Source organism: Oryzias latipes, chromosome 14 (assembly GCF_053564925.1).
Source record: "Oryzias latipes strain Hd-rR chromosome 14, Olatipes_Hd-rR_3.1".
Taxonomy (NCBI): domain Eukaryota; kingdom Metazoa; phylum Chordata; class Actinopteri; order Beloniformes; family Adrianichthyidae; genus Oryzias; species Oryzias latipes.
The window spans coordinates 14,074,260-14,352,719 of NC_136250.1; the positions used below are offsets into that span (position 1 = coordinate 14,074,260).

At 39.7% G+C, this 278,460-nt stretch overlaps 24 protein-coding genes, 2 long non-coding RNA genes, 3 other non-coding genes and 1 pseudogene across 53 annotated transcripts in view; 17 read left to right on the forward strand and 13 right to left on the reverse strand.

The window, feature by feature from the left end:
• Positions 1-1,362: 1,362 nt before the first annotated feature.
• ska2 (spindle and kinetochore associated complex subunit 2) lies at positions 1,363-12,313 on the forward strand. Of its 2 annotated transcripts, none has more exons than XM_078930473.1 (6): positions 1,363-1,518; positions 8,379-8,471; positions 9,640-9,816; positions 10,114-10,188; positions 11,253-11,292; positions 11,938-12,119. In XM_078930473.1, exons 1-6 carry the CDS (start codon positions 1,372-1,374, stop codon positions 11,967-11,969), a joined length of 564 nt encoding a protein of 187 aa, XP_078786599.1. In that variant the 5' UTR covers positions 1,363-1,371; the 3' UTR covers positions 11,970-12,119. The 2 variants fall into 2 exon arrangements, with proteins under 2 accessions (XP_078786599.1, XP_004076434.2); XM_004076386.5 differs by having other exon boundaries at positions 1,364-1,518; positions 11,956-12,313.
• Positions 8,005-8,103, forward strand: mir301a (microRNA mir-301a). Its single transcript, NR_107162.1, has one exon. It is a non-coding gene; the product is annotated as a microRNA mir-301a (primary transcript).
• Positions 12,314-14,669: 2,356 nt separating the features above from the next.
• rpl23a (ribosomal protein L23a) lies at positions 14,670-16,656 on the forward strand. Its single transcript, XM_004076385.5, has 5 exons — positions 14,670-14,818; positions 15,614-15,794; positions 16,013-16,189; positions 16,316-16,385; positions 16,594-16,656. Exons 1-5 carry the CDS (start codon positions 14,749-14,751, stop codon positions 16,606-16,608), a joined length of 513 nt encoding a protein of 170 aa, XP_004076433.4. The 5' UTR covers positions 14,670-14,748; the 3' UTR covers positions 16,609-16,656.
• Positions 15,838-15,906, forward strand: LOC111948715 (small nucleolar RNA Z17). Its single transcript, XR_002874677.1, has one exon. It is a non-coding gene; the product is annotated as a small nucleolar RNA Z17 (small nucleolar RNA).
• Positions 16,456-16,522, forward strand: LOC111948714 (small nucleolar RNA SNORD42). Its single transcript, XR_002874676.1, has one exon. It is a non-coding gene; the product is annotated as a small nucleolar RNA SNORD42 (small nucleolar RNA).
• Positions 16,657-17,353: 697 nt separating the features above from the next.
• Positions 17,354-25,061, reverse strand: birc2 (baculoviral IAP repeat containing 2). Of its 5 annotated transcripts, none has more exons than XM_078930468.1 (14): positions 24,438-24,575; positions 21,447-21,640; positions 21,152-21,269; positions 20,780-21,060; positions 20,364-20,666; positions 19,951-20,227; positions 19,467-19,566; positions 19,277-19,355; positions 19,146-19,194; positions 18,513-18,755; positions 18,324-18,422; positions 18,064-18,219; positions 17,950-17,991; positions 17,354-17,801 (listed from the first exon to the last, which is right to left on the reverse strand). In XM_078930468.1, exons 2-14 carry the CDS (start codon positions 21,627-21,629, stop codon positions 17,608-17,610), a joined length of 2,124 nt encoding a protein of 707 aa, XP_078786594.1. In that variant the 5' UTR covers positions 21,630-21,640; positions 24,438-24,575; the 3' UTR covers positions 17,354-17,607. The 5 variants fall into 5 exon arrangements, with proteins under 5 accessions (XP_078786594.1, XP_023818594.1, XP_078786597.1 ...); XM_023962826.2 differs by having other exon boundaries at positions 21,447-23,618; positions 24,438-24,572; XM_078930471.1 differs by lacking the exons at positions 21,447-21,640; positions 24,438-24,575 and adding an exon at positions 24,969-25,061.
• Positions 25,062-29,717: 4,656 nt separating this feature from the next.
• Positions 29,718-42,430, reverse strand: LOC101168066 (transcriptional coactivator YAP1). 2 transcript variants are annotated; one of them, XM_023962584.2, is made up of 9 exons: positions 42,185-42,430; positions 41,633-41,852; positions 40,623-40,822; positions 39,997-40,145; positions 37,306-37,407; positions 36,983-37,077; positions 36,742-36,860; positions 33,119-33,219; positions 29,718-32,044 (listed from the first exon to the last, which is right to left on the reverse strand). In XM_023962584.2, exons 2-9 carry the CDS (start codon positions 41,822-41,824, stop codon positions 31,869-31,871), a joined length of 1,134 nt encoding a protein of 377 aa, XP_023818352.1. In that variant the 5' UTR covers positions 41,825-41,852; positions 42,185-42,430; the 3' UTR covers positions 29,718-31,868. The 2 variants fall into 2 exon arrangements, with proteins under 2 accessions (XP_023818352.1, XP_023818353.1); XM_023962585.2 differs by lacking the exon at positions 37,306-37,407.
• Positions 42,431-45,046: 2,616 nt separating this feature from the next.
• Positions 45,047-52,246, forward strand: angptl5 (angiopoietin-like 5). The gene is made up of 8 exons (XM_004076446.5): positions 45,047-45,266; positions 46,054-46,225; positions 47,799-47,902; positions 47,988-48,081; positions 48,997-49,100; positions 49,177-49,297; positions 50,331-50,516; positions 50,607-52,246. The coding sequence occupies exons 1-8, from the start codon at positions 45,216-45,218 to the stop codon at positions 50,918-50,920; spliced, it is 1,146 nt and encodes a 381-aa protein (XP_004076494.1). The 5' UTR covers positions 45,047-45,215; the 3' UTR covers positions 50,921-52,246.
• Positions 52,247-55,052: 2,806 nt separating this feature from the next.
• Positions 55,053-68,557, forward strand: trpc6a (transient receptor potential cation channel, subfamily C, member 6a). The gene is made up of 14 exons (XM_004076383.5): positions 55,053-55,302; positions 56,341-56,672; positions 57,069-57,201; positions 58,413-58,713; positions 59,039-59,224; positions 61,553-61,717; positions 61,798-62,041; positions 62,115-62,336; positions 63,151-63,415; positions 65,085-65,280; positions 65,828-66,028; positions 66,534-66,590; positions 66,729-66,804; positions 67,826-68,557. The coding sequence occupies exons 1-14, from the start codon at positions 55,166-55,168 to the stop codon at positions 67,954-67,956; spliced, it is 2,646 nt and encodes an 881-aa protein (XP_004076431.2). The 5' UTR covers positions 55,053-55,165; the 3' UTR covers positions 67,957-68,557.
• LOC144983608 (uncharacterized) lies at positions 60,789-61,264 on the reverse strand. The gene is made up of 2 exons (XR_013647334.1): positions 61,127-61,264; positions 60,789-61,027 (listed from the first exon to the last, which is right to left on the reverse strand). It is a non-coding gene; the product is annotated as an uncharacterized LOC144983608 (long non-coding RNA).
• Positions 68,558-68,855: 298 nt separating the features above from the next.
• arhgap42a (Rho GTPase activating protein 42a) lies at positions 68,856-91,018 on the reverse strand. Of its 2 annotated transcripts, XM_023962521.2 has the most exons (24): positions 90,409-91,018; positions 84,432-84,527; positions 84,284-84,345; positions 78,197-78,268; positions 77,352-77,453; positions 77,150-77,260; positions 76,718-76,822; positions 76,008-76,137; positions 75,837-75,937; positions 75,377-75,486; positions 75,144-75,222; positions 74,968-75,007; positions 74,813-74,875; positions 74,664-74,738; positions 74,499-74,583; positions 74,357-74,415; positions 73,836-73,941; positions 73,234-73,393; positions 71,968-72,118; positions 71,219-71,854; positions 71,014-71,146; positions 70,295-70,366; positions 70,135-70,214; positions 68,856-69,297 (listed from the first exon to the last, which is right to left on the reverse strand). In XM_023962521.2, the coding sequence occupies exons 1-24, from the start codon at positions 90,560-90,562 to the stop codon at positions 69,209-69,211; spliced, it is 2,871 nt and encodes a 956-aa protein (XP_023818289.1). In that variant the 5' UTR covers positions 90,563-91,018; the 3' UTR covers positions 68,856-69,208. The 2 variants fall into 2 exon arrangements, with proteins under 2 accessions (XP_023818289.1, XP_078786600.1); XM_078930474.1 differs by lacking the exons at positions 68,856-69,297; positions 70,135-70,214; positions 70,295-70,366 and adding an exon at positions 70,494-70,713.
• A 4,061-nt stretch (positions 91,019-95,079) lies between these two features.
• snrnp35 (small nuclear ribonucleoprotein 35 (U11/U12)) lies at positions 95,080-96,461 on the reverse strand. The gene has a single exon (XM_004076381.5). The coding sequence runs from the start codon at positions 96,326-96,328 to the stop codon at positions 95,666-95,668; it is 663 nt and encodes a 220-aa protein (XP_004076429.1). The 5' UTR covers positions 96,329-96,461; the 3' UTR covers positions 95,080-95,665.
• Positions 96,462-98,123: 1,662 nt separating this feature from the next.
• Positions 98,124-103,144, reverse strand: bud13 (BUD13 homolog). The gene is made up of 10 exons (XM_004076379.5): positions 102,954-103,144; positions 102,725-102,812; positions 102,239-102,323; positions 101,763-102,161; positions 101,155-101,459; positions 100,962-101,070; positions 100,671-100,809; positions 100,408-100,589; positions 100,181-100,262; positions 98,124-98,426 (listed from the first exon to the last, which is right to left on the reverse strand). The coding sequence occupies exons 1-10, from the start codon at positions 103,088-103,090 to the stop codon at positions 98,333-98,335; spliced, it is 1,620 nt and encodes a 539-aa protein (XP_004076427.1). The 5' UTR covers positions 103,091-103,144; the 3' UTR covers positions 98,124-98,332.
• Positions 103,145-103,971: 827 nt separating this feature from the next.
• Positions 103,972-105,716, reverse strand: LOC101171185 (uncharacterized). The gene is made up of 4 exons (XM_004076378.5): positions 105,512-105,716; positions 104,987-105,044; positions 104,567-104,896; positions 103,972-104,466 (listed from the first exon to the last, which is right to left on the reverse strand). The coding sequence occupies exons 2-4, from the start codon at positions 105,021-105,023 to the stop codon at positions 104,369-104,371; spliced, it is 465 nt and encodes a 154-aa protein (XP_004076426.1). The 5' UTR covers positions 105,024-105,044; positions 105,512-105,716; the 3' UTR covers positions 103,972-104,368.
• Positions 105,717-109,173: 3,457 nt separating this feature from the next.
• Positions 109,174-130,436, forward strand: nectin1a (nectin cell adhesion molecule 1a). 2 transcript variants are annotated; one of them, XM_020708850.3, is made up of 12 exons: positions 109,174-109,550; positions 125,761-125,873; positions 126,707-126,965; positions 127,444-127,561; positions 127,695-127,876; positions 127,951-128,068; positions 128,832-128,983; positions 129,087-129,219; positions 129,302-129,365; positions 129,554-129,598; positions 129,686-129,809; positions 129,897-130,436. In XM_020708850.3, the coding sequence occupies exons 1-12, from the start codon at positions 109,499-109,501 to the stop codon at positions 130,007-130,009; spliced, it is 1,473 nt and encodes a 490-aa protein (XP_020564509.1). In that variant the 5' UTR covers positions 109,174-109,498; the 3' UTR covers positions 130,010-130,436. The 2 variants fall into 2 exon arrangements, with proteins under 2 accessions (XP_020564509.1, XP_004076493.1); XM_004076445.5 differs by having other exon boundaries at positions 129,554-129,809.
• A 3,238-nt stretch (positions 130,437-133,674) lies between these two features.
• On the forward strand, positions 133,675-148,162 carry LOC105355625 (hemicentin-1-like). The gene is made up of 20 exons (XM_023962909.2): positions 133,675-133,867; positions 134,287-134,670; positions 134,797-135,066; positions 135,487-135,762; positions 136,269-136,547; positions 136,634-136,891; positions 137,419-137,691; positions 139,004-139,306; positions 140,121-140,399; positions 140,466-140,723; positions 142,006-142,278; positions 143,367-143,642; positions 143,747-144,004; positions 144,090-144,347; positions 144,425-144,715; positions 145,806-146,159; positions 146,502-146,624; positions 146,709-146,733; positions 147,392-147,483; positions 147,626-148,162. Exons 1-19 carry the CDS (start codon positions 133,792-133,794, stop codon positions 147,468-147,470), a joined length of 4,593 nt encoding a protein of 1,530 aa, XP_023818677.2. The 5' UTR covers positions 133,675-133,791; the 3' UTR covers positions 147,471-147,483; positions 147,626-148,162.
• A 3,384-nt stretch (positions 148,163-151,546) lies between these two features.
• Positions 151,547-161,691, forward strand: LOC105355623 (V-set and immunoglobulin domain-containing protein 10-like 2). The gene is made up of 12 exons (XM_020708851.3): positions 151,547-151,776; positions 152,762-153,145; positions 154,960-155,235; positions 155,337-155,612; positions 156,146-156,403; positions 156,489-156,746; positions 156,824-157,114; positions 158,671-159,024; positions 159,880-160,002; positions 160,082-160,106; positions 160,177-160,277; positions 161,450-161,691. The coding sequence occupies exons 1-12, from the start codon at positions 151,707-151,709 to the stop codon at positions 161,599-161,601; spliced, it is 2,568 nt and encodes an 855-aa protein (XP_020564510.2). The 5' UTR covers positions 151,547-151,706; the 3' UTR covers positions 161,602-161,691.
• Positions 161,692-161,848: 157 nt separating this feature from the next.
• chek1 (checkpoint kinase 1) lies at positions 161,849-169,849 on the reverse strand. Of its 2 annotated transcripts, XM_004076376.5 has the most exons (13): positions 169,522-169,849; positions 168,534-168,648; positions 167,018-167,126; positions 166,841-166,905; positions 166,697-166,766; positions 166,433-166,621; positions 166,007-166,111; positions 164,013-164,096; positions 163,749-163,815; positions 163,507-163,675; positions 163,275-163,403; positions 163,087-163,188; positions 161,849-162,165 (listed from the first exon to the last, which is right to left on the reverse strand). In XM_004076376.5, the coding sequence occupies exons 1-13, from the start codon at positions 169,584-169,586 to the stop codon at positions 162,070-162,072; spliced, it is 1,365 nt and encodes a 454-aa protein (XP_004076424.1). In that variant the 5' UTR covers positions 169,587-169,849; the 3' UTR covers positions 161,849-162,069. The 2 variants fall into 2 exon arrangements, with proteins under 2 accessions (XP_004076424.1, XP_023817953.1); XM_023962185.2 differs by lacking the exon at positions 164,013-164,096 and having other exon boundaries at positions 169,522-169,839.
• Positions 169,850-171,074: 1,225 nt separating this feature from the next.
• On the forward strand, positions 171,075-179,736 carry LOC101167313 (complement factor B-like; annotated as a pseudogene). Its single transcript, XR_013647383.1, has 18 exons — positions 171,075-171,157; positions 171,823-172,023; positions 172,102-172,287; positions 173,231-173,407; positions 174,353-174,439; positions 174,747-174,886; positions 175,232-175,376; positions 175,490-175,615; positions 175,764-175,868; positions 175,963-176,100; positions 177,153-177,262; positions 177,448-177,583; positions 177,662-177,800; positions 177,889-177,965; positions 178,920-179,026; positions 179,112-179,232; positions 179,305-179,354; positions 179,513-179,736. The product of XR_013647383.1 is annotated as a complement factor B-like (transcript).
• Positions 179,737-183,514: 3,778 nt separating this feature from the next.
• Positions 183,515-192,173, forward strand: cfbl (complement factor b, like). The gene is given in 18 exon segments (NM_001104805.1): positions 183,515-183,587; positions 184,430-184,633; positions 184,717-184,902; positions 185,021-185,197; positions 186,209-186,295; positions 186,484-186,623; positions 187,637-187,781; positions 187,884-188,009; positions 188,158-188,262; positions 188,344-188,481; positions 189,063-189,172; positions 189,280-189,412; positions 189,620-189,758; positions 189,846-189,922; positions 190,807-190,907; positions 190,995-191,115; positions 191,203-191,252; positions 191,923-192,173. Coding segments are annotated over 18 exon segments (2,265 nt in total). The 5' UTR covers positions 183,515-183,535; the 3' UTR covers positions 192,097-192,173.
• A 5,927-nt stretch (positions 192,174-198,100) lies between these two features.
• Positions 198,101-203,129, forward strand: layna (layilin a). The gene is made up of 8 exons (XM_011483522.4): positions 198,101-198,388; positions 198,499-198,519; positions 198,666-198,963; positions 199,896-200,053; positions 200,146-200,190; positions 200,289-200,348; positions 200,427-200,523; positions 200,691-203,129. The coding sequence occupies exons 1-8, from the start codon at positions 198,316-198,318 to the stop codon at positions 201,397-201,399; spliced, it is 1,461 nt and encodes a 486-aa protein (XP_011481824.1). The 5' UTR covers positions 198,101-198,315; the 3' UTR covers positions 201,400-203,129.
• An 869-nt stretch (positions 203,130-203,998) lies between these two features.
• Positions 203,999-210,938, reverse strand: alg9 (ALG9 alpha-1,2-mannosyltransferase). The gene is made up of 15 exons (XM_004076375.5): positions 210,799-210,938; positions 209,341-209,476; positions 209,101-209,235; positions 208,834-208,904; positions 208,636-208,724; positions 208,396-208,531; positions 208,215-208,302; positions 207,625-207,730; positions 206,770-206,892; positions 206,518-206,672; positions 206,298-206,427; positions 206,073-206,220; positions 204,904-205,033; positions 204,696-204,826; positions 203,999-204,583 (listed from the first exon to the last, which is right to left on the reverse strand). The coding sequence occupies exons 1-15, from the start codon at positions 210,936-210,938 to the stop codon at positions 204,460-204,462; spliced, it is 1,842 nt and encodes a 613-aa protein (XP_004076423.1). The 3' UTR covers positions 203,999-204,459.
• fdxacb1 (ferredoxin-fold anticodon binding domain containing 1) lies at positions 210,801-217,636 on the reverse strand. 4 transcript variants are annotated; one of them, XM_078930611.1, is made up of 6 exons: positions 217,474-217,636; positions 217,212-217,368; positions 215,533-215,736; positions 215,270-215,428; positions 214,690-215,197; positions 210,801-211,017 (listed from the first exon to the last, which is right to left on the reverse strand). In XM_078930611.1, the coding sequence occupies exons 1-6, from the start codon at positions 217,634-217,636 to the stop codon at positions 210,976-210,978; spliced, it is 1,233 nt and encodes a 410-aa protein (XP_078786737.1). In that variant the 3' UTR covers positions 210,801-210,975. The 4 variants fall into 4 exon arrangements, with proteins under 4 accessions (XP_078786737.1, XP_004076490.1, XP_078786734.1 ...); XM_078930608.1 differs by lacking the exon at positions 210,801-211,017 and adding an exon at positions 213,483-214,347 and having other exon boundaries at positions 214,479-215,197; XM_078930612.1 differs by lacking the exon at positions 210,801-211,017 and adding an exon at positions 214,463-214,586.
• Positions 217,625-222,861, forward strand: si:dkey-71l1.1 (mitochondrial import receptor subunit TOM40B). 3 transcript variants are annotated; one of them, XM_078930613.1, is made up of 10 exons: positions 217,625-217,750; positions 218,635-218,834; positions 219,001-219,068; positions 219,150-219,242; positions 219,574-219,675; positions 220,956-221,061; positions 221,142-221,264; positions 221,381-221,457; positions 221,935-222,037; positions 222,118-222,861. In XM_078930613.1, the coding sequence occupies exons 2-10, from the start codon at positions 218,651-218,653 to the stop codon at positions 222,255-222,257; spliced, it is 996 nt and encodes a 331-aa protein (XP_078786739.1). In that variant the 5' UTR covers positions 217,625-217,750; positions 218,635-218,650; the 3' UTR covers positions 222,258-222,861. The 3 variants fall into 3 exon arrangements, with proteins under 3 accessions (XP_078786739.1, XP_020564511.1, XP_004076422.1); XM_020708852.3 differs by lacking the exon at positions 217,625-217,750 and adding an exon at positions 217,785-217,904; XM_004076374.5 differs by lacking the exon at positions 217,625-217,750 and adding an exon at positions 218,101-218,524.
• A 1,601-nt stretch (positions 222,862-224,462) lies between these two features.
• On the reverse strand, positions 224,463-232,200 carry bicdl2 (BICD family like cargo adaptor 2). Of its 3 annotated transcripts, none has more exons than XR_013647384.1 (9): positions 231,858-232,200; positions 230,894-231,109; positions 230,653-230,769; positions 229,585-229,731; positions 227,886-228,032; positions 227,630-227,704; positions 227,146-227,228; positions 225,405-226,125; positions 224,463-225,324 (listed from the first exon to the last, which is right to left on the reverse strand). XR_013647384.1 is itself a non-coding variant. In XM_011483518.4 (9 exons), exons 1-9 carry the CDS (start codon positions 232,095-232,097, stop codon positions 225,172-225,174), a joined length of 1,293 nt encoding a protein of 430 aa, XP_011481820.1. In that variant the 5' UTR covers positions 232,098-232,200; the 3' UTR covers positions 224,463-225,171. The 3 variants fall into 3 exon arrangements, 2 of the variants coding, with proteins under 2 accessions (XP_011481820.1, XP_023818452.1); XM_011483518.4 differs by having other exon boundaries at positions 225,405-225,519; XM_023962684.2 differs by lacking the exon at positions 227,886-228,032 and having other exon boundaries at positions 225,405-225,519.
• Positions 232,201-233,285: 1,085 nt separating this feature from the next.
• Positions 233,286-235,304, forward strand: mia (MIA SH3 domain containing). Its single transcript, XM_004076373.5, has 4 exons — positions 233,286-233,537; positions 233,678-233,811; positions 234,810-234,920; positions 235,027-235,304. The coding sequence occupies exons 1-4, from the start codon at positions 233,420-233,422 to the stop codon at positions 235,048-235,050; spliced, it is 387 nt and encodes a 128-aa protein (XP_004076421.1). The 5' UTR covers positions 233,286-233,419; the 3' UTR covers positions 235,051-235,304.
• Positions 235,305-235,749: 445 nt separating this feature from the next.
• Positions 235,750-240,539, reverse strand: LOC144983641 (uncharacterized). Of its 2 annotated transcripts, XR_013647387.1 has the most exons (7): positions 240,403-240,539; positions 239,975-240,031; positions 239,290-239,383; positions 239,021-239,128; positions 238,444-238,577; positions 236,670-236,795; positions 235,750-236,377 (listed from the first exon to the last, which is right to left on the reverse strand). It is a non-coding gene; the product is annotated as an uncharacterized LOC144983641 (long non-coding RNA). The 2 variants fall into 2 exon arrangements; XR_013647388.1 differs by lacking the exon at positions 239,975-240,031 and having other exon boundaries at positions 240,403-240,535.
• A 3,470-nt stretch (positions 240,540-244,009) lies between these two features.
• LOC101169800 (alpha-crystallin B chain) lies at positions 244,010-246,086 on the reverse strand. The gene is made up of 3 exons (XM_004076372.4): positions 245,253-246,086; positions 245,012-245,134; positions 244,010-244,939 (listed from the first exon to the last, which is right to left on the reverse strand). Exons 1-3 carry the CDS (start codon positions 245,430-245,432, stop codon positions 244,757-244,759), a joined length of 486 nt encoding a protein of 161 aa, XP_004076420.1. The 5' UTR covers positions 245,433-246,086; the 3' UTR covers positions 244,010-244,756.
• A 1,111-nt stretch (positions 246,087-247,197) lies between these two features.
• On the forward strand, positions 247,198-275,970 carry cfap54 (cilia and flagella associated 54). Of its 5 annotated transcripts, none has more exons than XR_013647389.1 (56): positions 247,198-247,398; positions 247,893-247,998; positions 248,132-248,281; positions 248,356-248,521; positions 249,993-250,051; positions 250,189-250,332; positions 250,514-250,615; positions 251,320-251,418; positions 251,733-251,922; positions 252,003-252,101; positions 252,180-252,292; positions 252,400-252,508; positions 252,609-252,694; positions 253,035-253,172; positions 254,292-254,456; positions 254,539-254,667; positions 254,748-254,958; positions 255,141-255,274; positions 255,941-256,144; positions 256,221-256,313; positions 256,385-256,573; positions 256,658-256,776; positions 256,875-257,022; positions 257,130-257,285; positions 257,359-257,481; positions 258,282-258,404; positions 258,595-258,703; positions 258,918-259,007; positions 259,075-259,201; positions 259,959-260,055; positions 260,153-260,241; positions 260,321-260,503; positions 261,187-261,347; positions 261,421-261,563; positions 261,642-261,839; positions 261,953-262,152; positions 262,371-262,506; positions 263,123-263,249; positions 263,338-263,499; positions 263,569-263,748; positions 264,807-264,894; positions 267,894-268,064; positions 268,146-268,212; positions 268,283-268,468; positions 268,542-268,628; positions 268,719-268,838; positions 269,442-269,489; positions 269,865-270,006; positions 270,114-270,256; positions 272,254-272,408; positions 272,484-272,592; positions 272,686-272,845; positions 273,415-273,572; positions 274,505-274,651; positions 274,738-274,858; positions 275,659-275,970. XR_013647389.1 is itself a non-coding variant. In XM_078930614.1 (56 exons), exons 1-56 carry the CDS (start codon positions 247,271-247,273, stop codon positions 275,763-275,765), a joined length of 7,467 nt encoding a protein of 2,488 aa, XP_078786740.1. In that variant the 5' UTR covers positions 247,198-247,270; the 3' UTR covers positions 275,766-275,970. The 5 variants fall into 5 exon arrangements, 3 of the variants coding, with proteins under 3 accessions (XP_078786740.1, XP_020564512.1, XP_078786741.1); XR_013647391.1 differs by having other exon boundaries at positions 255,944-256,144; XM_078930614.1 differs by having other exon boundaries at positions 272,484-272,565.
• A 1,835-nt stretch (positions 275,971-277,805) lies between these two features.
• The window catches only part of LOC101159969 (dixin), a 19,596-nt gene continuing 18,941 nt past the window's right edge, over positions 277,806-278,460 (forward strand). For 2 of the 3 annotated variants that reach the window (XR_013647392.1, XM_023962292.2), the window contains exon 1: positions 277,844-278,112. Coding sequence is in view for 2 of the 3 variants with exons in the window: in XM_023962292.2 (XP_023818060.1) it covers positions 278,050-278,112 (63 nt within the window). In the remaining variant the exon portion in view is untranslated. Of the gene's footprint in view, positions 278,113-278,460 lie in introns of all 3 variants that reach the window. The other variant, XM_023962293.2, reaches the window with a different exon arrangement.

Sequence of the window (278,460 nt, forward strand, 5' to 3'; positions counted from 1 at the left end):
AAATCAAAAATCCAATTAAAATAGGAAAATATCATTTGGATTGAGGTAGGGCTGCACAATATGAGGAAAACTCACGATATTAGTGATCAATATTGACGATGACGATATAACCTTCGGAATGAACAAATAAGACAACCAAAAACATAATTTCCATTTCACTGAAATAGTTTAATTTAAATAAGAGTCAACATAACTTAAATTATACTCCAAATGACCCTCGTCTACATAGGAGGTGAGCTTTTAACATAAAAGGGCTCCATCTGATTGGTCAAATGCATGAAAGGGATTGATTTGATTCGTTAAAAACTTTAAGCTGCCATAAGATTGTTTTGGAGCATTTAAGGTTACTATTTTTTGCAATTTTCATTCTTTTGCGACATGCATATTGCACAGCTTGATCCTGTGATAACGATATACTCGTGCAGGCCTTGATTGAGGCATGGTAGATTTATTTTACTATAATGTAAAAACAACCAAGTGCATCAGAGCGGACACACATGTGATGTCAGCAAAAATGATTATCATTACAGTTCAATGTGTGGAAACACTTTGAATTTAGCAAAGACATGACCATAGAATATTCTAATAATGCTCCCTTTGGATTATTTTCAACAAACTGAACTATATGAAACTAAAATTTGAATGGATTTAATTTTTCTTGTTTACTTGTTTGTTTGTACTCATATCTATTTTACACTTGATTATCTTGCAAGAAATACAAGGAATCTGGAAAACCTCACCTGCACTCTTCAGTACCAGGTATTTATCTCTGAGTAACACTGTTTGAAGTTTTGGATAAAGATCTATTGTCAAATTAACCAAAATCAAAAAGAAGAAAAAAATAGCAAACACAAATACTAAATTGAATCGAATTAATTCAAATAGTTGTTAAAATGAATCATTACACCCCACAGTATAGCTTTTCACCTGTTGTTCCACAAGGCAAGGGACTGGTGAAAAATTACAAACATAGATTATTTTTCGGTGGAGAAGAATTTGTCTGTGAAAATCTGATATTTTAACTGGTAATTTGTTAATAATGGAAATTTGAGAAGAAATTCCTGAACCGGAATTATACGAGTTAGTTTTGTTTTAAAGTTAATACAGTCAATGCTTCCACCTCCTCTAGTGGTAGTTTCAAGAACTGCAACTTTTGGGCCTTAGGGTTAGCTTCAAATTCGGGAACGTAGGTCGGGACCCACAATACAGTGGTGCTTGAATGACACAATTACGTTTTTTTTTTTAACTTTGGGCATTATGGTGGTATTGGTTTAGTAGAATTTACCTGTGGCTTTAAATGTTATTGTCATGTTCTCCGAGTTCATTTTCCTGACAAGAGTTTAAGAATTTCGACTTTTCACTTGGCCCTTAATGCAACTCAATGCATTCCGTAACCTGTCAGGTCCTCTTGAGCTGCCCAATCAGCTGTTCTCTTTCTTAACAACTATCCAATCACAGACCTTGTATCTAATAAAACTATTCAACATGGAGACGACGGTTGAAAAGCTAGAAGCTATGGTAAGTACAGCGAAAGATGTCTTTTTCTCGGTAGAATGTGTGTTTTAAAATGCACGATGCTTAGATTTTTATATTGGGAATCGTACTGTGACACGGATTTTATCAATGAAAACCACAACAAAGGCTTTTTGTTTATGTTAGCAAAGAATTTAAACTCTTTAGTACAAATCTGACTGCAGGCCTCCTCCGAGTCCTCCTACAAGTTCCAGCACGGCTGTGTCGTTAGATGCTTACTTTTCGTGTTATTGTTTAAATAAACAATCACAATCACGTGATCAGTAATTAATACACATTTGTTACTGCTTGTTATGCGAATTTATGCCTCAGCGAAAAGACATTTTAGGAAACAAGAATGCAGTCAGCAGGGCCGGTCAAAGCTTATGCTGGGACCAGGGGGCCACATTTACTTAACCAACAATTATACAGACTTTAAAATCGAAATGACTTGCAAAAGGGCTATTAGCCCTTAGTAGGCAATTTTGTCTTAGTTTTGTTACTGAATGATTAGTTTTACCAATTTTTCTTTTGAAACAGTTTGTGGCGATGCTTGGTTTACTCTTTTTATTTTCCTTTTTTCATAGAACAGCCCCAAAGTTTTTTAAACAGATCGTTTTTCACCATCCTACACAAATAACCTGAAACTGTAAAAAAATATTTCAAGTAGTACATTTTTGTCTTTTTTTACTGTAAAAATTAAGAATAAAGCATTTTTACGTTGTATATCAAAGATCTAAACTGTAAAAAACAAATTATAAATGTATAAATCTCAAAAATAAAGAAAAGGTTGGGTCAAAACAGTGAAAAATGCATTTTTTTAAAAACGCTACGTAACAATTTAAAATGTTCCAAGGATTTATTATTCCAAATAGTATCACAATTATGTGCCATAACTTTTATGTTTGTTTTTAATCCAAAAATTTATAAGATAAAAGGCTTTTTGAAAATTTCATGTTAAATTTTGGATGAATTGGATCATTCCGAAATCTTTGTGAACCACCTTTGTGATTCGCACACGCACTGGTGCATGCAGGGGACTGAAGGAATTTATTTTTTGTGGTTCTTATTTCTCCTAGGTTTTTATCTTATCTTTATTTCATTGAAGGTTTTCTTTTAGGTTTACTTTGTGTGTGTGTTCCAGCCATTTCAATTAAAAGGGACTTCCTGATAATTGCATATGTAAAGAGGTTTTGATGCTACAGCTGCAGACTCATCCCCCTCCAGGAGAAAACAGTCTTTGATCTTCTAAGACCATCTGGAAGCCTTAACTGTAGATCTGACATGGACCAGAATTAAATTGTCTCCAGGATTCAATTTAAATCATGGGAAACCCTGGAGGTGCTAACTCGCATGAGAAGGACAAAGGGTTGGGACTGACTGCCTGCGGAGAGGGATCCGGGCGGCTGTGCTGGACCCCCATGGGGACACCGTTGGTGGTCGGACAGTGGTCCGTCTTTGAAATAACCCCCCTGGACGTTTGAAGCAGGAAGCCAGGACCAAATGCTGTAATTCCAAATATGGACTAACGGAGGTAGGCAGGCTCCCTGCCAGCCAATCCGAGCGTCCAGAGGAGGAGTCTGGACACCATGCTGTGCTACGAAGGAGGAGGCTGAAACCGAGATGTTAAAACAGCTGGACGGAGGAACTTTCCTTTGTTCCCAACAGGCTGACACGTTAAGACGTTTGTAATTTGGCGCTGTGCAAGCTCTGAAACTTTGGGAATCCGGATATCTGTTATATTTTGTTTTACTCTGTTTTTAGAAATATTGTTAGGGAAATAAATGTGTTAATCTTTAATCCGGCCGAGTTCCGTGGTTTCTCCTTCTCGACTTTATTGAACATGCAACAAGGAAAGTAATCTCAAAGCGACAGATTATATTTTCCAACAGGACTAATGGGTTAAAATGCAGCGATTGCTTTTAAAAGGGATCCTTTACCTTGTCTCTTCTAAAACAATTCTGCAAGTTCTACGTGCAATGAAGAACAGTTTTTAACAGTCATTTGGTGGTTTATACCTTCAGGCACCCTGTAAATGCAAGAACAAAACCCTTTGTTTGATAAATACCTTTGTTAAGACTTGTACAAAAAATATGCCACCAGAGTATCTGATGAAGATCTAGGTCGAGGAGATGGGAGAGTATGGTTTATTCCCCATCATGGAGTTCGTCACCCCAAAAAGAATAAACTAAGAGTTGTTACAAATACCCTTGTAGGAGTTCTGACAAGATCCAGGAGGGTGATGGCAAACATAGATTTCATGTTCTCTCAAGTGAAGGTACCTGAAGAAGATTCAGATCTGTTGCGATTTCTGTGGTGGCCGGAAGGCGACCTGATTTTAGAACCAGCAGACTACAAAATGCATATGCATCTGTTCGGAGCAACTTCCTCCCCAAGTTGTGCTTCATTTGCGCTGAGAAAGACAGCTGAAGATGGAAGAGACCGGGCTACACCTGAGGCAGTGAAACGATCCTGAACAACTTTTATGTTGATGACTGCCTGAGCTCAGTGTCATTCGAAGAGCTGGCCATCAAACTACTGTCAAAGGACTTGAGAGCATTGTGCATCAGTGGAGGATTTAACTTGAGCAAGTGGACAGGCAACTCCAGAGCACTCATAATGTCAATCCCAGAAGAAGAAAGGGCTTCAGGAATTAAAGATCTCGATCTAGACAATCAGTTACCAACAGAAAGGGCGCTGGGCGTAACAGTGGTGCACAGAATCTGACATGTATAAGTTCAGGATCGAGGTACAGCAGAAACCATGTACTAGAAGACGTATCCTGTCAGTTTTAAGTTTAGCTTATGATCCTTTGGAATTCTTGGCACCTTTTATCCTAACTACCAAGATTATTCTAAGAGAGCTCTGCAAAGAAAAAAGGTCCTAGGATGAGGAATTGTCAGAAGAACAAGCAAAAAATTGGAAAAGGTGGTTGGCTGGATTGCAGAAGGTGTCATCTTTTTGCATCAAAAGGTGGATCAAACCCACAGGCTTTGGTGTGATCAAGACAGCACAGTTACACCACTTTTCAGCCAGCAATAACGGCTATGGTACCGTATCCTACCTGCTGCTGACAGATAAAAATGATCAGAAGTTTGCTTCATTCATGATAGGAAGGTCAAGACTGGCACCGCTCAAGTTGGTTACCATTCCCAGAATGCACTTAACAGCAGCCGTAGTAGCTGTAAAAATTGACAAGATGCTGCAAAATGAATTGCAGTTAGAGCTGACTGAATCCACCTTCTAGACAGACAGTATCAAGTATATAGAAAACAATGCTGCACGATCATCAAAGAGGCTACAAACCTTTCCCAATGGAAGTACGTGAATACGGCAGACAACCCTGCTCATCCAGCTTCCAGAGGTTTAAGCGCAGAAGGCCTTCTTCAGAGCAAAAACTGGATTCAGGGACCTTGCTTCCTGTTGAAACCAAATGGCGAATGGCCAGGACGCCCAGATCAGTTGATTTCTGACACAGAAGATCCAGAGGTCAAAAGATCAGCCCAAGTGTCAGTTATACAAGCTGATGAGAAACTGGATGTAGTGACCCAGTTTGTGACCCACTTCTGAAGTTGGTACCAGCTCAAGAAGTCAGTTGCATGGCCAATGCGCTTTAAGGAGACGTTGCTAAACTTGAGACAAAAAAGGAAGGAGCTTCAAAAATCGCTCCATGTTCATGAAGCTGGGACATCTAAAACAGAATCATGTCTCCAACAGAGGATGCTTGAGTACAAGCAAAGCTACAAAAAAACGAGCGCTTACAACAGAAAACTTTGCCGAGGCAGAGTTGGAGTTAATTCGTCTAAGTTAATTCGTCTAAGATAGTCATATCTTCAAGTTGGATCCCTATTTGAAAGATGGCCCAATAAGAGTGGCTGGTCGGTTGAGTCGAGCTGCAATGTCACTGGATACTAAACATCCAGCTATCCTGCATAAGGATGATTGGATTTCCAAGCTCATACTTCATCACATACACGAAGAGACAGGACACTCAGGAAGAAATTACATTCTCGCGAGACTGAGATAGAAATTTTGGATACCCAAAGCCTGCTCAGCAATACAGAAACTAATTTCTGAGTGCGTCATATGCAGAAGACATGCTATAAGGCAGATGAACAAAAAATGGCTGACTTGCCGGAAGATCGGGTATTGCCTGACAAGCCCCCCATTCACAAATACTGGCGTAGACTTCTTTGGACCATTTGAGGTCAGCAGAGGTCATTGCAGAGTGTAAAGGTATAGTGTGCTTTTTACATGCTTAACCAGCAGAGCAGTCCATGTAGAGGTAGCATACTCACTCGACACCAGTTCATACATCAATGCATTACGCCGCTTTCTAAGCATAAGAGGTCAAGTCTCTGTCCTCCGCTCAGACAATGGCACTAATTTCATTGGCGCAGAGAGAGAAATAAGAGAAGCAATACAAGACCTGAACCAGTCAAAGATCCAAGGATCTATGCTGAAACAAGGAGTACAGTGGATATTTAATACCCTTGCTGCATCCCATCAGTGAGGTGTTTGGGAACGCCAAATACGGTCAGTCAGGAAGGTTTTGAATTCCCTGTTAAAACAGCAGATTATGGATAATGAAGGACTGCAGACACTTTTATGTGAAGTAGAAAGCATCATCAACAGCAGACCCATAACGACAACCTCTAATGACTCCAATGATCTGGAAGCTTTGACACCGAGTCATCTGACAATGAGAATGCAACCAAATATCCCCCCAGGCATCTTCTCTAAGGATGACATCTATGCACGCCGACAATGGAAACCGATTCAGTACATGGCAGATTTGTTCTGGCGCAGATGGACACAGGAAAGGCAAAAATGGAGCCTATCAAGAAGAAGCTACAGCGTGGGAGATGTTGTCCTCATTGTAGACTCCTCCGCACCACAGAATTCCTGGTTGATAGGAAAAATAGTCAAGACCATGCCTGACTCAAAAGGGGCAGTTCGGAGCGTCACCGTCCAGACAAAGACGGGCACGTCGGAGTGACCCATCACCAAGATATGTCTCTTGGAGGAGGCATTACAAGGGTTTATGGACTGAACGAGTAGAGGACATTTATGTTGTGACTTATGCAAATGCCTATAAAGTTTGGTAAATTTGAGTTATTGTAGACAGTATAATGGCTCTTTGTGTTTGTTGTAATAATAGAAAAGTTTTCAGACTTATCAATCAGGGACAGGTTATGTTAGAGACATTTAAACATCCAGCAGTTTTATTGGCTGAAGATGTATGACGTAGTTAAGTGTTTTGTTTTGGGTTTTGTTAGCGAAGCTAGAGAGCGCGCTAGTTTTTGACCGTACTTTAAAGTTCTTATGTTTAAATGTTTTTGTTTTTACATTTTTGTAACAATCTTTTTTGTGAAGTAAAAATCTGAAAACGAAGAACTTGGATTGAGGAAGATCATTCAAGAAGGACGCGTCAACTACTGTACAAGCTCTGACTCTACATCAGAAATTAGACGAATCCTCACTTACACCCTTTAAGGAAAACCTTATCACTCCTAGTTTGAGCACACTTAAGATATGCACAGACGTTGAGTGTCATTTGCACGGGAAAAACCCAGTAATAAAATATTTGTGTTTATAAATAGTATTGAGTCTTTTTCAGGAATCTATTCTGATTCCCACAGTGAAGTCCACAAATGGGATGAGAAGCTGCTGATGATCAAAAAGACTATATATATAGATATATCTATATATATACACACACATACACACTGTGTGTATATATACTGTGTATATATACAGCGTTTGAAATAAGCGGTTATCCTGTTGTCTGAGACAACCAGATTTCACGGAGGACAACCAATGAACCTGATGGTTGTCCGTGTGACAACCTGGTCTTTTATTCAACATTTTGGTATTTTTCGACTATTTTTCAAAGTTTTTGAGAAACCGACATCCGACTTTTTAAAGATAAAACTGAGTGTACACAAACGATGTCACGTGACTTCCGAACAAACAGAGTACGCCCGAAGACATCGCAAAATGACAACAATGAACCTGCATGTCTTCTTTAAAAGATCAGAGTTATTAGTCTTTACTGCTACTGCAGCGCACAATGTAAACATGGTATCATTTACACGTGTTTATTTGGGTGGCCGTGGTGCAGCGGTAGGGGGCTCAACCCATGATCGTAATATTGCAGGTTCGATTCCCGCCTGGCACGCCCATGAGTCGAAGTGTCCTTGGGCAAGACACTGAACCCCACCTTGCCTCTGGTGGTAGGCGGGCGCCTGTATTTGGCAGCGGAGCCGCCACCAGTGTGTGAATGTGTGTGTGACTGGGTGAATGGGTCTGTGACTGTAAAGCACTTTGTCCTTGTAGGAAAAAATATATATATATATATGTGTATATATATATATATATATATGTGTGTGTGTGTGTGTGTATATATATATATATATATATATATATATATAGTAACCAGAATGCAGTTATGATGTCTTTTTGTATCAGACTAAGTCACTGAGCTTTGAAGCCCGAGCTGTTGGCAGGTGCTCTGACTTCATTGCACTACTGTATCAGACATCTAGTAGTGCAATAGTATTGTCAAAGCATTTGAAAACTGCAAAGAGCGGCCACAACGACTTCTGTTGATCATAGATCATAGAATTCTAAACATAAAGGAAATGCAGAACACCATAGGTGATATTTTGCTGTTTTTCCAGAGAAGTTTGTGCGATGCAGGCAAATTTATCATAAATTAGACTGTGTTTCATTTGGACAGCTGCTGTAGACCAGTTATTTCTTACTATTTTACCACTGAATCCAGGCTAATGTCTCATTCCAGTTGCATCTTAACTTGGTCACCTTCAGAACATTTTGAAGTTTGCTGCTGAATGTTTTCACAGTTCCAGAAGTCAGAGGCAGACTTGGATTACCTTGAAAGGAGGCTAAAGCTGGACTTCATCAACAGCACTGCCGAGAATGGAAGTTCTGCTGAGGTTAGGGAGACCCACCATCACCATACCACTGTCATTTCCTTCAAGCCGTATAAAGCTGCGTTCACACCAAACAAGATTTGTGCATCAGGGGCGGCAAATTTCAATGTTAAGTCAATGGATAGATGTGATCAGAGGCAGACGCAGCGATCTGGCAACAGCACGTAGTTCAAATATCTAAACTAAATAAACTTGACCTCAACATCAACTGTGTCTTCAATGCATTGACTGTACATAAGATATATAGTCAATGCTTCCATGGAGCGATGAGGCTGAAAACTTTGGACAGTGGCTCCTCCAACACGTGTCTGCTGTGTTGATTTTATGAAAAAGTTTGACGCACGTCAAAATAAAGATGGCAGACAGGAAGTTGGCGTGCAAATAGCGTTTGGTGTGAATGTAGCGTGAGATCACCTATTTTATGCCACCTTAATGTGTCTACATTTTTAAGGCAAGAGCATTTTTTCCCCACAAAAAGTTGGAAAAGAGAAAATGTTTGCCTCAATTACTTGGGTTATTTGTAGGGATATCAATTGATGTGTGTAGGGCAAGGATACGATCTGGAAGTAATAGAAATGGACGGCACTGCAGTCTGATTCAGCCAAATGTTCTTTTTAGGTCCATTCTTTTCTTTTTTATAATGCCACCACAATTTTCTCCCGAAAATGGGTTCTAAACATTTATCGTCATCTATCCATCAAATACCATCCCCCATTTGTTTCCAATATAGGTCTCAAAGACTAAGACAACATTTAACAACAACACATTTTTGAGGCTGATGTTAGAAAATATTTTTAACAAGATTTAAACCGGAACTTTTTGTTTTCATTTTGAAAATGTTATTTTCTTTTACAGGCTATTACTGTTCCTTAAACCAATATATATAAAACAAAAAAAATGCTATTGACACAACATATCCGTGCACAATATTTTAATAAAGTTTAGGCAGCTGTAAGAATGTCTGTGGATGTGAGGCTGAAAACCCTCTGGTGCGTTTACTGTCCCTCTGACAAATTCAGCACTGAATGAAAGTTGTTTTTGGATACTTCAATTCTCTCAAGGATTTAGACAGTTTAAAAAAATCTGTACAAAGCAATCTTCTGTAAATAAACAGCAACTTGGTGCTAAATGGTCTTATTTTGGCCCCTTGGTGGCTGTCTGTACTTTGTAGGAGAACCCAGCAGTGATGCTGGAAAACCTGAAGGCTGTCAAGGCCAAATACTCGCTGCTGTGCTCTGAGGTGAAGGACATCGCCAACGCTCAGAAAGAGTCGATGGAAGGCATCAGGACCAGCCTCAGCGGCATCATGGAAGTGATCAAACACTGCCAGGAGACGTCTGACGCAGAGGTACCAACACTGCAAACGGCTCTCTGACACGATCTCGGCAATCATCCCTTTAATGAGCATCAGTGTGTTTGTGTCTACATGCTTAAATAGCACTTTTCTGTACATTTAGATCAGGCACATGTGGGCTTGAAGTTACAAGAATGTATTTGGAAGTATTGGAAAAGGTTAAATCCGTTACATTTTTGTCAAGAAGGGCTTTTAGTATTTGGTAATGTAACCTGGGATTTTAGAAAATCTTTCTGACAAAAACTTAACATCTTCTCTGCTCCGTGTTGTTTTCTTTCTTCCTTCCTACAGGTCGTGTCGCTGACAGAGTTGGAGCAGGAGGCAGCAGCGCTGCTGGGTGCTGCTGCCAACAGCCCCAAGACAGAAGTAAGACTCCTTCAGTCATTTTTGACCAATTCAGCCTTTGTCCTGATCTGTAGTGAGCATCAAGTCATGAAGCGCTGAGATCCTAACTGAACTGTTACTGTAGGTGAGCAGGTTAGTTATAAAACAGAAATGTTGATGTTTGGTTAACGTTAACTTTAGAACTGTTAGATGTCATTAAAGCTTGTAGAGAAATGCTTAAAAAATTCAAAATGAATCCTTTCTATCTTACTTATCTTACTATGTCCGTTTTTTTCAACTTTCCTCTGCTTGAGCTCCATACGTTCTAAGGCTTGAAAGGATAATGTTATAATCTTGAATAGTTTTCTCTGAATGTGACACAAATTTATGGAAACAAATGTGCTTCTGTTAAATTGAAGTTTTTCCACGAAAAGGTTAGAAAGAAGCCAGCTGGTTTTATTTATTTATTCATTTTATAAATCCCACATTAAGGCTCCCCATCCTGTCACATGAAAATACTTGTGATCCTAAAAGTCCTTTTGAAACGAAAACGCGGACACAACCTGCTGACTGACTGAAAGTCACCTGCTCTGCAGATTTGTGTTCCTTTTTTCTTAATAGAATAATTAAGGGCTAAACAGGAAAAGCTAAATAATTAACTCCTGTGTTTGGAGTTTATGTGAAAAATGCATTTGAAAGTGCAAACGTGATTCATTTCAAAACAGTATTTAATGAAATTATATATGGGTAAATGGTTATATATGATTTCTGGTTAAATGTGAACTAAAATTCAAAGTTTACTTTGTCTAAATGTAAAAACTGGAAGAGTCATTCGACTCAGTTAGAAAGAAAGAAAGACTTTTACAGTCAGAATTTCACTATTTCCTCCTTGTTAAAAACATTTATGATGATGGTGGAAAAGAAGTTTCGTGCTGCTGTAGACTCAGGAAACCTCTCATCTGCTTTTTTTTTTAAACCATTTGAAAGATTTCAGAAGATAACAGTCAGAAATCTGCTCAGCGAAGTCAAACATATTTTTGGGGTGATTTATGAGAAACACCCCTGCAGTTGGGTTGTTCACATTATTTTGTATTGTTTTCTTGCAGGTATCTCCCTCTGAAGCAGCCCAGGGGCAGCAACCACAATGTGAGTATTTTAGTTTAAGAAAAAACAAAAAAGGGTTTGCTTGAATTTGTGGATGTTTGACCATTTCTGTATTTCATGATCCACCACCTCTTACTAACCCAGTTACACTTTAAGGGTTAAAACATTAAGAAGAGGTTTAAGGTTGCCAGGTTGGAGTAACTAATAAGCAGCATCTATTGGATATAGAGGAAAAAAGACGGCTTGACCCACATCATGGAGCAATCTAAACATTCCCTAGCTGCTTACCTTTTAATTAAGACTCCATTTGACAGAATTTGATGGTCAAATAAGAAAGATTTGATCACGTTAAAAAAAATCTATTTCTATGCCATTTTTATGAATCAACAGTACAGCTGATGTTCTATGATGATGCATTTTAAGACTAAAATTCTTATTGAAAGCCGAAATTAACAAAGTTGGAAATTAAACTAAAAGCAGACAGATAGGAGTTTCATTTAATGCCAATGTAATATAACAATTAAATTGTTTATTTTTTTTAAAGGTGGAACCAAAATCCTAGCTTCTCTTTTTACCTTAAATTTTAATAACAGATGGAATCAGATTTTTACTGAACTGTTGCTTAAAATGTTGCTTGACGACAGTTTTTAATACACATTTGAATTTTAAACTCGTTTTTTTTCATAGTTTTCTTGTCCTTTGCAGCATCCAAGAGGTGAAGTAGCAGAAATGTTGAATGTTGGATAAGTGAGGTTGAGGTGAACACGTCACTTTAACCCTGAGATGGACATTTATGAGGACGACTGCTGGAAAATGGACCCTTGTCACGGCTTGTTCCCTTTTACAAAAAAGAGGGGAAGGAACGTGGAACTATGGAGACTGCTGACATTTGAAAAGCAGTAGTGATGATCTAAGCTCTGTCATAATTGACTGAACTGTGGTCTTCTGGGAAAAAGGCTGAGACACTGAGGCATGGGACTAACGAAGATGTAATCTATTGTCTGCTATTATTATTTGCACTTGCGGAACCTCCTTTAATGAAAATAAAAAAGTTAAAAAAGTTGTTTTTAGTTTTGTTTTCTAATTGGTTGAAATCAAAATGTCTGTTCCTCTCTTGCAGCTTCCCAGCAGCTTCCTTTCTTGCTTTTTTTCTAAGTTGACGCCTTTTTGTTCATTCTTAAATTACAGAAAAAAGTTCCACTGTAAACTCACGAGCCCCTTTATCAGAAAGTTATTTTCTGAATTCGTGTTAATATATTTATGAATTGAGAAGTACAGCAACGTCCAAAACATGATGATTTAAATATTAAAAACTTAGACATGTCATTTTAACTGCTGTTATCATTTTCATCATATTCAAGAGTTGTTTTAAACGAAAAAACAAAAGTGTTTTATTTAAAACTTATACTCCCGTCTTTTGTTCATTCTGGTTCTGATTATCTTTAAAGGATTTGGATTAACCAGCAAACCGGTTTCTTGATGCTTCTTTGCAGTCTGCTCTAACATTCACAATGCTTTTGGTTTAAGACGTACCTCAGGAGATGACATTTCTAATCCTGAATATCTCCCAAACACTGCATACTATTGGTATCTACAAGACCAACTGGGGCTTTTTAGTGAAACCAGATGTGAAAGGGTGGGGCTCTGGGAATTGTAGTTTTAGTGGATTTAGAAAAGATTTTTGACAAGACCCTTTTTTTTTTGTTCTCAGGAAGTAAGGATGGTATTAAACTAAATTCCTACTAAAAGCTAACTCCCAAGACCTAAAGCTGACTTTTTCTATTTTTATTTTTTTAGAATAAACACAAATGTGGTAGCAGTTCACATACTTCCGCAAGAATGTAGAGGTGTGTGGATCTTTTTATGTAGATGTTACATCACAAATGGTCATACGTTTGATCTAATCCAGTCTGATTATGACTCACTTTCCAGATAAACATAAAAAAAGGCACAATGTCTGCTTCTTAGACACGATGCTGTGACTGAACACTTCCTGTAACAAACTTTAAGCTATACATTGGTTTGTTTCTGTACAAGTGCACTTAAAGAAGACCTTTAAAAATAGCAAATACTGGCAAATTTGGACAGCCATTGTTTTATATCTATATTTTCTTTGTACTTGTTTTAAAGATTTTTTTAAATGTACAGAAGACCTCATTGCCACCTAAACTGTTTTATTGGAAAACATTTCCAGATAGAAACAAATGTGCCTTCATTTTTAGAAGGTGTTTTAATGGTGTTCTGATTTTTTGTTTTCTTTAGAAAATAAGTACTGTACATCTTTAAAGTGTACAATATATAATTGTATATATACACATACAAACACCTAGGTACACTGATATTTATTTAACATTGGCCACAATTGGTGTGAAAATCAGACATGTATTTGAATGTGATGCCAATAAAGGATAGAGCACAAAAACATGTTTAAATATCCAACTTTTTTCAGGGATACAATATACGTACATGAATTAGATTGGATTGATAAGATAAGATAAGATAGGACTTTATTGATCCCCGGGGGGAAATTGGGTTGTCACAGCAGCCAAAAACAAGAAAAATATAGCAGTTGGAAAAGTACGAAAAACAAAGTAGCAATGGGTAAGAATAAAAATAATACAAGGTGGAAGTAAAAGTACAGGTCATAAATAACGGATTAAATAAGGCAATAAATAGCAGCAGCGGTTTTCAACAGTCCTAGACCGTGTTGTTGAACAGTCTGACTGCTGTTGGGATGAAGGACCTCCGGTAACGCTCCTTTTTGCACTGGGGGTGCAGCAGTCTCAGGCTGAATGAGCTGCTCATAGTCCTCATCGTCGCATACAGGGGATGGGAGGGGTTGTTCCGGATGCTGGACAGCTTGGTCAGCATCCTCCTCTCACCTACAGAGTCCACTGAGTCCAGGGGACAGCCCAGGACTCTCTTCACCAGCTTGTCCAGCTTCTTTTTGTCCCTTTCATTGATTCCTCCACACCAGCAGCCCAAAGCATTGAAAGTTGCTGATGCAACGACAGTCTCATAGAAGGTCTTGAGCAGTGGCCTGCACACACCAAAGGACCTCAGTCTCCTCAGGAGGTGGAGGCAACTCTGGCCCTTCTTGTGCAGGACCTTTGTGTTGTCTGACCAGTCCAGTTTAGTTTGGGTAATTTATGCCACTGCAGGATCTTCAGGAAAAGTCTCTAATATTTTGGATTAAAAAATCATGCAACTGACCCAACAGCACAATTAAAAGTTTATTTAAAGTATGTTGGCAAGTGGCTTGATAATGGAAGATAATAGTATTTGTAGTTTTTTGTTTTTCTGTGTTGTCATTGTTGAGAATGCATTTGTTACATAAAAGTATTTGTGTCCGTATAAATGTATATATTTAAGTATTTTAATGATCCATAAAATGCATAGAACTACATAGTACTAGTATACATTGTATTTAGACACACCCAACACTGGCTTGACGTCGGTCTCTCACAAGCTATCGCGATACTTCTTGAGCTCTCGCCCATGTTTGATACGCTGGGAAACCCCGTATCCTCTTCCTTTTTCAACATGGCACCGAAGGCGAAGAAGGAAGGTTCGTTATTCTGATGATGATATCTTAAGAAATAGCGTGTTCAGTTATAGAAACATGTAGCCAGGAAGACCGACTGATAATATTGTATACATGGATTGTGAAATACGGTCCAAATGCATCTTAGAATAGTGTGAACGTGTTGATAGTGTGACGAGTATGGGCCCAGCGTGTTTAGTAGCTCGTTGCTAATACGTATAAGCTAGCGCCGTCTCTAAACTCCACAAACAATCAATGTAACCTTTATCATCTTTTGTTTATACGTTGCTTTTATGTTAGTTTACTGTGTCAAAAGTTAGTTTATTGAAAGTTTTCTATATTGGACATTCTTTCTAAAGACGAGCATATGTTCAAAAAAGAATGCTAGCAGCTCATGCTGTTGTATGTGTGTGTTAGCCGGCTCGGTATATTTTATAAACTAAAGATAGAAAATAAACAGTTATGTTGAATCTGAAATGGTGAACTTCATACTCTTAATCGGTGACTACAGAGTCAAACGTGTAACAATTTCTGGATTTCACGGCCATGTTTTGTTGCTGTTTAGCAGCAGTTTGTCGCAGTGGTTTCTGATGGTGAACCTCATCGTGGTCGTAGTTAGCCGTCACTGAAACGGGTTTTTAGGGTTAGTTACACAATTAACTGATGCATATGTATGAATAGGATAATCCAATATTTAGATATAAACAGGAAACTTCTAAAAATACAGTTCACTCAAAATGAAGACTTGAGTAGTTATACGTCCAAAGTCAATAAAAAATGTCATTTTCTAGTCTAACATGTGGTCTCTCTGAAATGCAGCAGTCCCGGCCAAGACTGAGGCCAAGTCAAAGGCCCTGAAGGCCAAAAAGGCCGTTCTTAAAGGTGTCCACAGCCACAAGAAGAAGAAGATAAGGACTTCTCCTACCTTTCGTCGCCCCAAAACCCTTCGTCTCCGCAGACAACCCAAGTATCCTCGCAAGAGTGCCCCTCGCAGGAACAAGTGAGTTCAACCTTAATGTCATGATCTGCTAAAAGGTTTGTTTGGTGCAAATGATGGTAAATGCGATCAAAGTATGAAAAACCATGATTCAGTTTTAAAACACTGATGCACTCTTGGACAAATTTAAAGTTTGGGTTTAAAAAACGTAAACTTGTTAGGATATTTGTATTAAAATGTTCTTTAAAATATCAGGGGCTCAATTACAATTTTTACTATAGGTTGGACCATTATGCCATCATCAAGTTCCCCTTGACAACAGAGTCTGCTATGAAGAAAATTGAAGACAACAACACTCTTGTGTTCATTGTGGACGTCAAGGCCAATAAACACCAGATCAAACACGCTGTCAAGAAGCTGTATGATATTGATGTTGCTAAAGTCAACACACTCATCAGGTGAGTGATGTCACTGAATCCCATCATACTAATGGATTAAAAGTTGACTTAAACTTTGTACACAACTTGTAACGTTTTGAGAAGTGAAATCTTAATTCATCTGCCACTGTTTTTGTCTGTTCTCAGACCTGATGGTGAGAAGAAGGCATACGTTCGTCTCGCTCCAGATTACGATGCTTTAGATGTTGCAAACAAGGTGAGCGTTTAAGGTGTTCTATTATTCATAGTTTAAATCAACACTAGTTGATTTTTTTTCTTCCAAAGCTGTGCATGTGATGTAAACTTAATTTAATCTGAATGTTTGTGATGCATTCAAAGGAACCACTGATGCCAGAACCTTAGTTGAGATGTTTGTTCGCTGCTGATCTTCTCCATCATTAATGATCTTTTTGTTTTATTTTCAGATTGGCATCATCTAAACCGTGTCTGAAGAGACTTGTGGAATAATAAATATTTGTATAAACAAAGCTTTGTGTTGATTATTTTTACGTTTCTGTACATTCATTCATTTAGCTTTACAATGGTTACTATTGGATTAATGAAAGGGAGGGAAACCTGATTTTTAAGGTGTAACATTGTTAAAAATAGTTTTATTTTGTACGGTTATTTTCCTGTTTATACATATTTTACACTTGTAGCCTTTACTGCTAAAACCTAAAAAGGAGTGGAGACCTTTAGTCTTTTGTGGTCAGATCACTGAATCTAATGTAGAGCTATTGAACGGCTCTTCTGGGTTTGGATGACAGTTTTGCTGCAGATTAGCATCAATAGGACTCACTAAAGCTGTTTTGTTGGAGCCAGAATGCAGTTACCTGATGCGGTTTTATTTGCAGTTTCCCCCCCTCTATGATCGAGGGAATAGTGGTGTGGTGTCTGTCCTATGGGGTCAAGATGACCAATGACTTGTTGTCCCTACCATGAAGGTGGAGAGGATTTCATGTAATCCATGGACACCAGTGAAGATCACAAATCATTGAAGAAAAAAGGTTCAGAGCACTGTCTAGTGGGTCTAGATGACCCAACTCCCAATGTTCAAGTGCCTAGGATAGCACAAGGGATAAGATGTCTTGGTCTAACTAGATGTTAATGTATTGAAAATGAAGTCACCTGCCCACAATCTGCATTTGTGGGTCATAAACGAAAGGATCAGAAAGAAATGCAACGTCATTTACAAAGTGAAATTTTAATATATTATGTTTTAACTTAATGTGTGCAAAATATTTTACAATTTGTTTTAGTTACAAAAAAACCCAAACAAACTTGGTGCTAACTTCACACACGGCTCAGCCAATGCCTGTCCATGTTTCTCTGGTATCTTCTGTAACTCACTAAGAAATAAAACCGTCTAAATGAGAGAAGAAAGGTGTCTTCTCTGCCAGTAATAAACAGTGTTGTCATTTGGCTGTGATGCACCGAGGCTAAGACAGGAAGGTTCGGACCGTGCCTTTGACCAGGCCTCGGCAGATCGGGCACTTTCGCAGTGATGGGGCGCATTCTTTGCACACCACTAGGTGTCCACATGGGATGAACACAATGTTGACTTCTTTGTCCATGCAGACCTTGCATGTGCGCTCTTCCTGCAGACGTCGGAGCTGCTCCTCCATTGGGAGATCTGCAAAGCAACAGTTTAGACCATGAAATGATTATTAGGGTTTATATTTGCATCACTTTACTTTTTTCAGAATACATAAAAAGCTAACACTACTTTTCTTTTTCCTTAAAAAAAACGTTTCTCTGTCTCAGGCTAACATTCTTCATACCTGAAAGATCTTGACTTGGAGAGGATGCTTCATTTGACTGAGCTGCAAGTGGGAAAGACATCAGTCAGTGACAGCTGTAGCCATAGGAAACAGTTTGCTGTATTCGACTCTTACCCATGAGATCTCTGAGTAGATGAACATCGTTTTTCTGGATCCAGTTGCGGAAGACTTCTGCAGCGGCGTTTCCCTTGTTCAGGACCAACTCTATTAGTCTTGCAGTTTGTTGTTGGGCAGATGTTTGAGCCAGGAGACTGCCATATTCCTCAGCAGCTGAAATAGTCAATCACATTTAAGACAGTTAATCATTCCAGTAACTTTATGGAATCTGCATTTGAAGTGTATTCTAATATTAATATAAAGGTAAGTGAACATACACAACACGTTTTGTTCTCTTAAATGCTCCAGCACTGGTTCGACGCTCTTCAGACGCTGGATTAGTGCCGCCTGGTGTCTCTTCACAAACGTGAAACCATCTTAACCAAAAACAAACAAAACATTAATATTCACTCTCCAGCTAACTATTGAAATAATGTGAAGCGTTTCTGGAGGCTCACTGTCAGCACCTGATGCCATGGCCTCTGCCAGCATCTCCCGCTCCTCCTCCCGTTTCTGGTCCTCAGCGCTCAGCAGGTCTGAGACCAGCTCTTGAACAGTCCGGTAATTCTCTCCGCTGGTCAGAATCTTGCTCTGGACAGTTTGCTTCACCAGGCTGCGCTCGAAGCCCATCTCTAAAGCGGATTTGATCACAGGAGTGTTCATCATTACGGCATCCTCGGACCGGTCCTCTCCTGGACCCAAATGGACCACTGGCAGGGAGAGGTATCAGCATGGTCAGTAATTTTCTAGTGCAACCTCGATCCCCTTCTGATCTATAGTAAAAGTGTTCCTAGGGGTCTTTTAATTACAGTGACATGGAGCAACCACGCCCCCCTTCCCCTCCCTGTTTCTGAAACCACAGAACAGGGAGCTTGTGGCACGGCCTGAACATTTTCACATAACAAATAAGCTCCATTTCAAACTGTATTTTTCGTCTGCTTCTGGTTCACAACTTGAACAATCAAACTACTCAGAAATGCAGTTTTAAGCTTAAATCGTCGTTCATCATCAGAAAATGCCACAAGAACATGTCAAACCCCTGTTTTAATCGGAGTGGGGCTTTAATGTCTGTTGTCCAAGTTGGTTGAGTTCAAACTCACCAGGTGGATCTACAAACTCTCTGGAACTGTTTTCTCCGTTTGTTAGAAGCTGTTGGAGAGAAGTCACATCAATACAGTGGAAACAATTAACAATAAAATGATAAATAAAATTGGCAGGATCTTCTTCTAACCTGCTCAAAGAGTCGAGGAAAGCGAGCTTGAATCTGATGAACAAAATCTTGTCCCTTCTCCTGGAGCAAATACTCACACCTACAGTTCAGGAGAGAGCCAGCAAACCCATTTAAAACATTTCATAGAGGAAACCCCAGCTTCTACATTAGATGGCCCACAATTCAAAACAGCAAACTGAGTTTCAGTTACCGAGGAAACCATTTAGCGTGTTCCACCCACGGGTCATCTCCAGACTCCCAGCACCGCAGGCCTCCATCGCAGCAGAAACACTTGACGTCGTCGTTTCTTCCTGTGGAGGGGAACCACAGAGGCTTCAGTGGGGAAGTTTCGGGGGGTAAAATTATGACTGTCAGAATTCAAAACTAAAGGGAGAAACTGTCTTTTTTCCCCTTCTGTTGTCTGAAACTACATACATTTAACTGAAGGTTTTTGTTTTAATTAATGGTATTTCTCATTATAGTTCCCATTGAAATTTACCCAAAAAATACAAATAATTCCACAGGAAGATGGTTCATTTCAATAAGAAGGAACCAAGAGCAGAAAATATTCAAATTCTACCAAAAAGGAGATATGACTGGATGACCATTGGGGTTTCCTTCTTAAACAACTGCAGTTTTTTCTGGGTTTTTGTTCATTCTCTCAGCCGGTGACAGTTTTGCAGATTAGTACCTACCTACGTAGTAGAATCCAGCTTTGGCCAGCTGTTCTGGGCGCACAGGTATTCGTGATGGCCAGTTAACAAACGTGAGGCGCCTGTCTTCGCTTTGCTGCATGGACGGGTTGGACACGCTGGTGAGGGCAAGGGCTCCTGAAGATGCAGCCGCCGACAATGCTGTCGCCCCAGCGACCAATGGCACATTGTCAGCTCTGTCCCCACGGACAAACCGGCAGTTGGGATAATGTCTTTGGTGCTCGGACACAGCTCTGTCACCTGGCTCCCAGTTACTCAGCTGCAAAGGAGAAAGTTTCAGTTATTGACCTCCAGCGAACACCAGAGCAGTCACTAAAGCTGACATCAAACTCAACTCACTACTGCTCTAAAGTGCAGTCCAGTGTGTGTGTTCATTTTGTAAAGGAGATACACACCTGTCCTCCACAGCTGAAACAGGCCACTCTGTCATTTTGTCCCAGGTAGTAGAAACCCGCCTTGGCGAGCTCTGCAGGAGTGATAATGGAAATTGCCCATGGCTGGAAGGAATCTAGGCGGTCCTGCTCTCTGCGCATGCTGGGGTTGTGGCACGTCGGCCTCTGGTGGGACAGATCCTCCACACCCCGAGAGGCCAGCGGGCTGGAGGGTGGAGGGGCAGAGAAGGCCATGTTCAAGTAGCCAACTGCCTCCTCACTTTGGCCTCCTGAGGGGTTAGAAGCAGCCGGGCCTTGACCAGAAAGCTAAAAGGAAATGGAGCCAATTATTAAAAGTAACAATAACCATGATGATACTTCAGTACAAACCAAGAGAATTTTGATTTAAAAAAACATAAAGTACGTCTCTCTGAACTTACAGGCATGGCTTGGGCAATGCGGAGCGGAGAAAAGGCCGAGTGAGACGAGGAGAGAAGGTTGGTGGTGGATGGGAGGCTTTGGATGAAGGGACAGGTGGGGGAGAGCTGCCTGTGTTTCTCTGTCGGGCAGTCTCCAGCCAGCCAGCCCTCCGCCGTCACATTACACCTGAAACACTGGACGCGGTCGCCTACGCCGGTGTAGAACCAACCTGCCCTGGCCAGACTCCGCTCTGTGACCACTGAAGTCGGGAAACGGGCAAAGGTGGAGAAGCGAAAAAGTTCTGTGGAAACAAAAACATATGAAATGACACAAACAAATGCAGAAATAAAAGATTTTCCAAGGAAACAGAGTAAAAAAAAAAGCAGAAATACCTGAGGAGTTATCATACTGGAGGTCAGACGGAGGACCATTGCGACAAAGTCCCATCAGAAATTTGCTGTTTTTCAGTTGAACTAGAGTTTCCATGACTGGATTTTTAGAATAGTGATTCTAAGAAAAAGGGACATCCTTTTAAGGGAGTGGGGTTTGAGAAAAGCAGAGGTCTTTCATTCTCACATACAAAACAGTGAAACAGAAACGAGACTCGACAGATGAGCGGGAAACGGAAACCTAAAACACTTTCATTATTACCATGACATGGAGACAAACATTCAATTCTTCACATACATTATATATTGCCAAAAGTATCCACTTGTCTTTAGAAGATCTAGCAGAGGCTTCTCTTTCAAATGAGATGCATTCCAGTTGGGGCATCCCAAAGACCATCTGGATACAAAGTATCGCTCTTTCAGTGGCTGTGATTGCTTTCCTACGTCCCGGGGCCCTTGCAGTGGTGTAGAGGCCTCTCATCACCCTGGCCCCTAGACTCAAGAACAGAGTTGTGGTGCTACAGAGGATCTCACGAGTAATACGGCTTGATACAACATCCTATTCTATTTTGTTTGTTAACTGTGCCTGGGTGCTGCTGGTAAAAATAGTTTTAGTGGAGCCAGGGATGGCAATAAAGCCTTGTCGGCATGGCACAACCCAACTGGTGTGATACAAGTGGGACTGTAAGTGTTTTTTGTCTTGCATTTTTTATTCCAAATGGTTTAGAATGACCTTTTGCAGCTACATCTTCAACTCTTCTGATAAGGCTTTCCACAAGGGTTAGGAGTGTATTTATAGAAATGTTTGCCCATCCTTCCAAAAACTTTATTTGTGAGCTCAGACACAGGTGGTTCAATTCTTTCAAAAAGTCTGCAGAATAAGTCTGCATGCTCAGATGCTTCATTTGTAAACCTGTGGCAAAAGGAAGAGTTCAGAACGTGTAAACTTAATTTGAACGGGTGATTGAATACTTTTGGCAATAAACAATGGCCACTTTATTAGGTCCATCTTGCTAGTACTGAGTTGGACCCCCTTTTGCCTTCAAAACCGCCTTAATCCTTCCTGGCATCGATTCTACGAGGTACTGGAAACATTCCTCAGAGAGTTTGGTCCATATTGACATGACAGCATCACGCAGTTGCCGCAGATTTGTCGGCTGCACATCCATGATGCTAATCTCCTGTTCCACCACATCCCAAAGGTGCTCTATTGGGTTGAGATCTGGTGACTGTGGAGGCCATTTGAGGACAGTGAACAGTGAACCAATCTGAGATGATTCCAGCTTTATGACATGGCGTGTTATCCTGCTGGAAGTAGCCATCAGAAGATGGGTACACTGTGGTCATAAAGGGATGAACATGGTCAGCAGCAATACTCAGGTAGGCTGTGGCGTTGTAACACTGCTCAGTTGGTACTAAGGGGCCCAAAGTGTGCCAAGAGAATATCCCCCACACCATTACACCACCACCGTCTCCAGCCTGAACCATTGATACGAGGCAGGATGGATCCCTTATTTCGTGTTGTTCACGCCAAATTCTGACCCTACCATCTGAATCTTCTTCTTCCACTTTCGGCTTCTCCCATCAGGGGTCGCCACAGCGAACAAGTCGCATGGTAAATTTGGCAATGTTTTACGCCGGATGCTAGCCCCCATCTGAATGCCGCAGCAAAAATCGAGACACATTAGACCATGCAACATTTTTCCAATCGTCTACTGTCCAGTTTTGGTAAGTCTGTGAATTGTAGCCTTAGTTTCCTGTTCTTAGCTGACAGGAGTGGCGCCCTATGTGATCTTCTGCTGCTGTAACCCATCTGGCTCAAGGTTGGACATGTTGTGTGTTCAGAGATGCTCTTCTGCAGACCTCGATTGTAAGGAGTGGTTATTTGAGTTACTGTTGCCTTTCTATCTGCTTGAACCAGTCTGGCCATTCTCCTCTGACCTCTGGAATCAACAAGGCATTTCCGCCCACAGAACAGCCGATCACTGGATATTTTCTCTTTTTCAGACCATTCTCTGTAAACCCTAGAGATGGTTGTGCGAGAAAATCCTAGTAGATCAGCAGATTCTGAAATCCTCAGACCACACCGTCTGGCACAAACAACCACACCCCGGTCAAAGTCACTTAAATCACCTTTCTTCCCCATTCTGATGATCGCTTTGAACCGCAGCAGATGGTCTTGACCATGTCTACATGCCTAAATGCATTGAGCTGCTGCCATGTGATTGACTGAATAGAAATTTGCATTACCGAGCAGATGGACAGGTGTACCTAATAAAGTGGCCAGTGAGTGTGGATTTCATACACAAACGCACACAGACCATGCTCTCAAACCCCTCCCCCCATCCAGGACATCCCTTTGTGGCCTGTCTAAGCCTTCATAATTGAAGACAAAAAACCCAGTAAAAAAATATTATTATAATTTTTAATCCACAGCAAGAGTCCCTTTTGGGGGTTTAGTTGGCAGACCCTGCAAAAGTAAAGTAAAATATCATGATATACATATAAATTTAGCAGGAAATCTACAAAAAAAAATCAACTTGGTTGTTTGATTAAAAGTATAAAAGTAGAGTCAGACATCCTCTGTTTGCATCATACATTTTCCTAAGTCATGTGAGAGTCACCTAAGCATCATTTGACTTGTGTGTGAGGTTTAGTGCATGTATTTCGACATCTGTTTGCTAAATAAAGGCACAGCCTGTCTGCACTCATATTGAGATAAATTCACACAAGAACCCTGAATGGAAGATCCAAACTTAGGTCATATTACCTAAATGACTCAGTGTAGATCTGTCACCAAGGGGGGAAACTTAACATTCAAACTTCAGAGAAGCTTGGAACATTTTTAAATAAAATTAGTAGAAGCCTAATGGAAATGTCACTTGTGTTTTCAATGATTTAGCAAATGATCTGCTAGCCCCCAACGTTTCATTGTAATTACGGAATATGAACATAATATTAAGAGTTTTTTGTGTGATCTTTGAACTCAAACATGCATATTTTTTATTATTAAAATTAAATTATAAAAAAACTATCAAACGGGTTAGCTAATAAAAGGGCGACATCCGGAGAGACTTCACTTTACCTTCAAATTTAAAAGGCCCGACGTTAGCATGACGGGCTTTAGCCGTTTGTCTCGGTTAAGCTAACAAACATCACCATTTTTTTAAAGAAATGTAAAAAATAGATAGATTAAATGTCGTAAATGAATGTTCAGGACGTGGAAAAAGATCAAATATCAATAATGAAGATAAAAAAAATATGTAACAACGCCTGCTGACGAACTCACCCGAACGGCAATTTTGCTCGGAAAGTCCCGAACATTCCTGTGTCGTCACTTCCGAAAATCACGCGCAAAAAAAAAAAAAAAAGTCTTTGAACTATGGTCTCTGATTTTAAACCCAGAGGCTCGGTTCTGATCGGTCCCCCACATGAGTTCCAAAGCCGTATAACGGATTGCGGAAAACTATTAATCTCGACAGTAAATAAATGGCAACATTTTTAGAAAAAGAAAAAAAAGTTGGCTGTTTGCGTAGCTGTGAAGCTTCATATGCTTTTGTTTTGTTTTTTTTACCGGAAAGTCTATTTTAATACAAACGCAAGCTATGCCTAAAATGCAAACAATTATCTAAAACTTACTTACACATTGAAAGGAAACGTTTAAAGAGAATAATACGTCGCATTTGCTATCAGCAGCCATAGACAGGAAATCGCTAACAAATTTGTCGTAAAAAAAGACGACCAAAAAGATACGACATATATAAGCCAATATTATTTAATAAAACAATGTAATATTTAATTTAGGTATGCATGTACTTACTCGAATTCTATGTTGAAGGCAGAACAGAAGCAAAAACTGACTTGAACCTGAGTTCCGTTGAGTTTATATAAGGATGGAAAACCCCTATGACTCAGAGGTGGGCTATCCCAAGCCTAGGATTTTCACTAAACTCCTGTTGTTACTGATATAGAACCAGTATGCAGAGCGTTTAAACAGAGGACTGAAGGATGTAGTGGATGAGTGTCACCAAGCATGCATTAAAGGAAGAAATATCCATAATCATATCAGGTTAGTTGTAGATTTTTTGGATTATTGTGACTTTGTTGACCCCGATACAGTCTGATATTATTTCTTGATTTTTATAAAGCATTTGACACATTGGAGCATTCCTTTTTTAATCAAAACCCTGACATTTTTAGGATTTGGTGATAAATATTGTAATATTATTAAAATGTTCTATACTGATATTTATAGTTCCATTTTCTTAAATCCAGGAATCACTCCCTGCTTTGTAATTAAAAGAGGTATCCGACAAGGTTGCCCCATCTCACCCAAACTGTTTATAGCTACTTTTTTTAGCCACTCAGACATTAAACATTCTCATAAATCATAGTCATGAAATTCAAGGTATTTATATTTTTGAAAAGTAATACAAAATTAGTCCGTTTGCAGACGATACTGCTTTACTTCTAAAAAACGATGCAAAGCATCAGGCTTGAAACGAAATATTTCCAAATGTGAAATTCTCCCCATTCACTCATGTCAGCACCAAACTATTGAAGCCATTAGGGTTGTTGATGAACTGAAGTATCTGGGTGTATTATTGTCTAAAAACACAATAACAAGGGAAGAAGTCAACATTACAAACCGATTGCTTGATATAAAGAAAAGTTTAAACCGCTGGTTGACAAGAGATTTAACTATTTTTGGGAGAAATCTGTTAACCAAAGCAGAAGGTGTCTCTAAGATTATTTAACCCTGCTATTCCTTATACATATCCCCTGCAAACATTAAGAAAGTTAACTCGATTATTTTTCAATTCCTGTGGAAAAACAAAACACAGAACATTTTTAAATAAAATTAGTAGAAGCCTAATGGAAATGTCACTTGTGTTTTCATTAATTTAGAAAATGAACTGCTAGCCCCCGGCTTTGGTATAACTCACCCAACGTTTCATTGTAATTATGGAATATGAACAAAATATTAAGAGTTTTTTTGTGTGATATATATTGAACTCAAACATGCACAATTTTTTATCATTTAAATTAAATGCTATTCCTTATACACATCCCCTCCAAACATTAAGAAAGTTAACTGAATTATTTTTCAATTCCTGTGGAAAAACAAAACACATTATATCAAACGTCCCCAACTAGTTCTAGCTCTAGATTTTGAAGCTATGGTTGGTACATTCAGAATTAATTTTTTAAAAGCCCTTCTGATTGATAATAAATCCATGTGGTTTCATATTCCAAGATCAGTCTTTAAACATTGAGGAGGTAGAGACTTCCATTTGAAATGTGATTTTGAAGTCAACAAGATTCAGATCATTTTGTCCAACTTTCACAAACAAATTCTTCAGTTTTGGAAAATGATATTCAATCACAATTTTACCCTTCATGGATCAACATTATGGAATAACAGAACAGTAATAGTTAGTAGAAAATCTTTATTCAAACAGGATTGGTTTGACAGGAACATTCTTTTTGTTAAAGATTTAACTGACAGTGAAGGTAATTTATTGAATTTTCTTCGTTTATCCCCTTGTGCTATCCTAGGCACTTTAACATTGGGAGTTGGGTCATCTAGACCCACTAGACAGAGCTCTGAACCTTTTTTCTTCAATGATTTGTGATCTTCACTGGTGTCCATGGACTACATGAAATCTTTCCAGCTTTGTCATGGTAGGGAGAACATGTCATTGTAAGGGTGGGGTCATCTAAGATAGCACAAGAGTTAAAAATAAATTCCGTCTCACCTGCAGCCTTAAAGAATTTTAAAAAGTATGTCGAGCTATTCCTGCTGCTCTGATTCATTTAATAAAGAACACTTTATTAACTCCTCGTAGAACAATTATCTCATTACCAAAACTACAGACAAATGGATGTAACGTCTTAGATCTCAAACTAAATAACAATTTTTTGAACAACTGTATAAAAGAAAGAATTTATCATGTCCATAATCTAGCTTCTTTTAGATCATTTTCTTATTCCAACAGCCAATCTCTGTTAGTTAAAGCACACTCAAAGTACATTAGACGGCCTGTTCTGCCGAAAATAAAAAAAGCTCATTTCAAAATAATTAATAAATACTATCCTGTCTCTGATTATCTTCAAAGCAGGATTGTAATCTTTTCAGTGAGATCTAGATTTTGCATAAACAGAAGCACATCAGAAATACCTAAAGGGGGAATGTTCAGTTTTAAATTAATCCAATTCCTTATGTGAGTCCAGAAATCCTTAGAGTAATTGCATGAAAAAAACAAAAGTTCCAGCGTTTCTTCATTTGAGTTACAAAAAGTGCAAGATTCCACATCAAATTGAACCCTTGTGCTATCTCAGATGACCCCACCCTTTCATTGACGTGTTCCCCCTACCATGACAAAGGTGGATAAAGGTGGAAAGATTTCCTGTAATCCATGGACACCAGTGAAGATCACAAATCATTAAAGAAAAAAGGTTCACGCACTGTCTAGTGGGTCTAGATGACCCAACTCCCAATGGTAAGGTGCCTAGGATAGCATAAGAGTTAATCACTTGTGATTTCAAACACTCTTCTTTTCCCTCACCTGTACTTTATATCACTTCTTCAGTCTCTCTCACAGAGCAGACCCAAAATGACCAAAACCTGAGCAATATTCTGTGAGTTTTGGCAGTTGGTTTTTAGAATGCAAGCCAGGAAAATAGAAATTGAAAATATATTAAATAGGTTCCCAATGAACATTTGTATCCTTGTGTTTTAAGTAAATAAAGGGATTTATTAATTATTGATAGTTTTCTTCATAGATGAGGCTTCTGGTGGTGAAACATAAGCTGAAGCTCCCTCATGAGGACAGAGTGAGCTGTTGGAGTCTTAATGCCATCCAGTTTGAACTCACTAAGAGTCTTGTGTTTCAAATGCTTTCTATTTTTAATTTATTTAACAACATTTTAGACATTTAGAATTTTCTCATTTTGTATTTTTGATTCTCACTTTTAACATCTGGACATGGCCCTCAGTGGAAAGACACAAAAACAAGTATTGCTCAAGGTGTGCACTGGAACCTTTTTCTGATCCTACAATTACACAGTTGTGTAGTTCTTCATCAAGGTCAGAAGTGCACAAGTCTGTTAGGTTGTTTGATGGCACTTAAATGCTGCAGGAATTGTTCATCAGTGTTGGCCTGAGGGCACGTTCCAGCCAACTCTGTGGAGTTTTCCAGCACCTCCTTCACCTGAGCCTTTATCTTCAGAAAGTGCTGTTTTTCTGTGGAAACTTCTTGTTTGGTCTCAGTGTCTAAAAAAGGATTTCCTGCTGCACTAGAGGACTACAGGGATTGACCCCGCACATTATGAAGGTCATGGAAAGACTGGTTTTGGCATACCTTGTGTTCGTCACAGGATCCATTGCAGTATGTGTATCAGCCTCATATTGGGAAAAACGATGCAATCATCCATCTGCTGCATAGGGCTTTACACCTGACTGGACATCCCAGAACTTTTGTCCGCATTCATGTTCTTTGACTTCTCCAGCAGTGCCAGGCTGCTGAAAAACAAACAGGAAAGTGTGCAGGTGGATATTCCCCCTGTCTCTTGGTTAAATAACTTTCTGACAAGAAGAGCAGAGTTTGTGAGACTGCACAATCGTGAGTCTGACTATCTGATTAATAATGTCAGGGCCCCCAAGGGAACTGAGCCGTCCCCCCTCTTATCTACCAAAGTACTGCACTGAGTTATGTCCTCTCCATAAATTATCTGATGTCACGGCCATGGTTGGACGTTTGAAGGGAAGAACTGAGACTGAGGGACGTGATCAACCGCTTTGTTACACGGTGAATGGAGAGCCAGCTGAAGTTAAACAGAACAAAGATGAAGGCTGTCTGAGGCTGGACACTCTTCCACAAGGCCACTGAACTGGTAAACTTGTGGCCCTGGAGGAGGTGGAGACTAGGGTTCTGCAAAATCTATCCCACCCGCTGCAAAAAATGCAGAGGAGTCTTAACCTTCAGCAATGGGATTCTTCAAGGAACTTTATAACAGAAAATCTTTCACAATAGTAGTAATAAATCAATTTATTTAATTCAACCCTTAATAGTAAATAAATTAAAATTAATTAATTACTTTATAATTTGTTAACACGTATTGTGAATTTGTAACTATTATTTTTATAATACTTTTTGTTGATTATATATTTTTTTATAAAAAATACTATTGTTGATGCTGTTGTTGAGCTATTGTAGCAATCCAGTTTTCCACATGGAGTAAATAAACTATTCTATTCTGGTCCGTCTTATCTGATAAAAAAAAGACTTTGAGCAACATTTTATTTCAAGACGCCAAGATGAGGAAACTTGTCTCCATACATCCTCATTGCTATACCATCTCCCACATCTGTCCTAAAGATGATGGACGCAGAGCGATGCAGAACTCTAACCCTTACCCACAATTATAGTGGATAACACAAAGGGACATGGCTGGTTTTCACATTTTTATAGTTTAAATACAAGCAAAACCAAAATCCCTTATTTCAGTTCCTGAATCATAAAATATCCCCCAGAAAATGGAAATGAATTGAACACATAATGAAACATTATATTTAAAAGTTTATTAAACAGGAACTCTTGAAAATGATTACAAAGGATTTTATATAAAACATGCATAAACAGATATAAAAAAAATCAAACCTGACTGCCACAAAAGTCTGTAAATAAGTCAATAAACATCATATGTAATTTATATAGCAAATGACATGCATGCTACGATAAATAATAATCTAGTTAGTGCTTTTCTTCACGAGCGGCACATTGACTGTAAGGGGAATACAAACTTTGTTTTTTTTGGGGGGGGGAGCTGTGACTTAAGGCTTTTATCTCTGCAGTACCTCAGCAAGATGAATTATTTTTCAAATTAGGGCTGATTGGGAAAAAAACGTATGAATAATACATTATCTTTTTAAATTGTGGATAGTACAAGCATAAAATAGAAATAACCAAACAGATAAAAAAAAATGATGATATATTTGTTGTATAGGAGGTAGTATAAAAGATGGATACTTATTGCTGATTATGTTTGGAACTGACATAAACTCCTTCCCCAAATTGTGTTGCTTTTATAAAGTTAAAATACATTAAAAAAGTCTATTTTCTTCATGTTTAGTCACAGAGGATTATGTTTCCTGTAGAGTGCCATTAACAAATCTTTGTATAATTGACAAATTAAGGATGTTTTTTTGAATTGTTCCTGTATGTAGTGAACTGGAAAGTCCACAAAATGGTGTCCAATCTGCTCCTTATAAATTCAGAATTCAAAATGTAACTAAGACAAATACTTAAATGATGTTTTCTAGACTAGATTTTAAATACTGAATATTTGAGTCTCTCTGATTTGTTTAATCCTTGAATGTCCTCCAGATGATAGGATTCCTCACCAAATTGACAGTTTTATGTTGCAAAAGGGCAAGACAAAGAGCAAACGCACACTTTATGAAGCCAATTTTAACATATCAATTAATGTTGGGGTAAAAAAGTGATATAAATACGATTTGTAAAAGTTTTATATCACTTCAAAAGTTAGAGTTTCCATGAGATGAAACTCAGGACTTTAAATGGCAAAATATGGTAAAAAGAAGCTAAAATAAATGAACAAGGGAAATATTACAATCGAGTTTTGAAGTTGATGATAAGCAATGATAATGTTTCAAAGTTTATATTCAACGGTAGGCACAGTCAAACTGCATCAACAGGGTCAATATATTAGTAATTTCCTAAGACAGAAAGACTTTTGCATTATTTCTGAATGGCGGTGGGTCAGTTTGGGGGAAAAAAACTGCAAACAACAAGACCAAAGAAGTTTTTCTGGCAGTTTCTGAGGGGAAATCCTGTTTGTGTCGGTCTGCATGACATCGATCATGAGTTCGTTGACTGAAGACATCCTTTGTATGAAGCAAAGATGACCCAAGACTCAGAAGTCATTGTCAGTTCTCTGGTATTTTTGAAGGTGCTTAATAAAAACTTTGATCTGTCGGCTCAGACTGAGACTTTCTGCTTCAAGAACACCTTAGCATAAAACATTTGCAAACTTTTATCACTGACAGATTGGGAGCAAAGATCAACTCCATTAGTGTTAAATTCTCTTCAAGCTTACCACCAGGGGGCCCCCTTTCACCCCTTTATGCCGTCTTTGCAGTATTAATAGTTTCTGAGCTTATACCTTGGCTGGATCTAATCAATTTCTAAAAATAAAAGTTACTGTGTGCAGATGGAGCAACGTGTCACCATTTGATCCTGTAGGCCAATATTTAGCTTTAAAAAAATTAATTTGCAGCATCATTGCTATCTACGAATTTTTGGTAACGAGTACAGAAACAACTTTCCTCAACTCTGTGGTAAAAAATAGTCTGTTACAAACCCTTCCTAACTGTTGGAAACAGTTATTAAAAATAGATGTGACATGCTCAACCAGAGGCAAAGCATCAATTAAGCTTAAAGGCAAAAAATAATAATAAAAGAATCAAAAAGATGTTGATCAGCTTGGCATCACTGTGAAAGCAGACAAGAAAACAAGCTGCTTACCACCGTGTAAGACTGTCGCTTCACTCATTCCTGTGAGTAGAGTTAGCATCCATCACGCAACTAAATTATGTTCTGTACCAATTTTGAATCCAAAAATACTTCAGAACTCGCAGTCATGTTACGGAGACGTGATGGAAAGTCATGCCTGGCCTGGTGGCTGTGCCCTGTGCCTATAGCCAGGTGAGCAGATTGTCCCTGTCCATGTGTGAGCCGGAGAGAACAGTCTCCATATCCATCAGGAGGTCTGAGCTCAGACCTTCAGGGATGCAGGGCATCAGCTCCTCGCCTTCACTCATGGGGAGCATCGGCTCCTGCAGGGCCATCGATGGGGGTTCACTGGGGTCACCTGACCGGGAAAAAAATAAAAAATAAACAAGACCCTATGAACTCCTTTTCCTTGCACCTAACCTGTATTTTATGCAACAAAAATGTTTACCAAAGCACAGCTTTTAAATTTAGGTTATGCTTCAGGGCCTCTACCACGCAAAATAAATATTTTGAGCTTTTAAGTGTACCATAATATTAATTGCTAACAAAAATAAACCCCAACGCAGTATTTTGATCTGTTCACACATCTGAGTATTCCTCTAAAAAGAGCACCAGCCCTTCCCAACCCACAAAAACGAGATAAGGTAGACAAGTTAGAACCGCCCCTTCCAGGAAGAGTCTGCGTTGCCAGCACGGACCCCAGGCTAACACGCACACCCACTTTCTTCGTGGAGCTAGTAGTGATCGGCTAAACTCCTTTCCTTTTTATTGCACAATACGCACATCCATCTTTGCAAATGTTTGGATGTTGTTTGCTTTTATTGGCGAGGCGCAGTAACGCGGCTGAGGCCGATTTTAGGTTGACCTCATGAAATGGGCGGCAGCATCAGAGATCAACCACCTTACTTCCGGGTTGGAAAATAACTCAATAGCATAACTAATGTTTAATTTAATTTAATTTATTTTATGTACCAAAGGGAATATATTAACATATACATGCACATTGTTTGCCATAAAAAGGACCTACCGTCTAGGCGTAATAAATTCAAGAATGTATACCCCAACCCTGTCCAAACTCAAAAATTCAAACCGTCCAAACTCCTAGCTCTACTGGTACTGCATTCAAAGGGCTTTCAATCGTTATTACTATTGTTTATGAATATTTAGATTTTTTTCCTATAATGACAGATAACATGTATTCTGTACCTGAGTGTGTTTTTATCCTCTTTTAATTAAAAATTGTTTTTACTTTCCAATCAATTAATGACCAATAATCCTAACTAAATTTGATATATCTATGTACAGATATATATTTCTTTCGTCTTCTTTAGTTTTTCCTTGTTTTAATTGCTTGAAATAAACCAGTTCCAACAATCAGAAAGTGATTTCCTTGCAAACCACAGAAACAGTTTTGTGTGTTTCAGTGCCTTACCAGTATCCATGTGATCCACAGGGCTCAGCATGTGGTCGTTCGTGCGCGGCAGGCTGCTGACGCTCAGACCGCTGTCCGTGCTCTCATTGCGAGAGTGAGCTCTGAGGAAGAAAAATGACAAACATTTGGAAAACATTGTGAGGATGGCTCATCATGTGCAGTTCACAGACCAACAGTGGAGAGCAGAGACAAAGGGTTTGTTGAGCGCTCACATGGTGTTCGAAGGTTGTGGTTGAGAAAACTGTTGAAAACTATAAGCTCTTCAGAAGTTCAAAACCTTATTGTCATAAATTGTGTGTTGGGAGTGGCTAAAGCAAGTGCACCCTTCCCTGTTGCCTTTGGTTCCATCTTCTCAACTAAGAATTTCCTGAAACTATTGATCATTATAACACATAAGCTTAAGTCTAGTCCAGCAGCCTAAGGGTTGTTGGTAAATTTCCTCAGTTTAAATACCTCTTTGTGGTCCGTTTGCAACATTTATTTTAACATGAAGTCACCACAGTGATTGAGCTTTGTTATGCTTGTTGCATTTTTTAACCTAAATTATGACAAAGTGAAAGAACCTTCCCAAGTAAACATCGTTGAATGCTCTCATTTAATCCACAATGTACTTTTCTGTAGGGCTCCCAAAGCACGATAGAGCTAAACAGAATAATCATGACACTACTGCCACCACATTTTGTAAATCAGGTGTTTTTCTTGGTTTGCAAAAAAGTTTCATTTTAGCGTATCCGCCTTTTGTAATACATTTTGAAATGGCCTGCTAGTTCATAAAATTCAGCAGATCATGAGGCATGGTGGAGGGGTTTCTCGCTTTCTCTTAACCTTAAACTTTGTTTTGCATTCTACTGATTCTAGTTGTTCCTGCATATAGAGACAACGGCTACGGCTACATGGCTGTAGCTTGGTTTCTCAAAGCATCAGAGAGCAGACTGCCTATTCACAAAAGAACATTTCTTTTCATAGTAAAATTGCTCTACAGGCTGCATAGTGGTATAGTGTTTAGCACTCTCACTTCACAGCGAGAAGGCCCTAGTTCAAGTCCTAGCTGGATCCTCTCTGTGTGAGTTTTGCATGTTCTCCCCTGTACATGTGTGGGCACTCTGGCTGAATCCCACAGTCAAAGAGATGCTTCATATGAATATTTGCTCTAAATTACCTCACTTAAGTGCGAGCGTATGTGGTTCTGTCTCTGTTTGACCCTGTGGCAGACTGGTGAACTGTCAAATGCCTAACCTGCCTTACCAAGAATAACTGGTAAGGAAAAATGGATGGAAGAAACCGGTCTATACAAAACAAATAGAGAGATATATTCACAAATTAACAGTTAAAAAAATGTAGAACAGTCAACTCTACAAGGTAGACACTAGCTGTGTTTCCATTGACTCTGAAATTGGATTTGTGACATTTTCTTAATGGAAACGTGATAATTTAGCTGGGAATAAAAAAAACAACAACTCCCATTTATTGAAAAAGAAAAGTTTTGCGCTTGGAGGAGGTGGTTTTTGAGGCGTAACAAAATTGACATACTTTGCAAAACTGCAATGGAGACACTATTTTCAAATTAAATGAGTCAGATAGCAACTGCAATGCAATGCACTTCTTGGTAGTAGCCGGCTGCCTTGAACTCAGCACAGCAGCACACAAAAGGTGAGCGTGTCATGGGGACTTGTTGGATCCACAGCTCCTCTGTAAAATCACCAACTAGGATTTCCCAAAATGGCTTCATTCGTGGCCGCTCTCCCGTGGAAGCAGCTTGACGCTCCATAGCCTGAATAAGATGCTGACGCCTCTTTCGATAGATGATAATGAGCGCTAGTGATGTGGCAGAAATTAAAGGCATCTGCTGTAAATTAAAGTACTGCTCACATCAGTCACCATGTTTTTTGTATGACTTATTGTGTGAGTTGGTTTGTGTTTATTCACATAATTATGATTTAATGGGAGCAGTGTAAATGTTTTTTTTCGACATTTCTGTAATTTTGATAAAGTTTTGCGCATATGTGTAATGGAAATACAGCTTGTAACTCAGTCACTTAACTACACATAAAAACAGAGATCACTGGTCATGTGACTGGGTGAGTCTTTCCAGAGTTGCCATCGTTTTCTACAATCTATGTAACATAAAACTTGTAGCGTTGCCGTGTTGAAATCCAGTGCTAAAACTCCATCAATTGCACCAGGAAAGTGTCTACCTATAAAAAGTTTCTTTTTATAGGTAGGAAACCTGCCTATGTTGTATGCTTTTATTGTTGTGTGTGCGGTTTTTACTTTTTCACCACATTGGGTGGCAGTAGAAAGCTGAACCAGGTGGAGAGAATAGACAGCCACAGGTGAGGTAGGAGGTTTTAGTTGATACAGGTGCAGGAAAGATACACAACTCTTACTGATATTACGCTAAAAGGCTATGACTTGGAGATTAATTGGAAAAACATTACATTTTGTCATAAATGTGTAAAAAAAGACACAAGGAGCTGGGGTAACAGTTAAAATAAAGGGAACTTAATACAATTTGAACAATTACTGTGGACAAATCTTGTTTTTTTTTTTACCTTGTCCTATTTTTCTTTAAAGCATATGTCTAAAAAAAATTATTATGTCATCTGTATATGAAAAACAATTCTTAAAAAATGTATCAACACAAAACTGAAGCCAGTTTTCAACCTTCCCCTGTGGATTTTACAATAAAGCAGGTGTCTGTCTTATGCTACATTCACAGTGAATTCAATGCACGTTCAAACGACCACTTCCAAGGAAACTTAGGTGTAAACGCACATATAAATGCGCATTTCGGCCTAAAAAATATATATATAATGCGTTCCCACGTTGCTACACACGTTTTTCAGTCGTTTTTCAGGCTCTATGTCCACAACATACGGCCACTGAACGCACGTTGAAAGCTATACCAGTTCAACTTTGACCAATCAGAAACTCGGGTGCCAGCAGGGAGGTGGCAACAGTTTCAAAACACAGAGCTGTATCCATGTTCAAAAACTATTACTTCTTGAAAATATGCTCTGCATGGTAATATGTTTAAAAAATTCAATAAAAAAGCTGGAACAAAACTGATCATGGAGGAGATATTGATAATTGTGGTTTGTGCCTGACCAGAATTCCATGAGACATTTCCACAATATCCTAATTTGTAATTAGACAAAGAAAGGAAGTGCTCTTTCTCTAGTTTTTATTCTACAATTTAAAAATTTTAAACATTCATTTTTACAACAACAACAAAAAAAGTTAGAACAGCTAAATTACTTTTTTTTATGTCACCAACTGACCATGACTTAGTTATGATTAAAGGTGTTTTTACATCGGGATAGCCGAGCAGATTCCAGTTGAATGGGCTGGAATTAGTGTAAAATAAAGGTTCACTCTTTGATTTGGTTTAGGGTTTGGTTTTCAAAGCAGACTAAACCACCTGCAGATGCCCTAAAATGCTTTTAGATACACACTTTTTGGCTCTCTAATTTCCCCTCAAATTGCACAGAGTTTGTCGCTTAATTTTGGGACATGAAAATTCTCTTCTTTCACACTCTGGTGCACTGTACCCGACTTTATTTTGAAAGTTTGAACAAAGAAAAAATCACAGTGACACGATGTTAAAGTGCTCTAAGACTCACCCGTTCATTGCAGTTTCATGGTTTGGGGCTCGGATCCTGGCATCCACTGATGGGACAAGTACCTGACCGCTCCTGTCGTGGTCCAAACCAGCAGACATTTGGTTCCTTCCTGCTCCCTCCTGTCACACAAATAAGAGTTCTGCATGTGACTTCATGTGATCAACAGCCATACAAGCAACAACCCAAACATCCTAGAGTCCGGTGGTTTTGGGGCAGCAGCCTGGTTTATTTGACCTCTGACCTGTTGTGTGACTTGTGGGGGCGCGCCTTGCTTGCATCTGAGCTTTTCCTGCCTTTGCATTGCCAAGCTGAGGACACCAGGGCTCATTTTCTGAGCTGCAACACAATATTCATGCAGAAGAAAAGAAAAAAACAGAACAAAACAATAGTTGTATGACTAATGTCTTTCCAGGGTGAGAGAACTCATGAACTCAAAAAACTCTGAGACCGTTTCCTTCTTTGTTGCAAAACAGCAACCAGTGATGGTGAACATTAGAACAAAAGCTTTCTAATTGACAAACAAGAATTGTCAACTCAGGAGACACAAATTTGATAGTGTGCTACCTAGACGCGGGTCGACCCATGTGGTGGTCTTATTTATGTGATCGATGTAGTACATCTCTCCCTCTGGAGTCACAGCCTGCTCCCAGCCTTCAGGCAGTGGACCTGAATAGCAGCGAAATACACAGTGAGAAGGCAAATGGCAGATGGAGCACATGAAGTGCTGTGTGAAAGAGTAAAGTCTGGCCCACGGCCTCAAATGTTTGTGCAGCTTGAAGTTTGCAGAGGTTTTATGAATAGAAGTGGATGTTAGTGGGGATATCAGTAGGATATTTGTGTATTTCATCATTTCCAACCTGGGTTAAGTTTAGTCCTGTCGATGTGAACCCACGCTGATACCAACACGCAGAGAAATGACTAATAGAAGGATTTGAAAGCAGGTTTTGAAGGGTCTGTTCAGTCCGACAGCATCACAGCACAAAAGCGCCACAAATGTTGGCCTTCATCTACTGAGATTCACCAAAAGCGCTGCAGCACTGTCTCTAAACACATGTAAAGGTGAAACATTAACACAGCTGAAGATATATAAACAGACAAGAAGTGATTCTGCCAGCTGCGCTTGAAAAAAAAAAACACTTTTAGCTCTTTCTCCTGTATCAGATTGAAAAAAAAGAAGATATTTTTTTCATTTTAATATCTGGAAAAAAAACCTGAAGTTGTTTAATTAGGGCTTATATGTCTCTGTGTTGACCTGCGGTGGACAGGCGGACCATCCAATTGTTGGGACAGGCTCCAGCAACACCGTGACCCCAAAATGGGATTAAGCGGTTTAGAAAATAGATAGATGGATGTCCAATTGGTTGGTTCAGACTTATAGATTTCAACATATTGCTGAGCCATTAATTTTTGTCAAGTGATAAAACATACTCATGGCATCATGCTAACCTTTTTTTTTTTAAACAAAGGATAATACAACAGGGAAATGTTGAATTATTTGTGTGTGTGTGTTGGGGGAGTTGCATATGCAAACAATGGGGGTTGATCAGAATCTAGCTTCAGCTACCTTTGTTTTTCCAATGAGCTTCAATCTGGAAGTTCAAATTACTAGTTAACAGGGATTAAAAGATAACTGAAGCATTTTTCTGGACTCCACTAAGTCAACTTTGTTGAGCTGAAATGTTTTCCAGCATTAAAGTCTATCATGACAGGTGATCACCACCTTTTTTAATCAGTAAGACTGCTAGTATCTTGCAGTAGTACACTGAAGCCGGTTCAAAAGCATGTTAAGCATGAAGCTGTTTTTCTGCAGACTGCTGCAGTTGCAATGCGTCATGCAGAGAGTTTAACATAAAGTGACTGGGATATAGAAAAAAAATCCAAGGATTTAAAGACCCAGTTCAATGAAAATTGGGGTTTTGTTGTTTTTACACGTTCTTGTGGCATTCTTTCTCATGATTGAGCACTTATTTTAAGAAAACTAAGATCAAACTTTGAGTATTTCTTTATTCAAATTGCTTTGAATCAGGAGCTCAAGACAAGATACTATTTTAAAGAGATCGTATTTGTGACGTAGAAAAAACGATGGGCAGCCTCAAGCTTCCACTTCTCAGCAATGGGGAGGGGAAGGGGGGGCGGAGTTGCCAATTAGAGGCAAATTTGGAATTAACAACTGCCGCTTTGCAGAAACTATTTTCTAGAAAACACCACAGGTTTTTGATGGACGAAAACGTCTTGATCATAATTAAAGACCATTTGCAACAATTTTACAATAGATCAAAATATGATCGGAGTGGGACTTTTAAGAACTCTGACCAAATTTCTCTTGGCATCAGGGCTGGATTTTGAACCCAGTACTCAGGCAAAAGTACTGTACCCGTACTAGTGTACTTTTGAAAATGGAACCACCTATGTCACATGTGTCAAACTCAAGGCCCGGGGGCCAAATGTGGCCTTCCATGTCATTCTATGTGGCCCGCGAGAGCATAAAAGTTTTTAATTTCTTAAAATAAAAAATAAAAATTGGGGTGCATTTATTCATATCTAGGGGGAATCTGACTTGAAATATGGGATTCGGCAACTAAACATTAGGACTTAAACACTGTTCATATAACCTACCCTGAAAGAATCAAATTTAAAAGGATTTATGCTAAAGTAACAAGCAGACATAAGTTTTTTATGCAACTGTAATTGTCACTTAAAAAAACTTATAATAAATAAATAATGAGTTATTTAACATTAAGGAGTAGTTATGTTTAGTTTTAATTACATTTAGTTACATGTTCAAGTTATATCTGGCCCTTTGAGGACAGCCATGCTGATGTGGCCCCCAGTGAAAATGAGTTTGACACCCCTGACCTATGTGGTTATAATTGCATGAGGTTATCATTTCATCAACCCAAGTCTCATCAGTTTGATGCTTTTAGCTGTTGGAGTTTGAGTGAACAGACTCTTAAAATGCTTTCAAACCATGATTACAACAGTCTAATTGGTTAGACTTCCTTCATTTGGGTGTGAATAAGCGTTCCTCCAAGCCCGTATCTCCTTTTAGCACTTCCATCATACCACTGGACTTAAATGTGAGCGCTCATTTCCCACTAAACTTCCCAGAGGCAGGGATGAGGAAACCAGGAAGAAATCCCAGGGAAATAACACCCAGCAAGGATCTGACCCTGAAGATGGAGCGCAGCTACAAAAAGGAAGGTCCAAGCTTGAGACAGAAGCAGGGCATTGAGATGAGACCAAGAGCAGTGATACCTGACTCCGGGTTGACGCTTTGTGCTTGTGTGGTGGGCGCAGGGTTGCTGAAGGAGTGGGAATGGACCGGGGCGTTGGCGATGGGATGCTGAGCCGACTGGAGCTGCGAGAGACGAGGGTCGAGCCACGTGGTTGTCTTATCCAGGTGACTGCAAACACACGACAGGTCTAAACAGGTCTGCATCTGTTGAACCACTGTAACCTAAAGGGTTTCAGCTTGGACCTGCTTTACCTGAAGAACCAGATGCATCTACACTCAGACAAATGCCACTAACTGCGCTTCTGTAAACCTTTGACAGGTGTGTGAGCTGTCAAGACACCAAACTAGTCGTCAAACTAGTTTAAATCTACCCGATTATGACAGAGGCCCTATTTTTTTTTTAACTCCTTGAGAAATGGATGAAACTCATCTGCTCTTTGGTTATAAAGCTTATCTGTTTAAGTGGATAACAGATAAAACTGTTGTCTTAGAAGATCTAAATAACTTTACTAATATTGAAGAATCCTCTTGCACCAATCATGACCAACATGTTTTCTAGAAACGGCCTCACAACAAAGAACCCGCTTTAAAGAAACCTGCAGAGCAACCGATGCAAGCCGGTGATAAACCCAGAGGAAGACCTTACTTCAGGAAGTATCGCTGGCCAGCGGGAGTTTTGGCCATTTCCCAACCAGGGGGGAGTGGCACATCGTCAGGTATGATCGATGTCGCCGCGACATCTGCTGCTTGGGTGGAGAGGGAGTTGACGGGGAGCGCAGCGGGGGCGGAAACCGTCCGGCTGTGATGGGGAGTGAGGGAACCACACACGCCTCCATCCGAACTGGCCTGACGAGAAACGGGCAGATTTGAAAAAGCGTGCAGAGATTTTCCCAAACAGACACCAGAACCGCACCATGAGAGGATGGATGCAGCAGCTGAAACTGAACCGGCGCCGGCGCCAGTCCACCATCTCAACCAAATGCTGTCGTTGCTGTTAACATTTCTTTGCAGATGTTTTAAGAAAGAAATCTAGGTTTCATTAAAGTCTAGAATTAAAACAAATCAAAAAACACATATTTATCGTAATAAAACGTATTTTGGTTTTTAATTGGACATGTTGCTGCGATGTTTGGATAAAAGCGTCTGCAGCTTTTCTAAAAGGAAAACTGGATGTTTTTGTAACCATAAATGACATGAAGGCACGACAAATCAGATCCAAGTAAGACCTGATGGTTGCAATCGTTCCGAAGTTTCAAAGCTGTCACACAACTTAAGACTTCAATAAAATCACAGCAACAAGGAAATCCATTTTTTTTAATTATTCAACCTTCAGATCATGTTTTTATGGATTATTGTGAATTATTTATATATGTTTTATCAGCAAACAACTTCTGTCCCTAATGAACGTTGAGAAAAGTTTAAAGTAAGTGGATACTTTCATTTCATGCAGATAGAAACAAAAAGGTTCTGTGTAAAAAAACGAATCTGCTGGTTTGAACTGGCTCCAGATTTTGCATCTAAGCATCCATTTCTCTACAGATCTTCACTTAAAGCAGACTATATATATGGTTTACTGAGGCCATCTAAAGCCTGTCAGTGCCGGTGAGCAGCTACTATTTGGGAGAGGAAATGGTTCTGCAGAACCAGAACCAGTACTTGTCTAGAGTGTCCGCGGGGCTCCGGGGGCTTGAAGAAGGAGTCGGGCAGCTTCCTCATCCTCATCGGAACCGACGACGGCTGCCTGGACGCCTCGCTGGGGTTCATCACCCTACTGAACAGGGCCTCCAGCTCCTTCTGCGAGTCCCCGCGGACGTGCACGACCTGCCGTCCGCTCCGGTGCGCGTCCATGTCGCCAGAAGTCAGAGTCGAAGCAAATCTCCAAAAAACAAAACAAAACAAACCCCTTAAAGAAAATTTCAGTGGAGCAAACAGGAAAAAAGTTGGAGACTCAGAGCGCAGCAAGCGCGCAACTTATGATCACATTTGTTTACACTTTCTCCCCCACCCCCCACCCTTTTTTCCCCCCCTTTTCCCCTTATTTTTTACGTCTGTGCGTGTTTGTTTTCCTCTAACTTCTCTAAAGTAAATCAGCTGTTTGGGGGGGGGGGGGGGGGGGGGAACACAAAAGCCCCAAACTAAACAGGCGTTTTGACGCACGGATCGCCGACAAAAGTTTGGAGAGCAGTTCCTGACTTGCCTCCCACATACCTTCAAGCAGCCAGAGCGTTTCCTCTCCGGAGTCCTGCAGGAGCCAGACGGGCTTGTGCGCTCCTCAGACCTCAGCGAAATCAAACCCCGAGAGTCCGAGGGGAGGAAAGGGCCTCTTACGAAAGAAAAATGAAATAAAGGGACTTCGGGGGGGGGATAAGGCTTTCTCCGAGATCTCCAAGCTTTTCTCACATCCAGCGCACGGTCCAGATTCATGTGATAGCGCGCAGGGGCGGGGTTGAGGGTTTAAAGCTGCCGCAGTTGCACTAACAGACAGATTTGTAAACCATCATTGCAAACATTTAAATAAAATAAATTAATATAAAAGTAAAAAACAAAAACAAATCTGGATCTCCATAATTTCATCATTTTTGATAGTGCTCGATACTTCATTATTAAATAGTACAGTTTTATGCAGTCAGCATATTTTATTTTCCTTCACTTTTTAAACTTTTTTTCCCCTTTTATTTAGTTTGGTGAAGAATAAATAAAAAAGTTAATGAGATTCCTTGCTGAAGACATTTTGTCTGTGGGTCTACTTTTTTTTTTTTTTGGTGGGGGTGGTGGTGGTGGGGTTGGGAAAGGGGAAATTGGGAAGTTTTGCTGAGAAAACATCCGCCCCTGAAGAGGCCAAGCCAGCCGGAGCCTGTTTGTTCCACGCAAACGCGCCCTCTGCTGCCCTCTGGTGGAAGACATGCAGCACAGACGCTGCATCTCATGGAAAGCAGAAAGCGTTTTTCCAGTCTTCTCGTTGACATTGTGTCGTTCCAAAATTAATAACAGTAATAATCTGTACGTGTTGCACGCACTACAAAGTTTTAAAACTAAAAAAAAAAGCTGCATTAATTGAGCCTTTAGGATCTCAGGTGAAGATACTTTTTGGCACTTTTGGAGTTTATACTGCCTAAAAGTGGAATGACTTCACTGAGGACAAAGGCTAGCTGGGCCGATGTTTATTTAGGGCTCAGTTTCCTTTGGAGTCCATCGCCCCTAGAGGAGGATTTCAGGATCACTCTCACGTTGTGACACACGTCGACACAAATGTGCATTCATTCCTATGGAAAAATAAACTGGAAATGCATTAATGTGAATTATTGTGAGTTTTGAGTGGGGTAATCCACATCCAAATGTTAAATTTTTCATGATCTTCTACTCTTAAAATTTGTTCAAACTCATCTTAAATATTTTTCCAAAGGGCCAATAGAGATGAACTTTCCAACTTTTTCTAGTGTTGTTGTTATGTTTTTATGGTGAAAAACTAGGTGCATCTTGTTTTTATTAGTCTAAATACACCACTCTCAAAGACAGTTGAGTCAGATTCATGATTTTCTGCTGACATGCTTTAAGCTGCTATAGTTGAAATTTTGTTTAACTAATTTTTGCAACTTATTCCTCCTCTTTTCTCTTTTACATCTCTCCTATTTTCACAGAAAGGCTTCAGGTAATTTTTTTGCTGTTTGCCCATGAAGTCAAGTTGTTCAATTGTCATGTAAAGCATTACATCTGGAGACACAGGATAATGATTCAGAGATGTATTTTTTTATTTGCTGTGATGGTCACAAACAGAAAAAGATGTTTGGGCTGCCTTGACAAAACTCCAGCAGTCAAAATTTCCCTATTTCTTTTTCCTGGGGTACCTCAGGGTCTAGTACTGGGCTCCCTTCTTCTTTTCTATACAGAGTACAGCCTTCATTCGACAATATTATCCTATTACTCACACCAGTACAAATCAGTACTTTAATGTACTTAGACCTGTGCTTCACATGCAGTGAGTTAACTGTGATCATTAATTTTTTGTATGTCAAATCTTAAGAGATGCTGTCAAACAAAGTGCATTTGTAGTACAGTGTCCCCCACTGTCATTTCAGTCCACCATGGTAAAAGTCACCAACCAAATGCCTCAATAAAAGCTTGCTTTCAGTGGTATGGGTGTGGACTTCCAACAAGTTCACTCCTGATTGGTGAAAACACTCTTTGGAGTTTTTGTACTTGGTATTGGTTTCTGTAAGTGTCCTGCACTTGCCAAGCTTTTATGTCCTTGTTTTTGCAACTTGCCTTTGAGGATGGTGACTGTGAAATCAAGGATAACAAAAAAATGTTCAGCTCCTTTAATCTTTAGCTTCACTGCATGTATCAGTTGTTAAATCATGCATTAATCACTTTTTATCAGTACAAGTTTTTTCCCCCTGGTCACTGACAGGCATAGGCTGCTTTACAGGAGCATGTAATATTGCACAGATGCAGGGGGCCCTTAAGTTGCAGCACTAAGCTTTTCACATTCCTCCTGCTGACCATGGCTATAAACTCAGGTTGAGAGCAACAGCAAGTCTTTTCCTTGGCTTTCACTGCAAAGTTCTCCAACAAAGCCACATGCTGGAGCTGTTTTTTTTTCTTGTGCTGCTTTTTGTTCTCTCTGCTCCTTAAATGTACAGTTAACTGCAGTAATTGGCCTGACTATCTGGAAACCTGTTTCCAGACAAACGAACCAGGAGTTAAAGAGGGAAAAACCGAGCACAAGACATCAAGAGGCACCCTGCCATTGCTATATCCCACCTTTAGCTGCAGCTCCCATGCAGAGACACAAGCAGAGATGAAATGTTCAATAAAACAGGAAGCACATGTTCTTTCCCACATCTGTTTTTCATGCTGAGGCAGGATATGAACTGTAAAACACTAAGAGAAACCAGAGTGAGTAACCCTTTCTCTACAGCTCCCAAAATCTGCTCATTCAGTTTGAAACATTTTTAAATTTCATTGACAAACTATACCCCCCGTTTTTTTGTGTGAGTAGGTCACAGGAATTTACAGGAAAAGTGGGCGTGGTAGTTGTTGTTGCCCCCTCCCACTTTTTCTTGTTAAGACAGTGAGGAAAAAATGATTTCTGACGACTTCGGGCCGGGCACAGCAGGCTTCACAGAAATGCCAGACAAGCAGGCTTGGTGGAAAAGTCAGCAGAAGAAATGCAGCAGAGTCAGCTGATGGACAAAGATCGACCATCAAGTTCCTGAAGAAAATAATCAGCCAAAGTGAGATGATGTGGACAACTGTTCTCCTGCTGCTTCTGCCTCTTCTGTCTTCCACAGTATGTAGATCTATTTCCGTCTTTTACAACTTTATTATAACATGACACAGCTTAAAGCCCGACAGTTTATTTACCTGTCAGAGGACTAAGCTGCATTTAATCTGCATGACTCAAGATAAATATGATTAAAATGTATTCATTTAGATTTAGTTTTATCAGTTTTACAGATTCTATTAAATGTTTAGTAAGATTATTTTAAAGAAATTGTATCTTCACTCACACACTAAAAACACTTGAGTCATTTCTTCAACCCAATTCTTGGGTTTTCCAAGTTGGGATATATTTTTGGGTTACTTTTTGGATCAACACCAGTTTTTTGGGTTATGGTGGTTTTAATTTATATTTTTTCCTGAGTTTTTCCCCCCCTTAGTTAAAGTAACCAAGAAAAAAGTTATTTTTAACCCTGAAGTTGGGTCAAAACAACCCAACCTGGGTTATTTTTAACTATTTAGTTTTTAGTTTGTAGATTTAGTTTTAGTGAGGGTTTTTATAAAATGATAGCATTGAAACAGCATTCAGATTACTTCAAATACATACATTCTCTGCTGAGAGTCTTGCTTCTTTAACTTTTTTACCAAAGTAAAATTACATTAACTAATCCTGTTATTTGTTGTGTCAATAAATACAGTTTCTGAACAAGTAAAAACTATTGAACAAGGAAAAAAATGTTATAAATTGGTCTTCAGATATCATTGAAGGCCCTCATGGTTATAGTTAACTCAGCTGGCTATAAATTTAGCTCTGCCTGTAAATTTGTCTCTCTTTATTGGTTGCTTTTCGTCCCCAGAACAAGACAAAACATGATCACTTGAACCAATCAGAAATTCTACCTGAGGACTTCTCTGACATCCCTGTCAAAACCCAGAAACCACCTGCAGAGGGCAAAGGTCAGGACACCTGCTCCATCCCATGTGATATCACTCTCAGACTGCTCCGAGATGAAAAACATTCCCTCTGTGGTAAAGTCTTTCTTTTGTTTTTACTGAATTATTGATGATCTAATAAGTACCTCTTGAAATTATAGATGAAATTCAGCTGGAATTTAGTGGATAGAGATGGGAGGAGGTCACACACAGGTCCCAAGTTTTATCCTTTAAGTCTCAGTTGTAATTTTTTGTTGATAGATTACGTCACAAAATGACTTGAGGTCAATTTATTAGAAGAATATATATATATATAGCAACCTAAGTTTTTTCAAAAAATACTCCAGCACACAAAGCAATAAAATAATAATAACAAATACAATAAAACCAAATATTTTGAAATTATAGATAAAAGCAAACGCAATTGTAAAAAGTTAATAGAATTCTGAAACTTAAACAAATTTAAAAGCCAGTGGAAAGGTAAGTTTTCAGTGAAGATTTTAAAACTGCAATAATTAAAGCAGCTATATTTTGTGGAGAAAGAGCAATCTATAGTTCATAGTTTTTGCAACATCTGGAAAAGACTGGATTTCAATGTTGGTGGAAAAACCTGCTGAAGTAACCATAGAAAAGGGCCTCAAGGTGGCAGATTCCAGTTTACATTATCTGGATTTATTTGAAGCCAAAAGGTAAAGAATTAGGTATAAGCAGTTCATGTTTGTGTTCAGGTTAAGCTGTCAATACATACTCATTTAGTGACTTAAATAGAAGAACACTTTTATCCTGTACATTTGTGGTTATTATCATTTGTGGAGGCCAAATACTAAGAGCATGTCGATAGGAGTTCTTTTAATCATGTGGTCAATAACAAGCTCCTCATGGAAACAAAAACGGTTCTGAGATTTATGTTTAGTTTTGATGTTTAAAATTACTTTAGAGTTGGCTAATGCACAATAGTCATGGATGTCCTAGCAGAAGATGCAGAAATACATTAAGAGAAGGCCTTTTATCCATGATGAGGCCCCCGCAACATGAGAACTCAGTGAGAGACTTAGGTGTTAACCTAGACAGTAAACTTACCTTTCAGATCCACATAAATGACATTCCTTCTAGAGCCAATGCTCTTGATGCAATCTTTTTGATCTGGGCGGATGACCAAGTTTGAGCACAAGTCAAATCTTATACAGATCGTTTAGAAAGGGTACAACACAAATTTCTAATGTGGTCATCAACCCTCGTTCAAGCGTGCGCTATTTGTAGTTCCCTGTGCAAGAGTGGAGACAATAGAGAATAGCATGTTTGGACGGCTTCGCAGAGAGATGAACATGTTTTTGAGAAAATTTAGTCATATGGACATTTATAAACTTTCTTTACTTTTTTTAAAAGTTAAATAAAGTGAAATATGTGAAATTGGTGAACTTTCCTTGTGTCTAATACAATTTTTTAAAAAATATTTTCATGTAATAAGAACTTCAATGCGTTTTATTGTATGCTCTATGATGAAATGTGTGTGAATGCTTGTGTGGTTTTGCGATGCAAGTCTTAAATTTATTAAGACTTGAGGCTAAATACAAATAATAGTTTCATTTAGAAAATTCATTGAATCATATCAACAGAAAAATCTTCTCACTCATAGAAGCCCTTACTTTTTACCTTTGTGTGTTTGAAGGCCAGTTGCAGCAGTCACTGTTGGCCTTTGGTCGTAGCACCCGGAAGCTGATGAGGGATGTGATGGAGGAGCAGCAGAGAGCCCTGGACGTCCTCAGTAATCAAGTGAAAAAAGTTTTTCCTTTGTTAGAAACACAGTTTGGGTGTTGTGGATTGGTTGTCTGCTTCAACAGTAGTGTTACGTTTCTAGGTCAGTGAACTGATGATGAAGATGCAGGCACTCAGCGCTGATGTCCAGAGAAGCAACACTGAGATGTTTTCAATGAAACCTGTGCAATCCCATGGTAAAACACACAGACACACGAGCACACACACTAAAAGACAAACGTTAACGCTTTACAAACATAACTGTTTGGCTTGCAGATAATGAATGTTCTTTATCATTATAAATAGACGGCAAAAAATGTTGTGTTTAAAACAATACCTAATACAAGCTGAGATGCAGGTTGATCATGACATATACTATTAAAATAAGTTGGCATATTGCATAAACCAAGCCCCATTGTTACAACTTAAAGACCCACTCCAATGAAAATCTGTGTTTTGAACATGTTCTTGTGGCATTTTTTCTGATTATGGAGGACATATATAAAGAAAATTACGATTAAAATGACATTTTTGAGTATTTCTTTATTCAAATCATTGTTATTTAGGAGCTGATGAAAAAAATGTCATTAAAAAAAGCTTGTAGCTGTGACATACAAGTTACAATCAAAGGGGTACAAGCTTTCTGCTCTGCTCCATTCTGATGCATCCACTTGTACACACATAAGACCATATACGTCTTTCTTTTCCTCGTCCGAGCTGGCGTCTGTTTCAAAGCTGTATGGCTTGATAGCTCCAATATTGTTTGCTATTTTTGTTGCATTGTTAATGTTATGTTGGGCATGTAAGGGTCTGCAGGCCAGCAGGAGAGCATGTAAACAAATGAGTGATGGAAAAAGAAGGCAGGCTCACTCCGCCCCAACAGTCGCTCAGAAGAAACGATGTCCTAGAAAACAACACAAGTTTTTTTTTAATTTTTGCTGAAAATGGCCACATCATAATTAAAAGACCACTGCTTTTAAAATAGATTGGAAGATGACTGGAGTGGGACTTTAAATATTAGCTTTGGAAACTGATGACTTGAACAGGTGCAGCGTGGGAGTTATGACAAGAGCAATAAGGGAATATTTGGTACCAACATACATTTGCTTTAGGACGGGACTGCAGTGAGATTAAGGACAACCTCATGTCAGCCGTTCCAAAGATCCCCAGTGGGATTTACATTATCCACCCAGAGAACACAGAGTCTTCATTCGAGGTACTTGATTTTTTCTGTTAGTTATTCATGCAGTCTAACTTGCTAGTGGTTACTACTAAAACAAACTGTGCTGCAGGTGTTCTGTGAGATGGACTACATGGGAGGAGGATGGACAGTGATGCAAAAGAGGATTGATGGTTTAACTGACTTCAGAAGACCCTGGGCTGATTATGTTGATGGCTTTGGACACCTTGCAGGTTAAAAATCATGGCACATCTTCAACTATGAGACTCTTCTCTCTTACGACAAAGAATTTTTGAGATGTTAGGAACTTCAGGGTACAATATAGGAGAAAATTACTTGTTCAGACACATTGGCCACTTGCAGTCATGCTATTCTTCATCCAGTCCTACTGGCAGGTATGGACTTATGGTGCTTTAAAAATGTAATTTTTCTTGGATTTTATTCCTGCTTTTTTGACATTTCCCACAGTGAAAGGTTAAGTTGTATTTTCAAAGGCCCTACTTTGTTCTGCATTGTCTTGCATTTAGAGTTGTGTTTTGTCTCACTATTTAAGAACACATAAGGCTGTGGTTTCAACCTTGCCAACGAGGGCTGGAGTGCAGATTAACAGTGAGAGTAAAAAGTATTTGTTCCCTTGCTAATTTAGTTGGTTTGCCCCTTTAATAAAGACATGATCATTCTATACTTTTACTGGTAAGTGTATTCTAACATGGAGAGACAGAATATCAAAATGAAAATCCAGAAAATATCTTTAAATAATTTATATTAATGTATTTGTATTTCACTGAGGGAAATGAGTATTTGATCCCTCTATACAAAAGCACTTAATACTTGGTGGCAAAGCCTTTGTTTGTCCGAGCAGACCCGCAAAGACATAAGCGACAGCTCAGAACAAGAAGATAGGTTTGATAGAATACCGGAGGATTTTGTAGCTACACTTTTTTCTTGTATCTCTAAAATAAATTTATTAATGTTAATACAAAACAAAAGGGCTCCAGTGCACTTTTTATTACGAGGCAAAAAGAGCAGGTGCTCAAGCACCGTTAGGGCCATGTGAGTTCACGTTCCTTTTGCAAGACTACCTTTGAGTTCTAGGTTTCCAGCCTCTAACTTTAAAGCTGGATTCTTAAGTCATTGAAATATGACTCAAACCAAAGCTTGTGATGGCGTCTAGTAGCCTTTATGAAAAAAACATATCATGGAAATGTGACTTTAGAGATTGCTCAATACCAGATACGTCTGTCTGTTGAAACTTTTCTCTTGCAGGAGAACATTGGTTGGGTCTGAGGAAGGTGTATCACATCTTAAACCAGAAAGATGCTCGATTCCAGCTTCACATTGCCCTTGTATCCCATGATGATGTCACTTCTTATGCCTCCTATGATGACTTCCGCCTTGATAACGAAACAAATTTCTTCAGAATACACCTGGGAAGATATGGAGGCAGTGCCGGTATGGTTTAAATATTCTAGATTTAATAAAATTCTGTCTCTTGCAGAAACCCTTGATGATGAACACTTAATTTCAAATTTTTTGTTACAGGGGATGCGTTCCGGGGCTATGACCAGGACCAGAACCAGGACACAGCTCCGTTTAGTGCTCTAGATATGGACAATGATGGTTGTAACCCCTCTTGCACCATTGGAAACAAAATTGTGGAAAGCTGCAGCATTAAGCAGAACTATACGGGCTGGTGGTTCAATCAGTGCGGCCTGGCAAACCTCAATGGCTCCCCCTGGGATTCAGATCAAAATCTAGAGTGGCACATCTTTTGGGACACTTGGAGGCACAATGGAGTCCCTCACACTATCAGATCGGTTACAATGAAGGTCAGAAGGATTGCAACCAATAACTGATAACTGTCATGCTTCGTTTACTTGTGTTGTGCGTTTAGCATTTGGTGTTTACATTGGACTATTGCTACCCGATAGTAGCGCATGTACCTGCAGTTGGAAAAGGTGTCGTACGAAAGTTGAAGCGGTGTAAATCTCGTGAATCTTACTGCAGGCTTTTTCTTTCACAGCTCTAATCCTATATATGAAAGATCACTCCTCTGTGATCAATTTTCAAACTGTTTGCAATTCCATGAATGAAAAGGGAAAGAGACGCCATCCATATGTCACTACTAAATCCGACTCCCTGATTGATCAAAGTTCAACTGGTTTAACATTTAACCCACGTTCAATGGCCGCGCATTTTGTTCCCATAGAGCCCAAAATAGGACTTAAAAACCTGAATCGCTAAATGTGAGGGTGAGAGTTTTGAGCGCGGAAGCCCAAAAATATGCATATTCATGTGTTAGCCTAAACTTTTCATTGGAAGTGGTTTCTTGAATGTGCATTGTTGAAAGTGGTGTGACGAAGGGTTAGAGCTTCAAAGTCCCGCATGCAAACAACCAAAATGATTTGTCAGATATAATAGCAAATTAAAAAAACATGTCCTTTTTTGGGAGATCCTGTTTGTACTTCTTTTTTTACACAAATCAAGGCAAACAAAAGCCTACTAACATAAAAGAAGATTTTTTTTACAAGTTCTATATAGGACCAGGATAAATGCCATATTCATGACTGGTAGATTGTTACAATCACATTCCAGGCTTTTTAATGATGATGAAGATGTAAACAGTTATGAATTTTGCTTTACCATAAGTCCTTTGATGTTTATTTTTTATTCTCATTTCTAAAAAAAATTTATAACAAGCAAACATCCAAGTTATGTAACATAATCTTCTGATCCTGAAGTCGGACAACATTTTTTTAAAACCGTAAAAGATCAAACAAAGGAGAACATTTTATATTTCTCAGATAGAAAAATCTGCTGTAACAACAATCTCATTTTATCTTTGCTCCCATCACAAAGCTACAGGCTACATATCAAAAATGGGAAAATTTGATAAAATAACATTTTCTGCATCACAAACACCTTTGAGTAAAAACATCAGAGCTGACCAGCCCCAGCAGGTGGTGCTATAAAACAGGATTTTGAGTGTTAGCTCATCGTGCATACTGACAACTGCAGGACTAAAACTAAGAAATCTCTTCAAAATTCATCTGAACTGACACAACACAACATAAGAAGCCTTTGTGGAATCATAGTTTATCTCTGTGAAATATCTGTGTAGAATAGTTGGTCTTGAGTGGTAAGAAAGCACAAATAAACCAATGATGGGAATGAACTTTTAATGACTGAAAAAGGCCTCCTTTTGTATATTTTTTTGTGTAACCCTTGTCTATCTTATATGACCCCACCCTTACACTGACATATTCTCCCTACCATGACAAAGGTGGATAAAGGTGGAAAGAGTTCATGTAATCCATGGACACCAGTGAAGATCACAAATCATTGAAGAAAAAAGCTTCAGAGCACTGTCTAGTGGGTCTAGATGACCCAACTCCCAATGTTAAAGTGCCTAGGATAGCACAAGGGATATCTTAAAGACCCTGATGAAAACTGTGTTTTTGGTGTTTTTAACATGTACTTGTGGCCTTTTTCTGATGATAGAGGACATAAACGGACTATACTAAAAACATATTTTATTCAAATCATGGTGAATCAAAAGCAGACGAAAAAATGGTGGGCCACATGCTTCCTGCTCCACTCCATTCTGGTGCATTCGCTTGTCTAGATCCATGTATCACTTCCTTTTCCTCCTCGGAGCTGGCATCTGGCTCAAAACCGTACTGCTGGATTGCTCCAATATTACTCACCATTTTTCAATGCATCGGTAATGTCAGGTTGGGGTTGTCAGGGGCTCTAAGCTATGGGAGAGTGTGCAAATGGAGAGCTCATGGGGAAGGAAGGGGAAGGGGGGGGGTGTTGCCATCAAACTCCTTGACCAACAGGAGGACAGGACTCTGACTTTAGCCCCCCACCCCTACTATTTTTTTCTAACTGCAAAGTGTTCCTTTCCAAAATAGTGTTAGATTTTCATCAAACGTGGTGCTGACCCTTCCTCTACATTATTATCTCATGAAACATTTCCCTTAATTCTAAGGGGAAGCTTCAGTTACAGTTATTTTGGTCAAGGGTAAATATTTCAGTGCTGCAAGGAGGTGTAGGGGTTAGCAGTCTTGCCTCACAGCGTGGAGGTCTTGGTTCTATTTTTTGGGCATTCTGGTTTCCTCCAACAGTCCAAAAACATGCTTCATAGATCAAATGGTGAATCTAAATTGTCCATAGGTATGACTGTGAGTTTGCCTGTGTCAGTGGTGCCCTGTGATGGACTGACACATGTCCAGAGTGCACTTCCCCTTCATCCTCCAGTGGTTGGGATAGGCTCCAGCAACCCCATGATCCCAAAAGGGATTCAGTGGATTTGGAAAATTGATGTATGGTGAAAATTAATTCAGCTCACATAGACCTGGGAGATCAGGTTTCTAACTATTTAGAGTTAATCTGATTACTTTTCACAGTAATTGGTTGCAACAAGTTGTTTTCTTCTTCCTCTTTAGAGCCATTTAAAGCCTAAATGATGCAATCCAGTAAAAAATACCCAGAAATTTTTATTTAGGGTCCGTCTATGCTCCCTACACTTCTCATCTGACTTTAGAATTGTTTGTCAACAGTCTTTGTTTCAATGACTCAATTTAAAAATACAAACAATAATCTTATGTAGGCTGTTTTTACAAATCAAATCATTTTTATGTTAGTACACAGAGACAGAAACAAAAGGTAGAAAGAGACACCATTCCAATGTTGCATCATGAATTCTGTGATTCTAGTCCAATAAGCGTTTGACATCCTAGTGGTAACTAATATCCCGAATTGGAATAGAGTGAACAATGAGGTGCATCCTGAGATTGAGTTCATAGCTTGAAGAAACCAACAGTCAAACATTAGTAAAAAAAAAACAAATATATTTTTTGTGGCTGTGGAATTTGTCTCTCACCTTCCTATTTATTAGTGTTCGCCAACAGATACAAGTTTTACTGATAAATGTCAGGATGTCAGGTGATAATTCTACGTTATCAGCCATCGTTATCAAGCATGGTTTGTCTGGGTCCCTGTGTGGTCTACTTTGTGCAAGTCGCTGGGTCAATAAATGCTCTGGCACATGCACATGCACATGCACATGTGGGGGGGGGGGGGGGGACTTTTGCAGATGCATGCAAGTTCACAATCTCCAATTCAAGTGTATATGCTTCTTCTGACAGTGTTTATGTAAAGATTATGAGTCTGCTCTGCTCTGAGGAAGTAGTCTTAACAAAAACTCCTTTTGGTGACATTTTTCAGTGTTTAGCTCCCTTATCCTGGCCATTCTGGTGAATTGTATTCCTATTAAAATGTTCAAAGTAGCTAATCTTCAGCATTTAAGCCCATAAAAGGCAACGTTCCCTTCTGCAAACCTACAACTGAATGTCTTCTTTCTTTGTTTTCCTTCTTTGTATGATGTATTATAACATGTTTTGCATTTGTTAAAATGAGGTGTCAAAAAATAAGTTACTAAAGTTCGAGACAACGAGGAAAAACACAATAAAATTAAATTTATTCCTTATAAACAATGGGAGCTATTAATTAATTCTACATGCCTTTGAACACATCCGCCAGTGTTCCCACACTGTTTGGGAATCTGTGGAAAGTGGAAGCACACAGGAAGCAAAGTCTTCTGGGAATTTAAACCCAGAGGAATCTCATCTGCAGTTCCTTAGCCATCAGTCATAGTAAAACATACTGAATAAAAAAAACACACCAGGCAATAAAACTGTTGATGCTGCTAGTGCTGCTTCAAAAGCAGCAGGAGCGCTTTATTGAACAACCATCATTTTGATATAACATTACATTTTTGTTTTTCAGCTAAATAAATAAAAAACTATATTTTGCTGCTGTTTGATGGATGAACTGTAAGAACAAAAGACAGGCTAAATAATAAACAGTTATAGTACCAGCCCCCTCAACTGCACTTGGTCTTTTGGGGTCCCTTTACAATCAGTAAAATCTTATGCCCAACGTAAATAAGACCACAGTGGGACCCAGAAAGACACATTCTTTCTCAAGGACAGTGTAAACAGAGGGGGAGGGCGACAGAGGGAAGAAGAAGACATGCCATAGCCACTTGACAACTCCTTCACGAAGCAGGAACACAGCATTTGACTACCTTTAGGATGAACCACAGACTGCTGGCAGCTAAGCGCAACAGCCGACCCGGTGACACCAGCAGTCCCGGCAACAGGAGCCGGGACAACCTGTTTATGTATGATGATCTTGGGGAGGAATATTGTTGTCCTGGACGATATCTTGGGTGAGTTTTCAGAGGCTTTTCTATGTATTGCATCCACTATGCAGAAGAGCAAAAGGTTGGTTTACATTTTTAATTAAAGTTCTGCTTATTCTTCTAATCCAATGCCAATTAATGAAGGTTTTGACCAAATTTTGTACATTTCTATGAAACAAAAATTTGCATGAAACAGTCAGGAAAAGAAACGATGTCCTGTTAGTGGTAGAATACCAGACATACAGTGCCTGTTAGGCATTTGGCTTTTCTTTTGAATTAAAAATATTATAAAACAACATCGAGTAGTTTAACCTTGACTTGACGATAATTTGCATTGGGCTGACAAATTACATATAAATATACATGCAGGGTTCACAAATCTGAAAAGTTTTCCATGAAACTGCAAATTTATTTCCTTGATTTGTCTATTTTCTAAATCTCTTCTTACTGTCTGTGTTTCTGTAAAAAGAAAAGACAAAGCCTGAGGAAAAATCCATTTACAGGACAGTGAGCAATAGGTATTTTAATAATGTTCATATTTTATTTTGTTTAACTGGAGAAATTTGGATAATTTTCTCCAATTTTCTGACAGTGCAACAAAAGTAAAGATATATCTGTCTGTCTGTGTCTGTCTGGTGAACCAATCAGAAGAGACTGAGGATCAAAGGTCAAAAGACCTTTTCAAAAAAACGTTCTGTTGAAATGATGGACAAATGTTGTCATCCAGTCAGCGATGTCCCCTAGTACCTACCTTTTCCGGTTTCCGTATGAAAGATGAAAACATTTCGGAAAACAAAAGTAATTTACAGAAATTGGAAAACACAATGTTAGAAAAACTAAACACGTTGAGAAACTAGAAAAAGTAGGTACTTTGGGTAATTGATGACGTTTGACCATCAGTTTAACTGAACGCTGTTTGTCAGGAAGCAATATCATCATCCCTGATTGAATGATGATGATATCCTCCTCACACACATTAATGTGTGCTCTCATTATTGTCAGTTGTTTTAATTAGTTTAAATAGTTACATACTGAGAATAAGTGTTTCTGTACCCGACCCTGCAGCAACCACAGCAGCTTGGAAAAGCAGCTTGCGGCTCGTCTCAGCACTGTTAAAAGACGCCAGGCTCTGAGAGGTCCCGCCTACATGTTCTGTGCTCCCTCTGTCAGTCTGACAGAGGTCGAGCAGCGCTTCCTGGAAGCAGCTGAATATGGCAACATACCAGAGGTACGCCGGATGCTGCACCACGTACCCAACCTGAATGTCAATGCGGTGGACTACATGGGCCAAAATGCATTGCAGCTGGCTGTGGCCAATGAGCATTTGGAGGTGACAGAGCTGCTGTTGGGGAGGGCAGATTTGTCCAGAGTGGGAGATGCTCTTCTTTTAGCCATCAGTAAGACATACATTTACACACACACATTCATATAAATAAACATCACTTAGCAATATACAGCAAAAATCTGATGCAAAAACTATTTTTAAAGGGGAAACTTTAGAATATGAGGTTGAAAAAATATGAAACTTCATATTTTACATGTCAGAGTTTGGAAATAACTTGTTAAGATCCACTCAGATGAAAATGGTATTTTTTGGTGTTTTTGACATGTTCTTGTAGCATTCTTCTGATGATGGAGGACATATATAAAGAAAATTAAATTTGAATTTCTGAGTATTTCTTAATTCAAGTTGTTGCAATTCTGGGCCAAACAACAAAATCTGTTACATGTGTGTTTTACATGTCTAATATAGCCTGCACTAAATGAACATGAGTAAACTCTTTGTGTTATAGGTAAAGGCTATGTCCGCATCACTGAAGCATTGCTCGGTCACCCTTCATTTAGAGATTCCCGACGTCTGACAGCCAGCCCCGCTCAAGCGGACATGTTGGATGATTTCTATGCTTACGATGAAGATGGGACGAGGTAAGACAGCTCAGTGACAAAAACATTAGTAAAGGTTTGATAAGTTTAAAAAATAACAAAATGAATTTGTGTAATGAGTGTCAAGCAAGTCCGAGTGTCTATATCAGCCCACTATGGCCAACCATTGTGTGTAATAGGCCAGTTTCTTCAACATTTAAGCAAATATTTTTTTACCCTTAGGGCTTACCGTACCGAACCTGATTTAAAAGGATTCAGTCTGGTTTAGCCTTCTTTTTAAACAGACAATACATCAGTGACACCTCAGTTACAACAAAATACCTTTCTTTCACATTTGTTATCACTCAATAAATATATACAGTATGTTGAGATTTAAATTATGAATTAAATTCATTATGAATTAAAACATTTCTGAAAACAGATAATTAAAATCATTTAGGTATAGGCTGACTGTAAACAGGCAGCATCCTGTGATCAACAAGATAAAAAATACAGTGACAGATGAAAATAAAATAAATTAAGTTATGGGGAGAAATAAATAAAGGGATATTTGAAATATATATGTATTAAATAATTGCATTTAAAGTAAGTTTGGGTTTAGTGAACTTTACTGAGTCTATGTACAACCAAATAGATTTACTCAGATATATTTATGCAGGAATAAACTTTTCTGAAAAAAAAAGTTATTTAAACTTCATATATATCTTAATTTTAAACAACATTTTAAAATTAATTGCATATCATTTTAAATGCAGTGTTCTCTACCTGGGTACTGAACAGTGCAGGTGAAGTTTTCCAGATTGCAAGATCATCAAATGTGTAAATATGTGTACAAACAAATGAGTAAAAAAGAATTAATGGCAAATCCGTTTACATTTTAGTTTCTTAAAGGTCAGTCCACTGAGGTTTTCTACATCAAAATGACACAAGCAAAACAGAACATTCTACCACACTATGCAAAAATAAAGTGTTTCCACACATAGGACTGTAATGATGGTTGAACATTTTTTTCTGTCATCCCTTTATTTAAATTTGAAATAATTTTTTAATGGCATAGGTCGATTCAATTCGATTCTGCTTCAGACAGATCAATCTGGTTGGATCATAGGAATAGAAATCTATTTATCAATTCGTCGTTACAGCCCTAGTTTCAGCCTGGTTCTTTAAACAACAGAACTCTTTGTGTTCTTCAAAACTGTTTCGGATTCATATGCTTTGTAAATAACAAAACTTCATGATTACCTCCCATACAGGTTTTCACATGACGTGACTCCGGTAATCCTTGCAGCGCACTGCCAAGAATACGAGATCGTTCACACCCTTCTGAGCAAAGGGGCCCGCATCGATCCTCCTCATGACTACTTCTGCAGCTGCAACTCCTGCAACTATCAGCAGCAGTATGACTCCTTCAGCCACTCGCGCTCAAGGATCAACGCCTACAGAGGACTTGCTAGTCCTGCATACCTTTCCCTGTCCAACGAGGACCCAGTGCTGGCAGCTCTGGAGCTCAGCAATGAGCTGGCCATGCTCGCGGACATCGAGAAAGAGTTTAAGGTCAATAACAAAATGATCACCAATATTTACCATTCAACTGCAGCCTGGAGGCAGATGAACTAATCACACAGTTACCAACATTGCTGCTCTCATAGTGGGACTTTCTGTATAAGGGCATTTAAATGTAGACTTTTTGGGGTCACAGACACATTAATACCCCAATCTTTTAGATTAGTCATGCCGGTTTCCTCTTAGTTTAGAGGCAATTTCACATCCCAAAAAACAGATTTCGTTTGTGTGTAGTCACTGTCACTTCTTTTAAAACCGATTGGACCAAATCAAGTTTTCTTTAACACGTCTCTGCTGTGTATTTCTTTTTGTCCAGAATGACTACAGTCAGCTGTCCAGCCAGTGTAAGGACTACGTGGTGGGCCTTCTGGATCTGTGTCGCAGCACAGAGGAGGTGGAGGCCATTCTGAACGGAGAAACATCCTCTGAGCACAGCTACGACGACGTAGGCCGGCCCCCCCTCACCAGGCTGAAATTAGCCATTAAATATGAGCTCAAGAAGGTCAGTGCACTCTCAAACAGGCAGTTAGAGGCAAAAAGAGCCACAGAGTATGTCAGTATCAAACAGCCTTTGCGAATCCTCCTTTTTTCTTTCACAGCTCTATTCCGATATATAAAAGGCTTGTCATGTAATTCAGGCCTGGCACAAAACACAATCATTATTTTCCTCTTCATGATCAATTTTCAAGCAGTTGGGACGCACGTGAATTGAAAGAGATGCCATCCACACGCCACTACCAAATCCAAGCCCCTGATTGTTCAAAGTTCAACCTGGTTAAACTGTCAATACACGTTCAATGGCTGTGCGTTTTGTACATAGAGCCTCTTAAAAATGTACTGTACCTTTGAGTTTTGAATGCAGAAGCCCGAAACGCGCATGTAGACCTTTCATTGGAAGTGGCTACTTGAGCGCGCATCTCCGTAGGCAGTGTGAATGTAGCTAAAGATATTTTCACGCCTCCGAGATCAATCAAGTCCACACCTTTTCCGCCAACATTCACTACAGACCAGTCTAAGAATGTGATGCTAGTGTTTTTGGTGGCCTCTCACATTGCCTGTCTTTAAATCTTGCCTTTTAACTCCAAACATGAGTCTTTCTTTTTCTGCTTTTTGTGTTGTAAAGCTTTTTTAAGCCCTCTAATTTAAACTTACATTATCTCACTAGGCCTCTCTAAGTTTTTGATCAATACAAGTCAGTTTAATCTAACTTAATGGTGGGTTTAACTAATGTTCTTGCAAAGAAATGGGATCAAATTACAAAACACAGATATGAAAGTGATGAATATTACTCATGTTTATCAACCATTCAAGAGTCAGTAGGCAAAACAGGGAGAATGGATTCATTCTTCCATCAGTTCAGTTCAGGAGTTCTACGACGGAGTTTTAGGGCCACGGTGAGGAAAAAAAATTCTGGCCAACGTGACGAGATTAAAGTCGTCATGTCGACTTTAATCTCGTCATGACGAGAAAAAACTCGACACAAAGTTTCGAGAAAAAACTCGTCGTGTCGAGATAAAAGTCGAAATAAAGTTTCGAGATTAAAGTCGCAATGTTGCGCGAGAGCAGTGAAGCTGAGTCTTTCAGGAATATTCAGTGTTATGGCTATTGTTAGAGAGCTAGTGGCTTTGTACTTCAGAGTTTACGACAGAGTTTAATGGCCACCAAAAAAAAGTAATTTTATTAGGAGATAAAAACTCGTAAATTTACGGGAAAAAGTTCATTGATTAACAAGGAGAAAACACCGAAGTTGTCTGTTTATCGGAGCCTAGCTTGAAGATGAAATATGTGGAGCCTTTTGTGAAGCTTTATTTCAGGATTATAGGTTTAAAACAAAGAGATTTTGAGCCTTTTGGCGACTCAAAATGAAATTATTTTCCCTGTAGCCGTCTTTCCGGGGTTCGGTGTCAGTAAAGCGGAGTTTCATCTGTAAAATAAGGAGCTCAGAGACACGATTGGGTGTAGAGGATCGCTGCAGCCTTTATTCTCCTTTTCATTCACATAACCTGAAGTTCATCTGTCACATTACGTCATGAACCTGTCATCCGATCACCCATGCGGAAGTAAACAGTGTCACATACGCCCCCTCCTGCAGATGAAGCGACCCGTTTGATCATTAAAAAACAAAGATGAATGAAAATAGTCTGTTATATTAGCATTACAACGTTGATAAAGGCAAAAAGTGCTTCTCCTCCTCAGACAGAAGCATCACACAAACATAGAGATCTGGTCTCTGGTGGAGGAAGAAAGGATTCAAGCAAACAGCTGCAGGGACACCCGATCATGGCTTCATCGGGCTGCAGTGATCCTGCAAACCAACCATCAATAAATAAAACTTTAATAACTTGTGAATCAATCAAATGAGCCTCCAGACATTTGGAACGTTATCAATTAACATTCAGCTCACCTGTTCAACAAAGTTTAGTCGGTCTGCTCTGCTGCTGCACGGCGATCACCTGCTGCTCTGCGTGCTGCTCACTTCCACAATAATCTCGTAAATTTACGAGTTTTTTTCTCTCGCGCGCAACATTGCGACTTTAATCTCGAAACTTTATTTCGACTTTTATCTCGACAGGACGAGTTTTTTCTCGAAACTTTGTGTCGAGTTTTTTCTCGTCATGACGAGATTAAAGTCGACATGACGACTTTAATCTCGTCATGTTGGGCAGAATTTTTTTTCCTCACCGTGGCCCTAAAACTCCGTCGTAGGAGTTCAGTTGTGTTAGCTCCAGTCTATTTAGGTCAACTCTTCATATTTGTCACAGTTTGGAAGCAGACTATTTACTGAAAGGCTCCCCCCCCCCCCCCCCCCCCCACTGTGTGTATTTTCCAGTTTGTGGCTCATCCTAACTGCCAGCAGCAGCTGCTGAGCATCTGGTATGAGAACATACCTGGTCTGAGACAACAAACCACAGGTGTAAAACTGCTGGTTGTGTTGGCGGTGGCTATTGGACTGCCGGTTCTGGCTGTAGCTTACTGGATCACTCCAAGCAGCAGAGTATGTCAAACTTTTCATTCATGGTAACTCTTTACTCTTGAATCTATAGAGGGATAATTTTTCTCACATTATTTCCATAGGTTGGTAAAGTGATGCGCAGCCCCTTCATGAAGTTTGTGGCCCATGCATCCTCTTTCACAATTTTTCTGGGACTTCTCATTCTGAATGCTGCAGACCGTTTTGCAGGAACCACCTTGCTGCCCAACATGACTCACCATCAACAACCCGGGGCTTCACAAATGAAGTTGGACCCACAGCTTCTCCACCGCACCATCACTACACCTTTCACCTGGATGGAAATCCTCATCATCTCATGGGTCACAGGCAGGATAATCAGAAAGAAAACAAACAAAAATCACAAAAACTCCAAAAAAAAGGTATTTTTATCCTTCTGTAGGCATGATCTGGGCTGAAGTGAAAGAGATCTGGAGCCAGGGACCAGGGGAGTACCTGGTTGAACCATGGAACTTTCTGGACTTTGGGATGTTGGCGATTTTTCTTGCGTCCTTCAGCTGTCGGTTCTCTGCCATGAAACACGCTGACATGGCCCAGACCTATGTGTACAAACACAACAAAACTCTGCTCCAACTGCCCCCAGAAATCCATTACTTCACTCAGGGTGAGTAAATTCCCACCTGCCAAAACTTACAGCATTCTCCATTCTTCATATACTGCAATGCAAAGCTTCAGAAAGTCTCGCAAAAGAGATTCTAATTATAAGAAACCTGAATAAACACATGGTTCATATATTTTTAGACATAAAGAACATAAAGATTTTATGTTGGAAGTTCAGAAATAACCTGGCAAAGGACTTAATCAGCGCACAAGTGCTTGCTTTTGGTGTTTTATTTTGATTTCACTTTAACCTTTGTGCCATCTTAGATGACCCCACCCTTACATTGATGTGTTATTCCTACCACGACAAAGGTGGATAAAGGTGGAAAGATTTCATGTAATCCATGGACAGTAGTGAGGTTCACAAATCATTGAAGAAAAAGTCTGTGGGTCTAGATGACCCAACTCCCAATGGTAAAGTGCCTAGGAAAGCACAAGGGTTACACTTTGATAGATGAAAAAACAAAACATGAATGCACTTGAACTTTTAACATTCAGCCTATTTCAAGCAAGGGTTAGTTTCTCCTGCTGTGCCTCAAAAAGCAACTTTAGGTTAGTGCAACACTGTAAATTTGACTGTGAAAATTCAAATTTCTGACATGCAGTCATTGATTTTGACAGAACTGAATCATATCTTCAAAGGGTGGATCAAACCAGGTTAAAGGAAAATGGTCAAATTTTACTCATATTAAGAGCAAAAACAAATTTAATAAAGAGAGCGTGTTGTAATTTGCAAAGAGGTGCAATTCACGGTGAAATAGCAAACTGCATCAATAAATAGCGTCTAAATGAATTTACCAATGTTTTCTGTTTTGCAGCAAGAATTTACTGGCTGCCGTCTGATCCTCAGCTCGTTTCAGAGGGCCTTTACGCAGTGGCCGTGGTGCTGAGCTTCTCTCGGATCGCTTACATCCTCCCTGCCAATGAAAGCTTTGGTCCACTCCAGATTTCTTTGGGGAGAACGGTGAAAGACATCTTCAAGTTTATGGTCATCTTTCTACTGGTCTTCTTAGCCTTCATGATCGGCATGTTCAACCTGTACTCATATTACCTTGGAGCCAAACAGAACGACGCTTTCACCACGTAAGTTAACAATGGTGACAACTAATCTCTTCACACATTAGCGTTTTCTGCACAGATTTTATAGGGTTCACTCACACCAGTGGTGTTTAGTTCAGACTAAAGCTCTTTCCTTTCAACTTGGATGCACATTTTTGCATGGATTAAAGGTCATTTGAACTCTGGTGAGGAGCAAACAAGCAAATCCTGATCTATAAGGAAGACGATTCACTTGCAAGTGAACTCTGGAGAGGTTCACTACAGTGTAAGTACAAATAGGCTAAACAACACATAAAGCAGTGGTAATAAACCAAAATAAAAGACATAAAGAGAAAAAGCTCAAGAAGTGCCATTAAAAAAAAAAGTTGCAAAATGTCCAGTGGGAAGATATAGTTAACCCTCTAGCTTTAGCTAAAGCTCCGGCGTTATCTTTCTTTCAATTACTGTTAGTCTTCAACCATGTATGCAATTAACGTAATTCCAGCGGATTCTGGAGTAGAGAAAAGAAGTCTTGCACTGATATGAAATACTGCACAGTAGTGAAGTGTTTAAACAATCAAAGTAAATCAGCTGATTTTGTCATTGAGAAAAGCAGGTTAGCAACACTTAAGGCTAGTAATGTGTTGTGTATCGGTGCTAAGCTGATAAGAAAATCAGCTTTTCTACATGTCAGAATCAGCTGATTCAGACTGATCACGAAAAAGGCCGAAGCGTTATGGTATATCGAAGAGTGTGTGTTATTTAAGTGTCACTGGCAGCATCTCCTTTGTAAAAGGGTTAAAAGACAGATGTTATTGGTACACGATTACCATTATCTACTACACAGGCTTTCTTCTTCTTAAAGCTCTCTGTCAGTGGTTCTCTTTTGGCAAATACTGCCACCAAATGTGCAGCTGTTGCATAGTTGGCTGTTAACCCTTCAATGCTGGAGCTGTCCCCGCCCGCCATAAATAACCCTTGTGCTATCTTAGATGACCCCACCCTTCCATTGACATGTTCTCCCTACCATGACAAAGGTGGATAAAGGTGGAAAGATTTCATGGAATCCATGGACACCAGTGAAGATCACAAATCATTGAAGAAAAAAGGTTCCGCGCACTATCTAGTGGGTCTAGATGACCCAACTCCCAATTTTAAAGTGCCTAGGATAGCACAAGGGATAACACACGCTTTTTGAACTACTGTAACTCATCAGCTGTCTGCTTCAGAATACATTGGAATTGTATTCATTGCAAATGGTTGAAGAGCTACAGTAAATGCAGAAAGGCCAACACTGGAGCTCTGTTGTTAAAGGGTTAAGAGTGCAATGTGGAAGCAGACCAAACAAGAGTGTAAACATTTTCAGCAATCCCCATCTAATTGAATTCAAGTCTTCTGGATTTTTTTAGTCCAAAAGTACCTGCACAGAGTGAACACATCAGACTGGACCAAGCAAACTAAAGGGAGGAAAAAAATGGTTTTAAGGTGAACAAAGAAAAACAAAATTGGTCAGAAATGAAAAATAAAAAAACATACATGGATTACATACTTGTAATGAACTACTCCAAAAGCAGGATTAAAGCCTCTGACCTGGGTGTGCAGTAATATGCAGATTTTGGTTTACTGTGTTCAGCATTACAGTTGTGTTTCCAGTGTTTCTTATTCTTCTTAAAAAACAATTTCCACATGTCTTTTTTCCCCTTTGTGCCTGCAGCCTGGAAGAGAGCTTTAAGACGCTGTTCTGGGCCATATTTGGATTGTCTGAGGTCAAGTCTGTTGTCATCAACAATGGGCACAAGTTCATAGAGAACATTGGCTATGTTCTGTATGGGGTTTACAATGTTACCATGGTGATTGTGTTGCTCAACATGCTCATTGCCATGATTAACAGCTCCTTCCAGGAAATTGAGGTATGTCAGAGAAACCTTTAATCATCCCTTGGATACAATTTTTCTTAGCCTCTAATTCATTTCGGATAAAGCAACAAAATCAAACTACCCTTGTTGTTACAGAATTAATTATAATTATTATTATTATAACATTATTATGGACAAAAATGCTAAGAAACCATGCAAAAACTACAAAAAGTCCACAAACATCTATTTTTTAAGCAAAACTTTGAACAAAATGGCAAGAGTTCTGTAAACGTGTTAAGTCCTAACTGTTGAGCCACCACTTTAGGAATAATTTAAAGATAGTTTTTATTTTCATTTTTTGTAAACAGGCTATCATCATTTTAATTAGTGTAAAATAATTTTGATCCAATATTGTTCCCAGTTCAAAGCCGTTTGTTCATACTCATTTGTCTGGAGTCAATTTCAAATATTTTAACAGATGTTCCACATTAGATTTACTGCACACCTCAGAATTTTCTTCCTATTATTGGATTATTGATCCATCTTCATCTGAAACATGTTAGCACTTAAAAATAAAAGCCTGCATCCCTTCTTTCTGTAGGATGATGCTGATGTTGAGTGGAAGTTTGCTAGGGCAAAGCTCTGGTTCTCTTATTTTGAAGAGGGACGGACACTCCCGGTTCCCTTTAATCTGGTTCCAAGTCCAAAGACCGTACTGGGCCTTTCCATGGCGCTGAAGTCCCAGCTCCTGCAGTTAAAAGAAAAATGCAATGCCAGCAAAACTGAAATACAACTCACTCAGGTAAACACAATTACACAATCTACACAGGAACAGAAATGTCTCAGTTACTGTTTAAGTTACTGATTTTACCATCCTTTTAAGTTTGATCTCTTTTTTTTATTGTTTTCTTGATAGTTCTGAGAAAAAAAAGTTTTGAATTTTTTTTAACACCTGAGTTTATTTACAATCCTAATTTAATTTCCTAAACATTTCAAGTGATTTCTTCATTTTTCAGCCATTTTTTTTACTACAGAGTAGCTTATCTTAAATGTAAAAAAAGTTTCTTTGTTCTTTTAAATAATTTTTGCTAAATCATTTTCAATTATAAATATCTTTTGCTATAATCATTTTATATTAAAGTTGGGATTTTTTCTAACACTCAGAATGAAAGGACTATAAATGCAGAGGTTTAGAGCGCCTCTCTGTGGTTCAGTTGTTTCTCACAAGTTGAGAGTCACACCTAAAAACAGCAAAACTTCCCAACTGTCAAATCGTCATCTGATTATATTTTATTTGAACCAATCAGGTTGGAGACAGAAAACATTCTGGGTTTGGAGGTTCGACCAGTCCTACAAGATACCAAGTATGTGTGCCAGTGCAGCTGTCTGATCATAAACTGGGATGAACTGCTCCTTTTTGCAACTGATTGTGCAATACACTGGCAGTATTTCCTTTCCCATCATCACTGTGTTTTTGTTCTTGTTGTTTCCTTCACTTGCAGAAGACCATGAAGCGCCTGATCAAGCGCTACATCATAAAAGCCCAAGCAGACAGAGAGAGTGACGAGATCACTGAGGGTAAAGCCAACCTGAAGTTTTTTAGCTTTTAAAGCTTTTAAAGCTTTTTAAGCTTTTAAAGTCCCACTACAGTCATTTTTGATCTATTTTAAGTTTTTTCAGTGGTCTGTTAATTATGATTATGTCGTTTTTAGCCTAAATCCAAAAACTTGTATCGTTTTCTTGGTCATAGTTTCTGCAGAGCTGCACTAGTTCAGTAAAAATTCACCTCTAAGTTGTGGGAGTGAATGTTGATGTGGAGTAAGCCTACCCCTACTTCCCGTCATCCATCTGTTTACACTATCTCCCACTAGCTTACAGCCCCTCACACCCCCAAACCTAGAATTATCAGTGCAGTAAAAATGGCGAGCAATATTGGAGCACTTCAGCTGTACAAGTTCTTAGTCGGGTGCCAGTTCAGAGGAAGAAATCAAAGACGTTCATGGATCTAGATGTCTTCAGGCAGATGCATGGATTGCATTTTTTTTGTCTGCTCCTGATTCAAAACATTTTGAACAAAGAAATACTCAAAATGCAATTTTAAGCTTCATTTTCTTAATATATGCCCCGCATCATTAGAAAAATGCTACAAGAATATGTTGAAAACACAAAAAACAAAAATTTATTCGGAGTGGGTCTTTGGAGATTTCAAGTTTGTTGATCTGGACTGCAGATAGACTATTTATCCCCTGAAGTCCTCTTTTTTTCTGACTTTGCTTTTTTTTTTAGAGCAGAACTCTGTTTTAACCCTTATGCTATCCTAGGCACTTTAACATTGGTAGTTGGGTCATCTAGACCCACTAGACAGTGCTCTGATGCTTTTTTCTTCAATGATTTGTGATCTTCACTGGTGTCCATGGATTACATGAGCTCTTTCCACCTTTATCCACCTTTGTCATGGTAGGGAGAACACGTCAATGTAAGGATGGGGTCATCTAAGATAGCACAAGGGTTAGCCCATTGACTGGGCCCTCTTCTTACTCTTGCTTTTACCACAATTGGATGCTTCGATTACATACCATCTGCTTTTTTTTTGTTTCAGGTGAACTGAAAGAGATCAAGCAAGATATCTCCAGTCTGAGATATGAGCTGCTGGAGGAGAAATCCCAGAACTCTGAGACGCTCGATGGACTGTTGAGGAGGCTGGGAGACATGAGTTCATCGTCCTTGTAGCAGCTCATGCTAAGTCAGCTTTCAAGATGGATGTTGTGCATTTTAACCCATCGGTACAGATCGGTGGATTGTAAAAAAGAGCAAAGGCATTGAGCAGCTTCATTTTTTGTGTTCTACAATCGCACTGTAAGAGTCCAGCCTTTCTGTGCATAGTCACAATTGTTTAAAAGCCTGTTGTGACGACTTGAAAATAAATGTGAGTCATGATCCTGGCTGTTCTGAAAGTATGTAAGTAAAAAACCAAAAGAAAAACCTTTAAAACAACGACATTCTGTCTGGAGGTTGAAAAGATATAACACAACTTTTACTTTTGTGACAAGTGTCCTTTTCTGTGCCTGTTGCTTGTTTTTATTTAAGTTATTTTCTTTTCCATCTCTGTTTTAAAGACCCACTCTGATTATCTTTGGACCTATTTTAAAAGTGTTCCCAGTGGTGATTTAATTGTGATTATGTCGTCTTTATTGAAAAAGTAAAAACGTAATTTTCTAGGACATAGTTTCTGTAGAGCGGCAGTAGTTCATTAGTCCCCCCTTCCCAATTGTAGAGCTTATGGCCTGCCCAGTGTATATTCTACATCACAAATACAATTCTTTTCCCAACATTTCTTTGTTTGCTCCTGATTTACAATTTGAATAATGAAAGACTTACTTTTTTATATATGTACTATATATATATATATATATATATATCCTACAAGAACAATACACCAAAAACAGGATTTTCATCGGTGTGGGTCTTTACTTAGTCTCAAGTGGCTGCAGGGTCAGAACGTCTCCATGTCTCTTTTTCGCCTATTTTACTAAAGACTTATTCATAAAACTGTTTGGCTCCAACCACCTGACATGTTGTGGTCAGTATTTCAGTAAAGGCCTTGAAAAAGACAATTTGACGCTACATCGTTTGTCTAAATTAGTTTTTTATTGGACAGCAGAAGACTCCAGTTCATTCAGTCCCAGTGCAGACATGTGAACACTAATAAAATTCATATAAATTATTAAAACTGAAAGGTTGTACCTTTGAGACATATTTACTGCATGCGACTGATTTGTAAAGGCTGCAGAAGGCAATAGGGTTTAACATAAAAGAGCACTATGGACTCCAGTATTAACATTTACTGCACCTGACACAGCTACTAACAGTACACAGATTAGTATTCTTTCCTCACAGTAGTCTAAGGTTCAGGTAAAAAGGTCTTTGATGTCTGATCTTGGTCCAAAGCTGGATTTTGGTGCTGATGACAGCATCAGTCCTGTCAGATGTAGATGATGTAGTTTTCAGGCACAAGGCCCGTTCTGCCCTTATAGGTGGCCTGCAGCCAACCTGGTTCCACAGATGGACACACTGCAAACACAAAAGGATCCCGTCAGCAGAACAACACACACTTATCAAATTATTATTTCAGTGTCTTTAAAAAAAACATCCAGGTAGATGGATTCTGTATGTTTAGAAATGCAATGTGAACAGATCAGACTATAGCAACTTCATTCATGCAAACAATGTTTTTCAGTTAATGAGCCCACTAAACTTTTCTTTTTCTTCTTTTTTTTTTTACCAAAATAGGAGTTTAAAAAATAATGAATGCGCTCAAGAAACGAAACTAAACCTGATATTTGTGATCTTAGTTACATAGGTAGGTGGATTTTATCCAGTTTATAAGTCACAGAGTGAATAGAATAGAGTAAAATAAAACTTTATTGAACCCTCAAAGTGGAAATTACTTTCTCTATTAAAAACAGTATTCAGATAATAGATAGCACTAGAAATACACCTAAAAAATGAATAACAATGATAATTACTGTGCATGGTCTGTGGGCCGTTGTTGAGTCTAATAGTTGACAAAAATACAAATACATGTTAGGTATTCTTATGCTACAAAAAGCCTCTGAGATCTGCAGGATGTAGTAAGCTGGAAGGCCCTCAGGTCAGAACCAATTACTATGAATTTCCTTTCAGTGTCTGTGTTACACACAGATGGAGCACAAACCTCATCTACAATTAAATGCTTTCTGGTTTCTTTGAGAACCTTTTCCTATTTTAAAGTTTTGACTGACTTTAGTGGCGTTTTAAGCTTTTTGTAAAGCACTTTAAATCATCTCTGTATATGGAAACAGGGGTTTTGCTGGAGGTTTGCAGGTGTGAACAGGACTGAAGCTCAGAGGGCAGGAAAATGAATCTTACCGTTTGAGAACAGCGCCCCCTGTGGAAAACTCAGCTCATGACTGTGCTCTGCCTTGCAGGAATAAAGAGCTTTAGCATCCCTATAAGGAATCACAGAAGGCAGACTGATGGAAAACGCTTAGAAAAGCAATGGCTTTATGCATGATGAAGATCAGCATACCTTCCAGAGGGACATATGTCCAAAGCTGACAGGAACACGGAGCTGTCACGCTGCGGCTGGTTGACGGACAGTCTGCAACAAACAAATGCTCATCTATGACAGAGGAATAATAGAGAAAACTAATAAAAGTTATAGCAAACAAGAAAACATGTTAAACCGAAGAGTTAATCTATATAAAAATGTACCATAAATTTGCAAAATAAAGTATCTATTTTGTTTATTTGTATAAATAAGAAGAGCTTTTTTACATAAGAGTTCATAATTTACACAATAAAGCAGGGTGCTCCTAGCATATATGTGTGATACACTACATGGCTCTTCACCTCACTGAAAGAAAAACACATTTTGTGCCATCGCCCTCAGATTCCCACACGAGAGAATCAGTAGCAGGTGAGAGAGTAAAACGACTTCCAAATCTTCTGCAGGTCAGAGAAAAATCTACAGGTAAGATAAAAAAAACTGCTGCAGGTGCAAAAGTTTGAGCATTAAACATTAGATTTTACAGCAGGAAAAAAGAAGAAGAAAGAAAATCTCTGACAGATAAGAAATAACACAGAAAAGAAGCAGTTTACATAGAATCTACCCTAGATAAGAAAGTATTCTGCAGATAAGAAGAATGCATAAGAGGACAATCTCTGGCTTCTTTTTTTTCTCAGATCTTGATGGAGATAGCATCAAGTGAGGTGACGAGCGCCTTTCATACATTACGAGATACTCACAGAGACCTGGGCTTCTGGAATGTGTTGGTGGTGGTGGAGCGCTTCAGATCAGAGCCGCAGCACATGCGTGAAGGTTTGTGGACTGAATCCAGGGATGCGAGACTCTGTACTGATCCATGACAGCTTTTGTAATCTGAGACAAACACAAACAATCAGAAAAAGCCCCGACGTGGTTTCATTCAGTCAAAGAAAAAGGTGCACACACCCTCGGAGATGTGCAGGGATGTGAGAGAAGAAGACTCGGACAGCGGGTAGGGAAACAATGAAGAGGATGAAGATGAAGAGGAGGAAGCAGTCCTGTACTCAGAAGTGTGCAGCTGAGGAGAGGTGGAGTCCTCCCCTCTGGTTTCTTTGGAAGTGTCTCTTTTACTAGTGGAATGATTGCTCATGGACGAGACAGAGGCGGTTCTCTTAGCAGGTCCTTCAACCCCAGCAGAAGATGAGCGCTGGGCCGGGGGGCTGGACCCAGCTCCTCTGGAAAGAGATTTTGACTCCTTTAGGGAATACAAGGAAGCGGTTGAGTTTCTGTTGAAAGACTTTTCCACTGCGGAGAGTAACGAGGATGTGGAAGAGGACACAGAAGATGTTTGCTCCACGGGAGCCAGCGGAGCTGCAGACCAGGAAGTGGTAGACTGGGGATGGGCAGAGGGGGCGCCGTCCGACCGCTGTGTCTGATCAGACGGGGCTGCAGGTGGAGACACTGGGTCTGGAGGGTCAGGCTCAGCCGCGGGGGAAGACGGGGACGATGTTTGAGACAACCCGTTCTTTTCAGAGGAGTGAGAGGACAGGGACTCCAGGCTCCCCATGGGGGTTGCACCAGGACTGCTACTGAAAGTGTCACCTGAGGTATAAAAGAAATGCTTCAGTCAAATCATAAAGGTGTTTGTGTAACAGAAGCAAATCTTTATCATTAGCTTCTGTGACAGATGAGATGAGGCAGGACTCAGAACTCACTGTCGTTGTCTGCCAGGCACAGAGCAGGAGAATACAGACGGGCCTTTCTTCTTCCAGAAGACAGACAAATGGCTTTGCTCCTACGAGGAGTTGAGCGTGATGAAGGAGCTGAAGGCACAGGTACCGAGAGGTCCGGGGCCTCGCCGAAGATCTGACGGGAAAAAAAAAAATGCGGTTTTAACGCGGCAATGTGGGTGGTCATCCAGGAGACGCACAAGCAGCGCCTCTCCAAAAAAAAACAAAAAAAAAAACAAACAAAACCCCACTATCACCAGATTTTTTAAAATGGTTGACTTTCTTGACCCAAATGAAATAAAATATGCTGAAATATGCCCCCCTATTATCATGTCAACTTGCTGTTCTAATGACAATATTTTGCGGTCTCTCTGTGATGGGGTTCGGGGGAAACCAACTTGCAACTGCAGAGGATATAAATGGGTAGTCTCACTCTGAGAGGATAAGCAAGTAGAGGGAAAGAGAAGGGTTAGACTCATCCATCACTAAAATTCAATAGCATGAATAAATATTTTATTATAGTTAGTCAATAATTCAATTGAACAATTTTATCAAACAAAATCAACAAGTAGTTATATAAAATATGTATTAGAATAATGTATTCATAATGTATTAAAATTACATAATAAAAGTATATAATAAAGTATAATAAATAACTTTTTTTTTGTTTGTGGTGATGAAGGATTGTTGCCAAAAGAAATCACAACATAATATATAAGTTATTTTCCTTTATTAATTATATCAGTAAATAGTATTAATGGATTAGATTTACCTGCACTGTGCCATTATCCATTCACTCCTCATGCATACTTGGTGATGCTAACTACTAATGTAGCCTCAGCTGCCCTGGGGCAGGCTGACAGAGGTGTGGCTGCCAGTTTGCGCCTCTGACCATCACTGGGACATTCATGCCCATTTACGCCCCGTGCTGGGGGCGGGTGCTGGCTGGGGGGAGTGGGGATTGAGCCGCCGACCTTTTGATCATTGGACGACCCACTCTACCGCCTGAGTCACTGCTGCCCCCTAAACATCCAAGCTAACTTGCTAACTTTACTGATATAGTTAATAATGGAAAATAACTAATATATTATGTTGTGATTTTTTTTATACAGGCTTTGTGTTCTTGGGGACAGGGCTTGGAGGGGATCTGGTCCAGTGTTTTGCCCAGGACCACCTCTGGAAAAAAACACTCCATAACCATTCACATCCACTTTTGCACTCTTGTGCTCGTGAGCGCGCTCAGTACTGCACCTTTTTGTGGTTCTCAATGATTATCTCCACCACGATATTCTGAAACTTGATGTTCATCATGGCGGCCACCGTTTCCTCCTGTGACCTCATCAGTGTGGGCCCAAAGATCATTCCCAGGTTGGACACAGTCATCTGGTTTTGGTCACTATGAGAGGACACTCTACACACAGGAACACATGAGACACAATGAGCATCCGTGCATGGAGGGAAAGCGTCACAACCACAGTCACAACCACCGTCACGACCAAAAACTCTTATTTTAGCTCTTTTTATCTATTTTTAATACCAACGATATTGTAAATACAGAGTGAGAAAACAATAACTTTCTACAAACCTCAATTAAGATACATGACTGAAGGAGCATGAGTCACAATCTACTGGGTGCAGGAGTGATAACATCAAATAGGAAAAAAACAGTATTTGATGCTTTTTCCACCTTGTTTTTCTTCAATAAATATTTGTTGTTTGAATTTTTCTTTGAAAAATATTGATTGAAATCCTTTAATGATTTCACACATAAAAAAACTAAAAGAAACTATCTTGTGCTCATGACGGTAAGTTTTAAAAGCGGTAGAAGAGGACTGAAGGAAACATCTACACACTTGAGGAGGTGGTTGGTCAACAAGTCCAACATGGCTTTGTTTTTTTCTGGCAGTTTGTGCACAAGAGCATGAATGGCTCTGACTCTGTAACTCTGGTCTTCGAATTCTGTCAAAACAGAAAAAAACAGCGATGAGGTGTGCCGGTTTGGACAAAAATCTGTACGGTTGCCCTGAAGTGCATATCACATAAAAAAAAATCACTCAATGCAAAAAAAACATTAAAAATCACAATTAAAAACCAAAAAAACAAAAAAAAAATTACTTTAAAAAAATTCCAGAGACCAAAATGTAATTCCAAAAACCCAATTAAAATAGAAAGAAACTAAATTAAATGATTTTTTTTCACATTTTGGTTTCAGGAAGTTTATTTTTATTTCTAAAATGTAATATTTTAGTATTTGTTTTGCCTTTTTTAATTGTTGTTGTTAACTTGAATATGTTTTATGTTAAGTGATTTGTACTTCACGGCCACCATACACCTGTCTCTATTTGGAAAATAAAAAAAGGCAGGAAGATCATACTTGCAGCCCTGACAAAGTCTTTATGCAGCCTGTAGGTCAGCAGGGGTTCTGCCAGACATCTGCACATCAGTTTGAAAGCAAAACATGTGTTAAATCTGAGCAGCTTTGAGTCGTTGCTGCTATCTAAGTGTGTAAACTCTACCTAAAATAATCCTTAAGGGCGCTGGTTATGGTCTTGTTGTCCCAGACATCTGAATCCAGCTGTATCTCAGAAGTAGCTGTGGACGCTGCAGGGAAGCACATGGTTGGAAAAGCAGAGATGGACCTCTGAACGAACATGAGTCACTTCAAAATAAGAGCAACAAACCAAACACGCTGGTCATCAGCCGCTGCACTTTGGAGTTCACTCCTCCTGTCCTGTACAGGCCCACGGTAGTAATACCTGTAGACACATTAACTTTGTTGAAATACAAAAAAAGAAAAGATCTTACTTGCCTTTCTGATGCTGAGGAGTACCTCGTGCCTCTATCAGCTCAATGCACTTCTTTGCAAAGGTGAAGCCTGCCTCATTGAGAAATGCTGTAAAGCAGGGGATCTGATTTATAACCACAATCTTGTTTTACGATATTCATACAATAACAAACAGAATCTTGACCAAACCTAATACTTACTTTCCTCTTTTTTACTGAGCAGTGAGGGAAGAGTGTAAATCTGAACAGAAGGTAAAAACACAAAATTATTTGGTAAAAAAAAAAAAAATCACAGATGATTTTGCTGCTTTTATTTTGAAATAATCCAGCAGTCATTTTGAATGCATTAATATTTAAAATAATGTATCGTTTCTTACAGGTTCTTTACCATCCATCGCCTCCATCCAAAGCCGTCGGTTGGCCTCTGAGTGCGCCTGTAGTGTTATAACGCCATGTCTGCAAGTGACGACAAACGACATTACACATCATACACAACACCCTTTAGTATAGAGTAGAACAGACATTGTCATCGTTCATGGAGCATGATGAAATTAAAGGCGGTCTTCGTGTCAAGGTGCATCAGGATTAGGCCTTTGGGTCATCCTTTTACCTCTCTATCACCTCGATGTCAAAGCAGAAGCGCTTATCAATGGAATCCGTCTTTCTTCGGACACAGGAGCGTAGCCGGAACACCTCTGGGGCTCCGCCCACCACACCGTTCTGTGGTCAAACATCACCTCGAGTTACATCGTCATCATGAAGCAAAGACATTTTTGTATTTTAGTTACTGCAGGGAAGAAACAGTACTATTAAAAAGTTTTTTTTTGTTTGTTTGTTTTAATTTGTGTAAAATAGCATTAAAATGATTAAACCTTAAAACTAGTGGGCTAAAAAGCAATTCTGCATCTCTTGTTAGTATTCTTAAAGCTTTATAAAGTAAAACATTCATTAAAAAAGTTATTTAAAGTAGTTTCTTCCTTAATTGTCTTCTTATCTTCAACTTCTAAACCGTTTATGTTATGGAAAATGTCACTCTTTGGTATAGAGGCCTAGCAGAGTGACAGACCCACCTGTCTGCTGGCTGCTCTGGCCTCTGTGCCGCTCATAGTGAACATCTTGGAGCTCCTCTCATAGGTGCAGTAGTACCTGGTCCACACACTGCCCAATGCTCCTAAATAAACACAAGTCTTGAATGAAGCCTTCTTTGACGCATGAGAGTTGGAGACATCAGAGAGTCTCACGTTTCTCCTGGATGTACAGATGCCCCTCCATGGTAAAGGAGCTGGGGGGTTTGAAGTCCTCTTCAGCCGACCGGATCCTCTTCATCAGCCTCTCAACCTCAACGCGGGTACTTTCAAAGTTGTTCCGAGCCTTTAGAACACATTGGTCATTATTGGCTCAACTAAATAAACAGATTAGGTTTCTTTTTTTTTTAAATTGATGCCCCAAAAAAAGAGCTGGAGATTCCAGAGAAACTAATTTAAACAAATTAAGGTTGTCATGGTAATATATCAGTAAGGAAACTCACAGAATGACACAAAAGCATAAAATGGGTAAAGAAATCAGCTTAAGTGGAAGCTACGTTGATGAAAGACCTTCACTAGACCTGGTTTTGCCCTTTTTTGGCTTGTTTGCTCAAATCCTTCATCATTTTGGTGCAGCATGTTCTCCTTCAGCTCTCATATCATATCCTCCATTGTCCACTTGCTGCTCATTATTCCTAAGATTTCAGCAACAGTTGGATTCTCAAATATCAACTTCTCACCTTTCAATTTCAGGTAAACCGGTTTAACAAAATGCACAATTCCTGGGGAGGTGACGTTCAGAGGGTTAGAGAACCATTTGCCAATCAGTTCGTTGATGGTTCAAAACCTTGGCTTGATTGTCATTTTGACTTTTGATTGCTTAGCAGCTTTGAGAGCAATAATCATGAGCAGATTTGAAAGCTTACATTTTGCAGGTTAAACTGAAGGTGTTGCTTGTAGGGTTCAAACTCGTGAGCCAGCTCATAGCCTTCATGGTAGAAGGTGAACAGGCCTTGAAGGAAGGCTAATAACTGAGGAACAGGAGAAAAAGAAAAACAGCCATCAGTCATTCACTCAATCAATCAGAGCCCTGGACTCCCAGCTTCTCTGGTTTCTAGACGCGACCTCAACAACAAAGAGTTTCATCAGCGAGGGGAATGTCCTCACAGGAAGCTGGCTGCAGCAGCAGGAAGCAAGCTGCACCGATATCCATCACTGAAGCGGAGTGTCAACATGTTTACAGGCACAAACTTTGTCGCTACTGCGCTCCAGTTTAATTTTATGCCTGTTTCTGATTCTAAAACAATACATTTGTATTTTTCTGATGAGTATTCTGTAACAAACTAGCGGCAACTCACCGGCTCCACAAACTCAAACTTCTTTCTCTCCTGAACCTCTTGGATCTTGAACACATACTGCAGCGATGCATCATAAAACCCCTGCCTGTCCTTCTTGATTTGAGCATCAGCCTGTAGGAGAAAGAACAGCAAACACGCACAAGCAGTCATTGCGATCCCTGATCCCACTGTGGCTCTGGGAGCATCAGAGTGGTTCCTGTACCTCCTGCAGCTGAGACTCTTTCTTTCTAGAGGACAAGTTGAGATGCTTCTCCAGGACAGAGTAATACCTTTCCGTCTCCTTGTCAAACTGCTTCTTTCCTTCCTAAGAAAGGCATATAAACACTTCAGAATTTAACAAAATAAAAGAGAATTTTGCTTCAGTAATAAGGTTTTGCTTAATTAAACGTTTGTTTTGTTTTTTTAGGCAGCCGAGACAAATTGTCTTAAAAATGCAACAAGCAATCACAAAAAAATACAAGTAAATGCGTTCATTTTTGTGTTTGTCCTACTCCAGCCGGCCTATCGGGAAATAAAAGGCTCCAATAAAAACCAGAAGAGCTGTTAACACTACTAATGAAGAGGCTCTGCCAAAAAAGTTTGGAACATTTATCTGGCATGGCAAGTGCAACATGTGTCTCCAGCTGATTTTGGATAAACAGCATCAGGATGTTCTTTCACACAACTCTGCTACATTCCTCAGTCTGAAGAAACTCTAAGAAAAAAAAGAGACTTCCCTTAGACTTTATTAAAAGTAAGATGAACTTGTTTCTAGTCATGTAAACCACATGACTACTACCTGCATCCTTATTCTGGATAAATAAAAGTAGATAAAGTAAACTATGGAGTTGGAGACATGCATCTGAAAGCCACGTTCTCCTTCTTTGCAGAGCAGCCTCTCTGAGCTTGGCTCCTCTCTCCCAGCGTCCGTTCCCACGACCTTGAAACTGACTCTGGGATTCATAATTTATCCCAACAAATGAGGTTTTCTGATGCAAAGACCTGAGCGCTAAATGTGTGTGCAACCTTTTCTACTGTTCAAAATCTGGAAGTACTCTGCAGATTTACCTTAACAGCTCCGATTTGTTCCTTACGAAACCTCTCCAGCGGTGAGATCAAAAGATTGTCAGCATTCTGGATCTGAAACAGCAGGAGGAGGAAAAAAAAAGACTTCTGTGTTGTGCATCAGCAAATGTAAAAACCAGCGGCGAAATACGAGAACATCACAGTGGCCAACACAAAAGGGCTGCAGCTTCAGTGACAAGTTCAAAATGATTCTCGCAAAAAAACAGTTAAATAAATGCTGTTTTTGGTTAATTATTTCCTAAAACACACAAACACTCAGTTGATCAAAACTTTATGGTGTTAAAACAGTGACAACTTTGCCAAGTTGTAGAAAAATTCCCGTTTTTCTGGGAACAACTATGCACCCAGTGCACCTAAAGGATGTCCATCTAAGTGCTTTTCTTTGTGAAAAATAGCTTTTAAAAACAGTAGACATTAATTATTTTGTCTCTTGAATCTTGAATGAATGACACTTTATTTATACTGCACTTTTCAAAGCCATCCTGATGCCAAAGTGCTTTACATATAAAAAAAGAAAAAAGCTATGAAATACATAAAAAGACAGATAAAAATGTAATAAAAGAGTAAACAAAAATAAGATTTTTAATTGACATATGTTTCTTGGAAAGTATGCTTTACCAAACCTTCTAAAACAATATTTTTTCATTAAAACCATATTTTTTATTTTAGTTTGGGATAAGTAAAAAAATTGACTATATTATCCGAGAAGTTTCTCTAACAAGTCCTGCATGAAGCTAAAAAGTCGCAAACGCATACGGTCAAAGAAAGAGAGAGTTTGCTGCATTCAATGAGCAGCTGCTGCTGACTGCTGTATGACAGAAAACATGGATGAGGCAACTGGGAGGATTTTGAAACCTTTTCAGTCAATAATTCAATAAAGAACGAAGCAAAAGATGTTGACTGGATTTAAAATCCATAAACCGGACATGTAAAATCCAGATGGAGACCTAAAAAGACATCAAAGAATAAGGAAAAAAACAGAATGTCTCTAAAAACAAACTTTTGGATCAAGTGAATCAACACATTCAACATTATAAACAGCAAACAGAACCCGATTCTAAATGCTTAAAGACCCACTCAGATGAAAAAAGAGTTCTTGGCGTTTTTTAACATGCTTTTGTGGAATTGTTCTAATAATAAAGGACAATAAAAATAAGCTAAAATTGCATTTATGAGTATTTCTTTACTATAATCATTGGGAATCAGGAGCAGACGAAAAAATTAAGTTTGGAAAAGAGAATGTAAAGAGAAAATCCGCTGTTCAGACCACAAACTCCCTGCTCCGCTCCATTCTGATGCATCCACTTGTAGACAAATAGATCACACACACCTTCGTCTTCCTCGTCTGATCTGACATTTGGCTCAAACCTTTACGGCCGTATAGCTCCAAAATTGCTCTGTTGCACTGGGAATGTTAGGTTGGTGCTTAGAGGGGCTGTAAGCTAGCGGAAGCGGGTGTCTGGAAGCAGGATCCGGCTTGCTCTGCGCCAACATTCCTACCCACATGTCAGAGGCAAACTTCTAATGAACTACAGCCACTCTGGAGAAACAATGTTCTAGAAAATGATACAGGTTTTTTGATTGTTGCAAAAAAAGGCAGAAATTATAATTAAAAGGCCACTAGGAACACTTTAAAAATAGATCAAAAGATGATCAGAGTGGGATTTTAAAGGGAAACAAAAATTGACGATCCACAATCACTTCTTTGTCTGAAAAAAAAAATGATTCAATAAAAAATGGAAAATAAGAATAAGATCATAACTGATGCCTAATAAGGAGAACACAAGATTGCTGTCCATACCTCTACAACAAATGCAGTAATGCACCTTTATACAAACATTTCATTTCTATTTTTTCATCTTAATAATGATAATACTCCATTTTCTTTCAAGCGCCGTTTTTGACACTTAAAGACACTATACATAGCAGTAAAAATAAGAACACATATACATTAAAGCAGAATAAGGTAAAATAAAATCAGCCAACAAAAGAATAGACAAAAAATCAAAGTGAGAAAGGGGATTTAAACAGGTGAGTTTGATTCTGGATTTTTAACATGGATAAGGACTTGAGCTTAGTAGCATGGAGTTAAGCGTCTGGGTTTGGTCGTACAGGGATAATATAACAACTGCTCCATGATAAAGCTCAACTGGAACAATGAAGATTATCAGTTTTCATTTGTCCATGTAACAAAAACATCAAGGTGTCAGACATGGAAGTGAAACAAAGCCCACCTTGTACTCATTTTGTAACTTGTAGTTATGACTGAAAATGAAAAAACAATCCCAGATTTGGGTCCAGTTTGATCAAATATATTTAAGCTTTGAACAATGTTCAAAAATGTAGATTATTTTTCTATGAAGCAGCTGAATAAAGATACATCCCCGAAAACTGCAGTGACTTTTTTTCAAAGGTGCAGAACAGACAGAAGTCTAACTTGAAACACGTCTTTATTGGAAATCGTTTCAATTTATGAAGTTGAACAGAAACAGTGGAGCCAGAATGAAATTAGACCAAAACACATGAAAAAGTATTTATTCTTTTTTGTAAGTTTAGACAAACGTTGCACAAAGCTGAACTACAGTTTAGGTAAATAAATATGTACAATCTGACATTTTTCCCACAAGTTTGAGCGGAAAGAACTTGATTTGTTCATCTTTTTCCTAAATTTTAGTTCTACATGGTTGCACAATTCTCAATATCCACATTTGCATTCAGCTTCTAGTTGTTTAATCTAATAGGTTAGAAAAAATAACTGAAATAATCAATTAATTTCTTAGTTTTGTCCCCAGTGACCAGAATACAAACTGGGTCACAATTGATAAACAGCCCTTTAAGCTAGAACAGGTAGATATTTTAGCGGAACCTGTGTGCTGGAGCAGCCCTCCTCATTTATTACTGATGGTATTAAGAGTCCAGCAGGGCCGTTGTGTCACAGTCAGCGGAAAAGCATACAATCCAAACACGCACAGAAAGACGGACAGCAGACAAACACACACAGAAACCTTTTATGGACTTTCCCAGCCAGCAGAGTCTGAGGCCAGTCACTGGGGGATTGTCTGAATAGGTTCCACATGGTTCCTCCTACAACCAGACCATGTACACAGCCACAAAGGCAAACACTCTGAAACAAGGGACCATACATCAGGTAGTGTTAGCCCTCTGCAAATGCACAAAGGTTTGGCTCCACGTACTTTGCCAAACTGCCGTCACTCTCACACAAAGGCCACTGGCTTGATGGAGGGTCTCAGAGCTGGAGACATTTCCCAAAATACCCCAATGTGCTCCGCTGGCACAAAGCTCACACTGAACTGCAAACTTCTAAATCACATTGAGGAAAATTAGGTCAAGAAACAAGAAGAGGAAGAAAGATTGTGTCAAGTGAGGAGGACGGTAAATGCTGCACCAAAATGAACAAGGGCAAAGTCATGAAATAGTGAAGGATCATTGTGAGTTAAAAACGTTTGGGACCATCTTAATGTAGGCTCCACTTTTTAGAGAACTTAGTATCAAACCTCCAAGCTCCCAATGTCAGGACAGACACTCGTCCACTAGGCCACTGAGATAGTTTGCAACGTGGGAGTCAAGTTCTGGAGACAACAGTCTTGTTTCCTTTTCCAGCCAGTGTTTTAGCAGAAATCCGGCCAGAAATATCTGGAAAGCGAGCGGAAGAGTGTCCTTCAAAAACCACAGGTTGAGATCAGAGGTGTAAAGATGGTGGGAGGGGCTCCACTTCTCTGTGATCTCTCGCTCTTTCACATCTTCATAATTCTTTTTTTTACTATTTTTATTCTAGTTAACACAGTTCCAGCTACTTATTGTTCTCTGAGTTTGGTAAAGTTTTACTCTAAAGTTTCAGTGGTTATAGAAAGTTTCTGGTACAGACATTCATTTCTGGTACAGACATTCATCAGAACAGTTTGGCTTTTAAAAAATTCCGGGCTGAGAATGATACAGGGCAGCCTAGTCGCAACTAAAAGTCTTTAAAAGTTCATATTTTTCTATACAGAAAAATGTAAAAATAATATTCCTGTCTAGAGGCCGCTACAGTTTTAGAGTGCATTTCCCTCCAAAATGTTTATGCATGAAAAAGAATGCACTAACAAAAGGGTGGAAAATAAAAATGTAACAGTACACAGACATGCTGTCTGTGTCGCCTGCAGCAGACCCGCCCTTTGACCTGCCCCCACCGGCAGAGAAGCTACTACACGCCCCTCACCCTCCTCTGCCTCTGCCACCCTGGTCAGAGCTCCACAAGACAAATTCTTTTTAAAAAATCCACTTTTTTCAGCTGACACCCCATGGCAAACAATTTTATTTTTGGTCACCAAGGGGTGATGAACATGTCAATAAGACTATTAGCAGAATCAGCAAAAGTACATTTTTGGATTCCCTTGGCAACAGAGGTTTTTTGTTAATCAGGACCACATTCCTAAAATGTTTATAATCTATGTCACATTGTTTCATTCAACTTGAGCCAACGATTCATGTATTTAAGTTTCTCCATATTCTGGTAAAGAAAATATGCAAGCAACGGGGAAATGCAACTTAAGTGAGCTCAACACACAAATGCTGTTCAATATTGAAAAAGTTTAAAACCAACATTTCTTACCAAGAAGCCTCCAAATAATGCTTGAGGGGTTATGAGGCAATAGATCGCTTGAATAAGGTACTAAAGGTAATTTTTATGATATTTTCAAGATAGCTGCCTCTTCCTGAGGTCAAAGGTCAATAAAACTATGCTGCTTATGTGCTAAATTTTGAAGAGATTGCAGGAACAAAAGTTTTTGTTTCCCATGTTGTGCAAAATTGTGAAAATTGCCGAATTTCACATTTTGCCAAAAAACGGCTGCCAAGCCTTAGGTGTTTTACCCATCCCATGATAATTTCATTTTATTTATAGCGGCAACTTCCAATAAAATCTACGAAACACCCATAAACGTGCATTTTGACTTCCGCATTCAAAACGCTACTAATACAGAAGTAATACAATGTACGCTCACGTTCACAAGTAGCTCTGCCCGGGAACAAGTGTTTTTAATGAGGAAGTCTAGCTCTAGTTTCAAGTTTCTACAACCATTTTTGGGCTTTACACACCATTGAATGCGTGTTGAAAGTTAAACCATGTCAAACTTTGACCAATCAGGGACTCACATTAGGTAGTGATGTATGGATAATTACACGCCCCTCTTAATTTATGGAAGCCCAATGGTTTGAAAATTAATCATGAAGGAGAAATGAAAAATTGTGGCATGTGCCTGGATGGGCATCAGTTGAGTTTAAAAACCTGCATTAAGGGCGTTCTTGCCTGGTGTGCCCATAGCTTTCCCATTCATCTTTTTGACAAATTTGCCCACAGAGACTTTATTATTTATTTGGGGTTGGGGTCGTTGGGGTCGTTTCACTGGGTACAAAGTATGTGCACATTTTAGTGAGTTTTTGAGTATGTAGCTGGGATTTTTTTTTCTCTCAAACGCACTGTAAGAACGAAAATTGACGGAACCAATATAGTCCTAGCAGACCAGGACTGCTGCCGGCCAAAACCACAGTAAAACCTCCTCCAGGTAAGTGAAAACATGCTGTTATTACAACAGAAGAGGCTGAAAAACCAACATCCCAGCCTTTTTAGAGGATTTTGCTTGTTTTACAGTGTTCACCCATCATCAGTGTTACCAGATATCTGGTGGCATTTGGGGAGAGCACACCCAACGCACAGGGACTCCACACCAAACCCAAGGAGCTCCCGGCCTCCTAATCCTTCAGAGGTTCTGCTCCATGACCCACAGAAACCTTAGAAGCTGTTGTAGGCGTAAGGCTAGAACCTATCAAAATTTTTCAGTGGTGCGAGCAGTTTGAGCTCCTACTACCTACCAGGAAAGGAATCGTAATGTTATGGCTGGCTGGAGCATAAAGACTCTTTTGTTGCTAACTGCTGCATCAGCAGCTTTAGAAAAGAAGCCATCAACAGTCCCCTCCCTCCTATACCTTATGAGACACCAAAAAAAGTAATACCTACAGTACCTTGATAAAATTCTGCATTTAACTTCACATAAACACTCATTATCTTACCAGCCGCTTTCGCTCCTCCTCCATGGTGTTTAGGAGCTGCGAGAACTCCTTCAGGGACTGAGCTGCAGGGAGATCACACAATCACTTTGATATTTGAGCTTGTGCTTCACTTGAAAGTCCAGGACATTATCCTGCTGCCTCGTCTCACCTATGTTAATCTCATCATCCGTTTCCGCATCTCCAGTGCACTCAAACTGAAACTCCTGCAGAGACTGGGAGAAGCGTTGCACTGCCAGAGAGAGGCCTGCGAAAACAGGAAGAATTTCTTTCAGCTGTAAAAAGCAGATAAAAGTCCATTCCCATTTTCATAAACGTAATAGCTTCTTTAAAAGCCAAGAACGGAAAGTGTCAAAGACTGAAGCAATGTTACTGCCAGGAAGTGTTTGTGAGGAAACCCTTTCTGGATCACCTGATGTATGTAGCATCAGGGGGACTTTCTCTTTAGGGAAATTCCAACAAACTTGATTGATATAAAGGGAAATGTTCACATTTTTTTAATTTGTTTGGTTTAGTCTCATACAGAAAGGACCAAAGTCCCAGGAAATGTTACAGAGCTGGAAGTTTGACATACCCTCTATACCAAAGAAGAGGAAGAATATAAAATGAATACATTTTCAAATGTCTGGCTATACTGTTTAGCTATTGATTATTAATAAGTTCCTTCGACTCCTCATTGCATCAAGGAAAAAAAAGGATGAGTTTTGCAGACTTTTCCATTCTTCAAATCAAGAGTCTGCAACCTGAGGCTCTGAAGCCACATGTGGCTCTTTCACTAAAGAAAAATAAAATAATAGTAGCCCTAACTTTTAAAAATGGCTTAGTTTGGCTTAAACTTTTATGGCTGAGGTTCTCCTAGAACAGTGAAATAAACTGTTACAGTTTTTACAACACTGCTGACATTACACCAAGTCGTCATGTGCTCTAGCATTCCTCTACTACTTTGCACTGATTTCAAATGCTGCCAAAGCTTTAGTAAAAAGTTTGATCTTCTCTGGAGTACTCTTTTTATGTTATGGAAGATTGGCGTCTGGTGGAAAGTTTGTGCCGGTGTTCAGCAGTGGACACCGGCAGACATTCAGTATATGAATATGCGTGTAAATGGGTGAATTGGACTGTGACTGTAAAGCGCTCTGGGCCATTGATGAAGGTAGAAAGTGCTACAAACCTCAATAAAAAGTAAAAAAAGAAAAGCCTTTTCTCTGTACATTTCTGTTTTTATTCGTGCCAAAAAGGAAATATAATTTATATTTTTTTCAAAAGTAACAACGGGACAAATTTTTGAAAGGGTGAAATAAGACTGTGTGGCTCCTGTAGGTTTTGATCAGTAAGAAACAGGCCTAAATGGCTCTTTTGATATTAAAGGTTGCAGACCCCTGCTCTAAATGAAGTTACACTGTAAGCGAACCACACCAGGGTTCAATTCCACTGGGAATGTTTGCCTTTTGAAAAACCAGTGTGTGTTTGATCCCCGCCGGAGTTCACACTTACCAAATGAAGCAAAGCACTCAAAGAAACCAAATGTCTGGTGTGATAATCTCTTCTACAGCTGTAAAGAGAGGTGTGGATCTAAATCATCTCCAGAATTTTTTTAATTTTGAATGAAAGGGCATGCTGCTCCTAATTTTAGAGTTGACAGCACAACACAGTGAGTTGTGTTCACTGTCACACAGCAAAGTGGCAATAAAAGAAAAACCAGAAGGCCACAGTCCTCTTGTCTACAGTTCAATGCAGATAACTGCTTCTGGTCTCTTTTCAAACATAGTTTGGATCTGTTTCTGATTCGAAAGAACAGCAAAATGTATGGAGAAGTATCAAATAGCCCCACACAAGGGATTTTTTTTCAATCACTCACATCAGCTGATAAACTCCTGGACTTAACTTTGTTTCAGCTGCTAATAAAAAAGTTAAAAAAATCGACAGCAAATGTTTGCAGTGGTAGCTGGGTAATCACAGTCCAATTCATAACATAGAAGAATAATACTCATTTTCAACTTTTCAATAAAGTAGTAACAAATATCTAATTTCAGATCTAGTTTTTGAATGACTATATGATGCACTTTTTATAGATTGTGTGTAAATGAATGACCAAATGATGAACTTATTTATTAGTTAGCTGCAAAGTTATTGCTTTTTTAATCTTTAATGCACTTACCTAAGAGCACTTTAAAATGTTGTTGTTCATGTGAAACTGACAAGTAAAGTATCTCTTATCTATCTAATAATTTAAAGAAATTGTATATGACATACAGCAAAGCACTGATCTTTTTTTTAACTTTCTTGCTGGAAAAAAGTTGAACTTTTATCCGGTTTAAAGGAATAATAGAGTTATCACTGTTATTATTATGATTAGAAATGTTTACTGTGCAACAAAAGAGCTGATGACAAATTGGCTGGACTGCGCAGAAACTAATAGTGCAACCATGCATTCAAAAGTCCTTCACAAGAATTAATCTAAAGTATAAATGTATTTACAGTCAAGAGAAAATAGTTGTGCAGCCCCATTAAATCCTGGTTGTAAGTACACTGACCAAAAATATAAACGCAACACTTTTGTTATTGCTCCCTTTTTTTATGGTATGAACTCAAAGATGTGAAACATTTTCCACATACACACAATAACCAGTTCTCTGAAATATTGTTCACAAATCTGTTTAAATCTGTGATAGTGAGCACTTCTCCTTTGCCAAGACAATCCATCCCACCTCACAGGTGTGCCATATCAAGATGCTGATTAGACAGCATGATTATTGCACAGGTGTGCCTTAGACTGGCCTGGAACTGGTTATTTTGTGTATGTGGAAAATGTTTCACATCTTTGAGTTCATACCACAAAAAATGAGAGCAATAACAAAAGTGTTGCGTTTATATTTTTGGTCAGTGTATTAAAAAAGCAATAAAAAATGCATTTGTCAAAAAATACTTGCTTACAAAAAAATTTTTTTTTTTAAATGAGCCGGCCTTACTGAGTGACCTCATGTCACAAAATCTCACCTTTGACAGCATTAACTTGAACTGTTTCCTGTTTCCTTATCAGCTCTTGTGGGTGAGTTTCGGCTCATTCTTTAGCTGGTTTATTGTGCAGTCATCATGCTGCTGCTGTGATTCATATGGCTGTCCAGTTGTTACATAGCTCAACATCAGCAAAGCTTTAGCAATCCATCGGGACGGCTTTATGCTTGCCTCCTGACAAACAGAGTTCACAGTTGATTTGGTGATTGTAAAGTCACCAAATGATGTGGCTGCAAAAAGGCCCAAATGTTCATCCTTCCACCACCATGCTTGACTGCATTTGTAAGATATTACATTACTGCTAGATTGTTTTCACCAAATGCGGTTTTCAGTAATGTAAAAATCATTTTTGATAAATCTTCAGGGATAATCTAATAACTTGTTTTTGATTTACAAAGGTGTCTAGCCTTTTAGGTTGTCTGCATTTCTTTAGGTACAGCATTGTCTTACTACAGTGGAAATCTATTGGAACACGTAATTTGACAGACAGCAGTTTTTAACAAATTCTATTTCTTACTGAAACGGTTTTTGTGACTGGTTCTAGATGTGAATGCAACAGCAATTCTTTCTCTGAAATTTCACGAATCACTTTTCTCTTAAAGTTATTAAATCATAAACAGGAATGTACAAGAGAAACTGCTGCTTTTGCAGATTTTTGAAAACCTGCTTAGGACCTTCCTCATTGTTAGCAGTACTAAACTTAAGATCTGGCTTTATAAGCACAATTAAAGCAATAAGAGGATACCTAAGGTCTGTTCTATTTGGCTGGTAGTGAAAGCTCGCTAGAACGTCACTGCAGATGGAACAATCAAACACTAGTTGACATAAAAATGAAAGCTTCTAGTTTGTATGCAAGTGAATCCTGATGTGGTTCACTTACAGTCTGAATGCAATCCTAATTTTGAAAGAAAAAATTATCAAAAAAAAAAAAGACAAATATTTGTATGTGATAGCCAGAGAACCGGTGGGACTAGCTCATGTTTTGTTTTTCTTCTTCCTGGTTACTTATTTCTGAGTGAAAAATACCCCCAAAGATGCAGTTTTTTTTTTTTACTTTTTAAAATACTGTGTTCACTCATTTCTTTTGAAAATAAACCAAGCCAAAAATGATAGTGTCCTACCCAGAGTTCATCTGACTTTCCTGGTTTAAAATTGACAAACAATAATGTTGTTTGCTATGCTGATGGACAGGCTGACAGACGAGGTAAGACAGGAATCTCCCTGGACAATGATGTTTGCGGATGACATTGTAATTTGCAGTGAGAGTAGAGAGCAGGTGGAGGAACAGCTAGAGAGGTGGAGGTTTGCTCTGGAAAGAAGAGGTATGAAGGTCAGTCGTAGTAAGACAGAATACATGTGTCTGAACGAGAGGGATCAAGGTAGAAGCGTTAGGTTACAGGGGACTGAGGTGAAGAAGGTGCAGGATTTTAAGTACTTGGGGTCAACAGTTCAGTGTGATGGGGATTGTGGAAAAGAGGTGAAGAGGCGAGTGCAGGCAGGTTGGAGCGGTTGGAGGAAAGTGTCAGGAGTGTTGTGTGACAGAAAAGTGCCAGCAAGACTCAAAGGAAAGGTGTACAAGACAGTGGTGAGACCAGCTCTGCTCTATGGGTTAGAGACGGTAGCAGTGAGACAGAGACAAGAGGCTGAGATGGAGGTAGCAGAGATGAAGATGTTGAGGTTCTCCTTAGGAGTGACCAGGTTAGACAGGATAAGGAACGAGTACATCAGAGGGACGGCTCATGTTGCCTGTGTCAGCGACAAAGTCAGAGAAGCCAGACTGAGATGGTTTGGACATGTTCAGAGGAGGGATAGTGGATATATTGGTAGAAGGATGTTGGAGATGGAGCTGCCTGGCAGGAGGGCAAGAGGACGGCCAAAGAGGAGATACATGGATGTCTTAACAGAGGACATGAAGTTGGCTAACGTTAGGGTAGAAGATGTTCATGATAGAGTGAGGTGGAAAAGGATGATTCGCTGTGGCGACCCCTGATGGGAAAAGCCGAAAGAGAAAGAAGAAGAATGTGAAAGTGTGGCATTAGCTTAATTGTGTTAAAATACTAGCACAGTGTAAAATGGCTCATTCTAACCATTCTTGGATGATGTTTTTCCAGTGCTAAAATCTATTAAATCAGATTCGACAATGTGTTTTTGTACAACATTATGCAGTTTTGTCCATGATTGCAACTTAATTGTCGTAATGCTGGAACCCAAAAAAACACTTTGAAGTCCCACTTCGATCATCTTTTGATTTATTGTAAAAGCATTCCCAGTGGTCTTTTACTTATGATTGTGCTGATTTTAGCCAAAATAAAAAATAAAATAAAAACCTGTGTGGTTTTCTAGGACATAGTTTCTGCAGAGCGGCAGGAGTTCATTGGAAATTCACCTCAGAGATGTTACCGCAAAGCAACCCTCCTTCCCGTCTCCTTGACGTTGCTAGGAGCTTGGAGCAGGAAGCTTTTGGCCTTCCGTTTGTATTTTCTACATACAACAAATATGCTGCTTTTCAAACTCTGGTCCTGATTCACTACAATTTGAATTTAAAAAACCACTAAGATTGGAAATTTTAAGCTTAATTTTCTTTATATATGTCCTCCATCATCAAAAATATGGATATTATATTTACCAAAATGATGTAAAAATCCAGATAACGAAAGCTTTATTAGCGCACTGTGCTGTGGGCGTGGCCAGGGGCGGGGCTCTGGAAGAGGACGGTTTAATTTTTTTTATTCAGGACTTTTCAGAATAAAGTGTTACTGAGCAAGGCACTACTGGCTTGACTGACTGTAGTCTGTGGTCTGAAACAAGACCAGACACAACCGACAGTTTAGCACACAGAGTAATTACCTTCTTTTTTGTTTTTTTGTAACAAAGTGGAAAAATAGTAAGAGGATTAAAAACTTTTCCATGATTGAGTTTTAATTATTTTCCCCCATTTGGGTCTGAACGATCACATGGTTTGAGGCTACGAGGTTTGTGCTGACATAGTAATGGCACATCTCATTCATAGTTCTGAAGGCCGTCTTTGCCTCAGGTCAGGAATCTCGGCTTAGATGTTCTCCGCCTTCTTTTTTGGACGAACTCGGACCTCATCGAGTCCGATTCGGTTCTCTTACCTCTGAGCGCAGAAATGAGCGAGTTCCCGTCTTTGATGAGCTCTTTGATAAATCTGTTGGTGCGCTCCAGCTCCACTTCATGGCACTGCAGCCGATCTCTGAACTCTGGACTGTCCAGGAAAGAATCACTGAACTCCAGCGTCGGCAGACCCATCGGAACTCCTGCTCACTTCACGCGGCTAATAATGACCCAACTGCAGCCAGACGTGCGATTCGGTCCCGGCCGGAGACAACGGACAGTCAGGAAACTCGGAGAAAGTCGCTGGGAAGTTTCCTCAGGCTCCTGTTTTCATGCTTCTTTTCCTCACAAAGCTTCCGGACCCGGAGCTGCCAGAGACCTTGGGAGACGGGGTTGAGCCAAGACTCTCTACGACATTCTGCTGACGAACTTTACGACACCCGGTCCGAACACTGCCAGACCTCTGTAAGGGAAAAAAAAACCCGTTTCGGAAAAAAGACTCAAAAGCAAGCGAAAACAATTTAGTGTGGCTTTAGACTCGTGGAAACAGACGAAAAACCGAGATGTGTTGATAACTCCGGCTTCCTACGGCTCTGCTAAAGGGCTGTTACTATGGGAACGAGAGACTCCTGCTGGCGTCTGCTGAATTTCTTTTTACTGAAATCAAGGACGTTTACTGATTTACAACCATGTAATAACTACTATGAAAACAATAAATAAAAACGTTCACTTATTTTAAATAATAGTAATAACACTTATTATTATTATTACTATTATCATTATTATTATTATTATTATAGAAGAGCAGCCACTTTGTTATGATCACTGTTTATGTTTTATAGGATTTTACAGATCAATACAAAACTTGCGGATGTATTTGTTTTGTTCTTTCACCGTTTTTCCCCCAGATCTATCATAAATCCATAGCCTGTGCTCTCTTTCAAGAAAAGCACACCCCAAGAATTTTCTCTTAAAAGCAAAGAAAAAACAGGTAAACACAGAGGGGTCAATTGTCTAATTCACATCAACTATTCTTTAGAGATCTACCGTAGTTTTGGCACCCTCAGTTCTTTGCACAAATTATGTTCCAAAACATGTTCTATTTTTGGATTTTTCTTCAATTCATGTTGGCAGATAAATCCAAACACAACTATTAGCTCATTTTAAAAGATATTTCCTGTTGAGTTGTGGCCTGGGTTTCCTGTTTTTTAATTGAGGAGGTGTGTTGTCACTTGATTCACATTTAGGGTAACAGAGTTGCTCATGACGGAAGCATGAGTCAGCAGACCTCAACAGTAACAATCAACGGTTGGAATGAGTTGTAAATTAAAAAAATCTTTTCTTTGCTTTAATACAGGATTGCAGGAAAAAAAAACAGGTTAAGCCTGTGCATGTTTGCTTTTGACAAAGATTGGAAGAATCTAAATATGAAATTTTAAATATAACAATGGGTATTTTATTATAAAACTTGAGAAAAACTAATTTTGAGAATTCAGATAGTTTCCCATTTGTTACCAATAATTATTCTCATTTGAAATAACATTTGATACAAACAAAAAGTTTAGGTTAATTGTTTCAGTTACTATCTAAAAATACCACAGAGTAATATATTGATTTAATATACAGGAAATGACTGGTGGCCTTTATCAAAAACAGGAGGTCAGGCTTGGTGGCAGACAATTGAACCTTTGATAAACTTGAAAAGGTCATAAACATGAACTAAGCGACAAAAAAAAAGCCAAATAGAAACAAAACAGATGTTTCGACATTGAAGATCCAGACACTTATATACACTGATGTTGATCATTGACACAATTCCAGACAGCTGTGAATGATTGACAACAATGGTGCGACTGACAAAGGGAAAACTTGAAAACACAAGAACCGAGGAATAATCACTACAAAATCCTTAAAAAAACAACAATTTATGTACTAAATGCATCATCACTCACGAAGTGACATACATGTTGGGGATAAAAATCTGCAGGAAACATGACCTGGTTTTGGAAGACAGGCAGAAAGGGGTTCTAAGGTAGAGGAGCATTTCTAGAGATCATACACTCACAATTTCTCTACATGCTTTACAGTTTTAACCACCAATACAACTTTGGTTCCTATTATCTGCAGGAACTCTCTGATTATTCATGATTGGTGTATTGGTGACTAACAAAAGGTGGGCTTGACAGAACCCTTTGGACCCCTTTGTGGAACTGTTTGTTCAGGTTATCCTCTTTTGAAGACTAGCCTGAAGCAGTAACTTTACATATTTACTTTTAAAGAACCTTTAAATAAACCAAATCTAAATGAAATGCGTTTTTAAAAGTGAAAGGTCCCATTCATACAGGCATGTCACTAAGCACAGGCTAGATGATCCAGGCCAACCATTCCCGTTTTTTGTTGTAGGGTCAGTTTTTTTATGCACTCAGATTACATTTGTTATACTTGTTAACATGTTATACTTATACATTAGGACTCAGCATTGCATGTCACTTCGGTTTCCATGGTCACAAGGCTCTGCTCACAACAGCAAGCTTTGGGGACTTTTTTGTTCTTTCTATTGGTTTCAAGTAGCTTTTATTCAAACTGGTTTCTACTCTCCTCTTACAACTTTTCAGCCCTCCCAGTGGTCCTGCTGCTTCTTTGTGTGAGCTCATTTCTACTGTATCTGCCACTCACTGAGGAAAACAGAGCGCCATGGCTACCACAATAACCTGACTCCGATGCACAGAGGAGAATTAAAGCAGACAGCACAAGGAAACGCTGCAAACTGACCTTTTGATGCATCCAGTCAGTTTGTTAAACACCTGACAAATGGTGGTTTTAGTCAGAACCACCACAGGCGTTCACAGTTTAATGTTTGGTGAGGTCGGTCCGAATGAGTGGGATGTGACCAGTTCCAGAAAAAGACGTGTTAATAATAAAGGCACCACATCTAATAAGGACCTCATGTTCTCATGATTAGGCTCTTTAAAGTCAGTGTGGTTTCAAAACCTGTAATTCTTTCATTTGCTTTCATTTAAATTCATCCTCATATTGACAGCTTTTGGGATCAGTTCAAGTCTGCTTTTAAAAGATTTTTTTTAATTGACAAATAAGTATATTGTGTGCAGGTTTCTCATCATATTGTGCTTAATCTTTCTGGACGGCGTCCTGCTGCATAAATGGGCTCTGGAAAAGATTCACAAGCTTTACAAATTTGACCAAAAGCGCCGTGTAAAACAGACCTTTTCTTAGTCAGTCTGTTGGATTTCAAAACAAGTACGACCCCTCCTTTTTTTTGTTTTTTTTAGGAAGCATGAAAGTGTGCGTCAGGACGTCTCCGTCTCTAAATTTCTAAGACGACAGCTCAAAAGAACAAGGTCAAGCAGCAGACACTGACAAAGCTACAGACCGGGAAAGGATGAAAGCGGCTCCCCAAAAGCCAGAATGACGGGCAACTCATTCAAACGTTGCTCAACAACTCCAGGACGACATCAAGTAACAAAAGAAGAGCAGAGAAGCAGAAGAGAATGGTTTCAAAAAGGCTTCTAGGTGGAGTTAAGTCATGTAAAACCAGGAAAGGGCTCTTTACTAATGAAAAAAGAAAAGAAAAGCCAGGCTGAAGTTTGTAAAACCTAAGGCATTTATCTTCTACTTTTTAGCTATTATTCACACCGGAGACCTAGAAAGGCCTCATAAAGCCACCACTCCTCCTCCACTGTGAAATTCAGTTCAGAACTGACGAGGTTTTAAACCATATTTTTCTCATGTAACATAAAAAAACTCCAAATGTTTTATGTTACTCAAATACAAGTCTAGAAAAACGGATAAACCTGGACCTTTTTAGAGGCCACTTAAGAATAAGTTTGTCCATTTGAGACAGGACAGAGAAATAAATCCCAACGAGAATATCTGTTTCTGAAGACTATCAACTCGGTGTGTTCAAAGAAAAGACAATAAGACATCCTATGAGGAACATGGGTCTAAAAAAGGTTTTTCAAGGAGATATATCAACAAAGTCAGAGTCCTTCAATCCTCTTCCCCCACTGTCAGGATAAACAGGAAAAGGAAACAGCAGGGGGATCAGACAGCGGAGAGGGTTTGGACAAGAAAGCAACCATGAGAAGACAATGTCAAGCATCTGGAAATAATGAACGCGATCCAACAAATATTAAGTTTTAGTACCTTCTTCGCGTTAAAGGGGGCAAATTTCTTCCCAAAAATCCAACAACATAAGCAAAAATCTCCTTTTCACCTTGTTTCGGCCCTGCAGATACAAGTACAGCTCAGCTCTTTGTTTCCGATTCACAGGATGGCATTTGCTCTGGATCCATACGAGCATTTGGAGGAGGGGTAATCTGAAACCTTAGAAGGGCAGATAACTTCATTCCCCAATCACATACTAATACTAGTACTAATCACAAATACAGGGCAGAGAGGGCATCATTTCACAAACATCAAATCCTCACTGAAGTGGAACCTCCCAGGTCTGGCTCCTTGCTTTTTCATGATGTTTGTCATATCTTTTAATCCATTTCTATACGGGATCTGTTAAAAAGCATGCACTCCTTTAACTGTGCACATTTACGATACAAAGACAGAAATAAAGAATAAAGTGGTTTGTGTGACATAAGACAAAACAAAAATCTGATGTCTTTTTACTGCTTTTTTGCTGAGCAGCAGTTAAGCAGCTAAATGTAATTTAAATTACAAGAAAACACAAGCACACAAAAGGGATTTATGTGTTTATTTCTTTGGTTAGTGTACAAAAAATTAAGACATCAATACCATTCTAATATTTAAAAAAAAACACATTTGTTTTCTTGTATTCTGACTTATAATTCATAGTCAAACAGAAAAATGTTAATGTTTTTGAAAGGAAACTCAATTATCTTCTGTCTCATGAAAAACAGAGACAGTTCAGCTCATTTGATCGTGAAACGAAATCAATCGAAAGGTTCAATATTCTGTCAGAAACCCCAACCTGGTTTATTGTTATTTTTTTAGTTGTATATGTGTATGTGCATTATTTCATCATTGAATCTGGATGTATGTAATCGTTTAAACTTACTGTGTATCTGAATGTGAATCAGAAATAAAGTTAAAAAACAACAACAAGTTTTGCACGAATCTCTCTCTTCTTTTAAACCCTTTTGAGACTAACGCAGGGTCAATTCAGGTTTAGTCCAATCAAAGGACTAAAAATGCTGAAACTCTTCCCTCGGATGTGGAGCCACTGTGTTCCGATAACACCCGAAAAGTGACGAGTCGCCATCCGCGCTGGTGTCCCGAACCAGACCTTTCATTATCCCTGCTGCATCACCTCCTGTCTCTGTACCGGCGATCCTCCCGGTCCCTGTCCCGATATCCTCTGTTTTCCCTGCTGCCCCGCCCCCGATCCACATCTCTAGTATGTCGGTTCCGGTCCTGCCATGCGCTGGATCCGGCTCTGCCCCAATCCTGCACCGGCCCGGCCCCGAGGTTGATGGGCTTCCTGAACGGTCGGTCCCTTCCTCCGAAACGCAGCTGTCCAGACTCCTTCTTGCCTCCCAGACCTCCACCCAGACGCCGCGGAATCCACCCTTTCAGAGTCCTCTCCTGCTCAAAGTCCACGAACAGTTCGTGCTGATCCACCACCAGTTTGTTGGCGTCCCTGCGGGCCCGGGTCAGGGACCGCTCCTCTTTATATTCAATAAAGCCGTAACCTTTGGAGAAACCGGTCACGATGTCTCGGACCAGTCGGAGTCGCTTGATGTCTCCGTACTTGGAGAAGATCTGTTGAAGCTTCTCCTCGGAGGTCTGCGGGTTCAGGCGGGCCACAAAGACGGTGAGCAGCGGATCTCCCACGACCCCCTTGTTGGGCTTATAGCGGGCGGACATAGCCCTCCACACGGCGCGGTCATGGGGCTCCACATCCGTCCCATCAATACTACCGGCCTTTAGCGGGTCATACTCCTTCGCTATCGGACACCACTCCGCCATGAAGCCGAGAAGAAATTTGGTGGGTCCTGAAAAACACTAGCAGAGCCGCGAGCTCCAAACTCTGCGTGCAACAGGAAAAATAATCCGTTAGGGAACAAGTCCTACTCTGTTACTCTAGAATGGTTCCGGGCTGCCTTCGTTGATGACCGACATTTCTTTTCGATTTTACCGGCTCCAGTTTTTGTAATTAAAAGTGCGTCACCTCAGTCAACAACTAGTTTTTTATTTTTTTATTTAAGCCAAACTGAGAATTTCATTTTGAAACATGCACACTAAAGAAGAACCTATACCACATTTGGGTGTGCTCTTCCTTAGTGGGTTTTTTTTATTGAAAAAACACTTGAGGTTTAGACAGTTGCATACAATTATGACAAGTATAGAAAAATAGAAAAATGTAAACATGTACAAATAACAAATGCAATATAAAATAAAAAAAATATAACAATAACACAGAAAAAACGTAAAAGATGTTAAAATAAAACAATAAAAAATAAAATAAAAATGGGGTTACATAGACATTTTAATGATTCTTAACTTAAGGGGTTATCAAAAAGCTGCAAGTTACATATGAAACTTTGAAGTTCCATAGCAAGTTTGTTTTCCATGACGTTTACGGATGGGAAAAAAAGCAGAGTTCTTCATGAAATGTAAAAAATATGGTTTGATTTTAAGGAATCAACATTTATGTATATAGAATTTACCCAAAATATTTACAATTAAAAAATCCTCCAAGTTCTGTGTTTTTAGAAAACAAAAACACAGAACATGGAGGATTTTTTATCCTCCAGGGGTCAGAAACATTAATAGCAAGACAAAAGTCCTGTAAAGTTGGATTGATATGATGGGTATTGAACTTTGAGGGTACTCTATCAAGCCATTCATCTAGCACCATGGTATAATCACCACAGTATTTGTACAGGACTTATGATTAAGAAGTGTGACATGTTTTTCAATTTCTGTTAATAATGACTTGTTTTGACTAGGAATATTATAGCCATAGACATAAGATCCCTAGATCAGAAAACCATCATCTGTTTAAAGAACACAGATGAGCCACTGGCCATCATCAGAAATTGCTCTTCCCGAGTGTTCAAACTGGAGGGGTTACACCTGGACAGGCTTATCGTTGACCTACATTACCTTAGCTAAAATAAATTAGCTCAAATTAGAAATCTTACTGGTCTGGACATGTTTTTTAGGTGGGATTTTATCACTGGAATTCAGACATCCTGAGGGCAGACCGCCCTTTCATAAGTGTTCCTAAAAGTAATCTCCAAGTCCAAATGCTTCTGTACCTATTTTACTGTGGCGTTGGAAACAAGCTGAACACGTGGATTAGCTCATTTGGAGTCAATTCTTTTCACAGAAGTTTGTTCTTTTTTTAAATGGCTAACACCAATAAAGTAATCCATTGTCAAAAATCAAGGCAGTGGTTTGGCTAATTGTATAGAATTTAATATACCGTATTTGAAATTTATTTCTAAGGAATTACCAGCCTCCAAATTCTTTAACTGCTGTGAAGGTTTCAAACATCTGGCAGTTATGCAGTCCACTGAAAAAGATGAGTTTATCTTTGATCTGCCACACAATTAAAACTTGTTCTGATCTGTGATATTACATCAGTTTATGATTTTAGGCTTTGGTGTCTCATCGTCAGATCAGGAGGTCCTTTAAATATGCAAAAACAAAGCCTCCATAACACCATAACTAGCCTGAAGCACAGCACGAATAACTGGCAGAACTAGTCCTTTAACATCCAAACCTCAGAGGGAGAATAAACACTCTTGAAGGAACATTTACAAAAAAATCGAGTTTATTAAAACAGACACAAAAGTATTTTTCTTTTTTTGTACATTAATTAAAATAAAGCCACTATGATCCATTACTTCTGTGTACAGTTTTCTGTAATGAAACAGATTTGGAAAGATGAGGTGGAACATTTGGGTCATTTTTTTGTTGAGATGTGTCCGTTTGCAGTTCCATCTACACGATGGTCTAGTGCCTTTACATGTCCTCCACGCTCCATTTATAAGCTGCCTCCTGCATGGCTTTCTTATCCGCCAAACGCATGTAGCGCTTCTTTTCAAACCCATTCGACCTGCAACACACAAAAAAAAATCCTTCCATTACATCTGCTGTTTTGAAAAAAACAAAAACATCCATCTGCAATCTGTCAGGGCACACAAATGATGTTATATAGCAGTGGTCCCCAACAGGTATAGAATAGAATGCCTTTATTTTCATTTAATATATTTTACGTTATATTGAAATTTAGAATAGTTCTATTTAAAGTGGGCAGACAATACAAACAAATAAATGGAATAAAAAGCAGAATGTGCAAGAATCAAATGTTTACCCCGGCCCGCCCCACCCAGGCACCGGACCCGACCCCCCGGCTAACGGAGTCCCCTCCGCCCCCCACTGGGCACCGGAAGGCTCCGACCCCTAACCACGGCAGACAGACAAGTAGCAGCGACGACCAGGCCCCCCACCCCCTAAGTCATGGAGTTAGCTATGGGAGACCAGAGAGACTGAATTCTTTCAAAGTTACTTGAACTTTGGGCTGACATGACTTCCAAGCTGATACGATCAAAGAGAATAAAGAATTTTTTTATGTCAGAAAATGTTTATATGGACCAGAGTCCGAAGAGGTTGAATTTTTTTAGCGTCTGGTTTCTAAAAAATGTATTTTTTAAATTCAAATGCTAAATCATGATTTTTTTTTAAAGACTTTGAAACTGCCAGTAAATAAATGTTTTACAAATTAAGAAAGTTCAATGACAAAGTTGTTGATTTGTTGAAGTTGTTTCTGATTTGTAAAAATTCATTAAAGGCAACATTACAGATTTTAATTTCGTTATAACGCAGAAAAAATAATAATTCAGGCTCAGATTATCTTTCAGGGCAAAAAAAATTAATCATAAACACAGAAGAGTATTTTCTGTTCTTACCAGGTGGCTACCTAATTTGTAAAACCTGCTGTAGAAACATTCTCAAATGTTATTGTATTGAATCCTTATTCTCTGTAAAATATTTGCAGCTGGTTTAAACTTAGACTTTGTTCAGGATCCATTAAAATGTGATGTAAATTTTCACTTAAACTCCAAAATGGAGGCTAACATCTGAGTGCCAACGTCAGCCGCATCTTCAAGGTGTGCCAAACAAAAAACACTAAATGAAATGACACAACTGTCATGAAACTGGCATTTTCTACACGCAAAATGCAAAATGTGAATCCATTGTGTTTGCAACTTTTTTAACAGCGTATGTGTAACTTTAGAGTCAGTCAACGCATATTATGCAAAGTGGGCTTTGTAGGTGGGAACAACTATCGCAATGAATCCATATTTGGAGGAAGACTCCTGGTTTTATCTGTAAATAATTGATTTTACTTTGAAGTCAAAAACTCTTCCTTCATTTTCTCAATGGCTTCTTTCTCTCCCACAAAAAAACTTTCCAAAGATGTTTTTTCTTATTAACTTAGTTACCTTTTTATTAAGAGGTCGGAGAAGCCGCTTTAAGAAGGTAGTGGATGTATTTTCGATGCGCGAGTGAACAAGAGTATAGACACATGTGGCAAATTGAATCAAGTAGTTTTCCAAAATAAAACTACTTTCAGAATAAAAAATAAAAAAAGGAAATAATCTAAGTTACTATATGTAATTTTTTTGTCTGCAGCCTGGTACTAAGTGACCCCATGAATGGATACAGTCCGCGTCTCGGGAACTGGGGACCACTGCTACATAGTGAAAATACCTAAAACTGTGATCATCACAACTGCAAAACTAAAACATTGCAGAAGAGCTGAAAAGTTGACAAGCAGCATCCCATGAGGTTTTTCTTCAACTGTACCTGTCCACTCCATCCCAACGGTAACCGGGAGGAATGTTGAAACGGTTTGGGGGTGGCGTAGGTCCATTGTAGCGAGGTTTGTCTGGAAACAGTAAGAAAATTTTAAATGAATCATGTAAAACTGCAACTGAGATATTTGCTGTACTTGAAGTACTAATGCCCAAATTTTTCCATCAGAAGAGTAAAAAAAAAAAAAAAAGTACAAAAACTTGTAGAATGTTTCAAACCTTGTGTTTTTGAGCTTTTTTCCTTTTTCCGCCGAAGCATGGCAGCCATGGGATCCCCGTCCCTCTCCTGCTCCCTCAACATGCGGTCCAGATCTTCGTCGTCACGGTGACGGGCCAAGGGCTTCTGGGCTTCCAGCAGGGCGTCCTCCAGCTTCTGCTGCTCCATCTGATTCTGAGCCAGCCTAAACACAAACAATAACTTGTCTTCTTACATGTGGTGGAAGTAGCATTTTCAGTGACTTGGTATGGTTTTGTGGATTTACCCTTTACCCCACTGGGCATATTTTTCATCTTTTGCAGCCTTTTCTCCTGCTTTTCTCTTCTGCTCCTCCCTTTCTGAGGTCAAATCCCTCCTTTTGCCACTTTTGTCTCGGAAGACCGTCTCCGCATTACGAGATTCATCTGATGCGTAAATAGTATAAATAGTATAAAAACACTTTCATATACCGGTACTTCAGAAATATAGAAAGTCTAAAGTTATACGATAAGAAAAGGGTTGTTTCAAACTCTCTTTTTTTTTAAAAGTAAAACTGAAAAACAAAAGCAAGGCCAACCTTCAAGAGGTTGATTCTTTTTTTCTCTGCGTCGGTTTTCCTTTTGCTCTTCCCTTAGAATCTCCACAGATACCAAACCAGCCTTTCCTCCGGAAAGCATCCTGTGGTCCTGAAAAACACACAAAAATATTAGATGGGGTTTGTGCTGCAAATTAGGTTTCACACGAATCCCTGAACAGCGCAGATCCCTCACATGAGACTGGCCAGGTCTCCGTGGTGGTGACAGATCTCCATCCGAGTCCTTTCCACTCCTCGAGTGCTTTCTTGGTGGAGACTGGTCGGAATCGGATCTCTGCCTTGTTCTGGAGCGTCTCCGAGGGGGAGACTGGTCAGAGTCGGAAGCTTCTCGCTTCGATTGCTTTTTCCGTGGAGGAGATTGATCGGAGTCTGAATCCAGCCTAACCTTAGTCTTATGAGCTAAAGGAGACCGCCGATCATCTGGCGACCTTGGTTTACCGTGTAACGATGAGCTGGGCTTCCTTCTAGTGGGAGAAGACTCTGAGAATCAAAGAGAATGTTTGCACTATATATATTAGAGTGCAGAGAGCAAAACTAGTAATCCTAATATGAAATAGAAAAAAATAAATGTGTTTTACATAAACATTTTATTGTGTCAATATAACTATTGATATTTTTAGTAACTACTATAACCCAAAAATCTAAGAGGTTCCAGCTTTAAGCTTATTCAATGCTTAAATGGCATTGGTATGCCGTTTTCAGCTTTTTCAGTGACTTGTGCAAAATGAGCATTGTTCTGTATAAAAGCAAGAAAGAAAATCTTAACTGTAAAATAAAACTCACCTTTACTTTTAACTTTCCCAGACTTCCTTAAATGTTGCCTTGAAGGAGACTTGCTGGGAGAGTCATGGCGTCCTCTGCTAGGAGGAGATTTATCCGGAGAGTCATGGCGTCCTCTCCTAGGAGGAGATTTATCCGGAGAGTCATGGCGTCCTCTCCTGGGAGGGGATTTATCCGGAGAGTCATGGCGTCCTCTCCTGGGAGGGGATTTATCCGGAGAGTCATGGCGTCCTCTCCTAGGAGGAGAAATGTCTGGAGAGTCGTGTCTTGGTTTTTTGAAAGGGGAACCATGTCTCCCACTTTTCGATGACAGCTCTGGTGAGTCATGCCGACTTTTTTTAGATGTTAAAGGCTCCTCCTGCTCATTTTCTTCGTCAATTGTTTTGTCTTCGTCTTCATCCGCTACAGAACAACACAGTTAATATGAAAAACAACATAATTTAAAAGAAGCCAAATTTATATACTGCTTTTATAGTTACCCCCAACTATTTTCCATCTGTTACTGGTCCTAAAGGCCTCCATCTGTTTCACCTCTTCTGGCCGCTCATCGATGAACTCTGCAATCTGAGAAGGTAAATCAAAGTACAAAATTTAGGTTTCCTTGGCTTTAAAACTTTAATGTACATAACATAGACCAAATCAAATCATTATTTACTCTGTTCAAACATCTGTGTTGACTGCTTCACACACAATGCAAGTTTCCCACATATTTCATTCAAACCAATGTGTCAAATCTATCTTGCATCGATTATCCTGCATTAAAGCAGATCAATTCAATCTCACGTCAGATGAAATTCCTGTGTTACGTCTGGATTTACATTTCAATAATGTTAACAAAAAAGAAAGACATACATTTTATTATCATCAAATCAAATATCGCCATCAGACTTTCATGCGTGTAAAAGTTAAACATAGTAGACCGTACTGCGGGGGAAATGCTAACGCAAGGCTGCTAGCTAACTCACCACCGGAGCTTCCTCTTCATCCTCTTCGACATCCGGCTGCTGTTGGACCATTTGTCTCCAATCAATATCATCGTCTACTATTTTAAGTCTAGATAAAAACAACGAAGTAACACAAAATAAAAACGATTAAACTCATAGAAACAAAGTTCCAAATCAAAAATAGCTTAGCATAAGGAAACTAGCTTGGATGCTAACAGAAAGCCAAACGGCGCAGTATTTCGGTACTCACCTTGTTTCAGGAAGCTTTTTTCGTTTCTTCTTGCCTTTTCCTTTAGATGCACCATGGTTGTCGTCAGCTGATAAATACCGCTTTAAGTACTCAGCTTTAGAAAGCTCGGGTCCGGTTCCACCACCGACCGCTGCCATCTTTGTATTGTGGGAAACTACGGGTCGCGTCAAGGGTCAATGTAGACGACGAGGAAGAAGACGCGTTTCTGTATTATTATTATTATTATTATTATTATTATTATTATTATTATTATTATTATTATTATTATTATTATTGTTATTATTGTTATTATTATTATTATTATTATTATTATTATTATTATTATTATTATTATTATTATTATTATAACAAAAAAGTTACTGTTATGCATAAATAAATACATTGAAGATAAAGTTGACTCCAAAGAAGTTAAAAATGATAACTACTGGGCCACAATCTGCTGCAAGACTGTGTCTGTGGTGGGACCCAGTGACTGGCATACAAATAATGACTGTCACCAAAAAGGCTAAAATTGCCTGATTTCCCTAATTGACCCACAAATTTAGTCGGTCATACACCGATGCCTAGAAAGACAGGAGAGCAATGTTTTTGAATTGTAAAAGTCTTTACTCTTCTTTGCATACGATTTCAATTCTTGTTCTTATTTTTTTATTTGTCGATCATTTTTTTTACACTAAAACTTTTTCAAAAATATAGGCCGTCACTACTTGCTTTTTATAACAGAGACAAAAAGACCTAAATATTGTCCCTGTTACATGTCATGTCCAATATGTAGAGACAGATTAAATGTCATGGGTTATTGTTTATCTAAGACAGTAATAACCAGCTGCTGGTCTAGTATGATTTCCATGAATGACAATGCATTTAGGCTCCATTGAGAAAATGTGACATTTCCAAATACTGGTATTTATCTGTCAACAGTGTTCTTTGATTTATGATTTAAAAAAAACAACAAAAACAAACAAACACACAAAACAATTATATTTGTTCAATCATAAATGAAATGATTACAAGCAAATTCACAGAGCTCTTCTTTTATTAACAAGCAAACAAGAACACAATCAATTTGCTGCTTTTGCAGTGAGGAAAAGGCCACAAAAACTATTAGTGCTTTTTAATGTAAAAGAAAAGAAAACATAAAATCAATAATACCTCATTAATAAGTCAGCAACTGCATCTCTTAGTCTGCCATTAGACTGTCTCCCTCGACGAAAAAGCTGCACTTTCATTTCTACTAATGGTTAATTTACATTCAGTACTCACAGCTCTCAGCTCCTAAACATTTAAATCGTCTACAGTGGAAACATTTACCAGTGTTTTTTACAGAAGGAAGAGAGATCTATTCTGTGACAGAAGCGAAAGTGCTTAGCTTAGTGAGTATCTGCAAAAGCCTGACTGTTCTCTTCTCAGTGCCATCAGCTGTCATTGTGATGAAGGAAAAAGACCAGGCAGCCAATCAAGAACCAGGATCTCTGCAGAAACACGCTCACTGCTGAGCATGGCACCAGGGAATCTGTAAAGAGGGAAATTATTGAAGCACACCAAAAATCTATCGAAAAATTCTGCCAGCTTTTGGTTAACACTCATTCCCTTCAGCTCTTCAGTCCACCCACCTTTCTCCACTGTGATTTGTTTCATTTCCCCATATATTTTGCACATGTAGGTGGTGTTGGGTGGGAGCTTGTCTTTGAAGTCAGACAGGGTCATCCTGTAGCCGTGAGGCTCCAGTTCCACCACTTGGCTTTTATCATTAAACTGAGCCTCGGCTTTAGACCCAGACACATTGGTGTTGATTAAAACCTCCTTGGTTCCCGAGGACCATGAAAACTCATAGCTGTTGATTTTGTTAGGAGCTGGCTTGATCATACAGTCTACTCTCAGGTCTTCATCATCTTCAACACATACAGAGATCTGATCTGGTTGGACTGGCAGCAACAGCAGCGCTAGAGACAAGAACAAAGAACATTTATACAGAAACAAGCTTGATTTTATGTGTGATTTTATTTCAGACACCTTCAGCTTTGTGTTCTTACCTCCCACCATTCCATAAACAAACAGGGACTTGATCATGATGGAGAAAGGGCCATTCAACTGAAAACAGAAGAAAACAACATAAAGAACAAACTGTTGTTGTGACACAGCAAGTGAGTGCACACAATAGAAGTGGGTAAATGGGAAACAAAGCTATTTATTGCACAGGTGGATTAGAAAGGGGTAATTTATAGCTCCAATAAAGCAAAAAACAAAACAAAAATAGTGAAACTGCCATGAATGTGCTCTGAATCTAAAACTTAATCTTTATGTGACCAAAACAAATGTCAAAACAAGATTCAGACTGTCTCAACTTTGATTTTGTTTTGTCTCCTCTCACACGGTTCTGTGGCAAAGACTAAAGTCACAACCTAAATATGTCATTTCATTTAGTATTGACCAATCCTTATTGTTATAAAATTCCTTCTGTTTATTATTTCCATTTGGCCACATGTTTTAGAATAATCCTTGCAATCTGGATATAACCATAAGGCTATTATTCTTTCCTTTGGAAGCAGCAATCTTACCTTACGTTAGAGGAAAATCGAGCACCTCCCTCCGCTTGCTCAGTTCAGCTGAAGTAGCACTGCAGAAGATCGCACATCTGAGAGGAGAGATGGAGACAGAGTGGGAGGGACGATGCTGGACCAGAGATCTGATTCGTCTCTCCCCTCTGCAGTGTCCGATGCAAAACACAAGGCAGGTGGCTGGGAAGAACTCGTGGTTTTCACCAGCACAGTCTGCGACCTTGTCCTCTCCATTTCATGTTCCAAGTCCATCTGTCCTCATGTACCCCTTCAGCCCCCCCAAACAGCTCCCAAAGGGACAGTGCAGGTTTTTTCAGTAAGATCCTTCATCAAAAACAGAGTATGAAGTGAAAAAAATGTGATTCCATTCATACTTAATTGCCCCAAACCCCACCTGTTATTTTTTATTTCATTGGAATAGTACAGCAGAGTATTTTCTGATGAGAGTAACCTGAAAATAGCCAGAATGTTTCAGTCCAGACAAATTAAAGCTAAAATAGATCAGTTTAATTTTTCTAAACACTGATTAAGTTAAAGACATGTATGCTGTTGAATTATTTAAAATTCACTTGTGTCTTTTATATTTAGTAATTATTTATTGATGTTTTATTATTTTTGAGCTGCATCATCTCTTCCAGAAATTTCCAGCTTTGTCCTGCTGACCTCGGCTGACTCTCTGCTGCCACCTGCAGGCCTCTAAGAGAAACGTTTTAAATTAAAGTTGAATTGGACAAAAAAGTCTGTAAAAAATGACTAAACTAACTTTACTGTAAGAATAATAATGTATATAAGTTATCTCATTTTTGATTTTATGCATTAAATAGCTCTATAAGTAATATAATCATCCATGCAGAAGTGTCTTAGCATCTTCTCAGCATCAGCATGAAGGCTACGTGTTATCTGTGTCAAGACCGGAATCGAAGGCCTTTCTGTGTCAGTTATCCGTGAGAAAAGACGTAGCAGGTCCAAAGATGATGTGGGAAGACTGTGAAAAGATGGACATTTTGCTATTAATGTTTTCTGACTGCTGTTTTTGATCTGTTCCCCCTCCTTAGAGTTCAGCACATATAAATTGTGGAATATCCAACAAACTTAATAAAAAGAGGAGGCTACAGAATATGCGCCAGAGCGGAGAGAGATTGTTGCTGGATATTATCTCTGTTCGTTCTCCTCGTAAATAGGTACCTTTGGTCTGTTGCCTTTCTTTCCTTATGTTGTTACTCTGATGTTGCAGGTTGTTTTAACCCGACACTTCTTCTGTGAGAAACAACATATATAATTTTAGGACAAATTCTATTAGAGGGATTAGAACAGATAAATACTCTTAACTCAAATAAAAAGTCCAGTCTGTTTGTCATTACTATTTGGCATTTGGACCTTATGTCGCTCATCATCCCTCACTCTGTTTCCCAGCTTCTCCATTGCCCTTCCAGCTCCTTCTCAGCACAGATGTTTCTGTCCTCTATGCCAGCCTCTTGGTTATGCTGTTCCATGTAAAACCTGCTTGCGAGCATTTTAAAGTTGCTGTTAAGTGCAGGGTTATATCAGGTGCACAGGCTGCATCTGGAGATCTGCATAGTGTGGTTCTGGCTTCCTACTGGTAGGATCTTCCTAAATCAGCCACTGCTTTTATTTTTCCATGATAAATGTTGGGCAGGGGTTTGATGGTTTCTGATACTTGTCTCTAGCATTTAATTTGATGGACACTATAGCTTCTTATGTTTAATGTTTATCTTATAACCAAGCATGTCATGTATATCAGTTTTTTTTCTCTCTGGGATGTCTGTAGTTGGTGTAGACTTTAAAAAAGTGACTTCACTTAATTGTGCTGCTTGGCTGTGGGGGTTCTTGGTGTCTATGTAGATCGGATAGGTCAGATAATCTTATGTCAAGCCTGTTTGGCTATTCCAGCCACTGTATTTGAATTAGAAGGAAATTAACTCAAAAAGGAGGAAGTCAGTTATTTAGAAACTGTAATACCACTTGAAAATGCCTAGAAAGGACTTTTGTTATAAGTTAATTTGATGCAACTCAAGTGAAGCAAGTTAAAGTTCCACTCCAATCATCTTTAAACCTTAAAAACATTCCCAGTGGTCTTTTAGTTATGATTAGGTTGTTTTTACCCCCCCAAAACACCAAAAAAACCCAAACCAAACAAAAAACATGTTGCTTTGTAGAACAAAGTTTCTGCAGAGCAGCAGTATTCATTAGAAATTCACCTAGAGTTGTGGGCGGGTGTTGCCGCGGAGTACAGTAAGTCCACTCTGACTGCCCATCATCCCTTTGTTTACACGGTCTCCTGCTAGCTTACAGACCCTCATAACCCCAACCAAACATTACCGGTTCAACAAAAATGGCGCAAAATATCAGAGATATCCAGCCGTACAGGTTTGAGCCAGATGGCAGCTCAGATGAGTAAAAACAAAGATGTATATGGATCTATTTCTCTGCAAGTGGATGTATTGGAATGGAATGTTGCTTGCCAAATGTAGCACCTAGGTCACAACTGCAACCTTTTTCAAACAGCACTTTTTTTGTCTGCTCCTAATTCACACCAATTTGAAATAAAAAACACTTGGAAAAACTAAGATACTCAATTTTTAGTTTAAGTTTCTTAATAAATGCTCTTCATCATTAGAAAAATACAATCAGAACATGTTAAAAATATGACTTAAGATACTGTTTAAACTGTTTGTGAATGAGTTCAATACAATTTCAGTTAATGTTCCATTTTTCATTTTTACTTTTTAAAATTAAATTTAAATTTTATTTGTCTTTACTCACAGAGCCACAATGGAGGGGTAGAAGAGCCACAAATGGCTCTGGCTGTAGGTTGCAGGCCCCTGGACTAGAACAAGCTCTTTTTTTAGCAGCATAGGCTGTTACCTGTGTCTGGACATTTACTTACTGAACTGACCTAGTTTTTTTTTTTTTAACACGCTTCACTCCAGAATCCAAAAGGTTGCCTTTTAGGTGAACTTCAAGTGTTGAGTATCAGCAGCATGCCCATGTGTTCTTTAAAAAAAAAAAGAGTGGGAAAGCCTTTCAGGCTAGAAAACACAAGGCTTACATAACATTTGGAAAACTAGGCTTCTTCATAAAGCTGATTGTAACAGTTACTTGTCTTTCTATACGGTTTTCATTGCAGTGGCTTTGGAAAAGCCCACAACTGATTGAAAAGCTTCTTTGTTTCACAACACCAGCGGTCCTGCGTTATTATGCAACTCTAATCAGCTCCAGAGGTTCCAGAGCCACCCCAGCTTTTTTAATCAATTCTTCCAGTTTCTTACTGATTCACCTCACAAGACCAGTGGAGGTTAAAAACAATCACAAAGTTCTCACCCTTACAATAAAGTGGATATAAATGTACACAATGAACGTTTTAGAATTATTGGAGGGAGATGGAGAGCGGGTGTGGGCTCACAGAGCGCAGAACAATCTTCATTCAAACCAGAAACCTTTATGTGCAAATTTGACTTCACTTGTTAAGAAATCATTAAATTCAATAAAAGATAATGAATTAGTTCATATAAACATAAAAACACCAACTATTACAGGAACTGTAAATTGTAAAAAAAAAAAAAAAATCTGGTGCGCTTAGTTTCTCCGTGCGCGCTGGCGCGCCGTGTGAAAGCGCATCTCTCACACACTAACAGATAATTGTGTCAGACCGCGGGAGGCCATCCCGGAAATAATCTGCCCACGCGTTAATCTGCTTTATCCCCACCAAGCCTCAGACTGCTGCCGCAGCCCGACACCAGGCGCACGCAGAAGCCAGGACGCACGAGGAGAGACGGGCTGGAGAAGTTTGGGTCGGAATTTGCTTTGCCCGTCTGGAGCGCCCCCTCGTTTATTTCTTTGCGTGTCACGCAAGATAGTGTCCTGGTGGTGTTGAACCCAAATTCTCAGTCTGAGAGGCAGGAGCCGTGAAACCAGTTCATACTGGGAAGTTGAGCACAGCCAGAAACTGGCAGCGTTGGCTTGGGGATGGATCACGCTGGACTTTGGATATTCTTAATAACAACTTGTGTTATTCCAGGTAAGTTACAAGTTTTCCCTCATCAGGACCAGAAGAGAGTAATAGACAAATAAACAAGTAAACAATTTTTTTTAATTAGAAAAATTCACGCTTTTTTTTAAAATTATGGTATATACTTTTCAACAATGGACTTTAATCTAGCATCTACAACAGTCTGATGTCAATTAAAACTTTTCTTTTGACACCCTCCCTCCAAGTGATGAAAAAAGCCTCTTGCTTTTGTACTGAAATCAAGAAATATTTGTTCTGGAGAATCTTTAGCACATATTCATCCAGCTCCTCTGAAGGATTGTGTCTGACAAAAATAAGGGTGTAACGACAACGACCAATGATTTATTTTTCTACAATCCAACCTCATCGATCTGTCTGAGGCAAGTTGTTTATTGAATCAAACTATACCAATAAAATCCTTCTAAAATGATCAAATAGATTATAATCGTTATTGGAAAATACCATTTGGAATGAGGCACTGCAGGTTTATTTTACTGTAAAATCAAAACGACCAAGTGCCTCACAGCGGCAACAGTGATGTCAGCAAAAACTGATCAGTCCATCATTCCAGTCCAATGTGTGGAAAAACACTTTGAATTTTGCAAAGACATGTGAGCATACAGTGTGGCAGAATTTTCTATTAATGTTCTGTTTGTATTGTTTTGATGTGGAAAAACAACAGTGGGCTGAACATTAAGAAACTAAAATGTGAATGGATTTGACATAACTTCTTGTTTACTTGTTTGTACACATATTGAATTTACACTTGATTATCTTGCAAGAAACACAAGGAATCTGGAAAACTTCACCTGCTCTGTTCAGTACCAGGTATTTATCTCTGAGTCACACTGGTTGAGGTTTGGGCTAAAAATGTCCTGGATCCATTTTAGGTCAGTGAATCGGATCGTTCCAAATGAACCAATGTGGACTATGAATCGTATCAGCAACAACCTATATGAACCAAATTATTGTTAAAATGAATCGTTACACCCTTAGACAGAACTAATCATGCCAGGCATCGCCATGTTTAACACTTTAAAGAAATGCCCCATTTTTTTTTAGCCCTGACAGGTGAGCTGTGGCAGTCAGCTCAAAGGCAAATGCACCGTTCAGCACTGTATTGTACTGGAAGAAGCTTTGGGGCCAGTGTGCAAACTGTTGTGACATCTGCTGCAGCTTCCTGTTTTTCAGTCAGAGATAAAGCCGCTCTGTGAAGTAACTTGCTGGCGCGCACGTCTGCATGTGTGATGATCAAGTGTGAGGCTGAAACATGTGATTGTCATGCTGAAGGATGGATTAATGGGCATGTGGGTGTAACAACAAGACAGGGGCCAAGTGTCCGCCTGCCGCCATGGTGTTTCCGGCCATTTGAAGGATGCCCGCAGGTTTGCCAGCTGGCTCCCCCATGGTGTTGCAGGCTGAGCCGTTTTACTCTCCCCAGCATAAAATGTTCAAATCTCATGTTTGGGTAGGCACACGGGACAGACTAAATGCGACCAACAGACACACCCTCACAAATTTCTGCATAATCCACTGCCCACAGCTGGAACATACAGACGTGGAAGAAATAATCCCACACAAACACTGGCCTGCTGTCCTGTCAGCCTTTTGTGCATCTCTCTCCAGACTCTGCACATTGATCATCCCTACCTCTGTTTTAGCACATGCAGGTAATGTTCCTCCACTGTAGTTTCTTAATATCTCTCCATCTTTTGTTCCTTCTGGTGACCCTTTTCATGTCTCATTTTTGAGTCACAAATGTAGCAGTCACAATAATCCTGCCAGTTGAGTGCTGGCCAAGTTTAATCTGCATATTCCCACAAACATTACCCATACACCACTTGTATTACGGCCAGATATAAATAAAATTATTGTTACAATATTGCATGCAGAACATTTGGCAAGATACCATGTAGATAACGGCCTATGATCCAAAACAGTGGTGGGGCAATCGTTCATCAACTTGTCTTTTGAAGGAAAAAAGGAATAAACTTCAAGATACATGGTATTAGTAATTGGCATTCCATTCATCTTAAAAACTAGATTCATCCCTGGAATGGGTAGGAATAACTGCTGCCAAAAGCTTGAGTTGATCACTGATCTTTTTTACTACTTTAAGACCAACTCTGATGAAAATTTTGTTTTAGGTGTTTTCAACACCATCATTTTTCTAAAGATGGAGAACATATATAATGAAACATCAAGCCTAAAATTGTATTTCTAAAATTGCTATGGATCAGGAGCAGATGAAAATTCAGTTTAAAAGAGCTTGTGGTCGTGACGGGGAAGCGACATTTGGCAAGCAACAAGCTCCCCGCTCTGCTCCATTCTGATGCATCCACTTGCAGACAAATAGATCCATGCAAGCCTTTGTTTTCCTCCTCCAAACTGACATCTGGCTTAAAACTGTACAGCTGGATAGCTCAATATTGATCGCCACTTTTGTTCCACCGGAACTGTTAGATTGGCGGTGTGAGGGGCTGTAAACTAGCAGGAGAGCATGTAAACAGACTGGTGATGGGAACTGTGGGACTTGCTTACAACTGTCCCGGCCACAACTCAGTGGCAAATTTCTGATGAACTACTTTCGCTGTGCAGAAAATGTCCTGGGAACCAAACAGTTTTTTTTTAAAATTTTGGCTAAAAACTGCATAATGGTAATTAAAAGACCACTGGGAACACTTTCAAAATAGATGAAAAGATGACTGGAGTGGGCCTTAAAGCTTTCTTTTTCATCATCTTTTGTTCTTCTTGGTCAAGCCATAGCCTGTCAAAGCCCCTTCTGCAGCTTTGAAACAACTTTTGCATAAATTCTTAGCCATATCAATCACTCATGGTCCCTTAAATCAAGCTTTAAATAGGACAGAACACACACACAAAACACCACTTTGTGATTTATCTCAATACTTACAAACCAAGCACATTGACCAAACCTCTTTCCATTTGATATTTGAAGCTCAGCAGCAACGCTTGTGGTTAAAATATTTAAAGGGAAGACAATGAGTAATTGTTAATTAATTGGCCCATAATTGTGTTGGGTCACATTCCAAACAAGGACAGGACACAATTTAGCTTGTGAAAAACAACTCCAGAGCTGCCATACACAATGTCATGCACACTCACACACACACATAAACATGTGGTTGTTAGATTTTCTTTAAGCGTAGTAAAATATTTAGATCATGAACTTTTTGGTGCATGGCTTTTAGTTTTTATTCTATTTCTGGTCTTTCAGGATCACAAGTTACAAACCCAACGTAGCAGCGGGGTTTAAATCCCAGATCAATCACAGATTTGATGACCTAAAGATTAAATGGTTAATCTGTCCCATTTCTCTCTGTGTTTTTCATTTTCTCCTTCAACATACCAGGTCAGTTTCTTTTTTTTAGCTGATGGCCAAACTGAGTGAAGTTTATGGAAAATGTCATTGCTGTCATGTGATCTTCAGTAACATTGGAGGGACACCAAATTTAAAGATTATGTTTTATTTGTATTTATATGATTTTAAACTGACGCACTGAAGAACACCCAGAAAAAATCTCTGGATTTAATGATTTACTGATATGCATGTTGGGTAATCTGGTGGGTCTGATCTTTGTGGCAAGTGTGGAGACCAAAGTCTCCTTTAATGGACCCAAACTAAGATCTTAAGGCCTTGTGTTTTAGGGACCATCCATGATCGAAGCACGAACATAAAAGGTTAGTGGCATGCAACTTAATAAACTGCCTTCATTGCAGAATGTGTTGTAATTTTAATCCAGGATCCACTCAAATAACTGAGCACTCAATTTAGAACCAAGTGCAGCGTCTTTTCCTATCTCATTGTTGCCACTTATGTTCATGATAATTACCTAGAGCTAGACTCTGGATTAGCTTTGAATAATCTGTTTTTAGGATTATTTCTGGTATTCTCCTTTAAACTTCTGAACAAGTTCTCAAGATCTTCCTCTTAAGGCAGAACTCATCCTCAGCCCATAGTCTTTCAAAGTAGTGCAGAAAAATGAAACAGACAGAAATGAATCCTGATTGTTTCCCACTGATCTGTAAACCTCTACAGGATCTCAGTTTTGAGAACCACATGAACTACTAAGCAGAAAACCTTTTACACTATGGCTGTTTTAAAGATCTTCAAAGTCGAGAACAGGACGATCAATAAACAGGATACCTGGTAGAGTCAAGCATCCACAAAAAATGACCAATTCAGTGGATGAAATAAAAGTTCTCAAATGGGCTCAGAAAACATGTGTACACTGAACTCTGTATATCTACACTGATTTAGTTTACTCTTCCTGCCTTAACATCTTGTAGGAAATGGGCAAAATGTGCAGCTCTTTTAAACATGGGAGTTAACAGAAATTCTTTTAAATCCAGCTTCCTGTGGTTATTTGAGTAATTGCAACATTTGGTACTTCTGGGTTTGCTTCAAATTTGAGATTGGGCTGTGGGGGGTTGGTCTGGCTGTATAGAAACTAAATGGTTCTTTGCTATAGTCTCCCAAAACAATGCCTCAGAAAAACTTCCCCAAATATTGAAAGAGACAGTGTTGCAAGCTGTCCTCAAGTCCAGTGTCAGGCTACCATTGACCCGCCAATCGGCCCCTGACATTTTTGTGTTTATGCAAAACATTATATTAACATTTTTTGTTAGTCTCTTGAATTCCGTTTGACTATATGGGTTGATATCGCCCCCAAAAACCTGCTTCTTAGGTTATTTGTCAATTCTAAATTGTCCTTAGGTGTGAATGTGTGTGACTCTCGCCTAAAAGTATCTTTAGAACACAGGTGCCAAACTCCAGGCCTCAAGGGACAGTGTCATACATGCTTTCCAACTAATCTCCCATTGTTGCTTCTCATTGGAAAAACACATCTGAACCGGGAAATCAGCAACAAGTAGGGCCAGGTTTCTGAAAAACCCACAGGATGCTGGCCCCCGAGGCACCTCTGATGTATATGCTCCAGCGACTGCATCACCCTGAAAGAGAGTTCGGAAAATTGTTGGATGTTGCTTTATATTATAAAAAGTAATCAGTCCCATTCATAGAATATTGAATGATCTTACAGAGATGTGGTAAAAGTTCCCATCTTAAAGTTGCACCATATTTGACATTGGACGAATGAATGTAAAATATGAACTGATGTCCCTTTTAAAGTTAAATTGTGGCACAGAGCGTGTTCAACCTGTCAAATCTTCATCAAAATATTTGTGGTGGACCCATATTCAAACAAAACGTAATTCATCAAGCTGTCATAGAAAACGACTAACACAACAAAAGACAGGTCATAATTGTGTAATCAAAGCAGGGTACTTTATATTATCCATCCCTCCGTCCGTCCGTCCATCCATCCATCCATCTATCCTCACATCCTGCTGAATCTCTTTTGGGGCCAACCCAGCTTGTGTTGGGTGAAGCTCTTTATCATCATTATAGAATTCCCTTTCGCTACATTGTGTATCAGCGCCTCCGCCAATGTGGGTCATTCATACAACCAAAGGTTAAATATAGGTTTATCCATAATGATGCATAAAGATGGAGGATGTCCTGTGAATGAAGAATGAAGAATGAAGAAGACCAGCGTCATGCTGTGCTGCTCTCATGGCTCTTAATGTTTGGTGTGTGCCAAACAGTGATGCTATTGTTTGCTGTCATTCCCAGGCTTCCCTCTTTACCGGGCACTGCTGTTTAGGGATTATTGTCCCGCGTGCTGGTGAGGTCATTTCCCATGCTTTAAACAATGACAGAAAAAAAAGAATGGAGGCAGGAAGACCAGAGGAGGTGCAGAAATGTGGGCCAAAGTAGTGTGTTGAGTCAGTTCGCTCCTGCATTACCTAAAGCTTCTTATCAGCTCAGCTGCAGATCTCATCAGAGGCGTCTCACAGTTGGACTTCTTTTACCAGGAAAAATTACTCACAAAGGAAGCATGTCAGCCACACGTGAAAAACAACAACAAAAGAAATTGGGGTAAACTGCCTGCTTGCTTCCTGAAATGTCAGCACATTTGTGACAACAAAGCTAGAAAAAGATTTGTTTTATAATAAATACTATAAAGATTCAAAAATGTGATTAAATTGATATCCATTTTTTATGCTGTTTACAACTTCCTCAATGTTCTGTGTTTGGGGGCGGATTTAAAATAACCTCTTTTAACCACTGGTGTCTCATGTTCACACAGGTCTAAGATGTGTTCACCTAGAACCTGAAATGTTCTTTACTTATACTGGTTTTTAAAAAGCCCTGGAAATGACATCCATAGAGAAAAACAATTAGCTGTTCCCTCAAATTGATCATTTATGGAAAGAAAAGAGCATTTTGCGCACACAAATATCAGTATATCGTAGCCACATAGCCTTTTAATAGCATTATCTGTGCACAAATTAATATTTGGTGTAAACAAATGAGTATTTTAGTATAATCAAATCCTACTACTAATCTATGCCAATAAAATACCAATTTTTGCAAAAAGAAAAATATGCTAATTTGTGCTTAGAAAATAACACATTTTGGTTAAAAAATGCTAAATGCTATAAAATACAAAATTTGTGCCCATAAAATTGACGTTTGTGTATACAAAATACTAATTACTCATTTGCATTTACACACATGTCTTATTTGGGTGTATTTAGTTATAAAACGTGTGTTCACACGGTTTTATTCGCTTTGACCGGCTCTCTTTTAAACCTATTTTGCAGCATTCTTCTTGAAAAGGTCGCTTCAGTTTGCTGAGGCTTTTTGTACGCTCCATCATGCGAAAGCTCTCTTAAGCATTTCAATAAGATTATATTCTGGACTTTGACTTACTCATCCCAAAACCTTTATTCTTTACTCTTTTAGCCTTTCTGGTGAGGATTTGCTGTTGTGTTTATTTTAGATCATTTTCTGGTTGCATGACCCAGTTTTAAATAGGCTTTTGTTGTTGGTAAAATTGTATTTTGTGTCTTTGAGCATTGCTAGCATTGGGCTGAGTTTGGTGGGAAGTCCTGAGAATTATTTCTATTACACTGAATATCGTTAATTAGGAAATAATTTGTCATAACCCTTTCCAGAGTTAGGATCACTGCTAAAGTCTTTTGATGTGGCTGTCCAGTGATGCTACAGATGACAAAACTTCAGTTTTTCTACACAGGTCATCTGTTTGCATCCAGTTTATCAATGAAGATGATTAGAAGCATCTAGGTGTTAGTCTACAAATGCTATGAAAACATTGTGTCTGTTCCTAGTATTACATATAGGGTGCAGTGGTAGAGCAGTCAACCTCTGGTCAGAAGATCGCAGGTTTGGTTCCCGCCTTGCCTGCCCATGTGTTGAAGTGTTCTTCGGCAAGAACCCCTCATTGCTTCAAGTATAGGTTGGCGCCAGTGTTCGGGAGTGGAGCCGCCATCATTCTGTGAATGCGTGGGTGTGGCTTAATGTACCTGTGACTGTAAAGCGCTTCTAAGAAGGTAGTAAAACTCTAGATAAGTATTCGCTAATTGCCATTTACAAGCGTTTGCTCCATCTAACCTCAAATCTCATAAATGCAACTGTGTACAAAAAACTGCAACGCTCGAATTATTTAATGTCAATCAACAAAACATAAAAGGAAATAATGGAGTAGTTAGTGATCATTTTCTTTGAGATTTGAACTGGAGAGTTGATCCAAACAGCTTATAGAAGTGACCACAGATCTTCTGTGGATGTGCTTTTCCTTTAAATCTTTTTCTGTTCTTTAACTGTGTTGTGTGTAATCTGGAAAATTAGCCAGCAATGAGATCAGAGCTTCACAGAGCTGACCATGGCTCTTGATAATACAGGTTATTGAAGTCTTCACTCTGTTGCCCAATGAATTTTGGGTCAGTTGTGCACATTTCTCAATGTTTTCTTTACTGTTTCTCAGTGTTGATGATAGGACTTATGACCAAATCTTCATCTTGATTTTAGCTTCAGTCTCACAAAAAAACCTCCACGCATTGCAACCATCTGTATGCACTCCCCAGGCTCCCCCAGTGCTTCACCAGAATACCGGATAGTGTTTTTTCTGCAGAGTTTATATGTTTGGACTTGTCTTGGCATCAATATGGATTTCTGGCAGCAGTTAATCAAAGTGCAGCTTGGTTTATGTCCCAGCATGTCTCAATATTTCCCTGCAGGTCAGATCATTTGCATTCTGTTTCTTGACTGACCATTCTGTTCCCACAGTCTTCTGCAATGTTCCTGTGGGATTTCCTTTTTTTTTTTGCTCCTTTCAATTGTTTTGAAAAATTAAACCCCCCTCTGCATAGTTAAAAATACATGATTCTATACCCACAAAATCACAATGTATGCAAATAAAAATATAAAAGGTACGTACTGGAAATGAACCATTTAAAATAAAACTTGGCTTCTTTATCGGGTACCTATGGTTGTCCTGTCGAAAAAAAAATTACTGTATTTATTGTTTCAGATAATAAATAAATATAGGAATTAAACACTATTGACAATGAGAAGGTAAAGGAAATATACTGAAGTAAAAGAAACATAATTAAGAAATTACACATAGATGTACATACACAAATACATGTAGAAGTTTAAACAAGTTGCGCTTCCACCGTTGGATATAGCATTGGGGTAGATTTGGGATTTACCAATACTTAAAAATAAATAAATAAACATTTGTCAAAAACTTCAAATATTTTTGCAGTTGAAGTTTTTTATTAAGTTCTACTTTTTTATGTAACATATACAACTATTGTGTAAAATGTTTCAACTCATTCATCATTCATTTTGTTTACTCAGATCTGCCTCAGTTGTGTGAAGTTACATGTGTTCAAATTGATTTGATGTGTTTTGTGGAAGTAAGATGGATTTACTGGAAGCATTTTGCTCCAGTGGATTAGGTTGGAATGGATTTATCTGTGTCTGTTTAGTCTTAAAAAGAGATGTTGTCAGACTGACATCTGCAGGAAGCATGGCATCTGCAGTCAGTGGCTAAGGTAGCGCTGCAGCACTGTACCCTTTACCAAACACAGACCTGCTGAGTAAAAGAAAAATGCTTCTAAATATCAGATTATTATGTTATAAAGCCTTTTTTGGGTTATTTCATGAATACAAAAACAACTCATAATATACCAGTGATGATATTTTATGTTTTAAAGTGGACCATACCTTCTGAAGATCCCATTTGTTTTGCCCTCAAGCTGCAATAGAGTTTTTGCATGTACACAACCTTTTTATGACTTTGTCCAAACAAATCAAGCTCACCCATGAGCTTTTCTAATGGGGACTGATCCACATACTGTGACTACATTGCTCCAGAAGTCATAATCAGCAGAATTTTACTTCCATCCAGAAGGTCAAAATCTGGCTCTCCATATGCACACCAGCAGATGGACCATGAATTATCTGATTCAGACACAGTTTATTATTCGGAAAACTGTAATCTAGTGTTGTTCCCCTCATTAAAGTCCTTATTTGATCATCTTTCTTTTAAAAGCGCTCCTAGTGGTATTTTAACTATGATTTGATGAAGACAAAATCAGTACACCTGTGTTGTTTTTCAGGATACAGTTTCTGCAGAGGGGCAGTAATTTATAAGAAATTCACCTCTCAGTTATAGGCGGAGCTGTTCATGTGAAAAAAACTAACCACCCTTCCCCTCCCTGTTGCGGAGTGCTCAGAGCGGTAGCAAATACAATTTTTTATGTTTTTGTCTGTTCCTGATTCAAAACAATTTAACAACAAAAAAATACTGAATGACAATTTCAAGATGAATTTTCTTTATATGTGTCCTCTTTTGTCTGAAAAAAAATACTGCATGGGCATGTTAAAAAACACCAAGAACACAAGTTTCGTTGGAGTGGGATTTTAAAACTGTAGATTTATGAGAGCATAATTTTTTTTCCATTTTTCATAAAAATGGCTAATTTTTTAACAAAACATGCCAAAATAACATTTGTTATTGATTGCTCTGCACTGAAAAATTGCTTATAGTTTGCGCTAAACGTTAGAGCATCTTGAGGGGGTTTCAATTAAAACAAACAGAGAAATATATTTTCTAAAGTTTCCATTAAAGATTGATTTTTTTAATACTCAAGCAAAAATTTTAAAAAAGAAGTACGAGAATAAAAAACTGTGGCCATTACCTGCTCACACAGGATTTACATTTGCTGCTTTTTTTACATACCGGTAAATGTATTTCTTCATTTTTGTATTTCCTAAATCAGTTTTTCAACTCAATAATAGGTCTAACCCTGTAAAATAATTAACTTAGTGTTTGAAAATGCCACCAATATTTGTAAAAGTCTAAGCAGACTCATTAAAATCTTTTCCTAATTATCCATAACTCTCTAAATAAAAAGGAAAAGGTTATAGGATACATTTTTAAAGTGAAGTTTTGGGGTTTGGCGCCCAGAAGACCACTACTGGAATGTGATCAAGTCAGCTTCATGACCCCAGCTGGAAAAAAGCTGGTATGAAAAAAAGATGGATTGATGGATGTTTGGCCTTTGGCTTATAGAAAGCTGGATTACACCGTATAGAAATCCATCTGCCTGCTCTAAACCTCAGGGCATTATAAACATGTGCTGAGTGATTGTTGAAAATTTAATTTGTTGTATGACAAGAATCAGGATTTCACAGTCTAAGTTACTATCATTTGGCCTCTTTGAAAAACAGCCTACAGAAAGAAATGTTTCAGAAGGAAATAGACATTTTGAAGCATTAAAGTAAAAAAAATCCAAAAGTTGTTATTTCAAGGATGTATTCAGACTGGAATAATCATTTGTTCCGGATCGGGTCTGCTGAATTTATTCTGGATGAGTGCTGAACCTTGCAACTGGTCTGTATTTGTACTGGCATCAAGCGGACCGTTCTGTTACGAACCAAAGCTTGTAAACAAAGCCAAGTGACCAAAGATCTCTTCAGTCATTGGCCAGAAACTACAGGGATAGGTCAAAACAACAATTAAAAGGGGTGTGCTGCGGTATATAATTCTTATCGGGGACAGTTTACTTATTGAAACTTTTTATTTCAATTTTGAGTATTACAGTTTTGAAAGTCGGGAACAATACTTTTTACTTGTCACTTTGGTACGGTGGAGGCATGCTAAAAGGTGGTTTCTGGTAAGAAGACATGCCGTGTGTACTTTAACTAAGAGAATGCAACAACTGCAGTGATGAGTGGACTTCGGGTAGCTGCTAAGTGTTTATGACATATAGTTTGTCGGGGAAATAGTGAGATGCTATGTCGGTTGCTACATTCGTACTCTGTTTACATCGGTCCAGTTGTTCCGCTCCGAGGACGGATTGTATTCAGACTGAGGAATCTCAGAGCGAATCGAAGCTCAGTCCAATTGTAAACGAACTGAGACCACCTTGAAAGATGGGTCAGAGAGCAGTTCCTGATCCCAGACCAGGGTGTCAGGTGTTGAGGTCGTCCTCGCACACCTGCCTGAGGTTCTAGTCACTCACACCTGTTCTGCATCCAATTAGACTGCATATATTAGTCCATCACGCCATCCAGCCATTGTCGGTTCGTCTGCTTTCTATCTATGGAAGAAACCACTGATCTCTGCTGGTTGAAGCCAAGCCAAGCCAAGCTCAGAGCTAAGTCAAGCCAAGCAGAACCAAGCCAAGCCAAGCCAAGCAAAACCTAACTGAGCAAAGGAACACCCAACCAAGCCAAGCAAAACCAATCAAAGCAAATCCAAGCCAAGCAAAGCAAAGCAAAGCAAAACCTGTCCAAACCAAGCTAAGTCAACCTCGCCCGATTCTTTCTGGATTCAACCCCTCAACGCCATCTTAGCACTTCTCTGGATCTACTGCCAGTCGCCTCTCCTGAAGATCTTCCATTCCCTTTTCTTTTAATAAACTGCTCATCTTCTAACCTTGCCCCTGTCTGCATTCGTGTCCAGCTTATTCGTAACCTGACACAGGGTCTATGTGGATGTATTCAGACTGAAAATTTGTTCCAGTTTATCAGGGGAAACGAACTCTGGTTCACTTGCAGCGGACCCAATGTGTCCTGTGTGAAAACACTCTAAGTAAAGATGTTTCGCTGTTCGCTATTACTTAGCCCTCGCTATTACATCGCTATGATGTCGTTAGCACCTTATTAGCACACAATGACCACTTGAAGTTATGACGGTAGACTGGAAAACAAACATTTGACTTTTTAGAACCCCCTTGACATCATTTATGTCTAAACAATACTACCACAGACAGATGCAGGAGAAACTGTGACATGGTTGGTGACCACACACACGACTTTTGGAGATTGCCCAATAATAAGACCATTCTTGGAGAATAAAACAAACAAACAAACAAAAATAAAAGGATGGAGACGTCTTAAAGATAGATCTCTCCATGAATCCTCTGATATTTCATATGGATTTATACACTAAACATTCACTCACATTAGATCAAGTTTATGCTTTGCATGTTTTATTGTTGTTTGCAAGAAAGACCATCACCCTAAACTGGGTTAAGCCTTGCCCACCAACTATTGCTCAACGGACGCAAAGCTTAAGACATCTCTAGCCCTTGTGCTATCCTAGGCACTTTAACATTGGGAGTTGGGTCATCTAGACCCACTAGACAGTGCACTGAACCTTTTTTCTTCAATGATTTATGATCTTCACTGGTGTCCATGGACTACATGAAATCTTTCCAGCTTTGTCATGGTAGGGAGAACATGTCATTGTAAGGATGGGGTCATCTAAGATAGCACAAGGGCTAGTTGATGTAGTATTAGATTGCTTAACTACAACTAAAAAATGGCAACTTTTCAAAAAGATGGTCAAGAGTGTTTTCTCTTTTGGACTGTTTTTGTTTGATCCCTGAATATAAAATGTTTTGTTGCTGCGGTTCTTTTTTTGTGCTTGTTAGGATGAGCCCAATCTCAACATGCTTCTTTCTACTATTTGTTACGTTAGTTGTCTGTAATGTTGTAAGTTACGACAACATTACAGGCAATTTAAAAAAATTATAAATGGTTGCAGAATTAAACACAGTATTGTGGCAAAAGATAAACTTGCCTTAGACCATTAGGGTAGTTGCTCATCTCTAAGGGGAACACAGAATACTGCATTACCTCTTACATGTTGATTAATGCGTTGTGTAGCAGAGAGTGATTTTGAATTGTTCAGTAAGGTGCTTTAGATGGGTCCACATCTAGAAAAGTGTTTTCTGGAGAGGCTTCGTCTATTCGGAGAAGAATTTCAACATGGTTTTGTTTCATCAATTGCTTTTGCAAATCTTGATGTCAAAACACTGTGATGGCTTTACATGTTCAAATGTGCCATTAAAAACTTAATTTAAATTCAATCTAAATTTAAATTCATTCCATTTAAATTTATTTAAAACCAAGAAATGACAACTAATAGACTAAAGTCAGCAATGGTGTTTTACAGTCTGCTCACTGACATGTTAACACACTTTAGAAAATCACATGAAATTTTGATTGGCTTTAAAATCTTTCCTAATTGGCGACTGATTGATTAATTAAATGTAAACACAAACAGGTGATTTTAAAGATGCATGAGCTCTTCTGCATCTCTTCCTATTCAGGCTGCAACAGGCACAGTTGAGCATAGCTTGGCATTATGCCTCCTTAAGTCCTTAATGTTTCCTCATTTAGACACTTTGAGACACGTGACGCATAGCAGTGTTATGCAACACACAACACGTTAAGTGTAGTAAAATGCCAACTTTTTAGTAATGATCACTGAACAAACTTTTTTCCTTTTATTTATAAAATACCAAAAATGCATTGTCCCTCATATTATTTATTTATTTTTTTACCGCTTTAAACAGCAAAATGATGTCACAAATTATTGGCCAATCTTACACACACTTTGGCAACATTTTCCAATGAACACAAAAATGTTACTGTGTAGATTGAAACATTTAAACGTTTACCGCCGGGGTAATGGTTTCGTCACCCTGCATGACCTCACAGTACCAATGCACCAATGTTGATTGAAGGAAGTCAGTGGGATGGGCATTCATAAAATTGCCATCATGTTGTGCACCATGTTTCTATTAAAAAAAAAAAAAAAGTGTTTTTTTTTGGTGTAAATTCCATTTTTTGCCAGAAGACCAGGACTCTTCTGAAACAATTTCTATGCACAACGTGACCATGGGGTCTTACAGATACAGATATCTGAGATAAAAGTTGTTCCAGTGGAAACTGTTGTGTGTGTTTGTGCATATAGCATTAGATCATATAGGGATATTTTGTGTTATTTTGTGTTGTTTTTCTGGTTTTATATTGCATTAACTCTGTGAAGCACTTTCTGAGTTGCTCTCTGAGGAAGGTGCTGTATAAAGATTTTATTAATTGCTTACTTACTAATTAACGCATGCAAGGGACATTGTGTGTCTAAGCAATGCATTTTACTTTCTTATCCCATAAAATCATAAATGGTTAATCCACTTTTGGTAACCAAAGAAAAGGTTCATGATCTGGACCCTGATCTGTTTTCAGGGTCTTATCTGCTCTCTCAGTAGGTGGTTGTAGCTGCCGAGGATTTGCTAAAGGAGATCAGTAAGTCAAGAGAGAACAGTAACTAAATAAATCCTACTTATTTATACCTCTTACTAATCTTCCACTTTGTCCTTAGTACACCTGCAAAATACAGAAGCAAAGTGTTTTAAACCTGACTGGCTCCATGGGAATTATGATTCAAAAATCCATGAATTGTTTGATTTGTAGAGTGAAAACTTCTCTTTTTTATTGTTGTTTACTATGAGGCATCGAATGCTGTGTTGTGTTTAAGGTGCTTTGAAATAGTTAATTTGATCAGATGAGTGTTAGCTCACCAAACAAACGTCACTGACGTAGACCTGAGGATAAAAACAACTTGCATCATTCTAAGAGACACCCCGTCCCTCTTTTTCTAGGGTTGACCCGAACTCCCTCAACTGTTACCTTTTTTTCTGTTTTTTGCTTTCTGCACTGTTGTCCTACCTCAACAGATGCTGTAACCTCGGTGCAGCCCAAAGTTAGAATTTGTTTTTAAACTTTAAGTTACATTTTTACCAATAATGCAAGCTTATATATTTTTTACAGACTGTGGTTTGATGTTTTCCAAGTGGAAAAAGGTAATGTATGGTACATTGACTGCAGAGGAGAACTGGACCAAGCAAGTGTGATGTCACCCAGAGAAAATGAATGACTTCTAGTTCATTGCAAAGTGAAGTCAAATCAGTCGCCATTTCTCGTGATACTGACATTGCCATGTTAGAACCATCCATCCGTCCATCCATCCATCCATCCATCCATCCATCCATCCATCCATCCATCCATCCATCCATCCATCCATCCATCCATCCATCCATCCATCCATCCATCCATCCATCCATCCATCCATCCATCCATCTTCTTCCGCTTATTAGACTGGGTTGCGGGGACAGCAGTCTAAGCAAAGATGCCTATACTTCCCTCGTCCCGGCCACTTCCTCCAGCTCCTCTGAGAGGACCCCGAAGCTATCCCAGGTCAGCCCATAGAAGTAGTCTTTCCAGTGTGTCATGGGTCTTTCCCGGTGCCTCCGCCAAGTGGGATACACTTGTTAGAATGTCCGCCTTTCTATGGTCCCACTGTCCATGGTTCTATGTTGAAACCATACTTATGTGTTACTTATGTGGACTTAATTGTCATAAAACAGTAAATTGACTATTAACATAAGGACTGATTTCCATAAATCCATTTGTGTTCATAAGGGAGTCATAATTATTATAGCTCTCACATTTTAAGTCTGTTTAAAAAGTGCTAAATAGACCAAAAGGTGAGCATAAGTTCTATGTTAGAACCATAGACATATAAATGAGAAGTGATTGGTCCGAGTCATCATTTCTATGACAAACACTAGCCATCATGACTGAGCTTTTTGATAGGTCATACCCCCTAGAACAAGCTCAGATGAATCTGTCAATCAAACATTTCAAACGTTTGACCACTTTGTCTTATTGAGGTGCCAGTTTATCACTTGAATTACTAAAAAAACTTGTGAAAATTAACAAGAATATGTTAAAAGGTGGTAGAACAAGGTTATTCTGACAAATTGAATGACTGAGAAATCACTGTTTATTTCTCTATAGAAGTGTATGGGATTTTAGCTTCTTGGAGCTTTGGGTACTTCAATCAATGGTGACACAATGTTGTCATAGGCCCTGATCATAGGCCCTGATCATTGATCATATCAGTTTGTTACCCACCTTAGATAATTCAGTGCGCTTTTGCTTTTAACTTTTCTACTTTGTTTCCAGAGGTTAATGGGCAGACGGTGGAAATGGATGACGGGAAGTCAGGATACGTTGGCTCAAAGGTGGATCTCCGCTGTCGGTTCATCAACAGTTCTCCACCAGTCAAAATCTCTCAGGTATTTAACTGTCAGTTGCAACATCTAATATGCAGAAAGTATATTAAAATACAATCCACCACACAAATCTAATGAAGAAAGAGTTCTGGTAAGAAGAGGAGGAAAACTTTAGTGATCTGAGAATAAGAAAATGATAATGATGTATACCAATGAATGCAATGCAGAATATCTCAGAATAGGAAACTAGTGTTAGAGGGCATCGTTTAACCCTTGTGCTATCCTAGGCACTTTAACATTGGGAGTTGGGTCATCTAGACCCACTAGACAGAGTTCTGAACCTTTTTTCTTCAATGATTTGTGATCTTCACTGGTGTCCATGGATTACATGAAATCTTTCCACCTTTATCCACCTTTGTCATGGTAGGGAGAACACGTCAATGTAAGGGTGGGGTCATCTAAGATAGCACAAGGGATAAAGGTCTTTCAAAACTTTTCTGAACTTAACCTGTTCATTTTAACAACCACTTTTACTTAACCGTCTGTTAAAGAGTTTTTTACTGAAGCTAAGAAACATGTAAAAAGATTTGCGTAGCTGATTTTTTAACACTTAAGAACATAGTTGGAAAGACAATTTATAGTTTTAAAATAAGAACTATTTTAAAGTTACCAAAGGCCCCGCAACATGCTGACATATTCAGGTTTTACCCCCTCTTTGCCCAACAGTAGCTTGATTGGGCCTAGCAACCCCGCAACCCTAAAAGGGATTCAGTGGGTTCTCAAAATCGATGGATGAGTTATCAATAAAGATACGGAGGTGGTTATCTGTGTTGCTTTAGTCACCATCCAAATATTTTGCCCATCTCCCCAATGTAATGAACGTTTTCTACCACAAGGTGACGTGGCAGAAGCTGGTCAACGGCACCAAGCAAAGCGTGGCAATCGCAAATCCATCCTTAGGCGTCTCTGTGGCGCCGCCCTATCGGGACCGTGTCACGTTCAGAAACGCAGCTGTGAGAAGGCGCACCCCTTCTCTAGAGGACACGACCATCATCTTCTCCTCGCTCCGCCTCTCTGATGAAGCCACGTACATCTGTGAATACACAACATTTCCTGCGGGGAATAGAGAGAACTCTGTGAATCTGACTGTGCATGGTAAGAACGCACAACAGCAGCCACTGAGAGCAGCACAAGGCAGCTAATTAAAATGGCATATTGTACTTAGAGAAAACTAATAAGCAAATACATCAACTCATAAAACTGATGCTACAGTTTTATTCGATTCATTGTATGTGATGCACATGTGAAGAATTGACAATAAAGTTGACTTTGACTTTGACTTTAAAGGCATGTAGGTTTAGTTTAGTACAGGAATAACATGTAATTTTTTTAAAGTTAAATTTCCTCTGTGGGGCTGCATGTGGGCATAGTGCTGTCTCATATTGAGAGGGCCCTGCTTCTTTAAGGAGTTTGCATGTTCTCCCCTGGTTGTACCCCGCCTTTTTCCAACAGTAGCAGGACAGGCTCCAGCAACCCGTGACCCCAAAAAGAATTCAGTGGGTTCAGAGAATGGATGGATTTGCTCTTGATTAGGAATTGTTCTGTATAGGAATAAAGTTTCATCTCTTTACAGTCCGGCCGACTACCCAGATGAGTCTTTCCTCCCCCACACTGGTGGCTCGTTCATCTAATCTCAAAACCCCAGTGGCAACCTGCATCTCTGCAAATGGAAAGCCTCCTGGCACCATCAGGTGTGTGTTTGTGTGATGTACAAATTTCCCGCGGCATGAGTTATACACTTTGCTTCCACTGCCCAACTGGTCGCCCATTTTCCTTCCTGTGTTTACAATAAATTGCCTACTTCTGTATTGTGATTATAAATAGGTGGGAGACGAGGGTGCCTGGAGAAGTGACTACCCGTGAGTACAGAAACTCAGATGGGACATTCACTGTTCAGAGCGACTACATTTTGGTGCCCAGCAAGGAGACGCACAGGGAGACGCTCACCTGTGTCACAACCTACAATGAAGAGGTCTACACTGACAGTGTCACTCTGGACATTCAATGTAGGTCGCTTTTAAAGCCGTTGCACTCAGCATTGTGATACTGCGACAAGCTGATGTTGGTGTTTTCCCATCAGATGAACCAGATGTGACAGTGGAGGGCTTTGATGGGAACTGGTACCTGAATCGAGAGAACGTCCGTCTGACTTGCCAAGCAGATGCCAACCCTGCTGTCTCTCTGTATCAGTGGAGACTGTAAGTTTCCTGGTAGTTACTCGAAACAATAGAAAGGCAGAAAAATGTGGAAAAGACCCACTCCGATGAAAAATTGTGTTTGAAACATGCTCATGTAAATGGTAAATGAAGTACACTCATAAAGAGTTTTTCTACCTTCCTCAAAGGCCCAAAGCGCCTTACAGTCACAGTCCCATTCACACACATATTCACACACTGGTGGCGGCTACAGTGTGTGAATGCATTTTTCTGATAACGGAGAATATATATAATTACGCTTAAAATTGCATTTCCAAGTACGTCTTTATTGAAATCGTTGTGAATTAGGAGCAGACAAAAAATGCTTTTTATAAGAAAAATATTTGTGGGAGGGTAAAAAGCTCCCTGCTTCGCTCCATTCTAATGCATCCACTTGTAAATGTCTTGATCCATGTATGTCTGTGTTTTCCTCGTCTGAGGGGAGTAAAAGGCTGTAAGCTAGAGGGAGAATGTGTAAACAGAATTCTCAGCAACTGGGAGAGAAAAAGGGGGGAGGGATTTTTTCCGCGCCAATGTTCCCATTCACAATTTCTAATGAACTTCTGTTGCTCTGCAGAATTTATGTCCTCGAAAACGACACAAGTTTTTCAATTTTGGATAAAAACTGCATAATCATGATTAAAAGACCACTGAGAATGCTTTTAAAATAGATCAAAAGATGATCGGTGTGGGGCTTTAAATCTGGTCAAAGTGAAAAAAGTTTGATCTAAGTGGGTCTCATGATCTCTCGGTTTGAACTTTGCAGGGTGAACGGCTCAATCCCCAGCAGCGTTGAGGTCCGAGACAGCATTCTTCTGTTCAAGGGTCCGATCACGTACGACCTCCAGGGCACTTATGCATGCGACGCCACCAACAGCATCGGGACCACTTCAGCGTCTGTTGAGGTCAACATTATAGGTACAACTCCTAAACATCTGACTTTTAAACAATTCTAGACTTTACTGTTATTGTGTGCAAATACTGAGATTTGTCTATATATGTGTGTATGTTACTCCTATAGAAAAGCCTCAGCCGCAGATCGCAACAGGTGATGTTGTCAGTGTGATTGCCTTATTATTGGCTGCTGGCGTTCTCATGGGCATCACCATCACTGTGTTGGTGCTCAAAATAAGAACCCGAAAGGATAACACATCGTATGTAAAAACCCTAAATTCATTTTTTGTTTGGTTGTCTGTTTCTTTTTTTTTAAATTCCCTTTTCATGTGTTTTTTGTAGAAATGATTCTCCTTCTAGAAAACTGTCCCAGCCTATAAAAAGAAGACCCGGGGAAGACATCCAGGTGATTAAAAAAGGGGGGGGGGGGCATAATGTGTTTACAGATTTATAAGACAATTTTTAATAGTACAAAATGTCAAAGAAGGTTGTTTTTGTTTTACTTTCATATATTTTCTAAATGTTAACAGTTTTTCTGTTTTTTTGTATCTATTAACATATAATCTATTAAAAAGTACAATTTTGTTTTCATAGCATCTGGGGAAATTTTACGAGGAGCTGCCAAACACAGCAGACTATGTGAGCTACCGACTGGCCTGTAACAAAGAGGACTACCCCGAGCCCTACTCCCCACCTATCAACCCTCCTCTGTCATTTCTGCCACAGAACCCCCACCACACCTCACAGACAATGCCTTCAAAGGGTACCAGCTGCACCGGCACCCCTTCGAAGAACACTTTTAACCCTCCTTCATACACCACAGCCATCTTCAAGTACCCCTCTGTGCCAGGTCTGTCCTCCCCCCCCCCTGGAGTGGGGTCATACACATTTCCCAAAGAGCAGTATGTCTGAAGTGACCCGGTTTCCCCTCACTCAGGCACCTCCGGCCAGCTAACGGAAGTGACAGGATTCAAAGCCGAAGCGCCCGCTGGGCAATCCAGTTCGGTTTCACGTGGCTGGTCCAAGGACACCGATCTTTTCTTTGCTTAAATGCAACTGTTTCGTTCATTCGTCCCGTTTTTCACATGTCACATGTTTGAAATGCAATGCTCCATGTTTAACTGTTAGGTTAGTGGAGGGTTTATTTAAAAAAAAGAAAAAAAAACATTTGATGATTGGTTGTATAATGTTTGATCCAATCTAACTGAAGGGACTGGATTACCTCTTGATGTGCTTTACTCCTTCCTTTATCCACTGTGACTCATTTAAAAAAAAGGGGGAAAAAGAGAAATAAACCACAACAAATTAAATGAATGCTCCCCTTCTGTATCTCTGATTCCATCCTGTTCATCCTGTGTTGTTCTGAATGCATTGTTCTAATCCGTTTGGTTATGCATCCTGGTTCTCTGTTGTGCATGTGTTTTGATAATCTGTTTTTCTTTGTACAATAAAAAAAGGCGAAATTTATATTAACTGATTTATACATTTGTATGTTTTTATTGGTGTTGTCTGTGGTTGTTGGAGGAACACTGGAGTTTCTAGCATTTCAATAAAGAAGATCCAAACTGCAGTGAACGTCTGCATCACAAAGATCGAACCTCTTTATGGACTTTTTATTTAAAATGGTTAAACAACATTCATTTGGGGATTGAAACAAAAATGCAACGATAAAAATTTAAAGCTAGGGCAATCTCTGTTGTGAATAAAAAATGTGAAAAAAATACCCCAAATCTTTTGCTTTCAGTGTTTATCCTAATAGACCTACAGCTGCATAAAATCAACAAAAATCAACCAGAGAGACATTATTAAAGGGTGTGTTGTAGACTTTACAGAGCCCATAAAGTGACATGAAAGTAAACATTGTATTGGTTTCTCCTGCGCACAATGAAAGTTTCTAAACATTATTTTCCATGAAAATCTGTTAATGCAGCCATTAATACAAATACCAAATGGCATTTGTAAAACAGATTGTGTGCATTTCTGATTATTGAGACTGAATTAACTCCATACAGTTTGTCGTAGGAATCCAAATGCCAAATATAATTTAGAACCTTTGCGAAGTAACTACGACGATGCAGACGTCTGGCTCTGACGTTCAACACCCTGTAGGTCAACTTCTTGTAGAATTAGATGGACATTTTCTTTCCTTACATGCAGCCCGTTTTTAATGCACTTTGCATTCATCCACCTATGCCCATTGGGTTAAACATATAATATTACTTCTTCCTGAATAAAAGTGGTAACCTGATCAAAGCTGGTGCACCCCCTGGACCAAAACAAACCGCATGACTTAAAAACTCGTTTTTAAAGTGACTTTCAGAGACAACAGACTGACCAGGCTGGGAAAGCAAAGCTGCAAAGTCCTTGTAGGCGAGTCCAAAGGTAAAATAAAACTTAATTACCTCATGTAATGTCACTTTCAGGTACTGTAAATGACTCTGAAAAGGTCTCCTGTGCGCAAATGACCACTTAGTTTATGGTGCACACTAGATACTTTCTTGTGCGCACAAAAAAACCCTTCAATGTTACTTTAGAGCTCCGTACCGTACTCTGCTCAAAAAAAAAGTGCTCTATTAATTACCACCTTAACCCTTGTGCTATCTTAGATGACCCCATCCTTACATTGACGTGTTCTCCCTACCATGACAAAGGTGGATAAAGGTGGAAAGATTTCTTGTAATCCATGGACACCATTGAAGATCACAAATCATTGAAGAGAAAAGGTTCAGTGCACTGTCTAGTGGGTCTAGATGACCCAGCTCCCAATGTTAAAGTGCCTAGGATAGCACAAGGGTTATACTTGATGTGATTTTTACAAGTCACATCAAGAATTAAACTGATATCTGTGCTGCAGTCTTTCATAGTGACATTCTCTACTTACCCTCTTAAAAATGTCCCTTCTCATCATTCTCACATTATGTATATTCAGATTCTCAATCTCAACTTTAGCCTTTAATCTGACCAGCTCAGTGCACACAGTCTGTGCCATTTTTGCCGGCCTCACCAAGTCCCAAATTATCTTACTGTTGGAAATGCATTTTGCAGCTGAAACAAAGGGACACAGTGAGTCTAATAAGCCATGGCTTTAATCCGTCTTTCTCATCTCTTTGTTGTAAAGCTCTTTGACGCTGACTCGGATAAAGTATTTTTCTGCATTCTTTTATTTGTTGCGTGGTATCAAGGTTTCAAGCCTCAATCATGTCCACAATTTTGTGGTCTTCTCAGTGAACATTTACAGTAACAAAGGATCTGCTGAGGTTTGTGAATTCGAAATTTATCTCTTTAGTTTTTGCAAAATATGTTGAGAGTTTTAACATTTTGAATGACAGATTTAGAAGAATCATTTGCAAACTATTATGAAATTGCTGCTGGTTCTGGTTTTTGTCTTTGTGTACTGAGCGTTTTTCATTATTGCTTTAATGACTGGATCCTCGCCTTTGCTCTGTGTTGGACTCACTGCAGTGTTCAGGACTCCCTGCCATTGTGTGTTCCAGCTCTGTCCTGCCTCCTGTGAATGAGTAACTCCCATCAACTGTGGCACCTTCACATATTCTGGGCCTGTCAGCGTCTTGGTACCAGAATTTTTTGTACCTTTACCTCCTGAGTGTTTTCTGTTGCTGTTTGGACTTCGACCCTTTTTGGATTTGATCCAGTCTTTTGGCTCTGACCTCAGGAAGATTACCCGTTGCCCTAAACTTGTTTTCTGTGGATGGAAAGTCTTCAACTAATTTGGGAGATTCTAGCAGAACCCACCTTGCTTGGCCCTCTTGTTCTCCAGCAGGGTGTAGCCCTTAATACCATCTCACACTTAAGTAAATGCACACTCACCAAAATCTCACTCAAAAATACCCTTTTCGATTAAATTTTATGTCTATTAGTGATACCAAAGAACCTTGAGCCAGAGACTTGAGGCTTGACTTGCTTCTGTATTGGGAGTGCTGTGAAATGAAACGTTTTGTTTTGTTATTTTGCCTACACACGCTGCCAATAAGTAATTCAATGAAACTTTGGGACAATAACATTTTTATTTTTACTATAACATTTAAGATGGATATTAACTATGAAATAAATGCAAAGACATCAAACTTGATTTGGACTTGCAAAACAGAACTTGTGAACTGCTATGAGCACCTTTTGCAGCCTAATGTGTTGGTTCTTCTTTTATCCTCATCTCTTTCTTTGGATTTTTAGGCTTTTCTGTTACCCCTTATGCCTTACACCCTTTTCCTTTTCCTTGTCTTGTTCGTGCAGTGCAAAACTTTAAAAAAAGGACAAGATAGTAAAAATAACTAATTAAAAATGTTTAGCTCTTTAAATACAAAAGGAGTTTAAACAACATCAAAACACACCTTACATGTCCAGAGATCACGTAATCCTGGTTGTAACAATGAAATTTGCCCAACACAGAGGGTTTTCAGTTTCTGTTTTTTGGACAGGTCAGACATAAAAAAAGACATTTATGTGTGAAGGTTCGTAAGAATGTACATGTTGGCCTTAATCAACCTGGGCAGAGTAAAAAAACATGTGCAGGTATGTGCTTTGCTGCACGAAGAGGAAAGCTAAACCATTTAACCATGCAAATGTCCTGTATAATAGATGAGCATACTATCCGTGTGTTGGTTAAACCCCGAGGGAGGAAGAATGGAGATCACAGCAAAGGCAAAATAGTTTGCTTTACATCTTGTAGGTTTTCAGTCTGACTAATTCTTTGTTGATGGCAGGATTTTAGCAAAACTCAGCAGGTGACCAGCCAAATACCAGCCATTTGAGGAGTTGTCTGTTTTACGGTGTTGGACTCAAGAGGCAGAGGTACTCACAATCACCATGATACCATGGTGACCCAACTGCTGCGACTGGCTCTTCTGTCTCTTAGTATAACTCTGATCACTTTTACAGCACAAGGTACAGGTAAGTTATGCAACTAGGCCAAATGTTGGTTGCGATCTATGTGTTTGTCTATCCGTCTGTCTGTTTTTAGTAGTGCATGTGTTCTTTAACATACTTGACAGAAGACAAATGTTTCAGTTCTGCTTGCTCTTCTCCAAAATGACAACTGAATGAGGTCAAAACTCAAGCGATATCATTTTAACTTCTGATGAGTAGAGATACTACACAGAAGACTGTTGTCTGTGGCCATGGCAACAAAGAAAGGTCAAGCTGAAAGGGTTAAGGCTCTGTGTTTATAGGTGTGGTAGAGATGGTTCTGGATGTTTGCAGATTAAAGAATGACAGCCACTCTGACAGACCCAGTGTAATCAATCTTGCCGTGCCAGCTTGTGGGTCACATGACACTTCTTTTCTTTCTCCCCTCACGGCTGCATCTGTAGATACTTTTGTGTATCCTGTCCCAACCTCAACTGTGGAGATCAACCCGAACTGGGAGGTGTTGTACAGCAACACCAGTGTGTATGGGGTGGTGACAAATAGTGTGGTTTTGAAGTGTGGTACCACCCTGCCTGATTTGTACATATGGAGCTTCACTCAGCCTGGCACTGAAGCCATAAAAGCTGTGGTCTATAACCTGGGAAGAGGACCGAAGATCCAGAAGATAGCTAAGACCCTGGGGCAACTCACGATAGTCTTGAACAGTGCAGATGTGAGCATTGATAAGCTGCTTCTGGCTGCTAACGGCTTGTTCACGTGCCAAGCCTTCTACAACATTGACGAGGACCCTAAAGTCCACTATTACTATGTTCATCTCACTGTTCAAGGTAAGCTAAAAGTCTGTGTGGACTTGCGATTTTGCAAAATGTCTGACTTCAGGGTAAAGTTCTGGTAGAATACTAGTGCAGAGGAAAATATTCTCATGTGACAGTGACCTTTTCTTTTTAATACAGTCCCAGTCAGTAAGCCCATCCTCCTAATGACTGGCACTCCAGTGGAGGGATCCAAATTGTGGATGTACTGTAATGTGACCAATGGCACTGGACCCATTCAGTACGTATGGCAACATGAGACTCAAAATAAAAACATCACCAACTTGAACCAAAACAACAGCGTTGTCCATGTGGACGAGGTGAACAGGAACTACACTGGCTGGTACCGTTGTGTGGTCAGCAATGCTGTCAACAATGAAAGCTCAGATCAAGTCTGGCTGGACATTAAATGTATGTATTTACAAATCATGTCAGATAACCGTATGACGACTTTACATTTAGGCTTGTCCTTGGAAATGTGGGCTATGTGTTTTGGTTTTAACCACATACATATTTTTTTGGTTTTTATCTGTCCATGTTCAGTCTTTTAAACAATAAATTCGTTTAACCTTCAAAGAATCATTAGAGACTGATGGCTTTTGTTTTGATAAAATCTTTTACCAAAATTTGGTACACTGACATGGTAAAAAGCCAACAGTCTTCAAGACATTGGATTTCTTTTGATTAAGGCTTTTGTAAATTAAAGTTTTTATTAATATTATTATTATTTATTAAAAGGTTAGTTTAGTAAAGATGCATTGAAACTCCTCCTATGGATCTCATCATCTGTAGTTCATTTTCCCACTGTTGTCATAATTTTTCTTTCCTCAGTTGGTCCAGATGATGCTCACATAGACGTCTCTCTAAACACTATATCGGAGTGGCGATACACCGCTTTGGAAACAAAGAATGTTTCTTTGGTGTGTCAGGCCCAGTCCAACCCACCAAGTCAGTACCTCTGGTTCTACAACAACTTTCAGATCAACACCGGGCCACAGCTCAGCATCACCAAAATCCTGCGAAATGACACTGGCAACTACACTTGTTTTGCCCAGAACACCCACCTAAATACCAGCTCCAACAGAACCATCAGCCTGATGGTGTACTGTGAGTGTGACCATACTGAAAATCCCTTCTTAGAATGGAAAATATCTTAAAATAAAGAAACTCGGGTTGTACTAAAAAGATGGTTATCAAGCATTGGCACTAAAACTGTTTTAAAGATAAAATATTAGAGAGAGTTGCAAAATAGTAAAAATGTAAAAAAAAAAAAAGGCCCCAGACTACTGAAGGTTATCTTTAATCGTGTGAGATTTATATGCAGGTGTTAGTTCGACCATAGAAAATGACTTTGAAAAGGGATTCTAACTGACTTTATGATGTTTTCTGAAGCAATCCGATAGTATTTCTACTTAGTAGATCTGCTTTGGCTCATGAAGATCATGAATAAATCATTTTAAGTAATATTTTTTAAAAGTGGCAAAGGGCTGCAATATTACAGAACAATGAAGAAAACATTTTTTCCCTCTAATCTTGGTGCAAAAAGTCATGTAAACATTTTGCATGAACTTTTGCTAAACATACTTATACTCACTACTTTCTTATGGCTTCAGATCCTCCTGATGGATCTCCCTCCTGCTCTTTGGAGCCGGCTTTGAATCACACCTCCCTCAGACTGATCTGCTCATGGTCTGGAGGATTCCCCTCACCTGCCCTCAGCTGGACTGGAAATATCACAGGAGATCAGTCTGACAAAAAACAGCCAACAATTCCACTTAACAGCTCTGCCATTCTGCTGCCCTCTGGAGGCCTGACTCCCAACAACAGCTTGTTTACCTGTGTGGGCTCACATCCTGCTCTGAAACAGCAGACAGAGTGCAGCACACGCTCATGTGAGTAGATCGATCACAGCACAACAAAAAAGCACAACAGAAAAAGGACAGAACAAAGAATAGTTGTATATTTCCTCCTCCTTCAGATCTTCCTCCTGCAGAGCTACAGTGTTTTACCTATGTGAGCAACAACAAACAATTTCTGATGCTGTCTTGCTCCTGGGATGGAGGGATTCCAAAGGCCTTGTTGTGGTGGGAGGGCCCTGGGGGACAGAAGAAAAGTGGAGAAGAAAGCTCCAATATTTTGGTTCTCAGTTTTGGCACGGCCAGGAATGACAGAGCATACACCTGCTATGCTCAACACCCACTACTGGCTCAGCATAAAACCTGCCTTGTGACTCTAGGTCAGTGTTAGACAGAGTACTCACACTGCAGAATCACACTGTAGAATAGAAGTGCTGTACACTTGAAACAGATGGAAAACATCTACATTGCCACCTAGTGGTGAAATATATATTTTTTCTTTTTACTTTTTGTGTTTGATCAAACGGTTAAGTCAGAACTTTAAAAAAAAAACTGATGACTAAAGAGGAGGCTTGGAAGGCTGTGGAAGTTAACAATGGTTTAGGAAAAAAAGGAACGAAAACATTCAGTCAATTAAATGACATAATCTAATTGCAAACATGTCATGCTCAAAAATATTTCAGATAAAACTATACAACACTTCTAGAACGATTAAACTGGAGTTTGATTACATACAAAAACTAAATCCGAAGTAGAAATTAACAATGACGTTTGATATTTTTACATAACAGGGAGTAAAAATGAAGCATATAACCTTGACTTGAGTCATTTTCAAATCTAAATGTAAGAAAAACCTGTATTTATTTCTGGTTGCTCTATGTATTTAACATCCCTCTGCTTTAAACAGTCTCGGTAAGTAAGCCCATCCTCACATTGAGAGACGTTCCAGTCGAGGGATCCACAATACGGATGAGATGCAGCGTAAAAAATGGGACTGAACCGATCCAGTACATGTGGCAGCGTCAAACCCTCAATGGAAACTTCTCCACCTTCTCAGAGGGGAACCAGAGCTTCATCTTAATGACGTATATCAACAGGAACCACACAGGGTGGTACCGCTGTGTGGTCAGCAACGCCGTCAACACCGAGAGCTCTGACCCCTTCTGGTTGGACATCAGTTGTATGTATTTATTGAGCACACCGAAGATTTTTATTTTTAGTCATTTACTTTGTTGGTTACAGAAATTCCTGACATGGTTTGGGTCTAAATCATCCAAAGAAAGATGAATCACTTTTTTCACAGCAGCTTTGTTAGTTCCTTCTCTGAGGCAGAGAATAAAAAATGATGCAAAATGATGCTGAGTGTAGTCAGCAAACATGAAGATTGTACAACTCTCCCTGGTCTGAGAGTACTCTGTCACAGGAACCTGCATATCTGGATGGAAACTGAGAAGATATTATTCAGAGCTAAATGCCTCAATGACAAAAAGAGGATTTTGAGTAAGAAAAACAATAAAAGCTCTCCTGAAAGGATACAGGAGATTAAATTGTATCAGAAATGGTCTTACTAACCAATGAAGTTGACCTCCAATACATACGGATTTAGTAAGCATTCATGAGCCCATCTAGTAAATGACAGCATGAACTACAGTTTGTTGTCCAGAAGCACATCCAAATGCTGCACTGAAGAGAGATGTGGAGTTCATTTAGTCACTGGGAATTAAGTTTATTCTTTAAAATATAGGGGTGTAACGATTAATCAGTTTAATTGATCCATTTATGTTCCTTGAATCCAACCAGATCAATCTTTCTGATGCAAGTTGTTTAATCAAATCGATCTATTCCATTTTAAAATTGCTTCAAAATGAAATAAATCAATTATATCGACATTAGAAAATACCATTTGGATTGAAGCAGTTTATTTTACTATAACATAAAAAGGATTAAGCACATCCCAGCAGACAACACAAACGGGATGTATTCCTGATCGATTGTAAGTCAGTGAATCGGATCAAATATGGTCGTTTGAAAATGAACCAGTACTCACTATGAATTGAATTGTATCGGCAACCACAAATTATGATGTGAATCAGATCGCTGTTAAAATGAATCGTTACATTAATTCCTACTAAAATAGGAAAAGAAAGGAACACTGTGATTTTCTAAAAAAAAAAAGTCATGTAGGGACCTTTTGTCCAAAATCTCACCAGTCCAAGAAGCTACAAAACATTTGTAGCTTCTACAAAAATAGTAAAAGGTCTGTTTGTGTACAACAATTCACAAACACAACAATATTTTTCAGAATTTACCCTATTTTAAAGAAAAGTTCTTCTTATTAAATAAGATTCGATAAGAAATTTGCTAAAGACTTGATAAAATATGTGGTTGATAGGTTGATAAACAATGTTTTTTGTTTCCCTAGAAAAAATTTAAGAAAACAAATTTCTAATTTTCATTTTTATCTTCCTGGTGTCTCTTTTGTTTCTTCTCAGTTGGTCCAGACAATCCTCAGATAAACATCTCTCCAAACCCCATGATGGACCGGATTTACACCACTGTGGAGCTAGAGAATGAATATGTCACTCTGGAGACACAGGCTGTTTCTTTGTTGTGTCAGGCCCAGTCCAATCCACCCGGTCAATACATTTGGTTTTTCAACAACTCCCAGATCCACAACAGCTCACAGCTCACCATCCCCAAGATTCTCAGAAATCACACTGGCAACTACACCTGCTCTGCTCAAAACATCCACCTAAACACCAGCTCCAGCAGAACCATCAACCTGACTGTGTACTGTGAGTGTGACCTCCAATCGTGTTAACTGTTTTTGTGTCCCTCATGTTTTAATAGTTTTTTCAAGCGTTTTCTGCGAGGAAATGGAAGGCAAATTTCATTACTGTTATACACTTAATTCCATTTTTTATGTTTGTTTCCATATCAGACATAATGTCAAAGATACATATCTTATGTTTTTTTGTTCTCACTGTGAAAAACTAAACAAGATTTAAGGCAAAATAAGTGAGGATATAAGATTATTGTCTTACAGCCAGTTTAGTGAAAGCTCAAACGTGCTAACTTTTGCTGTTTTGTAAAAATATTTGTTTTTCACAATGACAGCTGCTTTAGTAGTCTGACCAATTACAGAAAAAGGTAACAGTTTTTGTAGCATCATTTCTACTTTATAAGGAAAAACTATTGTAGAATGAATGAAACCAACTTACAGAAAATATAGAATATCTTTAAATTATGGTAAGTGATGTTTGTATGTGTGAAACATAAAGAAAAATGCAAAGCCTTTTGCTTGGTTTTTCTGTCATGATGTTAAATATTACATGGATACCAGTGGGCAGGGGGGGAAAAAATTAATGCACTTTTTTAACTTCTTCCAGTGATGAAACCGCAAATGGATTGATTTGAGTCTATTTTAAGTTTGGAGTAATGAATGACTCTATTTCTTGATATTTTTTGCTAGCAGTGGAAAAATAAGGGCTAAACATATTAACCAGAACTAAAAAATGCTTAAAAAATGGCTTTTACTGTATGTATGTAAACTATATTTATGCCTACTCTCAACCATCATGGCCTTTTTGTTTTGCGTTGTCCCTGCAGACCCTCCTGCAGGCTCCCCCTCTTGCTCCATGGAGCCAGCTCGAAATCACTCCTCTCTCAGACTGATCTGTTCCTGGTCCGGTGGATTCCCTTCTCCTGTTCTACACTGGAGAGGAGATCTTGTACAAAATCTGTCTGATGCAAGACAGCAAACAAATCTACTCAGCACTTCAGCCATCCTGCTGCCCTCTGGAGGAAAGACTCTTAACACAAGCTTGTCTACCTGTGTGGGCTCACATCCTGCCCTGAAACAGCTGACAGAGTGCAGCACACGCACATGTGAGTGGAAAAGTCACACAACAAAACATAGAGATATTGGATTGTTTACCTTTCCTTCTCTTCCAGTTATTCCTTCTGCAGAGCTGCAGTGTTTTGCCCAAGTCACTGACAACAAAAAGGATCTGATGCTGTCCTGCTCCTGGGATGGAGGAGCTCCAAAAGCCTTCATATGGTGGGAGGGCCCCGGTGGACAAAATAAAGGAGGAGAAGAAAGCTCAAATGTCATGCTTATACGCTATGATACTGCCCACTTTGAAAAACCCTACACCTGCTTTGCTCAGCACCCACTTCTGCTCCAACCCAAGACCTGCAGACTGACTCTGGGTCAGTACCTATTCTCACATGCAGTACGACAAACAAAACAGACTAGGTTTGCGAATTAGACCTGCATGAGTGCAGAAGTCTGCAGTTCATGTAAGATTAGGAAAGAATAAGTTTTTTTCTGTAGATTAGACAAAATCGTGTGTATAAATTATACATGTAGCATTCTCATAAAGGTCTGGATACATCACAGGAAATTTTAGTGCGTCATCTGCAGCACAGCTTCAAATCAAGGCTTGGTGTGTTCCGTTTCTTTCCCTTTGACCTAAAACCAGCAGGTTATCTAAAAGGTCCAGATGCCATCAGTAGTTTTCAAAATAAGGCTGGTTTTCCCAGTTTCCTTGTAGAAAGATTACAGTTTATTTAACTCTCTCTACACAGATGCATGTAAAAAAGGAATGCATTTATGTTGCAGCAGTGCAACAAAACTGATTTACTTGTTTGCCTTCAGTGGAGCACCTTATGGTGTTGCTACTGAAGCAGATACTGTCACACATGTATTAACCAGAATAAGTCAGAAATGGGTTTCCTCGCCTGCAGGGTCACAGATTAATGGATTACACACATTGTAAGGTCTTACCAGTACTTTGAAGTTTTTATCTGTAGTTGAGCTGCCTGTTTAGCGCATTGTGATCAAGCATACTAGCAAATTCTGAATTCTCATGCAGTAAAAGAACAGCCAGAGGTTTTCTCAAATAAAAGTCATGTGTTTGGGACTTTTAAACATGTTATTGGTGTATTTTCTGATGAAAGAGGACATATATTAAGAAAATTAAGCTCAAAATCGCATGTCTGAGTATTTCTTTATCCAAATAGTTGGGAATCAGGAGCAGATGAAAACATGCAGTCTGAAAAAGAACATATTTGTGACAAAGAGAAAATACAATAGGCGGGACACAAGCCCCCTGCTCTGAACTTTAAGGAATAGTGAGAGGAATGGGAGGCTGGGTTGCTCTGTGCCAACGGTCCAACAAATCAGAAGTAATGAACTACTGCCGCCCTGTGGAAAGTATGTCATAGAAAACAACTCAAGTTTACAGATTTTGGCTAAAAATGGCATAATTATAATGGCATAATTAATAAAAGACCACTAGGAACATTTTTACAATAGATTAAAATATGATTGGAGTGGGTCTTTAAGTTTCAAAAAACACATTCTTATGAAATTTTAAGACTCTGATTGCCAACCTCTGATAAACCAGGAATAAAAATTGACCATAAAGTAATATCTGCTATAATTGAAAACAACAACTTTCTTACATGTGTGAATCTTTTCCAAAAACAGTCCCTGTAAGTAAACCCAACCTCCTGGTTACCTGGTTAGATGCTCCAGAGGAAGGATCCACAATGTCGATGCGCTGCAATGTGGCCACTGGAGCTGGACCCATCCAATACATGTGGCAGCGTGACACCCCCACAGGAGACTTCACATCCTTCGCAGAAGGAAACAGCATCATCATCAACAAAGTCAACCGCAGCTTCACAGGCTGGTACCGCTGTGTGGCCAGCAACTCCATCAGCAGTGAGAGCTCTGACCCTTTGAGGGTGGACATCATCTGTAAGGTTCAACTCACACATTTTCAGCAGAAAACTGTGTTGAAATGAAAAAGTTTGTGAATTTGAGTGTTTATAGATAAATTCAGCTTATGCTTACCCAGGATTAATAATCGGTTTGCAGTTCATCTTATTTTACCTATGTTAGTTTCTTATTACACTCTCGTCAGCAGAGGGTTTGGGTCAGGAAAGTGTTCAAGAACGATTTAAATGGACATTCTTGACAGCGCATTTAGCTCAAAGTGTTCACACTGGACAAGCATGGATGGACAACTTCTTTTTTTTCTGTTTCTTCTGCTTACCAGCACATTTCTGCCACCTGCAGTTGGAAGAGGTTTGGTAAAAATGATCAAAGCCGTGTAAATCTTGTGAATCTCGCTCCAGGCTTTTCCTTTCACAGTTCTATTCTGATACAGTATTTTGAAAGTCTAGGTGTCATATAATTCTGGCCAGGCACAAACTGCAATAATTAATTTCTCCTCTGTCAACAATTTTTAAATAGTTGGCACTTCCATGAATTAAAAAGGAAGCCATCCATGTGTCACTACCTAATCTGAGTCCCCGATCAGTCAAAGTTCAACCTGGTTTAACTTTCAACACGCATTCAAGGACGCTTGTTTTGTACATAGAGCCCGAAAACGATTGTAGAAACTTGAATAGCTACACGTGAATGCGAGAGTTTTGAACACAGAAGCCCAAAACACACATTTATGTACGTTTACTTAGACTTTTCTTCAGATGTGGCTGCTTGAGGGCACCTTGCCAAGGCTGGTGTGAATGTAATTTGATGTTTTGATATTAAAAAACTTTTTTTTTTTTTTTTACTTTTGAGGAGCCATAAACTACAGATACCTTGAAGGTGGAGAACCACAGGCATTTTGATGAACTCCTGTTTTTTAGTGATTTTCTTAATTCCACCTGGGTATGAATAGACTATTTTTGGATGAAACTGAAATGAAAACTAAAAAAAGACAATACCAAAATCTCACAGATATAGTACATGACACAAATTTAATTATAACAATCTGGAGTGTTTTTGGCAAGCACACATCTCACTCATTTCCTAAGTGTTTGCTCTAACTTTCTCTTCAGTTGGTCCAGATGATCCTCAGATTGATGTCACTCCAAAAACTGTTTTGGAGCGAGGATACACGGCTCTGGAAAAAGAAGCTGTTTCGCTGGTGTGTCAGGCTCAGTCTAATCCAGCAAGTCAGTACATCTGGTTCTACAACAACTCCCAGATTACCACTGGGCCACAGCTCACCATCACCAAAATTCTGCGTGTGAACGCTGGCGACTACACCTGCTTAGCCCAGAACACTTTCCTCAAAACTCGCTCTAAAAGAGCCATCAGTCTGACTGTGTACTGTAAGTGTGACCATGACCACCAGTCATCTTGATCCGTCTAGTTTGAACCATTTTTTGGGGTAAATCAATGTACTCCAAAAAGGTATCAATTACACTTTTTGCAGACCCTCCTGATGGATCCCCCATTTGCTCCGTGGAACCAGCTTTAAATTACACCTCACTAAAACTGATCTGTTCCTGGCCTGGTGGATTTCCCTCACCTGCTCTCCAGTGGAAAGGAGATCTTGTAGATCAGCTAAATTCACAGGACAGCTCTACCATTCTGCTGCCCCCTGGAGGCCTGATTCCCAACAACAGCTTGTTTAGCTGTGTGGGCTCACATCCTGCCCTGAAACAGCAGACAGAGTGCAGCACACGCACTCGTGAGTTTTAAAACCTTACAGTCGAAAATATTAAAGAGTGATGGAAAGAACAGAAATAATCAACCATTTACTGCTCCCCCTCCAGTTCTTCCTCCTGCAGAGCCGCTGTGTTTTGCCTACGTGACCAACAGCCAACAGCAACTGATGTTATCCTGCTCGTGGGATGGAGGGGCACCAAAGGCTTTTGTGTGGTGGGAGGGCCCTGGGGGCCAAAGCAAAGGTGGTCAAGAAAACTCCAACATCCTGGTCCTTCGTTACGGTACTGCTCGCAGTGGGGAACCCTACATCTGCTATGCTCAGCACCCACTTCTAATCCAACCCAAGACCTGCAGACTGACTCTGGGTCAGCACTCATTCTCACAACACAAAAGCACACGTGTGATTGGTCAATCAAACTAATGAATGTATTTTTATGAGTAGAGGCCCCCGTGTTGTTGACCCAACGCAGAGTCATCTCTGTCTACGAAGGAACTGATGTGCAGCTAACCTGTAATCTGAGAGCTAACTATCTTCCTGTCAACGAAATCACCTGGTTCAACAATCGAGGTGCTGATATCCGTGACACGTCAAAGTACATGCTGCTGCGAACATCTGCATGGGCCAATCTGACCGTGAGAGACACAGACGAAACTCAAGACAGTGGAGAGTACAGGTGCTCCACTTCAAATGCTGTTGGAGGAGCAGAAATCAACGTCACTCTGGTGGTTAAAAGTAAGGCGCTTTGTTATATACCCTTTATCTAAACATATCATTCAACAAACTGATCTTTATTTGCCACCACATGGTTTTCTAAAGGTTGAAAATGACTGATGAAGTGGGACAGGCATATTGACAGGAGTTTACTTATTCTACCATAATAATGTTCCCAACAATGCTCTTCTTTTTAACTTTAATATTGAACAACAGAAAGACTGTTAAAACAAACAAACTATGCAATCAGGTAAACGTAATCCTACAGCTTTGAATGTCGTGCATGTTGGTGTCGTTCACCTTAAAAAACAATGAAGGAAAACATTTCTACAAGTGAAGAAATAAATCAAATCAGGCACGAGAACTAGCAACAAAGAAAATGTCAACAGTCTTGATGTAAACATGACTTAGGAAAGCAAACACAAAACCTGAACCGCATGTAATATAACTAGAATTCTGTGTATGTACTACCTACAAATGGTTTGGGCTACCCACCATTATTTTTGCAATTGTATCTGTGCTGCACTCCACTCCTTATAGTTAGGGTTAATTCAAAATACTCTTTACTCATGGAAAAATGATTTAAACGCAATGCATTGTGGTTTATATTCATAAATATTGATGATATATATGATATTGGTGATTAGTGTGGCAATTTGGACCCAACCTGGATGTAATGCTTCGTGGCAGGAGGCTAAAGCCATATGCGCTATGCTAACACAAAAGCACCATGCCGTGGGCGGCCGTGGTGCAGCGGTAGGGTGGCCGACCCATGATCGTAATATGGCAGGTTCAATTCCCGCTTTGCACGCCCATGAGTCGAAGTGTCCTTGGGCAAGACACTGAATCCCACCTTGCCTCTGGTGGTAGGCAGGCGCCTGTGTTTGCCAGCTGAGCTGCCACCAGTGAGTGAATGTGTGTGTGACTGGGTGAATGGGTCTGTGACTGTAAAGCGCTTTGTCCTTGTAGGAAGAGAGGCGCTAAATAAGTATTTGCCATTTACCATGCATTGATTTTACTTCATTATGTTTTTAATCTTTAATGTTTAATTTTTGTGTTTGGAAGTTTGGAAGAACGCTCCATTGTTGTGTCTTTTTCACCTCTATATCAGAATATCCCATGCCACCCAACGCCACCCTCATCAGGGTGATGTACAACAGTCGACAACGGCAGCAAGTTGAGGCAGAGTGGCAGGTTGAGAGTGGGGATAATGGAGGCTGGACAGGATTTTTCCTCGAGTACCGCAAGGTGTCAGAGCGACCTGGAAAACGGGGAGGCAGCAATAGCTCACAACAGCAGGTGCAAGAGAGTGCTGCTTCCCAAGACTGGTACAGAATCATCATTCAGGATCCAGAGACCAGGAGTCATACGGTTTATGGTTTGATACCCACTGTTACCTACCAATTCCGCATCACAGCCGTTAACTACCACACTTTTGGACATCCTTCTGCAGTAAAGATTCCAGGTACAAAACGGGCATTAGAGTGCATTAATGTGTTAAACTTTTTAACCCCAAAAATTAGAATTTTTAAAAACCAATTGATGAGTAATGTTTGCTACAAAATTGTGTTTCACAATTTCACAGAGACCACTTCTTGTGAAAACCATATTTCTGAACTGTCTGGGTTAAATAATTCAAGTAAGATAAATTAAAATGTAAATTATGGGTTGGAACTTAAAATGAATTCTGGAACTCAGTAGTCATTGGAAGTTCCCAGGGTGGTGATATCTCTCAGGCAATTTGGCCAACATACAGAGATTTCAAAGGTTTTTAAAGTGTATAAGGTACAACGGTAATGTGTTGCAGGGGAGCAAAAGCATGATGTGTATCCCACTGTGATTGGAGCAGCAGTGGGGGGGATGATTTTTGCAGCCATTCTGATGTCTCTCCTGCTTGTGTACATTGTCCGAAACCGCAACAACAACCCCCGTGAGTCCCAGTAACTTTTACTCCCCACTATAAAAAATCTTCTGAAACATGAGCTGGGCCAACACCCTGTGTCTCTTTCCTCAGGACTGCATGACATGCTGTTTGGCTCGTGAGTATTAAATAACCAATCTGCATTTCCGTCTAATGCTGCGTTCACACCGCCCTAAGCAACGCGCCATGAAAAGTCGATGTTAATGCATGTTTCGGACTTCCGCGTTCAAAACTCTCATCTTTAACCCAGCTACGCAGGTTTTTACGACCGTTTTTGAGCCTCAGTTATAAACATGAGGCCATTGAACACACATTGCCAATTAAACCAGAACGAACTTTGACCATTTAGAAGCTTGGATTTGGTTTTGAGGCATGGATTTGTTTTTTCTGGTAAACCCAGACACAGAAACAAGCCTGACAATATCTGTGTTTGTTTTTCAAATACAGATAAACCACGGCTACTTAATCCATATTTGCGTTTGCAAGGGCGCTAGCAATAAACAGAATTGGTCCTGTTTAGTACCCAAATCATGAGATTTGCACTGCTTCGACATTTCGCACCAAGCCTCCTCCAACTGTAGGTGGCAGACATGTGATAGTAAACAATAGAAAACGAGAAAGAAGAGGAAGCCCCTCCCTGCTTGTCAAGTGTGAACACCATGGGCTATACATGTGTTCAAGAACTTAGAGCAACTGCCCTGTGTGCATGTGGCTTTGGTACACTGGTGCTCCCTACTTGCGAAATTGTTGAGACAATGGTCTTTTTGCGTTTCTAGGCAGCACAGCCGGTCAAGGGAGAACATCAACTTCCCAGAGGATGAGGTGGTTGGTAGATCAGAGGGAGGAAAAGATTAATCACCTAATCCAGGCAAGAGAAAAAAAATGGTCCCCATGGCTACTCAGCACTGAAAATAAATCTCTGCATGATGCAGAGAACCTTTACATTTCAATAAAGCACAGCTGCTGCTATTAAATAGCTTCTAAATAAATATTATTTTGTTTTTTTCTAGGTGATCCCAACACTTTCCCACATCTTTGACTTACTCAACTGCTGCCCACAGGAGCTTACAGGCACCAATGTTTTCTTTAAGACCACATACTCCGAAACATCTGCTTAAGTCAGTTAAAACTTTCTGTCAGCAATGTTTTATAGAAAATGGAAAAATCATCTATGGCTGAAAGAAAAGGATCAAGGGACCTCAACTTTTTGCCTTCATGAAGTTTTGTCGAAAGAAATTACAGATTATATGTTTTTCTAAAATAACCTCAGATTCATTTCAAGATGTTCAATTAAGCATGTAAAAGGTTCTTAGTGTGCAAGCTTGAGTGATTCTGGATGGAAGGCATTATACCATAGCATTCAAAGGTCTTGTAGCTCAAATAACAGACCGCCACAGAGCCAAAGTCACACATGTACGCTGAAGTGAAGTATAGAAACATGTTAGACACGTGCTTTAATCTTGTCAGACAAAAGCCCAAGATTTTTGCCCCTTATTTAGAAAAAAAGTTATAATTGAAAGCTTTTCTAAAAAAAAATTAAATAAAAATTAGATGATGAAGCATTCATTAAAAGCACAAAACTGTACTTCTCTTAAGAATGATGCACTGAAAACCTTGTTTCATTATGATTTCTAAAACAAATAAATGTTGGTATTATCCTCTCGTTATTTCTGCTATTTTGATTGCATTCAATCATGATCTTACAAGTTATATTCAGATGTTTTGTCCATGAAGAAGAGCAGAATACTTGACTCCCAAATTGAATCCATTCAAACATCTTTCCCCAAATTTGCAAATGTACCATTCTGGCCTGGCCAAACACGCCACTCTAAAACCACAGACATTTGAGCCTTAGAGATGCTTGATGACACACAGCTTAAATATCACTACTTACATGTTCTACATAGAGGTGCACCATTGTATCTGTTTGTATATACTGTAATAATGCAGTTTTCAAAAGTCTGACACATATTCAAATTTTTAATAATATTACACCACCTAAAGAAGTTTACTCCAAGTGTGGCCCAAACCTACAGAGCCCGTCTGATGTCATAGTATAAAAAATAAATTGTAGCAATTAAGTAGATGTAACATGGAAAAAAATACTAGTTTGTGGCCACAAAAATATTAATAGTAAAGTAAACATGATGACAACATTTTTGGTCTGTTTGTTAAGAAAATTGACGTGGAGTAAAATACCATGAAGGACAGAGACAGTATGATTGAGTTTTCACTAATACACACAGGTGGTTTGGCAGAGATTTTTATGCCGGATGCCCTTCCTGACTCAACACTATGTTTTATCCAGGCTGGGGACTGGCACAGGAGTCCCCATCCATCCATTGCTGTTTTATTTTGTCAATGCTGATGCCTACACCAGTGGTTGTAGGGGGGAAGGTGGGGCACACAGACGCATGAATCAATGGTGGAAACATGTTTTTGGACTTTGGGAGGAAGGTGGAGAGGTCAGAGAAAACAATGAAAACATGCAAGCTCCACACAGTGAAGATCCATGGCTTTTCTGCTGTGAGAGTGGAAGCCACTACACCACTGTAAAGCCAATTTTTGCAGTCATTATTCTGATTTCCTTTTTTTATTTAAAAGAAAAACCTATGAAAAGATAGTTATAGTAAAAGTTAGCTCAGGAGCGAGAGTGATTCCAGATTGCAAATGGCTCCTCTGTGCTCCTTTACTTTGCCATGGACCTCGTCTGTGGCTCATCTCGAACCCACAGCTGTCCTCCAATTCCATCTGGATGAAGTCCATCTGCTACACTATTAAAACATGTAGTTGTAGAGTTAATTCTACAATTCTAATTCTTCTCTAACAGTCTATATCGCCTGTCCATCCTGGGAGAGGATCCCTTCTTCATGTGGACATCACATGAAGAAGGGATCCTCCCGAACCTGTTTTTTAAGGAGTTTTTCCTTACTGAGAAGGAGGATCTAACGGTTGAGATGTCCAGTTTAGCTTAGTCTTTTAGTTTAGTTTAGCGATTTCATATTGTATTTATGACTGATTTCATGGTAAATGGTAAATGGCGTATTCTTGTATAGCGCCTTTCTTCCTACAAGGACAAAGCGCTTTACAGTCACAGACCCATTCACCCAGTCACACATTCACACACTGGTGGCGGCGCCGCTGGCAAACACAGGCGCCCGCCTACCACCAGAGGCAAGGTGGGGTTCAGTGTCTTGCCCAAGGGCACTTCGACTCATGGGCGTGCAAGGCGGGAATCGAACCTGCAATCTTACGATCATGGGTCGTCCGCCCTACCGCTGCACCACGGCCGCCCCAAATGTACTGGTATGAAGGCCCTTGAGACAACTATTGTTGTAATATTGGGTTATATAAATTGAACTGACTTGAATTAACGAATAAAAGAAAATCCATTGTGTCAAAGAAAATTGTGGGGGTTAAGAAGGTACCTAAAATTATCCTTGAATATGGAAGAGACAGCATCTCAAACCCAATTTTCTTGTGACCAAAAATAGTTCTGAAGGTGATTATTGAAGGTAAATCAATGGAGAAATATAGTTACGGTTTGAATATGAACTTCATCGTGTTGCTGGGATCTGTTGGGGTTTTCTGTGCAGAGGTGGGAAAACTGATCTCTGTCCTGCATTCATTTAAGACAACATCTCCAATTACATTCTCATAGTTCCACTTAACAGTCTCTCCTGCTTCTTCCCTTCTGTAAACTGACTGGCCATGCTTAGAATCATCAGAAACTCTTCCAGTAATTTCAAGTCAAGACTGAACCCACACAGAATTAGGAGCATGGTAGGGAACAAATCATCAAGGTCATTTTATAGTGTTTGACCTCTCATCTCTGGTCTGCAGTGCTTCCTAAACCTTCAAATTAGTAATACGAAGCCTTTAATTATGCAACTTACCTTAAAGGACCAGTCACGGAAAAAGTAGCAAATCATGCTACAATTACAAAATGGAAAATGTTTCCACATTGACCTAAATATATTTGAGTCAAATTTGGGTTTTATATTGTAATCTGTTTTATGCATTCATTTTTCTGCATTAGTTCTGGAACACCTCCTAAAAATGTCTAAAATCTGTATTCTGCATTCATTGTCACACAAAATTATAAACGTTCAAATTAACTATTAAAAAAACGTTCCAGATGGTCTTTTAATTATGACTATGTTGTTTTTGGACCAAATCAAAATTGTTTTCTGGGACAAAGATTCTGCAAAGCAGCAGTAGATCGTCAGTGCCTCCAAGTTGTGGGCTGTACCATTAGCATGGAGCAAGCCCGCCCCCACCTCCCATCATTGAGACCTCGGAGCAGAGATCTTGAGGCCCAGCCTGCCCATCAGATTTTTTGTCAAAAACATGCTCTTTTTCAAACTGCCTTTTTAAATTTGCTCCTAATTCAAAACCGTTTGAATAAAGAAATACTCAGAAATGCAATTTTAACCTTTATTTACTTAAGATATGACATCTATTATCAGAAAAATGCCACAAAAACATATTAAAACCATTAAATCTCAATAGCCATCAGAGTGGATCTTTAAAGTACTCCAAAGTTTTTTGCCACAACTGTAAATGTTGCACTGTCAGCTGTAAAAACAGAAGACTCCAGACTTTCAACAGTTACTATGACAACCATTTTCCAAGTTCAAGAAATAAAATTTCACAAAAATTTGGCAAATTTGTTCAAAATCCAGAGAATAGTTCCAAAAGTTGCATTTTGTGTGATTGTTAGTGCAATGTGATGCAAATACGCAGTGTGGTGGAATGCTCAGAGGACCATTCATGTCATCCTGCATGTCTGTGTTTGTGTTGCTGTGTTGTATAATGAATGAGTCCAGTATCATTGTGTCATTCTAACCCATTAGAAAGAGCCAGAGAGAATAGAAAACCAGATGAATAATTGAAGGTAAATCAGTTGAGACCTGCGTCCCCTTCCTACTCTCAGTTGGATGAAGCCAGGATCTTCAACTGAGCTCTTTAAAAAAAAACAGGGGGAAAGAGCAAAGAAGAGGAGCAATAGGCTGGATTTTGATTTTCTATAAATTTCTTTAGTCATTTTTTGAATAAAGAGGTGACTGGACTCAGGATCATCATGATACCATGGTGGCCCATCTGCTAGGGCTGGCCTTTCTCTACCTCACCACCAGTCCCGTTACATTTGCAGCAAATGGTAAGACGTTTACCCTTTTCTACAGCATTTCAAGACAATTTGATATTAAATCTATTGTTTTTACAAAGAGTGGTGTTTGCAATGTAATTCTCACATAGTTAATGCAACAAAAAGTGACTTAACAAAATCATATGCAGAATATAAATGTTTTTATAAAACATTTTTAACTTCTGAGCTGACACAAGTGGGTCGATGCACAAACAATGGCTGTGTCAGAATTCCTTCTCTTCTCCCTAACTACTAAAAACTATATAGCACAGGACTATCTAGTGTCCTGGATTTTAATAGCAATTCAGACACTATGCTCACTACTTTTTTTAAACAGCAAATATGACGTCACTGATTTTCTGAGGTAAAAATCTAATAAATATGAGCATTTTACAGAGTCTATTTATAAATCTACTGTGTTCTGAAGATGAAAACTTGGATTATTTATAAAACATAAGTACATGTTTTCACATTTAAAAAATCCTTTCAAATGCAATGCATTGTGGTATTTATTCGCCAACCTAGTTAGCATCGGTGCACACTGGTTTTTCGCAGAGACTTATGGGATATTTCTAGAGCACTAGATTTTGCAATTGTAGATTCTGACAGCCCTACAAAATGGTGAATGCACTTTGTGCTAAGTAGTGAGTAGTGAAGAAACTTGGACACAACTGATGAATTCCAAAGTTACGAGATTTTGTTTTACTCTTTAAATGTATTTAACCTTTATCTAAACAGGTTGGTCTACTAAGAACCAATTCTCATGTTTTATGATGGTCTGGACTTATAGAGCAAGTTTGTTATGATTCAAATTATTAACATGCAGTGTATATATTCCACACACATGTGTAGTCCTTGAAACTTTTGAATATAGCAGCAAAGAATATAAAAGACAGTTCTGACTGTCTGAAACACTGGTGTAATCAATCTAACAGTGGAACATTAGCAAGTCACATGACACCACTGTCCCCTCTCCCACTCACACACTCATCTGCAGGCATGTCAGTGTATCCTGTCCCAACGTCAGCGCTGGAGGTTAACCCCAACTGGGAGGTGGTGTACCAGGATATCAGCGTTTATGGGGTGGTGGGCAAAGCTGTGATCCTGGAGTGTGGTCCCACCGTGCCTGATATGTACATATGGAGCTTCACTCAGCCCGGCACCGAAGCCATAAAAGCTGTGGTGTATAACCTAGGTAAAGGTCCAAGGATCCAGAAGTTGGCTGAGACCCTGGGACAGATAACCATAATATCCAACAGTGCAGCTGTGAGCATCGAAAAGCTGCCTCTCGCTGCTCATGGCTTGTTCACCTGCCAAGCCTTCTATGACATCGAGCGAGAGCCCAAAGTCTACTATTACTATGTGCACCTTACTGTTCGAGGTAAGACCAGCTCTTTGCTTTCTTCTCTTTTGGCAAGGAAGAAGTGTGGCTGTTAGAGCTGATGTAATTTTGTAAACCTGCTCTTTGAAACTGGGAACATCTATCACTTAGGGAAAACAGAAAACGCCTACTGGGAAGGTTCCTGGATCTTAGCTAGATTGTAGTAAAACTCTGAGTTGTCCTGGAGAGGGACAACATTATCTTTCACTGTGGAGTGGTCATGTGTGAAAGGCATAACTCAAGGAGGATTTACCTCTCTTTATGAGCCCAACAACCTTTTGGAGAATTCTTCTTGGAGTCTCTGGTCAGACGGTGCATAACCACAGAGTTATTGTATCTTAGCATTTTTGTGTAGTCCGAGTGGTGTTAATCTTGTTACCAAATGTGACCATGTGACCAAAAGAATGATCAGAAGTGCAACTAAAGTCAGGAAGCTGTGTTCAGAAGGCTAGTGATTTGTTTTGTTCTTGTGTTATCCGATTTGTGTCCAAATATTTCCAACATTCAACCATGCATGCTCAGTAACAGCTTAACATGGTGGTGAGCTGGATAAAGAAATAGGTGAAGATGTTGCATACCATCTGCTGGTCAATAAACTGCAAGCTGTTGTCCTGGAAAACATAGGTTAAGACTCAGATCAGATTTAGATGTACGAGTTAGTGCTAACGAAGATAAGGATAAAAGATTTGGGATTGTATGAAGAAGTCGAAAAACTCATAATGCAATTCTCATAGAACCACGACCGAATGTACAAAAAAATCCAGATTCTGAACGTGCCAGAGCAGGCAGAGGTTGATGATGCTGACTGGGCCATTTTCCAGGTCTCTGTTGCAGTAGAAGAGGTACACAGCAAATGTCATACAGTGTTAGCCCTGGAGTCCCCAAGAAAAAATGCTTTACTTACATTTGTGTTGCCATCACGAAACCTGCAGGTCAAGCAAAGCAGACAGAAGCCCAACAGAAAGACTCCAGAACACTTTTTATTTATTGCCCCATTGTAATACATATTTAAAACAGGGCTGAAAAATTGTTAAAAATAAAATCTGGACCTGCTTGAATTCTGCAATGTTTTTAAAATTCACAGTACAGTATCATGGGATGTTTTTTTTTATATCTATTTTATTCTACACATTTGGACACATATTAATTATGTATCATGGCTTTTTAATTACTGATGCACTTTTTATCCAAAAACAAATTAATTGATTACAATTTCCTATTTTGAATGACCAATTTATGCACCTTTATGCATTATAGTAGTAGGTTCAAGGGCTGTCATCTGGACTTGGTTTTTAAAGTTGAAGACATTTCACCTCTTATCCAAAAAGCTTTGTCAATTCTGAATTAGCTAGTAAAAGAGGTGGTTTATATGTGCTCGTGGGGGAGGAGTCAGGCCTGAAACTAGATGGTATTGTCAACTTAGACTACATGGTTTCGGGTCGGTAAGGGTCCATTGTCCTGAGCTGGGGGTTGGGGAGACAATGGCTACCCTCCCCAAACTGGTCATCTCTTTCAGCTGTTAACGACCCAGGTGAAAATGGTTCAGTTTGTTTGGGTTTTAGAACACTGTTGTAGATGGATGGAAGAATAAACCTAAGAACACCATTCTTATTAAGAGAAGGTTTATGGCTTCTTTCACTCCTCGCTCAAACCATCCTTTCTCTCTGGCTAAAATTCGGACTTCACTATCCTCAAACAACCTCAGCTGAGGACAAAGGACAAAGTGTGTTCCAACTTTTTAGACGTTTCAGGCTCATGAGGAAAGAATGGAGGTGTTTTGGAGGAATGAACATGTGTGTCCTCTTCTCATTCAGTCCCAGTCAGTAAGCCTAACCTGCTGCTAAGTGATGCATCACCGGTGGAGGGATCCACAATGTGGATGCGCTGCATTCTGGAAAATGGGACAGAGCCAATCAAGTACATGTGGCAACATGAAACCCGCAATGGCAACATCACAGTGATTGCCCAGGGCAGCAGCAGCATCGTCAACATGACTGACGTCAGCAGGAACCACACGGGCTGGTACCGTTGTATAGCCACGAATGCTGTTAATACAGACAGCTCCAACCGCTTATGGCTGGACACCATCTGTGAGTAGTCACTAGTTATTTTTATTATTTTGAGAGTTCTTTAAAGGTCATAATGTGACCTCCACTGACCCAGAGTGAGCGTGTTCTTCCTGTCTCCACAGTTGGCCCCGACCTTCCTGAGATAAATGTGACTCCGTTCAGCATCACAGAACGAGGATACTCAGCTCTGGAAAGAGAGACTGTTTCTTTGCTGTGTCAAGCCCAGTCCAATCCAGCCAGTCAGTACGTTTGGTTCTACAACAACTCCCAGGTCTACACTGGTCCACAGTTCACCATCACCAAGATCCTCCGCATGCACACTGGCGATTATGCTTGTTTAGCCCAGAACACCTACCTGAACACCCGTTCAAAAAAAACCATCAGCCTAACCGTGTACTGTGAGTATACGCTTGACTGACTCCCTAGCATCGCCTCTCTTTGAACCTGTCCTCATCTTCTTTCCGTCTCACTTCTGCAATCTGCAAAATGATTGAAAAAGTGAGATAAGATCTTCTTTCACTTGACCTTCTCATGAATGCACCATTTATCTCCTCTGGCTTATCTTACTCCATGCATCACATCAGTTGTAAACTTTAAACACTCCAACATGGCAACACGCATACACAGAACTGAAAATGGAAATGCTGCAGCCCAGTTCTTCTGTTCGGACCACAGCGAAATATGATGGGACCCCCATGCAGGTACCTAACCGTAATAATGCAGTCTTTTCAAGTGCTTATTGGTCTTTGCATGCCCCTCAGTTTTGATGTTTCTTCAAAGATAAAGTTCATTTAAGTACTTTCTCAACTCTGATGTATGTTTTCTGGAATTTTCCAAACAAAATGTTGCCAGATAGATATTTTTTTCCAATAAGATTTCTCATCACTCCTACTTTCCATGCCACTGCGCTGTTATTTTGTCATTTTTGCAGACCCTCCTGATGGATCCCCCATTTGCTCCGTGGAACCAGCTTTAAATTACACCTCACTAAAACTGATCTGTTCCTGGCCTGGTGGATTTCCCTTGCCTGCTCTCCAGTGGAAAGGAGATCTTGTAGATCAGCTAAATTCACAGGACAGCTCTACCATTCTGCTGCCCCCTGGAGGCCTGATTCCCAACAACAGCTTGTTTAGCTGTGTGGGCTCACATCCTGCCCTGAAACAGCAGACAGAGTGCAGCACACGCACTCGTGAGTTTTAAAACCTTACAGTCGAAAATATTAAAGAGTGATGGAAAGAACAGAAATAATCAACCATTTACTGCTCCTCCTCCAGTTCTTCCTCCTGCAGAGCCGCTGTGTTTTGCCTACGTGACCAACAGTCAACAGCATCTGATGTTATCCTGCTCGTGGGATGGAGGGGCACCAAAGGCTTTTGTGTGGTGGGAGGGCCCTGGGGGCCAAAGCAAAGGTGGTCAAGAAAACTCCAACATCCTGGTCCTTCGTTACGGTACTGCTCGCAGTGGGGAACCCTACATCTGCTATGCTCAGCACCCACTTCTAATCCAACCCAAGACCTGCAGACTGACTCTGGGTCAGCACTCATTCTCACAACACAAAAGCACACGTGTGATTGGTCAATCAAACTAATGAATGTCTTTTTATGAGTAGAGGCCCCCGTGTTGTTGACCCAACGCAGAGTCATCTCTGTCTACGAAGGAACTGATGTGCAGCTAACCTGTAATCTGAGAGCTAACTATCTTCCTGTCAACGAAATCACCTGGTTCAACAATCGAGGTGCTGATATCCGTGACACGTCAAAGTACATGCTGCTGCGAACATCTGCATGGGCCAATCTGACCGTGAGAGACACAGACGAAACTCAAGACAGTGGAGAGTACAGGTGCTCCACTTCAAATGCTGTTGGAGGAGCAGAAATCAACGTCACTCTGGTGGTTAAAAGTAAGACGGTTTTTTTTATATACCCCTTTATCTAAACATATCATTCAACAAACTGATCTTTATTTTTGCTGTTTGTCCAATTTCACTAAAAGATTAAAGTTTATTACAAGACAGATACTGGACAAGGACTCAGTGGACCACTGCAATATAAAGGCTGAGCTTGCAGGATCTCAGGCCTCACTTGCTCTCAATTCAAGTTTATCAGTCTTGCACTGATGTTTTCTTTATAGATGAACTAGCAATTTAGGATTTCTTTAAAGTGTGAAGTACAACATAAATATAATTTATTCAACATTACCTTCCTACCCTGTTTTGGTGTGCAAAGTTTGGTGGACAGACTTTTATCATTAAATTATAAATGTTTTTAATGCAATGCTGAGATCATAGAAAATGATCTTTGATTTTCAGGCTTGTTGATTGCAGCACATAAAGGTTTTGTCCAGTACTCCAGTTTTCTTTTTTTCTGTCTTGTAGAAGAACAGGGGTAGGCATACAGTATATACACATGCTTCTTTCCACTCTCTTTCAAATAATTAATCAAACTCTATTTGGCGATAATAATATTTAATGTATTCATTGTGTCGCGTGTATGTATGTTGTATGTATAACTGCAAATCTGTCTGTTTATGATAAGGAGCAATTATAATGTAAAGAAAATAACTAAGTATTTTTATTGTCTTTTCTTTTGTTTTTACGCGTTGAGCGCGCTCTTGAAAGAACAGTGTGTGAATGTAACTTTAATTGTAATGTGATGAGTATTTTTTCAAAGTGTAAGCTACTAGTCTAAAAGAAAAACAAATTATAATCAAGTCTTAGCATTTCATAACCAAATTTTAAAAGTGCTGTTTCTCAACTGACCACTGGAGGCAGATCCGAATTCTATGACACAAACAAAAAGTAAAATTTTGCCACAAAACTCATAAATAGCTAGTTGCTTACCAAACAGTTTTCTTAATTTTATTTGGTGTTTTGTTTTAGGAGCTGGGTGGACCCATTGATCGAACAAAACTCCCACTTTAGTTTGTCTCGCCATATCAGCCATATTTAAAAATATGCCAAACTCCTGTTCACATGCATGATGATTTCATTTAAACCATCAGAATCCTATGAGTGATGTCAGAGCTGCCACAAATCTAGTGTATATGTGTCTACAGTTACAAAACAGAAATCCTAGATGCAAATGTTGGACCTTTTAGGAGTCTCCTTGTTTAGGATAGTGTTAGCACCTGTTAGCGTGGATCATAACCCTTTGCACCACCACTGCATGCGGCCATCATGATGCAGTAGTCGAATTACTAAGTGAAGTATGATTCTTTAGACCAGGGGTCACCAACCCTGTTCCTCGTGGGGTACTGTCCTGCTTGTTCTGCAGCTAACCTGCTTCAGTAGAGGCACTGTTTCTGACTGACTGAACAAACCTGATCCAGGTGAGCAGCAATTACTGAAGCAGGGTTAGCTTGGTTGGTGACCCCTGGTCTATACTGCTTAGGATAAATTATCCAAGGTAAATGTGTGTGTTTTTTTTGTTCTAAATTACACGTATTTGTTTTCATCAGAACACCCCATGCCACCCAATGCAACCCTGATCAAAGTGACATACAACAGCCGACAGAGAAACCAGGTGGAGCTGGAGTGGCAGGTGGAGAGTGAGACAAACGGAGGGTGGACAGGCTTTTCTCTCGAGCACCGCTTGGTGTCCGAGCGACCAGGAAAGGGGAGAAATAGCAATGGCTCCCTAAAGCAGGCGAAGGAGAAAGCTGCTGCCACAGACTGGTATCAAAACATCATCCAAGATCCAGATGTGAGGAGTCACACAGTACAAGGGCTGACACCGACGTTTACATACCAGTTTCGCATCATGTCTATTAACTACCGTACCGTCGGATACCCGTCTTCTGCAAAGACTCCAGGTACAGGATATAATATGGGTCGAATGTCCACAATTTATCATTTTAAGCAAAATTTTAAAAATACAAAAAACGAGGTAGTGCAGACAGTGTTATAAAAATCTGAAGCAGGTGATTATTCAAACGTATTTTATATTTCTGCTGATTGCTTCAATGATAACGGTCTGTTTTCTCTTTTTGACCCTCCTAGGTGAACAGTTATGTCACTCGCTCACACACGTCCCCTCACAGTAACACAGCATCCACTGGTTCCTCTTGACACCTTCTGCTTTCTTTTTTCTGACTGAACGTTTTCAATCTCCACTCACTGTGAATGAAATATCTGAAACAGCAATGAATCTGCATTGAGGGTAGGAAGTCCTGCAGAGAAGAGGGGAGTACTGCAAACCTTTAGGCACCACAGAGCAATATCTGAATACCTGATCTGTGATGGAGTACTCAGTGCTATCCAGTTGTCATGGAAACAACATCACCAATGGGCAACAGGAAATTGATCAAATCTTTTTAATGCTTGGAAACAATTGATCTCTTTTTAACCTACAGGCATACACAATCTAAGAGGATAAAAACTGCAGAAAAAAACTTGTGCAGTGACATTTGGAAAATCAAAAGATATGCAGCCCCTGACGAGTTTAGGGAAAGTCTGACCTGCATCATCAGTTCAAAATGGTCTAATGGCTTTCAGGCAAAAGAATTACAGTATTGCACAGATTCCCCTGTTTGACCAAGAGCTGCAACTCTTCATTAGTTTACAGTTGCAGGAAACGCTTTTCTAATATATGGGGGTTTATTTGCACTTCAGCAAGCAATTCTATTAGTGTCAACTATTTTGCAATGTGTAATTGTGATGTGTTGCAGCGGAACCACGCAGCAACATGTACCCTGCTGTGATTGGAGCAGCTATAGGCGGGATGCTCTTCGCAGCCATTCTGACGGCTCTGCTGCTCGTGTACATAATCCGCAACCGCAACAACAATCCCCGTGAGTCACAGCAACTGCTCACTATAAGAAATCCACTGAAATGCTGTGCTGTGGTATAATACTGTCTCTGTTTCCACAGGACTTCATGACATGCTGTTTGGCTCGTAAGTAACACTTTCAAAGTTGATGATGGGTAGTTTCCCACATTTACATTGATCTGCTTTGTGTTTCCAGACAGCACAGCCAATCCAGGGAAAACATCAACTTCCCCGAGGATGAGGTGGTCAGTGGCTTAGAGGGAGGAAGAGAGGACAGGGGTGGATCCTCCAGTGAAGGCAAGATGAACACTCAGACAAAATAAACACAGAAAAAGTGAAATGCATGAAAGTTTCTTACGGGGTTCATTGCAACTTTTGAATCTTGTACAAAAATGCTTACTATTAAGACCCACTTCAAAGACAATTCTGTTTTTGTGTTTTTTTTATTACGTTCTTTTTTGGAATTTTTGTCATGTCATGGTTATATATTAAGAAAATTAAGCCTAAACTTGCTTTTCTGAGGATTTCTTTATTCAAATTGTTGTGAATCAGGAGCAGATGAGAAAATGCTGTTTAAAAAAAGCCTGTCTCAGTGAAATAGGTGCCACAGTTGGCAGGCTACAAGCTCCCTGCTCTGCTCCATTCTGATGCATATCATATCATATCAATAATTCTGTAGTTCTATACGGCTCTAAACTGTACGGTTGGATAGCTGCAATATTGCTCACCATTTTTGTTGCACTGGTAATGTTAGGTTGGGGGTTTGAGGGGCTGTAAACTAGCAGGATAGATTTTAAACAGAGGTGATGGGAATTGAGCAAAGGCTTAGTCCATATCAGACAAACTACTACCGCTCTGCAGAAACTATGTCTTAAAAAAGGAAACAGGTTTTGGGATTTTGGCTAAAAACAACATAATCATAATTAAAAAGATCACAGGGAACTCTTTCACAATAGATCAAAAGGTGATCCTAGTGGGTCTTTAAGAGTAGAGGGCAAAGCTAGGAATCCAGTTGATTGTTTTGGGTATTTTGGGTAACGTTTGATGGTAGTTCGGAGTTGTTATCAAAGCCCAGAATAACCAAAATCAAGCAAAAGGTTGGACTAACAAACAGGTGGGACAGGTTTTAGAACACACCCATTAATGAAATAAAATGGTGAGATCTCAGGATTTAATGATCACAGGTCAAAAACACTACATTACCTTTCAAGCTTAACTTTATTTTTGAATAGTAAAAAAACAAGCCTACGGCTTGACTAATTTCTATTAGTGAAAGGGGACCTACTTGTGTACCAACTACAAAGCCAACACTGTTTGTTAGAATCATCTCTAAATTAGCCTCTAACAAGAGCTCATTGGGACACGGAGTAAGGTTTCAGATCTTAAATCTGCATCCAATGATCAGACCTAGTAAGGAGGCAGGTAGGCATCCTTAAGTTTCTCAACTGTCCATTATTCCTCTTTTTCAGGTCCAGTTATTGCGATACCCCGAGCAGCCTCACCGCTTACCATCCCCCCTCCGAGTGCCACTCCAAGCCCCACCCCCACAATCCAAGCCCCTCCCACAGATGATAACGAGCCCGTCAGCGTCACTATCACAGTCAAGGCTACAGGCTCGTAGTGGTACCTGATGCTGACCATAGCTGAAGGGTCCAACAGCATTCTAAAAAAAAAAAAAAAAACCAACCCATCTGTTCACAGAGATTTCAGATATTAGCACTTTAAAAAAATAAAATTATTTAGCGCAGTCATTTCAAAACCTTATGGTCAGTGGGCGCTTGTTTCCCCCGCATTATTTATACGTTTCTTTTCAGCTGAAGTTTTTCCACAATAGGTTATGTCTGTGTTACGAAGGATGCAGCATACAGTTGGTCTGTCAGTCATTTATTCATCTCTTTGTAAAGCCTAATATTCATGTAATGTAATAAAAACATCTTAGTCTAAACACAAGCAGTCTGTCACTGTATAACCGAGTTTGTTCACTTTCAAACTAGAAATATTAAACAGGAACTTTGCACGATGACAGCGGAACTTTCACACACAACACGGAAATATGTACAGCGAAAGCCTGGAGTCCATTTGAAGCTGTTCACACCACAGGCAGTAAAATCTTCTGACTGTTGACAATGTCGCCCAGCTTCTGCTTGATTTTCACAAAGAGGCGCTTGAACTCCAAACCGTCACCCTAAAAAAAACACAAGGAAAACATGAATACCTGTTGGTCTATCCTTTACTGTAAGAGATTAACATTGAAGGTACTTTAAAAGGCCAAAGACAGGAAGCCTTTGTACAATAGACACGTCTTTTTAACATGATCTTGTGGCCTTTTTCTCATTATGGAGGACATATAGAAAAGACTTCAAGTTTAAAACAGCAATTCTGAGTATTTTTTTTTAATTAAAACTGTGGTGACTCAGTAGCAGATGAAAAAATGTCCTGAAAAAGCTCCCAGTTGTGACGTAGAAAATACGCTGGGTACAAGCTTCCTGCTCCGCTCCAATCTGATGCATCCACTTGCAGACAAATACATCCATGCACGTCTTTGTTTTCTTTCTCTGAGCTGGAATCTGGCTCTAGACTGTACCGCAGGATGGCTCCAATACTGCTCGAAATTTTGTTACACAGGTAATGTAAGGGAGTGTGAGCTAGGGGCTGTAAGCTAGTGGGAGTGCATTTTAAAGGGATGCTGGGAAATGGAGGTAGGCTTACTCTGAATCAACAGTTCCGCCCACAACTCGGAGGCAAATTTCTAATGAACGTCTGCTGCTCTGCAGAAACTTTGTCTTAGAAAACGACAGTTTTTGGATTTTGACTAAAAACGACATATTTATAATTAAAAGGATGACTGGGAACACTTTGACAATAGATCAAAAGATGATCAGAGTGGGACTATGGACTGTCCTCTGCAGTCATTTCTGATTTTTCCAGATCTTTACTCCCAAGTCAGACAAATACAATAAAATAAATAGAAATGTAAAACAATTTTTTTACTGGTTTGTTTTTACCTTTCAGCTTTTGTTGGTGGTCTTTTTATTATCTCATTAGTGAATGACAGTGACGATGATTTAGATTCATGGGGCAACTACAAAACAAAGCCTAAACCTACCTTAGACAGCCTGAAGTCCAGAAGCACTTTCTGGTTCAAATGCAGGAGCAGGACCTTAAAGACTAGCGGGTTGTTGCGTTTATCCAGCGTGTTCAGAGTTACCTGTAAGTATTGAGAAGAGATCGATGTTTCTTTCCACTTTTACTTAAAAAAAAAAACGTGGTCATCTACAAAAAATACAGCTTTACCTGTCTGCAGGTGAGTTTGAAACCGAGTGCAAGAGCATCACAGGTGTCTTTCAGCGCAGACAAAGTTGCATCAGCATCCACTGTGGTGAAGAAACGGGTCATTCTCCGAACTAATTTCTGCCACGGCGACTGTGGAACACAAAAAACTGAAGTTAGAACTGGGAGGAGGTGGCGATAGATGATAACAGACATCCAGAAAGAAGAAGAACCATCCCTGAAATTTAACCATCACCTGACTGGCTCCAGGCGTGGCCAGTAACTGACTACCCAGCAGCATGTGCTCAGGCTTGGTCGGCTGCGAGAAGCTGACTTGACCTTCGCTTTGCCCAAACACCAGCATGGCTTCCCAGCCGCCAGCGGCAAAATCAGGCTGAGAGCTGGACAGCTGCATCCTGTCGTCACTGCACAGAAGAGGAGCTTTAAGCACATGGGTCAACAAAAACACAAGGAGGAGGAGAAGGACACGTTTCAGACCTGCTAGCACGGAACATAAAATCCCTGTTGTTGTGAAGAACCTTGCTGCAGCCCGAGCTCAGACATCCTGAGGAGGCACAGATTCATTAATACATCATTATCCTGCCTTAAACCCATTTTACAGAACTTCTCAACAAACTACAAGCATATCAAAGGTCATTGTAAAATAATGACTTTTTCATTATATCTTTATCCAAGAATATTCCAACAGTGAAGGATCAAATCTTTGCAGCAGGTCTGTGTGGGACTGATGGTGCCTCTTGCCTTGTGTAAACCAGCGGTCTTTCTTTAGCTCTTCTCCAGTGATCCGGGTATTGGGATTGGGTTGCAGTAATTTGGACAACAAGCCTAAGGACATTAGAAGAATTATCATCCAACAAAGTCATTTCTGAATCTAAACTGAAGCACTTTTATTTTAAAGCAATCTGATACTAGGCTCCAACATTAGTCCAAACACAGAAGTGTCTTTTCCTTATCAAACATATTTCTCCAATGGCAGAACCTGATAGAACAAACACAATGAACTAAAAGAAAAGACAGAAATGTTGGAATAGAAGTCTAAGAAATCTCCACCAAAGGTAAGAAGCTTTTATGTTATAATGAGGTGGGAGTATGATTACGCGGGACCACATGTGAAGAGCAGTTGTTGGGAGAATGACATTAAAGATCAGGGGCCTCATTTATAAAACTTGATGCGTAGGATTTGTGTCAGAAGTGGCGTACGGATGAAACATAGGACGTGCGTACGCACAGAAATATCCGGATTTATAAAACCGTGCGCACGCACATCCTACGCATCTTTCCCTTAAAAAATCACAACCGATTCTAAATGCAGCGCAGCTTTTGCGGCTGCATGAAACGCCCATAGTTGCCCATAAATAGTCCGTGAAACGCCCACAAATGAATATTCATTGATTGCGAAACCATGGCAAATACAGAGAGGAAATCAAAAAAACGGAACTTCACTCAATGTGAAGTAGAAGTTATCGTTGGCGAGGTGGAAAAGAGGAAAAAAAGTGTTGTTCTGAGGGCACAGTGTGGGCATTACTAATGCCAAAAAGGCACGTGAGTGGCAAACGGTGGCAGACGCCGTTAATGCTGTAGCCTCACAACCTCGGACCGTGGCCGAAATAAAAAAGAAATGGTCGGACATCAAAGTCGAGGCAAAAAAACGTCTAGCGCTCCATCGCCTGAGTGTGTCTGCCACGTGGGGGGGAGACACCGGAGCTGACCCCTCTTGATGAGAGACTGGCGGCAATAATTGGGGAATCCCTATTAAGTGGAGAGTGCAGAGGTCCAACAGGACGGCTCGAGGAAGTCGGAACCGGCTCATAAGCCACTCGTCCTCGTTTGCCAGCAAGTCTTCTTGCTGTCTAAAGATGCGTTCGCTCCGAATTCTTCCATTTGCCACATCTTCTAAGAGCGCAAGATCAGCCATTGTGCGTCATTACGCATTGTGATGGGGCATTTTATGTCCATCCATTTATTTACATCTGACAAGCTACAGATGTCGGTAATAATCGACGTGGAAATGGGAAATTGTTCAGCGCAAATGTAATTTCTTGTTGCTTTCTGAATGGTTGAGACATACGCCATACATTGTTTTATCAAAAAGAAAACAAACTAAAGGCATATGCATGAAAACCATAATTCCGTAACTTGTGAAGAAATGTTTTACTATGAAAACAACTTTCCCCAGTGGACAATTAATACGTCTGTCTGTCTGTCTAATTGCCCCTATATCTGCTCCGCCAGACGGACACATTAACGAGAATATCAGTTTTGTACATTATTTTGTTCTTTTAACTAAATTATTTATGAGGATGAATTGCACAACATGCCAATATTGCAGAACATATTTCACTTTTCTTTTTGCAAATATGTGTTCATTTGAATTTCTGTTGTAATTTTCGTTTGATTTTTTTTGTTTGTCTCACTGCTGATCGATCAAACGGGTGTTCGTGTAGGCTTTTAATTGTAAGACTTGCTTTGTGAAGTCTTCATGTTATTTATGAGAGGCAGTATGGTCATTTTCACTTTCACGTGTTTCTTCCATCTGCCGACGGTGTCGCCGTTTCTCATTTCACCCGTTTTTGTGCGTACGCCTGGGTCAGAGCTTGCGTGAAGGACCGCACATTTTCCCGTCAAGTTTGCTTTTTATAAATATCAATTATTGCGTAGAGAGAGGCGTACGCCTTCTTTTGTGCGTACGCAACGTTTATAAATGAGGCCCCAGCACACAGCGAAATCAGACTCACTAAGGGGGGCTGGTTGTATTTTCTTCCAGGGAGGTAGGTAGGTTTTCCTCTGAAGCCAGTCTGCATACTCCTGACAGCTCTCAGTGGGTTGGTCCCATGGCAGCTCTGACAAACACAAAAATACTGTTACAGAATTCAAGGACATGGATCATACATACAGACTTATGGACAAATATTGAGCATTGTGTAACTATTGTGGTTTTTGGTTTTGTATTTGCGTGACTAAATCTTTACTTAGAGGATATAGAGGATGTGAATGTATCCGTCACGTGTCACTCCTTGATTGGAAATAAAGCTCTAAAAGATATGTTTTCGACTGTGAGTCTTACTGAAAGGCATTGAATTTATTTAGTATGTTTGGAGAACTGGGTACAAATTAACATAATTTTTTATTCCAGTCCTTTTCCATGACTCCGTTAACCTTACCTCCAGCCAGCATGGCAGTGAGGACGATCCCACACGCCCAGATGTCTGCGGGCTGAGCGTGGTACTCGCTTTGGCTGAGCAGTTCCGGAGCCACATAAGGCAGAGTTCCACAGAGTCGATTCAGACGCCGCTCGCGTCCTTTGAAGCGAAACATGGTAGCCAGGCCAAAGTCGGTCAGCTTCAGATTGTCTAAAGACAAAATCGTTGGTGTTTAGGGAACCACGAGGTTTTGAGGGAAGACGCGACACACATACAGTCTATAACCTTTGTCATCCAGAAGAATGTTCTCAGGTTTTATGTCTCTGTGGGTGATGCCGAGTTTGTGGAGGTATTCCTGTTAAATACAAACTCCGGAATTAGCGAGCAGGAACGGACAGACTTATGGATACACTGGTGAGAGTTACTTACCACAGCGGCGATGAGCTGCTGGAAAAACCGATGAGCATCTCTCTCTGGCATCCCCACATCAGGTTCTGGAGGAAACATTAGTTAGAAGTTGCAAACAATGTGACCAACATTAAACCACAATAATCCTTAGAGACAAAACAAGTAAAGACTCCGCTGAATTTAAAGTGAGCATCTTACCAATGCGGTCAAACAGCTCCCCTCCAGTGCAGTATTCTAGGAAGAGATAGACGGTTGTTCCTTCTCTCCGATGACCGAAAAACCTTACAATGTTGCAGTGGTTGAGAATCTACAAAAAAAATAATATTTCAGATGAACAGACAATTTCAAAGACCCACTCTGACGAAAATTGTGTTTCTGGTTTTCTCAACATGTTCTCATGATGGAAAAAACTATATGAAGAAAATTGAGCTTGCAATGGTATTTTTGAGTATTTTTATTTTCAAATGGTTGCGAATCACAAAAAAAGACCGTTTGAAAAAGAACGTATCTGCAATGTAGAAAATACAATGTCTCCCTTTGTATTTGTCCAATTACTTAAGAGCCCATGAAATGAAGGGATTGTGTTTAAAAAATGCTTTAGTTTTTCATAATTCTATGAAATCTTTTAGTTCAAACCATGGTATAAAAGCTGAAAGTCTGCACTTTAATGGCATCTGAGTTGTTTTATTTAAAATTCACTGTGGTAATGTACAGAAAGAATGTGTCTCTGTCCAAATATTTATGGTCCTGACTGTAGATGAATATATCCATGTAGGTCTTCGTCTTCCTCGTCCGAGGTGGTATCTGGCTAGAAACTGTACGGCTGCATGGGTCCAATGTTGCTCGCCATTTGTGTTGCACCGATAATGTTAGGGTGAGGATGTGAGGGGCTGTAAGCTAGTGGAATAACATGTAAAAAGCTGGGTGTCAGGAAGTGAGGACAGGGTTGTTCCGTGTCAACGGTTCCGCCCACAACTCAGAGGTATATTTTTAATGAACTGCTACAGTTTCCTCAGCGTAATGATGGCTCCTTTCACCTGCATGGTGAGCTCCTTTGACCACATGTCTGTTCACAGCAAAATCTTCAAAATGCAAGCACGAGTCCTCTAATCAACCCCAGGCCTTTTATCTGCTTCACTCATAATGACATAACAAGGGAATTGCCCACACCTGCCCATGCAATAGCATGGAAGTCAATTGTCCAATTACTTACGAGCCCATGAAATGAAGGGATTGTGTTTAAAAAATGTTTTAGTTTTTCACATTTCTATGCAATCTTTTTGTTCAACCCATGAAATAAAAGCTGAAAGTCTGCACTTCAATGGCATCTGAGTTGATTTATTTCAAATTGTAGTAATGTACAGAAACTAAATTAGAAAAAATGTGTCTCTGTCCAAATATTTATGGTCCTAACTGTATGTCTTAGAAAACGACACATTTCTTTTTCATTTTGGCTAATAATGGAATAATCGTAATTGAAAGACCACCAGGGACATTTTTTGAAAATAGATCAAAAGACAATCGGAGAGGGAGTTCAAAGCTTTTTAATTAACCAGTAAGAATGGGTACTTATTCAGGTTTTTAAAAATGCAAAAATTATTCAATAGATTCCTTTTTTAATCTGTAAACAAATTGCTTAAACAACAAAAATGAGAGATGATTTGTGTCAGAAGTGCCTGGTTGGGACCAGCTGTTTTAGACGTGGCTGGGATACCTTATGGATGCAGATCTCTTTCTTGACATTTTCTGCACACTCCTCTGCTTGTGACGTGTCGATCACCTTTACCGCCACCGCCTCCTCCGTCTGCCTGTTCACCAGCAGCCTCACTCTGAACACCAGATCAGCGTAGGAACAAAAACAAACCAAAAATAAGGATAAAATCAATTCTCAATTGCATTGCTCCCTCTTCATTTATTAAATTTCTATTCAAAACAAATCAGTTTGGTTAAAAATGTGTTTGCAAAAAAACATTTTTTTGTAAATAATAATTTCATGTCAGATTCTTATCCTTTTTGTTGCATTACACTTTCATCTTTATAATTTATCTGAATACATATACAGCTGTTCTTCTCCTGCCTCTCTTCCCGTGTGATAAATCCTCACTAAAACTCTTTCTACATAACTTTTTCTGATGGGTTTTCCACATGGTCCTATTCTAAAATATTTAAAAACAGATTCGGACCGCTTTAATCTAAGCATATCATATGTTATGCTTGTAATCATTTTAATGGCAAAACATTTACAATGATTTTTACTTTTATGTCTAATTTACAACAATGAAAGTTTTCTGTTAGTTAGATTTGGCTTTGATCCATCAATAACCCTTGTGCTATGGGGTCCAGATGACCCCACCCTTACATTGACGTGTTCTCCCTACCATGACAAAGGTGGATAAAGGTGGAAAGATTTCATGGAATCCATGGACACCAGTGAAGATCACAAATCATTGAAAAAAAAAGGTTCAGCGCACTGTCTTGACTTGTGGGGTCCAGATGACCCCACTCCCAGCGTTAACGTGCCTTTGATAGCACAAGGGATAAGTGTCAAAATCTTCCAAAACTGAAACCCGCTCACTAACTCCTCTACTAGTCTTCAGCAGATGTGTGTGCAGATGTTGTGTGTGGGTTCTAATGAACACGTGTGGTCCTGCTACGCCATGAAAAGACTTTCTGAAGGGTCCAAAAAGAAAAAGGGTTCCTACTCTCCATAAGCTCCTTCTCCCAGCGTCTGGACCACGTCCCAGTCCTGCACGAAAGGCACCGCCATGATGATGATGAGGATGGAGAACAGAGAGAGAGAGCCGGTCAGAACAGAACCAGTCCTGAAAGTGGACAACAGCTGCTGCTCGGCTCAGAGAGCCTGGTTTGGTCAGACTGAAAAGTCCAATCTACACGGCTGCTGTCTCCTCTTGTTCCTTTTCACAGATATCCATCGAGCCAGTTCGGTTCAGAACCAGCAAAGCTTCACGAATTTGGCGCTAAGAACTTTCCCAGTGACAACTTCCGTTTCTTCTTCTTCTGTTGTTGGAAAACACTTTTTTGTGCATTACCGCCACCACGCGGGTCATTCCGGAATTGGAGGACATATTACATTCCACTCATAAGTATCCCTCCGAGGAAAGTTTTTGACATGTCTTTCTGGCATTTTTCTTATGAAAGAGAACAGTTGTAATAAAAATCAGTTCATTTTTGCATGTCTGAGTATTTCTCCTTTTAATTTGCTGTCAATCAAACGGTCGCAAAGATGCTCTATTTAAATTGATGACCCGTTGTGATATTGTTGTTTCATTTTATTTGCTGTGCGAGTGAATTCAACAATCTGCATGTGCTAGCATCAAATCAGTTACGAGCCACAGCCAGTGCTGCTTGCTGGTGCAATGTCGCCTAAATTATAATGTTATTAAAAGCATTTTCATGGACTTATCAAAGTTCTTTTTCATGTGTAACTGTATTAAAGCGAAAGTAAGTCAATAATAAAAACTTTGGTGATTTTTTTTCTATCCTACATTGACAAAAATGTTGAAATGAAATCTTAAACAACCCACTTCAAGTGTTACCAATTAAATGGTATAAATAAGTTAATCTGTGGCATAGGGGCTTATTTATTAATTTTTGCATTGGTGTTTTTGCATCCTTATTTGATTTGATTAACAGCACCTTGAGCTGTTTTCTTTACATGAAATGTGCTGTATAACTAAAATTAATCTGAATTGATATGAATATATTTGTTAAACTGACTGATGACATCAGTGCCTCACCAGCACTCACCACATCTCACTGCTGAGCATGTTAAGGTAAAATTGCTATGAGCAGAAACTTACCAAATGTAGCACAATTCACACAAGCTGAATTCCATCTAAATTCCCCAAAATTGTATTTTCTGTATGTTGTTTAACAGAAGGATTGACACGTTTAAAATTAACATGGATTGTTATTTGCAAATAATACAAATTTGAAAGCTGTTTCCTCAGCACGTAGAGCTGCATTTTCCTCATAGAAGGGGACAACATTAAGTTCCAAGCATGAACTTATTAATACTTTCATACAACTGTTTGAAATCCTTTCACCTTCTTTTAGATGAACTTTAGTCTTGATCTAAATCAGACCATGAAGAAGGACAAATACTGCAGTTGGGGAAAAGTCTCACGTTGCATCAGTCTTTTGAAACTGAATAAATAAAAGAGTGATCTTTGTTCAAAGAATTTTTTTTACATAACTCCTTAAAAAAAGCTTCATTTACACAACCCAAATTTCAAACTGTTACTTTTAACTGGTTCAGCATGGAAGCTTCTGTCCACTGGAGAAGTCTTGCTGTTTTCTTTTGTCTACTTTGCACAGGTAAAATATATCTTTTGTGGCTTTAAGCAGGCATTTCATTTTTAATTTTCTTCTTTTTTTAAATTCAATTCATGAGATAAATAATGTGTTCAAAATTATGATCATGCATAATTTAATTCAAATTACTGTAATACAGTTTTTGTGGAAACGAGGAGTAGATGTTTCTGTAAGAATAAAAAATTCCTCAATATCTTTGAATTATTTTTTTTTTTTCTTAAAGGACACAGACTAATTTAAACAAAATGTTCACAGGAGACACATCCACCAAAGTCCAGTTTTTCATGTTTGACTGCAGAATCTTTTTGTCTTTTTCTTTATTAAAACTCTTAATCAAGTCACAGCACACATGGCCATCAGTGAGTGACACTGGCATAAGCTGTTTTTGACCCCAAAGTCATTTTTACTTTTTCAAAAGTATGTCTATACATTGTATATAATTAAAAATCAGACAGGCCTGTACTATACTGTATGTAAAAAGTGTGATGGAATATTGGAGCCAATCCCAGCCACTGTTGAGTAAAGGTTGGGTACATGCACACACACATTCAGACATAGGGACAATTTAAAAGCATAATTGCTCATTTTCTTTTTCATATTTCAAACCACGTTATTTTATCAAAGCAATCCTTGTCTTGTACATTTGAATTTTTTTTCCTTCTTTGTAGGATGAGAGGTTCGTTGTGACTGCAGTAAAGATGACTTGGGAATTAAGCAGGGTAATTACACTCTGACCAAGAACCTGGAAAGTGGCTCTTTGCTGGTCTACCAGTTTGCTGAAGCCTTCTACCCACACCCTACAACCCGCCGGTGCCAGTCCAATGGTCACTGGACTCCCTCATCCAAAAGGTTTCCTCAGACTTGCAAGCGTGAGTAAGATAAATATAAAATGATCTAATTTTTCCTTCTGCTCTGCTTGGAAAATATACTGATTTTCTATGTTGCAGCCGTTAAATGCCCTGACCCAAATGTCTTGGAGAATGGAAATGTTTCCCCATTTCAAGAAAGATACTCAGTGGGCCACACCACCAGGTCTGAGTGCTACCCTGGATACACTCTGCAAGGTTCCTCCAGTCGTACCTGCTTATCAAACGGGAAGTGGAGTGGCTCTACTCCCATCTGTAGTCATGACAGTAAGTCCTAAATGATGCGTAGAACAACAAAAACATAAAAGTTTCATTGTGTTGTTTAGAAAACATGTGATAGATAGTTTTCAGTCATGTGACTAGCTGGCCCTGAGGGTACAACAGAAGTCCAAGATGCAGGCTGATGCTACGTTCACACCGCCCTGGGCAACAGGCGTTCAAGCAACCACTTTCAATTAAAAGTCATGCCATCACACGTTTCAGGCTTTCACGTTCAAAACTCTTGTGTTTACGGGTAGCTACATACATTTTTAAGACCGTTTTTGGGCTTTACATACATGCCTCCATTGAACGTGAATCCAAAGTTAAACCAGGCTGAACATTGACCAGTCAGGGACTGGGATTTGGTAGTAAGATATGGATGTCATCCTTTTCAATTCAGGGAAGTGTCAACCAATTGAAAATTGATGATTCAGGAGAAATTAATGATTGCGGTATACACTGTATATTTCATATATCGGAATAGAGCTGTGAAAAAAAAAAGCCTGCCGCAAGGTTCGCAAGATTATGCATCGCTGCGACATTTTGCACCAAGTCTCTTCCAACTGTAGGTGGTGGACATGTGCTAGCATTGATGAGCAGCAGTCCAGCGTAAAAACCACATGCTAAATGTGCATTTAGCACATTCTTGGCCAGTGTCAACGAAGCATTAAACTTGAAATTTTCACTGTTGCAAAAAAAGCAAAAGCCACCTAATATTCCAGTGGCTTCCTTTGACAAATAATTTGATCACCAGTTAAAAAGATAAACACTTTTGTTCCTCTTGTTGCTTGAACAGTGACAATATTTGACCTTTTAGGGACCAAATGAACGTTAAAAAAAATCCATTGTATTCAAAGAGTTTTCTTCCTCCTCTTCTATATTTTTAAATGAATGAAACACCTAATCCTTTAAAGGCTTTTAAAAATCTGTTTGTGTTTTTATGCCACAGGTGGAGACACTTGTTCAGACCCTGGTGTGCCAGCAGGTGCCTCAAGAAGAGGGAACTTATTTGCCACTGGTGCCATAGTAATGTATACCTGCAAGGACAACACGTTCTTGGTGGGATCCCAAGAAAGAACGTGTCAGGAGAATGGCAGATGGACCGGCAGAGAGCCTGCATGCTACTGTACTTTCCCAAGATGTTTGACTAATGTGTCCTTTTTATCTTTGACATTCCTGGGAAGAATGTCTCTTCTTAAAAGAAAAGCTTCAAATCTGGGAAAATCTGTTTTTCTTTTCTTTTTATTATTTTACCCAGGCATAAGCAAAGACACAAACTATAAATTCACTCATAAACTTTTGTCTTAATAATTTAGCCGCCTGCTCAACCAAATGGTAGAGCACATTTAGAAAAAATGTTATAAAAACATTGTGTGCATTACTCCTCCAAGGTAATAAGCAGCAGGGGAAAAAATAATTAATACTGTCTTGGTTGAGTTGTTAAAAAGTTTATTGACAGCTAATTTTTTAGCTAAAACTCAGCTCCTTCATCTTTACAGTGATCATGGAAACTTACACGGCAAATTAATAATGGAAGCTTATTAGTTCCAAAAAAGATGATGACTTTCAGAGTTAGGCCAGACCGAGTCCAGTTCAGATCAGGACCAGTTCAAATTTGCCCTGGAAAGAGAACCATCTGTTATGTTTGGAAGTAGACTGAACCACCTCTTCAAGCAGTTTAAGGTCTGCTTGTTTGGTCTGAACCAGATTTTGGATGAATTTTTTTACACTTGGTTCAGATGAATGTGGGAACAAACTCTGGTCTCTAATATAATTTCAACCAAATGGTAGACCACATTTAGAAACATGTTTTTAGAAACATAGTGTACATTACTTCCCCAAGGTAATAAGCAGCAGAAAAAAATAATTGAGTTGGTTTAGTTGTTAACAAGCTGATTGACAGCTAATTTTTTTAACTAAAACTCAGAAGAAATGTAATCTAATTTTATTTCATTTATTTAGCATATTAACCACGGGGCATGCCCAATTTTTTGGTGAAAGTCAACACATGTACATAATTTACAAATTGTGAAAATCTAGCTGTTGCAAACCCATGTCTTTGTTTTTACAGTCAAATTCACCTATGATAGTGCTGTAGAGGTTGCAGAAGCACTCCTGACGTCGTTAGGAGAAAGCCTCACCAATTTACAACCTAAAGGTAAACGTTTAAGCCCTGTTTTATCATTTGGAAAAGAATAGAATAGAATAGAGTAGAATAGAATAGAATAGATCCCACAATGGGAAAATTACCTTGTTACCATAGCTGAATTAAAAACATTAGATAGATACTAAATATACTAAAGTTTATATTAAATACACTTAAAAAAAATAATCAATGCTTAGCAATGGTGCTTTTTTTTCTAAAGGAATGTTATAAAAAACCAGAGCATTTGTTAAAGCCAAAAAAGTTTGTCTGTTTGGTGTGAATAATAACAATAAGCACTGATTGTTGTGTTTTTTCCAAGATGACGCACAACCTAGTAGACAAATCAGGATAGCAGAGCCGGGGAAGCTCAACATCTACATTGCTCTGGATATTTCTGACAACATTGAAGAAATTATCATTGAAAGAACAAAACTGGCCATCATTACACTTCTTAAAAAGGTAAAATTCAAAAAGAAGAGTAAAGGATAAATCAAAGTTTTTAACAATTTTATGTCGCTTTTATGTCTTTTTTCTTTAATCTTACAGAAGAGAATTTAGGTTGGGGGTGAGGGGCTATAAGCTAGGGGGAGAGAGTGTAAACAGATAGCTCTCACTTATGGGTGACGGGAAGGGGGGAGGGGTTGCTTCACGCCAATAGTCCCACCCAGATCAAATAAAAAAAGGAGCCCTTTGAAATGTTGAACAGCATTGGATGAAGAAATTATTTTTACATCAGTCCAACAAGTCAACATATAGAGCATGTATTAGAAGTTTACAGCAGCTCACCTTTATTTCTCTTCACAGATTGCAGCCTTCACTGTGTCGCCAAACTATGAAATCCTCTTTTTCTCCGCTGATGTGTATGAAGTTGTCAGCATTGTTGAATTTTATGAAGGCAATGTAACTCTGGATTCCGCCATCAAAAATTTGGAAGATTTTCAAATAGGTGGTAAGGGATTAAAAAAAACCTCTTCCTTTTCTACACAAATTATATTTTAGTGTTATGTCTTAGTCTGCTTGTTAGGTTGTTCAGTTTGTGCATTTTTGTGTATTACCTTTTAGACAAGAGCACTGGAACAGACGTGAACGCTGCTTTAAAGAAATTTGAAGAAGGTATGGCTTGGATAGAGCAAAAAACTGGAGATAAATTTAGTGAACATCGTCACGTCTTTCTCCTCTTCACGGACGGTAATTATGAAATCTCTGTTCAGATTTCTTTGTGCTTTCTGTCAAACTACTTTAGTAACACCCCAATGGGGGAAACTTCTGTCTTTTGCTTGCAGCAAACATACCTGAACTGTATTTATCTGTAACAAAAACTTGAATCTTTCTTAAGGTGCATACAACATGGGTGGCTCCCCATTGCCAACATTAGCCAGAATAAAGAACAGGGTCTACATGAGTCCCACAGGTGATCCCGGATCAAGATTGGATTATCTTGGTGAGTATCAATATTTAATGCATAGGTTACAACACTATAAATTGCCTCCTTATTAAATCACACACTTTTCTGGTTGCTTGATGTTGTGTTGCAGAGAGCTACGTCTTTGGCATCGGCGCTGAAATCTTTGATGAAGCCCTTCTGCCCCTCACAGCAGGAACTGAAGGAGAAGCACATTACTTCAGACTTAAAAGAGACACAAATTTAGCAGCAATTTTTGATGAAGTAATTGGTAAGTTGAGAAGTGAAACCTTTTTTTTTCTCTGCTAAAAATGTTTCCATCTGTCTGTCCGTCCATTCTAAAGTTTTTTTGTTTTTTTATGCAGTTGGGGGGGGGGGGGGGTTCTGTTTGGTTAGTTGGTTGTCTTGTTTTTTTGTAAAAAAAAAAAAAGAAAAAAGAAAAAGAAAAAAAAGGCCTGTCACACAGGCCATCACATTTAGGGTGTAGTCATACCATTTAGGGTGGCATTGCCCTCCTTGCCCATGTCAATGTCCAGCGTTGATTACGACTTTCAGATTTGTTTTGTTGTCATACGAGCCATGGGCAGCTCCAGTCATCCATGTGTCACTGTCATCTATGAAATTTTACTGCTAAATGTTAGGCTTTCTGTCAGTTGTCTATAGCTGTGCATCGCGTAAGTGTCAGTTAGGAAGGGCAGGTGACCATGAAGGACCCAAAATGCAAAGACAGGAGGCACACGGTTCTAGGGCAAGGGGTTTATTAACTTAACAAAAAGCGCTGCAGAAAAACAAAACTAAACTAAACTTACTGCGACCTAAACAAGAAAACATGGCAGAAAACAGTCCAGGAAGAGAGTAATGGACCAGCACAAGAGGAAGGCAGAGACAAGACTTAAGTACAGACAGGACTGACAAGACACAGGTGACAACGAACAGGAGAGATGGAAGCAGGAAGGTAAAACTCAAAAATATGACATGCAGGAAACCTTCATAATAAAACAGGAAACAGAACTCAAATCATGACAGTGACACAACGGAAGCAAAAACCAATACAAAGAAACCCAAACCATGACAGTAAGAGGTCTAATGTGGAAAACCATGCAGCCAACAAGAAAATGATCAAATAAAATAGCTGAAAAGGGAAAATCTTCTGTTGCACTGTTGCAACGGTCCAGTCAAAACCCACACTAAACTGAAGTCATCAAATCCCAAATTAAACACATGGTTGAAAAGAATTGCCTGTGGACATGATAGAAATCCTTCTAGCATTTATTAAATTTGGTTTTGCTTGTAACCTTGAAGCATTTGGATTTTCTTATTTAGATGATGGCGCATCTCAGAATCGTTGTGGTCTTCACAAAGACTACGAGCTGGAAGAGGACAGTGACAGCAAGCGCAAACGTTATCCGTGGTTTGCACTGATTAGAATTCAGGTATAATATTGGATCAATAATCTCATTCAAGCATATTATCATTGGTATGAGTCCTTTTATTTCAGATGTAAGATTTCATCAAAACATTTTGTTCCACAAAAATGCCACAGTTTTTCTGTTTTCTATAATTGTAGGCACTCAGATGAATTTTCCATAATTACTCTGTTTATGTTTTAACATTTAAGATGCAAGGACGGATGATGTTCTGCTCTGGATCTCTGGTGTCACCTCATTTTGTCTTAACTGCTGCTCATTGCTTCCCATCTGGATACAAACCAGAGAATATCAAAGTAGAAATTGATGATAAACACGAGAGGACAGGTAAAAATCAATTATTAAAATAAATACATAAATAAAACAGGAAATAAATGACATGACAGTTTCTTTTCTTTTTGACAGACAAAAATGTGAAAAAAATATTTGTACACCCAAATTTCAACATTAAGGCTCGAAAGGAACAAGGCGTGACTGAGTTTTATGACTATGACATTGCTCTAATTCAACTAGAAGACCCCGTACAAATCTCAATTCTTGCAAGGTAAGACTCAAAGTACTCAATGGAATATTTTATTGGTTCCCCTGTCTAAAAAGAAAATTATGGTATATATTTTAACTTTTGTTTCCAGACCCATATGCATTCCCTGTACTCAGCAAACCAGTAAGGCCCTCAAACTGCCTGGAAGGTCAACATGCATCCAGCAAGGTGTCATAACTCGACCTCAAGGCTGAGATGCTTTGACTCATTATTCAGGAAACACATTACAATTACATAAACTCAATATTCTAAAGTTGCTATTCTAATCCTAAAATGATCAAACCTGTCATAATTGAAGCAGTAAAGTGTTTGCTTAGGCCAATAAAGGCTGCATTTCTTCATGTGGCACAAAGTTATACAAGACTTTTAAAAAATGTGCAAAGATTTGGGAAAGTTGTTCTTTTAATTTGACCAGAGACCAATTTTTAAGCAAACTTTTCACCCTATAAAAACAGACAATTGTAATTTTTTTCTTTATTAATATCACGATTAACATTTTTCATATTTTTCAAGTATCACAAAATTAATCTCTCTGCATATGGCCTTTTAAAAAAATTCACAAACAATACTTCCAAATTGACCTGAATTAGGCATGGTTACAGGCAACCCTTTATTGCACATTCTTCAGGACTGATCATTCAGGTGTGCATCAGTTTTTAAAAATTACTTTAATCCTTCTTCCGTTTAAAATCTGTCCACATGACTTTGGCCATCATCCATGTGCTTTTTTAATTCACTCTCTCTGATCTCCTTCTAGCTCCCTGACATAAAACACATCTCATTTCAGGACCCCTTAGGTGTCCAAAATGTCTGAACATCAATATCTCTGCGCTTTACAGTCTTATATCACATTAGGTCACATAAGTCTCATGTGGTCCCCCACACCTTTCTCAGAAAAACAATTTGCAACAGAATGATCCTGTGTTGGGATTTGACTGACTCAGTGTTGCATTTAAAGGTCCTGTCACATAGCCACTGTGTATATTTTGCACGTTTTACACGTATGAATTGTCTGTCTTTCATGACACATGCATGACGTAATTCTATACGTGCAATATGCGCAGAATGTACAGTGGTTGTGTGACACAGCCTTAAAGTAAAAGCTTTGTTCTTTGTGGGCAGAGGAACTCTTGTTGAAGAATCAAAAGGAAAAACTCAACTTTTTAAGTGAAAACGGTGACAGTGCAAGTGTCAAAGAAAAAGTTGTCCATGCCAAGTTTGGAAAAAGCGTGAGCCTCAATAATTTAATTTATTGTATGATTTCTTTTAATACAAAAAACAAAAACAGTTTAAACTTTTGCTCCTGTCATGCAGAGAGATTTATGCATCCAAGAGGTGCTAAATGTAAGAGGCATGAGGATTAGCGATCCAACAGTTGCAGTGACGGAGAACTTTCTGTGCACTGGTGGGGATGGAGACCACATTGCATGCGCAGGTGTGTTGCTGCAACCTCATCACCTTTAATGGTGCAGAATGGTGACCAGCTTTTTGTGAACCTCTTGCGCAGGCGACGGTGGACAAGCTGTGTTCAAGATTCATCAGAACCGTGCAGTGCAGGTATGAAACGGTGACAATTAGCCACCTGATTTTGAAATTCACAAGATATAATTGATCCATCCTGCACTTCATATAACCTGCAGATGTAAAACGTTTTGAAAGTCAGTGTGAATGTGCTACTTTTTCTCAACTACTTAAAACTGCCATGTATTTTACAGATTGGAGTGGTTAGCTGGGGAACAGAACTCCTTTGTCATCACGGAAAAATGCAGAAGTCCACAACAGGATCCAGAGATTTCCACATTAATCTTTTCAGAGTAGTTCCTTTTCTGAAGTCCATCCTTGGAAACGAAACTCAGGATGAATATCCACACCTGACATTTTTGAGTGATTAAAACACGTAAGAATTATGAATAAAGTCCACATTCTGGAATCTTAAGAATACTTCTTTTATTATTGAAAGCTGTTTTGGTTCAATTTGAGCACCACAAAGTTTGTTAAATCGGTGAAATCCCCATCCCCACAGCTTACATCTTTCACAGACCCTACCCCCACCTCCCAAAATGGACTGCTCATCACATCCACTCAGGTGAGGAGAGAGCTGGAGAGGCTCAACCAGCGAAAGGCTGCTGGACCTGATGGCATCAGTCCCCGGGTACTCAAAGGCTACGTTCACACTGCAGGCTGAAACGACCCAATTCCGATCTTTTCACGACAGTCTTTATGAATGATGAATGACACAGATCCGATCTTTTCAATTGCGACCGCCGTCTGACCGGCCAGGCGACTTGATTCCGAACCGTACGTCATCGACACGCAACAAACGTCATCATTTTGCGTTGAAGTAGGTGGGAACGAGAACGTAAACATCAACCATGGTGGACGATGCTGCTGAGATCAGTCAGTGGAAGGGAAGCGAGGTCACCGATTGGATTAATATTTGGGGTGATCGCTCTTTTCAGGCCAAACTCCAGGGCTCTGATCGCAACTGGGCGGTTTTTGAAAGAATTTCCAGATAAATGGCCGAGCGTGGTGTTGAACCTTTCCCGCGATAACTTTTTTTTCTTTCTCCCCTTCCGACCGTGCTCAAGCGCGGGGGACCCAGGCGATCCTCCTCCTCCTCCCTGTTGTGATCCTTAGATTCTCCAGAACGGGTTAATAAAGAGTCCATAGCATTTATTCTGGGGGAAACCTTCCTCCTTCCTCCGTAACACACAACATGAATGCCCCCCCCCCCCCCCCCCCACTATTCTCTATCGCGGCACGCGCTTGCACACACACACACACGGGGCGCGCGGGCCCAACACATACACATTCCTCTTCCACTACAGTGGGTACAGACGATCCCGACTCCATTGCCTTCTTAAAATGAGAAGATTGTAATTGTGCTGCTCCTTCGTGAAAATAAATTTAATATTACAAAAAGAGCTCCGCTTTTGACAACACTGTTGTTGACATCCATTGTTAACGTTTGCTCCGCAAACAACAAGTGACGTCGTTCACCGTTGAGTATTCTTCTGGCTTCTGCGCATGCGGGTCTCGTTTGGGTCGTGTCACGGTCACACTGGAGATCACAAAAGTTCGGATTTACTTGGAAATGTGAACGGTCTAGCAAACAAATCAGATTTTTTCAAAAAATCCGAATTGAGCATTAAGCCCTGCAGTGTGAACGTAGCCAAAAACTGTTCCAGCCAGCTATGTGGTGTACTTCAGCACCTGTACAACCTGAGCCTATACCTTCAGAGGATCCCAGTGCTGTGGAAGACTTCCTGTCTCGTCCCAGTGCCAAAGAAAAACCATCCTGAGGCCCCCAGTGACTACAGGCCTGTAGCGCTGACCTCATGTTATGAAGGTCATGGAGCGGCTGGTTCTGGCACATCTCAGACCCCTGGTGAGCCCCTTTCAAGACCCTTTGCAGTTTGCATACCAACCCAAGGCTAGAGTGGAGGATGCACTGATATACCTGCTGCGGAGGGCATACTCCTCCCTGGAAAAGCCAAACACCACAGTGAGGATAATGTTCTTTGACTTCTCTTCAGCCTTCAACACCATCCAGCCGAGACTGATGAGGGAGAAGTTAGGGAAGATGCAGGTGGATGCCCCCCTGGTCTCGTGGATTGAGGACTACCTGACAGGTCGACCTCAGTTTGTGAGAATGCAGAGCTGTGTGTCTGACACCCTGATAAGCAACACAGGAGCCCCTCAGGGAACCGTGGTGTTCCTCTTCCTATTCACCACATACACAGCTGACTTCCAGTACCACTCTGAGCTCTGTCACCTCCAGAAGTACTCTGATGACACAGCTGTAGTCGGGTGTGTGAAAGATGGACGGAAAGAGGAGTGCAGGAGCCTCGTGGAGCATTTCGTCAGGTGGTCTGGGGAAAATTACCTTCAGCTAAATGTGGCCAAGACTAAAGAGATGGCGATTGACTTTAGCAGGAGAAAGTCTCCGCCCTCCCCAGTCTGTATCGGTGGGACGGATGTGGAAATTGTCTCGTCCTACAAATTCCTGGGTGTACATCTAGACGATAAACTGGACTGGTCCACAAACACTGAGGCGGTCTACAAGAAGGGCACGAGCAGACTTTACTTCCTGAGGAGACTCAGGTCCTTCAATGTTTGCAGTAGGATGCTCCACATGTTCTACCAGTCTGTCATGGCGAGCACCATCTTCTTTGCTGCAGTGTGCTGGGGTGCTGGCATCAAAGCAAAGGACGCCAACAGACTGAACAAACTCATTAGAAAAGCAGGGTCTGTTATTGGCTTCAAGCCTGCCAATCTGGAAAAGGTACTGGGGGACAGACTACTGGCTAAACTGGGGACCATCATGGACAATCCCTCCCACCCCCTCTTCAGGGAGGTGGACAAACTGAGAAGCAGTTTCAGCGGCAGACTTATACACCCCTGCTGTGCCAGAGAACGACACAGGAAGTCATTCCTGCCATCAGCCTTTAGACTCCACAATTCATCTGGCAGACTTGGATGTACATGAGAATTCTAGAGTTACAGACTGTACAGTTATTTTATTATTATTTTATTCAAATTTTTCCTCTTTTCTTCCCTGTATATTTTGTGTCTGTGTCTGTCTTTATCCCCCCTATTTCCTTAGTGCTGCTACTGCAACTAAATTTCCCTTCTGGGATTAATAAAGTTGTTCTTGAATCTTGAATTTAAAAGTTCATGGATGATTCTTAAAAGTAACTCTGGAACCCAATAAGGTGTCCTCAAAGCCCCAAGGATTTCTGCTGCCAAAAACTCACCTGATCCAGGCCATCAGCAGTTGGGGCAGTAAAACTTTTTTTTAAATGTCACTTTAAATTGTTTTTTAATTTACTTCATTTAATAATGAATGTAACTTGAAAGTAATGCAGCAGTGATGTAATCCATTACAAATCTGAGACAGCAAGGTATGGGACTACTTTAAAATAACAGTTACAAGTAATCTATAATACAGTTTGGAAGTAACTTGCACAACCTAACTGATGTCAGCATGCAGTGGCTATAAATGTTTCTGACATTCTAGTAGATCATTCCACAGGGTGGCGCTAGAGGACAGAGACAGTTTTCACCTTGTACTAAAGACTATGCAGGTCTATGCTATGATTAGAATAGACAAGATTACTTTTAGAATCTTCATTCTGCTAGATTGTAATTACCGTATTTTTTGTTTTTGACATAAGATCTCTAAATCTCGTGTCAACTTTAGCATAGATTGACCACAGCTAATTTTTCCAACATCTTTTTTCATATTTTTCATTCATGTTTAAAATAAATTATTCCCCTGTCGTGACACACATTTGTACTTTTTACAGACTGGAGTTTTTGGGAAAGGCTTGTTTGTTTTTTGTCTTGATTTCACAAGGACTTTCCTTTCTTGTGCAATATAACATGTGGACAGAACAAATCCTGACAAAATCCAGGATCCAGATCCAAACAAGCAAGGCTGTGTCCTCCTAAAAACACAACATCAGCTGTTCAAAAAATACTTTTAGGCTTATTCTGTAAGATTTTCACTAAAAAAATGTTTAAAATGCTCAGCCCAATTTGATTTTCCTGACATTTCCTGAATGTGAGGAGAGCCAAACGCTGCTTAGTGAAAAATACAGTATTGATCTGGTAATAAAGTTAATAAGTAACAGAGTGGTCTTTGTCCATTTCTACATCGCTTTTCATTTTAGAATAAAAGTTCATCTCCATCCACACAGTCTAACTTTGGAACGGCTCCGTCTTTGAGGTTCAGCATGAAAACTTCTGTCATCTGGAGTTTGCTGGTCTTTCTTCTTCTCTGCACGGGTGAGGCCATTCTGCATAACTTTAAACTCAGCTTTTAAAGTCAAAATTGCTTGAAAAATAATAATAATGTGATATTGAAAATGTAAACAAGCATAATTGAGAATTAAAATAATATCACTACTAAATAATACTAGATTCACCCAAACAAAAATTTGATTTTTTTCAATCTCCTTTTCACAGAGAGCAATTTAAAACTGTTCTAAATGTGTTTCTTTTCCTTTCCTTTAAACAAAAGTAGAGATGTGGTCATAGAAAAATCATTTACTGTGTTCTTTTTTTCTTCATTTTGTTTCTTTTGTAATTATTTTCTTTTGTGTTTGGTGATTAAAATATTTTTTCTCTAACATCTAAATTTGTTAGGTTATTTCACAGAAATAAATCTCAGGTCAATTGCAGTTTTATAAGGAATGATTTCAATAAAAATAAACCAAAATATGTTTCTGTTTTTTTTTGTTTTGTTTTAGAATTTGAGGAGTTAAGGTACCAATTAAACTAATGTGTAAAACTGACAAATCTTTTTAACTTTCATGTTAAAAAAAGCTTAAAAACTAAATATTTGGAATCAAATCATATCAAATAAAAATGTCACATTCTCTCAATAGAACCATTGTTTAATGTTTCACAGTAGAAAGCAAACTATTCAGAAATAAGTTATACAGTTTAGTTAATTTTTTAAATTCCTTGCAAAAAAAACAAAAAGACAGTATTGGAAAAAAAGTTTGCCCACCAGAAAATTTTGGGATTTAAAACCACATGATTTGTTGTCAATATTTTAGATCAAAAACAAAAAAATAAGAAATCAAAAAGGATATTTATAGGATGTGTGTGTTTTTTTTCCTTAGGAGAGGTTGAGTGTCAGTGCACAGCAGATGGCCTGGAAATTCAGGGGGGTACTTACACCCTAACAAAGGGCCTAGAGACCAACAGCTTGCTGGTCTATCAGTGCCCTGATAACTTCTACCCGTACCCAGACACAATTCGTGTGTGTCACCCCAACAAACAATGGAAACCACGACCAAAAAAGTTTTCTCCCCAGAGATGCAAGCGTGAGTGAGAGTCTCACTGAAGTCAGTGCTTTGCTCCTGCAACTGTTTCAATTTTTGTAAATGAAGTTTGCTCTGTGCTGCAGCTGTGGAGTGTCCTGACCCTAACGTCCTGGAGAACGGAAATGTGTTTCCCCCTTTGGAGAGATACCTTGCTGGCAACACCACCACATTTGAGTGCTACTCTGGTTACACAATGCGCGGCTCTTCAAGTCGTACCTGCTTATCCAATGGGAAGTGGAGTGGCTCCACCACTATCTGCAGTCGTGATTGTAAGTCTTCAAAACCCATTGAGGAGCCACCTTGACTGTATCCTTCTTCTGTGTTTGAATAGCCAAGGAAAATTAGGTTTCTGAATCTTCTTCTCCATCTTGTGTCCTCTCACAACAGCCGGGGACGCATGTCCTGATCCTGGTGTCCCACCCGGTGCCTCAAGGAGAGGAAACACATTCGATGTTGGTTATGATGTCACGTACTCCTGCAATGGCAACCTGTTTTTAGTGGGGTCCAGAGTCAGAGTGTGTCAGGAGAACAGCCAATGGACCGGCAGAGAGCCTGCATGCTACTGTAAGACAGACAAGTGTGGTGTCCTAATTCCTTCACTGCTCACTATTCGCTGCACTATATAGTGCAATTTCAAAATTGAGTGCCCTAGATATTTGCTTTAAAAATACAGGGCACTTAATTGTCTCACACTATATATTTTTTTAGTAGTTAGGGGGAGATAGTCAATAAATAGTAATTATGACCTTTGATCTGATGTTTGACATTAAAAATGGTTACCATTCTACCTCATCTTGATAATTTGATTTTCAGTCAACAGTTTTGGTGGGTCTTTTGAAGAAAGCAAATGTGTAAAAGGACATTTTAAGCGCAGTTCTGGGTAGTAAACCAGTTTTATTTCTTACTGGAGACAAACATAGCTAAACATCTTAATCTTTGTTTTCATTTGAGTTTCTTTGCTGTTTAGAAGTGGGGAGACAGATCGACTACAAAATGTTTTGCGCTTTACCGTAAATCTGTGAACCCAGCAAACGTTTTGACATTAAAACACAATAGTAGAAGTATAGCAACAACACAGCTGCTTCTGTGTTTAATGAGGTGCTGTTACGATAACATGGTTGGTCATAATAAAGAAGAAAAAAACGTTTGACCATTTTTCAAAAAAGGCTGTGGTGACCCCCTAAGGGAGCAGCCACAAGCAACAAAGATGTTTGTTGTTTTTTTGTTTTTTTTTTTTGGGGGGGGGGGGGGGGGGTAAAACTATTTTTTCCAACTATAACAAAGTAAATTTATTTCCAATCAAATCCAACTTTTACTGCATTTTGTTAAACAAATTCAAGCTTAAAATGTGAAAATCATAATGTGACCTTCAACTGATCTGCTCTTTCTGGGATCTGTCTTGTTCTGGGTTGTTGTGAAATCAATCTAAATTCCTCCATGGAATCATTAAAGTTCAATTTAATACAATACAATTTTATTTTATTCTATTCTTTGTCCTTTCAAACACATTTGTGATACTTTGACAAAAGAAATTCCTAACTCTTTTTTGTTTGTCCTTTCTTCGTCTCTTTGCAGCCAAATTCACATATGACACTTCCCAAGAGGTCTCAGAAGCATTTGGCAGTTCCATCAAAGACAGCCTCACCACCCTGCAGCCCACAAGTAAGTTTCTAAACTTTTATTTTTTATGTTTAATATTTTAGGAGGGCCTAAAATCGTTGTTATTGACACCAACAAGTGTTATTACTTAATTCTTGCTATTATACAGAAGATTCTGTTTATATGCTTTTGTTCCTGCACCACACACAAATACATTATCATAATAAAACAGTAAAGGTTTTGTTGCCCAGATGACACACAAGCTGGGAGAAAAATCCGCATTTCAAAGAACGGGACGCTCAACATCTACATCGCCTTGGACATTTCAGAGAGTGTTGAAGAAGAACACTTCAAAAGAGCAAAGCTGGCCATCATTACACTTATTAAAAAGGTAAAAGTCATGAAACAGCTGACTGTGTTGGATCTCTGCTGGCTTTATGTCCTGATAAAATTCAAAGTGATGCTTGTGCTGTGTTGTTTGCTTATCTGGTTGCTGCTTTACTTCTAAAGAGATTTGGCTAAAAACTGCATAATTATGGTTAAAAGACTACTGGGAACATTTGAAAGTAGATCAAGAGAAGACTGGAATGGGACTTAAATCTCACTTTATTTTAAATTTGTCCCTTTTTTTGTCATGGCTGTACTTCTTTGGAAACAGACGTAAGATTTTCCCTTAAAAAGGGGTGATACGGTGTAAAAATAAGATCGAGCTATATTTTTTTATAAGTTTTTGTGCGTCCACTCTCTCCCTGAATGCTGAGAGTGTACCACCGATATCAGGCATTCGTCCTATCAGTTCAGGGGTCTCAAAATGGGGTGAAGATTCATCTTGAAAGGTGCTGGCCACACACCTGCTGAGCTGTGAAAACATGCTGGAAATCCAGCTATAAGTGCAGCGTACTGCTAAAATCAATCCATCATCTGCTGCTTTAAAATTAGACATACTTAGAAGAAACCGAAATGATTCAGAAATGTGGATTCAACATTTTTTTTCCTCTCTTAAGAAAGACTACATATAAACTTGGTTATTTGGCAGCCACCGTTTCTGAATTATGCACAAAGCTTTTTAAACACAGTCTCATAAGCACATTTGACGACTTGATCACACTTACCCCACATGAGTTTTGCTGCCAGCAGAGCAGCCCATTAGGAGTAAATCTAATTACAAATCATAACTGTGAGTGATGTGTCTTGGCAAGGACCCTCTGGCTTGTAGTCAATGCACACCACTGGAAATGCTTTTCACTGATATATTATTCAATTAATTGATCAAATAAAAGAAGGAGCCCTTTGAAATGTTGAACAGCATCGGATGAAGAAATTATTTTTACATCAGTCCAACAAGTCAACATATAGAGCATGTATTAGAGGTTTACAGCAGCTCACCTTTATTTCTGTCCACAGATTGCAGCCTTCACTGTGTCGCCAAACTATGAAATCCTCTTTTTCTCCGCTGATGTGTATGAAGTTGTCAGCATTGTTGAATTTTATGAAGGCAAAATAACTCTGGAGTCTGCCATCAAAAATTTGGAAGATTTTCAAATAGGTGGTAAGGGGAAAAAAAAACTCTTTCTTTTCTACACAAATTATATTTTAGTGTTATGTTTTATTCTGCTTGTTAGGTTGTTCATTTTTGTGTTTTACCTTTTAGACAAGAGCACTGGAACAGACGTGAACGCTGCTTTAAAGAAATTTGAAGAAGGTATGGCTTGGATAGAGCAAAAAACTGGAGATAAATTTAGTGAACATCGTCACGTCTTTCTCCTCTTCACGGACGGTAATTATGAAATCTCTGTTCAGATTTCTTTGTGCTTTCTGTCAGACTACTTTAGTAACACCCTAATGGCGGAAACTTCTGTCTTTTGCATGCAGCAAACATACCTGAAATGTATTTATCTGTAACAAAAACTTGAATCTTTTTTAAGGTGCATACAACATGGGTGGCTCCCCATTGCCAACATTAGCCAGAATAAAGAACAGGGTCTACATGAGTCCCACAGGTGATCCCGGATCAAGACTGGATTATCTTGGTGAGGTTATCATTCTAATATATTGTTGTGGTTGCATTACAGAATCATAAACTTCTCTGGTTGCTTGTTGTTGTGTTGCAGAGAGCTACGTCTTCGGCATCGGGGCTAACATCTTTGATGATGACCTGCTGCCCCTCACAGCAGGAACGGAAGGAGAATTGCATTACTTCAGACTGAAAAAAGAAACAAATTTAGCAGCCACCTTTGATGATATAATTGGTAAGCTGTCTTTCAAAAATAATGCAGGAAAGCTACACAATGGTGTGCCAAACTTATACAAGTTTGGTCTTTTATGTTGACCGGTCTAAGGCACACCTGTGCAAGGTTGGTTGCTGTCTAATCAGCATCTCGACATGGCACACCTGTCAGGTTGGATGGATTATCTAAGCAAATGAGAAGTGCTCACTATCACAGATTTAGACAGTTTCTGAGCAACATTTGAGAGAAATAGTACAGATAACTATCCCGGTGAATAGATTTTATTTTATCAATAAAGAAGATGTATTTGCCTGTTTATGCTGTAATCAATAGGTTTTAATTCAGATTGTTTGTAAATTTATGTATATCCAGTTGAAAAAGCCCATTGATCCTCTTAAACTTGCCTGACAGCATGGGTGGGGTGTAGTAGGGATATTAGGCTAGCCTGGGAAAAAACAAAATCTAAAGGACCAAATAGCCTCAGTTTCAGCAGAAGACATGATAACAAATTTAAATACTTTAGTAAAATAAATACCAGTTATAATTATTACTGTTAGTATTTTGTCCTTAATCTCTTTCTGAATTTGCGTTATTTACTACAGATGAAAATGAAGTCATTGGCCTCTGTGGTCTGCACAGAGACTATGAACTCACAGCTGACAAAGACGGCAAAAGGAGAAGATATCCATGGGTGGTGTTTATCAATATCCAGGTAAAGGATTTAGGAACTTAGTATGTCAAAAAAAAAGGTGTTGTTATGTAACTTTACTCCATAATGTTAGACTTCATGAAAAAAAATGTGTTTGCCTTCTACTTAAGGGCAAATCCCCGAAGAAATGCTTGGGCTCTCTGGTGTCGAGTGAGTTTGTCTTGACCGCTGCCCACTGCTTCATCTTCAGTGATGAGCCACAAGATGTCAAAGTTGAAATTGACGATGGGAAAGGCAGCAAAGGTAGCAATTAATGATCACCTTAATTAACCGTTATGTACATGCATTTATTCATCTAAACAAGCACTGAAATGCCAAATTGTGGCCTTGCTGGCTTTTAAAATGCCTGCAAAGAATAAAAAAAAGGATTAATGAATTCTGATCATAAACGTATACTTTATAGTCATTTATTCCCCCAATAACTTTGCCTCTCGCTCCTTTACTATACAGAGAAGAAAGTGAAAACATTTAAGCTACATCCACAGTACAATGTTACAGCTCGAGTGAAACAAGGCGTGGCTGAGTTTTATGACTATGATATTGCTCTCATCCAGCTGGAGCGACCTGTTCAACTCTCCATTTCTGCCAGGTATTGTGCAGTAATGGGATGTGAGCTCTTGTTCTTGTTTGAGAAAACCGTTCACAACCGCTTGACATCAAAACAATTATTTTTCAGACCCATATGCATACCTTGTACTAAGGAAACCAGTGATGCTCTCAGACTCCCCGGGTCAGCAACATGCAGAGATCAAGGTATAGTGACTTTTGTTGAACCGGTAATGTTAGGTTGGGAGTGTGAGGGGCTGTAAGATAGTGGGAGGTGTGTCATCAAACATTTGAGGGGAAGAGGGGGCGGGCTTTCTCAACATCAACAATCTCACCAACAAATCAGAGGCAAATTTCTACTAAGATACAGCTGCTGTGTTCAAACTATGTCCAAGAAAACAACACAGGTTTTTGGCCAAAAACGACATAAAGACCACTGGGATTGCTTTGAAATTAGTTCAAAAGAGGATCGCGGTGGGACTTTAAAATACACACCAGGGTCATTTTTATGCAGTAATTTGGTAAACTGGTGGTTTATCAGTTCTTAAAGGGAGTCTGGGTTACCGTCACTGCAGCTCCTGTAAAGCTTCCAGCCCTCATTTAGTCCACTATTGATTTTAATGACAGTTGTGGTTTTACTGCACTGTTCTACTTTAACACTAATTTATGGCACTTGTTAAAACAATGGGTCATTGATTTAGAACAGGGAGGAGAAAAGTGGAGGCTTTCTATATGCTCTGTTCAACCTAATTTTTGTAAAATTGTACAGGACTTTGGCACAACAATGAGCCTTTGCTTTTGACTGACACAACTGCTTTCAGCAAAAATGTATTCCTAGGAGCACCATAAGCTAAACTAATTTCCAACACATCATCTGAACAGCAGGTTGTTTGGAAATTTCCATCTCTGCATCAGGTGATACAGATACCGCAATACCTGAAAAAGGATTTTCAATAGAAAGTAGGAACTGCTGGAAAACAATCTGGAGCGGTAGATCTGGAAGACTGGAGTTAGATTGCCTGTGTAAGAAAAAAACTTTCCAGTCTTCAATAGCACCAAAATGAAATGTTCATTTTTCTTTTACCATACAGAGGAGCTTTTATTGAAAAACCAACGAGAAAGACTCAGTTTCTTGACTCGGACAGAACCACTAGTTGGTGAAAAAGATGTCTATGCAAAGCTTGGAGATAATGTAAGCCTTTTTTGTCATTGGATATTTTGTTGTTGTTTTACTAGTTGTCAAAATGTAATCAATTGAATTTTTGTGCTCTCAATGCAGAGAGATCTATGCATCAAAAAGGCATTGAAAGCAAAGGGAATAACAACAACAGACCCAAAGGTTCCTGTGACGGATAACTTTCTGTGCACTGGAGGTGATAGAGACCACATAGCATGCACAGGTATGTTTCCTCTCTCAACTCACCATTATACCACCTGCAGTACAAATTGATATCCCATTGTGGGTATTTTTTGGATCTGTTGAACAGGTGACTCTGGAGGAGCTGTGTTTAAGAACTATGAGAGTCGCACAATACAGGTAATAAAAAATAAATTCAAATAAATCATAATGGAGTGAGGTCACACTTGACCTTAGCACCAGGGTAGTCGGAGTTGAAGAATTTTGTAAGATACTGTACATAGAAAAACTAGTGTATTGAGTAAGAAAAGTATGGGTACATGTCACTTCTAGTGTGAAGCTAAGTTCATACCGCTTTCGGTATGAACTTAGTCTCATATGTCTTGTGAGAAGTTAAGTCCATTTTTGGGCTCTCTGTACAAAATGTGTGTCCATTGAACATGTGTTGCAAATTAATTAGGTCGAACTTTGACCAATCAGGGACTCTGATTTGGTATTGACGAATGGATGATGTCCCTTTTAAGTCGCGGAAATGCGAATTGTTCATGAATTGATCATGAAGGAGAAATGAATAATTGTGATTTGTGTCTGAAAAGAATTCTATGACACCGAGCACTATAGAGAATAGAGCTGTGAAAGAAAAAGCCTGAAGCTAGATTTGCGAGTTTTGTACTGCTTTGACATTTTGCACCAAGTCACCTCCAACTGTAGGTACTGTAGTAACAGCAGCAATATAAAAAGAAGATGAAGCCCCTCCCTGCTCGTCCAATGTGAACACCATATGCGTGTTCAAGACGATGAAGTACAAATAATGCAGTCCACTTTCTTACAGTGTCTTTGCATTCCACAGATTGCTTTGGTAAGCTGGGGAACCCAGGAGATTTGCACTGGAGGTGGTATGAGAGAGACAACGCCTGAATCCAGAGATTTCCACATCAATCTTTTCAAAATGGTTCCTTTTCTCAAATCAATCCTTGGAGATGACGATCAGGACGATTATGCACCCCTTACATTTATAAACTAACAAACACATTCAATTAAGAAAGTCTCTTGAATAAGAGGCGACAATGCCTTTGAATTAAAAAAAAAGCTAAAGACCAGATGTTCTTTTGTTTTGTTTTTTTAAACCCTGTTTCTGCTATTAAGACAATAATCGTTTTTTCTGTACTTCTGCCAATTCAATGATTCAAGCTGCTGTCTCAAGCTAATATAATATATGCAGTACACCTTGTCAATAAAGGGATTTTTTTTCTCATCCCAGTCACAAGCATGTTTTTAACAAAAGTCGGTCAAAGAACCACAGTATATGAAAAGTCATCCAGCTCCTGTTACTGCAGGAATCTGTTCTTAACTGGACTTTAAAGACTCACTCTAATGAAATTGTGTTTTTTAACATGTAGTTGTGGCATTTCTCTTATGATGGAGGACATAAAGAAAGTTGAGATTAATTTTTTATCTTTCTGAGTATTTCTTTGTTCGAATAATTGTGAATCAAGTGCAGATGAAAAAAATGCTGTTTGAAAAGCTTCTATTTGTGACGTAGAAGCAACAATGGGCAGGCCACAAGCTCCCTGCTCCACTCCATTTTGATGCATCCACTTGTAGACAAATAGATCCGTGTACGTCTTCATTTTCCTCAACCAATCTGGCATCTGGATCAAAACTTTATGGCTGGATATCTCCAGTATTGCTCACTGGGGCTGTGAGGGGCTGTAACTGGCTGGAGGGACTGCAAACAGATGGGTGAGGGGAAGTGGGGTTGGGGTTGCCACTCTGCTCAAACTATGTCCTAGAAAACAATACAGGTTTTTGGATTTTGGGAAAAACTGCATAATTAGAATTAAAAGATCTTTGGGAACGCTTTGAAAATAAAACATAGGTGATCGGAGTGGATCTTTAAAGATTGATCTGTCAGTATCAACTGAAGGATATTCTTCCTTAATGACATTCCATTTTGTTTGGATCATTTGGAACCATACTTATCTGAATTTCTAGAGACTGACGTGTACACAAATGTCAGGTGTCAGGGTCGCCCTCGTACTCCTGATTGAGGACCTGATCATTCACACCTGTTTGGCATTTAGACAACCTATATTGGTCATTCACACCATCCAGCCATTGTCGGTTCGTCTGCTTCCATGAAGGACTCACCCATCAATGCCAAGGCCTATGCCAAAGCTCACGCCAAAGCCAACGCCAACGCCAAAGCCAATGCCAAGGCCAAAGCTCATGCCAAAGATCACGCCAAAGAACCAAAGCCAACCCCGAAGAACCAAAGCAACACCAAAGAACCAAAGCCAAAGAACCAAAGCCAACACCAAAGAACCAAAGCCAACACCAAAGAACCAAAGCCAAAGAACCAAAGCCAAAGAACCAAAGCCAACGCCATAGAACTCAAAACCAACCCCAAAGAACCAAAGCCAACGCCAAAGGTCCAAAGCAAAACCCCTCTCCCTCCTATAATAAATTTCACAATTTCAGACTCCTGAAAGTCCCTGTCTGCATTTTCGGGTCCAGCTTACTCCTAACCTAACAGCAAATCTACGGATCTGTTTTTTTCTTTAAAAAAAAAGTATTTTACCCTCATTAAAAAAATCAGATAAAGCCATGTTTGCAACGATCAGCAATGCCCCCATGATGAGACAAACTCTGAGGCAGACAGAATGTGTCTATTTGATCTGAAGTCACAACTTTGCCAAAACAAACAAGCAAAGAGAAGAGTTCCCGTAAATGATGAGCAGCAGTCAAAGTTCACTCATGACCTGAACTCGGTGTTATCAGAAACATGACGATGACGATACACTGTTTACAAGGGAAAGTAGGTCAGTAATTGGATTAATCGGAACTAAATGTCACTAAAAAAGAATAACATAATAAAGTAATACAGTTTTAATAAATTGAAGGGATTTAAAGCAAGTTTAAAATTTAATTAAACCCTTATGGTAGCACGGATCCTTTAAAAATGCAGATGAAATGCTTTATTTTTGGCTTTTGATGGGGATTTTCTGAAAGTAACACTGCAACAAGTAAATTTTAAGAAAGTAAAAATACAATTTTTTAAAATAAATTGTCTTATTTTGTGTCTCGCAAGAAAAATAATCTCATCAAGAAAGTTTTTCAATCACAAAACAATCTTATTTAGAGAAATATCTTGGTTACAAGAATTTCTTCCTTAAAACAAGAATTCTTGTTAAGACCTTATTTCTGGGCAGATTTTTTTGGTTTATTTGAAGAAATTTGCCAATGAGGTCAGAATGTTTTACTTATTTTTAAGGGGGGGTTCTGCTTTTGTGCAAGATAGAACGTCTCAAACGTTTATTTTGTAGGATCGTAGTGTCCTTCTTCACAAGTTACCCAATAATCGTCTCTCTCGAGATACTATTTTCCCATTTAAAATACTATTTTCCAACGCAAAAAGTCAAATGTAATCCTCTGGCCCTCAGAGGGTTTAATCATAACTCTTGTGTCTGCCTGGCTGTAATGGGCCGCTCACTCCGGGCCCATTCCCTGCCCTTCGTAAGATAGACGCATTGCGGTCCGACCATCTGTGTGGCTGCAGGCCAAAGCCAGATCATTCAAATTAGATTTAGCTTAGAGCTAACTTATTTTTTTGGCCTAATTCAGTTTCCCCCCCTTCTCATTTGGGCTTTAAGATCAAAAGGAGCTAAATTTGTCAGCTTTATTTTTACTGCCTGACTAAAACAAGGTTGTTACACAGAGAGCAATTTGTTGTGGTCACAATGACTTTATGGCGTCGAACCATTTGAATTTTACTGTTATGAGTTTATAGTGCTTGCTCAATAAATAAACTTTTAGCAACCGTTTTTACTGATGGATATTTGCCGCAACATCAGAGTGAACGGTGGTGAATGCCCCGCTTTTACGCAGCCTCTCTGATGCGGTCTGGTCTGTGATGCACTGGTTCCCATGGGAACATTCATTTCGTTTACCTTAACTAATTGTGAGCGAGGAAGGAGGTCAGGGAAATGAGCGGAGGAGGACAGAAGAAGACAGACAGTGTGGGAGAAGAGATGAGTGGAGAGGCTTAATCTAATGAAAGGCTCTCCAGTTCCCTGATACTGTAAACAGAGAGGAAATTCAAATCAAGAGCCATTCCTTATTGAGTTGAGGGTTCACCGACCTCTATGTCTTCTCTTTTATTTCTCGGGCCTTCCTTCTTGATGGTAGATGAAGCCAGATCTGATTGAAGCCCATCTAACCTGATTAGCGGCGTATGAATACAGCCGTTTGCATAAGTGCAGTGTTTTTCAGGGCAGCCCGGCTCCCTCCTCCCCTCGCTCCTGTTCTTATATGCTTAACGCGCGGAATATTCCTGATGAAGCATCTTGCTGCCTAAACTCTGCCTGATCTGTCTCTCTGTGAGCTCTAAATCAACCTTATGGGCCATTCCAGAGATTGCTGCCATTAAAAACTGCACACATACACATTTCCTGCTGTTCTGAGCTCTGACAAGAAGTTCACAGAATCCACAGCTCCGGTTCACCCCACGCCTGTGTCCAGCTAAACAAATCACCATGGAAAAAAGCTCTGCTATAAACTACCGTGTAGAATATGCTTCTGTATATTTGTCAACTCAAAGAGATCAAATTTATTTGCTTGCAGCAGACTCCCCACAAATGTTTCTGCTGCAAAAGACGTGAATCAATATCGATGCTGAGATCCAGGAGGATAAATGTGGGTTTTTCCTGCCGGGACCCCTGTAGGGATTTTGCTTGCTCATCCGCCCACATGTGTTTTATAGACTTGAAGTATCTAACAATGTGGGATACCTTGAGGGGAGTGGTCAAGAAAGAGCAAGATTTTTCAATTCAAATCATAATTTGTGGTTGCTGATACGATCTATAGTCGACATTGGTTCATTTTGAACAATCCGATTCACTCACCTAAAATGGACTCTAGGACATATTTAGCTAAAACTTCAACCAGTGTGACTCAGAGATGAATACCTTGATACTGATTTTATTTATATAACCTTATATCACAACATAGTTGTCTCAATGAATCTTACATCCCCTACTGATCTTATAATGATGGGCAGTTTATTGGCCTTACCAAGTGTCTCTAAAGTTTTATCCATACGTACTTTGTGGGTCATGTAGTTCTTTGGGCTTTCTCAGACTGATAGAGTGACAGAGTGATAAAGAAAAGTAAAGTGTACCCTCTAGCATTTACATAAGAGTTCCATTCCTTCGTTTACAACCTTAAATATGTGGGTAAAAGCAAGAGAGTGCCAAAGCGTCAAATATACAGACAGATTTGAAAATCGTTCTTAGTGGTCTTTTAGTTTTGATGATGCCACTCTGCAGAAAATATGTCCTAGAAAACAATACAAGTTTTTTTTACTTTGGCAAAAACTGCATAATCATAATTAAAAGATCTTTGGGATTTTTTTTAAATGAGATCATAGGTGATCAGAGTGTTTTTTTAAAGATTGTTCTATCAGCACCAGCTGAAGGATATTTCTCCTAAAGTACCGCATGTCTTGATGACATTCCATGTCGATTGGATCATTTGGAACCTTGCTTATCTGAATTTCTAGAGACTGACATGTGCGCAAATCTATGGATCTGTTTTATTCTTTTAAAAAAGGTTTTTTACCCTCATTAAAGAGAATCAGATCAACGCCATGTTTGCAAAGATCACCAGTGCCCCCTAATGAGACAGATTCTGAGGCAGACAGAATGTGTCTATTTGATCTGAAGTCACGACTTTGCCAAAACAAGCAGGCAAAGAGTTGAGTTCCAGTAAATGATGAGCAGCAGTCAAAGTTCACTCATGACCTGAAAACGAAGTTATCAGAAACAACAACAAAGGAGTGAACCCTCAATTGAATACTAAAGTTATCGATATGGAGAAGCCTGAGAATAATCGGATTACTCCGGCTGACATCATTAATAATACCAGACAGGCTATTAAACACAGTCAATTCAGAGAGCATTAACATTCACATCTATGTGTTCAATCATCTCTAAGGGACTTAAGCAGAGAATAAATGCCTGAAACTCAAAGTTCTGACTGTGATCTGGCATACACTTAAAGGTGTCCCTAATGCCTTCTTTGTCTGTCTCGTATCACTATGGTAACACTGCATGTATGGTACTGACACGTTTTCAGTTGCATCATGGACCCATATTTAAACTTTGTTTTATTAAGATGCCATTTTTTAAAATCAAATGCTTCTTCCAAATTAGGGCTGCCAACTCTACCACAGTTCTGTTTTTAACTTAGCTTTGCCCTACCTGCTGCAGATCACCTGAATTGGGTGTGAGCCAATCAGATTCTGGAGTCATCTGATCCAAGATGGTAGATCTATGCAGCCCTGCAGGGACACATCTACCTCATCCAAACAGATACTTTTCACTCCCTGTGGAAAGAAAGAAAGGAAAGTTCTGCTGCGATTGATCAGCTGATGGCCTGAGCTGCCATTTGATGGCCTTCCTGTAAGGATTTAGAATTCTAGGATGATCCATTCTTTTTTTTTTTTTTTGGTCTGGATCCTAGAGAACTGAAAAATGTTTAGTACAACAAAATGTCTAAATCTTTTTTTCCCAATTCAAAACCTTATAACTTATAAGGATGATTTAACTGCAACATAATGGTGCATTTTAATTTCAGATATATGTAAATTGTTTTTTTTTAGTGGAGTTATGAATATTTGATATTATTGAGACATATTTGCATTTCAAATTGAAGCTTTCAAAGAAACTGAAACCTCGTTATTGCATGCTGCAGGGTGGACCTTAGAGGAAATGTTTAAATACCTCTGATTGAGTTAAAGGAGATCATTTTCATGTAACACTTTTGTAATGATAATATCAAAGCTCGAATAATGAGAGATGGATTGAAATCTGCCTCTTGTCAGCGTTTACGACGAGATGCACTCGTGTGATTAGATGTCCCGGGATCGATGCTGCCCCTTCTCCCTATCATTAAGACTGCTCTTAACAGATTACAGCCCCCTCCCAAACCCGCAGTCCCGTATCCCACTGCTCCTCCTCCCAGATCACAAACCCTTTCTTTCTGCAGACAGAACACTGCACTCTCCTTTCTGCTCTCCATTCTTTTAGTTTTGTTTTTTTTCTTCCCACCTCCTGAGGTCCAGGTGTGTGTTTTTTTGGTTTTACTTCAATACATTTGGTGTTCTGGTTGAAGATCGGACAGAAATGAAAAAGAACAAATTAAAACAGAAGCTGGGGCGCTAAATAATAGGTGGAAACCAAAGATGGACCTCCTCATCTTTCTGTTTCTTCACCTTTTTTGCTTTGATCCATCAGCAGGTAAAAGCCTCATCACAGGTAAGTTATACAATTTAAAAAAAACACAAAGAAGATACTTGAACAAAAAGCGGATTTGTCTCTATTTGTTTTCACACATTGATGCCACGCTGGACTTATGGTTCTGGAAGCTGACATATTTGAAGCCAGAGGTTTGTGAAAGTGTTTTTTTACATATTAGTGTGTCAGAAGGAGTACAGCTTTTACTCTTTACAAAAGTAAATTCCTTTATTTAGTGAATTTAGGGAAATCGTGAGGATAGTTTCACACAGTATTATCACTCAGAGTGTGTGTTTAGGTCAGCGTGTGTGCAGGGCCGGAAAAGGGAAGCCGTGTTACAAGCTGGCCTATTTCTCGGAGCTCCGCTGGAAGCTAAACTTTGTGGAGGCAGATCTGGCCTGCAAACGGGATGGAGGCCAGCTGCTCAGCGTGGAATCGGAGTCTGAGCAGAAGATCATTGAGCAGCTCATCACCGAGCTCCGCCCAACAGATGGAGACTTCTGGATCGGTCTTAGACGCAATGATGCTTTGGAGGACAACATTCCAGACTGCCCCTCGCAGTACTACTGGCTGGACGGAAGCAGGTCCACATTCAGGTGGAAGAAGAGTTCTTTCTTCTCACGAAAAATCTGTCTCAGTTCTACATTACAGACCACCTTGAGGAGGAATGTTACTATTTTGTTAACTGTGCTAATCTAAGTTCTTGAAATATGGGAAACATCTTTCTAGTTTAAAAGTTCTACATTTTCAAAAACTGTCCTTTTATGTGTGTAAATATATCTCTGGACCCTTCAGACTTCATGTGAAAGTTGTTTATTTGCTGATAAAACTGCCCCATGTCTTAAAAAAACATATATCGATGTTTCCTTAAGAGATGAATTGGAGTTCTTTCCCAATAATCCCCACAGTAGAGTTTTTTTCGGAGAATAAGTCCTGATTTTCCCCCCATAGATTCGTTATGGGTGTGACTTATACTCCGGTGCGACTTATACTCCAGAATATACAGTAATTTTTATCACACAGTTAAGGTGAAAGAAATTCACTGCTAAATTCATGATGTAGGCTAAACCTGAATCAAGAGCCCAGACGCAAACCTTTCTGTTAGCATCCTGAACATGTCAAAACATAATATTATTTACATGAATTCTCAAGTTTGGTCTGATTTTAAAAGTAAAGTTTTTATGTATTTCTTATTTACTTAGAGAGCTACTTCTTCTGTTGTCTTTTAGATGGCAGTAGAGGTCTTTGCAAGATAGCCTCTGATATTCGGTCAAAACTGAAAAATTGGCACAAATGTGACAAAATGCTGAATGACTTCTTAGGTATTTGGAGTTTTACTCCAGTGTAACAATTTTATGTATTTTGTGAACCTTTAAGCCAAACAAAATGGATAGTTCTGTTGTAACAAAGTCTAAGTGGACATTTTGTTGAAATGGTTAACCATCCTTTTATCTGTAGCACAACCTATGCTTTACGTTCTGACGGAAAATTTGGCAGGAAAACAGTTTTATAAGTGCTTTGGTTTTAGGAACTGGCACTTTGATGAGCCGTCGTGTGGCTCAGAGGTGTGTGTGGTCTTGTATCACCAACCGTCTGCTCCGCCTGGCCTCGGAGGACCCTACATGTTTCAGTGGAATGACGACAACTGCGAGACAAAAAACAACTTCATCTGCAAATACACTGCAGGTACATCTTTTTTCAAATTCTTGACTAATTTGGCTTTATTGACCTGTTCTTGTATCCAGATGGCTACAACTTTTTATGTTTCCCCCCAACAGAGAGATCGCGGGTACCTGCTCTATCCCCCAACGCCACGCTGACAGGTGACTGAGCTACAACTGCAATATGACTCAGACTTCACCTAATATTTTCCATACTTTCTGACTTTTATACTCTAGTCTTAAGCAGTTTTTGTATACAGATGCTCTTCCTTCACCGGAGCTCCCGGAAGAACCAAATTATCCGAGTCAGAACAGAACAGGTCAGACAACATTTTACCCACAACCTCCAGGACAGTCTCTTAACCATCATTTTAAAAACATTTGCATCTGTCTTCTAGCCATGAATCTGGTTTACGTCATCATTCCCACCATCCCACTGTTATTGCTGTTGCTGACGGTAATGGGAGTCTGCTGCTTCAAGATGCTGATCACCCGGTGAGGCTGACTGTAACTCTTTCTGTTTCAAAAGAATCGTTTTCTGCTTTCCAGCCTTTTCAGGATTTTACAAGTCCAGGGACTTGAGAATTTAGCCTTTTCATTAAGCACAGATTTGTTTTCACAGATCTGTCAAATGTTTAAATCTGTGCGTGTGTGTATTACAGCAGAAGGAAACAGAAGAAACCAGAAGTGGGTCATACCGACTCGGGGCCTGGCACCAGCCCAACCTCAACTGACGTCTACAACATTATTCGCTCCCAGAAAGATGACGACCTACTTTCCACTCGTCCGCAGACAAAGAACACTTCGTTTTTGTGCTCCTCCCCTGACACGCCAACGGGTGACTACGACAACCTTGGGGGCAGGGACACTGAGAGCGGTTTTGTGACCCTTGCGAGTACGGAAAGCTGCTTGCTGACCTTTGACTTGAACGAGCACAGCCTTGGGCGGCGAGGTCCCCACGACTATAACAACAGGAGCTTGGGCCGCCTGGGTAAAAGAGACCTGAACGACAGCAGTTTAAGTCGCCTTGGTAACCGAGAGTTTTACGACCGAAGTCTGGGTCGGCGCACAACAAAAAGCGAGCACTACAGCCACGGCAGTATGTTCGGGGAGAACGGACTGTACAACGGCACCGTCAGAGCAGCAAGTGAACTTGATGAGCTCAGGCCTGGAAGTCACACAGGAAAATTTGACTTGTACCAGACGTACGTCTCCAATGGGAAGCACGAGACTTTCCAAACCAGCCTGGGAACGTACGGAAATCGGAAATCCTTCCACACAAATCTGGATTGCTACAGGAACAGAGGGAACCTGGACAGTGGACACGGAGGCTTCACAGACCACGAGTGGATCGTCAGAGGACACTACTGATCTGCAGAGGAGAAAGGACTCTAAGGACAACTACTAAACTTGGCAAATGCTCGTCTAGGATGTGGGGTCGATATTAGGTGCAGAAATGGTACAACAAGATTGTGTCCTACTTAGTGCACCATAAAGTGTGCTCGTGATTTTGTTGTGCCGTCTGAATCTACAACTGTAAAATCCAGTGTGCCCTGGAAATTTTCCAGAAGACTGTGAAACACTAGTGTGCACCGATGCTCACTAAATTGGCAAATATACTACTTGCTCTGCAACCTTACATATGACTGCATTGCATTGTGTTTGAACATTTTTGTTTGTGAAAAAATGCATTTAAATTATTTTTTATAAAGCATCCAAGTTTTCATTATCAGTTTACAGTGGATTCATAAAAAGTCTTCAGGATGTGCCCAAATTGGTTTTATAATCCAGGGCACTAGATAGTCCTGCACTATATGTTTTTAAGTAGTTAGAAGTGGGAAGGAAGTTTGGACCAAGAGTTTGGTTGAACGTTAAACGCCTGCATGAATATGTGGCAGCTTGTTTTCTTTGTTTTCTCAGAAGCAATCATTGACTGTGTGTAAGAATTTAAAGAATTTAAATTAAGCAATTTAGTCACCATTGGCAATACGTACCCTGCCATATTGGAAAACAGACATTGTTAGTAAGTAGCGATTGGTCCGAGTCAGTTTAAGTCAGTTTGAGTCTCACCCTAAAGAGTGACATGCATTTGTATGGTTTGGATTTCTGAGATGATATGGTGTGTATGTGAGCACTGACAAAAAGAGTTTCAGCAGCAACCGCTGTTTTAGGATTCTTCTTCTGTATGTCACATGTGTAATAAAAGTCGTATTTTCAGGGTCCCAAAAGTATTTTTTACAGGTGTGTTTTTGCCTCTTCCAGGACAACAGGGGATTGGATGGAGCACCACAGGTGATCTCACCTTGATCAGTGTCAGAGGGGGTTAAGAGGAGATTAGATAAAGAAAATGAGAGTGCAGTGAACTCTGTAACCTGCTCATTGACAAGCTTAGCATCAGGTTTATGCAGAAAGGATTAATGCATGAAATAAAAGAAAAATATTGTGTCTTTGGTTTGGATCAGTTGTAATCTTTATTTTGACATCACGGTTGTCCCTTTGCATGTTAGCAGCCAGGCCTCTAGATTCAAACATGTACATGGTGTGGTCCATGTTTGAAATGCCAAGTCCTCGTTCAAAAAATTTAAAAAAAAAACACAAAAAAGGCCACTAAAGCTGAATATTCTGAACAGCTATTGAAGGATCTCATGCATCCTTATAGCCTGTTTGCCCGGCTTTGTTATGTTGTCCTTGCCTGGTCAAGTATTTTGAGCCTTCTGGCTCCCTGTAGTGACAATGTTTTACGGTACTGAAGTTCACAAAAAAGGAGAAATGTCCACCCAGCGAACCCACTTTGCATTTTGAAAGTCCTTTTAATTGATGTGTACTGAAATGTATGTTTTTTCTCCTGTAATATAGCTTCTATAGCTGTTCCAGTCTAAGTGCCTGCACCCCGAATATACATGACGGCATGAATGTGCAGAGAATGATCTTACAGATATGCATCAACAGTATTTATCATGTCTTGGCATCTCTCCTGCATCTAAGATTTGTTTGGTTGTATATTTCTCACAGTTCTTCCAATAAAAATGATCAGAATTGAAGCCAACGACAATCCCCCTCACGGCTCTTCTTTCCCAATAAACAGCTGTGGTCGTTCATGCCGTTTGATTCTCCTCTTAATTCTGTGGAGCGAATATTTGTAACAGAGTGAAGTGAGACCTCGCCGTGTGTTGTGAATCTCTGTATTTTTCTGTGATCATCATGTGGGCTGAGGAGCAGTGGAGGCTGTGGATTGGACATCTGGATGTCCTTTTGCTGCTTTGATGCCCCGCCCCCTCAACAGCAAGAGTGCGATCCGGTTGTGGGTCGTTGTGCGGCATAATCAGCTCAGCCCAACTCATTTTGCTTGTGTTTTGTGTTAGTTTTGGTAAAAGAGAAACCACTGTTTTCTTAACTCACTTCTTTGTCATTTTATTTTAGTCCAGAGAGTTAGTGTCTTATTTCCCCCGTCGTTCCAGGTAGAGACACACCTGGGGCTTCCTTTGTAATTTTGTTCTTTGGTTCAACCTGAAGCCTTTTTGTAATTGTTTATACTTATGGTTGCCAAGTCGGTTAATAAATCAGCCATTTTATTTACTAGATTATTTACTAATCTGCATATTTGCTCAAAAGTCCCTCTAAATTTTAGAGGGACTTTTGAGCAAATACACAGCCTTTATGCCCCGCCCACTGACTGTAAATGAGAAAATGGTCTGCATGAGTGTGATGTACTAGAAAACGATCTCCAACAAAATTAAGTCAAATCATCGCCGTCATGTTGGATCTACATGACGTCGTAAGCGATGATTGGTCCGAGTGATAACAGTGATAGCCATTTATTTACCAACAGGAGTCAAAAGGATTTTGACTTCTTGGAACTAAGGGGACATCATCTATAAAACACAACGGGGGAGGGGTCTCTCAGTCCAGCTCTCATTTACAGTCAATAGCTCCACCCCACAACCCCAAGACCAAAAAAGGGGGCGGGACATTCACAGTCAAAGTTTTTATTGACATTTGAACATAAATTAAAGATCCCATTTTCTTCCCAACTCAACTCCATGACCATTTTAGTCCGCACATGCAGACGCCACAGGCTTCTCTGACTGGAGAAAAATGTCTCCACTGAGGCCTCATTCAAGTAAAGTTTCTGCGATTTGGCCTTTCATGGTTGAACCGAATGTGAAATCCTTCAGTAGAGGTCCCGCTTCTTTAGTACACTGATGGTAAATGTCCAGCTGATGAATGTAAACAACACCTGCATACCATTCAAACACACACGTCATCTTTACACTTTCAGAAGCAATCGCAGAAGCAGACCCAATGTCCTTGGAGGTCTTGGTGCTTCATGATCACACGCACACCGACACACAGAATCCCAGCTGTTCGGAGGGGAACCCATGCGCTCCTCTCTTCCGGTCTGAACTCACAGGTGATTCGAGCATCCCAGAGTCAGCCATGTGTCCGCTTGCGAGGCTGCTTCTGTCGCCGCGGTTTTAGGATGACATAGCGCCTGTAGGTGGTGTAATGCTCTGACAGAAATGGGACATAGAAAGCTCTAAAGATCGGTGATGACCTGAGGGAACGACAGAGTGTTGTTATTGTTATTTTATCCACTGTAGTTCAACAATAAACAATCAAACCTTCAGATAAGTCTTCGTGTCTCTTTTTTTTGGTGGAAAAACTACCTGGATGTTTGTAGGAAAGGTTTAAAAGCGACGACGCTCCACTCATCCTTGTTGGCCGAGTAACGTGGTTCCAGCGGAGTCACTTCATCTGAATCCAGGTCCACCAGGTAGTGACACTGTTTGACATCTACCTGCACGGAAAGCACAGGAGCCAGTTCAGATCCCTACTACTCGACCTGCGGCGGTCGGAGCCGGAAAAGTTACGCACGTATCTGGACGTCTCCTCCAAGTTCTGGTCGTTCATATTTGCTGGGATGGTCTGCGTGGCCAGAGGTCCAGAGCCGTACGGCTGAGGAAGCTGCCCCCTGAACTCTGACTGGATGAAGTGCAGGCGCCAGCTGGACGGACAAACAAACTTTAAGCAGGAGATCAAACAGGATGTTTCCTCCAAAATAAAATCAAATAACTTCATATAGTACAAAATAAAATGTAGATTCATGTGGATCACAACCACAATTAGTGGGTCTAACAAGTTTTCAAGTACTCTGATATTAACGATTTGTTCCGGAACATTTGAGTATGAATATTTCACCAATTCACGAATTTTATAAAATATAGTACAGTAAAAAATACAATTCAGGCAATATAAATTAAATAAGCACTTTAAAATGCACAATAGTTATAATTAAATAAACCAAACTAACCGAATGCACTGCTGTCACAGGAAGTCAATAAATCTCCAAAATAAAGTTACGGTGACGCTTCTTATTTTCAAAGTAAAACTATTGAGTGTTTTTCATAGATGAAAAGGAATTAGATTGAAGTTCAATTCACTGAAAAAAGATCCGTAGAATAAAAACTTGCTTTAAATATAGTCGACTATATTTAACATTACAAAAATATCACAAAAATCTCATGATCAATAATGTGACGTCATGACTATATGCGAGCTTGATGAAGAACTAAAAAGAGTCTATAAAACGCTTTGTTGTTGTAAAATTGTTATTTAGATGTGTCTTTATTCTGTATCTTCTTGTCAGTAACACTCTGATGATGGAAAAACTGGCGAGAACATTTTCAGGATTTGTTGTTAAATGATCCTTAACAACAATGACATTTAGTTTATGTTTCCTGCTGAAGGTAAGCAGAAGGTTGACAAAAAAAATTTCTAAATATTGTTTCTTTTTTCTCCCAAATCTTTGTGTCTTTATCTGTTATATTTCGTTGATTCTGATGTGTTGTTCTAAATAGAAATATAAATGATGGTGTTTAAACATGTTATTTTCATTCACTCAGTAAAGGACACATATTGGAACCATTCAGAGATATTTATATTAAATAGAAAGAATCGTGGTTCGATCCAAAAAAAGAGGCATTCTAGTCCCACATGCAGACAAATGATCAATAAAATAACTTTTAGAGTTCCTGCATACTGACTTGTGTGGCAGAAGGAAGCTGCTTGGGAAGCGGTACCATTCTTTGCCAACGCACACACTGACCGGCCTGCCTTCAGGTACCAGGTGCAGGGTGGGGTCCTTGGCGATGCGGTGAAACTCCGGGTAAAGGTCCAGAGGAGCGTGGTAGCCTGCAAGAACACACAACACTTTGTGTGTTTTTCAACAGCAATGTTGTTAGAGGAGATCATGAAGTGAGCATGCACACCTCTGAAGAGGGCAACAGAGCGGGACAGCGACAGCACCGTGAACACAACAACGGCGCTTAAAGCCAGCCAGTTGGACGAGACCGTGTAATGCTCCAGTCGGTACCGTTGAAACAGGAAGTGGTAGCATTTCTATGGAAAACAAAGAACAAACTCAACATTTTTCACCCGCACACAAAATTGGGACAGTTTGTCTTGAACTGCACCACATAGCAACTCCACCTGCAGAGACGAGAGGGCGACCGCCCCGCACAGGCAGATCAGAGGGTAGATGGGAAAGAGAAAGCGCTCTTCTTTATGAGGTCTGGTGAAGAAAACCAGCATCCAGAGGTACATGGGAGACAGAGTGAGCCAGTACGGCCGGCCCAGGTTCTGCACTGCAAGACACGATGAAATAAACACGGACAAAACCCTTAATACTTCCCATTACGATTGAAGATCACCGTCAGAAACAGCAGGGGGCGCCCTTCTCACCATTAAATCTGTGCAGCAGGGTCTCCATGAGAGCGGTGAGCGGAAGGGAGAAGAGCGCCAGAGCAAAGACCAGGTTGAAGTTCAGGACCCCGTTGATGAAGTAGAAATGCCACGGCTCTGTTCCTGAAACACAAATGTCACAGAATGAGTCTGAGAAAACGCCAGTAGTTAGTAGTTAATATTCAACCATTGACTAAATAATGGTAGTTAGAGAAGTTGCTCAAAAGTCTTAAGGTTGCTGCTGTTGCATCCATTGACTGTACATGAAAACAGGACTGAGTGACTCCTCCCTTCTCGTGCTCCAAACAGGAAGTACCTGCTGGTTCCAAGAAGGCAAAAGACTTCTATAGAGAAATAATCAGCTATTACTCAGTCATTGTATTTGTCAGAATAACCATTCTTGCTCTGCTACCTTTTTTTAGTGATACTTTTACTTTATTGCAAGTTATTCAAGTTATAAACTCAATAATCAGATGGCTTTAAAAAAGTAGGTGGTCTCATGTCAAACGTTCAAAACATTTGACAGATTCTCCCTGTACCTCTTTCAGGTGGTAGGGGTGAGGACTTCCAACAAGCTCACTCCTGATTGGTGAGAGTGGCTGCTACAGAAAGGTTGGCTCAGACTAATTAATATTTACCAATTACACGGTGGCGTCCTTATTGCGAAAAAATAGCAACTGACTTGACTTCATTTTGTCGGAGCCAAAAGTAAGCCATTTTTTTTATTGGTGATGTCACAGTCGCTCGGTCCAGTTCTCTTATATAGTCAATGGTTGCATCACATGGAATTGACAGATGTAACATTTTCTCACCAATCAAAAATATAGAAACAATTCAAAGAATTTTGTAATTTACCATACAAATCGGGTCCATGTGGAGTAAAGACGTTGTACAGCAGAATATTGAGTGGCGCTATAACTACTTTGCCATAAAAGAAGGAGTCCACTGCCACCAGGGGGACCTGGCGAGAACAGGAGAAGATTTTAGCAACTGAAATACATCAACTCTATCATAGAAATATGTCAAAACATGTAGGAAATAAAAATATTTGCTGTATAGTGAGGTATTAAAAAAACAAATAATGATCTGAGCTTCTCAGCATAGCTAGGATCAAACAGATGGAAGCCTGGAGGGAACAAAAAACTCGAACATGCTTCTTCATTATGAGGACACACTACAATTTATTGTTATGTGATAATAAATAAAGATAAACTAAAGCTTTGAATCTGCTGGGTGAAGAATTTCCACTCTAAAGTAGTCCACTCCAATAAGCTTTTAAAATTAGTTTGAGTGCCAGGAGAAGCGGCTCCTTTTGGACAAAGTTCAAGTTCTCTTCCTCCACAACATTTGTTCCCATTACTTTTTTTCTTGTCAAAATTGCAATTTAATTTAGACTATAGATGTACACCAAAATGTAATTTCAGTTCAGAAAGAAATATTCTTACCAGCAGCAGAAGCCCGGCCAAAGCTGTCCATGTCATGAAGCTTTTCCACTCCCTCTTGATGAGCAGCAGGTCGAAGGCGATCGGAATCCTACAAATGTTAAAGAGACCCACTTATTTTAACTGTCTGTCTGGAAAAAGGGTTAATTGGTAGGTCAGTGGGGTCTAAAGCTTAAAATCGTACCCGACTAAAGCAGAAAATGGCCATCCGATGATGGCGCCGGCGGCCACGCCCATAACAGCTAACGGTGTCGAGTCCTGAAACCAGCCCGTCATGGCGACCATCGTGGTGCACATGCAGAAGGAGGACGGTAAGAATGCTGAGGAGAAGACGCATAAATATCCAAAAAAATTGGCATTTAAAAAAAAAAAAAACATTGCTCACAAAAATGATCATTCTACAAACTTAATAAAACCAACTAACCTGCAGATGAGCAGAACATTCCAGTGCTCAGGACGAGGAAGGCCAACATTAGACGACCCACATGCAAGCCAAACTTCTTACAAACAGCCCTGTTCCACACACAGACAGCCCAGAGTTTGGCTTACATTCCTCCACAGAATTAGTCAGCCGGGACAAAAAAAGAAGCAACAAACTCGACCAAAATGAGGACAAACTCACTTGTAGAAGTAGAGTTCACAGACGCAGCAGCAGAAGGCGAGGACACAACGCACAAAGTAGAACACCAACACCTGCAAGACAGACAAGCTGCGCGTGAGCACACACACGGGAAATCATGAACAACATCCTGGAAGTCATATCCAAAAATGGTTTGGATCAAAACTGATTTTTCCATTCACATACTGCTAAAAATAAAGGAAAATCAGACTGATAAAACTGATGAAGACATGCAATTTATGGATCAAAAGGACAAACTTTAAGAGTTACCTTGTTTGTTTGCAGGACGTGGGCATGTAAACAAGCCGGCAGGGCATGTAACCATAAGTATGCGTAGGACCTGATAGCGTACAGGGGAGAATATTCCCACGTTTGCATTCCTTTCCCGTACAACAGGTAGTGCATCTGCGAAAACATGTCAACAAAGCACATTTACGGCATTTGTAACCATGAATACGTGGAACTAAATTACTTTGGGATGGTGTTAGAATTACTACTAGCAGTACTCACCGGTTCCCAGTAGTTAAACGTCTCATCGCAGTCGGAGATGTTGCTGAGTAAAGCCGCACAGAAGCGCGAGGAGAGCAGGCATTTAAAGGCTGTTGAGCCCTCAGGAGCCCAAACCTGACCTCCTCGACTGATTGATCTGTAACAACAGCATTTTTGATAAGTGTAATTAAAGAACACATAAATACCAATGACTGTATATGAGAACCAGACTGAGCCAGTGTGACATCACCAATATAAAACGCCTTGCTTCTTGCTCCAACAAAATGAAATCAATTCAGTCGCCTTTTCTTTTTTACAATATGGACGCGGTCATGTTGGAGCTGGAAAACGTCAACATTTGAGTCAACGCTTCTATGGCAACCAACCACTCCTTCCAATCATAGTGATCAGGAAGGTGGTAGGAAGTCAACAACCCTACCACTTGAAAGCGGGCTACACGAAATCTGTCAATCAAAAGCTTCAGATGTTCGGCATGGGAGCAGCAGGCACCGCCTACTTTTATTGAAACATCTGATTGGTCAGTTTTTAACTTGGAAAACCGTCCAATAATTTGTGGAAAAAAATAGCAATAGTGAGAACCTGTTTCTTAAAAAATAATAGCTGTTTATTTATCTATAGAAATCTATGGGATTTTGGCTTCTGGGAACCAGCAGGTACTTCCTGTTTGAAACATGAGAAGGGAGGAGTCACTTAGTCCAGTTCTCTTATACAGTCAATGATTAATAAACACAAGTTACATTTTTTGTGATTAAAAAAATGTATTGCAGATGTTTTAACTCTTACATACTGTCATATAATTAGATAATCGTTTGTAGTTCACTTTCTAAACAAAATTAAAAGTTCCAGCAAACTATCATAACAATGAAAATGTGCTTTTTTACACAGCTGTTTACGTCACCTGTCAGTCAGGTGTGATAAAGGCGGCGGGGGGGGGGGGGGGGGGGGGGGTTGACCGGGTCATTCCGAAGTCTGTTTACTTCACACCCCAATACGAGTAATCTGATCATTTTGCTGCTGATCCCCAGAGCTCTGTTAAGATAAGACACGTCATCTTTTTACGAAACTGGAATCATCCGCCACAGGTGTAAAACGGCCCCTTCTATCCGAACCAGAGTAGACCCACGACCGCTTTGGTACGCACAGATTAGATAGGTCGACATAAACCTAATTCGACTCACTTGAGACTCAAGTTGAGTCTCTGCGAACAATGAATGAATTAACCTGACACACAGGTAACCTAGACTTCGTCACGTTACGCCACATCACCCACAGGTACTAGTCTTTGCAGCGGAGGAACTTTTAGAGTACTTTCATTTCTTTTTACCCCTCAGTGATGTGAGGTGCAGTTGGACGGTACCAGAACCAGTGGTTAGATGATGCAAAGAAGCTAACTAGCTTCCAAGACTGCATAGCGGTCTGAATTGGACTACATTGTGTCTCCATTTTATTCATACTCACTCTGTGCGAGCCTCTGTGGTTTTAGTGTCATCCCCGGCTTTCTCATCTTTCGGAGTCCGGGGTTCTGTTGGAATGTTCTGGCTGTTCTGGTCCTGTCTGCTGCCTCTCCTGCCTCGCTGACGGAGCGCCTTAGCCGCCATGTTTCGCGACGCCGTTTCACCGAGTCCCGCCCCTCGTTCATTTCCGAAGCTTTCCGGTTATTGACGAACTTGACGAAGCCTTCGCCACATTTTTTAGAAAGAATTTTAATTAAAAAACACAAAATTAAAATAAACACATTTTTAGCGCATTTTAAGACAATTCTTAGCTAATTGAAAAAAATCCACAAATAAATAACAAGGCACTTAGAAAAACGTAACAAATTACAATAAGCTAGGACTCTTAAAGGCTGTAAATGCGCTGTTGTAATATTTTTTAGGTAAAACAGAAAAGCCTCGTCAGTAATATTTTATTAAAACATTTCGTTTTAGTTTAATCGGTTTTTTTCAAGTGAAGTACAAGAGTACATACTTGAAGATATTTTCGCTTAAAACTGTTTTACACATAAATTTAAACCCCTGAAAACCAAACCATACTTCATATCTGGGAGTTAAACCTAAAGAAAACATCTTAATGAAACCTTTACGAAGTACTTAAACTCAAAGGTTTTACACTGTATACCACAATGGAGGGAAATAATCTTTTAAGGAGTGTGTAATTTAAGGTTTTACAATACTTAGCAAAAAGTAGTTATTTATGTGTACAAGTATACTTAGTCCATACTAAAAGTGAAGCAAATATACTCAGCTATACTTAATAAACTTCAAGTGTACTACTTTTGGCTGAGATGACAAATAAAGACACATCTGTGGGATTTTTATGCACATCTTCAACATGAGCATCAGTCTGGAGAGAGTTCCGGTCCTTTGGAAAACATCCTGCGTGGTTCCAGTTCCCAAGACTGCACGTCCCAGTGAGCCGAACCACTTCAGGCCAGTAGTCCTAACTTCTCATCTGATGAAGACCATGGAGAGGACCATTCTGGACCACCTCCGTCATCTGGTGAACGACAACATGGACCCGCTGCAGTTCGCCTATCGTCCAGGAATAGGTGTGGAAGACGCTGTCATCTACCTGCTGCACAGATGTTTTTCCCACCTAGACAACATTGGTAGCGCTGTGAGAGTCATGTTCTTTGACTTCTCCAGTGCTTTCAACACCATCAAACCATCACTGCTCAGGGGGAAGCTGGAGGGAGCTGGAGTCAGCAGTAGCCTAGCTGCATGGACCATTGACTACCTCTCCAACAGGCCGCAGTATGTGAGGCTTCATGACTGTGTGTCTGATGTGGTAGTCTGCAGCACTGGGGTGCCGCAGGGCACCGCGCTCTCTCCTTTCCTCTTCACCCTGTATACATCGGACTTCACACACAACACTGACAGCTGCCACCTCCAGAAGTTCTCTGATGATACAGCCATTGTCGGGCAGGTATCTCAGGGAAACGATCTGGAGTACCTGGAGGTCATCACCAACTTTGTGGACTGGTGTACTCTGAACCACCTGCACATCAACGCCAGCTAGACGAAGGAGGTGGTGATCGACTTCAGCAGGAAACCACATCTGACTGCACCGGTGAACATCCAGGGCTTGGACATCGACTACAAGTACCTGGGTGTTCACCTAAATAATAAACTGGACTGGACACACAACAAGAATGCCCTGTACAAGAAGGGCCAAAGTCGTCTCCACCTGCTCAGACGACTGAGGTCCTTTGGGGTGTGCAGGACACTGCTAAGAACTTTCTATGACTCTGTGGTGGCTTCAGCCATCCTTTATGCAGTGGTCTGCTGGAGCAGCGGAAGCTCGGAGAGAGACAGGAAGAGACTGAACAAGCTGGTCAGACGGGCCGGCTCTGTCCTGGACTGCTCCCTGGACTCCATCGAGGAGGTGGGTGAGAAGAGGATGTTCTATCATGGACAACCCCTCTCACCCACTGCATCAGACTGTTTCGGACCTAAGCAGCTCCTTCAGTGGCAGACTGCTGCACCCACAATGCAAAAAGGAACGCTACCGCAGGTCCTTCATCCCAGCTGCCATCATGCTGTTCAACCTCAGCCTAAGTAAATAGTTTTTATAGTTTTAGTTTTTTATTCCACTGTACAAAAATGTATATACAGATGACTATATTCCTGCACATCTCTTTCCCTGTTTATTATTTCAGAACACTGTTATTTTTGTAAATATTCTTTCTAAAATGTATATTTGTCAATTACTGTCTGTACATACTAGTGCCAAACTCCATGCTACTGTGACAAGGAAATTTCCCATTCGTGGGATTAATAAACAAATCTAATCTAATCTAATCACAATTTCCCTATTTACTTAATTGTACATGTGGAGATTGTTTTACAGAACAGATGTACAGACAATAATCACAAGGACAGCTTTTAAGAATTCTGTGAGAATTAATCAAATAAAGTTCTGGATCATCTTTATGTGTGTATTAAAACATACAACAGCATTCAGAAAGAAAATACACAGTCCAACCTGAGAAACGCAAAAGTTAAAATGATGAACTAAAATTTTAGTAAATGATTCTTGAGTTGATGGAAGGTTTTATATTTTCCATTTGGCCAGCATTTCACATCATTGAATTTCCACTAATATGCTTGTTTTTATATATGAGTCCACTGGCTTAGGATCTGTTTTTCTTTTTTTTATATGAAATACACGTTTTTTGGTTACCGCTAACATGACAGTATTTCTTTGCACTTTGTTTTTTTTTAACAAAACTTTATGTTTAACGCTTTAACACCAGATCTTTAGCTCCAGTTTTGACATTCTTTCAACTACTGTACCACTTCAACCATTTACGCCATCAAGGTAAATCAGCTTCTTCTGTCACAAAGAACAGCGGCTTTGGTGCCAAACCGTTATGAAAAGCTGTCAAAAACCAGCTGATTGTGTTGATCATGTAAATGGCCAAAGGATTAGGATGTCAAAGAGCGTGCGTGTATGTCGACCACGACTGCTCCGGTGTTGTGGAGGGCGGTGTAGATTTAAAGGGTCGATGCAGGCCCTGATCTTTTTTTTGCATGTTTGACGCGTTTCCTTGCTGCAGCACACCTACAGCTCTGTCATTACCGCACCGCTCCACAAAGAGATTGCATTTATTGGAGATGTAAAGGCAAAGATGGATCATATTTTCTCCACATAAGGAGCGTCTCTCTGTTACCTTATAGTGACGTTTAAGCGAGATGAGAGCAAAGACTCGAGCTGTTTGTGGAAGTGAAGAGCCTGAGTGTGTGACAGTGCGTGAGTGTGAGAGTGGTAGGTGAGTCTGTAGCAATAACTCGTCTGACTGAGGTCAGGATGGGAAAAAGTGTCGATGAGTTTCACAAGTTCTACGCTCCCCAGACAGGCCTCTCTGACCGCCGCGTGGAACCGCTTCTCATCCCATGTCGGCCCGGTCCAGAAACTTATGTCGAACCTGATGGGTTCGGGGAACAGGGACAATGGCCGACAAGGCGTCCCCGGTGGCGGGCGGGAGCTGAACTGTTTTAAGAAACGCTGGTCGTGCGTCCATAGCAACCGCCAGTCAGGGAGTGAGAACAGAAGGAGAGCAAGGAGGTCCAGGTTTAGGGATACATTAACGCCAATCGGCTTGTCGGTGTCTGCTGAGTGAGTTGCAAACACTTTACCCAGAATTCCCATGGGCTGTGCCGTCAAATGCAGGACTTCTCCTTCCGTCGTTATGGAAACATCAAAAGGGGCGAGGAGGGATTCCAGTTGGTGTCCCAACTGTTTCACTGGCTCACATTCAGAAGGAAAAACACCTCTGAGGACGAGCTCATGGAAGGCTGGAAGACCCCAAAGGCTGATGGGTACATTCCTAAACACCACTTCACTCACCCCATATAACGTACCAGGAGCATCCTGAAGGCCTTCACTGAACTCATTTCCCTCCAGCCCAGCCCTTTTGTCAGCCTCTTCACTCTTCCTCTGAGGCCCCACGTCCTTCTTCCTGTCCTGCTTTGTTACGAGAAGTTCCTCGGCATAAGGCAGCAACGATGGACGCAGCACATAAAAGTCAAGGTCGACCTCAAGATCAAGGGATGCAGACCAGAAATTCTCAGCCCTTTTGCTCTTTGCCCTGTCTTCTTTTGTGGAGCTGACACTCCACAAATGTGTCAGTGTGTGCAAGCTTCCAACATCGTCTCCAAATCTGAAGTCTTTGGGAAGGACCCAGTAGCACTGCGAGATGTCAACACCACAGCTGGACGCCTGCAGCCGTTTGGCTGGAATAAAGTACGGGATGGACTCTGTTGTCATGGAGACTGGCCATTTTTCCCTCAGTCCCTCCAAAAGGAAATCTTGCACCAGCTTTACAGGATGCACAGAATCTAAGCAGAGGAACTTCCTGAAGAAACAGAAGTGATTCAGCAGTTATGGCCCTGCTGCTAAACACCACCAGGGCTCGGCGCCGCCATACCTGAACAGGAAATCACTGAGCTCCGCTGGTGCGCTGTAGTGGATCTTCTCCCCCTCAACAACTTCCTCCACTTCGACTCTCACAGGAAAAGCGTAGGCCTGGCTGCGAGTGAACACGTGCAGCAGAGCCTTCTCCACCCGAAAGCCTTTATCTTGGCTCCTGCACAGCGACAAGCACCAACCATGAGCCCATCAACCAGCAGAGGAACATGCGGGCGGAGGCTGCTTCTCCTCCTCCCTGCAGCACTCGCGTCCACTGCTCACCTGTATCCAGTGCATTTGTAGCCTTGAGGACTGCTGCTATCAAAAGGATAAACAGCACTCAGGATGAGACCGGCCTCTGCTGCCATGGCAACCACCTGCCAACTGTTATGCCACTCGCGCCTTGGCTCGTCCGCCGGCGTTCCCCCCTGTCCGTTGCACAGGGAGACGTGAACCTCCCCGTCTTTTGTCAAAACCTGAACACAACTGAAAGAAAAAGGTGGAGGACTTTCAGGAAAGAGTCAGAAAATGGAAGCTTCTCTGGCTCACAAAACAAGAACATAATTGTGCAACTTTAAGCATCCATTTTTTTATATGTACAGACTAAAAACGTAAAATATATTTTTAAAACTGTAATCAGCTACAACAACTACTAATAGAAATACTATCAAAATTTATGTTTTTTAAAACACCTGTTCTAATCAACTGTGCAGTAAGACATTTTCATTTCTAAAATCATGTTTAATTATACTAAAGCAAACGCAGGGACACAGACTCTCCTAAAAATGGCAGTAAAGCTTTAGATAATACAGTTTTTATATTTTGATGGTTTTCTTTTTGTCCTAATCCTGGACAACACAAGAATAACTTTATTCTGGGCTTTTAAAGTTAATTTGACTTTTTGTTTGTTCATTTTGGACAGCAACCACCAACAGCAGCCAAAAAATACAAATAAAAGAAGAAAAATGAAAGAAAAATGAGAAAAATTGGCTTTCTTCTGGCTCCAAATAAAGTCAATTCAGTTGCCATTTTGCCGTGATTTGGGCGCGTTCCGTTTGAGCCAGACGACGTCGATAAGCAGTGACTGGTCCGAGTTGGTCTGAGTCAGTGACTGTATGTGAGAACTGGACTGAGTGACACCCTCCTCCCTGGTGTTCCAAATACAAACTACTTGTGAGCTCCAAGAAGCCAAATTCCAGTTGAAATTAATTGAAAATCAAATTTAACCAGAAAAAGGTGATAAAATTGTGAGGAAAAATTCAAATATTTTATGAAAATAAAGCTGTCAAATTATGATTTAACATGTTAATTTACAAGAAAAATGTCAGTTTTTTCCCAAAGAATTTTACAATCTTCTCATGTTACAACCTTTTTTCTCATAGGCTAATTTATTACATTATTCTCATAATTTTACAGCTTTTCTTTCATAATTTTACCACTTTACCTCATTTTAACTCATACTTGTAAAACTTTTCCCCTTATAATTTGACGGCTTTCACTTCGGAATTTTGCTCTTTTTTCGCTCGTAATTTTGATGTTTTTGCTTATATTTCAATAACTTTTACCTCATAATTTTACATATTTTCTTTGAATAAATTTTTTAATGTTTCATCCTAATTTTACTACTTCCCCCTATAAATTTACTACTTTTTTCCCTAAATTTATGACTTTTTTTTATACTTTATTTACTTTTTACCTCATAATTTTACAACGTTCACTTAATTTTGCGCATACACACACACACACCTAATTTTACAATATTTTGCCATAATTTTCTACTTCCTGAAGTACAAATTTCCCAATTTCCTAACTTTATTCACATTGATTTGTTTTGTTTTCCTCTTTACAATGACCATAATACTCAGTATTATGGTCATTGTATAGTAAATAAATGAAGAAATCCGATATTGTCCGATTTCTGCTGTGCAGATTTACAGCTTCACCGTTTCGCTTCGTTGTACCTGAGGAAGAAGTTTCTGAGCAGCTCCTTGTTCTTTTTCACGCCGCTTTTCCTCCCGCAGTGTGGAAAATTGAAGAGAACTCTGTCGAACAGTCGTCCCCGCAGCGCCGGACACTCCGCCAGCCGCGTGCAGTCCACCTCAAACAGCACACTCCCACCTGAAGAGCACGCGCCACAGAAGGAAGGAAGGAGCAGAGGTCTCAAAGAGGCGACAGTTGGCCACGGAAACCGTTTATGGAGCGCGCGGCCGGAGGCATTCGTACCTGAGTCCGTGATGCTGCTGATATTGCTGGCTGCTCCTTCAAAGAGCAGCACCTCCTCCTGACGCTGCGGACAGGTGGCCGTGACTTTCCCCATCCAACAAAGGGAGGCTGAGAAGGAGAAATTCCCCTCTCCGACTAACAATACCGTCCTTGAATGCGACATGGTCAACCTGAAGTGAACCTGGATGAAGTTCTAAAACATTTGTTAAACCTAAATCTCCCGAATAAGCACCGTCAAATCCGGTGCTCCCCCTGAAACGGAGACTTAATTTGGCAGGTAGTCATATCTATGCTTTTTTTTTTTTTATAAAGAACACACCAGCCGCCGTGGCTCAGTTTGCCTCCAACATCGTGATTAATCAGGGAGGGAAGGAGCCGAGGAGAAAGCCGGTGACCAGCCTGCATCCGAGAAGAGCCTTGGCAGCGTGGAGGTGTCGCACACAAAACAGTCCGATGCGAAACACCATGGCAGTAACCTTATGTTCCCTGTTCACCCCCATGCACCAAATACACATTTTTAACGTATACGTAAAAGACCAAATGTGTACTTAATGCTCGGATAATAATTTATGTGTTTTTTTGCTTGGTAAATGTTGAGAGTGCTATTGCAAGTCTAACGAGAACCGCGCGCATGCGGCGCGTGGCGTCCTGAAGAGGGAGCCGTTGTCAGCATCCGTCCAAGCTCAGCATCACTTTCAGTCCATCATCCTGCACCTCAGTCGGTACTTTTGGTAAAACAGAAGTGTCCTGGTTGCGTTTGCGATGCAGGGGACCTTGGGTGCAGCGGGGATCTCTCGGTATATCATTTGGAGGAGGCGGTAAACGTTCCGTCCCGTGATATAAGTGGCTGCTGATGCTAAGGTCATGCTAGCTAAGGGATTTACTTGACGTGAACGCATCCCACTGTTCTCCATTTGTGCTAACTGATGCCTTTTGGATCTAAATATGTTGTAAAAAAGACTTGAACAATCTGCATAAAGAAGCTCTTTGTGTTAGTTTGTCATTTTTGACCCCAACCTTTCTGGAAAAGCCCCCCTGACCAGGCAGGGAAGTGAGTTTCTGGTCATTTCTTCCTCATGTTATGGAGTTTGTTTTCATAAATTCAAAGCTCCTAAAAGCAGCTAAATGATGACATTGGATTGTTGTGTGTGTGTCCATCAGGAAGCCTCACACCCACATGGGCAGTGTTTTGGCTTTGTCGTCCAGTCCCGGCCATCAGAACTGGCCTTTCTCCACAGAACCCCCCCTGTCCCGCTGGGACACACATCCGGCTCACTGGGACAGTCCACCCCGCTGGGAGAGGAAAGATGGACGCCTCCCCAACCCTGGCAGCTTCCACTCCCTCCACAGGAGTTGCAAAGGTATCTTGATTGTAGCTTTGGAAGCGCTGAGAGATCAGCAACACCAAAAGGTTGTAATTTTGCGTCTGTTTTTGAACCAAACTTCATCAATTTTCCGAGTTTTTTTCTTTGTTTTTATCAGAGGAAGTTTTAACAGTTTTTTAAATCTTTTTTATTTCTGCTTTAGATGTGTTTCCCCATCAGATTGAAGGTGTTAAGATGATCATCAACAAAACCTTAAGCAGCTTCTTTAAGGTGACTTCTATTTTTCCGCTTGTTGTGCTGTTTTTTTTTCCAAAATGGCGATGTTTTGATGACTGTTGTCCCTGCATCCAGGTGAGCCACAGTGTCCACCTCAGCGCCGTCAGTCCTTCCTACTATCGCTTCCACGTGGAGCACTTGCAGTCGGATGACTACAGCAAGGACAAGGTCGGTCTTCATTTGATGACATTTGTGTTTTCGATGTTTTCTAACATTTTCTTGTGGTATTTTTCTGATGATGGAGGACATATAATAGGAAAAATACAGCTCAAAATGGCATTTTTGAGTATTTTTTTATTTTAATCATTGCGAATCAGGAGCATCTGAAAAAATGTAGTTTGAAAAAGATCTTTTTAGTGATGCTGGGAGGGCCATGAGCTATCTGCTACCAGCTCTCAGCAACTGGGAATTATCCTTTGATCGAAGTGAGACTTGAAACCAGCGTTTGCCCCTAAAGTGTCAGTCAGAAATGTTGTGTTTACCATTGTTGTCCCTTCAGGAGGCGCCGGCACTGATCGGTGAGATGGACTCTTCGGGGAGTCTGAACGCTCACGCTCTGTTGCACCTTACAGAGCGGGTTCGAGCCCGAACTGTGTTTCAGGTCAGCACCAAGTGTTTGTTGCTTCAAGAAATTCTGATGCTCCATTCGAACGGTTACAGAGAAGTGAGTTGTAGGCTATGTCCAAATTCCCCTCACTAACCCCTAAAAGACTACGTGTGTTCCCTGTTTATCACAGGAGTTATGTCCTAAAAATAAACTGCGAGAGTGGAAATCCGCAAAGTAGGATTACAGATGTGTTAAGGCAGTAAAACTTCTCACTACACACCACTCACTTTTCTCAGAGAGGCATGAACCTTTTTACACTTTTCTCTCTTGTTTAAACTCTCAAAGTTCAAACCTTCACAGAAAAATAAGTTCAGTGTTATAGGATGAAAACAAAGATCTGATTGCGATCAAAGATTTATGTAAATGTGGAAAGCCAAACGCATTCTGTACAACAGACACAGCATTAGGAGGTTGATTGACAGCACTGTACAGCCAATCCGGATGCAGAAGACAATCCCCTGTAAAAAAAAAAATGCCTGCAAAATTGCACTGAAAAAAAATCTGCAAAACTGTTAAAGGTGAACCGTGATGTAACAAGGTAGCACTGTAGTTTGGAAACTTCTAGTACTCTGGATTTAAACCCAATTCAGACACAAGCTCACTACTTTTATTAAAATGGCAAAACGAAGTAAAGATATGAACATTTTACAAACATTAGTTATGAATCGGCTGCGTTCTGACGATGAAAACATAGATGATTTTTAAAATATAAATGGGCTGCACAGTGGTGCAATGGGTAGCGCTCTCGCCTCACAGCAGGAGGGGGCCTTTCTGTGTGGAGTTGGCTTGTTCTCCCCATGTATGCGTGGGTTTTCTACAGGCACTCTGACTTCCTCCCATGGTTCATAGGTCGATTGGTTTCTTGAAAGCGTCCCTGGGCATGCATTTGTGAGTGTGTGTCATGCGAAAGACTGGCGACCTGTCCAGGGTGTACCCCGCCTTCGCCCGACAGTAGCCGGGACAGGCTCCAGCATCCCCTGGACCCTAAAAGGGTTAAGAAAACAGATGGATGGATAAAATATCAATTTAAATACATTTTTGATCAAATGTCATATCGTTCAGACACATTGCATTGTGGTTTATATTCGCCAATCTCGTGAGCATTGATTCAAACTTTCAACATAATATACTGGTATGCAGTATATCAGTATATATTTCCCATGATTCAGTTAACGGTGTAACTCACTGTTTGGTTTTAAACTTAGACTTGTGGCATCCCTAGTAATGAGAGAATGAAGACGTAGTCCCAGTTTTTCCTGTTGATGCACTCATAGACTCAGCAGTCCCAGTTTGTGACCTGGCAGTTTGAAACGGAGTACAGAGGCAGCGACTTCACGGCTGCCGTGACCGTGGCCAACCCAGACATCCTCAGGGAGTCAGGTAAAGAAAAATTGTGGTTTTACTGCAAAAAGAACATTTCAGTGTCGCAATAAAGTTTTCGTTTTTCCTTTTGTGCCCAGTCATTCTTGTGGCACACTTTCTACAGAGCGTATCCTCTGGACTTGTACTTGGCGGTGAGCTGGTCTACCATCGAGGCCGAGCAGAGGAAGGAGGAATTTTAACTCTGGCTGGACAATATTCAAGTACAATCTTTTAGCGATCTGTTCACAACAGGAAATGTTAACTAATCTGTGCTTCAAGCATCCGCTTTTATTGGCAGCAGCATTTACATTACCTCCATGTTTATGACGGCATGCAGGACCAAACTGGGTTGCGACGCTCAACGCCGGTAAAGGAGGGGCGCACGCCAGCTACTATCACCGAGCCAACAAGCAGGTCAGCCAGCCCAGCTGTACTCAAAGAGTAGAGCCATTTAACCCTTTATTACCAGAGCTTTAGCTCCAGTTTAGGCAGTTAACGTAATTCCAGCAGATTCTGAAATGGAGAAAAGCCGTTTTTGGCATATTGTTTTTTTTGTACTTGTGAAAATCAGAAGTGATTCAATAAATGCGGGGATTAAAATATACTAGATTGATTAAATCTGCTGTTTTTATTCATTTTTAACATAAGAACTTATTATTGTACTGACAAAAGTTCATTTATTTTTGTTTAAGTTACTAGAAATATAAATATTGTTTTTCAAAATTAAAACTAAAATGTTTTTGCTTAATAAATGTGAAAAAAAACAATTTTTTTCGTCTTTGAATCGTAACTTGAATTGTGAACTTGTAAATAAAATGAAAATTGATTTAGTGTTTTGGGCAGAGGTTCTTTGCCCTAGAATGAAAAATTCCTTTGTTTGCTTTTGGCCAGATCCAAGTCGGGGTGGAGTTTGAAGCCAGTACCAGGACACAGGAAACCACCACCTCATTCGGGTACCAAATGGAACTGCCCGAGGCCAACATGGTCTTCAGAGGTATCCTTTGTTTTAGCAGCAGAGCTATATCTCTGGCTCCAAGCTAACCAACCAGAAACCTTTGTGTCGTTTTTATGCAGGTATGATAAACAGTCGCTGCATTATAGGGGGAGTACTGGAGAAGCGTTTGTCACCACTGCCAGCCACCGTCATCATGGGGGCTTTTGTAAATCATCGAGGCGACAAGCTGCAGGTGGGCCTCGGCGTCACCGTGGGATAAACATCCATTAACCCAACAAAGACTTCCCAGAACATTTCTAGTTTAACTCAGTGCATCTCACCTACTGACCTACCTCTGACCATGGATGTCTGGAAGACAGAGGAGTGCTCCTGAAACTAGAACCCTCTGCTCGTATGTTGGATGGCGTCTGTACTACAAACTGACTGGAAACACCTTTGTACTCCAGGTTGTTATGGAAAAGGAATTCTGAAAGGTCTAAAAAGCTTTTTGGGAAAGTAACACACTAACGAAGATGGAAATCGTTTATTGTTCTGATACAAAGTTTCTGTTGATGATGATGATAAAAAAAATGTAAACAGTAAAAATATTTTTGCTCAATGGAACAAAACAGCAGAACTAGACTGTTGGTACAGTCTAAGATTTTAATAACCTTATTTAAAAGAACTAAAAAAAATGAGGCACATTTAGATTTCAAAATAAAAGAAGCTGTTTTACATAAAACCAACCTGTGTGCAGCTTCTTCCATTCCTCCATTTGTGTCCGTATTTAACCCCTGAAATGTGTGTCACTGAGAAAAGTGGGCTTGAATGTAAAGAGAAAACCTGTTTAAAATTAACTTTATTAAATATGTTCTATTAAACAATCTGTCCTTTGGCAACGTTTTATTGCAAATAATTCAGTCTCAACCACTGAACCCATCAATCCACTTCTAGCGCTGGATCTGTGCGCCTCACACATTGACTGTATACTAGAAATGGACTGAGTGCCCCTCCCCCCTCGTGTTCCACATGGAAAGTTCCTTTTTTTAACATGTTCTTGCTAATTCTTTATTTATTTCTGATATTTTTCTGTAGTGCGGGTTATGTAAGGTTAAACTGGACACTCAGATGCCTAAATAAAAATGTCGTCCCACGTCAAACGTTCAGAACCTTTGATTGACAGATTCTCCCAAGTAGGAATGTAGCCTCCCAAGAAGTCATTCCTGATTGGCCAAAGTGGTTGTCATAGAAATGGTGACTTAGTCCAACCACTGCTTATTGATGTCGTCTGCCTCCAACATGGCGGTGTCTTTATCACAAAAAATTGATTGCAACTAAAATTTGACAACTAAATTGACATAATTTTTGTCAAAAGGCTTTTGTCCTGTCTACCCCTGAGCTGCTTTTTTCCAGTCTTGTCAAACTGCTGCTTTTTTGCACTCTGGAAATGGATCTGATCAGCTGGTCTCTGAATTCGATCGACAAAGTTTTTTCCACTTTAAGGAACGGTAAAGCGGACCCTTCCTGCCCAGACGGGACCCATGCGGCTGGATACACCATCGATCCATGGGGCAAGTGGAGGCTGGTGTGCCTGGTCCAGCTGTCTGTGGAAGACGTCGAGGACGTGTACCTATTTGGATTTCTGATAATTGGATTCCTCTTAATTGGGATTGGAGGATTTCTGATTTATCAGGCAGTCTGGGAGCGGAAGACGGAGAGAGGCGATCTGTCAAGGCTCCTGGGAAGGATTCTCCGTGGAGGAGAGACTCAGAACAAGAAACTTTCACAAGCGGATCAAAAGCTCTGTGCTTGTCTTGCCCACTTAAGCAGATTGCTTTAGACCCCTGAACTTGTGCGGAAGATGCAAGCCAACTTGGAGCGTCTCCGTTCGGATCGAGGGACGACTGCGCTAAATTCACCCACTTTATTCGAATTAAAAATCTCCCTCAAAAAAGCAGGGCCAGTCAAGGACTCTCAGTCAGCAGAACAAACAACCTGCTGGCGCCCAAAAGTATGTTATCGGACTCCCCGAAGGAGCTGTGGACAACCGTCCTTGGCTCTACAAAAACAAAGCCGCCTCTACAGAGTGGACTACAGCAGCTGTTCACAGGATGGATGACTGCAACTCACCCCCCTGCTTGACCTTTGGCTGTCCTACTCATCCTCCCTACCCTCCTGAGCCTCGTGTTTGTGTTTTGTCTGCATAATGTGCTATTTATGTTAAACGGTGTAGTTTTTTTCTTGTATCTACACATTGTACGCAGTGTAGAGATACAACTTTTTTTTGTCACCAATCCCCCCCCCCCCCCCCCCGCCCCATCGTGGACCATCTGCACGCTACATCCCTCAAGGCACGCATCACACGAAGCAGCAGCCTCAGTCAACTCTGAACTGTATGTGTGTATTTGTTGTATGTCTGATCTTGTTCGGGTTGCACACATCTCGTATGTCAGTGTAAAAGCTGTACATGTGACAATAAAAGCTATTCATTCATTCATTTATTCATTCATTCATTCATAATGTGGTTGGAGCTGGAACTAAGCTATTTTTTTTGGATGACGTCACACTGACTCCATCCAGTTCTCATATACAGTCAACCGTCTCAAAGGTTACAGTACAACAAGTTACAACACTATTGTGAAGAGGCCAAAGAGAGCAGGATTGAAATGAATTGAAACATTTCCCCTTTTTTTTGCTCATTGAATGCTCAGTGCACACTAGTTTTTCACAGAGACTTCCAGGAAGCTGAATTTTGGAACTGAAGATTTAGACACTGACAAAATGTCGAACGGCCTAAATACATAGTCCACTAAGTAGTGAGGGAATTTGGACACAACCTGTGTCTTACTGGTCTTTGACCTCTTTGTTAACAATAACTGAATAAATAAGATTGTCCAGCTAACATGTTCGGCCTGATGAAAGCAGAAAGTTTCAGTCCAGCTCGTGATATTCTGCCACAGAGGGGCGGGTAAAAGTTAACAAGAGCGTTGCACCGTCTGCAGCTGGACGTCCTCCTCAGCTTTACGGCTGTAAAAACACCACATCTTTGATGTAAAGTCTGTGACCATTTAAATATTCTGAACATGTATATTCATGTGAATATATAATCCAACGCTGCTGATGCTGACATCAGGCTGTGGTGTCCAGCTGCTGATCCCAACAGCGGAGGAGAAACTGCTCCTCCTCCTGTCTTGTTAAATGTCTTTGAAGAAAGAAAAGAAGTTTTTCCCCGTGTCTTTTTTCAACCGCAGGGATTTACTCCTCTGGAGTCCAAAGGAGCCATTTCTTTCCTGCCGGGGCTCATCATGCTGCGCCACCTGCTGACTGATCACCTGCCGCATGTCCTCCTGGGGAGAGGCCGGAGGAAAGCAGGAGGATCAGGGCGGTTTAGAAGAACCACTGGGAGATCTGGATACTGTGCACCCACCTGCCAGGCCTCTAGCTCTTGAGACAGCGTCACCTTTTGTTTGATAGTGTTGAGAAGCTGCTGAGTCAATGTTTCTTTTTCTTGGCGCACCGTGGCCAAGTCACTTTCGAGGGATCTAAAAGATCAAGGCAAAATTAGAAATGAATTCAGTGAATTAGAATATCTTCCATGCAGTGAAATAAAATGTTAATTTTCATTTCAAAATTGAAGCTAATGGATACTCAATTTGAAAATCTCAGGAAAAAGACCAAGAAAAACAGCTTTTGAAAATTGGACTAATAAAAAGCACAAAAAATATTAGGCACTTGGCATTGGGGGCTGCAGGTCGTGGTTCAAATCCCAGCTGGGTTTCTTCTGTGTGGAGTTTGCATGTTCTCCCTGTGCATGTATGGGTTTTCTCAGCTTCCTCCCACAATCCCTATAACATGCTTCATAAGTTAATGAAGGATTCTAAATTGTCCATAGGTGTGCATGTAGGAGTTTGTGTATCCCTGCAACAGATTGTCATCCTGTCCAGGGTGTCCCCCGCCTCCATCCCAACAGCAGCTAGGATGGGCTCCAGCAACCCTGTGACCCAAAAGACATTCTGCAGTTTCAGAAGATGGGTGGGTGGACTTGGCATTGGATGATACTCCCTTTGTAAAAGTACTGCAGCAATGAGGCATTGCACGGAGGCCCCCAGTTTGTGTTGGGTCTGGTGTCTGAATGTACCCCATGATTCCTGTGAGGTTTAGACAAAGTGAGTTCAAATAAATGATCCTCAAACTAGGGATTAGTATTTTTACAGTCTGGGCAGGTGTCCTCAATGAAGCTGGTCAGCAGAGGGAAGCTAAAATGGCCAAGTGGATGGTTACACTGTCTTTGGACTTTATAAAGCACAACAGAACAAAAACAGGAGCTGACAAGGGGTTAACTTCACACTAGAAACTTGGATTTTGTGTCTTTCCTGTCTTCATCTAGATTTTAGGACTGTAAATGAAATGCACTTTAACCCTTGTGCTATCCTAGGCACTTTAACATTGGAGTTGGGTCATCTAGACCCACTAGACTTTCTTCAATGATTTGTGATCTTCACTGGTGTCCATGGATTACACGAAATCCTCTTCACCTTTGTCATGGTAGGGAGAACACATCAATGGTCATCTTGACCCCATAGGATAGCACAAGAGTTACTCTGTTTAAAAGACTTAAGCAAAAGTGAAGTTTTTCTTGGAAAAATGTGTCTGATGTTTTCAATGGTTTTAAAGTGACTTGATTCAAAGGATATCCCATGTCTTGACATCTTCATCAGCCATCCACTCTATGTGAATCCACCTTAAATTCTTACTTTAAAAAATCCTCTCATAACCTGTAGTTGTTTTTAATTGATGTGAACTGTTTTCAACCACAACTTTCCTTCCATTTACATTTAAACGGATGTACTTGAATGCAGCACTCTGTCAACAACCAGCTTCTTCAGGAATGGTCTTTTGCAGTATGTTAAATCATCAAAAGGCCTTTTCATTTGCAATTATAGAATCTGGATTGACAATTTGAGTCTGTGTCAAACTATTCACAAAATTTAAATTAAAAAAGGATTTTGGTCGTTTGATAATTGTACAATACAATCCTCAAAATCTGATGAAAGTCAAACTTTCAAAACCAATAATTTATATAAAATACCTAAGCTGTGCATTTTGAAAGAAATTAATAAAAGAAATCAACATTTTGGTTCTATTTTAGTTTATAATAAAACGTTCACCTGTAACTTGGCTTCTCAGGGCCGCCTTGGGAAGACTTGAGCTCGTCCCTCAAACTCTCAAGTTCCTCTAGTTGAGACTGGACCTAGAAAATGCAAGATCTTCAGTTGGGTTGACATCGCTTTACTTTTATAGAACTAATTAAAGGAAAATTCTTTCTTAGAGCACAGAAAATTTACAATTAAAGTAAAAAATCAAAGTAAATTCTGTCCATTTTTGTTCAATCAATCTTTTCATCTAAAGATAAGAAATAGTTTCAATGCATTTTTTATTTGACCTATAGTTATAAAAGCAAATCTGACAACAGATTTAAAATTTTACAAAAAATCTGAACAAAATGTGATTATACTCGATTTAAGTTTCAGTATTTATCAATGCTCCCTAGTGGCAGAATTTTAGAGGCTTTTTCCAGTCCATACCAAATGAAAGCATGGTGTTGTGGTGAAAAGGGGTTGAACTCAAATGTGTGTACACAGAAGAACTGACCTTCTCTTTTAGTGCTTGTATTTCTTCATCCCTTGCTTGCAGGACAGTGGAGTGAGCCAGCAGTGCGTCTTTTGCCTGATCATCAAGAGAAAACCAAAACCAAACAAATGACTTTGTGATTTCAGACAGGACACACAAAAACACCCAATCTGGTGAATTAGGTCATCACTGCTAACGTTTTTAGGTTGAGGACACCAGTTAGTACCCAAGAGGTGGTTCGTAACTCAGGTGGGCGAGGGGGTGTTTTTTTGAGTACCTGTGACTGCTGAATTTCACTGAGCAGAGACAAAGGTTGTGTGTGTGCGCTGTCCAGAACGCTGTCCTCTCCCAGGTTCAGAGCTTTTTCTTGCAGCGATCGATTCAAGGTGCGCAATTCAAACACCACCCCATGCTCCTGCTCTATCTAGGGACCCACACAACACACACGAACACTGTGAGAGGTGATTGCATGCAAACACTCTGAGCAGCTTTTTTCCCCTATTTGGTTTTCTGTTTAGTTTTCTGAAACACAGAAAACTGTAAAACAGCACTGCCATAATCATGCCATGATGCTTTTAGCCACAGCTAATTTAGCAGAATTTGACCCGAATTTGGCCCAAAAAAAGATTTAATAAATAAAACCATGGGTGAAAGATTAAAAAAAGTCATGTTAAAATGTGTACAGAAAAGAGTTTAAGACCCAAAAATTGAATAAGAAAAACAAAGAAGTCACAGAGCGAGTCAACATGTTATAACATGCTGCTGCAGCCACAACCAGGATTTGGTTTGTTAAATCAAAAATGCTAAACCAGGTTTCAGACTTTATATTAGTGGGAAGCATATATAATAAGTTCTCACATTTGATTTTACAAGTTATCACATCAAATTTACAAGTGCGTCCATTTTGGAACATTAATACCTTCATACAAGCAGATTCAAACATGGCTCCTTTTACAAAGAGTGCAAAAGTCTTGCAAAAGGGATACCAGTAAAGGTGGATCTGCTGCAGCTCTGCAATTTCGACACAAGTTTACTAAAGAGTTTAATTCATTTTTAGACATTTCAAAACCATCTTAAAAACCTTGAAATTGATCAGGTTTTAAGATTTTATTTTTTAATATTACAGTGATGGTTCTGTGATCTAACAACTTCAGAGCTCTGTATGTTAAGACCACAGGTCTGCAACCTTCAACATTAAAAGTCATTTGGGCTGATTTCTCTCCAACCAAAACCCAGTAAGAGCCGCAAATATAAATAAATATTTGCTACTGTTACTACTATAAAGTTGTGTTTTTACATGAACAAAAACAGAAACAAAAGGAGGAAATATGTTTTTTTTTACATGTGAAATCCTTTTTTAAAATTTTGACAAAGACTTATATTCATTCCTTTTAAAATTAGTAACACAAGTATGCTGCTGCAGCAAATGCACACAAACTTTAAACAAAACACATCCACAATAATTCTATTGTTATGCCCCAAGTCTACCTTGATGTGCCATCATCATTTTCCTTGCTGTTAACCTGATTATAAATGGAACGTCATTGGTCTATGAACTATCAGAAAAATTATGTAGTATAGCCTTTTTTTTAATTAAAACAAAAATTTCCATAAGACCACATTTTACCAATGTATAAGAAATTTGTGCATTCAATAGTTGTTCACATTGAGGCTCTCGTCTGAGTGTAATGTCAGCAGTGGTGTAAAAAACATTACTCATAGTTCAGCCATACATTCATAAACCTGGTTAATTAAAATGAAATTAATGCTAAAAACTGATAACAGTTACTTTCTAAAATGACTATATTTTTCTTTATCCAGAGCCACAGTGGAGCGGTAAAAGCGCTACATGTGGCTCCAGAGCATCAGGTTGCTAACCCATGTTATAGGCCTTCCACTAGTTTAAGTGGAAGCTTCTGTTAGTTAGTTATAATGGATGCTCTATGTGAGACGCTGTTCACAGTGGACCACCTGACCTCGGCCTCCTTCTCACTCAGTCTGCTCTGCAGCTCCAGCACTGTCTCCTTCAGTCCATCCCTCTCTGAGCGCAGCCTCTGGCTGTCCTCCTGCCAATTCTTCAGCTGCGCCTCCATGTGTGCCAGCCGCTCCTTCAAGACCCTGTTCTGTGTCACCACAACCCAAATTCATCAACATTCACCGACTTTGGAAAACAAATACAATCTTAAAGTTCCACTTCAATAATCTTTTGATTTATTGTAAAAGCGTTGGCAGTGGACTTTTAATCATGATCATGCTGTTTTTAGTCAATTAAAACCTGTCATTTTCTAAGACATAGTTTCTGCAGAGCTTGTTTTGGGTGGGACCATTTACGCAGAGCTGAGCCACCCCAATTCCCCCTTCAAGTCGCCCATCACTAAGAGCTATCTGTTTACATATTCTCCCACTAGCTTACTGCCCGTCACACCCCTTTCTCCTGTGACCCGCCCAATGTATTTTCTACATAACAAATACAATTTTTTCAAACCGCATTTTTTGATCTGCCCATGATCCACAACAACTTGAATGAGGAAATACTCAGAAAGGCAATCTTAATGTTCATTTTCTTTATATCTGTGCTCCATCACCAGAAAAATACCACAAGAATATGTTAAAAACGCCAGAAACACGAATTTCATCAAAGTATGGGTATTTAACTTAAATTTTGCTGGCCATTTTTGTTACTTTTGTTATATTTTATAAAAGTACAGTTGATATCTGACAAAAAATGTGTTTTAGTGTACACTTACAATGTTTGTCTAAAAGTTCTATAGTTTGTTTCTTTTTATTATTTTGAGCAAAGTTTCTGCAGATTGAAATTTGATCAGAAAACGCTTTGTTCCACTATGCGACTACAAAAAAAGCTTAATTGGCTTAAACTCAATTTTCACATCTGAAACCGTTGTTTTTTATAGGTATCCATCAGTGTAAAAACTTTGTTCACCTTTTAACATTTGTATGATCTGTAAGAGTTTATTTTTTTTTGTTGCATTTGTCAGCCAAAAATAAAAGCCTGACTTTGTTGTTAGTTTGTGAAAACAGATTACCTCTGCCTGCCAGTTCTTTAGCTGTGTGAGGCTGATGTTGCGGCTGAAAGAGGACTCCTCCATCTCCTCTCTCAGACAGCGCAGCTCAGTCCTCAAGGAGTGTTCCAGGGTGACAGCCTGCAGAGTAACATGGGAAGCTGTCAAACCCGTTTGCCTGCATTGTTTTTTACCGGAGTGATTGTGATGTGACTCAGCCCACAGATGGAACATTTTTAGCTGTTCTCTGACGGAATGAGCTCACCTCTGCCAGCTGCTCCACCAGTCTCTGGTTATGGCTGGCTAGCTGAGTCATCTGCTCAGTTTCATCTTTCCGCCGCTCACGCCCTTCATTCAGGTATTTCTTCAGCTCTGCTCTAACCGTGGCGAGGTCAGTCATCAGCTCCGCCTCCCTCTGCCCGGACTCCAGCCCCCTCATCTCCAGCTTCCTCTGCAGAACGTGCTTCTCCTGCTGTAAAGCCTGAGACGTTACCGCCCCATTAATGGTTTGAACAAACTGGTAAAGCTGAATTTCACCTTTGACATTCTCAAAGCGAATTTCAAATTGAATTTTGGGAAAATCCAGAGCATTTTCAACAAAGCTATAAAAGATGTGTCATTCTGAAATAGCTTTACGATGATCTGCAGCCCAAACAAGCTCATTAAATCAAGATAAATGGAAAACCAGCTGGTGATTTCCTGTTTTCATAAAAGCTTAACATAATGTTTTTGTAATCCAGGACATGGAAAGGGTGTCACCCATGACATAAATGGTCTTGCCTCACATAGTACTGTTTTCTCATGTCTAAGTGTTTGGTTTCAGGTTCTGGGCTACAGTTAAATTTTGTTTTTTAGACTAAGTGATTAAATTTCTGTCAATTTGTTGTCTAAGTATGTTTAGTCTCTTAAAGTATTTAGTTTGGTTTAGCAGAAGACCGGCATTAGCCTAAAAAATTGTTACATGTTAGAATCTAATTTTCACTGGGTACTTGGTGCATGCAAATTTTGGTGAGTTTTTAACATGTGGCAGAGGTAAACAGTCCAGGACTGCTGTGGGACATAAAGTGGATGTCTTCCTCTTTGTTTTGAAAAAAATAACAGATGGTATAGGAAAAGAAATTAACATGTATCTTTAGGTTTGTTTTCCTTTTAGGTTTGCAAAAGTAGTTTTTAGAAGGCTTGGCATCCCTTTCCCGTGATGTTGAAGGCAGAACTTGCCTTATCCTCACCTCCAAGTCCCTCTCCCTCTGCTCCAGAGATGCTGCCAGCTCCTCGTTCTTTTCCAGCAAGGCCTGACCCAGCTCTGCAGCCAGGATCAGATCCGTCTCCATCCCTCCTCCACTGTCAACATTCTCCGGTGAGGATGAAGGGATAGCATAGGACAGGGACACCGGAGAAGCTGAGGACAGAGGGAAGAACGAGTCCTCCATGGTGGGTGAAGGAAGGCTGGTCTTCCTCAGGGGGAACATCGTTGTAATCAGGCTGGAAACATCACCCCTGGTTCTGTCAAACAGATGTTTGATGGATAAAGATGTCCTTTTCTTCAACAAGAAACTGAAAAGTGTTGTCAGCTTTGATGGTTTGATGTTGTGGTCAATAGTCACTCTTTGTATTCCATATTATTCCAGGCAGGAGAGCGCAACCTCTGATGTTCCTGAAGCTCAGATCTTCTCCTCTGCACAGGTGAGTCTGTGGAACACAATGTACTGCAAGTGATCCACAAAACTTTTAAAGAAGAGTTCTTTCAAAAGTAATCCAATCTAAATACGCCTATGCAGAGGCTTTGTCTGGCAGGCCTTTGGTTTCTCGGACCGAAATACCAGCTCCCGTCTCCTCATTGTTCCGTTCCCCTCCCTAAATTCCGCAGGCAATGTGGAATTCTTTTTAACAAAACTAAATCTTCAAAGTTCCTGGAAAAGTCTGTGAATTTTCGTTTTGTTTTGTCTTTCACCACCGTCACTTCCTGCAAAGTAGGTAAAGTTGACGTCATGAAAAGGCTCTGCATTCCCAGACCTCAAATGAAGTTTTTTGTCCGAAAAAAGACAGATAATTATGAGTTTCAGTCACTAAAACAGCTGCCATTTTGTGATCTATCATATATTTGATGTCATCTAAGTAACTTAATATCTGAAAATATCCTTAAAATGACCTCATCTTCTTGATGAGCATCTAAAAGACAAGTTACATCTTTTTTCTTGGCAGAACACAAGCTACAAGCTACTGGATGAAGAATAGTATCTTTCTTACCTGAGAGTTCCCAACTAAGTGAGGCCAACAGGTACAGCCTTCCTGTTTGTCAAGTGTGTGTTTGTGTATTAGTGTGTGTGGGAGGTGTTTGTGCGATAGAGGCCTAGCTGGTTTCCTTGGCTGTGAAGACTAACATGTAAATCCGGCGTGTGATCCCGCCTCCACCTGAGAAACAGGAAGAGGATAGGTGATGTGAACAGAGGAGGAGTTGCCCAGACACCTGCTGTGGCCAAACACTGAACCTGATGGGTCCACAGCAATGAGCACCTCACTGCTCCTACAGAGAGAGGAAGACCCGAGCAGACAGACTCAGCTCTGTCTGCCTTTAACCTGCCCCCTCCTCTTCCTCGTTCCTGTTTACCTGTTCGCAGGGTTTCAATGGAGCTCTGTGTCTTTATGAGTGAGGGGGCAGGGACAGAGGGCAGCCGCTGCAGCTTCAGCTCCCTCTGAAAGTTTCCACACAGACTGAGGGCAGAGAAGGAGGACCTTCCTAAAAAGGATCAAAAGCTTTCTTTTGCTGTCAGGCAAATCCTGTGCCCCCGAAATGGCCTGTAGACTCAACATTTCACTTTTCTTGTGGCTTTTGTTGGTAATCTGTGAAGCTGGAAGGCAGATGTCTAAACTTTCCAACAAGAAACTCTGTGCTGACTCTGAATGCAGCCGTGAGTAGCAACACTTTCTTATTTTCAGCCCGGCTTGGTGAAGCAACAGATCAGACAATTCTTCTTTATTTTTTTTCAAATGCCTTAAAACAGAATTTTCTGTGCATATGATGAATAATGAAAATTATTATCCTATTCAGATCCCATTTTGATTGCCCGAGCAACGCAGGACTACTACCCTGCAGACTGCAGGTTTATCCCCATCCGACAGGGACAGCTTGTTTACGTCTATTCCATGTTAAAAGACAGAGGCAACCTTTTCTGGGCTGGCAGTGTAAGTACAAACAAACAAAACCTTTTTGAGGCATTGACGTCAGACATAAATGCATTTCTTAAGGAAAAATCTGAGCTGTTTCTACAAGTTTTCAAACATTTGTAGATGTGAATCCAAATGAGCTTTTAGTTTTTTGCTGGTGAGCATATGTAATTAAAACGTTCTCATTTGAAGGGTTGCCTATTTTTTCAGTATTATATCTATGCTTATTGTGTCCAAAGTACATCAGAAGTGAATCAAAGTCCAAGTTTATTTATCTATTACCAAAAATGTGATCTTACGATATAAACACATGGTGATGTTCAATCAAAGATAAATAGCTTCCATTTAGCACGGCGACAGGAGAAAAGACACGCCTCTTGGTGGAAAGCCAAAAAGGAGCTTGTGGAAAACAGAGAAGGGTTTTATTAGCTTGTGACATCATGTTTTCTAGTGAGCTAAAAATATTTAAGTGCCTAAATAAACATCATCTTATTTAGTTCTAACTCAGCCTGAAGATTTTCAGCTTTTCTTTTAATTTATTTAAGTTACAGTATTTTTTTTTTGTCCCTGTGCATCTTTCGTTTAGAAATTAATATTTTATTTTGAAAAATTTAGAGAGCTCTCGTGAATAAAATAATTCTTTTCATGTAAATGTTAAGTTTTTGTAACTTTCAGTAATCCATATCCATCTATGTTATATTTCAGGGTTACTGTTGGGTGACGGCACGGTGCACCCTGAACAGGCTGCCAGTCCGTCCCAAGGCCTAGTGTTCCATGTACACTATAAATATCTTGAGTCTTATTTTGTTTGCACAAATCATATTTTATCCTTATAGATGATAAGTAGTATTAAATTTCCTCCTTAAGCCTTCTGTGAAGTACCAAACTCCACAAACTAAACAAAGTTATCGTTTTGATCATTACAAGAACAAAGCCTGTAAAATGATCAGGCCATTTTCCCGCACAGGGCTGGTTAAGTCAAGCAATCTTAAGTCTTTTGCATCCTTCCCTTTCAGGTGCAAGGCTCTTATTACGGGGAACAGGAAGCTCGCATCGGTCACTTTCCCAGCAGCGTGGTGGAGGAGCTGCAGCCTCTGATGCCCGCCAACACTGAAGTTAAAACTACTGTAGGTGAAAAAACACACGCACAATTCTCCAAAAGCACACATGTTCACACAAAAGATTTATAGTGAACACCTTTTTACTTTTGTGTTCTTGTTTTTTTTTTTTCAGAAGTGGGACTTTTACTGCGACTGATGAAGCATTTACTGCAAAGGATAACTGCACCTGCAACACCGTTTTTTCGTACTGTAAAAATGACAACATTTATAGAATTCTTGGTGACACAATCAGGCAGACTTAAAAAAAACAATATGATAATAATAATAAGATAATAAAAACTATGATTGCTTCCTAAACTGGAGGTATAATTTTAACCCTTTCATGCCTGATTTTATTTCTAATTATATAATAAAATATCTTCAGTTTTCACATTCGAAATTACCGATAAATGGAGTCCTGCATTAAATGGTACGTTGCAAATTAGCAACATAAGGCATACAGAACTAAAGTCCTAAACTACAAGCTGGCACGCCTGTGTCTGGGAGCTGAGCTTCACCTTTGCAAACCCCAAGAGGATGCAGATACACTGTCAGAAAAAATGTGCAAAATTTGTACCTTTAGAGGTACAATGGCTTGTCACTGGGGCAGTACCCTCAAGGGTACAAATGTTGTACCCTTTCATATAGGTGCGCATCTGTACCCTTTCAGTATGTACCTTTCAAAGGCAAATATGTACCTCTGTGGACTAAATTGTACCTTATAGTGCTATGGTACCATAATGTACCTTTAAAAAAGGTACAAATTTGTTCTTTTAAGGGTACTGCCCCAGTGACAAGCCTTTTGTACCCTATGATGGCAAATTTGTACCAGATACAGCACATTAAAAGACCAGTATAATGTTTATCACATTTATTAAACATTCAAAAAAATTACAATTCTGACATTTCACAGTATTTACAGTGTCACAACAGGATGCATATATTTACAATTAGCAATTTTACAATAATGAAAAATCTATATTTTTCCTTCAGTTCACATTGCATTCATTGTAACTATAACCTTAACATTTGATCAATTGTAAACAGCACATAGCACTTCAGTTACCATTTTTAAACCATGAAATAAAACTTGTGACATTAACAAAAGAAGCACTAGACCTCATTTTAAGTACATCTTTCTACTGCATTCTACATTTTCTAAAAAAAGATAATAAAAAAGTAAACTTATAAACAAGTTTAAATGCATAATTTAAATAATAAAATGCATAAATGTGATTAAGATAATATTGATACGAATTCTAAAAAGAAGAACTATAAAACACACTAAAGATTACGTTTATGTCAATACCTAGTAGATCCTCTGCAAGCATCTCTTCTCTTCTCTTGATTCTTTGGAGACTTTGGCTAATGGAGCTTTTCTTTGAACAAGCTCAAGCACCTTTGGCACAATACTGGTAAACGCCGTCCTTGAAGCGCTGGCTTAAACTGACAGGTGATGGATGCATTCGGTCAACTTCATCAAACTGAAAATTAAAAAGAAATTAGAAAATTAATCATTCACTTTAACTAAAACAGACAAAAGACAAAACATTCTAATATTCTTTTTTGCCTCTTTCATTGCCATTTCCCTTTAGTGATCTCATTGTATAAATATTACTTGGCTTGAATGACTATATATTTATATATGGGTTTAGAAAATTACAATGTTTTTACAATTGAGTTAAAGCTGTTAATGATCATTTTAGCAGATGTCTCAGCTTATATTGACATTCAAAATGTATTTTAAGCTGAGAACTGATTTAAAATGTCACTGACCCCTGAGGTTGTCTTCAAGAAAGGGTACTTCTTTAGTATATCCTCTCGCACCTTGCTGTACTGGATATGCAGGACATTCACATGACCTTCAACGGATGATGCATCCTCACCAATGACAGCAACCACCTATTGGATCAAATTTAAAAGTCCATATTAATAATAAAAAAATACAACTGCAAGCACTGATTACTGGGGTTAAAGCACTTTGAGATGATGTTTAAAGACAGTTTGTGCAGAGTGGTTTGGAGTTGATCAGAAATTAACTTCTGAGTTGTAGGCGGGGCTATTGACACAGTAGTTACCCTCTGCTGATGTCCGATCATCCCTTTGTTTACGCCCTCTCCCTCTAGCTTACAGTCCTTCCAACCTAAAACTAACATTAGTGGTGAAACCAAAATGGTGAGCAATATTGAAGCTTTCCGGCCATAGTTTAGATCAAGCTCAGACAAGTATGATGAAGATGTTAATGGATCTGTTTGTCTGCAAGTGGACGCATCAGAATAGAGCAGAGCAGAGGGACTCAGACCCACCTCATTTCATGTGGTGCGTCACAATAGAGACCTTCCTCAAACTGCATTTATTTTGTCTGTTCCTGATTCATCCCAATTTGAGTGAATACTCAGATGTGCAGTTTTAAACGTGTTCTTTTAAACGCGCCCATCATGAGAAAAATACTGCGACATGTTAAAATGGGGGACCCACTCCAATGAAAGTTATTTTTTAAAATGTGGCATTATTATGATGACATCGTTATAAGATTTAAGAATAAAACTGTTTCTCAATATTTATTTTCTCAAATTGGGATGAATCAGGAGCAGATGAAAAGATGTAATTTGAGAAAGCTAGCTACATTTGGCAGGCCACAAGCTCCCTGAATGAAGACAAGCGGAGCGCTTGTCTTCATTCTCCTCGTCTGAGTTGGCATCTGGCTCACATCTATAAGGCTGGATAGCTCCAATATTGCACGCCAATTCTGTTGCTTGGGGGTTGTGAGGGACTGTAAGGTAACGGGAGCGTAAACAATGGCATGATGGGAAATTAAGGCCGGTTAACTCTGCAAAACAGTCCTGTCAAGAACTTGAAGGTGAATTCCAATTGAACTGCAGAAACCATGTCCCAGAAAACATTTTTCCCTCTCAAAAACTGCATAGTCAACGTCTGTCTTTGTATAATAATAATGGATTGGATTTATCTGCGCTTTTCAAGACACTCAAAGCGCTTACAGTGTGTCCATTATTCATTCACACTTGGTGACGGTAAGCTACTGTTGTAGCCACAGCTGCCCTGGGGCAGACTGACAGAGGCGTGGCTGCCATTTCGCGCCTACGGCCCCTCTGACCATCACCGGGATCATTCATGCACATTCACACACCAGTGGAGCCACACTGGAGGCAAGGAGGGTGAAGTGTCTTGCCCAAGGACACAACGACATTTTGGCTGGTGGGAGCGGGGATCGAACCGCCAACCCTTCGGTCATTGGACGACCCGCTCAACCACCTGAGCCACTGTCGCCCGTATAGTCAATATCTTGTTAATTATGCAGAGCTTTGTTGAAGGAAATACAGAAGAATTATATGTTTGTATGATGAGGACAGCATTCCAGAATGTATTCAATGTGTTGTGACTTACTCGGTACAATCTGCTGTTTCCCTAGAAAACTTTAAACTAGTTTGGATGATCTGACTTACTGCACTGTTTGACAACTAAACTGAATTGGAAAGACAGCCTGACTTTGAATGCTTGAAATGACTTTGTGAATAGATTATTTACTTACTTTGGCAAAAGAGGTGTCTTCAAGTCTTCGTCTTGTTGTAGGACTGTGTTGTAATATTATGGTGTCATCCTAGTCCACTTCAAAATCTCCACTTGAACTGGTATTGCAGCTCTTTGCAGGACAACTCGGCTGATCTGTCAAAGTATTAAAGCTTTCAGTTACTGTAATATTTAAATTAGTATGATAGCAAAAACAAAAAAAGTAAAAACAAAGATTTTTAAATACTGACCGACTTAACAGTTTAGCAGATTTGTTATCTTGTCTAAGACAGCAATAGGATAAAAAACTCATACTTATTTGCCCGTGTTTTGTTCCCCACACTATCCTGTCAAATAAATCATTAACCCTTAGACTCCTATTGATGCAAATATACAATCAAAACTCTTCAGCTCAAAAATGTTCTTAATTTAGCATGTACTTGAAAGCAAAAACACAGATTATTTCCCTTGGAAATAAATTCAGGCATCAAAGGGGAATTTACCCAAAACCATTCAAAACAAAATAGATAAATTACAATTTAAAAGAAAAACTTCACTTTCTGGATTTGTATCTTCGGCCAGACAAATTTCCAACGCACCAAGGTTTGGGTTTTTCAACAGGAGATCAGAAACCTGCTCATCAACTTCTGTCTTTGAGTCATCAAACACTTTCAAGTCCAAAGTTGGGATGTTGAACTTTTTGGCAGCTGTGAACAAAGCAAAATTATGTTTAGAATACAGCACAGAAATTATCTTTAAATTAAAAACCAATTAAAAAAATCTGTTTGCATCACAGCTGACAGTTTTTCCACAAAGTTGACTGATTCCTGTAAAGAAAAATGCTGGAAATTGTGATGTTTCCACTCACCGCATTCCCAAAAGGATTTGAAGGTCAGCTAAACTTTAAAACATTTTTTTTTTTTTTTGGCGTTCTACATGTTCACGCACAGCTTGCATCTTTCCTGGTGGGAAAAAAATAATTACAAAAAAGAAAAAACATTACAACACCAAAAGGTACCAACACAGCATTTATTCAGATCTAAGCCCTGTTCCAAATAAATTAATACATTTTAAAATAGTAATGGCAAATGTACAGTTCACACTAGCTGTCACAGCAATGTTGCAGAATTTGCAGAACTGCTAAAAAAAACAACACTGACAACAATGCACTGGCTTCTAAGGACCTACAGATTTATTTCTTGGAAGTTCATTTAAAAAAATATTTTTTCCTGATTTATACATGAGTTTTTGGTTTGAGAAATCGTGACGAGTATCTGGAATCACGGACCTCCATTTAAAAAAAATAATCTCTGCAAGAGAATGATCAAAATCAACAACACAGTGATGAGCGATCATGATCATGACAACCTAAACAGTCTGTCACTGTCTTGCATTCGAGAAATGGTGGCTGCGCGCGCACAGCAGCTAAGGCAGGCTGACATATAAATGGGAAGGACCGCCATACTCTGCGGTGTAAAAAAAATAAAGTTAAAACGTTATTGGACTCCTACACATTACAGATTAAAATGATTAACGCATTGAATTCAACGGACCTGAAATATCAGTAGGAATTATGGAGCTGGTCGTTTCAAAAGTAGCTGGCTTCCTTACTAAGAAAGACAGAAAAAAAAAAGGGGGGGTAGGCAACAACAACCGGTGCATCAACGCCAGCGTACATCGGTAAAACGGCGACAGAATTATCTAGTGAAAAAATGTATATATTTCAATGTATTTAACGGAACGCGGTACAACACCAATAAAAACAACAGCTTAATTTATTTAATGGCTGCATTTAGCTGAACTTCAAACGGCTGAGGCTAACCGTTAGCAAACTCCTGCTCGTAGTTTGCAATCTCCTCACAGGCACATACACGGTGGAATAGCAGCATTCCACAACACAAAAGTTATTCCTTACAGATAAAATAACCAAACCCGCTTAAAACAAGTTTCCAACTTATTTTTGAGCAATTAGCAGACTTACCTCAGTCACAGCCTCTAACTTCCTCCGTCCACAGCGGGATAACAAAATGGCGGAAGAAACGAAACTTAAGAAAGTAGAGTGGGCGTGGTCTCGCTGGTTTACTCCAACATATTTCCTCTACGTTTTTACACCTACTTAAATAAAAATTACTGATGGTAACTCCGAAAAAAGTACTCTCTCATTTTTCCTGTGTAGGTGCAAAAGCTAAAAGGTACTAATATGTACACATAATGTAACGTAGTAACAGAGAAATTTACTTTTTTATGAGAATGTATGATTAGAAAGAAAATAACTTAAATTAACAGCTCAAAGACTAGAAATTTAAATTGAATTTAGGCCAAGTTAAAGTACACCATATAAGGTTAAAAACATCAAATAATTTTGTCTACATTGTGCTTTTGCTCTAAATTAAAGGCAAAACTTAAAACAGCTCTTATATAAGTAAAAAAAAAAAAACAGGCTCACACTAATACATGTTTAAAAGTTATTGTCTTGATGCTCTGCACAATCAATAAAATATAATGTGCTTGTGTACTGTTCAGAACTAGTCATAAAAGATGTGTGGTCTCTTAAATATATTTGGTTATTTTGTGCATCTTTTCCAAATAACCAACACGTATTAAATGATTTTGGGTGACGTTTCATACACTTTGAATTATTACTTTTGTCACACAAGTGATTGTACCTTTGTTTGTGGAATAAAGGGTCCAAATATGGGCCCTCTGATGGTTGGAAACATATTTGTACCTTTTTTATCCTTAAATGGTACATATAAGTACCCTAAGGTGTAATTATGACTCACTTAGGGTACAAATTCACCATTTGTACCCTAAGTGTTCACAAACGTACCCCAACCGTACCCTTTTTTCTGACAGTGTAGTTTCCATCAAGAGGATTTCACAGACATGCTTGAATGTCTTTTATATTAGGTTAGCAGTCATCATTGACACTCTGTGATTCTGTTCATACCTTTATAAAAAATGTACATTAATAAAAGTACACATCTATTTACTGTTTTTATTTTACTGTGACAGTAATGTGCTCATGAAGCAACAATATCATACAAATCTCACAAGAAATTTTATAAGTTTTCCTTATTGAAACATAAAATAGTAACTTACAACTTAAAAACATTTTTGCTGGCCAAACCCATTTAATCAAAAAAAAGAAAAAACGTTGTCATACCTTTTTAAATAGGTGAAGAAAATGGTGGATATAAAGGGAAACATTGACTCTTTATGGAAAAGAAGGAGGATCTTAGGCACAAGTATAAAAAGCATTCTAGAGTTTCTGTATCTGACTTGTTGTGTGCATATTATAAGGCAAACAGTGACCATATGTTGGAGGTTATGGCATGGCTGAACAGAGAATCGCTTCAGGGAATCTTTTTTTCTGGTAATGCTTCTTTATGTTAAATTGGGGAAAAAAATTCTTTTAGAGATCTATATTGTATTAAATTAGGAATCCAGAGTAAATTTAAAGACCAAAATCCCATGAGAAAAATTACTGTTTTTAACTTGTTCTTATAGCATATTTCTGATGATGGAGAACATATAAAAAGAAAATTATGATTAAAACAGCATCTCTGAGCATTTCTTTATTCAAATTATTGTAATTTAGAAGCAAATGAAAAAATGGTGTTTGAAAAAGCCTATAGTTTTTACCCACAAACTGTGGGCTATAAGCTTCCTGCTCTGCTCCATTCTGATGCATCGACTTGTTCACGAATAGATCGCCGTACATCTTCCTTTTTCTCGTCCAAGCTGGCATTTGGATCAAAACTCTACAGCTGGATTGTTTCAATACTCATCACTATTTTTGTTGCAGCGGTATTTTTTTAGGTTGGGGGTGTGAGGGGTGTGAGCTAGTGGGAGACAGTAAACAGAGAGCTCTCAGCAACAGGGAGGGGAAGGGGTGTGGGGTTGCTCTGCACCAACAGTCCCGCCCACAACTCAGAGGCGAATTTCTTATGAACTCCTTCACTAATGTCCTAGAAAACAACAAAGGTTTGTTGATTTTGGCTAAAAACAGCATAATCATTAGTAAAAGACCACTGAAAATGCTTTTACAATAGACCAAAAGCTGATTGGAGTGGGACTTTGATTAAAAAAACAAAACAAACCAACTAGCCTTGACACATACTACAGTGGAATGCATTCAATTAGAAGAATCTTAATTGTGTCAGGAATGCTGGTTTGCATAAGACCCAGAAATCAGCAATTTCTAATTCTTTCGAGCAAACCAAACAAATCAGGTTTGCATCATGATTGGAGTCATAGAGACACGAACAGGAATAATTAAACTGGCAGGAAGCAGCTGGGGTGATTGCATTAACCGACAGTGGGTGTGACAGACGAAAGGGATGACAAAACAGAAGACTGAGCAACATGTTAAACCCAGTAAAGAAACCTCACAAACAACTCCTCAGTAAACAAACAGGATGATGATGGCTGATATCTACATATCATATATATAGACGATTTGGTAATTAGATAAGATTATTTGTGATTCTTTGTGAGATTTTTGTGAGATTATTTAACGGTCTGGCCAAACTGACTATTGACACAAACAGGACGGAACTGCATAATACAATGCATGACAGATCTTTGGAAGTCCAACAAAACTACACAACTGGTTAAGTCTACACAAAATACATTAACTGATACATAATGACTGAAATTTAAAACACCTTAAAATAACAAACAATTCAAATGAACACTTCCAGCTCCCCCTCTTCCTGTCTTTGTTGTCAAGCTTTAGTATCAAAAGCAGCTCCATCCTCAGCCTCCCCCACGGACCAGGAAGAACACCACTGGTAACTCACAGGAATAAAATCAAGGAAATTAACATTTAACTCAGAGATAACAGAACAATAAAAACTCACGGTGTGCTACATAAACCATTTTAAAGTAATTGCTGAGGTGTCATAGCTGCCACTGAAAATAACACAGGAAAAATGATGTCGGTGCAGAACTCAACCTTTTCTGTGTGGCTGTGGACACCATTGAATTAGGTAAAAAGAGGCAGGAAGGACAAACTAGCCGCTCAGCGGTCTTGTGGTGAGTCACACTAAAGATTCTAAAAATGGGACTCGAAGCCTCCCTTCTCCACACTCAGCAGGAAAGGGTTGGATTGGGGGGGGTTTATCCACCAAATGGTTCCTAGCAGCTGTGTCTGCAGCTCACCACTCCCCCAGAAGATAGCTTAAATGTCGAGAACAAATTTTACACATCTACATGTATGGCAACTAATGGGACTTTAAAACCAACTTCAATTTTAGCTACATTTATTTTCCACTTTTGTGATAAATTTGCGAAAGTTTTGAATAGAATAGAATGGAATAGAGTAGAACTGTATTCATCTTAGAGAGGAGAAAAAAAAGAAAAGAAAAGATAGCTGGTTTAATTTCTCATCTTATGTGCTAACACGTTTCAAAAACTGCTAAACTGGATTAACTTGAAAAAAAAAGGGCGCAAACCCAATAAATTGTTCATCTTCATCAAAGGCCCTTCTCAGACTTTGAATATTTCCAAATATCAGTTCAAAATAAATACATTTTTTTAAAAATGGGGGGGGGGGAATCCAATAGAGACAAAATACCTTAATCTGCATTTAACTGTTTTTTTATTGTTTTCTTTGCTAATGTCAGAAGGTTGTTGTCAGAGTTACAGACAAGTCATTTTTAATCCACAAGTACAAATGCACTGTACATCCAGCACATTTAAACTATCTTTAGCAGCTCAGAAGTTGTGAACCAGAAGCCCGATGATGGAGGTCATCTTGTCGTTTTTCATACTCATTCAGCATCTTCTGAAAGTTTTGCTGCAGCTCACTTCACCTGGTCCCAGGTCCCTCTGTGGCTTTTCTCTTTTTGTTACAAACTAAAACTGACCCTAAATAAAACTTCCCTACACATACAGACCGAGGATCTTCTCACAGAGCTCAGTTTGTGTCTAATCAAATTTGGTTCATGCAATTTAGTCATCATCAGAGCAAATCTGAGTTATTGTTTGCTCGCAAAACCCGCAGCCCACTTCATGGTTTAAATCTCAGTAATTATGCTTGTATTAGTAAAAAATAAGCATTAATTTAAATTTGACCATCTCATTGGTAATAAATATATTTGACTTTACTGTAGATGTGAACACATTTTGAGTCTCAGGGAATTTTTTATTTTGTAAATCTTCCCTAAAAACACAAATTCACAGTGAGTCAGACTCTGTTGCCATGGTTTCCAGTAGACACCTGACCTCTGTGAGAACTGTTACAGTAACATAACAGGTTAAATATGAAGTAAGAAAAGCACTTGGGTTAGTAGTTGAAGAGACTCAAGGATCCAGAGTCTACTCTCCTTCTACTTCTGTGTTCCATCATCACAGGAGATGGGAATGCTGCGTTCCTGTCCTTGAGAGGAGCGAGGCGCCGTGATGGTCAGCACGCCATCGAAGGTGAGGTTCGAGGTAACGTTGGCTCCTGTCACACCGAATGGGAGCCTGTACTTTCTCAGGAACTCTCTGGACACGAAGCTGTGGTCGTCCTGAAACAGAAAGAGATCGGCACGTCAGAGAGGGACTCCATCTCTTCATCGCTCCTGCAGGTCTCCTCCGACCTCTCTGCCTTCGTGTTTCCCGTGAACGGTGATGAATTCGTCTGAGACGTTGACGGACAGCTCATCAGGGGAGAAGTGCTTCACATCCAGGTAAATCACATAGCGGTCCTTCTCCAGGCGCATCTGTAAGCAGAGTACAGCTGTTAGGATTCTTGCTATATCAGATATATTATAATTTAGCTATTAACTAATGTTTAATCAAAGTGAGCTGATTGATTACATTTTGAGAAAAAATGTTTACCTCAGAGTGACCATTCTCTGGCCAGTTGACCCACCGCATGAAGGAAGGGCGTATCCAGGGGAACGACCAGGAGAAGGGCCACATAATTGGCCAGTCAATGAGAGGTTCTGCCAAGGAGAGGTCAGCGAAGCGGCTCGGCAGGGCCCGGCGGTACCAGGGGTACTGAATAGGAATGTCCATGGTGATATGAGGGCAGTACTGGTGCGTGAGCAGAGCTGAAGTCTGGTCTGAGATCGGTGCTGTGGGTTCTCCTCCTCTGCTTTTATTTGTGTTTCCCTCCCAGCCCCCTGTCCCTGTCTGTGACCCCTGGGCCGGCTTTGCTCTAGACTCTGCCAACAGGAGGATCGTCCTCCAACAATGATGTCAACTGTTTGTCCCTACATTGCAGTCATTGTTCAGCTCATCTGACAGGGTCCGCCTTCCTCTGTGTAAGCCCTGAACTCTTCCTTTCCTCTCAGTCATGAGGGCATGCTGGCCAGGAATACTGCTGATGCCCCCTATGGCTCACGTCCCAGGAAATACCCCTGTCTAATGTGTGGATGACTATGTGAGCATTTGATTCAGGAATGGCTGACAGGGCACTCGCTGGCAGGGCTCCGACTGCCAGCAGCTTTAGGTTTGGGTGTTCTGGATGTGTGGCTCAGTGAATATGAATGGGGCTGCATTAAATTACACGCTGAGTGCATGTCATTTTGCTCTGGGCTCGGATTTAAAATCCGAATCTTCCCCACTGGGTTTGCCAACCAGGATCTTTCAGCTTTCCGCCTCCTTCCACCACCCGCATCACATTAGATTTGTGCTCTAAATGTTTACCAAGAAATATCTGAAGTCAAAAAATAAACCTGACAAATAATAATCTTGCTTTCCATGTTTGTTTATCTCATTGCGTTACCCACTGACCACCTCAGAGTAGCTGTGTCACCTTTTAGATGTAGAGGCAATTCATCTTCAAAAACAACATTAATGGCTGAAATTTAAGAAAAATTAAAATAAAAACGGCTAGCAATAATAGAGCCAAAAATGGCAGTGAATGAAACCACCAAAAATATCTGGTTATAAAAAAACATAACATATGCATGGATAGAAGACACCAATGGCTAAGTCTGCTATCTTTTTTTTGACAATATTTATTTTTGGGGAAAATGACAATTCTCAACTTCCCCAGTACTTCTTTTCCATACTATCATTTATGTGCAATTTCGTTATATTAACCTGTAAAATATCACGTTTTGGGGATTTTTTTTGAGTATTAGATTCCTTTTAATCTAAGGTTCATTACATAAGATTGAATGATGTTGCAGGAAAGACACTACTTTTTTTGTTTTTTAAGGTTCCAGGTCCTGACATCCTTCTGAAAATAATAGACTGTTTTGTTGTTGTTTATTTCATTGAACAGATTCCAAGTAAATGACAAGAAAACAAATGTATACAGTAAATGTTCAGCATAAGGTACACTGACAAGAACACCCAGAGGGTTCATAATATATACATGTAAAGGTTCACAAAACGTTTTCCTTTCTTTTAGAGGAGGGTATTGATTTTATGAATAAATTTATATTTTTAAGGAATTAAGGAAATTTGATGTTTTATGATTACATTTAAATGTATGAATATATTTTCTGCCAGAAATATTAATAAATTGATCATAAAAATAATTAGTATGCTATATTTGATTTTTTTCCCCTGTAAATTAAGTTGTAAAAATTAAGTTGTTTCCCATTTTAGCATGAGTACTCACACTCACGTTTAGCCAATAAACAAACTAACAAGTAAATAAAACTGACTTTCGTTTGAACTTTCAACGTGTTTTAATTTAATTAATTATTTGATTTTGGCAGATGTATTGTTTCTAATTCCTCTTACTAAGTGGATTTCTGTGAGGCCAGCTGGACAGAGACTTGTCAAAAACTTTCAAAGGAAATTCGACTCTCGCTTCCGGTTGGCGCTGCGTCGTTACCATAGTAACCAGGCTAACGTTTTTGCTGGTTTGTCGCATCGGGACAGGAACTCGTTGAAAAATGAACTTTCCTGCTTCACATTACGGGGATCTTGATGATAGGAATCCCGTTTTCATCGCTTTCAGGCGGGACATTAAGTCGTTAAAGTCGTTGATGAAACGCCCAGATGGTGGCGCACAGGTGAAAGGGTGAGAGACGTTTTAGATTAAAATTTTCAGAATTCCCACATTTGTGGTAAATACGAAACCGATATTTTAAAAAAATAATATCTAAACAAAAAGAAAAACATTTATCAAGAAGTGAATTTGCCAGTTATAGTCTTACATTTGACGTGTTTTAAAGTGATTTAAACAAAGTATGTTACGTTAAGTATGTTTCACCAGGCAAAATTTCAATGTCCGCATGCGTGGCTCTGTGTGTCCCTCATTGGCTGAATGTGAAGGTGATTTTACGTAGTCAACATACAAATCTGATCATATAACTATTGTGATTATATAACTAGTATATTTTAATTATATCATAATTGTATAAATATTATGATTATGCATATTTATCATACTGTAGATAATAACACTCTTAAACATTCAGTGATTCACCTTCAAATGGAAATAGCACTTTTATCTTTCATTATTCAAATAATTGTTAGTCTTTTTGTTTATTTGTTTGCTTGTTTGTTTTGAAGGGTCAGGCTTCTTGTGGAGATCTGGAAGCAGTACAAACACAGACTTCCAACAAAGTCCTACCAGGAGCAGATGCTGCAGACTGCAGACTTCCTCTCTGAAATTAAGGTGAAATTCTGTTAAACTTTTGGAATCTTAGTCAACAGCCCAAAAAGATTTTTCAAAGGAGCAAATTTAGTATTTGCTTCTATCCTCCTGTGTTGGTACCTTGAGTAGCAAATACGTTGCTTTCTCTCAACAGATGTATGAGGTTGCTCTGTGGCAGGGCTACAGCTTGCACTTGCAGCAATTCAGTTCAGAGGAAATAACAGACATTAGGGATTTGGAGCATTTCAAGGCCTGCTTCTTCCCTGAAGGTTTTGATGTGGACCAAGATGTTGTTTCCATGAAGGTACGCTGTTGCAAACTAGGCAAATCTTGGTTTGTCTGCAATAATAGCATGTCTGCGTTTATGTGTGTGTCAAGGTCCGTGCAATGCTTGGCTGTGCCCTCTGCACTTTTGAGCTGGAGAAGAAGCACAGCATCCTGAGCCAGAAGGGACGCTGCAAACTCCTGCATGTGTTGAACTTTATCAGGATCATGATGCAGGCCTTCCAGCAGCATGACCATCTCTCCTGGCATATATACAACGGTACGTCTTTATGTTTTAGATTAAAAAGAGGTACCCTTTAATTTTTTATATACAGAACACAATGAAACATTTAAAACTGGAAAATATAGGAAAACTGGAAGAATTTTATTTAACCTGGCAGCTGTTGTGCTTTATATGGAGCAATAAATGGGATATCTTCTGTTTAAATTATTAAAATGATTTTTTGTTGTTTGTTCCTATTGTGTTAATATCATGTGTCATATTTGTCACAAAAATGGGCAGACAGCTGGTTCCCATTGCAGCAGGTTTCATTACCACAGCTAAAACTCCAAAAAGCTAAAATCCAATCCAAAATCCAATCCAAAATCCAAAAAGCAAAAATCAGGCCCAGACAAGTAGGGGTCAGTAATGAGCATGGGAGCATCACAGAGGAAACAGAAGTACTCAGGATCCAGGCAAGATTCGGGGCAGGTGGCAGGCAAGTGGAGTGAGAGACATCGAGGGTCAGGAAATCAGAAGATCAGGCCCAGATTTGACGCTTAGTAATGCAGGCAGAGTGGCACAAACGATACTTTGCACTAGGTGAGGCCCAGTGCAGTGCTTAAGTGTACCTACTGAGAGTGATTGCAAATAAGAGTCTAGTGTGTGGCATCCAGGGGTTGCTGGGAGATGAAGTGCATTCAGAATTCTGGAGATGGTTCCCGCCGGTGACCAGAGGGGGGGACAGAGCTCTGACTTCTGATCATATTGTTTACAGTAATTCAGCTTGGACCAACGATTAATGCATTAAACTTTCACAATATTCTGGTTAAAAATATGCAGGAATTAGGGAAATGCCACACCTGTGAACTTGCCACGCTAACGCTATCCACAACTTCAAATTCCAACATTTTTCCCAAGTATCTTCCCAAGGATTTCTGAGGAATTTTGCCGTGATAAATTAAAATTCCAAGGAGGACTCTAAATTTGTAGCTGATACTAAAGGGGATTTATTTGGAAAATACAAGATGGCAGCATCTTCCCAAGGTCCAAGGTTAACCAAACTTTGGTTGTGGTTGTATACTTAACCTGGAGTGTGTCAAGTTTTGCTAAGATCGCTTAAACCATTTTTTTTCCCATATTGTGTAAAAATGTAAAAAAAGTAAAAAAAAAAAAGTTACATTTCACACTTTGCCACAATTTGGCTACCAAGCTATAAGTCCTGTGTACATCCATAATAATCTTTAAACTTCCTTCCTTTGGATATCCCTGACACATGTTTTGGTTTCATTAGGGAATTTAGCAATAAATTCTTTGAGCCCCATTAAAGATTTTGCCCCCATTCATTTTTTGGATGGATTCTCCTGCTGTGATGTCATCACTTTGTTGGAGAGTTGGAGGAGCTGGGGGCAAAATCTCTGCAGAAAACCATCAAAATGATCCAGCAAATTAAGATAACATTGTTCAGGTAAAATAAACCAGTTACCTTATGGTTATAGAAACATTTTATTAATGATCTTTTCTTATCCAGGCTCATCCCTCATTTACAACATCTGCCGTTACCTGATGACTATGAACTGCAGTGCAGAGGTACTGTTTTTTGGTCCACTTCAAAAGCTTTTTCCAACCTCACTGCTATTTCATGTGTGAGACACTCTGCAGGGTGGGGCACGGTGTTGCGTGGAAGTCTGCGTCACTGTTACGTCAGCCCTTGTGCTTCTTTTCAGGCCCTGGAGTATCTTCTGTGGGCGAGCATCAGCGTGGAGTTGTCTGTTCCCCTGATGACAGCCAAGTACCTGCCACTGAGCGTCACTCTGTACTGCGCTGTCTGCCACTGTTACTATGACAACCAGGCTGGGACGAAAGCAGAGGTGAGAAGTCGTTTGTCTGCATCAGATCAGATTTCTGGGGGATTCTACCAATCAATACACAGACTGGGTTCATTACAGCAGAGCATCTGCACATGAACTTTAACCTACAAACAAAAACCACATTGAAAGGTTGTTAAAATATGCCTGAACATACATACATACATATTTTAAATGCTTTCAGGAATTTGCCAGGAGAGCTCTGGGAAAAATCAATGAACGAGCAGAAGAGGATACTGCCACCAGCATAGAGGCCCAGAGAGCTTATAAAGAAGCTTCCATCAAGGCACTGACAGATTCTAACGTGGTTCCTTTCATTTCTTTAACACTCACTCTTTTTAATCCTGCTCTGACAGTTTTTTTTAAGCTTTAGAACAAGGGTGTCCAAACATTTTGCAAAAAGGGACAGATTTGGTTAGGGGACAATGAGAGAGCCAAACATCTGGCCTGCATTCTCTTAACCTTTATAATATAAAATGCAAATGAATTATTTTTTGCATTGGCAGCATTTTAATTTCTTTACATGAAATAGAAATACTGAACATCTAAATAGAATTTTCCCCAAATCACTGTGAATCTCTGATTTGAAGATCAGAAATGAGGGGTGCATGATATGAGAAAAAATTGTGATGTTAGTGATCAATATTGCGATTATATGACTTGCGATACATGAACGAACAGCAAAATGAACAACAAATCCATCATATCCATTTCACTACAACAGTTTTATTTAAAAAAAGTCATTTAAGTTGTACTTCAAATGATCTTCATCTACATATGAGTTGGACATCTAACATAAAAGGGCTCCATTCGATAGGTCACCAAGGTAAAGCCGTCCATCCGATTAGTCAAATGCATAAGGGGCTCTGTTTGATTAGTTAAAAACTTCAAGCTGCCATGAGATTGTTTTAGCATGTGTGTAAACATTAAAAGTAGGGTAAAGACATGCAAACCTGACTTACAAACTGAAGTCTTTTTCTGTTGTTTCAGCTTGGTGCTCTGGTGTTCAAGAGGGCAGTTTTTGAGAGCAGGAGACCCAAATACAAGACAAGAATCCAAGCCAAAAACTCCCTGAAAGACTTTACCAGCGTAATGGGATAATCATATTTGACATCTTTATAGTATGCTTTCAGTTTTTACCTCTGAGGGGCAGCCTTAATCTAGTGTAAAGAATCAAAATAGTAAGATCTCGTTATCAGACATCATGTTTCAGTAAATACAATTTCAGAAGATTTTGGTTCAGTCTGCTTTCACTTAGAACAGTGGAAGTACCGGTAATTGCTATCTCAGTGTGTTTATTCAATTATTTTCTTTTCTTGGTAGAAACCTTCTTGGCTGAAACAGTCATAGTTTAACCACTGAAACCTTTTCTGCTAATATTGCTTTTCTTTGATGTCCTGCAGCCTTGGCCTCGAACTTCCACAGAGAAGTTGCTGACGTCTATGTTTGACTCCTGCGCTGGACAGTTTTTGGCCATTTTGGAAGCTCTTTGGGACAGCAGCGCACGGCCCCTGCAGATGAGGATGCTGGGAGATGCGGAGCTGCAGGAAACCGCCCTGGAACTGCTGTCGGCTGGCATTTGCATATTGTCTGGTTTGTAAAAAAAGAAACACAGAAAAAAGTGCCAATAAAAGTTAAAAACTACACATATTTGTTTTTACACGCGGTTTTAGGATCTCTGGGTGCTTCTGAGCAGAAGTGTGAAGAGCATCTGGCCCTTAACCCTATCATCCTGACATCTACTTCAACTCTAATAGAGCTGGCAGTGACAGGTACATGTGGGTTTTTTTAAATTGTGTTTGTTTCAGGCTGGGTTTCTTTCGGGTAACTTTGACGTACTGTGTCATCAGGTGAATACAGAATCCCCATCATCTCGGCTGTGAGGTTTCTCAAGTTGCTGTTTCAGTACAAGCAGCTGGATGTGTTTGCTGACCTTGCCAAACAGATGCTACATATTCTTTCAGTAAGTGGCTCAGTCAGTCATCTGGAGTACAGATAATCCCAAAAAGTGAATCTGTCTTTTCAAGTTTCCTCTTTCTCCATTGTTGATTGTCTTTCTGTTTCTGTCAGGAGGTGAAAGGTCAGCCTTTCAGGAAGGCAGAGTGGGAGCTAGCTTTACTTCACAGCTACAGTATTTTGTTCTTCCAAAAGAGCCGACTCAGAGATGACATGAGTGAGGGTAAAAGAATCAGATAACGCAGATTCCCTATTTTGTTGCAAAACATTTCTCCAATTTTATGCAGCTTTGTAATTTTTCTCCTCTGTTTATGTTTCCACAGACAGATCCAAGTCTTCAGCTTTCTTAAGTGATGAGATCTCTGCTCTGGTAAACACCCTGCAGATGTCCGTCTGTGGCTGTGATCCTGTAAGTTTTTGGGTCGAACATTCATGGTGGTTGTGAATGGTTTGTCTGAGAACCCTAGTACCCCTCACATCTGGTAAACAGACCTGTAGCTTTGTGGCATTTGCTAAACAATGAGTGGATAGGTCTTAAGGTACTGGTCATCGTTGCGGTTAGCCACCTGAGAGCCTCTGCTCCTGGGTCTGTCACAAATTCATAAATCTGTCATAAATCACCCCAATGGAATTGCCTTCCTATCCCGAAAATCTGTAAAATGAAACTGGGTATTTGACATGCATTGATGAGCTTTCCAATATATCCCATACCTGAAACTTGTGTATGTGCTGCATATTTGTCTTTCCAGGAGCTACATCCTGATGTTAACTTGGTTTTGGATGTTGTCTTATTCCTATGGAGTCAGGTGAAGGTGGTTATGCAGAGTGATCAGCTTCAAACTTCTGAGTTTTCTCAATGTGATCAGAAAACAAACAGCTATCGGAAGGTATGTGCTGTAAAAGAAGCCACCATTTTTATTAATGCAATAAGTTACAAGTAGTGTTATTACCACAGGTTCTGTTAGCCTCTAAGTACACAAGCACCCTGTGTGTGCTTTATGTAATTATGGTCCACAGCAGTCCTGAACTGCATGTACCATACTACTCATACTGCTTTCACAATTCTGAAATTCATACTGAAAAAGTCACCAACATTTAGTTACAAATAAAACCAGATAAAAATCCATTTTGGGAACAGTGAATACCCCCCCCCCCCTTCCCAAAAAATTATGACATCACAGTAGGAGTAACCATCAAAATAATTATTGACGAGCAAAATTTCTCCTGGTGCTCAATTGTTTTTTTCAAATCTACTAACAAAATCAAAACACCTGTTAGGGATATCAAAGGAAAGTTTTAAAATTATTATGGGATGACCACAGGACCTAACGCTGGTGGCCACTTTTTTGGCAAAGTGTATGTTTGAGCGATCTTCACAAAGTTTCAAATACATTCCACCAGGTTAAGTGTACAACCACAACTGAAGCTTTGTTGACCTTTGACCTCGGAAAGAGGGTGCCATGCTACAAATTTAAACTCCTCCAAGGGATTTTGATCTATTACCTCCTAACTCCTGGAACATCAATGGGAAGCTACATGGGGAAAAAAATGTTGGAATTAAAAGTCAGAGATTTTGAACTGTTGCTTGCACATTTTTTACTGGAATATCCTAAAAATATGATACACATATTCCTGGCTCAAGTTGACGAAAGGGTATGACATACAATAAGAACGTAATAGAAATATGAGTGTGGTTGACATAAACCCTTGTTGCTAAGGAAATCCAAAAGTTTATTTTTGCCGATTCTTTTCAAAATTACATTGACCTGTTTGTCATCCCCTGGCATCTAAAACATAAAAGGGTTGCTATGGGGATAAGACCAACAAAAAAGTATTTTACTCGTGAATTTGTCACGTTCAGCTCTAACCAGAGAGGGAGGGGCATGTAGCCACTTAGCCGTTAAGGCTGGGTAGAAAGGAGGGGTGGGTAGCGCCTGTGGGCCATACAACGCCACTCACGGCTTTAACTGTTTTGTATTTGCTTCTATCTGTCTACATCATTACAGTGGCTGTGGTGTCTGAGTGTGCTCTGTGAAGTGGCCCTTGCCTGTCAGCTGGCAACAATCGACAGTATCATGACAGCAGAGATGATCTGTACTCTGGCCGGTCAGCTAGAAAAAGCCTCGGAACATTTTGGTTCAAGTCGAGGTCCAGTCTTTGGCTCAGTTGAGGTTTGTGGGTAAACAAAAAAAAGCTAAATACTGGAGGAAAAATGAGGCTGTTTGTCTCATGCCTGTTTGTGCACATCTGCAGATGACCACTGCAGAGCTGCTTCAGAAGCTGCGTGACATGGTGAAGAAGGGTCTGGAATCTCTGTCAAAGGCGATCTCTGCTCTGAGTACTCAAGACCTTTCTGCAGTCACTGACTCTGCCTTCCTGCAGGTCATTTTCTTCTCTACTGTACCAATATAATTGTAGCATTTCATTTAACCGTGGAACCAAAGTTCCCTTTGTCCTTAAAGAAACTGGGACCACTTCAACCACCATCAGGATCAGCACAAGAGATAAAAAGAACAAATGAAAATAGGAGGAGGAACACAGAAGATGTGGAGTCAGAGGTGGAGTCGAGCTGTGAGCCTTCTATGAGTGTGTTCCTGCAGGCCAGAGACCTTCATCTAGAGCTGGAAATCATCCTCCATAGGGTTTCTGTCAAGTTGCTGCATCTTCATGCAGGTCTGAGGCACTGCACACATTGGCTCATACATTACACCGAAGCTTCTTAGATGTAATCTGTTTCTGACTAATATTAAAAACTGTCAAGACAAGACAATTTAGATATATTTAAGATTGCTGTATATAGATTACCTTGTTCATGAAGGTCTTGAGGAATTAGAATTTTCCTTTTTTTTGTTTAGTTGAAAAGCCGGAGTTGATGGATTGGATTAAGAACAACAAAGTGTCCAAAGCTCTTTTTCTAATCCAGAGGGCCTTGCTGGAGCACAACACTGAGATTGTGATTGACAGCAACACAACAAAGACTCTCCTAGAGGTTGAACCACATTTTTAGACTTCTTTTACAAACCCATGCAGATTTTCAAAATGCAGCGAGAATATAGATTGTGACATTATTTTTTTGTTTTTCATTTGTAAGAGAATTGTTATAAAACACGAGATTTAAAAAAAATATTATTTAAAAAATGTCAAACTTATAAGGGAGTGGAATGCAAGTATCTTTTACTTTAAAGACGCATTCCGATGAAAATGATCTTTTTGGTGTTTTTAGCATTTTCTTGTGGCATTTTTCTGATGATGGAGGACATAGATAAAAAAAAATTAAGATCCAATAAAGAGCTTATATATAATGTTGAAAATATGCTGGGGAAAAGGGGGCAGATTGCTCTGTGCTAACAGTTCCGCCCAGACCTCAGGGGGGAATTTATAATGAACAACTGCCGCTCTGCAGAAACTGTTTTAGAAAAAGACAGGGGTTTTTTTAAGGCTAAAAAGAGCATACAAAGATAAAATACGACTAGGAATGCATTTAAAATCTATCAAAAGATGATCGGAGTGTGTCTTTAGATAAATGAAAAATAGACATTAAAAAAACGCATGATTTGGATTCTGTTTTAGGTTTTATGATTTCTAATGTCTTTCTGGGAATCTTCGGCTAAACTGGAGTGAATTGATCTTTTAACAAGTGCTCTTTGTGTCCTAGCAGGAGGCCTTCAGCCTGATGGAAAAAGCAGAGCTGGAGGAGAGAAAGGTTTACATGACTTTGTATCAAACTAAACAGAAGCTTCATCAAGCGGGCAAGGCCTCAAAACACAAAGGAGAAAGCCCTCCACCTCCTCCTGTCCTACTTTCTCGCACTGACCACACCTTTGCTTTTGCTCCTGCTCCATATGACTTGGGAGAACAGGTAAAATTCAGATTAATTCAGAACTTTATCGAACTACCAACACTGAGTGCACATGATCTCTCCTCTTCATTTCCAGGTGTGCTGGTACCAGCTGTTTGGCCGTGTAGCTGAAGGCATCAACAAGAAGGTCCGCCTAAATGACTGCAGCTTGCCAGGGACTGGACTTATGGTGAAGATCTGGTTACATTGCAAGGTCATGTTTGTGTCATCACGTTTCTGTAATACTGAGCATGCTTCCAGGTTCAAGTGGGTTCTGGAGAGTGTGTGATGAGGGTTGAGGGTCTGCAGCCCAACCAAAAGTATGTGTTTGCTGTTGCTGCTTACGACAGCCAGGGCATGCTGCTGGGCAACAGTATTGGACAGACAACCACACCTCTGCTGGCATCCGTGCCGGTCCAGCTGTTGGCCACGTGGGCTCACTTGGCTCAGGCAAGCTACCCTCTGTTTCCCACTGCCTGGGATAAACAAACAGAAGAAAGATGCGCTTGAAGGTGTGTTGGTGTCTTCCTTTAGGTGGCTTTCAAAACAAAAGAATATCCTGCAGCTAAGAGAGCCTGCAGGGAGCTCTGGAAGCATTATACCGACTCCAGCTCTAAGCCCAAAAGCCCATGGGATAGACTTGCTGTAACCAGGTAAGGATAGAAACCGGAGCTCTCCACATGCATTTGTTACAGGGATTAACCATTTTTTTGGCATATGCCTATGTAATTCTTTGTTTCTGGTCATTAAGCCTGCATGAAGCAACCATCCAACAGTCTTCCTCTCACCTTTGCAACCTGGTCCTGACCTCCATCTTTATCGAGACAGAGATCAGCATCCAGGAGGGGGCACTCTGCTGTGAAACCCTTAGCGACAGCAGTCCGTTTATCTGGGACCAGGTACAAAGCCACCCTGTTACAGAACAGTGAGCGATGCATAAATAGGACTTGATCTGAGGCAGGAACAGAACTGTATTACATTAATAAAATGATGGCTGGTTTTGCAGGAAGCCAGACTAGCAGAGTGTGACCGAATGCTGGTGGCCATGGACTTGGCTTTGTGTCTGAATGATGGCAGCTCTGCTTTGCAGGCTGTAGTTAACTGTTATGGCCTGCTGGCTCCGCTAATCTTCCATCAAATCGTGCATGATAGAGTGGTGCAGGTGAGAAAATAAAGTCACTTAAAGCTAGTCGATGATGATGATGAAGTTCCTATTTGCATCCATGTTCATCTAGGTCCTGCAGAAATGCTTGGTAGTCCTGGAAGAGAATTCCAGTCTCCTCATACACACATGGGCTGGAGCTACCACAGAGTCCCTCCTTTACATGACAGCTTGCATCACTTTCTACCTGTCAAAAGTAAGTGTGCATGTTAAAACTATGATTTTTTTTTCATTCATAAATTTACACATGATGGAATTACATTAAGTTTTATAGAAATAATCTTTTTAAAAGTGCCCCAATAGTTTTTTTCTTACATCAATTTGAAGAAGTGACTTTTCTTTTAAAGCTGGATTCTTAAAAAAGTTATTGTAATCTTCCTTTGCTCTAAAGGTTTTACGTACTTATTTATGAAAATTGATTATTTTATCAAATTTAAGGAAACATCAATAAATTTAGTGATAAATCGTAGTCATTTAGCAAAAATGTTTTTAAATCACAAGAATATTTTAGTTTTTTTACTACCTGATGAGTTCATGTTTTATGATTCATATTTTATTGTTTATTAAAAACATTTCTGTTTCATTAAATAAAAAATAAAACAACACAACTTAATGACTCGGTTCACAAACTCACACCCATTTCTCCAAGTTCCACAGATTTGCAACTGTTCCACCCAGTGATACCTTTTGATTCAGTCATTTATTAATATGTAAATGTATTTATTTCATATTTGTAAAATGTAATATTCCTTGTTAATTCTTGTATCATTTCTTTATTTCATAAAGAAATTAACTAACTAATTCTGTTCTATTCCTAATGATTGAACAGACAATAAACTGTTACTGAAGACTGGTTATGAAGCTGCTGATTTCATTTGGTACAGGACATTATTGTGGGTTCAGGCAATGATGCATCTTTAAATTATGGCTTCAAAAAATCGGAGTTGAAGACTCGCACCTTTGTGTGATCAGTGACGGCCCTTCTCCCTCTGTCAGGTGCTGCGGTTGCTCAGAAACCATCAACTGGCTGCAGCGGTGCTGGACAGCGGGCGCAGGCTGCTTCAGGAGGCCACGGATGCTCTGCTGCAGATGAGCAAACTCTCCAGTAAAGCAAAAGCGGTAAGGAACAACCGAGAGTATATTTGCATTTTGAATTGTGTTTAATAAAGAACAGCAAAGACGTTTTTACTTTGAAACCATTCATTTAAATCCACACAATACAAAAGTGTGTTTAGAAAGTTGGTTTTAGACTTGAGGTTTAGGAGTCAGTGGAAAACCCTGACATGCTAAGACTAGCATTTGTGTGCAGACGGGGGCCGATGGTACAGCCAGTGATTCAGTGATGATACGGCGGCAGTTTCAGGCGCTGAACAGAAAAAGAAGCAGGGGCATATGTGAGGCAGAACTCCCCTCTGGTAGTAAGTCACACACACAAGTTAGTCTTCTTTTTAAACCTTAAAAAAATGAGACTTCTGAACAAGACAGAGTACAACCAAAAAATCTCAACTCACAGTTTTGACTACTACTCTATGTATTTTTGAAAAATGTGAAATTTCACATTGTTCATGTGTGGATAGAGCCCTCAGCTAAAGAATAAAATATAATAAAAATGTTGTATTCTCTTCTCTTCAGACTGTCCTCCAGCCCTGACTGGCACTGAGGACCCCATTGTTCTGTGCGATCTGATCTACAGCAACACATTACAGGAGGCCCATCAGGAAGGTCGGTTTTTTTTATGCCTCAAAGACTCTGAAATCGGTCTTAGTTTATGTCTGAACGTTCTTTGCAGTGATGAAGATCAAATGGAGGACATACTTTCTCGAGTTTGCGGCTCTCTTTCTCCAGCGGACCCTTGAGGAGGGCCGCCCAGACCTCGTTCTGAAGTGGGGGGAGAACATTCTTCAGTTTCTCTTCAAGTAATTAACTTTATTTAAAAGCAAACATTAAAACTTTTGACTTCCGGTCCGATTTATAATTAAAAACCCACTCAAATCCTCTTTTGATCAACTGTAAAATGATTCCCAGTGGTCTTTTAAGGATGATTATGCCATTCTTAGCCGAAATTTTAAAAAACTGTCGTTTTCTAGGACATAGTTTCTGCAGAGCGGCAGTAGATCGTTAAAAATTCACCTTTGATTTGTAAGCGTGACTGTTGGAGCGGAGGAAGCCCGTTCCCCTTTCCCCCCACTGTTACTGAAAGCTCTCTTTTAAACTCTCGCTGACTTACAATCCTAACTTAACATTATCGGTGCAACAAAAATGGCAAGCAACATTGGATCTATCCAGTTTTGAGTCCGATGCCAGCTCAGATGAGGCAAACGAAGACGTTTACGGATCTATTTGTCAGTGGATGCATCAGAATTTGAGCAGGAAGCATATTTTCTGTCCCAAATGCGTACAGCACTTTTCATCTGCTCACAACAATTTGGATAAGGAAATAATCAGAAATGCAGTTTTAATCTTAATTTTCTTTGAATATGTCTTCATCATGAGAAAATGCCACAAGAACATAAGAAAAACACCAAAAACACAGTTTCCATCGGAGTGGGCCTTTAAGGAAATCTATATTCAGACCTACATTAAGGTTTCAGCAACAAACTTGTGATTCTCTGATTCTATTCATTCTACTCCATCCAATTTCATAAAGAGCAGCTGATGAATCCTGTTTTCCAGGCGTGATGACATGATGGGACTATCTTCTAAACATCTGGAGGTTAAAATCAAAAATAAAGGAAGAGGACAAGCTCCTAAAGAAACTGGCACACCTCAGGTGAAGACAGAAAGGATATTTAATCTGTGTGTCTGATTTGTGTACTAGATTGAATCTGTGTATTGATGCACACAAATGTTTTGTGTCTATGTTGCAGAATAATATGTCAGTTCCACACGATGAACTGAGAAAGAAGCTCAAGAAAAAGCTGCCCTCCAACATGATGAGGCATGTCAGAACCTACAGGTAGCACTTGTCGTTTGTTGTTTTCTCTGCAGCAGGTTGGAAATCAGGGCTATCACAAAGATAAGTTATGTCTCAATAGAGAGCTCTGCACCGTGGACAACCTACTGACCATGATGTCAGATGTGGTGCGTTGCAGCAAGAAGCGCCTCCAGTTAAGGAACTTGTGCTGTGAGGAGAGGCCGTGGAGGTGTCAGGTCCACCGCTGCATGGCTCAGGCCCATCTAGCTGCTGTTCATCAGGACCTGGAGACTCTGCAGCAAAGGTGAAAGGGCACGATTGCCTCCCATCTGTCATCTTTTGCCAGATGTTTTAAAGACCTCTACTGTAATGAAAAGAATGTTTGTAGGTTTTTTTTACATGTTTTGATGGAGGTCATCTATAGTTTTTATTTTTCAAATCAAAAAAATATAAAAAAAAATTAAGCTTCAAATTGGATATCTGAGTATTACTTAATTCAAATCATAAATCAGGAGGAGACAAAAAAAATGCCACTTGAAAAAGATTGTATTTGTGATGTAGAAATAAGCTGGGCAGGCCACAAGCTCCCTGACCTGCTTCATTCTGATGCATCCCCCTGTAGACAAATATATCCATGTACGTCTTTGTTTTCCTTGTCTTAGCGGCATCTGGCTCTAAACTTTACAGATGGATAGCTCTAATATTGTTTGCCATTTTTGTTGCACCGTCAATGTTAGGTTCAGGGTGTTAGGGGTTGTAAACTAGCGGGAGAGCATGTAAACTTGGACTTCTGCACAAGTGGTTCCACCCACAACTCAAAGAAACCAAATGAACAGTGTCCTTGAAAAAAAAAAGGTTTTTTGATTTTGGCAAAAAATTGCATAATCATGATTAAAAGACCCCTGGGAACGCTTTTACAATAGATCAAAAGATGATCGGAGTGGGAATGTTTGCCCAAGAAACATGTTTTCCATTTGCTTGACTCAGCTACAGCCAGTTCGATCCTTTGTATTTCTCTCTGGCCCTCACTGGACTTGTGATCAAGAGGAACTCGCAGAGGCAACCCTCTTTCAGATGTGACAGTGAGTCAGAAACCAGCTCTTCTCCCTCTGATCGAGGAGAACAGGTGGAGAAAAAGGAAAGGAAAGGTAAGGTAAAGCAAAGGATGAGAAGACTAATATCTGTGTGTGATCCCTCAACTTGACTTCAGCTTCTGCACAGTGGTTCGATTTGATGACTTTGAGGAAAGATGTGGGGAAGGAAGAAGCTTTTCCCCAATAGTGGACCTGCTAAAAGACAAAAGCTCTACGACCTCTCCATTAAATTCCCTTAAATTAGCCGCTTCACATCTCCGCAGAGCCATGGTACTACACTTACAAATTAGAAATATTTATTTTATGGCTGTTTTGGATTTTTAAAATTTAATTATGTATGTTCTGCAGGTTCTGGCACATCGAGGTGGCCACTGGACTCTGCTGCTATGTGTTTGTCAGACTGTGTGGAACCACAGCTGTAAAATCACTGTAACGTCCCAGCTTGAAGCTCCTCCCCCTGTCACAGAGGACCAACTTCACGACATCTTCACTCCACTGCTGGTGCTAGCCACAGATCTTGTCATGGACATGCTAAACAAACTAGAGGTCAGAAACAGAATTTCTTTGCACGTCAGAAAATTCACAACAACTGAGGTTTTTTGAATGAAAAGTTTGATTCTCAGGTTTTAAGGTGTAACTTTTGTTTTTACTCCTGCCAGCTGTGGAGTCGTTATGATCTTGACTTGACGAAGGAAGAACTGGAGTCCAGTGTCCACTTCTCGGCTCCTCTGGATGACAGCACTGAAGTGGACCTGCGCTGGGTTCGCACTTTGGTCTTGCACACCCTGGAGCGCCTCCATGGCTGTGAAAAATGGGAAAGTTTGGCCCACTTTGCCTTACTTTTCAACTCATACACACAGTGAGTAACACGTGGGATTAACAATGAGCAGTCATTTTCACTGTTGAAGAAAACTTGATCTGAGCTCTTTAACTTGGATGCTATTCTTAACCGCAGCGAGAAAACACCACTTCACACAAGACCATGACGATTTAAATCTGAACTGTTTCACATATTGTTTAATATGGAGGTCTTCAGCCAAAGAAGTGAACGTGTGTTTGTTTTCCTTTGTGTTTCAGGGAGCGCTATGCCCTGATTGTAGCTCCTCTGCTCCTTCATGCTCAAAGAAGCTTGATTGAAAGAATCCACTCAGTGGGGGGGCCTGCAGTCCCACAACCCCACCACATAAAGACACAGAAGAGCACTGGCAAAGCGGTAGAACGCAGATCAACTTTAACAAATACTAAACCTACTTCAACTCTTTGTTTCTTACCAGTAAAATTACAGCATATTTACAAGTTGCAGTATTTTTTTCTTTTACATTTTTAATCAGAGGATGATCTAAAATAAACACTGGGCAGGTGTATCTTTTCCTCTCACATGATCCAAAACACACATTTTTACATGTAATCGATACATAATACATAATTCAGCCAACTTTGTGGCGATATGATGCAGTCCAATTCCTTTAACTAAATGGATACAATCTAGATATTTATTATTCACTTGGCATTTAAAGACCCACTGTAATGAAAATTATGTTTTTAACATGTTCTTGTGGCATTTTTCTGATGATGGAGGACATATAATTAAGAAAATTGAGCTTAAAAATGCATTTCTGAGTATTTTTGTTATTCAAATCGATGTGAATCAGGAGCAGACAAAATTATGCTGTTTGTAAAAGAGCTTACATGCTATGTAGAAAATGCACTGGGCGGGTCACGAGCTCCCTGATTCGCTCCACAGTGATCCATCCACTTATAGTTGACTAGAACAATGTATGTTTATTTATGAACTTTTCAGTTTGTGATGCCGTAAGTTTTACTTTCAGGTGACCAATGCGAGTTACTTTCACTGCCAGCTGCTCAGTGGATGGAGTCCTCCTGAACAGAAGCTTCCCATTCATGAAGAAACATCACACACAAATGCCTTTCCCAGAGACGGAGCTTCACTCAAAGGTTAGAGCAGACAAAAAGCCCTTCAAACATAAAAATAGAGAGACTTGTGGAAGAGCCAACACGTGATTTGATCTTCTGTGTATCTAAGCTGCAGAGAAACAGCGCTCCTTGTCTCTTGTGTGCGTTCCACTGGATGTGGAAGACACACTGAGGGGTTACCAGCGAGCTTTGCAGAAAACACCGGACTGCCTTGAGGCTCTGCGGCATAGCCGTTCCTTACTGTTGCTGCTCCTGGCAAACACGCAACCCTGTGAGTTTACTTCTGACTGAAGACACAAACACAGACGCTTTTTCATGCGCTTTCAACTCTCTCCATCAGACTTGGCACAGCTCCAGTTGGCAGGTCGGGTGGCTTTTAGCCCTGTGGTCAGGTCCAATCCAAACAACCATCCATGTGACCCCAGCGGGGAGGATTTCACCACTCCAAATGCCATCGTTGGCCTTCCTGTCCAACCTGACTCCATCCCAACTGTTATTGCTGCCTATTCTAATTCCATTCGTAAGAATTCACAGTATTCATTAAGCATTATGGTAGTATGATAAGTCATTTGAGAGCAGGTAATCTGTGAGCAGCTTTGAGCTGGATTCTCCATGTCCCGTAAGCTTTCTCTACCTTCATCCTATTTGAGATAGTCTGTTCCTTTTGTTTGCCAAATTCTGCAGGTAGTGTCTTCTTATATTTCGAAAACAGTATTCCTATTGCCTCTGCTGCCTCTTTTGGGAACTTCTGGCTTCAGTTTTGTTCATTCCTGTCTCTACCGTAGTTATTCGTTATATCCAATAGTGCAACTAGCTAAAGGACACAGTTGAGAAAACCAAAATTTGGTCAATAAACCCCTAATCATGCACTTGGATTTATCCATCTGTTAGAATAACCTGTCCTCCTTCCTCATTTTAAATTTCACTCTGGCTTTTTCTTTCCTTCAGTGTATTTAATGAGTACTTTCTATGTCTTCAGCAGCTTTTTTGTTCTGTAAAACCTCATTCATAAGTCTGACTGTTGTTTACCATCTGTATGTGGAGCTTCCTTCCGCCAAACAAAGTAGAGCCACAGTTCCAACCTCTCGAACCGCGACTGTTTTAGCTGAATAGTGATTCAGCTAAATGTGACCGTCCCGTTTTTGTTTTTTTATAGGATGTAGATTAAAGTCTAAGGTTAGGTCATCTAAAAGACTATAAACAGGAGGCTGTGCTTGGCCTTCATTATCACGGAATAAATGAAGCGTAAATTGCTGAATGTTTTTTTTTTAGCTGTGACCGCTGTGGATGGTTAAATGTCTGAGCAGAATTTTTGTACACTCAGGTTTGTGATGACCTTTGATTGATTGATTGATTTTTTACACTATTGCAGCAATCATTATTATTTGTCATGTAACAAAAACAGAATTGTTATTGATTGTTATCTTCAAAAATGATTTCAATATTTCAGAAATCATAATTACACATTTCGGTCTCTGATGCAGTAGACCTTAATTTGATGAACCGTGCTCTAGGTTTCTAGAAGTTTAGACGTCTCACTGTTTTTCCACATTTGTCTACTTTTTAATTTTTTTTCAGAGTGTCTCAGAGCTAGTGGCCACGAGTCCCTCAGACTTCTTGGATTGCATGAAATGGGAAATCTACACTTCTATGCTGGAAACATGCAGTAAGAAACAGACATTAAATATGTGTTTGTTAAAACACTAGGAAAAATGTCCTCACAAGTTCAAAAGTATAGAATATAAGATGTTTTTCCCTTGTTATAAGTTTAAAAAAATCAGCCATTGGAACTTGACTTTGTCTTCATAGGATTTCTTAAAATAAGTTGTGACTTACTGCCCTATTAAGAAAAAATAAATCTTAAAATTGGCTGAAAATCCCCTTTTTCTGAGTATATATTGCTCTGCAATAATCTCCATAATTATATTATGGAGATTATGTTGTTCTAGTTCTGCTGGACCTAACTGAAGCATTCAACACCGTAGACCATAGCACTTTAATTTCTAGGCTCCAGAACCTGGTGGGGATTCAAGGTGCTGCACTGGACTGGTTCAAATCCTACCTGGCGGAAAGAACCATGTGTGTCAGTTTAGGTGGTTATGAATCCACCACAGCTCGGGTTCCCTATGGGGTCCCACAAGGGTCGGTTTTGGGACCTCTTCTGTTTTCTTTATATCTGTTACCTTTAGGGTCCATTCTAAGAAAACACGGCATTTCCTTTCATTTATACGCTGACGACAGTCAGATCTATCTGCCGCTAAAAAAGGATAATCTCTCTGTGACGCAGCTCCTGTCGTGTCTCCATGACATTAAGGACTGGTTGGCCCTAAGTTTCTTGAGTTTGAATGAAATGAAAACAGAAGTTGTAATTTTTGGACCGAATGATTTTAGTGGACCGTCCCCGATTGATCTGGGCTCTCTGACTGGTTTCTTAAAATCAACTGTTTCTAACTTGGGTGTTAAATTGGACAGTAATTTTAACTGCAACTCTCTTTATCTTGGACTCAGCCAGTCGTCTCTCTTGCGTCTCCAACGTGTTCAAAATGCAGCTGCTCGTCTTATGGTTGGAGCACGCAAAAGAGACCACATCACGCTGATCCTAGCATCGCTTCACTGGCTGCCTGTGCATTTTAGAATTCATTTTAAGATTCTTCTGCTTGTTTTTAAATCTTTACACGGTCTTGCCCCGCTGTACCTCTCTGAGCTTCTCACTCCCTATTCGCCGGCACGGTGCCTCAGATCAGCTGATCAGATGCTTCTAGAGCAGTGTTTTTCAACCAGTGTGCCGCGGCACACTAGTGTGCCGTGGGAGATGGTCAAGTGTGCCGTGGAAGATGGTCAAGTGTGCCGTGGAGAAATTGCCCTCATTAGCTGATTTAACAACATTTTCCATCTCCAGGATTTCAGCTCTCTGTTCATCCAAACAGGCCCTGATAAAACACTGAGTAGTTAGGAATATAAAAGATCCTAAAATACTTTTTCTTTGCGTTTATTTTATTTTATTAAAGACATTTTGATAAGAATGACGTTACCACGACTCAGCTGCAGCTCCGGCTGTATTTTGGAAAAGTCCCGTCCCTTTAACTGTCTCCACCAATCATTCTTGGGGAGCTTAATCACATGTCATCAGTCTGACCAATCAGAAGTGGTTAAAGTCTTCACTTCCTTGTCCCGATTTAGCTCGTAAAGTCGCTCAGTTCTAACAAAAATAGCAGCTAAAGCTCGTCTTTAGCGGTGTAGCTTTCCACAGAGTCCGGTATCAGACCGTGGAACAAGTGAACACATCAATGAAGCTCCGAAAAGCGATCTCCGCCGGCCGTTTTATGCACTACATCTCCCATGATGCATTGGGTTGAGAGAGTGACAGCGCACAAGGAAATCTGTTGTTAAACGTCTTGAAACCAACGAACACACTTCAAACTGTTTTTAAATCTTCTAACTTAACTTTTATTGCATCTTTTAGAAAAAAAAAAACAGCTGCAGTTTCCAGCTTTTTCTGCAACAATTATCTCAAAAATGCATGTGAGACTGTGGAGGGAGGGGCTGTAGATCAATACAGACTGAGTTTCTCCTTTTTTTAAAATTTTTGGATGCTGGTGTGCCGCGGGATTTTTTTTAAGGTTAAAGTGTGCCGTGGCTCAGAAAAGGTTGAAAAACACTGTTCTAGAGGTACCGAGGTCCAGACGGAAGGTCAGAGGGGACAGAGCTTTTGCTGTAGCCGCTCCAAAGCTGTGGAATACTTTGCCGCTGGCCATTAGAGAAGCCCCTTCACTGTCCGTTTTTAAAACCCGTTTAAAAACCCATTTTTATGCTCTGGCTTTTAACCCAATATGAAGACCACTGTTTTTCTAACTGTTTACTGTTTTCTATAGTTTTATCTGTGTTTCCCCCCCCCTTAACATGTTTTAATGTTTTTTACTGTTGTGTTCAGCACTTTGTCTCAACTACTGTTGTATGAAAGTGCTATATAAATAAAGTTGAGTTGAGAGTTGAGCTGCAATGAAATTGGAAAGTTCTGAGTGAAATAGAGTTTAGAAAAAGATTATATTGCTCTGGTGATTGGAAATATTATTTCTTAAATTAAACCTGTATTGCTTAAAAAAAAACTTTAAAATATTTAACGTTGGTACATTTATACCCATATTAACCCAAAATGTCCTATTTTAAGAGGTAAAACAGTCTATTTCTTGACCATAAATCATCTTAAAGTCAGAATTGCTGAACTTAAGATAAATTTGTCTTTAAAAAATACATATATAAATGTGTGTTTACTTTCCATCCTGCCATTGTTAAATGCATTTATGCTCTGAGTAAAATTAAACTTTCCAGTTTCCCCAAAACAAGCAAGTCTGTTTCACTCACAATTCGTGATTACTTAAAAATAAGACGTAAAGTAAAAAAAAAAACAACTCAGAGAGATTTCTTTAGATAAGTTGCTTTCAAGATATTCAAGATTTATTATCAAAAAACAATTAGTCACACCTAACTGAGAAATTACTAGCCGATTAGTTCAATCGTTAATCAGTGAGATATTTAAACCAGAAACTATTTTGCGCTTTGCACTGTGTAAACATTTTGCATCAGTTTTAAGGTTAAAAACATCTATGTTTGTTAATAATCTCTTTTTTCTGCTGTGTTGCTCTGTATTGCTGGTTGACACCACAGGGCAGCACAGAGCTGCTGGATTCAGGCTGTAGACTGTTCCCTTCAGAGGTCAGGTGTTCTGCAGAAATGGGATGGTGTGTCCTTCGGAGGGGACTCCATGCAAAAAACGGTGAAGCAGGCTGGCGTTTGGGGGTGTCTCCAGGCCGCTGTGACCACAGCTAAAATAGCACAGTGGGTTAAACCCATATAAATCCTAATATTGTGAGGTCTATGCCTTTCAAACAGTTGTTTGACTTTGTTTTCACTTCCCAGGTTCATCCGAACGTCTGATGTCGACCAGCGAACAAAATGTTGTCTGCTGTCTTCTCACCTTTTTAAGGTAATTCCATTCATTAGATGCTATTGTGTTTGCATCCATTCTGATGTGTGTGGCTGCCGTTCTCCTTCAGTGCGTGCTGTGCTGCTCCGTGGCGCAGCCACAGCTGGATCTCCAGTACGCCTCCCACACCATCAGGGAAGAGCTGTTCCCCGGAGTCGACCTTTTATCCGAGCCTCGTAGGCTCCACGTCAGCTCCATTGTCTCAAGCCTCTACTTTGTTTGTCACTGGCTCTACATGACTGGCTACCACATCACAGTAAAAACTCTCTTTTCCTATTTTTCGGGAGATAGATCTTAAAATTAATCAACTAAATTTTTTGATATTTTAGCTGCTACCCATACTGGCCCTTTACATCCACTTTGTTGGCCCGGTCTGCAGAGATGTACGCCATACAGCTGAAGGCAAAATTCTCAAAGTCAGGGTTGATTCATTTTAAAGCAAAATTCACACTTCAGCGTGTCATTACTTTTACATTTATAAGTTAGTTAACTTTTCTTCTCTTCAGGTGCGTGTTCTCACAGAACTCTGTATGTTCAGTGAAGCTGTGATGGAGGTCGTCCAACTCACACAGGGAACAGGCATCTTTCTACCTTGTGGTCCTTTCATTGCTAAAACTAAACTCCAAGTATGTTCACATTGTTCTTTGGTTTTTACATGTGTTCATTTTCAAATTGAATAATCTCATAAGCCTGGACTGATGAGGAAAGAACGGACACCACTCATTAAACAGATGCATTTTCCTGACTAAGAAACACATTTATCTCCATCAAGGAATCTCCAAAATTTTTTTATAAAATGTCTTTCAAAATAAAAGTATTAGAGAGGGGAAAAAACAATTTTGCATCACACAAATAAGGTAAATGGTAAGACTGGGTTTAAAATATGTAATTACTATTATTATTAATTTATTTTAAATCATTTGATTATTAAAGTAGAGCAAAAATAGTTGGCAGTAACTTGTTCAGTAAGTTGTCCCACTTAAAAATACACCTTAAAGTGTATTTTTAGAAGAAAAAAAAACTACATTGTATGATTTTTTTTTTTTGAATTTAAAGATTTTAAAAAGTATGGTTGATATTAGATATTTAAAAACCAAATCAAAAATTTTATTTTCAAAGTTTTTAAAAGTAAAAGTCATTTTTGGTTCAGTTTACTGAACCATACACAGAAAGATTGGGAAATGTGTTTATTGATTCATTTAACATGTTAAAAATCTCTTATTTTGCAGCCAATGAAAACATTCTACAACAATAAAAGTCTTCAGGACAACAAAGAGGTATTATCTATATCAGATTTACATTTCTTATCTTTTTTTTGTCATTATTGTTGTTTAAAAGAAAATGTATTGAAGCAAATTCACAGCACCAAGTTATGTCTTTCTTTAAGTAAAAAAGGAAATAAAATATTTCTAATTCTTGTTTATATTAACCCCTTGATACCTATATGCAAATGTTCATCAAACTACTTCTGCTCCAAACTCACCTTTAATGTCTACTCAAAAGCAATAACATAAGTGAAATACATTTTCTTCATATCTAGAAATAAATTCCAGCAGCAAGGTATTAAAGGTGTCAGCTGCTGCGTCCAAAAGCTTCTCTATTGGCTTGTCTATCAAACTGTTAAAAAACAGATGTGCTGTTTGTCTGTCTAGGCTGTAGAAGCCCTTGTGAACTGTGACATTGCACCTGAGATCCAAACAATGTACGGTCCAACGGTCTGCACCAGCTTCAACCTGGCTCGTGTTCAGCTAGTCCTTGCCCTCAGCAAAACATTGGGAGACCTTCCAGATCCAGGTTTGTGAGGGAGAGGGGTTTATTCTAGTGCTGTTGAAAGTTTGAGGTTTGTAAAAAGAACTTTGGATCAAGCACACTTTAGACTTGAAGTGGCAAATCTCTTTCAGATCCAAAAGATTTGTGCGCAGAAACATGCGGCTTTGTGAAGTCAGAGTCCTGTGAAGAGGAAAGACCTTACGAAGGCCCAAAACTACCTAAACATTTTACCCTTTGTCATGAGGGGAGGCAGCTAATTTCAGAAAGGATTAAGGTAAGCTTCTCATTCTACTTAACCCTTGTCCTATCCTAGGCGCTTTAACATTGGGAGTTGGGTCATCTAGACCCACTAGACAGTGCTCTGAACCTTTTTTCGATCCTCACTGGTGTCCATGGATTACATGAAATCTTTCCATCTTTATCCACCTTTGTCATGGTAGGAATAACACGTCAATGTAAGGGAGGGGTTTTTATCGATGACAAACCAAGTTGGAAGCCACACAGACACATACAAACTAAAGTATCAAAAAGTATTTCAATCGTAAATAAATCTAAACATATATTAGGATACAACAGTAGATATTTATTGTACTGCTCCTTAATATTACTATGTTTCACCTACGGTATAGAAATTTGGGGGAATAATAACAAGAGCTCACTACATCCTCTCTTTTTCTTCAAAAATTCATTCAGAATTGTACATACAGCCGTATATCTTGATCATACAAACAATCTATTTTATCAATCAAGACTTTTAAAACTGCATGACCTTGTGGATTTTTACACTGCGCAACTTTTATACAGAGCCAGTTGGAAATCGTTACCATTCAATATCCAAAAACAGTTCTTAGAAAATGAAGGAGGCTACAGACTGAGGGGATGAGGGGAACTTCAGGATCATATTGATAAGAACCACAAAGAAAACTTTCTGTGTGTCGGTGTGTGGCACTAAACTTTGGAACGGTTTAAGTGAGGAGCTTAAGAAATGTTCAAATATTCAAATATTCAAGAAAATGTATAAAGAAACTCTTATTTCAGGATATGAAGATAAGAGGATTTAAGGATCAACAGGTGTTGGAATAATTCCAAATACATGTCTGAACTTGATTGTGGTGAAATAATCAAAGCTCTTTTAATTACAACCAATGAGTGTTACATTGTAATATGCAATAATGATTACTGCAATGTTTAAATTACAATCAATAAGCTATTGATTTTGTTTACTTGATCTGCAATGTGTAGCAATAATTACTGGTTTAATGTTATCATGTGTTCTAATGATAATCAATTATTATTCCGTTACTGTTTACTGAAATCATGAATGAATGTTTTCTGAAGATCATCAATCATTACTAGGCACTGGATTTTGTTACTTGAAGAGAATCTATCTGATCAGAACCGGATTTAAAACTCTGTAAAACTATCAAATGAATGAACTCATTAGGGGTGGGATTATATAAGCTTGCTTCTTCCCACTCCTTTTCAAGCAATAAATCAAACTCTACTTATACTTCAGTTAATTATCACTGTATTTAATTAAGCAAATGTGATTTAAGTGACATTTTTGTTTTATTTTCTGTCTTTTTAATCTATGCATTTCATCATTTCTGTAATGAGTTTGATATATATATGTAAATTCTTTATTGCCTCCTGTACGCCTCCTGGGGAGGTATTCCGAGCATTTCCCGCTGGGCAGAGGCCCTGGGGAAGACCCAGGACACACTGGAGAGACTGTCTCTCAGCTGTCTCGGGCACCCCCCGGAGGAGCTGGAAGAAGTGACTAAAAGAGTGCAGAAGATGGATGGATGGACGGACGGACGGTCGACGGATAAAAAGATTGCTGTCTTTGTTGTCCTGGAAATACTGCAACATTGCAGTAGAAATGAGAGGAATGAGATTTATGCTTAGAACTGATGATATTTTGGCAAAAAATAAATGCTGAAAGAAAAAGTGGGGGTAATATATATATATATATATATATATATATATATATATATATATATATATATATATATATATATATATATATATATATATAAAGCAGAAATATAAAAGTTAACAAATGTGGAACATGTTTTTAAATTGCATGCATAATTATTATAATTATTATATTTTTCTGGAAAATTAAATTATTGTGCTTTTTCAAGTGTTTTAAAGCATGTTGAAGTCTTCCACACCGATCATTTATGCAAAGAAAACAAGTTATTATTTGTTAGTTGAATAGATTTCTCACATTTAAGGGTGAGAATTCTTCTGTCCTTTCTCCTGTAGGTTGTGTTGCTTGAAGCAGCCTCCTCTTTGCTGGCCGCCACCACAGAACAGCTGACATTGCTGCCCTGCAGTGAGGAGGAGAAGCTGGAGCTCACTCTGGTGTCCAATCTCCTTAAAACCAACCTTCACCTACAGCAGGGATGTCCTGAACTCAGGTAGACGTTTGTCATCTGCTGGTTTACATAATTCTGTTTGTGTAACAAAACTTATATTTTATGGTTTCTATTTAGTTTTGATGTTGCAGTTTCATCTTTGGTCCTTCTGCAAACATCACCTGTGACACTGAGAGGATCCAACTCTGAACTTACAGAGGTTTTACAAGTTACTTTTACTGCATAGGTTTGATGAGATTGAAGCTCGAAACTACAACAGACTGAGAGCTCTCATTTTTAACAAATGCATTCTTTACGCTTTTTTGTGTTTTACCTAAAGGACCCAGGAGGCTGCCCTGTGACGGACAGTCAACCCACAGACTGTCCTGGAGCTGCCGAGGCAGCCGACAGAATCGGTCCGTTTTTGTGGCTGCGCTGCCGCCTGGCTGTGGTACAAAGCCTGGTTGCCAGTCACCAGGCAGATGCATCTATTCTCCCAGGTTTGATTCTGTGTGTTTTGGTTGATGTTCCCTCTGTCTCAAGGGTCGTGAACTTTTAATCTTCTCCGATTCCTCACATCAGAAATAAGTTTTTAGCCTTTTTCCTACCCAGACATGCACACATTTAAAACTCATAATTTCAGTACTCTTTCCAGCACCTTAAAGACCCACTCTGATGAAAATGGCTTTTTTGACATGTTCTTGTGGCATATTTCTCATGATAGAGGACAAATATAAAGAAAAGTAAGCTCAAAATTGCATTTCTGATTATTTCTTTATTCAAATTGTTTTTATTCTGTTTGAAAAAAATTGTATTTACTACATAGAAAATCTCTCAGCAATGTGAAGGGGAAGGAGGGCCGAGTTGCTCTGTACCAATAGTCCGCCCACAACTCAGTTTTTTAGATTTTTGCCAAAAACTGCATAATCATAATTGAAAGACCACTGGGAACGCTTTTACAATAAATCAAAAGATGATCAAAATGGGATTTTGACTTTTTTAAACTTTGAATCTGTGGTCTGTAAACTTTCTGTAAGTCAGTGTCAGAGTCCTGAATTCTGTCTTTAAGGAAAGAACATCAATGAAGAGATGGCGCGGCTGCTGCAGGAGGGTATTGAGGAGTGCGTTCAATGGGGAGACCGTGACACTCAGGCTTTGCTGCTGGTGGAATCTGCAGAACTGAAAGCACGGAGAGGAAAGACAGCAGAGAGTGTAGCGGCGCTACAGGTACTCCAGCCAAAGAAAAGCTGCAATCTAGAGCCCTGCGCGGGACTATTTTCTTCATCCCGCTCCCGCCCGCGCCCGCTGAATTTCTGACCAATCCCGCCCGCTCCCGCAACGTATGCGTTACACTCCCGCCCGCTCCCGCAATATGTATGTCCACTCCCGCCCGCACCCGCAAAACTCATAGAATTTAGTCCCGCACAGTAATAGAGATGCATTGATTTTGTATCGTCTCCCGTCCCGCAGGAAAAAACACGTATTTTTATTGATATTATTAAAGAGATTTATGTCCTCCTCCAGCCTCATCTTTTCATGCATTCCTCTTGTGTAATGTGCAACTTAAATATTAAATATATTTTTACAAATCCTGTTCTGTTAAAAGTGTGCGTGTGTGCGCGCGCAGACAGACGGCCTGAAGCGCGCTCTTAGTAAGAGGCGGGGCGGGGCGGGGCGCACCCTCAACAACAAGTTAGATGACAGAGGCCATTGGGCGTCTCTACCTGGTGCCTTCACGGAGCTTCAGTACATAAGAATCCAACAGCCGCTCAGCCTAACGTAGTCCGCTATTATATATTCATGGCAGCACTGATCCCGCGGGTTTTTTTTTTTTGCCGCCCGCTCCCGCCCGCAGCACAATTCAAACCGCCCAATCCTGCGAGATTTGGGTTGGGTCCCGCGGGACCCGGCGGGACCCGAGCCCAATGCAGCCCTCTACTGCAATCTACTGTGGGTAAAACAAATGTTCTATCCCCCTGTGTTGGATTTATTTGCCACTTTTGGAACCAATTTTGGGAAGTGTTTGTAAAAAAAACTTTGAGAGAAAAACGCAAAGGTTGCTTTTTCTCCTAAATGGAAACACGTGAAACAATTCACTTGCTCTGTATGTCATCAGTACAGAAGGGTAAAATGTTCTGTTCTGTTTCCTGTGTGAGCAGGAAGCAGTGGGCCTGCTGTCAGAGCGCGTGTCCGTGCCTCCAGGCTCCATGCTAACTTTGGCTCGAGCTACTTTGCTGCTCAGTGACATTAGAGAACTTCAGAGCTCCACACTCCTTCAGGTCACGAGGAAGCTGTTGGACATGCAGGTGCACCATCAGACTAAAGAAAACTTACAGGTTTTTTACAGAAGATAAAACCCTAACATTTTTGGATTTTTCCACATCTCTTTCAGATGCGTCTGTTTGGTCAGAGTGTGACACTTGTGGATGACAAAATGGGTGTCTGCACTCCTGGCTCTGACAACATTTACCTCCCTTACATTGACATACTGAAGGAGATCACTTTGAGGATTGGTAAATCACCACTACACAAACATCCGAAAGTCAAGCGCTCATGACAGCCTCAATGAGAAAAGCAAAAATTACCTAGTGTTTGTAAAAATGTAGAATAAACAGGCCAGCTTTATTTAGATAAAGAGTTTCAATACATAGATATTCATTTCAAAAGTCACTAATGTCAGATTTAAAAAGTACATTTTTATATCAATGAATAATCTTAATAAAAACATGAATAAATAGTCAGATTCACATGAAATGACATTTTACAAAATAAAACCGAAAGTAAATCAGTCGATCAAGGATTAAACTAACAAAATAAACAGAGCCAGATTTATTATTAGAACCTCCTGGTTCTCTGCTCCTTTTGACTGTTGACAAAATTATCCCATTTGGGTTTTTTGGGTGTTATTTTTTAAATCCACCTTAGCACAGCTAAAACTGAATCTTAAGAAAGTACAAAGACCCCTGTTTCAAGAAAATGTTTCTTATATTCTGTCTTGCAAGAAAAATAATCCTATCAAAAAAGTTTTTCCAATAGCAAAAGGTTAAGAAAACATGTCTTAGTGACTAGAATTTTATTCTTAAAATAAGAATTCTTGGTAAGACAATTTTTCTTACTCTATTGGCAGATTTCTTATTTTGTATTTAAAGAAAAAAATATTTATAATTATTTATAAGGGGCCTGTTTTTCCAAATTAATTTTAAAAATTGTTAAAGCATAGTTTCCTGTCTTTTTTAAAATGTATCTTCAGCTTTGACAGAAAATTTGCTGTATTTTTTAGATTTTCAATCTTGCACTTCAACTGTTTTTGCAGATTCCATGGCGAATTCTAGCAACAGGCAACAGCCAAACTCTCCACTTCCAATGAACCAACAGACTACCGTAACTGAGATTGAAGAGCTGACCGCCGAGAAACGCTGACACCTCCTGTCGTGTGTCAAATTCCCCACCTAACCTGATGCTGAAGGGCTTTTAGTTCTATGGGGATTTATTTTTGGAAAGCTTTATGCGAACAACACACTGAATGATCAGTTCTGGAGATTACAGCTCTCTGCTAAAGGGCTGTTTTGATTTGCAAGGAGAATTTCAAAAAAAGTAAATAAAGCTGCAGATGGTTTTCCAACAAGTAGTTCAACTGTTTTCATGTGAACTGTTCATGTTACTTATGTTTGATTCTGTTTTTTGTCTGTTTTAGTGTCTAACCTCCCAAACAAGACAAAAGACTTTAATGGAAACGAGCTAAAATTCAAATCAGGCATAAACTCTATCTGTGCAGTGGATAAACGAAATCCATGCCTCAGATTCAAATCAATTTAAAGCTGCTTCATTGTGCAAATGCAGCACAGTGACAGTGGTTAACACTATCGTCTCACAGCAAGAGGGTGCTGGTTTAGATCCCAGCTATATCTGGCACTCCAGCTTCCTTCCACAGTCCAAAAACATTCCCTGTAAAAGTTGGGATAGACTCCAGCGATCCAGGGACCTCACTCAGAAGGAAGCAGCTGCAGGTTATTTTTTTATTTTTCAGAGAAAATACCCCCAAAAAACGAAGCCATAGAGCTTTGACAAAATTATATTAAAAAAAAAAGCAAAGCAATTAAATAAAAAATTACTTATTCAGGAAAGTATTGTTAGTAAGATGCAATACTGCATAACAGTTCAGTTTGTTTCTACATCACATCTCAGTCTTGTTAGAAAATGTTAGTTCGGTTTGCAGTTTACGACTACAGTCATAAAAAACAAACAAACAAAAACATATTTCAATATTTTTCCAATTTAATTCATTAATCAATTAACCGATCAGTTGCTTTGTGGTCTGGGGAGTTGGGTTGACTTCTACTAAATGTGTCAAAATTCGTAGGCTATATGTAAACAACAAATAAACTTTACCTTTAATCTGAAAATTGACTGTACCTGTAGGCTTTGTATTCCTGTGTATGAGTTTTAAAGTTGGTACAGCCAAACTGTGGGATCCTTGGCAATTATTTTATTCTAAAACATAATTTGAAAGTCATGTTTGGATCATTTCTTTAGAATTTGTTAGAACAAGAGAATACAAATGCAAAGATTGTAAAGATGACATTTTATTTGAAAACCAAAAATAGTAAAAAATAAAAAAGACTAATTAATTACCTATGTACAGTGAATGTTACAGTAGGTGTGTTTTACAACTAAATGTGTTAAAGTCCCAGTCTGATCATCTTTTGATCTATTGTAAAAGTGTTCCCAGTGATCTTTTTAATTATAACTATACTGTTTTAGCCGAAGTTTAAAAAAAAACCTGTGTTGTTTTCTAGGACTAAGTGCTGCAGAGCGGAACTTAGAAATTTGCCTCAGAGTTCTGCCCGCCCCCCTCTGCCTCCCAGTTGCTGAGAGCTCTCTGTTTACACCCTCCTGCTAGTTTGCAGCCCCTCACAACCCCAACCTAAGATTACCAGTGCAAAAAAAAAAAAAAGGCAAGCAGTGCTAGAGTTTTTCAGCAGTACAGTTTTGAACCAGATGCCAGCTACATACAAGTGGATGCATCAGAATTTGGCGGAGCAGGAAAGTGTTGGCCCGTCCATCTACGTCACAAATGAGCTCTTCTTCAAACATTTTTTTTGTCTGCTCCTAATTTTAAAAAATGTTGAATGAAGAATTCTTTAGCAATTTCATTTGTTTGTGTATGTCCTCCATAATCCAAAAAAATTCCACAAGAGCATGTTAAAAACACACAAACACTCTTTCCATGTGAGTGGGGCTTTTACTCAACATAAACGAGCAGCACCTTGGCAACACTCAGTAAAATATCACGGCGAGCCCAAACAAAATCCACATCCCCCATATTTTATAAGACATAAATCGTATAGAAACGTTTTACTTTATATCAGCAGCCTTGTCTTGCTGAACACTCCGGAAACCATCCGCGTGCTCGGGCATGATGTGCGGAGGTTTGAACAGTTGTCCCACCACAACACCGGAAGTCGCTTTTTGTCATTTTACACTGAAGCCGGAAGTTGTGGGTCTTCCGCAGATAGCTGACTTCACCATAAACTAACTGGCTGAGTAACGGGAACCCTAAGCGAGTCGACTACAGGAGCCGTCCGCCGCGGTGTGCCAGTGGCTCCAGCTTATCCCTCCGCGGCGGTGACGGACACGGTATCGGCCGCTGGGCTCTGTGGAAGGGTACTTGTCTGGCTCTATTTGATGGGGCTCCGGCTCAGAAATGATCGCTTCACTTTCCAGAGGAAGTGCGCTGGATGAGGTGCTGCACGGGAGCTCCAGCGAGGTAACTGGACCTAAACTCCACTCCAAACTTTTCAAATCCAATAAAGAATTGTGAATTTTCAGTGTTTATTAAGACACATGTTGTGATGCGTAAGCATGCTACATAGCATCAAAAATCAGTCCGTTAAAGTAACCTAATGTCAGTTCGACTTATGCTTCAGAACTGTTTAGTTGGTTTTTCCATCAGTGCGTTAGAAAGCAGCGTGAAAGGTCAAGTCCTCTGTTGTTTGGAAAACGTGCTTCTTCTCAGACAGGTATCCTGGACGACGAGCTGTCACGTGACAAAATGGTAACGGTGTCGTAAACCAGGAGACGGCAGGGAATGTCAGTCAGTGTCCAGAAAAAGAGG

Excerpts from the sequence above, each read along its gene's own strand:
- LOC101168066 (XM_023962584.2), bottom strand. The coding sequence starts at position 41,824 with ATGGACGCGCACCGGAGCGGACGGCAGGTCGTGCACGTCCGCGGGGAC. Across the intron at positions 37,078-37,305 it reads ATGGGTCGACCCGCGTCTAG|CTCAGAAAATGAGCCCTGGT; the intron begins GTAGCACACTAT and ends ATTGTGTTGCAG. Across the intron at positions 33,220-36,741 it reads CATGAAACTGCAATGAACGG|AGCTCACTCTCGCAATGAGA; the intron begins GTGAGTCTTAGA and ends TTTCTTCCTCAG.
- nectin1a (XM_004076445.5), top strand. The coding sequence starts at position 109,499 with ATGGATCACGCTGGACTTTGGATATTCTTAATAACAACTTGTGTTATT. Across the intron at positions 126,966-127,443 it reads TGTGAATCTGACTGTGCATG|TCCGGCCGACTACCCAGATG; the intron begins GTAAGAACGCAC and ends ATCTCTTTACAG. Across the intron at positions 129,810-129,896 it reads CAAGTACCCCTCTGTGCCAG|GCACCTCCGGCCAGCTAACG; the intron begins GTCTGTCCTCCC and ends CCCCTCACTCAG.
- alg9 (XM_004076375.5), bottom strand. The coding sequence starts at position 210,938 with ATGGCGGCTAAGGCGCTCCGTCAGCGAGGCAGGAGAGGCAGCAGACAG. Across the intron at positions 206,428-206,517 it reads TCGCCCTCTCGTCTCTGCAG|AAATGCTACCACTTCCTGTT; the intron begins GTGGAGTTGCTA and ends TGTTTTCCATAG. Across the intron at positions 204,827-204,903 it reads TGGAGGAGACGTCCAGATAC|GTAGATGTCAAACAGTGTCA; the intron begins GTGCGTAACTTT and ends CTTTCCGTGCAG.
- fdxacb1 (XM_004076442.5), bottom strand. The coding sequence starts at position 217,636 with ATGTCGCATTCAAGGACGGTATTGTTAGTCGGAGAGGGGAATTTCTCC. Across the intron at positions 215,429-215,532 it reads TACAAATGCACTGGATACAG|GAGCCAAGATAAAGGCTTTC; the intron begins GTGAGCAGTGGA and ends GTCGCTGTGCAG. Across the intron at positions 215,198-215,269 it reads CTCAGTGATTTCCTGTTCAG|GAAGTTCCTCTGCTTAGATT; the intron begins GTATGGCGGCGC and ends CTGTTTCTTCAG.
- LOC101171185 (XM_004076378.5), bottom strand. The coding sequence starts at position 105,023 with ATGATCAAGTCCCTGTTTGTTTATGGAATGGTGGGAG. Across the intron at positions 104,897-104,986 it reads TGTTTATGGAATGGTGGGAG|CGCTGCTGTTGCTGCCAGTC; the intron begins GTAAGAACACAA and ends TCTTGTCTCTAG. Across the intron at positions 104,467-104,566 it reads ACAAATCACAGTGGAGAAAG|ATTCCCTGGTGCCATGCTCA; the intron begins GTGGGTGGACTG and ends CCCTCTTTACAG.
- angptl5 (XM_004076446.5), top strand. The coding sequence starts at position 45,216 with ATGATGTGGACAACTGTTCTCCTGCTGCTTCTGCCTCTTCTGTCTTCC. Across the intron at positions 46,226-47,798 it reads TGAAAAACATTCCCTCTGTG|GCCAGTTGCAGCAGTCACTG; the intron begins GTAAAGTCTTTC and ends GTGTGTTTGAAG. Across the intron at positions 48,082-48,996 it reads GAAACCTGTGCAATCCCATG|GACGGGACTGCAGTGAGATT; the intron begins GTAAAACACACA and ends CATTTGCTTTAG.
- LOC105355625 (XM_023962909.2), top strand. The coding sequence starts at position 133,792 with ATGGTGACCCAACTGCTGCGACTGGCTCTTCTGTCTCTTAGTATAACT. Across the intron at positions 140,400-140,465 it reads AGAGTGCAGCACACGCACAT|TTATTCCTTCTGCAGAGCTG; the intron begins GTGAGTGGAAAA and ends CTTCTCTTCCAG. Across the intron at positions 146,734-147,391 it reads CATGACATGCTGTTTGGCTC|GCAGCACAGCCGGTCAAGGG; the intron begins GTGAGTATTAAA and ends TTGCGTTTCTAG.
- bicdl2 (XM_011483518.4), bottom strand. The coding sequence starts at position 232,097 with ATGTTCCCCCTGAGGAAGACCAGCCTTCCTTCACCCACCATGGAGGAC. Across the intron at positions 231,110-231,857 it reads AGAGGGAGAGGGACTTGGAG|GCTTTACAGCAGGAGAAGCA; the intron begins GTGAGGATAAGG and ends GTAACGTCTCAG. Across the intron at positions 225,325-225,404 it reads AAGAGCTAGAGGCCTGGCAG|GAGGACATGCGGCAGGTGAT; the intron begins GTGGGTGCACAG and ends GCCTCTCCCCAG.
- mia (XM_004076373.5), top strand. The coding sequence starts at position 233,420 with ATGGCCTGTAGACTCAACATTTCACTTTTCTTGTGGCTTTTGTTGGTA. Across the intron at positions 233,812-234,809 it reads ACCTTTTCTGGGCTGGCAGT|GTGCAAGGCTCTTATTACGG; the intron begins GTAAGTACAAAC and ends CTTCCCTTTCAG. Across the intron at positions 234,921-235,026 it reads ACACTGAAGTTAAAACTACT|AAGTGGGACTTTTACTGCGA; the intron begins GTAGGTGAAAAA and ends TTTTTTTTTCAG.
- cfap54 (XM_078930614.1), top strand. The coding sequence starts at position 247,271 with ATGAACTTTCCTGCTTCACATTACGGGGATCTTGATGATAGGAATCCC. Across the intron at positions 248,522-249,992 it reads CTCCTGGCATATATACAACG|GCTCATCCCTCATTTACAAC; the intron begins GTACGTCTTTAT and ends TTTCTTATCCAG. Across the intron at positions 254,668-254,747 it reads CTGACTCTGCCTTCCTGCAG|AAACTGGGACCACTTCAACC; the intron begins GTCATTTTCTTC and ends TTGTCCTTAAAG.
- rpl23a (XM_004076385.5), top strand. The coding sequence starts at position 14,749 with ATGTTTGATACGCTGGGAAACCCCGTATCCTCTTCCTTTTTCAACATG. Across the intron at positions 14,819-15,613 it reads ACCGAAGGCGAAGAAGGAAG|CAGTCCCGGCCAAGACTGAG; the intron begins GTTCGTTATTCT and ends TCTGAAATGCAG. Across the intron at positions 16,190-16,315 it reads AAAGTCAACACACTCATCAG|ACCTGATGGTGAGAAGAAGG; the intron begins GTGAGTGATGTC and ends GTCTGTTCTCAG.
- chek1 (XM_004076376.5), bottom strand. The coding sequence starts at position 169,586 with ATGGCGGTGCCTTTCGTGCAGGACTGGGACGTGGTCCAGACGCTGGGA. Across the intron at positions 167,127-168,533 it reads AAGAGATCTGCATCCATAAG|ATTCTCAACCACTGCAACAT; the intron begins GTATCCCAGCCA and ends TTTTTTTTGTAG. Across the intron at positions 166,767-166,840 it reads AGCAGCTCATCGCCGCTGTG|GAATACCTCCACAAACTCGG; the intron begins GTAAGTAACTCT and ends TGTATTTAACAG.
- si:dkey-71l1.1 (XM_078930613.1), top strand. The coding sequence starts at position 218,651 with ATGGGCAGTGTTTTGGCTTTGTCGTCCAGTCCCGGCCATCAGAACTGG. Across the intron at positions 219,676-220,955 it reads GAGCCCGAACTGTGTTTCAG|ACTCAGCAGTCCCAGTTTGT; the intron begins GTCAGCACCAAG and ends ATGCACTCATAG. Across the intron at positions 221,062-221,141 it reads AGACATCCTCAGGGAGTCAG|TCATTCTTGTGGCACACTTT; the intron begins GTAAAGAAAAAT and ends TTTTGTGCCCAG.
- ska2 (XM_078930473.1), top strand. The coding sequence starts at position 1,372 with ATGCAACTCAATGCATTCCGTAACCTGTCAGGTCCTCTTGAGCTGCCC. Across the intron at positions 9,817-10,113 it reads AGGAGACGTCTGACGCAGAG|GTCGTGTCGCTGACAGAGTT; the intron begins GTACCAACACTG and ends TCCTTCCTACAG. Across the intron at positions 11,293-11,937 it reads CCAGGGGCAGCAACCACAAT|TTTTCTTGTCCTTTGCAGCA; the intron begins GTGAGTATTTTA and ends TTTTTTTCATAG.
- birc2 (XM_078930468.1), bottom strand. The coding sequence starts at position 21,629 with ATGAGAGGCCTCTACACCACTGCAAGGGCCCCGGGACGTAGGAAAGCA. Across the intron at positions 20,667-20,779 it reads GCATTGCCCAAGCCATGCCT|CTTTCTGGTCAAGGCCCGGC; the intron begins GTAAGTTCAGAG and ends ATTTCCTTTTAG. Across the intron at positions 19,356-19,466 it reads CACGCTAAATGGTTTCCTCG|GTGTGAGTATTTGCTCCAGG; the intron begins GTAACTGAAACT and ends CCTGAACTGTAG.
- trpc6a (XM_004076383.5), top strand. The coding sequence starts at position 55,166 with ATGAACCACAGACTGCTGGCAGCTAAGCGCAACAGCCGACCCGGTGAC. Across the intron at positions 58,714-59,038 it reads ACATCGAGAAAGAGTTTAAG|AATGACTACAGTCAGCTGTC; the intron begins GTCAATAACAAA and ends CTTTTTGTCCAG. Across the intron at positions 63,416-65,084 it reads CAGAACGACGCTTTCACCAC|CCTGGAAGAGAGCTTTAAGA; the intron begins GTAAGTTAACAA and ends TTGTGCCTGCAG.
- bud13 (XM_004076379.5), bottom strand. The coding sequence starts at position 103,090 with ATGGCAGCGGTCGGTGGTGGAACCGGACCCGAGCTTTCTAAAGCTGAG. Across the intron at positions 102,324-102,724 it reads ATGAAGAGGAAGCTCCGGTG|ATTGCAGAGTTCATCGATGA; the intron begins GTGAGTTAGCTA and ends TTACCTTCTCAG. Across the intron at positions 102,162-102,238 it reads CAGATGGAAAATAGTTGGGG|CGGATGAAGACGAAGACAAA; the intron begins GTAACTATAAAA and ends GTTGTTCTGTAG.
- LOC105355623 (XM_020708851.3), top strand. The coding sequence starts at position 151,707 with ATGGTGGCCCATCTGCTAGGGCTGGCCTTTCTCTACCTCACCACCAGT. Across the intron at positions 155,236-155,336 it reads CTTATGGCTGGACACCATCT|TTGGCCCCGACCTTCCTGAG; the intron begins GTGAGTAGTCAC and ends CTGTCTCCACAG. Across the intron at positions 157,115-158,670 it reads CGTCACTCTGGTGGTTAAAA|AACACCCCATGCCACCCAAT; the intron begins GTAAGACGGTTT and ends TGTTTTCATCAG.
- arhgap42a (XM_023962521.2), bottom strand. The coding sequence starts at position 90,562 with ATGGGTCTGCCGACGCTGGAGTTCAGTGATTCTTTCCTGGACAGTCCA. Across the intron at positions 75,223-75,376 it reads GACATCGAGGTGATAGAGAG|ACATGGCGTTATAACACTAC; the intron begins GTAAAAGGATGA and ends CGTCACTTGCAG. Across the intron at positions 73,942-74,356 it reads AGACTTTGTCAGGGCTGCAA|AATTCGAAGACCAGAGTTAC; the intron begins GTATGATCTTCC and ends CTGTTTTGACAG.
- snrnp35 (XM_004076381.5), bottom strand. The coding sequence starts at position 96,328 with ATGGCGGAGTGGTGTCCGATAGCGAAGGAGTATGACCCGCTAAAGGCC.
- layna (XM_011483522.4), top strand. The coding sequence starts at position 198,316 with ATGGACCTCCTCATCTTTCTGTTTCTTCACCTTTTTTGCTTTGATCCA. Across the intron at positions 198,964-199,895 it reads GGAAGCAGGTCCACATTCAG|GAACTGGCACTTTGATGAGC; the intron begins GTGGAAGAAGAG and ends CTTTGGTTTTAG. Across the intron at positions 200,191-200,288 it reads CCCCAACGCCACGCTGACAG|ATGCTCTTCCTTCACCGGAG; the intron begins GTGACTGAGCTA and ends TTTTGTATACAG.
- LOC101169800 (XM_004076372.4), bottom strand. The coding sequence starts at position 245,432 with ATGGACATTCCTATTCAGTACCCCTGGTACCGCCGGGCCCTGCCGAGC. Across the intron at positions 245,135-245,252 it reads CAGAGAATGGTCACTCTGAG|ATGCGCCTGGAGAAGGACCG; the intron begins GTAAACATTTTT and ends CTCTGCTTACAG. Across the intron at positions 244,940-245,011 it reads GGAAACACGAAGGCAGAGAG|GACGACCACAGCTTCGTGTC; the intron begins GTCGGAGGAGAC and ends TTTCTGTTTCAG.